Consider the following 243,587-nt stretch of genomic DNA (forward strand, 5'->3'; position numbering starts at 1 on the left):
GGTTGTTCATCAGAACATCTGCCCGTGGAGGAACCCCCACCTCAGTACCTGAGGCCACCCCAGAGATTGTTTCAATAACTTATGGATGAGGCTTCCTAAGCAATTTAGTTGCTTTTGGTAATTTTATCCCAAACCCTTTTTCTTCTGATATTTTGCTCAATTCATCGGGAAATGAAGCACTGTGATTTCCCAGTCCTGGCAGTCTTCAACTTCACCATGCAGTTCACCATGAAAACTGCAGAGTTCCACAAGGGATGCCTGGGATAACCAGTAGGTGTGCAGAAACGGGCCTCGGCAGAGCTGTCCAAGAGCTCAGATGCAAAACTGCAGGGAAGGTGGTACCAGCGAGAAGTGATCTCCCCATGTTTCCTCTGCCAGCTTTGCTCCAACGCATCAGCTCTCATGCGCCAAGGAAATGACCGCAGCTCCGTATGCACACAGTCTTTGTTGTGGAGGAGTGTTCATACACGCTGAATTGATTCTACATCAGCAATCACCATAAAATATTAACTGAAAAAGTGAAGAGTATATTCCTTTTTATGTCTTATGCAAAGGCAACAGCTACTGAAAGCAAGAGGGATTCAGGCGAGCGCTCCACAAGATGTGACTGGAATATGTTTCTTCTGAAGTCCTCTAATCAGCAATAGTAATATATTCCTTTTTTCCCCCCTAAGACTTGGAAATCACATTTTAGCGCCTGCCACAGGACTGTCAGGATCAGCATTTCATGAAGCCATTCAGCCTTTATCAACATTCAACAGCATTGTAACTCAGGAATAATTAATGTAATATTAACATAGAGTTATCACGAAAGGTAAGAACGTACGCGCTCAACATCAGATTCATTTAGCATTTACTGCAATAATGTGATCAGCATGGAGTCGTTTAACAGAAATGTCAGCTTCTGCAGGATGTCTTGAGGCAGTCAAGAGCATCTCCGAGGCGTGCCTCTTGCTGTACGTACCAGCCTCAAGCTCTCCAGAGCGCTCCTTCTGAGGGCCGTCTTGGGAAGCTGCACCATGTCTCTGTGTCAAAACAAAAAAAAAAATAAACAATTTGATAAAACCCACGTTGCTGAGGTATATAACATGTATCTGTATTTCCACTCATGAACTATAGTAGGTAAATCATACATACAGAATATTTAGGAAGGACTGTAGTCTATAGAGAGCCTGTAGATCTCTATTTGTGCATGTATATAAGCATACTGATGGGAAAGTAGCTAAAATTCAATTCGTATATCCATTTTCTCAAATGGGGGAACATGCTGTGGCTTTTGTAGAAATTGTTTCTTGACTTAAGAGTGGATCCATCAGGCAGCATAATATGTACTAATACAAAATTACTTACACTGCTATGCTGCTATATATACACACCTATATTTTTATATATATAAATATAAATTCAGTGAAAGGGTTTGCTTCATAACAAAGGAAGAGAGATAAGCTGCTTTTCCTCGTATCTGGGAAGGATTTACTGTCTTTCAGAACAACCAGGTTCAGCAGTTGGGGTCCTGATTCCTGCATTTCTGTTCCCTCCGTTCCCAGGAGTACTCCTGTGCAGCCAAAAGGAAAAGGAGCCTGTCTGAAGGGTTTTGCTGCTCAGAGCTGCAGTAAATGTCTAGTGGGATTTGCAAACACAGCAAGGCTGCTACCTTATGCTGATATTAGCAGGAGCAAGGTGCCCAGGCACGCTGAAAAATCCCTGCAGCTACTCGAGTCTCACTTGTAACAGCACGGTGCCTGTGACAGACCGCCTGGAGCCAGGACCCCACTGAATTTCAGTGGAGCTGGGACACCTGGATCTAGCAAAACCCTGCAGCCGTGAGCACTGGCAGTGCTGGAGCTCACACCCCCAGCTGTATCCGTGCTGCAGCCTGGTTCTTCCATCCAGCTCATTTTCCTCGAGCTGCCATGCCTGATCCAAAACCAGGGTACAAAGAACAGGGAACAACGAACACACACAGAGAAGTAAAAACCTCTGCTCAGCACGATAAGCCCCAAAGGCCAGATTCTGCACCATCAATCACTGAGCTGACATCGGGAGCGTGCAGTGGAAGGGGTGACGGATCAAGCCTGACTCAGGAGACACTCCTCATGCTATCCTGACTGCCTGAAGCAGCGGTGACACCACCTACTGCAGTCTCCTTGCGATCCATGGGGCTTTAACAGCGTGTCAAACATGTCTTGCACGAGCACCACGTCTGTCTTTATGTATTTTTTTAAGAGCTCTTCCCACAAATAAAACCTGAGGCTCGAAATTATGCCTAGGTGTAGTTCCAGCACTCTGCCTTTCCCCGAGGCACCAGCGAAGAAGGCTGATTGCAGTGGAGACACTTGTGCACGAGAAGGTCTCACTGCAGGGCTGGGAGCAGGCGAGGCAGCCTCTGCAGCCTCAGACAACATGCTGCAGCCGAGTCCCACCACTTTTCGGAGAGTGCCATGCTTGTTTGACTGCGTACAGACCGAGTGCTATAGAAAAATGTAAATATTTTTATGGCCTTGCTTGCTTAAAAGCCTACGAGGATGGCTGGCTAAGTGGAAAGGAATGCTGTGCACACACAGCAGAACAAATTTAATGAAAGACAGAACCCAGAGGTATTCTTTAACCCAGAGACGGAGTGCTTTGCATTGTTAAACAGCGCTTGTTTAGTGCGCCACAAAGAGAGCATTAAAGTCTAGATAACGCAATTAATAATGAACTCTCCAACACAAAGTACTGTCCCCATCAGCATGACCTCACCCTCTTCGTGCACAGAACACAGGCTGGCTTTACAGAGCTACTCACTCGTCTCATCTTGCGTTTGAGAAACCGGCCAAGTGCCCGCTTCACTCCGTGCTGCTGGATTGGGACGGTGCAGGCGGAGCCAGGCTCCTCTCTGAGGTGCACAGGGGAAGGACAAGGGGCAAAGAGAACAAGATAGAAGACAGGAAAATCCACTTGGATATTAGGAAAAGTGTTCTTACTCTGAGAGTGGTCAAACATCAGTGTGGTGCAGAGAGACTGTGTCTTGGAGATACAAAACCATCAACCAGGCACGGCCCCAAGCAACTTCATTTGCTTGGCCCTGTGCTCACCAGGGACTGGATGAGGTACATGCAGGGACTCCTTCCAGCCTCTGTTATTCTGCAGTTCTTTGGTTATCCCCAAAGGGCACTTTTGAACGAGGTATTTGTCACTGTCTCTTTTCTTGCCTGCCTCCCGTGTCAATGCATCACCTGGAGAACATGAGGGTGTGAATACCCACTTAGCAACAATGAAAAAAAGGCAAAAATCTCATAAAACAGTCAACAAAAACCCTGAGCTGAGGTCTCCGAGCTGTCACCACTGAGTGTCTCCAGTAACCACAGGTGAGACCTCTCAGAGTCACCTCTCCTAACCAAGCCCCTGCCTGGTGAGAAGCACAGCCCCTGGCTGCTTGCTACCAGGACGGCAGGAAAATCGCTGCCTGTCAACAGCGCACGTCAGCACCAAGATCACAGGCAGCCAGCATCACCATCAGCTGACAAAAAAAAAATAAAAATCAAAGGCAGCCTAGATCTCCCTCGCCCTGCTCCGTCTTTCAACACCATGTTCAAATCAGCTCCGAGAGCAGTCATGTTCCACTTACTTTATGGCTCCGTGTCCCTTCAGATGTTACCGTCTGAGCGAGGCACGGTCTCTGGCGTGGGGATCTCCCGTCCAACCCGCTGGGATACAGCTCCAGGGAGGCCAGGAGAACTACACAAGGTGTAAAATCTTCTGGAAGGGAGCCTAGATGCAATACTGAAGACGACATAGGAGAGGTAAGCCCTGCAAAAAGCTTGGCAGCATCCTAACACAGTTATTTTTTTTAAATACATTTATTTAATTTATTTTACGTCATCAGTGATTATGAAGCTCGCATTTAACCTGGGGGGGGAAGGAAACAAAGACTTGTGGATGGATAAAAGCCCATCTAAAATATTAGAGCCATTGTTACGGCTAAACATTACATCCATGTCAAATTGTTTCTTCAAATATAAACACTGCAATTATGCTAAATGCAAGGTTGCTGCTTCCCATTTAACGAGCCCTTGGCCTTCCCTGCACGCTGAGAAAAAAAAAGCAAGTAGACAAGGTTTAGCTGGGCCAGGCCAAAAGCACAAACTTCTCGAGTCCTGTGTCAGCTTAATCTAAATTGCACAGCACGTGGTCTCCACCCGCTCGGGGAAAACTTCCCCTCGACGCTGGGGCTCACACTGATGTCTTGCTGCCTGTTCAGACCCCGTTCTTCAAATCCATCTTATCCCCACGGTTCCCTGCTGCCTTTCCCCCTGGCTCCTCCTGCAGCCCCTGCCTGGACCCTCGCTGCCCTGAGGCACTAGGGATGCTGATCCTCTGCCCTGTGTCACCATCCACAGCCTCTCTGCTCAGTGATGAAGGATTCGAATTTGTCTTGCTCTTGGATGCATTTGGGGCATCTTAACTTGAGTCTGAATTGAGAGGCTTCAGCAAAGCTGAGCGCAGCTGCAGCAGTGACCCAGGGAGCTGTGAAGGGGCCCGTGGTCTTGTAACAGCACAACTGGAGAGGGTTTCCATTGGGCTTTTACATGGCCTCGTTCCCCTTCTCCTGCTGTTTCTGGCTCCAGTTCCAGCCGCATGCGAACAATGCGCCCTGTGTGCATGTTTCCCATTTGGCGCACAACCTTGTAAAACATTTTTAATATGTGATTTACAGTGGTTCTGGCTTGGGCTGAAACTGTTAGCCTCCAAAATTCAGCAAGGGTAGGCTGGTGGAAAGCATTCAGAGGGAAAGGCAGGAGCAGGCAGGCAGGGTGAAGGCTCTCAGGCCACTGGCAGCCCCAGCACTATGAGAAGCAATAAGCAAAGAGATTGTTCCTCCCTCCGCCAGCGTTAGCTCCACATCATCCCTGCTTCCAGAAGGGACATCTCCTGGCAGTAAGCAACGCTGATGGCTGCTCACTTAGACATCAAAAGCAGAAGCAACCAAAAGTTACCGCAGTGTCTGAGCCAAATCCATTCATGACATTTTCTTCCCCCAGAAAACTGAAAAAAAAATTAAAAAATTACTACTGGAATCACATAAGGAATGGACAAAACAATGACATTATGCTTAAACTGGATGGGGTGCGTGTGATAATTTTATAACAGGCATGTATTTTTAAAGGGAATTTTCATGAAAAGCAACGTCTGGTTTACAAGCCCCAGGCAGCCCCGTTTGTCATCATTCGAAGTCCTTAAATGATCTCTCCAAACGCTCAAGTAACTACACCAGGCACAGCACCCTGTTCGAATTCCAGTTTCTTATCAGACTTCAATAAAGTCTCAACTGGAAAAGATATAAACTTCCTGTCCTAAAAACTGCTGCCACATGCTGTGAAGGCAGCAGGGGAACGAGGCAGCGCTGTGCTGTGTGTCTGACCAGAGATGCAGCACTCGAGTCTCCCTCATGGTGAAAGGCATTACGAAATGGAAGACTGCTCCGATTTGATTTTACATACATATATTACGAGACGATGTAATCTCCACTTCGAGTGCTGACAAAACATACTTAATCACCTCTTTGAGGAGTTTTACAGAGTTGTTGCTGCAGTGTGAAGTGCAGAGAAACGTTTCAGAGCCTAGCTAGGATGTTTTCTTCACAGGTTGAAGCACACGAGACAAGTGCAGAAGCCTGAAAGGCTCCCCAGACACTGCTCTGTGAAGAGTCATTGGGGGAGGTTCTTAAAATAACCCATCGGCTTGAGGATCTCGAGTTTGATCCCCCTTTCAAGCTGTTTTATACCACAGTTATGTCAGATGCTCAAGGAAATGAGCACTAAACGATGCCTAAGAAGCATTTAGGCAGCACCTAAGTGTGTCACGTCTGTGGCACCCATTGGGATGTGCCTGCTGGGCGCTCCCCAAGGGGACACCCATGATCGAAACCAATGTCCTGTGGCTCCCACCCGATGCCCTGTTCCCAGTTGTGCCCAGACCACCGAGCTCACTCACTCTGCTCAAGGTTTCAAACCTCATTAAGACAGCCCACTAATTATAATCTCCCTTCATACGAAGCCTGCAGCTCTCCCCTCTGCCTAGAAACGCTGCATTCCTCAGCTGCACCTATCTGCAGTGGCTGAGCTGACGGAAGGCTCCTCGAGGCACTGTGGAAGGGAAAAGGGTCACCCAGCTGCTGCCTGAACCCCTGAAGCTCTGAGGCTAGGAAGGATTTGGGGTGGAAACGGTGGGGCTGCCTGACTGTAACCGGGGCTGGAGTTGCATCAGACACTGCAAATGTGCTTTGGCCACGAAAGGTGAACGGAGATGCCAGAAAAAGCTTGGAGGTCTCATTTTGTCTTTTTTTTTTTTTTTTTGTAAGAGTTTTCCTTTAGTTCAGCCATTTCATCTGTCTACGTCAATTCAGTGAAGTAGCTCCCCCCCCAGCTCCTGGGAACCACAAAGGGCAGCCCACGGCTCGCTGAAGAACGCCATCTCTTTTGGCATATTGATTACCGATACTGCCACTGCACTGCACATGCCAAAGCGGGTTTCTGAGAACAGCAGGACTCAGAAATAAAGCACTTCAGTTCAGCAGGCATATTTTCTAGTTACACTTCAAACAGACTGTGCGAAAGTTCTTCATTATTCCCCTCCTGGTTTTCCCTTCTCCAGACCCAAATGCCAGTATTGAGTTTAAAACCTCCACAAAACACATTTCTGTGCGTTCTGCTGCTCTCTTAAATGAGCTTTTCAACCACACTCTGGCAGTAGCCTAAATACTCACTGATGGCTTTACAAAAGCAGAGGAAAGGAGCCTTCTTTCTCTTATCTCCACATAAACATTTTTGCTTAAAAGCTAGCCAACAGCCTGACCGAGAGATGAGGGCACACAAAATGATGTAAATAAGTGCAGCTCATATCAACCAACTGCAAGAGCTGAGCAAGAAGAAGTGAGAGAGCACTGTGTGTGTACGTGCATATGTGCACAGGCAATAATATAGGAAAAAATTTCACTGCAGAACTGGTCTGACACTTCCAGATGCTAGGTTACTAGAAGTGAGGTCGCTTGTGCAAACATTTTTTGCCCTCCCTGAACATTTACCTTACACTAGAGCCTCACATTTCAGAATCACATGCTACTTTTTCCATTCCAGGCAATTCAGTGCTTAGCAGGGGTGGCACTAACCGAATAAAAAAAAAAAAAAAATTCAACATTTGATTCTCATCATTCGTGGTGTTGGCTCACGCCTTACGTACCATGCATGGTTCCAGCACTTCCCTGAAGGCACAACTACTCGTTTTCCATATGGCCCTCAGTGAGATGCCTACACCTATAGATCCTGACTGAATATCTGTAACTGCACAGCTCCCTGGTGAAACAAATAATGATATTTATTCTTATTTAGGAGATGAAGTGGCAAGAGAGATGGCCAGACGTGCCCCCTTATGCTAGCATCTGATTTTTATTTTTATTTTTTTAGAGGCTGCCTCTTCAGAGGCAACTGCATCCTTGCCAGGGAGGGAAGGCTCAGTGAGGTCTTTACCTGGTGACGAGGTGGCCTTTTTCTCTCAGGAGCTGATGCTGGTGATGCTCACGCAGTCGTCTTCACCTGGGCTGCACCCAGCTCTCTGCCTCCCCGGGACCTTCCTGCTGATCAAACGAAGCCCCTGCGACCTCAGCACGTGGAGGAACTGAGAGGACAGCAGCTTGTGTGTGCCCTCCAGGCTCTGCCCGAGCTGCCTGTCATTAAGCAAAACGCTGATCCCAATCCACAAAGCCACCAGTGCACCGGGCTCGATTAGCTCTGCAGCTGTCCTGCCCTGGACACTTAAAAAATGCTTGCCGCCTCCACCCCTTATTTGCTGGGAGCAGGCAGATCAGCTCTTTTGCCTTCAGATTTGACTTCAGCAGAACTGGGTTGTCCTCAGGGAGCCCTGGAAGAGCTGGCTCAGCTCCAACTGCTACCGAAATCGGGAGTCCCTTTTTTTTTTTTCTTTGTACTCATGAATTTTGAGTCATGCCCCAACATGGCTCTACATTTCCCCTTTGCCACGGAGTCACACTTCTTCACCGAGGCTTTTTTAGCTAGAAGTTTAGTTAGGACAGAGCAGGCTCCACTGTTCCCGAGTTGGCAGGAAACAACAGTCCCCAGACATTAACATGATGGACATGTCGACACAGGGAAACGTATGGTACCAATTAAGACAGTATCAACAATTATGCAGAACACAGTTGAGTGGATTAATTTGTTGCCTGGAGTAAAGGCTGCCAGTACGGAGCTGGCTGTCAAGAGACACACTTTCATCTCGCATGCTGCCTTGTGCCAAATACTATGAAGCCCATGTGCACTAAGGATGATCGCCAGGTTTTCTTTTTCCACCAGCAATGTTGAGCAGGGAAGCAGCAACCAATTAATGTCTCTATGTGCTGCTTCCTCTCTTCCCTGATTAAAAAAAAAATGGAAAAAAAATCCCCAAATGACCATTTTTCCCATAACACTAAAAGAAGAACTACAAAGGAGCTGGAAGAAGATGGTGCTTTTCTTGCTCAAAAAGGTTTTCTTTTGCTGAGGGGCTTACACGATAACTCATTTGTCAAACACGCTTTTCTTCTCAGTTCTCTCAGCAGAGAGAAGAGAAATGGTTAAGGCGTGTGTGACTTCTTTCCAACTTGCTATTTTTGCACTGACCAGAAGGATACTTACACATGCTCTCTCTCCCGCTTCCCACACATCCTTTGCCAAAGAAGATGCAAGATTAGCTCTAAAAAGTTGTGGCTAAGGTCTCCTGCCTTATCAAGTACCTTCTAGAGGATCAGTCAAAACACCTTAATTCTTGCAGGTTTGTAGCAGCAAGCTGCTGAGTTTTGCAAAAATCAGCACGTTTGCAAAATGCTTCATAAGTCTACGGCTGTCAGAGTATTAAACAGTAAACACAAAACTAGGACTTGTAAATCATCATTTACTGCATTAATAAGCAGCAGCATTTGAATTCCTGCTAAAGCTTCGTACCAGCTGTGCTTTGTCTCAAAATCCAATTAAAAAAAAATCTGCTTATGCTTGTGCCCGCAATATGAAGAATATTGAGCTGCCCTTCACAAACGCCACTGTTGCTTACAGCCCCAAATCATGCTCCCGTTGCTCCATATTTAGCCTCGTTCAACAACAGCATGCCTACCTGGGCTATAAATTACCTTGAGGCTTGGAGTAAGGCCATCCCGAGTAAGGAAACTATTCATAACACTGCACGCCTTAATTCACTGCAGGCCAAGTCCCCTACCCACTGACACGGCATAAGGTGATCACAATCAGCGATGGAGAAATCCAGTTGTAGCACAACATTCCCAGTAACCACCTTGTTCTGGGAGCAGCACAACCCTCAAGTCTGGTTTTCTGTAGGTTTATATCTGACGTGCCTTACTCCTCCAGCCATCACATCTGCAGAATGCTTGCAGTTCAGCAGCCCTCCCATACAAAACCTTCCAGCCCCTTCCTGTTACCTTTATTCCTACTCCATCACCTTGGGTAAAGGAGCTGGAAGCTGCAGGGTCCCAGAAACGAGCAGAGGAAGGGCTGTCCTTCCCTGAGGACCACGCTCCTGCAGGTGTCTCCTTCTCTTGACGCTGATTTTTGGAAAAAAAAATTATCTTTCAGGCCATTACCGCTTGACCAATTTTGATCAAAATCAGTCAACACTTAGCAAAGCTTTAGAGGGTGAAGGATGGACAGAGAATGTAAGAGATCAGACTAACACAAATCACATCTGCATATTTATGAGCTGCAGATAAGCGCAGAGGGGCTTCCAGTAAATTGCTCGCCAGGCGCTGAGCGTTAAGTCTGTGGGCATTTGCCTGATTAGCAATATTTGCTGGTATTGCACAGATAACACGGGGCATTTAACAGGATATCGAGCCTTCACGGAGGCACTTCATGATTCCCTCCAGCATCTCAGCCACTGCGCTCAGGAAAGGGAAGAAATCCTCAGTGACTTCCAACACCCTCACCAAACTATAACTCTGTGGCATTGCTCGGAGACTTCTGTGCCCAAGCATTTTGCTCCATCTTTCTAACTTAAGACTAATTTTTCTTCATTTCAAGAGCCTCGTGCACAGGGTTGTTTTCTTCACTGGGCTCAGGGATTTGCGCAGACCCAACATCCTCCCAACGAAGAGGTAAAATCTCTACAGGCACTTTCTGGAAAGTTATTTCTGCAGCCCGTAATCCCCTGCCCGCTGCCAGGCATGCCACCTTTCTGGTAAACACCAGCCTGGCTCTCTGCTGGCTGCCTGACACCTCCTCTGCGTGGCGAGGACATGGGCTGTGTGACTCCCAAGCCACGCTAAAGCAAGGCTGCTCCTTATCTGCTGCTTCCAGACGCCTCCGACACAGCCTAAGGGGCAGAGGGGGGCTAGCAGTGATGCCAAGGAGAATCAAGGAAGGTCAAAATGGGACAGAAAAAAATATATCCGTTCAGACGTGCCCAAATGGGATTTCTTTTTTTAATTGGACATCTAAACATCTACATCTTTAGGAATTTTGATGAGGTTAAAAAATATATTCCCTCATCTTTCTCCTTCAGCTGCCATAAGCTGCAATAAAAATGGTTCCTCCTGAGCATCTTTTCACTACCTCCTTTTTTCCTTTTGTACCGTTCTCCTTGTCTTTTACTATGTTGGAGCTTTTCCAGTGTGAAATGTTTTCAAAAATGGCAAGATAATGAAAACATCCCCAAAGCAATAAAAAGAGATGAGATAAGGAAAATAGCTACAAGACTTCATTTAGCCTTTTACACTTGGTAACACAAGAAAAGGAGGACACAGCAAACTTAAAATTCTGAACAATCTACATATCACCTCGTGAAAAAAAAAAAAAAAAAAAAAAAAGGAAGCAAAATAGAAAGAAACAAAACAAAAACTCTGAAGTTTTTTTTCTCTAGGAAGTACTTGTGAATACATGGAGATAAGCACCTTCCAAAAGATAAGTCAGGTTTTGGTGAAGCCTCATTTTTTCTGCAGGAAACATTCCACTGGGAAAAAAACCTGGAAGCCAGCTCGTTGTCATGGAAGTTTCTTCATCACCATCACATGATCAGCAATTAATAGGAAAATGATGCCACGTTGACTGCTTCCCTGGCAATTTAGGGCAGAGAGGAGCTTCAGGAGGCCTCGGGTAATGGGAGAAGATACAGGCCAGCATGTGGGGTAAGAGTGAGGACGGTTATTCTGCAGCACTGGTGGAATCAGTGCGAGCTTGCGACCCTCCTGCAAGGAAGAGGATGGTGGAGCCCATGCCTTTGGGGTAAGCTGAAATAAAAGGCAGCAAAACAATCTGATTCCAGCCAGCTCTCAAAGAAATGACTAGGGCATTCAAATATACTAAAATATTAAACACTGTTGAAGTATTGATGTGCTTGAAAGTTAAACGTATTCTTCTCCAGGACTGGAGACTGCGAGCTCGAGAGCGATGGCAATCCTCCCACCAACCTTCAGATATCAAGGACATCCCCGGAGACATTTCGACTGCTCTGAAAGCTTCCTTAGGAGAGGAGGTAACTGGCCAGGCCCCTCCTGGTGCTCTCCTGGTGGCTGTGTTTGAGATGATGAGACAGAGGCTGTGCACAGAAGGTGGAGAAGGTCTGCTGGTCCAAACACACCTCCTTTTCTGTCATGTCCAAAGACAAGGAGATCACTGGAGGAAACACAAAGCTTTATTGCAACTGCAGCTACACCTGTCTATGTGGAAAATCCTCTCCAAACACACGTCTTTCTGGCTGTCTCATGGAGCAAGACCAGGCTGAGTCCTGAGATCAGTTGTCTCTCATGTCCTCTCCTCAGGGAGCGCTCACATCCTCCCACTCTGCTTCCCAAGTCAAAATCTGCAAATGCAGGGCGCTCTCTAGTGTCTCTACTCTGCCTGGGAGAAGCACAGGTATCCCAAGGCACCGACACCATTCCAGACAGTGCATAAACACCAGGCAAAGGGATGCCCGAGGCCTGCTATAAATAAAGAAGAGTTTGCCAGTGTATCTGTTGGAGCGAAGACTCCTGGATTGGCCATCAGCACTGTGCAATGTGGGCTGTGAGCTGGGGTGTGAGCTCAGAGGAGCAATTCCCAGGGAGGAGCTGGCTCAGAGACAGCAGCAGGGAAGGCTCAGCGGGCCTCCTCCCTTCACCACTGCACTGGGGGACGAGGCGAGGGCAGAGTTTGTTTCTAGCTGCTGAGGGTGAGCACAAGCCAAAACAGTGGGTGCAAAGTGGCACCTGCTTTGATTTCCCCTTAAACGGCTCGTTGCTCCCTTCATCACTGCACTTTCTACCGCCACAGTGCCTCCTTCTCCCGTGCTCCTCTGAGGCTGACAGCTCCCGACAGCAAGGCAGCACATCCCACAGCCCACAGCCTCAGGTCCAGCCGTGCTCGCCTGAACGACAAGATCGATGTGGCAATCTGCAGCAGAACATATGAGATCCCCCTTCTCCCTCTCTCCTTTAATATACGTTTCACATTAAATCAGCATCCAAAGGGAGCCTCCTCTAGTGCCCGAGAGAACCGATTTTCTTCGAGCTCGTGACGCTGTCTGGTGACGAGGGGGGAAATGTGCTTGCACCGTGTAATTGATTTGATGCACGCCACGTTTCGGTGGGATAAACGCTCCCCCCACACTCCTCACATCCCAGTGTCTCCAGCCTAAGCTCCTTGTTGAAGTGCGTTGGGAGCCCATCAGACACTGAGTAGTTTTGACATGAAGATAAATGCTCTTATCTTCAGCTCCCGACGTTGCTTCTCTCCATAAGCACTCCCGACAGTTTTCAGTGTTCAGACTGCTCTTCAGCTGGGGCTGGGAATACGGAGACACCGCTTCATCCACCTTTTATTCCATCAAACTTCTCTGCTGGGGCTGTAAGCTGGGCTTGTCACCAAACCAGACAACTTCCACTGGGACACAGCGCCACGACTCACGGGGAGCAGATGAAGGCTTCATCCAGGCAACACCCTTCAGCCCCTGCACAAACCTGTGGCTTAAGCTTATCTCTTGCTTCATGGGCTTAGCATGTCCTAGGTGGACACGTGTCTCCAGAACCCCTCACACAACTGCAGTACACCAGCAAAATTACACATCCAAACAGTACTGTGCTGCTGAGGCACCTTTCCAAGCAGGCAAACACTGAAACATAAATATCTTTCAAGAGGCCGGTAAAAGAACCAGGAAAGAAAACCTGGTCTTTCACCTCCAAATCCTCCACCTCTTTCTGCAGCCAGCTGACCTGCTGACAAGCAGAGGGCTGAGAAGCCTGCTTCGTGCTTTCAACCTCCCCTTGCTGGAGGGCCACCTACAGATCCCAAACCCGAACACAGAGGCACAGCTCAGCTGGAGCCCAGGGAAAGCCCCGGTGATTTGAACGGATCTAGGATTTCACTCTCTGCTTCCCTACGTGGAGATTAAATAAATATTCCCTGGCTCCAAAAGCACCACACACGCCTGCCTGAGTTCAATGAGATATTTACTTTCAAGATGCAGAAAAGTCGCAATCATTTCCAGCAGTATGGCAGGGGATGAGCTTTAGGGCCAAAAAGGTATCCATTTCAGGCATCATAAATCCAGCCCATGTGTCTTTAATGCAGTGGAACAGACTTTGACAGGAAAAATGAAAGAGAGATTAAAGAAAAAAAAAAATCCAAGAGAACACATTGCCAGAAGAAATAATATAAAAATGCCTGAAGTATATGAGGAGGAAAATGCCTCGAGAAAGAGCAGGTCTCAGAGCCCCAGCAAGCTGGGGGAGCAATCAAATAAGGAGATTGCAACCAAGCCAAACAGAGTCTTTGTAATCAGTACGCACACCGGAGTATGACTGGGGTTAGGAAAAGGTTGCAGAAATGTTATTCTGGGGGTAACTGCTTATGCTGAGACACTACCTGACACGCAAGAATAAAGTAAATAATACGAGGAGCACTGGAAAAAACTCAAGATACTGCAGTGAACTGAATCAGCCAGGCTGACAGCAGCTTGCTAAATGCACCAGCCAGCAAAGTAACCAAGCTCACAACAAGAACATGGACTTCATCTTTACGCAGCTGTCACTGCAGAGGGACCCAAGTGATACACACCTTTTAGAAAAGGGCCGAGATCATTCTGGGATGAGCCCAACAATTGCTGTGTTCCCAAATTGAGAAAAACAGCCAAGAAAAAATCATGCAGCTTGCTATGAAACCCCCTCAGGCCAGCTGCAGCAGCAGATTTTTGAAGTAAGTGAAATTATTCTGAATTTCTAGTAGAGGAATCCAGCTTTGATTCTGCCCAGAGCATTCTGTACGAGCCTTTGAACTGTGGCAATGAAATATTCAGCTGCACAAATCAACAAGCTTACATCCATGCCCAGCTCCAACGAAGAGTCACACAGTTGTCTATAACGAACAACATTTTCAAACAATTTATCTTTAAAATTTCAGGCAGGAGATAAACTCAGGTTTTTCTTCAGGTTTTTCCTCAGTTGGAAAGCCACCTAGACCATCCACACGCTCACATTTCAGGGGGAAGTCTTCAGTTCACATTTCCGTTACATTCACTTCAATGCAGTGACCTCCCCTCTCTGCCCTGCAAAATGCTAATCACAAAACAACCCAAATTTCATCCTGTGTGTGCAGAAGGCATCACGCTTCTGGTCCCGCATGCTAACCATGAGACTGCATTGCTCTAAGAAGGGTGGCTAGCCTTTGGGTCCATTGCTAGCACTGACCACTAACATCTGAATTCATGCAGAACAGACAGAAACAGCAATCGTAGCTGGTGACTGAAGTTACATCCAGAATCCAGCACCATAAATTTAGACCTCTTACTGAGGGAGCTCACACCTCAAAAAGAAACAAACAGCACAGCGTGTTGTAGGAAACAGCTATAAGAAAGCAGCCAAAAACGCAGCTCCCACCAACCAAACTTCTCTGGCAGGCACAGCAGGATCAGGATTTTTCCGTAGGATGAACGGTTTGCTCCTACTTTGGCTTGGTTCATGACAGCTATATTCCAAGGCACCTCCTGAAAGATACCTGGAAAGCCAGATGCAGATGTCTTACAGATGCTTAAATACACCAGTTTTGAGTTTTACAGACATCCTGATATGTCAGACTGTCAGTTCTCTGTGCTATTTGAGAAACTGTTTTGTGATCTGTTTAATGAATCAGCTACAGAGAAGAGAACCTGGAGGTCTTTAAAAGACGTTTAGACGTAGAGCTTAGGGAAATGGTTTAGTGGGGACTGTTAGCGTTAGGTCAGAGGTTGGACTCGATGACCTTGAGGTCTCTTCCAACCTAGAAAATTCTGTGATTCTGTGATTCTGTGAACTCTTCATAATTCAGTTTTAAAGTCTGGTCCTATCACACAAATCAAAGATTGAATCAAAATCTTACAGGTTCCTCACTACAAACTGCAGCAAGGACAATGAAGTAGATCAGAACTACAAGTTACAGTTATAACCAGCTCTATGCTGGAAGCTGTGCCAATACTCATCAGCTGACCACCTGCAAAACACTGCCACTTGTGCTTCCCTCTGGAGAGCTTGCTGAGATTAATCCGTAAGATTAAATGGGACAAGAGTACTAGTTTCCTCATGCACCTTAGCAGTAGTTGTTAACCTGCCAAATTTACTAGTTTTCTCTCAAGACTGCAGGCTTTTCACCCTGTCTATAGATATGGTGGAAACACCGCACAGAACACTATTGTTACGGTTTCAAATAAATAAACAAAAAAAGGTGTTGAGTAATTTATGCATTAAACTGTTCAACTGCCCATTTTTATTTCCCCCTTTCTTCCTACAAGTTGTAAGATCAGGCATACAAATTCACCAGCTTTCTCACAGAGCGAAATTTTAAGCAACTGCTTTGTTTCGTGTTTTAAACCCCACGTTGCTCAGACTTTGTGCTTCGGGCCACTGACACAAAATTTACCAGAAATTTTCCCTGGGGCTACAAAGGGATTATCCGGCAAGAACAAAACCCTTGCAAAAAAGCAAAAACGCAGGCACCGATTTTGATTCTTGACTTCTCTCCATCAGGTTTAGGAAGCCCTGCAAAGCACAGAGGAATTATCATTGGAAAGTAGCTTGGCAACGCTGGTGTGGACGCACTGCTACCAAGTGTTTTCTGCAGCTTCACACCCAGACAGATCAAAGCGAGCAGGATTACCTGAGTTACCTACGGACTTCTTGCTAGCAACTGGTCCAAATTATTTCTGTGTGCATATCTCAGTGTGCTCTCTGCTGTCAGCATCCATTAGTACAGCTGGAGCAGGACTGTGCTGGTTTTGTGCATTGACATCTTAGGAAGGAGAGGGGAAGCTTGGGGTTTGGTTTGACATGATCAGCTGCAGTTGTAGGGCTTTTTATCATCTACCTACGTTTACCAGTGATGTGCTTTGTATCCATGGCAGGTTACAGGCATGCCTAAGAAGTTCACTAACTGCTGGTCGGCCAGCAACACGAGCTGGTAATAACAGAGCAACCCTGCATGACTTCAGCCTTGCTCCATCAGAAGGAAACCACTCTGAGCACGCTGGTGCCGTACCTATGGGGTTACTGTGAAAGCACAAGGACTGATGCCAGGTGAGGAGCCCCACAGGCACTACATCACTAATGCAGGGGCATACCACGCACAGCACCATGCTGAGCACCACGTCTTTGTGCTGTCTCAGGTATCTCTGCAAGCAAACATCGAGCTGCTCTCAAATGGCATGTTTGTCGCTGTATTCCCCTACTAGATTCCAACCTATTGCTGTAACTAAGATGAATAATAGTGGAAGAACAACAGAGAATTGTTTGTGATCAAGGTGTTTTCTGAAGCCAGCAGTGATTTTAAGGGCCTCTATACGTTGGTAAAACCCAAGAATAACTCAAATTTCAGAAAGTGGAGGTACTCTGAAAAACAGACCTCTTTAAAGCATCCCCAGCTTAGAGCCCCAGAGCAGCTGGCTCACCAGCCATTTTCCAAATGCCGGGCCAATATTTGCATGTACAATGGAGTATTATGATTTCCAGATAGCAGTATGTGAAATTAATCAGCCCCAAAGCCAAAACACTTCATCAGCCCCAAACCACTTAGTACTGAAGCTTGATGAAAGCTCTGAGTGAAAATTCAGGTATCGTCAGCAAAGGTTTGTTGAATGGCAGTTTCTCTCAAGTGTCCTGGACTAGAAAAGTGCTGACGCATAGGCAAAAAGAAACGTGAGGCAAAAACCAAACGTGAATGTGTTTGATGAAAAATTCTTCTTTAGCTAAAAGCTGCATATTGACAACTCTCAGTGCTGCCTCTTTTCATCGCTGCCAGACTATGCTTGACATCGTCCCGGTTTCTGAATCTGCTAAAGGCACAGGGAGACAAGTTGGGGCTCAGAGGAGCAGGACGAAGCCTTTGCTGCTACCCAGGCACTCGTGGTCATTATCCTGTCTGTAACATTCCTGTATGAAAAGCATTTCTTAGCCTAGATTCAGCAAAGCACTTAAGCACATGCTGAACGCAGTCAAATCAAGACTGGACAAGAAACGAGCTGTCGTTGCATCAGCTGTTACAAAACTCACTGCAGAAGCACATAATGAAGCTGTACGGCCTGCTCCATGTGAAAGTTCCTACCTGGAAAAAAAAATAAACCACATCCTTAATCCACTTCAGCAAAGTGCTTCGTACTGTCAGGACTTTGATCAAGCTCAGGACTGAAAATATGTCTATTTTACTTGTTTACTCCTAGCAAAAATAACCTAGTACCAAGGAATTGGGGATTTTTAACTCATTGCACTGGAAACTGTAGCTGATGAGCTTTCTCCCCCAAATAATGTGACATTCGGAAGTTCAGTTTAACTTGGCGCTTTTCTTTCTCTCTTCTTTAAAATGTTTAAAGCAAAAAGCTGTTCTAATGTATTTGTCCAGCAGTTCACTCCTACAGAATAAAGAAATATCGAGAGCAAAATGGAAATAGCAGAGGGGTAACTTATCCAGTTGATTGACTCCACCCCTCCCAAGGATGAGACTTTTGGACATAACGGCTGGAATAAAGCACTGTCAGTCCAGGCTCCAAGGCTGAAATTCTCCCTCCTGGCAGCACAGCACGCACCCTTGGCATGAGGCAGCTTCGTGTCCTAATCTGCAGCTGCCAGACCCCAGGCCCAGTCACCCATGCAAGCTGGGGCAATCTGCTGTGCCCTGCCTGCTGCCAACAGACATCCCTGCAAGCGAGGGGCAGCGGGATTCAGGAATAATCTCAACGCATCGCCTTCTGCCAGGACTGGCTGCCACGGAGGGACTGCCTAGCAATTATTTTTCGGTCGCTCTTAACCTAGGGCTCCTTGAGGCAAAGCTGAACGGCAAGGTGGAGGTGGCAACAGCTCTGCAAACTCGAGCAGCTAACCCAGATCTGATGTTAAAAGCCCTCCACATCCGATAACCGAGACCTTTACAATAAATAATCTTCATGAGGACTGCTTAAATTCACCTCCAGGGTTCTCCAATCTCACAGCTTTGCAGAAAAATCATCTCCTTTATGCTATTACGCTCTCAGAAATCCACTTTCAGCACAGGAGCAACCACTGACTTGCACTCCCCTCTGCCTCAAGTAGCTGCTTGCCTTTTTATAAACAAATTCACCTGCAGCTGCTAGAAAGCAGTAACAAGTCTCAGAGGGAATGCTACATTACATATTCACGTTACACGCTGGTGTGTTTTAGGGAAGAGATAGAGTTCAGAAGTTAGAGGATGATAACATTTAGAGAAATAACCCCTCAACTAATTCTTCAAAGAAAAAGACCATTCAGACAAACTGCTGATAGACTCCAGCCTTAAAGGAATTTCCTTCCATTCTGCATTTGGCACCAAGCTCTTTCTGATTTCTGTACCCAGACATATTTTCCTTCAGGGAAAATACATTACAGTTAGAACACTGCCTGGGATTTCATAATATGTATTTATGAAGTTAATCATACTCAAGTCTCTCAAGGCATCTGTTAACCCAGGCTGGTAAATTCCTAATTATCCTTGCAGGACAGAAATATCAATCCTGAGTCCTAGTACAGTGGTTTGCCACGTTTAATGTTCAAGGGAAAACCATGTGCTTTAGGCATGATCAATACAGGCTGTCTGCTACTGCAGCGAGCAATTTGCAATGTACACTGAAACACTTCCACTTTATTCATCACCTAAATCTTTTCCCCTTCTCTGCCCATTAGATTTCCTCTCACGGAAATCAGGGGAGACCTACTGCGATAAACATCTAGCGTAGATGGACACGGATCCTTTCAGCTAGAGTTGTTTTGTTTACAGAACAGCAGATGAGGCGGCACACGATAAGGAGATCAAGACGTAGCTGCAGAAAAAAAGCAGTTTATTAGCTCCACATCCATGCTTGGTAAGATGTGAAGTACAAATTGAGGAAAGTGTGGCTTAGGATAGATATTAGGACTTAATTTTCTAACGATACGGACACCAGGATAGATTTGCCTAGGCAGACTGCGTAGTCTCTGTCACTAGAGAGGTTTGGTTTGGACATGGATGGCCTGGCTTTGGGACAGGAGGATGAAGCTGCCTCTCTGGGGCCTTGCACAGAGGATTTTGGGGAAGTCACAGATATGCCAGGCTACAACAGACAAGACCTGGTGGATATTTGTAACTTTTTAAACACAGAAGAAACTAGCTCAGTGCTTCCTTGTAGAAACTGACTTTGTTGTCTTCCAGCTTCTGTTTAATTACTTCTGACTGACCACGGTGGCAAAGTGCATAACCTGTCACACCATAACCCAAAGCCTACAGCACCTCAGCACAGGTCTTTTCCCAACTAAACTCCCGCACCTCAGTGAAATAAAGCAGAAATTCTCAGGAGAAATCAATCACAGCAGTGTCCCTCCACAGCAGACCACAGCTTTTCTCACTGAGACCTCTTGTCGTTCAAACACGTACAAACGCAGCCTGTATTTGCCTCTTGTTGTGGATGCTGCAGTTTAAAACAGCACTTCACTCACACGGTCCAGCACTCAATATATTTCTAATTAGAGCTGCTGTATCAGCATCTGGTGTTTTAAAATACTGCTGCAGTAAATCCTGCAGCTATAAATTTGGTATTTCATAAAGGCAGGCAAGATCTTGTAGACAGAATCTGAGGGGGGGAAAAAAGCTTTCAATTGAGCCCTGTAATAAAGCATTCCAGAGAGAGAGAGAGAGGTCAAGCAAGCAAGCTAGATTAGATCCTTCAGTCTGCCTCCTCCACCATGAACAGCAACAACTCAGCATGCAGAAGGGGAATTCCTTGTTTTTAAACATCTTTACAGTAAAAAAAAATAATAAAATAAATACCATGAGGCTTCCTCCAGTCTTAAGCACCACTTCACAGATTCTGGTTACGTGAGGAAGCCCACCTTCACACGACACGCAGAAGTTTTCCATTTCAAAGCCAACAGATTGGGGAGTTCAAAATGATCCTTCGTAGTACCCAGCAACTGGAACCACAGCTGAGACTGAGGTACAGTGGTGCATACCCACAGATAAGAAGCCCCCGTCTTAAATAATTGAAAGTGTCGTAAAGACAGAAGTAAGTGCGCTCTGGAACTTCAGCAAGTCACTACACTCTTTCTTCGGTGCTGCCTGAGGAGAAGCTGAGTCAAGTTTCGTTTTGTTTGGAAACACAGCAAAAAACCTAAAGCTAACAGATTACAGAACAAAAATAAACACGCAGCCAAATCCCCGTCCCAACGGAGAGACACCATAGATTGACACAGTGTTGCACCAGCATCCCCAGCAGCATAACCCACGATGTTTGAACTAGAGATCCCGAACCAGAACTCGACTTCTGCGGAATTTGCAGTTGTTCTCACCGTCCTGGACTCTCACAGGCATCGGCCTGGACACGAATGGACAATGGAAACCCTCTGACACAGACCTGACAACAACACATACCTTTAGCTTGGCATAGCTTCACAGCAGGGGGAGAGTTTGTTCTTGTTTGGAAACATAAATTTAGGCAGCGGAATGCATCAGGGAATCCAAATAACCAGCCTCACTTCCAGGGTGCTGCCGCAGCTCCGATGTAAGTTGCATCGAAGTTTAGACAAACTCAGGCACAAATTTAGAAATTAAAAATACAAAACCCAACCCTGTGATTGGTTTCTTAACTAAACAATAGTCCTCTCTGTCTTGTGGCTCTTTTTTCCCCCTAAATGATCAAACTACTAACGTGTGTACATCACACACACAGGGCTTAGGCTTGCACTAATTGCAAAGGAAGGGCAAAACTTCTTGCAGGGAACTACCACCACCAGCAGCAGTCACCACTAAGGCCTTCCTTCGCATGGGTGTATCATCACATTGATTCATGTCACCTTGAAGGTAATTTTTATTTTTATTTTTTAAAAATACTGTGCCATCTTTGGATTCTGTGATGAAAAGAGCAAACTGTTTCTGGCCCTGCCAGGGCCCACATCCCAGGAAGCATTTTGCAGGAGTTATGAAGAGTAACAGGTAAAGCACCTGCTGTGATGCCCAGAGAACACAAACAGGCCTCCCATCTGGGGGAGCTCACGTCCACAGAACGGGCTTTGGGGAAGCTTAGGTCTCTACACAGAGCTCAGTTTTTATACAGCTGGGCACCTTGGTTTAGCAAAACACTAGCCACCACTTGCTGAGAGGACAAACACATGCAGCAAACACATCCCTCCTTCCCAAGAACAGCCTTCTGGGAGAACCTACAAAAGAGGTGAAGGTGTAACTGAGGCAGAATTAATCCCCAAAAAGATCTGGAAGCAAAGGAAGAACATCACTTTGATCATAAATTTTGTCAGCAACACAAAATTTGAAGGCACCCAGCCTGTTTGCAGTGTTACAGCATGGCATTCACCAGTTATTCCACAGCTATCTTCTGGAGGTAAGGGACCCCTCTGTGCTGGTCAGGACACTCAAAGAGTCCTTTAAGGGTACTTCAAGGGCCTCAACAGAAGTGAGAATCCAGCTCAAAGTCCACACCTTTACTGTAGCCTCCCAGCATATCCCACAAAGCTAAAGCACTTCTGAAACACAAATGGTGAAACTTGTTTAATAGCAGCAGCAGCCTTGAGAATTTCCTAGCGTGCTTGACAAAACAAACCTACTCCAAAAAAGGCAAAAAAAAGCCAAGGAGCTGTTCTAACTAACCGCCAAGTACAACAGAAAGAAAATCAATCCGTGGGAGCAAGTAATAGCCCCTCTTATCGTTGTTGTTGCTGTCTTTATGCTTAAGAAAAGAAAACAGCTACGATACAGTTATTGAACGGAGTGGTTGCAGCAATCCATAATGGTTGAAACAGGAGCCTCGGAGAGGTCTCATCAGCAACAATAATTGTTTACCAGACACAAATATCCTGTAGGTATTAAACGAACACCAGGGACTAGTGTACAAGCGACACAGAGAAGATTGTCCTGGGGTACTGCACGCCAGGAACACAGCTGTGAAATTGCTCTGGCAGACACTGTCACAGCTAATAACACGAGCCTTTCAAACACACACACATTAGAGCCTTCGTGGCATTTGTAATTTGTTAAAACTCCCAATCTGTCACTTCATTCTGAGAAGAGGAGGACAATGCAAGCCTGTACTCCGTTTGCCTGCACATACCTCGACTCACCAGCACTTTTTTTTAAATATTTTACAGCATTTCTAACAAAACACTGGGCAGGTATCAATAAGGGTCAAGCAAAGAGGAGTGTGACTTGCGTTGCTTGCACACTTAAGGCTACATAAGGGGCAGCAGCACAGGCGTGCCAGGGGAAATAGCATTTGTGGGATTCCACCCCAGCAAATTCAGAAACACAGCAATTGCAATTCAGGTGCAAAGATAAACCACTGGCACCATTTAAATGAACTCTGTGTTTCTGAAATGCCAACTGTAAAAAACTGCTGATATTTAATTTCGTTAGATATACTGCATCTGGTGTTTATGGCTTAGTGCTGTTGCCAGAGGGCCCCAGGAGCTTCGGTCTGGGAGCCAAGCCAGTGTCTACCAACTTAGTTGGACTACTGTGGATACACAAAGATCCAATATTCCTCTGATTTAAAGCTTTCAGGCAGATTTTCAGAGACTTTTGTTTTATTTATAGCTAGCATGTGTGGAGAGAAATAAAACGGTCATTTAATATGCTGCGCAATTATGAGCTTATTTCTTCCAGTTTCACATTTCAGTAGCTTATTTCAACGCACAGAGAAATGGAAATTTGGTTGTTTCTACCTTAACCTTTCATACATGGATAGACACAAAGAAACCAAGTGGCAGAATGTCTTTACATCACAAAAGGAAAATGCCAAAATGGGTTTTAATCACAAAAGCTGGATACTTACCGTATTTATACAGATGGTCATCATAATGGTTTCTGTCACATAACAGCTAAATGTTTTTCCTTCTTCCACTCCTTATGGCCCCTATTGATACCCCAATGTTACAGGAAGCTCTGACCTGTCAGTGCAGATGTCCTGGTGTTCTGATTCTTCAAGTTCTAAGATTCTCTTCTGCTTGAAAATGGAGCAGGTGCTCTCCAAATGCCCCTACAGAAAATCAGAAAAATTTTGTTTATTAAATTGATCCCCAAAAAATGTGTGCCTTGGTCTAAAGAAAATTAAACAGAATTAGTAAAAAAACAAAGACTATATTCCGTCTTCGTGGAATATTTTAAGTATTTGCGTAGACAAAAATATTAAACAAAGAAGTGCACAATTTCATTTCTCAGGGACATGTAGGATGCTTGGCCATCTGCTGAAAATGTAAGACTGCCAAATATCACAGATTCACACCTTGAGTCTGGAAATAGAGTTCACATGGCAAATCCATGCATTTCTTGTGGTGTCTGCATTCCGCCAGCCTTTCCTTTACCTGCTGCTTAGTTTTACACTTCGCTGACTGCTAAGCTGGATTGCTTCACAGTTCTTGAAAGAGCAGAGCCCAGTTTTGTAGAGTCCCACTGACTGCCATAGAGCTGCTGGCTGGACACCTGACTGTATGCTTGATAGGTTTTCAGAATTGGGGAACATAAGAAAATCAGAGCATCTGGGAGATCGGGGCCTCTGCTCAAAGCCACTGGCAACAGGAAAGGAACAGCATTGTGCAGTTCAGGGAAAATTCTTCCCTCAATTCTGAGAAAGTAATCAAAAGGAAAATCCTTAAAGGCTGAACTTTAACAGACCAGCAGTTTATACAACCGTAATTTTAATTCGTATAAACGTGTTCCCTTTGTCTAATTAACTGAGAGTGTGGGATCAGTGTTCCCCTAATTTAAAGGGTGTTAATGAGATCAGGACACACACAAGTGCCTGAAGCTTTGCTTTACTATCTCATTGGTAATATCGCACAGGTTCACCATATCTCACAGAATCACAGAATTTCTAGGTTGGAAGAGACCTCAAGATCATCGAGTCCAACCTCTGACCTAACACTAACAGTCCCCACTAAACCATATCCCTAAGCTCTACATCTAAACGTCTTTTGAAGACTTCCAGGGATGGTGACTCCACCACTTCCCTGGGCAGCCTGTTCCAGTGCCTCACAACCCTTTCAGTGAAGAAGTTCTTCCTAACATCTAACCTAAAACTCCCCTGGCTCAACTTAAGCCCATTCCCCCTCGTCCTGTCACCAGGCACATGGGAGAACAGGCCAACCCCCACCTCACTACAGCCTCCCTTGAGGTACCTAAAAAGAGCGATAAGGTCGCCCCTGAGCCTCCTCTTCTCCAGGCTGAACAAGCCCAGCTCCCTCAGCCGCTCCTCGTAGGACTTGTTCTCCAGGCCCCTCACCAGCTTCGTCGCCCTTCTCTGCACCCGCTCAAGCACCTCGATGTCCTTCTTGTAGCGAGGGGCCCAAAACTGAACACAGTACTCGAGGTGCGGCCTCACCAGAGCTGAGTACAGGGGGACGATCACCTCCCTAGCCCTGCTGGTCACGCTGTTTCTGATACAAGCCAGGATGCCGTTGGCCTTCTTGGCCACCTGAGCACACTGCTGGCTCATATTCAGCCGACTATCCACCATCACTCCCAGGTCCTTCTCTGCCTGGCAGCTCTCCAACCATTCCTCTCCCAGCCTGTAGCTCTGCTTGGGGTAATTGCGCCCCAGGTGCAGGACCCGGCACTTGGCCTTGTTAAACTTCATGCAGTTGGTTGTCTATTGTCACCATTGTCTATAGAGAAGAACTTGATGGTGAGATTTGTGCAAAAGTCACCATTGTAGATGTCGAGTCTGACAGCACCTACTGGCAAGATAACAAATAGAGATTGCATTTTTTATGTTCAGAAACCTACCTATGAAAACCAGCATTAATGTTAATGCTTCCTGAAACGTAAAAGTCATCTTTGAGCCCTTCAATTATTTACCAGGTAGTTCGCTAATCAGCAAGCATCCGCTCCCAGATTTTTATCACCGTAACTGTGGTATAACTCTACTGTCCTCAGAGCTTTGGCATCCATATGGAGCTAGGACACAACTGTGTGCACATCTGCAACTGCAGCTTGTTTTGCTTTAGAGCCCCCAAAGCATGTTAACTAGCACAGGCATCACTGTCACTACACCTGTAACAGGACAGGCTTCAAAGTTACAAAGTCAGGTCAAAAAAAGCTGAACAAACATTCAGACTTGATGCTTTTACTAAATTATTTGCTTGTAGAGCTGTCCTGCCTGAGCCGCCTAGGTAGCCCTGGTACCAGGCAGACCTGATAGTGCTACTGAGCTGCTTCATCTTTTCTGTGAAATAGGGATAAGCCTCGCCTGCACTTCAAGGTTTATTTTATAAGATCACTTACACAGCAGAGCCCGCTGCCTTCAGCAGCCCTTCAAATTCTGGGATATCTGTAATTCCTTCTCCAAATCTGCTGCCATTATTTGAAAATCACTTCCTCCTCATCTCTTCTGCAGGCTGTCACAGGCAGTTTATTTATTTACTTATTTTTGTGCGGATCCCTGCTGCCACACACGTGTTTGGAGAACCCTTTGAACAGTATCTGTTGTCAATACCACATCGTTCATCAGCTCGATAGCCAAATGGATTTCTCAGAACTCATGCTTGTTTAGCTATCTTTCTCTGTAGTTCTCCCAGTGGGATAGAAAGAAATTAAATTTAAACTAGGCTTTAAATTATTTAGTCAGAGATAATTGAGTTTGGAAAGTCATACTAGAGAACGATCACCCAGGGAAGTAGCTAAATACAATTTGGGGAAAGGAGGGAGGAGACGGGAAAAGGATTTAGGAGATGGAACGGGAGTTGACATGACATACTATGTTCAGTAAAACCACAATTGTTACCAGCCCTCATAGTAAAGGGCACTAGCTGTTCTTTCCTTCAGGTCATGAGGAAAATAACTTTCTGGGCACATCCTTTCTCCTCAGAAGGAATCAGGCCCTAAGGGAAGCTGAAAAACCTGGTGAACAGACCACCTCATCTTGAGGTTTCGGACACAAAGTGATTGTTTTCCAAAGCAGGAACAAACAGAAATTGTTCTCATGCTAACAGCTTTTCTTAGTGCTGGGAGGGCATCCCATAAGGGACAAAACCTACCTGGAATAAAAAGTCTGCACTGCTGCTTTTATTAGTGACAGAGAGAGGCAGCCTCGAGGAGAGGGCATTTTGTGGAGAGCTGAGGGTCAGCCTCTTCTTGCAGGTACCTAGTGATAAAACTAGAGGGAATTGCCTCAATTTGCACCAGGGGAGGCTCAGGTTGTAAATTAGGAGACATTTCTCCTCAGAAATAGCCAGGCGCTGGGACAGGTTGCCCAGGGAGGTGGTGGAGTCACCATCCCTGGGGGCGTTCAAGGGAAGTTTGGACGTGGTGCTTGGGGACATGGTTTAGTGGTGACACTGGTGGTAGGGTGATGGTTGGGCCAGATGATCTGGGGGGGTCTTCTCCAACCCTGATGATGGTGTCACAAAACGAGCCTCACGGACATTGACTTTGAGCACGAACAGCTCCAAAATCGCACCACACGCTCTCAGCAGGAGCGCGGCGGCCGCCACCGCGCCTGCGCACCCCCGCCCCGTCGCCAGGGCGACGGCGGAGTCGCGACAAGCCGCTGCCTCGCAACATGTCGCTGCCCGAGCCGCTGAGGCGGCGGCTGGGCTCCTTCAGCCGCACCGTCTTCACCGACAGCCGCGGCGCCGCCCCGCCGCTCCCGGGAGAGCGCGCAGGTAAGCGGCCTGCCCGCAACAAACATGGCGGCGGCGGCTACCGGGGCGGGCGGGGAGCGCTTGCCAGCAACCAAGATGGCGGCGCCAAGCGGCGCCTGGCGGCCGTTGGGGCGGTTGTGGGCGGTGAGGGGAAGGCGCCGCTGTCCCAAAAATTGCGTAGGGGCGGGATGGCGGAGCTGGTGGCCCCAGCATGGAGGGGAGCCCCATCGCTCTCCTCCAAGCCCGGGCAACGCTGGTGGAAAGTGGAGATGCCCTGTACACGAGATCTGGTTTCACCGCCAATAATCTGGCGTGGTTTAGTGAATATTTTCTGGAGTAGAGCAAGCAGAGTTTCAGCATCACCCCACACTTAACGTGCTGTAGGCTTAGGGCTGGTTTCCTGGACTCTTAAAATACTCAACAGGATGATTTAAAGTCAGTTATACAGGATACTTACACCCACCTTAACAGCACTGGGAGAGCGTGCATGTGAAATACTACAGGTAAAATCCATTGTTACTCACACACCAGATACTCAGACCTCCAAAATAAAGTATAAAGGATTTATAGGGAACAACAAGAACAAATAAAACAACTGAGTTACTGGTGTAAGGTCAGTACCCCTGCACAGTTTGGACACAAGATACCCAAAGCTTGAAGAGGTACATTCATTAGGACAGCTGGAACAAATTCAGGTAGATAGTGAAACTGAAGTACCTATAGATTTTCATTCATTTGTAGATTGTAGCAAAGCGCTGATGCTTAAAAAAGGGATTATTAAACAAGGATATTGGTTGTCTTGCACTTTCTATTTCAGTACAAATTCCTGCCCCTCACACCCTACCCTTAAGGTCTGTCCTAGTTCTACTCCCAAATCCTCATCCCTTCCCACCTAGTGTAGTAGCTACCATGAATACTTCTGCAACTATCATAAAGACTTCTGGAACAGACTGTACCAGGCTGCATGTTGCTGGAATGGAAACAGGGATGCCAGACTGAGGTGGAACAAAGACAGGTATGAAAATGATTGGAAGATACGTAATGAGACAGTAATATCAGAAGAGAGGTGGTTCTGAGTCTGGAAGCAAAGAAGTGTAGCTGTCAGTCTGAGTTTCAATTAATGTCATAATTGTAGCAGACAGAAAACTTGAATACAAATCAACAGGTCACAACAAATACTTTCTAAACTTGCTTAGTTTTTAGTTAGTGCTTCTTAGTTAGAGTTTAGCTTCACTAATCAAGTGAGGAAATGTGTCTACATTTGGGGAAAATGTTAAAAATGGGATTGCTGGTAATGGAAGTAAATGGGTTGCAGTATCAGTTGACCATGGCAATAAAACTTCACCCATTAAAATGAACAATTCCCTTGGAATGACCTTTTAAATTTCTCCTTGTTTTCAGTCTAATCTTTTAAATCTATAATTAAATGGTAAATATAGAATTTACAGCCTGCAGAGTTCAATATTTACTGTTCTTTACATTGAAGAGAACAAAGTGTGTTGATACAGTCTTTAATGACTAAGTTTTAGTTTGACATGAATTTGAAATTCTTAACTCAAGAACTAAAAGCATTAATGGGTTTCTGCTCTCTAGCATTAAGTCCCTACACAAGATCATCTACAAAACGAGGATAATCATGTATTTACTTATTTCAACTTCGACCATTCTCTTAAGAACAGCAATAAAAATTACCACTTAATATTTCTGCAGTATCAGTGTACAGCAATACTTGAGCTAAGCCCATCAGTCAGACTGATTAGGTAGTAGCTTATGGCTTACTCCACAATCAGACACACAGCTTGAATTTACAATTAAGCAATAAAATTTCTGTATCCTGTATACTGGAAGTTACCTTAGATTCCAGAAAATACTGTAGCCTAAGATAGGGTAGTTCTTCTTCTTGATATGTGAAATTCCTTTTCTTAACATTTAACTTGATTCAGAAAGGTGTTAATGCTCTTGCTTGAAGCTAAGATGGAACATAATCTTTCTGTCTGAACTATGGTACAAACTAGGAGTGATAAAAGCTTCTGTTTATCTACAGATAGTGAAATAGTTTCCAGCTTACCACTACAGATGTCCCTCTATTTCAACGTTTATTTTTTCCCGTTTTGGTGGCTCAGCAGTGTTGTCATGCTCCAGCTGAAGGTAAGTCCTGAAGGAAAGTAGTTGTTTGTAAGTGTGATGTTTCTGAGCAAACACCTCCCTGTACAGAGATGGTGCTCACTGACGTTAGAATTTAGTAGGTTTATTTGGGATTTGCTTGAAACTGGAGGCTCAGGAGGATTTGAAAGCCAATACAACACTGTAAACTTACAGTAGCATACAGTTTTTTCATTTAACCACAGATGACATACTATGAAACAGCACGGCAGAAAATTCTACTCTCTTCTTCCCTCTAGTATGCAGTCCTGTCGGATTACTACAAGTTCATTCTGGTCACAGTCATGATCCTAGCCTCCCTAATAGAGATCATTCGACTGTACCTGGGATACATCGGCAACCTGCAGGAGAAGGTATGTTACTACACATACATGTTACTTTGTGTAGGAGAGCTTTCTGCAGTTGAACATAATTAAAATGGCGTGACAGTTCATTCAAGAGATTGTAAGTTGAGGTTATTTCTGATTTACAGCCTGCATCTTGTATTACCTTGGCACCAACTTCCATTAACTTCTGTGGACTCGAAGAAGTCCACCCTCAGAGGGGACCCCTCTCACTCCCCAAAACTGTTTTTCAGAAAATACAAGCACTGTTAAAACCATGGTATACAGAAATATTAAGCCGCCTCACTTTGCCATTTCACATTATTTCCTGTGTTTTAGAAGATTAAAAGTTACTGGTTTTGTGTTTTTTCATCCCCAGCTGCCAGTTTTTAAAAGGTGATATCTCCCTGTTACAGGTCCCTGAGCTGGCTGGGTTTTGGCTCCTGACTCTCCTCCTGCAGTTACCTATAATTCTCTTCTTGCTTTGTAACGAAGGTTTGAAAATCCTGCCACTGGAAAGATCAGTCAATATCATCTTTGCCCTCTTCCTAATCTTTCAAGTCATTGCAGCCTCTGCCACCCTGAAGAGAATGGTGAACAAACTGGCAACTCACTTCCGCCTTAATGAATTTGACAGGCTAGAGGAACACCCCGTGCGTGAATTTTACAGCCTGAGCTAAGACGAGAGTACAGTGTCCAGGACGAATAAGGACCCATGCTGAGGAGTTTCACATGACAAATACTGGCTGGGGATCACACACCAAGGGCCTGAGAAGCCAACAGAGGCAGTCCTCATGCTGCTACAGCTCTGGTTTTGTTTTGTTTGGTCGTTATCAATCTTCCTACTTCAGAGACATTAAAAAAAAATAGGTCTTGCTTAAGAGTCAACAGTAAGCCTCAGAGATGAGGTCCACACTGCAAGAAAAAAAAAAAAAATCATACCTTGCTGAGTGGACCAATTCATCTGTGCTCTGTTACTGCATGAAGTACCTACAGAGTAGGTTTGGTGGCTTTGACATTTTAAAAAAGTCACGTGCCATTTCTAAAGAACAGAAGACTATTTTCCTAACTGTTTGCACAGAAGTATTTTGTTTACAATAAATCTTTTGTACACGTTTGCATTGATAGCAGTTTTCTCTCTATTCTTCCAGGTGTTGTGGGTGTTTAAAGACTAGTATTGCAGTTAAGAAAAAAAACGAATAAGAACATAGGGAAAACTCAAGTCCCAGAAAGAACAGTAGGGATGCCAGTGATGAGACAGTAAGCAAAGACTAGAGTTTGAGGTGGTATTTAAGGTAATTCCAGCACTAGGAATTCCTTACTAACCAACTAAGAATCAAATTTTAAAAGTATTGTCTGGTCAGAACTCCTACGCTCCTATTCTTTGGTTTAGCTAGGGTTTTAATCATCAAGCCATTCAAAATGGATGGTGCAATTTTCTCACACAGGAGATCCAATAAGTCAGCAGTAACAAAATTATAGCCATTAAAAAAAATTGGCTTGTATCACTGAAGGCAGAGCATGTTTCTTGCAAGCCAGGACATACACCAAGGTCCTCTCATTCTTCTTTGTATTAATGTCTGGACTATCTTCAGTTTCAATAACAGCTCAGCATTACTGTTTCTTGTCAAGGTGGGATGAAAATCAGTAGTAAAATACATTTTCCATATGAATCCTTTGAGTTTTCAGTTGGGCGTGAGTATTCAGTTTTCTGGAGCTGGCACAAACATCCAGACTGCTCAAAGTAAGGTAAAGTAGTCTTATGTGAAAAAAGGCACAGTATACTTAAAGCTGTTGCACATTTAAAGCCCAAAGAACCTATAGCAAAAAGAAGGCATTTATCTTCGTTTCACGTATTTGTTTTTCAATGCATGAGTGAATGGTGTTATTCACTGTATGAGTGAACTCATACAATTCTACTAAATTTTCTTCCTTTTTTTCCCCATTTTGTTACAGTAAAGCATATATTATCAAAGCACATACTCCTTTGCTTTAAAACAAACTATGACTACTGCCAACAACAGAATTAGCTGTCCTGCAGAAAAAGAATTTCTCTGTGATAGTCTCTAAGAAGCTCTCACGATTACTATGAAGTATTTGAAGCCCATCACCTAAAATCTGCAAGATGAAGCGAGGTTTAAGTTAGATCAGTTGAAAAACAGTTTTACAGCATTAGAAACTCCTTGTAAAAAGATTTGTAACTGATGCAATATAAAAATGTGTAACATTCCTATCAGCTACACTACTGCACAGGGCCAGGGCCAGGGCTGATGAGGTACAGGAGAAGCTTGGTAAGATCCATTACAGTAACAGATAACAGCATAATGGGTCCTGACAGGCCAAATAAATATCAAAAACCTTTTTTCTCCTGTAATTGTGGAGCATAACTCAGATGTCTTAGTGCCCCTGTAGCTATACAGCCTCTTCCTGGCCCAGTGCAATGGGTCTAATACCGGAGGCTGCCATTCTTGGCAGAGGATGGGGGGTAGACCTCCAAGGAGCTCACCTCCACCACTAGGAAAACCTGGCTGTTACAGAAATACAGGTTAACAAACTGCATTACGAATGTTGAGCCCTGCTAGCTTGCAATGCCTTCCAATAATTTGTTGAAAACATAGGGAGTCAAATCAGCATCTTTTTCTTACGTGCACCTGATCTCCAGATCTGCCCTTGATCTCATTAACAGCACAACCATCAAACTTAGAAGAAAGTTTAGGGCAGTTGCCATCCCTCCTGCCCTGCATGTAGCTTGCCTGTTCTCCTTGTTAAAATCCCACTGTGGGACAGGGCAAATGTTACCAGGGAGGTACACTAAAACGGTACAGTAAACCAAGCTCTGAAGAGACAATATACCCATAGTAATCCGATCTCTTGCCTTAACTAGGGAATGCCACATTCTTTGGTTTTCTTCCCTGTATCACCTTAAAAAGTTTTTAATGTTAAACTCTGTTGTAAGATAAGAGTGTAACGTTGGGAGTGTTTTTGACACCAAATACATCACATACAACATGATAAGGACCGAAAAAAAGCTAGCTATGCACCAATGCTGACAACAAGGAAGTGGCCTCAAGGCTTAAGGCTGAGAGACACGGTTCAAAATCCTTGCTTTTAGTGATAAGGAAGCCATAGGCTTGGAAGATCAAATTGCCATGGAAGACAATTATCAGGAGCCAAAGATACAGGGATACACACCTCTTCGCTAGAGAGACAGAATATCGATGAGGTGAATACAGAGAACAGCATCCAGAGAAGCACTGTTAGAAATAAGAGTTGCCTGGAAATGCTAAAGGGTGGAAACCAGCCTGAGACATGAAGCTTCAGCAATAATTTTGATCAGTCGAAGATCTCTGGACCGTCGCTACTCAGGTTTCATACCAGACCTGTTAGTCTTTTTCTAACGTCATCATTACCATCTTGAACATTTAGTTATGAAGAAAGCCTGCAAGTGCTTAGAAACTTACATCACAGTCCACAGGTGTATTTTTCCCTGTGAGTTTCCCCACTACTCACATACCCAGAGAGAGGAGACAGTTATGAGTGCTCCAGAAAGACAGAACAACAAATGCAGAATGCACTAGGACTTCTTCACCATTTGCTAAATCTGGCAGGGACTGGTGAGACTTCAAACAGGCATCACTTCCCTCCAGCACATCAACCACACCACACAGCTTGGTGTCATCAGCAAGCTTGCTGAGGATGCACTTGATCTCACTGTCCATGTCACCAACAAAAATGTTAAACAGCACCAGTCCCAATATTGACCCCCTGAGGAACACCACTCGTCACTGATCTCCACTTGGACGTTGAGCCGTTGACCACAACTCTTTGAGTGTGACCACCCAGCAGTCCATCCATCAAGTCCATGTCTCTCCAGTTTAGGGAGAAGGAGATCATGGGGGACAGTGTTGAATGCTTCACACTAGTCCAGGTAGATGATGTCAACCAGTGCTGTAACCCCACTGTAGAAGTGCAACAGATTTGTCCAGCACAACCTGTCCTTAGTGAAGTCATGCTGGCTGTCACCAGTCAACTCCTTATTTTCCTTGTGCCTTAGCATATTTTTGAGGACAATCTGTTCCATGCTCTTGCCAGGCACAGAGCTGAGACTGACTGGCCTATACTTGCCTTTTCTCTTCCTTTTTTCCCCCCCTTTTTAAAAATGGAGGTTATGTTTCTCGTGTTCTAGTCAGGGAGATTTTCATTCGACTGCCATGTCTTCTTAAATGTAATCGTGGCTTAGCAACTACATCCACCAGTTCCCTGGGGACTCCTGGATGCATCTCATCACCTGAGAGCTATTGATAGCTTTCCCTTCACAGGCAATATCTTTGAACAGCAGAAGTCTCCATACAGAACTCAACCCTACATTATTTCATTTTATGAAGTTAACTGTTAGGAAAGGTCAACAGCCAGTTTGAAATGAAATCTGTACTTCAATTTTCTTCTTTGGTTAAAGGAAGAACAGGCATATTACCTTAAAATGCTATTTTTAGCTTTCTGATCAATTTGATGGAGTATTTTGTATTCAAGGGTATAGTTGCTGAGTTGTTAAAACCTGAAGTCAGCATTCATTCCTTGTCAGAAATAGACTTTTGTTAAAGGATTTTTTTAAATAGTATCTGGACTTCCGAGAAGGTGAAATTAAATTTGGAAGAGGATTCACTTATGCACCTCACTTAGGCCAATCTGATAAGGCAGACGTGAGAGAAGGGACAGATTTGATAAAGACAATTTATGGAAGAAGGGGTGCAGCATTAACCTTCCTGTACCAACAATTCACTCTTACAGATTGCTGAAAGATTTGTACCCAGAAGAGTGAGGTCATACATTTCACTCTTGCCTTTGTCTCTTATAAACTAGAATAGAGTTTGTGTTAATCTTTAAATAGTCAATGAAGCCGGTAGAATCTGCACCATTACATGGTCTGATAAGGCATTCAGTCAATAGTCCTGTTTGATAGCTGGGTGAGGCTCCAGAGATCATTTATTTTGGAAGAACTAATTTCGTTTCTCTAGGACAAAGATCAGACAGCAGCAATTAAAAAGAACTTTGTTCAGTGCTTTGAATAAAGCAAAGATAATAGAGAGGTCTTCTGCAGGAGGCAGGCGAAGCAGTATATAAGGGTCAACTGATAAGAACAAGAAAAAAACTATGACAGAATATATAGGTTCAAGAAGTGTAACGCTGAGGGAAAATCACTATGTTGATGATAGATGCCACTGAAAGAGCAGAGGATTTATTAGAAGGAAATAAGTGTGCTGAGAGTTACTGGCTTGAAATCTTACAGGGATTCAGAGGAAACACATGATTTAATATTAAAGTTAAATTAAGCAGCAGCTTACAGGATACAGTTCCACATTCACTAAGTAAATGCAACTCATGCAGCTTGTTACAAAGGAACGTCTTCTATACACCATGCAATCCAAGATTTGAAAGTAATAAAAACACCATCCTTGGGAAGCACATACTAGCCAGAAGACATGAACACGACAGGGAACCCATAGGGAACAACAGAACAAGGCTGGCAGACAGCTGCAAACATGATCATGCTAAGACCTGTGGCTTCCCCAGTGAGCTTAGGAAGTATTACTGACTTCCTTCAGAGCTGCCTTGAGCATCCAGTGATAGGGAAGGAGCTCCCACAGTCTATGAAAAGAAAACACTGTTGTTCTTTAAGGGATAGAAAAGACCCTTCATTATTCACATTTGGTAGAGCTATGCAACTTCCAAGTCAAAAATTCAAACAAAAATGCTTGAGCCATTAATTACCGTGTTCTCAGTTTATTCAAACCATCCCTCAAGCTAAATTCTTTAAGGTGAGAAGAACATCAGATACCCTTGTTCCCAGTCACTCACATTGCTAACACTGAGGAGATTGATTTAATTCACATTACACAGAGAAAGCGTGTGGCAGGCTGGAGCTTCAGCCTCTCCTGTCCCATGCAGCTGCTGGTCCCCAGTTGCTTAAAGAGGAACCTACAGCTCACAACCCCTATGTATGATTCTGGATCAACGTAGTTGATCTCCTGTTTGAACTACAAAGGATTCCAGGTTTGAATTATTTGTTTTTGAAAACACCTCAGTTTGAAAATGAAAGCTTACCACAACCCAAAGTGCTGGAACTGATTGGACAACAACCCTTTGAACAACACCTTCACTTTCAGATTCAAATCCTGAAAAAACCTAAAGGTCACTCACTTTTTTCACACGACTCAGCATGGTTAGCAAGACAAAACAAAAACCAATCAGTTTAAAAAAAATAAAAGGGCATTGCTAAGGATCTTCCTAACATCACACAAACCACCCCAGCAGCCTATAAAGACTTCCCAGAATTAGTGGGGTAGGAAAACCTTCAGAATGTAGCAGACACATCATATGTGCACTTTAGTCAGACTTCCCCATTATTCTGAATATAGCAACAACTGCTTGGGGTGTCCTAAAGCACAGCTAAGCTGACTGAATAGAGACAGCACTGACAGAAAAACTTCAAGGTCACCATGCCCTTCAAAAAAATACCTTTGGAAGTTCCAAAGAGTCGAAGGGGGAAGGGGCTAAAACCAGGCACGCCGGTGAAGACCTAAGGGATGGTGTGCTAGAATCAGAGGGGCTGTGTGCCAGTGAGGTCCTTCGGTCAGATCCACAAGGTGCTGAGTGTAAGGAGACGCACCTGAAGTGCTTCTACACAAACGCACGCAGTATGAGGAATAAAATGGATGAGCTAGAAGTCCTGGCCCAGTCCCGCAACTACGACATCATCGGCATAAGCGAAACCTGGTGGGATGAGTCCTGTGACTGGGGTGTTGCGATAGATGGTTACAGGCTCTTCAGGAGGGACAGGCAGGGTAGGCGAGGTGGTGGGGTGCCGATGTATGTGAAGCAGGGGCTGGACTGTGTGGAACTTCAGGTCGGCAATTGCAAAGTTGAGAGCCTCTGGGTAAGGATCAAGGGACGAACGAATAAAGGGGATGTCGTTGTGGGAGTCTATTACAGACCGCCTGGCCAGGACGATAGCGCCGATAAATTATTCTTTACAGAACTAAGAGAGGCCTTGAGATTAACTCCCCTTGTCCTTATGGGGGACTTCAACTTGCCGGACGTTAACTGGGAGTGCCACACGGCTGACACGAGCAAGTCCAGGAGATTCATGAAGCACCTAGATGATAACTTCTTGGTGCAGGTGCTAACGGAGCCAACTAGGAAAGGTGCCCTCCTAGACCTGTTGCTAGAAAACAGAGAGGGTCTGGTGGGAGATGTGGTGATTGGTGGCCGCCTTGGACATAGCGACCATGAAGTGGTTGAGTTCAAAATTTACGGTGACAGAAGGAAAAGTGCCACCAAAACCTCATCCCTAGATATGGGGAAAGCGGACTTCAGGCTGCTCAGGGAACTAGTCAGCAAGGTCCCCTGGGAAACTGCTCTTGAAGGCCTCGATGTCCACCAGTGCTGGTCACTCTTTAAGTGATGCCTCCTAGAAGCACAAGATCAGGCAATTCCTAAATATCGCAAGTCAGGCAGGCGGGGCAGGAGGCCGGCGTGGCTGACCAGGAACGTTCTAATGGAGATTAGGCGGAAACAGAGAGTGTTTCGCTACTGGAAGGAGGGCCAGGCGTCATGGAAAGAATACAGGGATGCTGTTCGTGTTTGTAGGGAGAAAGTTCGTGTGGCCAAAGCACAGCTAGAGTTGAAGCTGGCTGTGTCTGTGAGAGAAAATAAAAAGGGTTTTTTTAGATATGTGAACGGAAAAAGGAGAACTAAAGAATACATAGGGCTGCTCCTTGATAGGGAAGGTCTCCTCACAGACAATGACATAGGCAAAGCAGAGACGCTTAACGCCTTCTTTGCCTCTGTCTTCAGTGCCGATGATGGGCTTCGGGACCCAGGGTGCCCTGAGCTGGAGGACCGGGACGGTGGGGATGACAAACTCCCAACCAACCCTGAACGTGTGCGGGATTTGCTACTCCACCTGGATCCCTACAAGTCCATGGGTCCGGATGGGATTCATCCCCGGGTGCTGAAAGAGCTGGCGGACGTCATCGCGGAACCTCTCTCAATTATTTTTCAATGATCCTGGGAATTTGGAGAGGTCCCGGTAGACTGGAAGCTGGCAAATGTTGTGCCGATTTTCAAGAAGGGTCAGAAAGAAGACCCTAGCAATTACAGGCCTGTCAGTCTCACGTCAGTGCCTGGTAAAATCATGGAGAAGATGGTTCTCGAACTTATTGAGGCGCACCTGGGGGACAAAGCAGTCATTGGTCCCAGCCAGCATGGGTTTGTGAAGGGTAGGTCCTGCCTAACTAACCTGATTTCCTTTTATGATAAGATCACCCGTATGGTGGACCAAGGGAAACCAGCTGATGTGATTTTTTTGGACTTCAGCAAGGCTTTTGACATGGTTTCCCATAGGATCCTACTGGACAAAATGTCCACCATACAACTAAATAAAAACATCATACGATGGGTGAGCAATTGGCTAACGGGCAGGGCCCAAAGGGTTATGGTAAATGGAGCTGCGTCAGGCTGGCGGGCGGTCACCAGTGGGGTCCCTCAAGGCTCCATTTTAGGGCCGGTACTTTTCAATATTTTTATAAACGATCTGGATGTAGGAATAGAGGGTATTTTGAGCAAGTTTGCTGATGACACCAAACTTGGAGGAGTTGTGGACTCGAATGAGGGTGCAAAGGCCTTGCAGAGGGATCTGGATAGGTTGGAGAGCTGGGCGATCACCAACCGCATGAAGTTCAATAAGAGCAAGTGCCGGGTCCTGCACCTGGGACGGGGAAACCCTGGCTGCACGTACAGACTGGGCGATGAGACGCTGGAGAGCAGCCTAGAAGAGAGGGATCTGGGGGTCGTGGTAGACAGCAAGTTGAATACGAGCCAGCAGTGTGCCCTGGCAGCCAGGAGGGCCAACCGTGTCCTGGGGTGCATCAAGCACGGCATCGCTAGTAGGTCAAGGGAGGTGATTGTCCCGCTCTACTCTGCGCTGGTGCGGCCTCACCTCGAGTACTGTGTGCAGTTCTGGGCACCACAGTATAAAAAGGACATGAAACTGTTGGAGAGTGTCCAGAGGAGGGCTATGAAGATGGTGAAAGGCCTTGAGGGGAAGACGTACGAAGAACGGCTGAGGTCACTGGGCCTGTTCAGCCTGGAGAAGAGGAGGCTGAGGGGAGACCTCATCACAGTCTACAACTTCCTCGTAAGGGGGTGTCGAGAGGCAGGAGACCTTTTCTCCATTAACACCAGTGACAGGACCCGCGGGAACGGGGTTAAGCTGAGGCAGGGGAAATTTAGGCTGGACGTCAGGAGGGGGTTCTTCACAGAGAGGGTGGTTGCACACTGGAACAGGCTCCCCAGGGAAGTGGTCACTGCACCGAGCCTGTCTGAATTTAAGAAGAGATTGGACTGTGAACTTAGTCACATGGTCTGAACTTTTGGGTAGACCTGTGCGGTGTCAAGAGTTGGACTTGATGATCCTTAAGGGTCCCTTCCAACTCAGGATATTCTATGATTCTATGATTCTATGATTCCTAGCATCGGTCAGCCATGACAAAGCTACATTCCTTGGGCAACAGGCTTCAATCAAGAACATAAGCCAGAGCTCCTGAGAAAAATTACACCACCTTGGAAAGTCACCACCAGAAGAACAAATGTTGTAATAGCAGGGAAGAAGGGTTAAATAGCCTCAGTCTTCACCGCAGCTGGGAACAACTTCAGGAGTGTCTTGCAACCCTGATTAAAAGAACTCAAAAATCAGAGTTAGGGGGTTGAATGGAGACAGCTGTGTGGGATACTCTGGGTGTAGCTGTGGCCCTTGAGCAGATATCTCCTCATGCCCCACATACACGGGTACCAGGGGACTGTCCTGGTGAACCACTCTGGTCTGCCCTATTGAGGGGCATGTGATGGGAGTAAGTACACTCAGCTGATGTGTCCCACCACAAAGAAACACTACTCAGTTGTATCTCACTTGTATCATCAGACAATGATTTCCTTTCAATTTATTTATTTTTTTAAACCAATCACACCACAAGAAATGAGATCTTACGTGTTAGTCATTAAAAAGCTAAGACACTGTGCCTGAAAACGTGTGTGTAATCCTCAAATAGAAAAACAACTCCCCCTTCCACCTCTATGCAATATATACAGTCTTGTGCTACGAGTGCAAGCAAATGAACACTTCCCACTACATACACACATTAACTTTTAGCCAGCAAGAGGGATTATTAAATAATCAGCCATTTATTCAGAACTCAGTGATTTCATCTGCCAAGAATAAATCACAGCTTGTCCAGTTATTTTGATAGAGCTGCTTTGGCTGACAGATAGCAGAAGCAACACGCCGCTTCTCCAAAGACACTTGCTTTCACATGTTAGCATCCTAGTAGCAGAGTGACGGTGCTGTGCAAGCTCTATTTCTCTAAATAAAAAGGCACCATCCTGCTAGGATTGCCTTGACCCCCACTTCTGGGCTTGAGGTGGGATCTGCATGGTTAGCATGCTGCATATCTGCAGCGATGTCCTGGCTGAACACACACAGAGAGGTGGGACCACACGGAGGCTCCCTGTTCTTTCACCACTGCCACCAGTAATGGAAACATTTCCAGGTTGCTGACTTTGGAGAATATTGAATTTTTCCTCTTCCCCAGTCAGAGAGAATGCAATCCCGTCTGCTTAAATCAGGCTCCCGGTATTAGCTACCTGCCCGCCTTTGTATGTGACCACCTCTCAGACTGAGCAAGCACAGAGGGCGGCCACAAATTTCCTAGAACTGGGGTGTGTGGAAAAAATTAAAAAGCTCTAAAAGCCAGGAAAATAAAATGGACAAACATTGAATTACAAAAATCCTGATAAGGCAGCAGCAAAAGGATTAGGCAGGCTGGTCGCAGTCAGCAACAGTGAAATGTGACACAATAAAAATTCGGTTATTGAGTTAGGACCGCCCTAGGATACAAAAGACTGAAATGAAGGAAAGCTCTGGATTACTTTGTTCTTGAATATTGATTTTTTTTTTTTTTCAGAAGCATGAAGCATGAAATATTACAGCGATAAGCAGAGATAGGGAAAGAAAAATAACCGAGGAATAGTCTGTAAGGGATTGTTTAAGATGCGCTGAACGAGTAATTCGGTTCAGTCCTAAACATCCCCTGCACCATATTTGCCCACGTTCACATTTGTCAGTACGGCTTTAATTATGTTGCAAAAGGACTGGTGCTGGTCCAGAAAGGCAAGAGAGCAGCAGTACGGCTCCCCTTGCTCCCCAGACACCTTCTGTGTTTGCGTGGTCATTCCTCCCACCCCAAAGTCCATCCCCAGCACAGGGCAGCTCTGGGACCAGAGATGCTCTTCCACTGCCCCCAGCACAAATGCGACCCCTGGTGCTGCTGTCAATAGGGATATGAACTGATACTAAAACTCTGACAGAAAGATGGACCCTCAGCAGGGACCCACGGAAGGGTTATATTTGTGTTTTTAATTTCACCATATGGCCAGCTGCCACTGCTGTAGGCTGCCCAGGCTGTGTTGCTGGCAGCTAATCAGGCAGCCAGCAGCTTGAATTTTGTGTGCTGGCTGTCAGCCAGTTGCTGATATCCTGGCCCTGCGTGGTCACCAGCTGTGACAGGAGCTTGAGCAGGACCTCTGCATCCCACCTTCCTTCATGCTACCGCAGCACGTGTCCCAGAACAAAAGCAAAAACAGAGCAAGCAGAGCTGAGGACGTACATCGTCCCACTTGGGTGAGAAATCAGGTGTCTTCCTGCAACCCCAGCACCCTGGGTAAGCACAGCTCATTTCTCATGACACCTGCAGAAAACCAGTGACCTCAAACAGTATCAGCTGAAATCTCTTCATCCTCAAAAGGTGTTTGCACTGTTTTATTTTTTTTTTCAGAAGTCCAGACACTCAGAAATTGATATTGCTCTGTTTCAAGCAAAAGAAATATATATATATATATATATATATATATATATATATTATTAAAAGAAAAAAAAATAAACCTTTCAGGGAGAAAAGAGAGAGAGGTATTTTCCTGGGAAAAAAAAGAAAAAAAAATCCATAGCCACACTTCCTAACTAGAGCAGAAAGACCTTCCCTCTCTGCACAGCAGCTCTTTCAGGTAAGATCTCTGCCCATCGCCCTGCTGAACAAATGATTAAATAATAAATAATTCCTGCTTCTTCATGCTTAGAGGATCGGGAATTTTAGAGAAATTGCATAGTGCTTTGAGCCACTTTACTGCTTTGTTAGCACTTCTGCAATCAGGCAGTGAACGAGTGCCAGCGTGGGTCTGAAGGCTGCTGGACCCTCCTCCCCTGAATGCCCAAAGACTTCCAAGCTGGCTCTGCTCACCCCATGCCCTGCACGATGCAGCACCTCCCATTTTATACCATCAGATCGCCATCCCACAGGAAAGGCATCCAGAATACACCGTGTCCCTAATTTTTACACTACCAGGAGAATGAGATGCTTTTCCAGGCACACGTGGCTCGGCCCTCTGGAAAACCCAGTGCTGTTCATCTGAAGAACAAGCACGTGCAGCTGGTTCGGTGCCTCAGCTCGGGTGCCCACGCTGGCATGCTTTGCAGTGACAGCACTGTTATTTAGCACCCATTTAACAGAGGTATGCTGCCAAACACCAAGTTTGTCCTGTTCTCAGTTCTGCATGATTTTGGTGTGTTAGACGTGAGCAGTGTTTTTCGGAGCTGTGTTCAGGACCATTCTCAGGGTCTTTTTTGCGCGAACAAAACCAGAAGCATCAGCTTCACTGTCAGCAGCATGCACTTACATGGATGCTGTTGCCTGGACCCTTTTGGAAGAAAAATAATTGCTGGAAATATCTTCTATTCTGTTTTCTGCCAGCAGAGGGGCAGCCCAGCTTTCTCTCTCACTAGCAATGTAAGAAATCCCTGTTGTAATATCTAGTGCTCATTATCCTCGTTGATAGCTTCCTGATCCTTTGCAATGTATGAGGAAGCTGTAGCAGGAGAGCAAGCACTCACAGCTTCAGTGGATTGGGCTTTAACTCGCTGCTGAGGCTTCCCAAGTCATCTAAACCCTCTATCTCAGGCGCCTTCATTCTCCTGAAAAATGGAAAAAAATAAGCAGTCTGCATCCAAACCTGTCAATGGGGAGAGTCAGCATGCGTGGGCGTAGCTTAGCTCGCCACCAGCCAGTTAGGACAGAAAAGGGATTATTTTCCTCCTTCTCTACAGCTGGGAGAAATCAGGAGCAAACAGACCCGGGCTGTAAAGCAGCGCATCATCTAGCAAACAGAGCTACCAAAAAAAAAGTGCTTTTGCAAAGTTTCTGGTTTGTCACATTATAAGTGGGAAGCCAGCCTCTTTAATTTTCAGAAAATGTCAAATATTGCCTTCAAAAACTAAAATCTGAGCATGTCAAACACTGCCAGGCTGTACCTCTGGAACTGTGTTAGGTCCTTCCCATGATCCAAACAGGTTGTTTCCAGAGTGCAAAGAGGTGGTGATACTGCAAACTCTGCTGCACTACCATTGCCCCTCGTGGCAGGGAAAGGGGGAGATTGTAACAAGGTCTGGGAACACGGAAATCTGAGGATAATAAAATTGCACATCATCATGGTGATCGTGGAGTTTTATTGTAGAAGCTAAGACCAAAATCCCACTACAGTTAACATTATCAACCACATCTCTCGTGCAACAAATCTTCACGTGTGCAGCCAGCCCTGAAGAGAGCCACTTAGGCTCCATATGTTGGAAAACCTCTTCAATACGCTTAAGCTGCTGCACTGATTTAACATTCAGCCACATGCAGATGTTTCCCTGCATCATTCTCCATCCTTATGCCTTCCCTCCTCTGAGCAAGCCTAGATCACTGCGTATCCCAAAAGAATAAATAACATTTAAAAAGCTAAATACATCCAAACCCACGATTACACAGTCCCACAGCCAACTGCCACAAGTCAGACCGACAAGAACTAGGGGAAAAAATAGAGCTCAAATACCCGTACCAAGTCAAGCCACAATTAATCTGAATAATTTCAAGGGCAGGTCCAAAAGGCACATACCAGCACAAATATTTTGATGATCTCAGTCGAGAGACTCCACCTCTCCCTCTTCAGGGCCGTAAACAAAGTTAGGTCACTGGAAAAACTTCTTGAACTGAAGTACCCCAGCAGCAGAACACGCTCTTCCTTGTGGCTGTAATTATTACAGCTTTTATTTAAGCAAAAAATATTGTAAAAAATGGGATAAAACCAGAATGTTTAGCAGGATTATTTTTTTTTTTAAGCTAACTTAAAAGCTGAATGTTATCCTTAGGATGCTCTTAAAGCCATTTTGGTAGGATTGTATTAGTAAGAAGAAAGTTGCTTGTGGTGGCGTCACTCTGGAGCAGCTGGAGGGACTTCTGGACGTGGGGACAAGGTGGCGGTGCCTGCGCATCGCCCGCACATCCTGCAGCACCCAGCACCCACAACCCGGCTGGCGGCTGTGTGAGAATTTGGAGGAAGAGCTATAATTACATCTCTGCGCCAGTAATTATGTGTATTTCACACAGCTGAGCAGATGTCGTGGGGTACAATAGGTGCTGTGAAGAATACTCATTTATTAAGTAATTTATAGCATAATAATTAACAGCTAATCACTTGCAAGTTAAGATGCTCTGGGAACGGACCCAATTCGCAGTGTGCGCTGCCTCCTTCCAGGAAATCTCGCTGTTTAGACAGTGCTCCTCTGCTGCATCCCAGCAGAGCCCTTGCTTGCACACACACATCTGCAGGTAATAACCGGGTACATGGCAGTGGCGCTAACGAAGAAATCAATCTCTCATGTGCTGCATCGTGATATCCGCGGGGCAGGGTGGGGAGCACGTGCTGCTGAAGGCACAGGAAAGGGAGGAAGAGGGTTTTACACCACAATCTGCTGTAGAAGAAAACCACCATCTTCTTTTACAGCTGAGCAGGCTTCATTTCTCTGCCCGGAGGTGGATACAAGCCAGGGGCTTTCCCAGCCTGCAGTGCCCTGCGGTGCCCGTGCTGCAGGGCCCGACCTGCACCTGCTCCAGCAGAGCGGCTCCAGCCCAACTGGGGAGATTTGGGGTAACTCCGAGCCTCCCTTTCAGGGAGCATCCCCTCATTCCTGCATCGTGAGACAAGCCACAGGATACACAGCACTCCCACCGCCTTTTAGTTCTTTGCTCTTGAAGTCACGCCAGTCGCAAAGCTTTTTATCCAGGGGCCTCTCCAAACCGAAATCATTTCCATCACCCTCCCAGTCCCCCGACTGGCTTCATTTTTGAAAAACAGCAATAAGCTGAAGCCATTTTGCCATTTCTCTTGGGTTTCAGCCTTTGTTTCTGTCTTCTGCAATGCAAGCAGAGGCAACTCGCTGTGAGCCCGCAGTGTTGGAGCCTTTCCACCTCCTCCAAGATATAGCCCAGCCCACATGTCCAACAAAACATCCCTTTGCAGTGGTTCTTGTTATTTTTTGCTTTCACTGAGGTGCCAGCCATGGCCACCACATGTTCAATGAGATGTCTCACATTCTTTCTTGTTTTTCTGGGGAGGCAGATGGCCATGGATGGGTCTCCCATAGGGAAGTGCCTCCACATCTCCCCTAGCTCTGTGATTTGTATCTGACGCCAGTGCTCTGCAGCTAGGCGAGGCTTCCCCTGCCTGTTTCAAAACCCGGGGAATCATATTAACTTGAAGCGTTTTGGAAGAATGAGTTCAACCAGAGCTCTCTTTAATAAGTTAAAACAAAATAATAAAAAATCAGCTGACATCGGCTGATGCTCCCCCCCAGGACAATCCCAGCCTCCAAGTTAATCACAGGCTCTCCCAAACCTCTGCACGCACTGCAATAGCTCAGCGATAATGCATGTGGGAATGATTCCTGCTGCAAAAAAAAATCGTGCCTCATAGCCCATAAATCCACAGAGTGTGTCATTTCATATGGCCCAGGGCTGCGAACGAGCTGAGTGCTGCACAGAGAGATGACAAATCCATTTTGGATGTCAGAAGCAGAATAGCTTCCAGTCAGTCTCAGCCTGCAATGCAAGAATTCAGATTTACAGACCCAGAAGGTTCACTTTTTGCCTCATTTTATTGTCTATTAATTCGCTCTACAGCAGATGAGAAAGATTTTGGAAGAACAGGTGCCAAGACTCTGAGCTGCGGCAGGGAAAGAAGTCGACCCCTCTCAGTGCAACTCAGGAGAGCAGGCGAGGAGAGGGACGCAGCCCTGGGGCGGGCTGTCCTGCAGCCAGCCAGCAGCCCATAAGGCAAAGAGGGGCTGCACACAGCTCTTTTGGCCTCGGTGGAAAACAAAAAGCAACCTTCTTTGGGACAGAAAGCAGCTGATGCTTGTAGCAGGAAAACAGTAACACCTACTGCTCATGATGGGCTTGGTGTTTGGATCGAAATCCTGCTGTGTTTTGCACACTCGTGCAATGTAGATGCTTCCAATAAAACCCTGACATTTCTCCAAAATACAGCAACAGAGGGCTCAGGCTGTCCTGAAAGGGCACCGGTTGGGAGCCTTGTGCCTAGCACACAGTGCAAACTGCTCCTCAAAAACCAGGGGCTGAAACCAGCATGCACTCTCACCTCAGACCATGAGCTCCCAGCAGCCAGATCCTCCCCTGTCACCCATTACTCACACACAGGCACTGCAGGGTTTCCCTCAGTGGTTTCCAATGTGAATTTAAGATGTGTATGGGAACAGGATGGGGTGGGTAGGTGAAATGCTGGGGACTTTCCCCGCAGCATTAATTATTCCTGGGTTTAAGGGCGAGCTGAGCGGTGCACTGGGTGAAGCAGAGGCAGGCAGAGCTTTGCCCCTCATCCTCATTCCCTGGGAGACCCCCAGCCTCCAAACCTCCACCTGGGAGCTGCCCATGGATGGAGGAGGACAGGCACCTGCAGGGCCTCCTTCATGGAACCAAGGGGTGAAAAGGGGAGAAGGTGCCCAGCCAAATCCTGCTTTAGCCCTAATTTTGTACAGGATGAGCTCTAAGAGGGACTCAACCCAAGGCTACAAGGTGGAGAGATGGCCAAAGATACAGTTGTGTTTTTCCAAACCTTTACTGTCCAATTTTATGCGGGCTGGAGAAATTTGTTTCCCAGCAACGAGGACAGTATTATTTTAGCCCTCGCTTTGTTCTTTGACCTCATCGAGGAAACAACCGCACTCCACAAAAATACAGACCCGCTAATGGCTTCCTTCTCTTTATGATGGAAAATTACACACGCTTATCTGCCTCCTACGGAGACACTCGCAATCAATTCCCTGCTATTTGCAACATACTTTGAAAACCACACATATAGAAAATGCTCTGTGAGAGCTGATAGCCATGTGTCAGGCAAACCAAGCAACAAGCAGGGCCTTTTGGGGAGATTGGTTTGCACCTGGTATCTAAACCTGGACAGCACCAACGCCAGCTGGGGTCGGGGAGTCTGTTCTGCAGGCAGGAGCCCCATCAGCACCAAATAACTGGGATGAGGCTGCTCTCAGAGGGCACACAAGCAAACACCTTCCTTGAGCTGCAGCAGGGAGCAGCCCCCTCCAGCTGTACCCCACATCTGGCAGCCCCTGCATAGGGCCAGCCCAGCAGAGCAGCCGGTGAGAGGCTTTCAGTGGCGGACACTGCCCTCCAGTGGGACATTTGCCACCACACCATCGACATACCTTCCCCGAGAGAAACACCAAGGTTATTCGAATTAAAAAATAAAATAAAAAATAAAGAACTGAAACGAAGCTAGAGAAGTCACAACCCCAGACTTCGGGACACAACTACACTTTATTGCCAGCTAGGAGGATAGGGTGGTGGGTGTTGCTTTTTGCAAGTGGCTGCTCAGCATCCAGGATTCACAAAAGCACAAGAAGTGTTGTCCCCATTGCTCAAAAAGAGCAGAAGACTCCCCAAAACCTTACAGTCAAGCCCTAGCTTGTTTCTCACCCATGGTGCAAGAAGCTGAGAATTTGGTCATGGCTTCAGTCTTGCCCTGGCTTCCTGCAGAGCTCTGCAGGATGGGCAGAGGAAAGGAGGCAAAACAGAGTGCAGGTGCAAGATTAATTAATTCCTTAAATTAAGTAGCAAGACATTTTATTCCTTATTTTTTTCTTAAAAAAATAACATTTATTTTTCCATGTACTGACACGTCCACACAAATCTCAAGAAGAGAACATGGGAGAGGACAGAGTGCTGTGAGCAAGCGTCTAAAAGTCATAAATAGTAAGACAAAGACGACTGTGAGAGAGGTGTTTGTCCACAAAAGACACAAGGAACGTAGCTGAGAAAGACAGGACCAACAGCAGAGGTGATGGTGGCCAGCAGCATGTTGGAGCCCCCCTAGAGCGGGGGGGACTGCTCCAGGAAGACAGGATAAGCCTGCCCAGGGTGGGCACGGGCCCCCCACAGCCACTCCGGGGGCCTGGCCCTCAGCTTCAGCTGGAAGGGGTCGAGGCGCAGGCAGTCCTCCAGGTCCTGCAGCTCCATCACCGGTTCCTCCGCAGGCCTCTCTGGTGGCTCCTCAGGCCCCAGGTCCCTCCTGGGGCGCTGTCCCCAGCATTTTGCCCCACACATGGCTGCGGTGGCCACCAGCATCGCCAGGCAGGCCATGATGGCCGCCCCCACCAGGATGTCACCATGTCGGAGCAGGAAGCCCATCCCTGACAGAGAAGGTCCACAGCCTCAGCGGTTGGGCCTGGAGGTGCACCTCCAGTGGGGCCACCATCCCCAGCCATCCTCATTGTTGCTTCCAAGGCAGAACATCCCTCCCAAAACCCTGTCCCAAAGAAATATTTGGGCCATGAGGTGGTGGTTTCCCAGCAAAGCCATCCCTGAAGTCGTGCATGGCTGCATGGAGGCTGAGCAGCCTGCTGCCACCCCCTGCAAACCCCAAGGGCCCCCCTCCTTCACCCCAGACATAAAGGTGCATTTATTAAATATTAAATAATGCAATACCTAACTGATCTGGACAGGCTCAGACTGCGTAACTGGTTAATGAATTTGGAGCTGAGAGGATGGAAGAGGAACATGAGCTCAGCCAATTTTTTTCCATCTTGAAGACACTTCCAGTTTTGCAGGGATGAGGAGGCATTTTGTTAAAGTAGCAGTGTTTTAAGTGGGTACTGCAGAATACTGGTGTATTGCAGGCTGGGAGGCCCTATTACTCTGCAAGATGGGATCAGCCAGCCCTGATTACAGTTAAGCACCACAAGCCATCTGGGTAGCCTTGTGCTCAATTTGTTTGAGGAGCACTAGGGGAAACACTGGGAACATCACCATCCTTCTTGCCAAGACCTGCAGTGTGACAGGACATCGATCACATCTCAGTGACTAAGCTTACTGATCACTGCACTGTAGCAGAGGTAAACCCTAGATCACCCTTGACCACTCTCTGCTTGAGGCTCCAAGCAGCCAACATGAGGAGAAGCAGAAGATCTGGGGGAAGTAAAGGCTCACGCATGCCTAATTTTAACCCTGCAGCAAGAAAAGTAGCAAAGAGGGGGGAGAGAAACTAATCCTAATAGAGAGGTCATATTTAGAAGCACCAGAGCACAGCCAAACACCTCAGCTGTCATCAGCAATTAGCAGCATAAACACCAGGTTCAAGCACCGGCTGCTGCATCCACCCACTGGTCCCAGGGCACACAGGCTTCACTGACAGCTTCCACCCACACCCAAGGAGGGTTTGGTAAAGCTCAGTCAAGCTTTCAGGAGCCTGTGGGAGGTAACTCACTTAATTAAACCCAGCAAGCAGCGATACTTCCACCTGACACAGTTAACTGATGTAGGTCACCCCTTGGATGCCTGTCTAGGTTCACCTCTGAAAACTGGTGCCTTTAGAGCCTGCATGGGATGAGGTAAAGGCAGTTTGTCCTTCAAGTACAAGGCTCACCTCCTGACTTCGATACCTGACCTCAGTTTCTGAGAGGACTGCATAGTTCCCTGGTCTGCACACAACTCATACAGAGATGCTCCTGAATCTAGGGCTGGAAGCATTCTTTTGCCTACAGGAACATCCAGCTGCAAAGTGCCTGGCAGAGATGTTATCTATTTTTCCCACTCCTAAAGCCACTGTGCCAGCAGCAGTGCTATTTTTAAGCATCAGATGTAACACCTGATAGCAAAGGCACAGCTGGTTGGACCCCAGTCAAGGTAACACATGGCACGAGCTGGTATATAGGAGCCCTCTGAAGAGCAGGCAGCTACTGAGGATGCTGCACAAGTGACTTGCTCATCCATGCAGCACATTCACACCATCTCTGCACACGTGATCATGCACCCTCATTTCCCAGCACTATCACCACAGAGAGATGCAAAAGAAAGCAGAGCACAAGAGCGCTACTGTGTCCCCTACCTGATGCGGGAGCACGGACACACAGCGTGCCAGATTTCGTGGGAGAATGGTCCTCGTAGCCCTTCTTGCAGCGGCACAAGTAGGTGCCCACACCGTTGAAGCACTCTGCCTCCTCCCCACACAGGCTGACTCCTGAGCTGCACTCGTTCACATCTGACAGGGAATAGGTGCCGTGAGGCACACGAGGCTTGGCACACGAGGGCCCTGCAGCCAGCCCAAGACACCCACCTTCCACCAGCAGGGAAACCAGCTGCAGCTTCTCTACCCCCACCGAGGCACCGAGCAGCTCTTCCAGCTGGGAATGCAGGAGCAGGGACACATTTCTCTCCTGGGGCTTCAGGTGCAGCCAGAAAGTGAGCAGCAGGCTGGCATTGCTCGTCCTGCAGGTAGGGAGAGCCCAGGGTGAGGCAGGAGGAAAGCATCACCGCCAGGCCCTGCCATGAAATGCAGGCCTTCCACTCTAGTGCAGAGTCACGGTGCTGCAGGCTCTTGCAATGAGTGTTTGTGGCAAGAGACTGCTTTGCTGGAGGAGAATGAGGAGCACCACAGGTTACGGAGGTGCCTGCCGAGTGGGTGGCACACCAATAACCCTACCTTTTGACTTCCTTTAACTTTATTTCATTGACTCTGTTGGCAGAGAGTTTCAGGTTCTGCTGGATCTGAAAACAAGAGCAAACAGTGATGATTCAACATTTGGTGGGCACAGATATGGCATCAAGCTTGCTTTTCTCAGTCCTCTATCCCCTCTTGCTCTTACCCTTCACAGACTGCTCAGGACACATTAAGCATCCCATTGCCTCATGCTCTGAGCCTTTTCTCTAGGATATTGCTAATGGCACCCATCTGCCTAGCTTCAGCCCAACTCCAAGCACACAAGGTGATTTGAGAAGGGCAACAATGACCCCAGGTAAGCATTTGGGCACTAACCCACAGGTGGATACCATTCAGCTTTCTCGAGCAGGCAGCAGGCTAAACCCTACACACACAGAAGGCAAGATCAGGTGAAGACTTGGAATCATGCAAGTCCTGCCCCTACTGGGCTCTGACCTGAAGCTGTCCCATTTCTAGAAGCAAGTTGCAACCCTTGGTTGGTTGCAGCCCTGTCTCTGCAGCGCTTCTCTGCTGCCTTGTGATGGCTGTAGCAGCTGATGCCAGCCCTGCAGCCAGGCACCCTGCCAGGGCATCAGCACCATCCTCAGCTGGTGACCAGCGCAAGCAATTCAGATGCCAGCTCATCACATGGCATTAGCAGAAAATCCCTGGGGTGAAGAGCAGGACATGATCTCCAGTAGCTGAGCATTTGGGACATAACATTTGATTTTCCATCCCCACACCCAGACTTACATGGTTCTTAATGGACTTTAAAAGATCTTTTCTGAGCTCATTTCCACCAGGAGAGATCCACTCCTTGTGCTTGATTTCAGTTGTTACTTCAAACAGCACATCTACCAGAAGAAATAACATCTGAGCATGTTTAAGTCAAACAGGCTCTTAAACTTAGCACCAGATAATGGCAATAGCACAACAGCTACACAAATACATCCTCATTGTAGTGCCACATGGGTGTTTCCAGATGCTGTGCATCAGGTAGAACAGGCTGGTGATGAATGGGTCAAGGCTAACCTCAACTAATGCCCAGTGCTGAATCCTGGAATCGATCTTGGAGCAAAGAGCACACAAAGCATTAACATGCATTTGATTGCATTCAAACTTCCTCAGCAATCACCTTTCCCAAAGCTATCTCCGTAATTTACAATAGCCTAAAAGCCCTCCTCTCTCACCCATCTGTTTGGGATCAGCTTAGATAAACAGCTGTGGTCTGGCTGAATCCAGGCTAGCACAGACTTCCCAGAGCCTGTTGTTTAAAAGCTTATTTATTCAGCAATATTTCTCCTGTTCAAAGCACAGCCCCCTTCTGCATTGATTCCTCTTTGCAAGCTCTTTCTGGGGCTTGCTGTGCTACCCAAGCCTGGTTCTGTGCTTAGCTGCTGCTCCCATGGGCAGGTTGTGCTGTTCTCCCCAGTCTGAGGAGTGAGGCTCCTGAGCCAGGCAGTCCTGAGACACCCGTGTGAGTGTGTTTGAGGAAGCGAGGACAGAATCCACTCATTTAACTTAGAAAAAGTAAACTTTAAAAGAGCCAACAACCAATTCTGGAACCACCCAGCATTTCTGCCAGCTTCAGCATGTGAGCTCAGCTTTCTCCAGCACAAAGTGCCGTCCAAATACCCACTGGTGAGGAGCACCCCACACTCCCCTCAAATTTTCACGAGCAGACGATGCCCACGCACAGCACCACCCAGCACATTGGGCTTGGGGCAGTGCTTGAAGACCTGCCTGAAGCCTTTGCATCACTCACCGCCTGGATGGTGCAGGGACTGCAGGGCTGTACCATTCTCCAGGGATGCCAGGACAGAAGCCAGATCTGTGAGAGCAGGGAAAAGAGTCAGGCTGCTGACCTCTGCCCACTGGCAAGGGGGAATAAAAAGTAATCTACCATCAACTCCTAAACGTTACTGGGGGATGAGTGTCATTTTACCCCTCCTCCCTTTAAATTCTGGAGCTCAGACTGTTCTGACAGCTAGGAGCATCATCCCATAGGTGCCTATGATACAGCAGATAACCCTGTGGTGTCTGACTTTCACTATATCTAAGGAAGGTGTTCCACCTTCCTTAGATATAGTGAAAGTCAGGAGTGCTACCACACGGACCAGTGGAAGGGAACAGATGAATCTACAATATGCAATAAAAGCCTCTCAAGAGTGCTCCTTCTCTGGAAATGGACACTGGACAACGTTGGGCATCAGTTCAACCACAAATAACCCACAAAATGCCTTACCAAAGAGGTCTTCGTGTCTCCCCTGTGGTGACACCATACCTCCAGCAGTCACACCAGGAGAGGGATGGAGAGGAGAAGGTTTTGTAGTTGTGTTTAGTGGTGGCTTTTCCAGTGTTGGCAGGTGAAGTGTGGTGACCACCTCTGCTGCCAGCGTGCCACGGGCCTGACCCAGGTTAGAGAATTCAGCAGAGAGGCCTGCAGTGCTGCTGGGCACCTCTGAAGGTGGGACACCAGATGAGCTACGTGGGGCTACAGTGACTGGAGCAGATACCAGCCCTGCATCCCCCTTTGCAGCCTCCAAGGATGGTTGCTCAGCTGCACACCCAGCATCGCCTCTGGCTGGAGCCACCAACATATCACTGGGTTCTCCCCCCTCGGTGCCACCATCCTGAAGGCTCCTTCCCATCTTGGTGTCATCCTGCAGCTCACCACGTTTGTCCAGGCTAGCGCCAGGCTGGGCACCTTCTGCAAGGTCAGGAAGGTGTTGGTCTTCTTCATCCGAGCTTGTGAACTCAGGCTTGATCCTGCCCACAGGAGGCACAGCTGATGGGCTCGGAGAAGCTCCCAGCATGGGCAGGAAGCCTTTTGTTACCGCTGTCCTCCAGCTCTCCTGAACAGGCTCTCTGGGAGCCATCACCTCATTTGAAGAACCCGCAGCTTCATCATCTCCAAATACATAATACTGTCCCTTAAAATGTTTGTATTTGCTGCTTCGGGAGCCGCCCCCTGACAGAAATAACACGTGGACCACGGTGGCTCGTGTAGCAAAGATCAGAGTGCCTCGGTTGTGGCAGGCGTACACGACTTTGGTCTCCACGCTTGAGAGCACCCCCTGGAAAATCATCTTGTCCTGATTCTTCCCACAGCCTTCGCTCCCCTGAAAGCCCTGGACGTAGATGACAACGTGCTTCTGGGGGCCTGCCCAGATGGTCCAGTTGCACCAGATGTTGGCTTTAATGTCACCGTGCTGGGGGAGGTAAAACATCCCAGACCTACCCCGAAGGACGACATGGCAGCTCCTGGCAGGGACATACTCTGTGGCCCAGGGCAGCCCCAGCTCTGGCACATTACAAACAGAGAGGGAACACCATCAGTGGTTGTTATACACACCAAGGCACAGATATTATTATTCTAGGAGTTACAGCAGAAGAGGTCCTGTTTTAAACCACCTCCTGCTGGGATGTTCCTGGAGCTCCAGCCCCCACAACCCCATCTCTGCTCTGCAAACAACACTGAGCTGAGGGACCTGGCCACTCTGCATGCCTCCCCACAGCCCTTCCAGCCTCAGAGAGCTTGAGCTACATGTTTTTAATCCTAAAAGAGGCTTGGCCAACAAGACTGCTCTGTTGGAAGCACCCACAGGCAGCTGGGGTCTCGGCTGCCAGGCTGGGGCTGCAGGTGACAGACACCCCCTCCAATCCTAAAGACATCTCACAGCAAGACACAAGCACTCAGAGACCTACCAGCATGTTGCTGCTGCTGTCCTCCTGGTATCAGTGTCTTTCTGGACACGGGATCACTGTAGGGCTGCTGCAGCTCCTGGCCTCGCAGCACTCTTTGTCCCTGCAGATCCACAGGAGGGCTGGAGGGACGATGGCTCAAGGAGGCATTTCCCTGCTCACCAGCACCCGCTTGGAGGCCTTCCATGGTTTTCTGCATGTTAAATCCCCCAAGGAGGGTGGCAAAAGCCAGTCAGTCACTGGATGCTGCTGTGGTGTTGTGGTCTCCCCTCGCCCCCCAGGTGCCACCCCATAGCCACAACTCACCTGGTGCTGGGGACAAGGAAGGTGTGTGACAGGCCTCAGCCTGGGGATGGAGGACACAGAGGGACCTCTGGCTGGAAATCCTGCAGGAGATAGGGCTTCTTCTCGCTGGCCACCCTCTTCCAGCACCCGTTTGCTCATCTCAAGGCCAAGGGGGCCGGGGGACACCTCTGCACCCAGTGCGGGGGCTGCTGATGGGTGGTGGGGTGGTGATGAGGAGAGCTCCTCCTGTCCTCCAGGGCTGGCTGGTGGGGTCTCTGCCCTTCTCCTGGCAGGATCCAAACCCAGAGCCGCTGCTGGAGGTGAGTCCACCCTGGAGACAGCCTCTGCTTGTGAAGGAAGAGGATCCCTGGGGGAGAAATTGCCAGATCCAAAGCCTGCAGGGACGTGGTCGGGGTGGGAGAGGGCTGGTGTGGGGAATTTCCTTATTTCCAGGGGAGAAATACCCATCAGCTTCGCGTGCTGCAGGCTGGTCTTTCCCAGGTCGGGTTGAGTTGTGGACAAACCCTCAAAACTGCTTTGGCTTCTCTCAGGTGGCAGCTGCGAGCTGTCCCTCCTCACAGCATCATACGGGGTACTCAGGCTTGGCACCAGGCCCTTCGCAAGGCCACCAGCACCACCCCTCACTGCTCCATGGCTTCTTTCCTTCTCCTGGCTCTTATTCTCCTCCAAACCAGCTGCACCCAGCCCCTGGTACGTGGTGGTATCAACAGTGTCTTGGCTTTCCCTTCTGCCAGATGACAGAGCCCGTGAGTGAGCAGCCACGTCGAGGTGAGCAGTGTGTGTTGGTTTAATGGTGGGCCGGGGGCTGCCCACATCTCCCAGCCTCAGGGTAGGCTGCAGGACGGACAGACCACCCTCCTGACCCACGTCTGTGGGCTGCAGAAAAGGCTCTGCTCCCTGCAAGGCTCTGAGCAGAGGAGTTTCCAAAGGCACAGTTGAAAACCCACTGACATCTCCACTCGTGGCAGGACCCCGCTCTGCAGCGGGGCTCCCACACTGATCCTCCTCGCAGGGCCTTGGGCCTGCTGGTGGCTCAGGCCCCGGCACGTGAGCAGATTTTGTTTCCAGGAGTGGGATCTCTGTGCCTCTGAGCCCATCAGGGCTTCCTGCAGGGCCTCTTCCCCGCGGGGACACGCCGTGCAGCACCGCAGTCACACCAGAGCTCTCGGTGCGATCTGTGCTCGCCAAGCCCAGCACCTCCCTGGGGTCTTCAGCCCATCCAGGCTCAAAAACACCACCTGGTTGGGGAAGCTCTGGAGATAGAGTCCTGGGAACTGAAGCACCGCTGGAGGGAGATCTGCCTTTCTCATCCTGGAAGGTGAAATACTTCCCTTTGAACTGTGCGTCCCTGCAGTTCGGCACGTACCTCTTCAGCAGCACGACACGGACAGCCTGAGCAAAGGTGGCGAAAACGTGCGTCTCCTTCTTCCAGCAGGCATAAACCACGCTGTTCTCCACCAGTGAGGAAACCCCTTCGAAGAGGATCTTGTCCTCATTTTTGTTACAACCTTCCTTAGTGGTAAAGCCCTGGATGTAAATTACGATATGCTTCCTGGAGCCTGCCCAGATGGTCCAGTTGCACCAGAAGTTGATCGGAGAATCGCTGCAATATGCAGGAGGAGAAAACTCCCCGTGGGCATCCCTCAGGACCCTGTGGCAGCTTCTCATAGATGCGTATGCCTTTACCCACGGAAACTCTGCCCCTGCAAGACAAAAAGGGACAACCTCGAGTTGTCCTCCATCCCCACCTCCCAGAGAGTTACTAGCCCTTACTTCCACCCTGGAGAAGGGAAAAAGGAGAGCAGGAGCTTGGGGATGAATGCTCAGACAGCCACAGAGCCCACAGGCAGTGCTGTCCTGAAGGCATCTTCACCCCCTTTTACTTCAAGGCTTCAGCCAAACAAGAAGCCCTCACAGGCTCAGTAGGATGAGCAATGTTAACATCCCACTACAGCTAACTTAGCCCTCAAAACAGGGAATGCTTTCCCTCGGGTAGCCAGAAACACAGCATTTTCCAAAAAATGCTACCTCCAAGCTAGAAGAACCACTAGCAATAGGTTTGCCCTGCAGGAGCATAGCTCAGATTTGGATTGAGCTCCTGCTACGTGCTTTAATTGCCCCCCAACAGCAACTTGCTACAGCACAGCGCTCCTGCCCAGGGGTCCTGCAGCTTGAAACACGGGTATAAGAGTTAAATCTTACCTGGCTTCGCATCCTGATCCTCCGGGCAGGATCCACATGCCTATGAAGAAAACACTCTTACTGCACACCCAGCTGCCAGTATCTGCACTGGTGCAGCCCAAGGCAGGTAGCCAAGAAGCAACGAGCCCACCCAGAGCCCCCACCACCTCCCTTCTCCCTGCAGCAACAAGTGATGCCTGCTCCCCACCTCCAACACCAGCAGCGCTACCCAATTTGTGCTTTCAGGCTGTGATCAGCACAATAACAGCCCCAAAAGAGGGTCAGGGCGTCCCCCCATCACTCACCCCCGGGGCAGCACCAGGAGCCCCACATGGTGGGCTCAGCAGCCTCCTGGGTGCTGGTCCCCACGCCAAGGGCACCAGGGCAAGGAGCACCAGGAGGGGCAAAGGCTTCATGGCAGAAGGCTCACACCATTAAAACAAGACCCCCCAAAAAACCCTAAAACACTTCTTCCTCCCTAAGACAACCCAGGAGACTTCCCCCAGGCACAGCAAATGCTGCAGCCCCTCTCTGATATATGCACTCATAGTGCCTGGCCACCCACCTGATTGCAATTATCTCGTCAGGGACAAGCCAGCTGTCCCTCGTTAGAGGTCGGCCTCACAGCTTTCCTCCTTCCCTCCGTGTTTTGAGAGCAGGCACCTTCCTTTTGTAGGGTGTTGGAAAGCGGAGTCAAGGCATTGATGTTGCTTGTGGCGTGACCTCGAAGCAGAGCCCAGCTTGCTTCATGTCTCCGCAATAATAATAATAAAAAGGGATTAAAGTACTGGCGGGAGAGCACCCTCATGTAAAACCCTCTCCATTCTATTTTAACCAGCTTTGGCTGGAGTCTGTGATTTCCCAACACTCAGTGAAACAAGGGAAAGTGCCTCAAAACACGAGGCTCCTCTCGCTGTCTGTGCGGAGTGAGGCAGAAAGCAAACAGCCCAGGTGATGATGTGCAAATTACGGGATGCTTCAAGTTCTTTCAGCCTAGCTTGTCATTAGGGGCAACGCAAAGAAGGCAATTAGGCTGTCTGATGTACAGCTTTGACAACATAGCCTTTAAAATGTCAGTCATAATTTAGTACCAGAAAAAAAATAAAATAAAATCCTTTCTTCTTCTAAGTTGTCACATCTTGGCAGGCTGGCGTAGGCTTTCTCCCACGGCGGTGTGTTTGCATTTACAGCATCCCAAATGTCTCCAGAGCCCTGCTGGGTCCCGCTGCAGCCTCCCCTTACTGGCCTGGGCATCTTGCACCAGGCTTTAGCCCCTGGGGAGAAATCCTGAAGGGGCTGAACGGGATCGTGGGGCTCTGTTTGTTGTCAATTTGCTGGTACATAAATATTTGGGTAATTTTAGAGGGCTAGGGGTTGTTTTTTTTGTGTGTGGTAGGCGTTTCTGTATGGGCTTCCTCCTGCTTGCAGCTCTCCTACGTACATCTACCCTGCTGTCATTTATGAAGTGGCGTAATCCTGCCGAGTTTAGGAGAAATTGATTTACCTTCTGCCTCCCCCTAGCGATTGCATTTGGGCACGAAGGGAGAGGGAAAGTCAAGCTCGACAGAACTTCTCTAATCCTCTTTATAAAACCAAAGTAAGCAAACGCATTGTGTGCGTTTCTTTCCTGTGATTCCCGTCCCTCTTGCACAGCAAAAGTAACAGGAAGAAAAGAGGTAAAGAAGGAAAAGAAGCTGGGGCTTCCCTCAGCTCTCTCCCCAGAAATAACTGAAAGGTCTGGAGAAAAAGAAAAAGAAAAACAAAACAAAACAAACAAACAAACAAAAAGTGAGGTGGATGGGAGCTAAAAGCCCAGCTCTGAGGGTCAGTGGAGCGATGCTGATGGGAGAAATGTCAACGCTGCCCACAGGGTCCAGCTGTGAAGACAAAGATGAAGGCAAAAACAAAGATGAAAGAAGAAGAAAAGAAGAATAAAAAAGGAGGAATAGGGAAGAGAAAAAAAGGACAAATAATAAGAAGAAGGAAAGGAGGGGGAGGAAGAAGGAAGAAAAGGATGAGAAGGATGGAAAGAAGGAGAAGAAAAAGAGAAAAAAGGAGAAGAAAGAAGATGGAAAAGGAGAAGAAATGAGAAGGAAAAGGGGGAGAAAAATAGGAAAAGAAAGAAGAAGGAAAAGGAGGAGAAGTCTAGGGAAGAAAGGGAGGAAAGAATATGGAAAATAAGAGAGAAAAGAAGACGGCAGAGCAGTGACTGCTGTGCCCATGCCGGGGCTGTGCCCGACGGGGCCCCTCCAGCCCTCTGGGCTCTCCCGGTGCCGTGCCAGGACCAGGTCCCATGGGGTAGGGCATGGGGCAGCCACAGGGCAGCCCCAGGTCAAAGCCACCAGAGCCCTTGGGGTGTCAGCACCCAGTAAACGGGTGACCTCAGAAATTTGGCACCGGCCGCCCAGCAAACCGAAGCCCCATTTTGTTGCTCCAAGGTGTTTTCCCTCTGTGACCCCAGCCAGGATGAGTCTTTCCTGAAGGAAAAGGTTGAGGTTTCCTGAATATTAAAAATATTTCCAAAATATTTTTAAGATTTAGAAACGTGTGCATCTTATATGTATGACGCACTTGGCGCTCCTTCCTTCTCACCCGGGTGATTTTTCAGTTGCTTAACCCAGCGTCACTTGGTGTAGCCTGCTGGTGCATTCTTGAAAACAAAAGGATGTATCCGGCTGCCAGCAGCTCACAAGACTGGTTCTCCACCAGATTTATACATACACAAGCTCACAGTGACACGCAGGGCATCAGACTCCGAGGGAAATCCCAAAAGCTGGAGACAACAGAGCGCTGCATGGTGCGGGTGCCAAAAATCACAAGGAGCCCCGCTGGGAGCCGCCGCAGAGGCTGCCCGGCACAAAGGGGCCGGAGGGAGGAAGCACGCTGCTGCCTCGATAAGGGACCCCCTGCCACGGCCGTGACCAAAAAAAGCAACAACAAAAAAAAGTCAGAATTGGGGAGGATTGACGGGGAGCGGGAGGTGGCCCTGAGGTGGCTGGCGGAGAAGCTGGAGATGCTGAAGGTGAAGGCACCCGGGGCTGGGAGGCGCAGAAGCAAGGCAGCCGTCCCTTGCCTCCCCAGCAGGTCGCCAGCCACCTCCCCCAGTTTTGGCTAAAAAATAAGCAACAACAACAGTCTGAAACAGGGAAGAAATGAAAAAGGTGATGGGTGTCTTGAGAGCGGTGCTATCCCCGGGCTCCAGCCCCGCGAGCGCTAATTGCGCCGCCCGGGAGCAGCCGGTGGTTGTTTTTCTGCTGGTAATTGCTGGCGGGGGCCACGTCCTCCCCAGGCAGCCCCAGAGGTTTTGTTCGCAGCCGTTTGCCCCGGGGAGAAGCAGAAACACCACAGGAGATGTTGGCAACAACTGAAGTGTGTCCCGTTTCCTCTTCTGCAACCGCGTTTCGAGAGCTGGTAACGAAAACCAGCATCGGCCGCCCCGCTGCGGGTGCGGGGAATTTGCCGGTAAGACACAGCCTTGCATTTCTGCATTGGTGTCACCCACCCGGGAAAGACCCAGCACCCCGGGGGATTTCCCCAGCCTGGCAAAAAAAAACTAGCTACATCGATCCCTCTGCCCTAAAACAGCCCAATCTGCACCCAGAAAGGTGGTGGCGTGATGCTGGTGCATCGCGGAGCAAATCGGTCCGTCGGCTCCCACCCAAAACTTTTAGGGTGGCTGCCGCAAGGTGCAGGTGGTGAGAAGCACAATTTTGGGGCAGCTGTCTCCCCTCCCCATATACAAGCACCAGGCAGCACTGTGTGTGCAGCCATAGGGTGACCCAAAACCTCTCCCCTTGTCCGCTGTGTTGGGTCAGTATGGGAAAGAAGTGGGCCAAAAATCCCAACCTCGCCATGTCCAGTTGATTCTAAAAAAATATAAATACATAAAAAGCTGAAACATAAAACTCCCTTTCCCCAAAAAAAAGATAAAGAAAAAAGAAAAATAGGAGCCATAAACAGGTATCGGGGGCTCTGTGCGTGGGTTTGCTCCAGTTTCCAGGTGCTGCCAGAGCTGAAAAGGAAGAAATGGGTGATCTGAGGGGGACGTCGGAGCCAGGAAGTGGTTTAAGAACGAGCATGACGGTGAGGATTGAGAACGTCACCCCTTTTTCCTTTAATGTCTCTAGCTGCGTGTGACGCTGGAGGAAACCATCATTCCCCATACAGGGCTTGTGCTCCCTGCCCTGTCGGAAGGTTTTGACATCAAGAAGGGAAGGGAAGCCTTAAAACTCAAGCAGCAAAAGACCATCAGGCCAACTGGAAAACCAGGACCAACCCTAGCTCTCGAAGGCTGCAGGAGATGCTGCCCTGTCCTCTGTACACCTGCACGTCAGCTCCTCGACAGCCTGGGCAAAGGTCATGGACCTTCATAGCTTTGGGGAAAAAAAATAAAAAGACAACTCTCAGCTAAAACCCTAAAATTTACTAGTGTGCTAGCACCATTGGCTGGAAGGGAGGGGTTTAGGGATTGTTGTTTATTGAAATATCACTGGGACTTGATGTCAGCCCACAGGCTTGTAGGAAATTGCAGTGAGTGGGAGATGTTGAACCCTCTCCTCTTTAGGAGGCTGAGTTTGCAGGATCCAGCCATCGGGGAAGGCTCAGCAGGATTGTGGCCAACCTTCAGTGCTGGTGTGGGCAGTGCGATACGTCCTGGGTCACCAAATCCTCCAGGGTTACAGGGGTAAAGAGCAAAGGGTTTGGGATCTGCTGCTCTCACTGCAACCTCCTGCCCTTTCTGGCTTCTTAATAATGACATCTCTTCCTGCTGGAAAGCAGGGAGCCAGGCCAAGGAGCAGCACCAGAAGGAAGTTGGGAGAGTCAAAGCATCACTGATGTAGACTCAATTTATCAGATTAACAGACGTGGGGGCGATGAGCACATCCACCACCGAGTGACCCCAGCCTCCTCCCTTTCTCCACCATGTTCGTCTTGGTCACCCGCAGAACCAGATTGGCTCTTGCCTGAAAAGCTCGAGTTTTTAGGACCAGCATTTGGGGGAGTTTCATCAAAACGAAGACAACAAAGTCTGGGTAAATCACACTGCCTACGTGCGATGGCTTGTTGTGAAAATGATGGAAATAATTATCTTCTGTGCGGTTGTTACAGCGTTGGTGTTCCTGCACGTTAGCTACACTGCCGGTAATTGCCAGGAATTTTGTATATTAAGAGAGCAAAGATTTTGGGGCTGGCTCCTGACAAAACTACTGAAGGTGAACAAAGGAACCAGCAGCAGGCCGGCCCCCGGGTCCATCTGGCCGTGCTCACAGATGACCAAGGAAAAGCAAGGATAAGACAAGCACGTAAGGTGCTCCCCTGTGAGCCCAGGCAAATTTTAGTATCCAAAAGCCCCAAGGCGAGGAGCTGCACAGATCCATCCAGGTGTAAAACCCCACCGTGCGTTGTGTCCCTGACTGCTACCAGTTCCTTTGAAGACCCCCTTCTTGCTTTTCCAGGCCACTGCCATGCCCCCCTCGGTCATTTCTTCCCAAATCCATCACAGCTGCTCCTAAGACAGAGCCTGTTCAATGTGATCTATTTTGGAAACTTTTGCTGATTCTTCCTTATTTTTTTTAGAGGAGAAAGCCCAAACCGTGTGCACTATTGAAGATATAAATAACCTGTTGACTTGAGGTGTCACGTAGATGTACCCTACCCCTTTCCTCGTCACCTTCAACGTGTGATTGGCTTTGTCCTCTACCCACAGCAGCCTCAAGATCTCGCTACGGAGCACAGCCAGGTTTCGTGACCTTTTCCCCTGCTGTGTCACCATCCACACATCCTCCTTCAAATCTACCTCCCACGTCCCTCTGCCTCCTGCAGACCTCCTCAACTGCCCACGTCACCACGCTCAGAACTGCATCTCACGACCAAGCTCACCCTCTTCTCCAGACCACTACGAGTATGCCAGAATCCCCTAAGTCCCCTAAGATACTGCCCCACGTTCACCCACATTGAACTGAAGAAGGTAAGTGAGGACAGCCCAAACACACCAGGGCTAATTTCTGTAACAGAACATTCGGCTTTTCTCAAAAATTTATTTTTTATTTTTTTTCCTCCTCAGAGTAGTGCATGTGTGCCTGAGTGTTCAGGAACAAAAGCTGTTCATCGATTTTTTACATGTATTTACATAGCACCAGCACCCTGGCTCCGAGTTTCAGAGGTTATCCTTTTTCCCCAAAAAAAATGTCAGCCCAGAAGGACGCGATGCAGCTGGTAAGAGCACTGGGATCTTTGACTCTTCATCCTGTTCTTTAAATACCAGACTGTTTTCCCTCCAAAGATGTGTTTATAAAGATTTTCAAATCTTAACATGAACAAAAATTCCCCGGAGTCCAGGCTGGCGTCGCAACACGCTATATATCATTATAAAAGACAAATTCCAGACACTGGGATATTCAGAGCAGACCAGAAATAAAAGGGAAGAAACAAAGGGGGAATTTGAAGCAGAGTAGGTGGAAGGGATTTTTAATACACTGTGTAAGAGGTACTCGTGCATTCAAGCAAACACTAAAGCTGAGCCCTTAAAGGATAACTCTACCAGGTTAGGCTAGCAGGCACTTTGGGAAGGCTGTACAAAGGATGGGATATAAAGGATGGGATATAAAGATCTTCTCTAGCAAACCTCCCACCTGGCAAACAGCTTCAGGACTCCCTGAGCAGAAAGCCATGCTAGCACAGCAGCCTCTGTCCCTGCCTGACCTCTTCTCTACTTTTGCCCTCAGAAACCCACATCTCAGGTGTGTCCTGCCCCATTTGGGATGAGGCACAACATCACGGCGCTGAATCCAACCAGGGCTTCCTCAGCAGCTTCCTCTGCTTCTCGGCGCAGGAGGCACGGGGACAGGGAGGGTTGCCCAAGAAAAAATTAACAGGGAGTTTATTTCATCAAGTGCCCTTATTCTTTGGAGGCATGGAAGGCAAAGGGCTGAATCATAAAGGTGGGGAATGAGGAACTCTTCTAGTTATTAACTACCATTAAAAATTTCAGTGCAAAACTCACCTGTGTAATTAGGCCAGTATTAATTACCCCAAGTGAATGATTCAGATCTCTATGTTAAACACTGGCTACGCACAACAAACACCCTAAAAGAGGGGAAATCCAAACCCGACCACCTGAGAACAAGCAAAAATAAACCAGGGGAAAGGCTGTTAGCTTTGTAACCTCCCAAGGGAAAGCAGAGCCAGGAGGCCCACGCTATCTCCCACCCTAAAACACGCACAGATTGGGGAAAAAGCACACATGCACGTGAGAGGACCCTCACGTGCCCCTTGCAGGCGGTTCCAGCAGGATAAAAAAGCAGGATGAAGGATCAGACATCATCCCGGAGCTACGACGCTGGGTCTGTGCCAGTTCTTCCTCTCGAGACGCGAGCACGTGTTTCACTTCTTCAGCGGGGAAATTTTCTAGCAGGCAGCTGCAGCTGCAATCCGCAGCATTGCTCAGGCAACGCTCAAGAGCTAGGCCTGGAAAATATGACAAAGAACGCAGTTTTGGTACATATGACAAAGAACGCAGTTTTGGTACATATGACAAAGAACGCAGTTTTGGTACAGCAAACAGTAGGAAATCAGTTCCAAAGGCAGAATGAAGATGAATGTTTTGAAAGTGTTTGAGATGCCTCAACTAGAGGTCCAAAGACAGTAACTCCTTAACACCCCTCTCGGGGCTCTCGCTTTCTGGCAGATCTGAAACCGGTCTTCTCACACTTAAAAAAAGATATTCTTTCACTTGTAGCTAAGGTGGTTTCTTTTGCTTCCCTGTGAAGAAGAAAGAGCAGAATAAATGGATAATCAGCATCAGATAAGGACTGTCGGCCTACCACATGAAGGTAAAAGCTCGGTTCAATGCACCGCAATCACAGAACTGTAGGGTTGGAAGGGACCTCGAAAGATCATTGGGTCCAACCCCCTGCCAAAGCAGGTTCCTCAGAGCAGGCTGCCCAGGTAGGTGTCCAGATGGGCCTTGAATATCTCCAGAGGAGACTCCACAACCTTCCTGGGCAGCCTGTTCCAGTGCTCTGTCACCCTCACCGTGAAGAAGTTCTTTCACATGTTGGTGCGGAGCTTCCTGGGCTCCATTTTGTGGCCGCTGCCCCTTGTCCTGTCCCCACAAACCACTGAAAAGAGGTTGGCCAAATCCCTCCGTCCCCCACACCTCAGGTATTTATAAACATTGATAAGATCCCTTTTTTTTTTTTAAGAAAAGGGAAGGTTTTGTTACTGAAATACCACACGGACATTGGGTTCGAATTATATCACCTATGGCCGTAAAAGAGCAAGAAACAAGTTCCTACCGCTCAAGTCAACCCTTCAAGCTTTCAGGCATCGCTGACTGGCTTTGATCAGGAAGGGGGTTAGAAATCACATCCACTCCGAATTGCAAGGGAGGGAGGAGACAGCTGAGTAATGATCTCATTCTTGGAGTGCCAGATACCGAGTTTCCATGCAGCACCTAATTACGTCGCAGAGCACTTTGCCAGAGCATGCAGAGAAGTTCAAAAAAAAAGAATGAGACAAATTCCTGGAACACAGCTTTGTTGCTGGTCACCAGCCGCTGTGGTGCAGAGCAAGGCAGGGTTAAAGCCCTCCGAGCCACCAGAAGCCTTCTGTGTTTTTGCGTGCCCACAGCACTTCAAGCACGTGCTGTTGGACCCATCGGGACCTGGCAGACCACCCCAGCCTTGGTTTGGCCAAACACAGCTTTCCCTAGCGCGTGAACAAGTTGGAACAACCCAGGTTAAGTTTCTGCAGAGAGCCGGTGACAGCTCTAACAACAAGAGCAGATCCTCAGACCCATCGCGATGAGGAACCTGCATGGAAGGGCACCAGCAAACTAAGATCACGCAGCTCCTCGCTCCTGAAACTCATCCAATTTCGAGATATTTTAAAGCTTTGCTTATGTGTGACCTCTGTGATAGCAATATTCATCATTATCCTCATCTAAACATCATTAATATTTTTACCAAGCAACCAGGATTGTATCAAAGCCATGTAAGGAGGGATTTCAGAAAAATAATTCACTGGCCTCCCTGACATTTGTGTGCAGTGGTCAGCAGCGAGTAAGGTGATGAATATTTTTATTTTTTCCACTCAGGTCTCTTGGGCAACCGCCAGATCTACTTCTAAAGCAGAAGCCTGTTTCCTCGCATACCAGAAGGACTGAAGGGAAACAAAAGCAGACCAACTCCTTTGTTTTTACATCTTCAAAAACATTCCCTCACACTTCACACTGTGCATAACAATGAGCCCATCTTAGCAACAGGCTATTTGTTCCTTCAGCTTCGCTTGCTATTTTCTACCCAGTTTCTTACCTGCAAGTTTTTGCAATATCTCCACTCTGGCTTTTCGCCTTCTCCCCCCAGTCATTTGTATGCCTGAATACAGGACAATAGTAAATGCAAACACAGTGATGCAGATTTTAGATAAAGAAGAAAGAGGCAAAGGTACACAAACATGTTTTTATTTTCTTCAGTAGTATTATTGAAGTGTAGTATTTCAAGCTGCAGTGCAATTTTGGTCTAAAAGTGGGTATTTTCATCTCACCTCTATGCACAAGGTGAGTTTTCAGTTTTGTTTTCTGTAAAAAGTTCACATGCATTAGCCTCCCTACTTGGCTGAGTAGTTATATACACTGACAATAAACTCCACACCTTCTCAACTATATCACAACAGCTCACAATTTAGTGTTATGGGACACCAGGGGGAGAAAGGCAAAAAATATTATGGAACCTTTAAGAAACTGAGTGACCCTGCAACTAAGAAAACAGGAAAGAAGTGACTTGAATAATGACATTTTATTCTTGAAGTTTTAACTCAGATTTATTGCTCAGATAGAAGGCTTGCATTCTTAGCAAGAAGTCACAGGTTTTATGGAAGGGTTTCAAATGCTCATCATATGTGTATTATATATGCCATACCAGCCAGAATGTGTGCATGGTGTCCTCCAAAAAGAAAAGGTTCAGATCTTCACAATATAGTTGTCATTTCTGAAGCGAGCATGGGCAGAAGTATCAGTGGTGGTAGGAATGGAGAAGGAATCAAAGATAACACATTTCAGCCACAAGAGGAAACACGTAAATGAATGAATCATGTACAACCCCCTCACACAGCAAAAAACAGCATTCTGTCAAGATTTAGCCTGAGGGATAGCAAAGGGACACAAAAATAAGCTGCAACAAATACCAAACCGCAGTGCTTGGCTTTAAAGGCTAACTTCAAAATCAGTAAGTTTACAGCTTGGTGTGCAACACCGCACTTTTTGCCTCATTTACTCCACTGTTTGGAACTGTTTGAATTAGGCTATGATAGAAGCCCGTGATTTTAAAATAGCAATTCCCAGAGAACATTGTTCAAATTCTTTCTTCCATCCTAGGGGTCTGTCACTGGACATGAATCCACAGAATCACCAAGCACTGAGACTGCTCAGCTGGAGGAAGTCAGAATCCATCCACTAGAGGAAAAAACTCCAGTGAATCCAGTGAATTTCTTCTGTTGCTCAGTAAACCCTGGGGTTTTCAAAGACAAACTAAAATAGGCCTGTAAATGTTTTGAAAGGGCTGCAGCAAACTCCCTGAGGTGCCGCATAGCCACCCCTCAGCAGAGTCGTCACTACTTTGAGAAGACTGGGCCACTACAAACACGATACTGCTGTGATTAGACTTTTAACAAAGACCTGGTTTGAGCACAACAAAATAATAAAAATAAAGACTTGCTCAGTACTTCATTGCACTTCACATTTGGAAATTTTGCTTAAGTGTCTTAGTTGATGGCGCATGGTTTATAATGCAACGCGCAGCAACAGGAAAACAAGACATCAAAGTGTTCTTGAAAGGTTAAAGTCAGAGAGCATCTCTCTGCAACCCTGTCTTCATCTGCGCTCCCTTCTTGAGAACACTACTAGCAGATGTCTCTTTTTGCACAGCATGGGGCTTGTTGGCCGACACGGCTTCCAGAGCTGAGCTTGTTTCGCTAAGTTAGCACTCCCACTCCTGTTCTCACCTCCATCCAGCAACCAACTGGGCAACGGCTTTAAAAAGTTTTGGGAAGAGTTTGAAGAGAATGTAGAGAATGATGCTTTGTGCTCCTGCCGACTGACATTCCTCTTTTCAGGCCTTCTCCATGCAGGGTCTGTGAAAGGGATGCATTAAGCAGCTCTCCCTGCCCCATTTGCTTGCTAAGTTGGTTTTGTGATTATTCTGTGAAAAGGAAACAGTTCGGCATAGGCATGAACTCATCAGGATTGGTGCCCTTGGGCAAACGCAGTTACACTGGAAATCTTATGCACATGAGACATAATGAGCTGGAAGGGAAGAGGCCAGGTCTCAGGGAGTAAACTGTTTACTGCAAGCTAGGTCAGCACAACAGCAGCAGGAGGTAAGAGCTGCAGCGCTCATTACCATGAAAAATCAGTAAATAAATAAATAAAATTACCTGCTTGAATCTATGGTGACGGATCTTTGCTGAATTGCATTCCTAACGCAACAGCTCTATTAAGTTCTGTTCTGCATCTCTCTGGTGTTCTTCAGCCAGAACTCTTTCCAAGTTTGGCTTTCAGCACTTCTAACCCTACACTGGAAAAGAGAAAGGATTTTCAAGAATTCTCTTATCGTCAATCCAGTCAAGTGCAACATTTCACTCAAGATTGCATAAAAATAAAAAAATAAAAACATAATGGGGGTGCGGGGTGGAATCCAAGTATAAGGGCAAACATTCTCCCCAAGGTCCAAAGACCTGCAGAAAACTTATTTGAAAAAAAAGAAAAAAAAAAAAAAAAAGGGACTTGTACCTCTAGAAGATAAACACTGCAGTTTGTGTATTAATTACAGCTCGCTCACCTTCCTCATCCAGAGGCCTGTTACAACCTCCTCCTGGCTGCATTGGGAAGTAAAGGCCTGAGCCTTGGCACAAACAAGCTGCTGGATTCTAGTGGCTCATCCTGATGCAACATCAGTTAATCACAGGAGCAATTCATTTCCCCTGCTGTGTTCCGGTAAGAGACTTCATCCACATTTAACCATCTCTAAAAACCTCTCATTTCAAATACCACTATTCCAGTTATTCTCATCGCAATCAAATTTCCTTGCACCTTTATATTAACAGACTTTCCTCCTAAACTAAATAAAGATAAAATAAATACATATCCCTATCTCTACACTTCCCAGATCTCTTCTCACTAACACCTATGACTCATTTGGAGTTACGATGTAATACTCCACCAGAAATCATCAGTTCTTATTATTTTCTCAACTTTAAGTTACTTCATAGGAAACCAGTACATATTTAATTAAAAAAATTAATCCCAGCTCACTTTTCTTTTTGAAGTATGCTCCAAAACCTGGAGCATACTTCAAACACTCCTCCCTCCCAGATAAAATCCAGCATCCTAACACTCTGCTTTTCAGTAACTTTCCATCTTCCATTCCCAGGTGTCCCTGAATTTGTCCCTGAATCCCCCCCTTTCAGTGATACACCCTAGCAGACACCCCCTTTTCTTTTTGGTTGCAGCCCATTTCCTTATCTCTGTTCTTATTCCATTTACTCTGGACTCCAGTTCTTTGTCAGGACAATTCCTCCCCCCATGGGAGCGGACTGGCAGCCCAAGAGGGTTGTGCAGGCATCGGCTTCTCCACGCCCAGGGTAAACACGGGCAGTGAGCCCGGTTCCCTCCCCACTGCTTTTATTTACCTATTTGCTCACTGGGTCCACCCGCTCGGCCTTCTCCTCCCCTCCCTTTTCCCTTCCCGTGTCACTCAGAAGGCAGGCAGACGCTTTCTCTCAGTGCTTCCCTTGGCAAGTATTGCTCAGCCTGGTTTTTCTTCTTCTCAGTTGTCCCCTATGCAAGAGGGCTTTTTCATTCATCTCACGGGTACGGAACAGTATGAAGTAAACACTGTTGGCACCCCACAAATCCCACCCATTTCGCTAACAAGTTAGTATCACAGGTACACTCCACCCCATCTTACTCATAGCATCCAACTCTGGAGCTCTTATCCTGTCCCTTACTTTACACAACCTGCTCTTCGATTTTTCCCTGGAATTCATCCCCACATTTGTGGCTTACCCTCTTCTTTCTCTCTACAACTACTGCCCTCCTTTTCTTCTCTCCAGTCCACAAAGACTCTTAACATCCTGACTTGCATTCTCCATCGCCTGAGTAACTTCTCTTTCCCTTGGCCCAAAATCCTGACAAAAATCACACTGGTATTTAGAAAGAAACTGAACTTACACATACTTAGCACGGGTAGGAAGAGTAGGAATTAACACATGCACAGTAAAATCTGCAGCTTTCAGAAAGGTGCAATTCCTCAAGAGTGACAAGGAACTGGGGCCAAACCTTATGGCACAATACCAGAGCACGGTCCGTCTGTCTGTCCCGAGGTTGGCAGTACCTACAGAAGGGAGAGGTGCAAGACCAGAAAAACTTACCCCTCAACCAGGCAACAGGAAAATCCCACATCAAGATACAGGAAGGAGCAGGAAAACACGTCAAGAAACCTGAAGAGCTACAGTTAGAGTTATTTTAAACAGAAACTACACTGTAAGCCATCCGAGGTACTCCTTGGCTCCTTTCACTGGAGGAATAGCATTGCCATAAGGGCATCAATGATTTTTTTTACATACCATTTTTCCTAGGGCATCTGATGTTCCCTTACCCTTGCAAGAGCTGCCATCCCTTTCAGCATCCAACAAATCCATCAATAAGTGCAACAATATTTTCTTGATAACACCCAAGTGTTAAAGCTGCTGAATTAAGCCTCTTAACTCCCAAAATGTGTTACTGAATGCCGCAGAGTATGATTGCACTAGGCCAACACTGCATCTCAAATGAAGCACCACAAGAAATATTTAAATCACATTTTATTTTTCAAATTCAAAAATAACAATTAGCTTTATTTAACATGTTACACATCTCACAGGTTTAAAATATCATGCTCTATTTAAATATCTGAGTGACAACACTATACAAATAAAATGTTACACAAAATATATTTAAGAAAATGTTTTGGTCTTCCATCTGAACAATAAATAGACAGGCACTTCTACATATACAAAGGAAGCAATCACTATTTAGAATAGCTCTTATAAGCAAGATGTGGAAATACAGAAGAAAATCTGAGCTTTGAGAACATGTTTAACTCTAGATGAGACATCATGCAACTTCAAAGTTTGTTTCAAAATCCAAACCTCTCAGGAACCGCACAATCCTAGACTCGCTACTGCTTTACAGGAGATCCAAACCGTGCTCTCACAAGCAATGTGCAATTTCAGTTATTTTTATCAAATCAGCTACCTGATCACTTTTAGTGCCAAAACAGAAATCAAGGACTGACCAGCGTAGCTTTTCACATAAATACCGTGAGTTACAAGTCAGCTTTACCTTATGGGTAAAGCTCAGGGTGGGCAGCAGCTGCGTTGTACCTACTGCCCAGCCCCAAACAAAATCTGTTCTGCCTTTCCCTTATATGTTCAGCTCTTTTATGGGGTGTTTGGAACCACAATACGCTCTTGCCATGTTAAAAAAAAAAAAGACAAAACACCAAAAAAACACATCTAATAAAAGGGTAAATCCTTCAGACACAGGCACACTTTGCACAAAAGGAGAAAATACTGCTTGGGGTGCATAAAGACTGAAAACTGTAAGTTTAAAAATTAAGTCTCGTGTTTCATACTTAAAGCAAAAACTACATTCCTCCAATTTGTGAGTTGTTAATTTACAGTGGTTTCCACACAGCCCCGCACAAACGCTACTCAAGAAAAAAAAAATTGTCTTCCACCATCACAATTAATGAAAGATGCTCCATAGTATGCAATCACTGCTTCCAATACAGGTACCGATCACTGACAGCAAGCCACATCTTTCAAGTCCTTTTTAAAATTTAGATAGATACTGAGACATAATGACCACCAGGACAGTGGAAAAAAACAGGACCAAGTCTTGGTGCCATCCCCTCCAATTTTAGTACTACTGTCACTTTCAAAAGTATAGGAAGGAATTTCCAGAGAAAATTTTAAAAGAACTGTTAAACAGAGCTTCAATGGTTCACCAAGAAAGTCAGACCCAAACTTGGAAAGTTATTTGTATTTAAGACACTTTTGCACATTACTTTAGCAATTTAAGTGTGGATCTTGCAAGCGTGTCCAGATCTTAATCATTTCTTGAGGTTTTCTACTATGCACTAACATTAAGTTTGTGTAGGAACATATGTTATTTCTGTATTTCTCTTCAATGTCAAATGTTTTGAAACCTTTGTGTTTTTCTGGAGCCAGCCCAAGCTTCTGAAGGCACATTCCAGTATAAACGTCATCAATAGGATAGAGGAGTACCTGGTCGGACGCATTATTCAGTCTTAATGCCAGATCACCAGAGTACAGAAACCCACCGCCTCCTGCGTACGGAGGATACGAACCTTCATAAACACTTTCTGGGATGTAGTACTTCAATTTCTTTTCCCTGTGAGGTCCAGCATCTTTGATCACATCACCTATGAACAAGTCTTTGGCTTTGTCCTTTGATAAGCTCTTCAAGTAATCCAGGATCTGATGGGTATTCACAAAAACATCGTCATCGCCCTTAAAAATAAACTGGACATCTGCGCAGCTGCTGCTGACCCACTTGAGAAACAGCACCTCTTTCAGAGTTAAATTGAAGAAAGTGTCTCTGTAGTTCCAGAGCAGAATGTCTTGGTGGGTTTCACTCTCAAATTTTATCATGTCTGAAAGGTCAGGAAAGTTATCCTCTGGTGGGGTCTGCCCAAGGAGGAAGACCCTTTTGACTGTTATATCTCCTGATTCTATTTCCTTGCCCCAGGATTCCCTAATTGCTTGCCTTCTATCAAAGTGTGGTATAAGTGACTTAATAGCCAGCAGCAGGAAAGGTTTATGTTTGCACTTGTTTGGTTGATCCATTAGTAATGAGTAATTTCTACATCTCAAATAAAGCAGGAAGTCTTTGAATCTGTCTGGCAAGTTTGCAAAGTCACTAACCTCTGAAGTCACCCACGGGTCAGGATCACAGGAACTGAGAACGCTCGCGTTAGAAATTAAGTTCTCTTCCACAGTCATATTGGAAAGCAAAGTCAGGATCGGGTTGTACAGCAGTTCGAGCTTCTGTTGCTGCTTGTTCCAATAAGCTTTGTGAGGAGTGTATTTCCTCCAGAATTTGCTGCGTGGTATAATAACACGGCCTTTGGCATTCTTCTCTTGGCTGCCGCTTTTGGAGACTTCCACAATGACATAGATAAAAATGTTTACCATCATCAGAATTCCCAGCAGCTTTAATCTTCTGCGTCCAACACTCATTTCTCATATCTGGAAAGAGAAATAACAGATTTCTAGCTTTCTTACTAACAAGTTCTTGATTTCATAAAAACGCAAGCCACTTTCAGAAGAAGAACAAGCGAGGTGGCAGCCCGAAAACAGAGGTCACCTACACACAACAGAAGCAAAACCAAAACCAAAACCTCATCTACCTCTAATACAAGCACACCTGCAGCTAGTCAGGGTTTGGGGTTGCATAGGACAACAAAATGCTGGTAGGAATGTAAAGCTTCCAGTTCCCACTTTAGGAATTTTACATGGCATTTTACAGTGTCTAGATTAGCAAGCACACTTTGATCCTCATTAAAGTCTCCTTGAATTTTTTGACTGTACAGTAATTAGAATTTGAGCCCTCAGCTTGGCAAAGGCAGGCAGAGAAGCTTTTTTTTTTTTGCAAGCAAGGTGAGCTTAAGGGTACAGAATGAATTGCAGTACAATAAGGTCAGTTATTTTTAAAATAAGCTCCAAGCTTTTATACTCGTATTTTTATACCTTCCAACTACAGAATAGGCAGAGCTGAATTTTAAAGCAGACAGTTTGTTTCTAGCTATTTCACTTGGCTGTTCCTTGGGAGAGTGGCCGACAGAACTGACCGGCTGCATTGCTGCTATTCACTTCTCTGCAGGCAAAAGATAAGATGAATTTTGACTTTTCTCTTCAACTGGAAAAGCAAGTGAATGGCAGCAGGAAATGAAGTGCAATTATTTCTAGGAAAGAAAATCAACTGAAGAGAAATTAAAAAAGCAGAGGTTTCTGATATATGTAAGACCAGGAATAATAGCAAGTATTGTCGCAAAAGCTATATGGAAATCCATCTCCATTTCTTACTGAGACCGCAAATGGATCAACCCCTCTCTCTTCCACATTGTCAGAACGAAAGGTGTACTGCGAAGCAACCATGTTCCTCTGCAGTAACACTGATCCAGCTGTTTACCAGCCCAGAGGGCTACAGAGCCAATGTACAAACTACACAAAAACTCAACAAACCATTCTAAATTAGGACATCAGACTAGAAAGTAACTCGGGATGAATAAGAGTCGGATTACATTTCAGATACATACGGAACCGTTGAAGCAGTTTTCATTTGCCTGAAGTACAATTACAGCCAGACCAGAAAAAAAAATAAAGAACACAAGTCCAGTTATAAATGCTAGCTAAGAAGGCAGAGCACTAGCAGTCAGGAAGGTATACTTGATTAACAGTGCAAAGTGTGCTTCTCTTCACCTTTTACATATTTCCACATCACCAGAGACCTAGGCTATGGTGACCCTTGGTCTCTCCTGGTTTTAAGTCTTCTACTCCTCAGCAATCCAAGTACAACTTTTAGTTAGACAGCAGCAGGTAAATCAGTGATCCTTTTTTCTTTCACCACTGAATTGTCACTAAATCCAAAGGGAGAGTAGTACTGAATATTAAAAAAAAAGCAAAACCAAAAAACCCTCCTAGAAAGCAGGAACTGTCCCGAGAAAAATCCCTATTCTTCCTTCATTTGATTTCCTGTAGCATCTGCATATTGATCTTCAGATATGCTCTTGGGGGCTAACATTAACTACATTCTTTAACATCCTGCTCTCAGCCAGTTGTGAAGCCTGCAGTTCAAAGCTTAGTTTTCTTCCATACCTCCAAGACACAAACAAATGATGGCACTGACCATAAACACAAGCCAAACAGCTGAACAGTCAGAAAGCAGTGGCAGCCTCCACGAAAACCAGAGACCATCATCTACTATGTATCTCCTCTTCCCATTCAGTACACACAAATACTGGAAAAGCAGCTGCCTGCATTTTGTACCACTCCATGCAGCTCAGCGTCCCTATCAGTGCTCATTTACCTTGTCCTTAGGTGTTTCTATAGCACCCTCGCTAGAAAAAAAGTGACGTGGTACTTTACCTGTGATCCCTGTACTCCAGGGACACCAAGGTGAGAAGCTCCCCCAGAAATAGCAAACACACACAGGACTGTCAAGAGCTCAGTCAGAGCCCGATTTTCCAGAATATGTAGCGCTGTGCAGCTGATCTGGTCACAGCCCCCGGCTACTAAGCTCCGCGCGTTCGACACTTTTGCAATTCATCTTCTGGATGCTTGAGCTGAGAGTGTTCAGAACACCACTTGCAGAGTATTTCAGCGATGTAATAAAACCTTTCACATCTCAACGTCTTTGGGGTAAGCATTCAGATTATGTAACTACAAGATCTTCTTTCATTTTCCTTCTTTCACTTGTAGCCCTGCAGCAAACAGAACGTGGATCCTACACAGAAAAATCTCCATTAGACAGACTTGGTTGTATGCTTCATCAGAAAAAACACCAGTCTAGCAAGATCAGCGTGGCTCCATCAAATAACGCACTCTAAGTGCTGCCAGTCCCACGTACCAGCACACTTCCAGTATCAGTCTCATTTTGTAAAAGTTATCAAATAATGCTGATTAATATTTCTGAGAAGACAGGTAACGTTCGGTATCAATACAGGAAAGACTTAAGTTACGTAAGACTTGATCTCAACAATTTTGCGCAACAGCATTCTCTTCTGTAATTAAAAACTGTCTACACAAGGTTTTTATCAATGCACTGAAGTAATATACATACTATGAACACTAAGCCAAGAATAAAGGCTACCCACAAAAAAGGGACTAAAAGTGCTTTGTTAAAAAGGTGATCTTCTAAAGAAAGAAAAACAACACCAAAGAGGGGTTGTGTTAGACACTTGCTCATAGTGTCAGATTGACTTCTCAAATTGAAAGCAACAAAATGAACAGAAATCAGAACAACTATTTCTATAAAGATGGAATCTCAAAGTCCATCCTTGTTATCCAAAGTCCGCTAGTACTCGCTTCCATCACGACATCTCAAGACATAAGTGATAAGGAACACCCAGCAGACAATTTCATTTCTAGGGAACGGGATTTATCACAAAGTTTTATTACAATCCTCATCATAATGGGAGAGGTTGTTTTTTATTGTCTTGCTGTCGGTGCTTTTTATTTTTCAGCCCATGTCTCAAGGCAGTTCTCTGTTCCTCATCTGCTTTGCTGACGCTGCAGTGGCTGCCTGAAGCGGCGGCGCAGGGGAGGTGGTGTGCTCTGGGCAGCCTGCTAAGGAGCAGCATCGTGGAGCACAGGACAGCGCCCATTTCCGACTTCTGGCTCGGCGGCAGCCATCTGGACAGATCACAAGATATTTTCCTATTCCAGTAATAGCTTCTATCACCATCTGTATTACAAAATTTCCAGCTGCCTTTCCTTTGACGGATGAGAATGGGAGATCTGTTAGGGAAGCCAAAAAACTAGAAGGGATTCAGTTCATACTTAAATCCATCCAACAAAACTGATGTAAGAACTCATTGAAGATCCACGAAGAGCAGTACAAAGCAACACTACTTGAAAAATTCCTGCTGCTTTTTGTTTTAAAAAATAGGAAACACTACGGCACATAGCTCACTAACATAAAAAGTAAAATGAGCACATATATCAGTAAAGCAAATCACAATACAGAACCTCAGGAACAAAAACCCTACAAAACCTTGTTCCACCTTTGGCTAGGAAGGTGAAAGCCACCTACTTTCAAGGGTGATCTGAAACGTGGGTTTTCACTGTCCGCTTCCCGCTTCTCAGCTACAGCGATCTGCAGACAGCTGTAGCAATCAGCTCAAGTTTGTACAACTCCCCACATTTCTGCTTATGCAACTTCCAGCAGCACAGCTGTGTGTCACTGCCACTGCACACAAAGTCCATTTGTTCACCGCCCTTAGAAAGCAACCATGTGACAAGAAAACGGGGTTAACGTTAACCATACTCGGGATGAACCAAGGGCCCGCTACAAAGACAGTATTTGGGGAGATTTATTCTGCATAAACTGAGGAGGGAGGATTTGCCTTCTTCAGCTCTACTCTACTGCAGTCAACCTAAAGTACTGAGAAAAGGAAATTTGAAAAGTCACAAGGGAGCACTGGGATCAAGAGGTGGATGAAAAAGTGGAAGCTGGGAAGAAAGCAGCACCAGTGGGCCAGGCAGTGATCCACACACCCAGGAATTACACAAGACGCTCTTTCCTGGAGGCAAGCATTCTGACAAACGGGGTCACCATACCCCGTGACAAAAGGGCTAAGTCTGGAGGAAGCCACACTTAAGGTCAAAACAGGACTATCAAAGTGCACGCTACAGCCCCATGTGATTCATCAGTTTGACAGTCTCACACTGGACTTCAGATCCTACCGATGAGTTCTGATGAGCCCTCGCACAGCACCCTGTAATGACCTCATGCAGTTAGCACGTGGAACACATGACAAAGATAGTTTTAAACCCCGATAGCAAGACATTGCTACGCACAAAAACAAGCCAAGACCTCTGCTGAAGTTTAGCTGTAGGAAACAAACAAAAAAAAAAGGTATGAGGAAAAGAGGCAGGTGTTGCCAAAACAATCATCTCTAGGATAGAGACAATGAAGCCCAATGGGCTCAGAGGGTGCACTAACTGGTCCTAACTAACACACACCTGGGTGCAACCCCGTATCATCCAAATTCTGAAGACTTGGAACTCGCTTCCACATCCAGATGTTGTCCTACTTCAAGGCAGGACAGGAAGGTGCTCTGTTGGGAATACCATCGTGACCAAGGACACGGCCACATGAAACCAAGCAGCCAAGGGGAACATTTTGACAGCTGACCCTAACAAATTTACCAGTGAAGCAAGCAACTATAGAAAGTTTTCATCAGAAGTCAGACCAAGTGTGTACCTAACTTGGTTCATTCTGCATACACTCAACAAAACACCCACTGACTGTTAAAAATAACATGTCAGTAGCTAATCCTCTGGTAGCTGAGATACCATACATCAGTTCCAGGAACACCACTTTCAGAATGAGTAGAACTTTCTTTTATTACAAGTTTCTTAGTAGCAAACCTTATATTGAAGAGCCGGATGTTCAAACACAAAATACTGACCCTGTTTGTTGATTATTACTGATGCTTAAGTTGCTGAGCAGCGCAGCCTCCGAAGACGTCCCACTGCTGTACACTGAAGCTTCCTTGGCAGCTCTCTACAGACTGCATTGTCAGTCTCTGTACAGAAATGAGCACCCATCCCAAGCTCCCCCTTGCAATGATGTTAAGAGCATAATTGCACCAGGACATAGAAGAACATGCATTCAGAAGGGAGCTACAGGAGTGAAAGCAATCCCATGCACCTTAATATCGACGGAAATGTGAAAGTCGTCGTCTTGTTCTGAAGAAGCAAAGCCCACAATAAATTATGCAAGTGGACAGGCTGCTGGTGACTACTTCAATTTTAACCCCTAGAAGAAGTATTACTGTTACTATTGAAAGCGGGCTCCATCATCTCTTTCAAATAAAGAGCTAAGTTTCATTAAACACACCATAATGCCAAACAACACTGCGCAGCAAGCAGCTCCAAGTCAGCAGGTAGGTTCACACAGCACAACCTTGAACCATGCAAGGACGTTGGCTTGCTTTCAAGAGGCAACATAGTCTGTTGTTGTGCAGTGATCTGCACTCAGCTCCACGACACAGCACAGGAATACCCACAAACTCTTCCAGCAAGATGAAGTAATTGCAGTATTCCTGTTTATTACATGAAAAAGGAAAAGTTCTGGGGAGCCTAAGACACCAGCCATTTTCAATTGAACATTGTAGTTCCATTTAAAAAAAAAAAATGTAGTTTTTCTAGACATATTGAACATCAATTTGACTCCAAGACCAGTTGTCTGCTATTAAAACATTCTTCCTTGATGCTTTTACTTACAAGTGATATTTATTGATCTCAAGTCTTGACACGAACGCTCAACAGCCACAGAAGCAAGCTGTGACTATCAGCGAGCCATCTCGACAGCAGTGTATCACCTAGGTTTGCAGCTCAGCAAACCACCCAAAGCAGAACCGCCTTAAATCAGCTTGAATATTTAGCACAGACAATTAACAACTCCCCCAGGAAAGGAAGCCCAGAACAGCAAGATACGGACTACCTCCGGCGGTGTCAACACCTTCCCACACTGCACAACATTCCTGCATTGGCAACGAGCTCCTAGATGAAATCAAACCTCGGCTCGCTCATGTTGACTCCAGAGAGAAAACTGATGAGCGTAACCTGCCTGCCTCTACCCTCACCTCTCGCAGCAGTGCCAGGCTGTGGATCCAGGCGCAGCTGAAGCAACCAGACCACCTGAGGCCTCCTTCAGGTGGAGGCTCCCTCCTCCTCCACGTCTCCAAGAGCTCAGGCCCAATCCCTCCCTTGCAGCAGCTCCACCAGGCCCCTCGGTAGATGAGTTCACAGCACTAACCCTGCAGAAAATGAAGTGAGAGAAATAGCAGGTGTGCTTGCTAACTAAAACGGCTCACAGGAAGGTTTGATAAGCATCAGAGCAACTCAGTATGCTTTCACTGTAGAGGAAAAAAAAGGGAGCAGAGAGATTCCCCCTCCTCTTTGGCAGGGATGACTGACAACACACCAGTAATGCCTTGGTCCTGGATCTGTAATCCTTGCCGCCCTTTAGCAAGAGGCTAGCTAGCATCATACCAGCAACACTACGTGCCCTGGTGCAAGCAGCCGTATAATGCCAGTCTTTGAGCAGATCATGCAGAGACAGGGTAAAACATCTAATTTTTTCTTCTTTGAGTCTGACAGAAGCCATGACCTTTACCTGTAAATACCTGTATTATCTACCGAGGGCTGGAGTTTCGCTGTATTTCCTAAGTGGGCTGAGTAACTTGCATGCAGTATTTGACTGCCATACCCAAGCATTAAAAGTCCATTTGCTTACCGAGGCTGTCAAAAGAGATTAATCCTTGCTACCTGCAGGCACTACACCTACCGCTCTACCGGTTCAGCATCAGGCCGTAAGGAATTTGTTAAAACAAAGCTGAAATTCAATTTTCTAAAACCCCTCCATCTTTCTGAAAGCTCTTTGCAGAGATAAGCTGTAACTGGGGCTATGCAGACTTAGATCTCAACATGTGGCTTCATTTTGAAGCCTGATAGCCTTTGTAGTAGGTGTGCACACAGTAACTCCTCGTAGTGCTAGCAACAGTGCACCCAATAGCAGCATTGCTGCTCTGAAGATAATGATAATAAAACACTCCATTTAATTAAACACATCACAAGCTATGCAGTCTCTCTACCCACTTGGGAGAGGCATCTGTCCCTTAATACCTCGGTTCTACTCAGCGAGCCAAAAGCAGTCTTGGAGTGACCAACAACAGCCTGAGAACATACAGAAGAGGTTAAGATCCCTGAACTGTTACACAAGAAATCTGTGCTCCGTCCAACTTTAAGAACTTGAACACTATTTGTTTTTCTAACTACACACAATCGTATCACTTTTTCCTCTCAGAACTTCACACAGGCACACATTTACACAATGGTAATTACGAACATCTTAAGAACTGGCACGTATTCAACAGATACCGGTATTCTGCTTCTGGAGAAGCACGCTGCAGGGGCTACTGCTGAGTAACGCTCCATGTTTTGTGTTCTTCCAACGCCACAGTCAGTCTGAAGCAACGTTCCAGCTTGGGGAAGTGTGCTGGGTCTGGCTGGGATGCACTGCTGCAAGGCAAGTTAACTCCAGCACAGACAGACCCAGCAGAAGTTACCAAAACACCACGTTACACGTCAAAAGAAATTCAGAGCAGTTGGTGTTACTTTCATCAATTGCAACACACTTTGAACCGTCTTTCAGCATGTTATTTAGTTTTTCGAGAAGGTCAGTCCTCCCACATTTCAGCACCAAGAGTCACCAGCACAACATGGGTATGGAATTTCACAGTCCGAGTAACTAAAAAGGCCACGGAAGGATGTGCCTGTAATTTCCCTAAACACAGCTCGAGGCATGAAGAACTGTAAATAGTCTGAGTAAAAGCCAATCTAACTTCACATACTGCTTCCATTCTGCTCCCCGCTAGTTATCTTCAGCACAGTTCCAACATTTTCCTCGAAAAGAAAGAAAGGACACAACGCACTAGGACAGTGAGGCATTTCTCTAGTAACACTCACCTGGTTTGCTGCAGCAAGGTACTTGAGTATTCTTTGAGCCAGGAACTGCATGCGAACCACATTTAATTGATGTTAGCGAAGCTAATCTCACTTTTTCCACTCACTCTTTGAACCCATTTATATCTTCAACCTTTGTGAACTTTACTGGCAATTAATTCCTCAGTTCTTCATACAGCAAGAACGTGGAATGACTTGATTTTGAATTACCAGACAAACGGGGACTCTGTGCAAGTATAATAGACAGAAATTTTTCCACTATTCCCCCTGTCCGCTCTATAGCTGGCGCGGCAAACAAATTTTCATCTGCCTTCAGTTTCTTCTTTGCCAAGGTGAAAAGTTCTAGTCTTCTTTCTAGCAATCTTTTGCACTGCTGTGTATCCTTGTCATTTTTCCTCCCTGCTTCTAAGTCATTTTGGATATGGCAACAAAGAAAGCATTTACTAATTGAAGCTCACAAGTAAGAGACTTCACAAACACTTTTTAGAGCCATAGCAATGGTGCTTAGTAAAGGCTCAAGCCAGATATTATAGGCAGCCCTGCTAAATACCGTAAGGGAAGAGAATTACTTGAAAAAAAAGTCACAAAATTAAAAAAAAAAATAACTTTCCCCACACACATCAGAGCACATTCTCACTAGCTTAGGATGCTTTTTAATTTATGGCAGGTAGGGTGATGCTGAATTGATGAAAGACTTCAGATTTTGTTCTTTTTGCTTTCCAGGAAAGACATCATTGTCTTGTGACCTACATGAAGTTACATCATCTCAATTCAGTTTCTAGCACCCACAAGTTGTCGATATTTATTATTTATTTTGGCTGTCAGGTAGAAAGTTGAAGTGGACCTGAAGCCTTAATATTAATAACCATACCCTATGATATGAGGGAATGACACATTCTATGCACAGAATCAGTTTAATCAGCTTTGTGCTACACTTCAGATAATGTTAGTAAGGGAACTCCCTTCCTAGAAGGACTCTTCTTCCCTCTTTTCTGAGACAGACCGATGAAAACAAGGAGTGAAGTCTTCATGAACACAGAAATTCATCTGAAACTGCCAGGATTGTTAGGTGCTTGCCTGTTTTCTCATGAGGCATGCATTTTTGTGCTCCTCTGCTGCTCAGCTCACCCTCTGCCACAGAAGTGCTGCCTCCTTGTTAATCACTGCTTTCCACAGTGCTAACCCCCACGCTGCCAGCTCACAGAAGAACTTGACAGTAGCTATGACAATAAACTTGGACCCCCTCCAGCCCAACCACAGGGTTATCTTACCAGTTGCAAACTTAACTGGCACACTACCTTTTCAAGTCTGAAACTGGTTTAGAAGAATTCAAGCTTCAGTTCCCTCATCCTTCGTTAAAAAAAAAATAAATAATAATAATAATAATAATAATCCCCAAACCTCAAGCTTCAGAGCTACCCTAGGCATAGGGACAAAGCTCTTCACTGTCCCCCCTCTTCTGATATTGCTTTTAAATAAGACCTCTTATCTTCACAGATAGTTTTCAAGAAGTTCTAAATTGCATATCCTACAAAGAAACCTTGTCCTGCAGCAGCAGCAACACTGGAGGCTTCAGGAAATAACTGCACTGTTCATTCTAAATTGATTTGGCAGGTTACATTTGCAATCACAGGGGAAAAAAAGCCTGGATCCATCTCCTAAAAATAAGCTGAACAAACATATGTCTGCAAACAGATGGGTGAAAATCCCTCATTTCCAACTGACTTGCTAAAAAATGGGAAGAGAAATAAACTGTTGCAACTTCCCCACACAAAGATCTCACTCCATGTGGCAAGCATTTAATCCCGTATCCTACAGATATGCTTTTTTATTTTTTCCTTTAGTGGTTGATAAACTTAAGGAAGACAAACCAGTCTTGTACTATTCAGTCCAATGGTGATTTAACAAGCTTGGAAAGAAGCCTTTAGGATATTGTAATGTTGCACCCACAAGGCCCGTTTTTTCAGGCATCCAAGCTAGGCCCACATACTCTTTGCAACAATTCAAACTTCAAATTCAAACCATCAGCCAAGGAAAAACTACAGCAAAAAGCAAGTATCTTTCTGAGCTCTGACTGACTTTATTGGGCACTAATACCACATTCTGTACCTGAACAGCTACCTTCCCCTTTGTTCTTATAGCAGCTACTGGATTATGAAGGTGACATTCCAAGAAGTCTCTCTGCATTATGTCTTGTATTACATTTCCTGCGGTGGATCAAATGCAGCAATAAAGGAATAGCCTCTAACAGTACATAAAGTGGAAATTAACACCACTGTTAAATTTACAACTTCATAATTAAGATTATTTTATAAAATATATGAAGGTTATTATACAACATGCAGATAAATACAAGAGAATCTAACTTTAAAGTCATGATTTATAGAATTTTAAAAGCGCCAGTACATAAAACACATGGCATTTTCTCTAAATACCATCTAGAATTGTTAATCACAGCCCAGTTTTGTGACCCTCAGCTTGTTTACAGAATTGATCATATAATTTGAACTACAGATTAGACAGAAGCTTTTTTCCCCACACAGGCTGATAGTGCCTACAATCTAGCACCGTGTACAGACACCGAAAATGGCTTTATTACCTTAGCCTTGCCATTTTGTTCATTTCAAGTATTCCACGCAGCTACTTGCCAAAAATGTGCAATGACGAGAGCAGGAAGGCACGAGGATGATAAAGTCATCACGTGCCCCATGAGCTACTGTTCTGAAAGGAAAGAACAACGCAAGACTCCACTTGCAGCCCCTCAAACCTCATCCAAGTCACAACCACAAGCAAGCAGGGAGAGCGTGTCCCAACAAAGCACCTCTACCCCACAAGCCAGACAGGACCACGTTCCATCATCAGGTCTCACCCAGACAACAAACCACCCGAGCGAAGACTCAGTCTGCATGAGATAAGAGCGCCGGCATGCACGCTCTGTCTGTCACTGAATCGGGTCGTCATTGAAGTCAAGTCCCCCAGCAGCAGCAGAGACAGACCCTGCAGCTGCCTCAGGGGATCTATGAGCACTACCAATACTGACGTGTCTCAGAGTACCACTTCCTAAATTCAGCAGGTTTCTTCTCCGCCAGGTCTCACTTCTCGAAGCCATCATCAGATAATACAGCATTTAAACACCTAGCGTAACAGCTTTGAGCGAAGACGAAACTCAAGAAGTTAACTTGTCAGTAGTTGCTACCAAAAGGTGGGGAAATCCCTACTACACTACAATTTGTAAAAGCGTACTGAGAATCCCAAACTCCCTACCATCCGACTCAACTGCTGTCCCAAGACTACCGGTGTCAGCTTCCGACTGTGGTAAAAAGACTGAACAGTTTTTTCATTACTGCTAAAGTCCTGTTACCAAAACCACAAAGTTTGAAGGACTAAGTTATACTGTAAGCATGTTTTCTGTCACCGTTCTGAGTAGCTCCAGCTGCTTCCTTCTCTCTAGCACCACAAGCAGGTCAGAAGTTACCAGGTGGTCAGCTTTCAGGTCCACCACTCAAACAGCACCTAAAACAGAAGTTAACTTCATATTCCTGCTTTGAAGTATTGCAGCAACATCCACAAACTCTGGATCAAGTTTTCTTTGTAAGGTAGTTCAGGACTACAATGAAAACATTTAAAATTTCTTGAAGGACAGTTTTTGTGAAATTCCTGTCTGACAGAATCCTTACAGGTATCCTTACAGCACAAGATCTCCACTACCTCACTCTGAACACGTCCAACCCTGTATCAAAACCACCAGCTACAATACATTTAACTGTGAAGGTATCTACTTCTTACTCCTTTTTAAATTACAAAGTCTATTACCAATAAAATCACTCAGAGAAGCCCCAACCAGTCAATATTTGAAAATATTACAGACATCCCTTAAAAAAAATAAAAAAGTCTGGGTTTAGTTTAAAGATGATATTTAAAGATCATGTACCTGCTGAATTCAGTGCAAGTTAAAATTGCGTTTAATGCAATCAAAATTAAATCCTTGAATCAGCTGAATGATCGATTCATACTAGAATTGATTCCAATGTCCCTGTAGGAGATGAAGGTACATGCAAGGAAAACCTTCTGCTCATATTTAAAAGTCTTCCGTAAACTCAGGCTTAGCTTATATTCCACTTTTTCTATTGGTATAAACTATTAGTTTGGGCATGCAACAGGGATTAAAAAAAGCAGTAAATCTCCACAGGTATACCACAGCTACATAAGGCAATTAAACCTACAGCTGTGTCTCTAAATCAGTGCACTGGTGCATCGTGCCAGCGTTACCATTCCATACTAGCATATACAGCCACACTAAATACCTGCGCAGGTTTTCTTAACCATGCATCCAAAGTACAGCAACAAAAAAAGGGGGGAGGGAGTTGCTGTTCAGGAGTAAAAACAGTGGGGTTTTTATTAATTGACATTTCACACTGCCAGCCCTGGGGAAGGTCTCAATTTACTATGAAAATACTCAAGCTTAATACCTCAATATTTGAGGGCCCACAGCAGGGAGAGCGACCTGTTTTTCCCAGGCCGGTACACAAAAATCACATGCCGTTCTAAGGTCAGCTCAAGCTTTAGAGTTATGCCATCGTGACGTTTGTTAGGAATAACCCAGAGCTGTCTGCTTCTGATTTATGAACTTCAGTTTTTAAAATACCTTTGAGTATTTTCATCTTGGATGAACAGTAAATCTTATAGAATCCAGAGAAGAGGTTAAACTGGATGGCAACAGAAGTACTCCTCAGAAGAAAATTATCATTTATCACTTCAATTTCAAGTGGGGTATAGTTCCATGGCAGTTTAAAGCAGTGTCAGTCAAGGCCGACGTATTTCTGTTATTTATTCCTTCCACTATGAACTGCACTGTTCCATCCTACCTTTGCACAGAACTGTCTGGGGTGAGCCAGTTCCAGGAGCTGAAAAGGCCAACGAAGAACTTAGCAATAAAGCAGCAATCGCTTTTCAGCCAGGCCCACTCGCCACCGTGCCACATGCAGTAACAGCGCAGGAGAAGAGGGAAGACCCTCCCAGCCCACAGCTAATCCTATTTTTTATCTACATAAGCTTTCAGGGAACAGCACGTTGCTGCTGCAGTCTGCAGACCTTCACCAACCAGGCAAGCACCAGCCCTGGCCCACCAGAAGCCACCAGCCTTTAGGCTGGCTCAACCACACCAGGGCCCGACGGGGCTTGAGTCTCTGGCACTTTTTGTAACGCCATCAGTTGGTTTGCTCTTCAGCTAGCACAGCCACCACTGCTTGTGCTTGTCTGGTACTTGTTACGGGGATAACTCAACTTGAGCAGCATCTTCCCATAATGACTGGAAAGCTATGGAAGGGGATAACGAGCCACCTTCCTCACACAGTCAGCACAGGGATTGGTGCTGGTCCTGGTACGAGAGAACAAAGGGGTAACGCAGCGCAAACCTGACTGCTGCTTTCAGTGAACATTTGAAAATAAAGTCTGTTGGACTCGCTGTTTTACTTCATACTTTTATGCTGTATTAGTAAAAAAAATAAATAAATAAGTATTTCATCTACCCGTTGAAGAGGCAAATAACCATAACATCCACAAACAAGCCAATTCATCTCGTCAATCTCCACAAGCTCTATCTTACAACCAGTAATTAGTGCTGCCTTAACCATATTCCAACAACCTTCACATCCGCATACACAGCGTTCGCTATTTAATCAACTAACAAACCCATCCCTTAAGCGCTGTATTTCAGGTCATCGAAAACCTTACTCCTACATTATCTTCTTGCCAGTGTTAGACTGTCAGACATAAGCCACACTAATAAAAAAAGCAAGAAAGCTATAAATGGCTATGTCATTTTCAGCTACTGCCCCCAGACCATTTCACTTCTCCTTAAGAGAAAGAGACTGTTTCAATTCACTTCCCACAAGTTGCTGCGTTTGCGGCCAGCAGCTGGGTAAGGGGACAGGCAGCAGTGACAATAAGCTCCCCAGCCACCTCAGGTCACGTACCCCAGCCAAAGCAAACGCTACGCAGTTACTCAATCCAGTGTCAGTTCAAACCAAATTCATAATGCAAATATAATGGTCAGAATTTCTGGATCTGCCTCTCAATTTACTGTACTGAACTAAATTAATGTTAAAGAATGCAAATACATGGAAGGTTTTTTTCTTTGCCTTTCTTTGGTTTAGGATTGAAGTGTAAAATACCAGAAACACAAAAAAAGGTTTTCCATCTTTCTGATTCATTCAACATTGAAAAAAAAAAAAACAAAAAAAAACCAAAAAAAAACAGTGGAGTTGTGAAGTGGGGAAGTTTTCCTCCTTCACACTTGTAAAAGGAGAAATACTAATCTCACTCTAGCGTATCAAGTTTAAGGAAAAGGGAACAAAGTTTTCCCACACTTTTAGGCAGCTCAGGATGCATACAATACCTCGAGGCTTCTGCAAAAAGACCTTTAAGCGGGTTAAGCAATTAACTCCTGTTCTTTTAATTCCCACTGATACCAGTAGCAGGTAAGCACCTAACCTGATTAGAGGCTTCTAAATCCAAGCAGGAATTTGTTCTGTACCTGGTGCCTGCATACCAATACGAAACTATCCACTGCAGTTGAGAGCAGTTTGAGTAATCAACTTCAAGCTGTTTTGTAAGCCTTATTTTTACTCAAAAGCAAATCAACAGTTGGCATTAATGTTCTCTATCCCAAGGACAGCCTTCCATAACCACTCTAACATTTAAATGTATGCCTAAAAAAAAAATCATCACCCAAGTAAGGTGAAACACCACTAAATCCGTGGGACAATCTGACATTCAGCAAGCTGCACTCCTTAAACCAGACCAAGAAATCCCAGCCTTTCCCAGATCTGCATAGCTCCCTGTATTACATTACGCATAACCCCGAAGACAAGCAAACAGAAAGGTTATTTCTCAACCCCACCGGTTCCTCAATTCAGTTCACCACACAGCTGCACAAACAGCTATGCCAGCACAACAACAGGAGCGCTGCTCTTGCCGCCGCTATGCCTCCCAAAAAACCATCGGCTGCCTCAGAGGCCTCACCTCCACCCGCGGCCAGGCCGGTCTCACGGCTTTCCTCCCCCAGAAGGGGAAAGCTCATTCTCCCTGCGGCTGCGAGGCCACCGAGCTGGCCCAGAGCAGCTGAAGAAGGATGCCATCAGCAGGAAACCCGGCAGACTCGGGCTGAGTGGCAGCCTGGGGCAGGAAGCCTTGGTGGGGTGTGTAGCTTTCGACTGCTCATGCACGTTTCCTACAAACCTGCACATTCTCTGGTGCTTCGTCACCAATGAGAGTTCATTTTCTATGGAAATAGATTGAAGTGAGTCATCCGCCCCAAAAAATGCAGATTTCTTGCTCGTTTGATTTAGATAGCTGGCTTGTGATTTGTGTCATTTGTCAGTCTGCTCGCAGAATAACCCTTCTGTGAGCTTAACATGAAGCAGCTGTTAAATTTCAGAAGTTATTTACAAAGATGAACAAAACTAGCTCAAAGTTTATGTTTTTCAGCACTTGCTATTGTATCTGAAACAACAAAACTCTCTTAACCAACTGCTGATGAAATCAGTTCATCAATTCTCCCTTTAAAAATCTCAGCACCACACCCATCACACACTGGGATTCGTTTCTTTACTTAAATGCTAATTGCCTCTCCTGAAACACCAATTCAATGACTCTCTCAGTTCATCACAAGGCACTGTAATGGTCCAGTCTTTTCCTTCTGTTTTACATGACCTGCAGACTTGCTGAGGACTGCATACTCAGCTTTTACACCCAAAAACGCCCAGTGAAATCAGTGAAAAAGAAATGCAGGATCAAGCTCAGTGTGCCTGTCAGTTCTTCCTGTGTTAAAAGAAGAAAAACGTGCTGCTGTCTAACCAGATCCGAGGTATCTGTTCTTCAGCTTTCACTTAGCAACGTGCTTGCTTTGTGCTAAAGTAATGGGAAGAGCCTGTGTTTTACTATTGCAACTTCATTTTCTCTAGGTTATTTTTGCTGTCTTTAAGCCCATAGGAATTGCACAAGACAACTGTAAAGTTGCGGCGGACCGATAAAAACATCTAAAGATACACTCACGAGGTCACACCATTACATAACAGGCAGATTAAATTACTAATTTTTAACTGCACTCACAGCAACGAATTCTTCTGTCTGAAGCGCTTGTCTGAATATAGCCTACGACAGTAGAAACATCAAATACTAATCCCGTGCTCTCTCATGCTCAAAACCATAATGACCACACCTTCTTCCTAAATTAACTGTTAACTGAAATGTTATTTTAGAAACAACTACTAGCAATTAAAATCAGATACATACCTGAAAAAAATGTTAAAGTTGCAATCTGAAAAGCACCTGGGTATCTACTTGCTTCAAAATTAGTTACGCACTTCTACTATACAGCAAGAGAAAATGTGATAAATATACATACTAGGAAAAGATCTCCAACCAGCAACACAGAAGAGAAACAGTTCCAAGCTTTTGGAAGCTGATCAACTCTAGCAGCCTTCCAGAAATACGAAAAGGGAACTTGTTAAAAGCCTCATTTTATTCAAATACTTGTTTTTCCCCTCCCCATACTCCGTGCTTGCTACGAAGACACAGTGATAAAACTAAATAAAAGAGATTATTAAAACCTCGTTGCCACAATGAGCATATTCCTGAATTTTTGGGATTTTTTTTTTTTGGCCTATTCTTGGCAAGTTTTAGAAGTATACACTTCAAAAAGCTTTAAGTGTATGACAAATCTAGAAGAAGCCTACCAGGCTCTACCATTTAGAGCACAAACACTTCATCTGAATAAAAAAGATAAGAAACAAATGTGATTTTTCCAGCAGGAGACACGGCCAAATCCAGTGAAATACCGACCTGGAATGTCATTCCTTGATGCACTTCAACAGAGCTGCTCACGCACTTTCTACCAAACCCCAGAAGCGTGTCAGCGAGCCCCACTACAAAACCAGCTGCACCAGGTGGCAGTAAAATGATAATTATTGAGGATCTAGGCCTTAGCAGTCAGAGTAGAGGAGCCTTTAAGTCAGGGCAATCCAGCCGTTTTCCCCCCATACACAGCGTAACTTACTCATGCAAAGAATGACATCTATTTGTCAGCATGGAATACAAAAACACCTTATCTGCTTCTCATTTTTCAAAGCCTTTTAGAGGATCACTCCTTTGATACCAATGCACTGACTCCCTCAGCAGCATCTTCATTATCCCGAAGCATTTTTTAAAAAAATTAGGAGGAGCCTGCAGGTAATAATAATCAAATTTTTGATTACCAGCGACACCCAGTTCGTTAGGAATGATGTCTAGGGAGACTGGTGAGCTGTACCTATTACCAGACGGGGCACAAGAGGGTTAGCTAGCACTCCCAGTCACCAAATGCATGACCTTCAAAACAAGTTCCTTCAGCAGTGTTACCTTGCGGCTGTACCTCCTTTTCCTCCATTTTTCTCTTCTATTTATAGTACACGGGGACCAGAAACAAAAATCCAAGCAAAACCAGTTTTCACATGATAAAATTACTCAAAACAAGTTCTAACTATTGATCGCTTTATGCAATGTTTGTTGCCTCCTTCCATCAGAAGGACAGCATTGCAACATTGCAGGGAGAAAAGCACATGTTCGGAGAGAGCAGCTAAATCTAGATTTCCATTAAGCAAAGAGATTTTGATTCCAACCAGTGCTGTTATATTATCAAGTATTAAAAGATATAGAGGGGATATTTTGTTACTTCACAAAGAGTCTGTTCTCTTTTCAAGTTGTGCACTGCCCCCAGAAAAACAACTGAAAATGATACCTGGGAAAGCTGAACTGGAAAAGCTGATGCTCCGTTTCGTTCCCTCCGCGCACCCGGCAATAATTCAGCGCTAATTCAGCTCCTCCGGGGGTTTCAACAGGCATTAGGCTGGGTCACTGAGGTGACGAGGCGGCTGGTCCCAAGCGCCAGCCCCTGGCTTTGTCACCTCAACGAAGCAGCGACCGAACCGACGGCACCACGCACCTGCGTGTCATCTCCCCCCGCCCCACCCCACCCGCACACACCCCTCCGTGACAGCATCCAAACCTGACGCAAAAGCAGAACTGCAGGAACACGAAACCGTTTTAAGCAACTCCAAGAGAGAAGTAAAACCGAGCCTGTCCCTCGTTAGGACGGGAGGAATAATTAACCAGAAATTTCCTCAAAGGAGAGCACTATAATCATGCTTCCTCTAAAACTTTCAGACTATATATTTGCATGTAATTTTATGCATGCATTCTTCCGCATCCCGAGTAAACTCTTCTGTGCCAGAAGTTTAAAAAAAAAAAAAAAAAAAAAAAAAGGAAAAGGAAAAGATAGTTGAATCATGTAAACTCTTGATTTGCGTAGTTAAACTGAACAGGACTGTTTAATAATCAACTCTTGACAGCACAGAGCATTTGAGGAGGTCAGACTAAAGGGTTACTCAAGTAACTTTCACCACAAATTTTTGCAGGATGACTAACGAATTGTGAGCTGCAGTTTGGCCACAATCGCTGTGAGTAACCTGAAGTCCCCTCCTGACAGGGTACAGTATGTCTCCTTAAGTTTCAAAGAACCGAAAAGCATCATCACATGAAGCAACAACATACATTTTTCCCAGCCAACTCGAGCTAAAAACCCGGCATTTACCCTCTTTTCCCTACCCAGAGTGGTGACCTCAAGCCCAAACGTTAGCGCTTCGAAATCCGCCACCTCCTCAGCACCGGGGCCGCGGCCAAAACGAAGCTTAATGATTAACCTCCTGGGGCACAGCCTGCCGCCGAGGTGTCCCCTACCCCTAAGAGGAGCTGCTGTGACCCCTCGTCCTCTCCTCCAAGCCCGGCAGGGACTGCAGCAGCAGCCGGCACTGCGGTAACTCAACGCCTGGGTTGTTTTTTTGTTTTTTTTTTTTTTTTTTTTTTCTTTCACCTCAAGGTTTCTTGCTGCGGGAGCTCCGGGCTTCAGCATCTCCTCTCCTAGACCGAAAGGAAGAGAAAAAGGCAAAGGGCCGAGGCACGGCCGGTGCCCGGAGCCCGCCGCGCTGCTCCGACCTCCCCCATGCCAGGAGGCTGCGCGGCCGCCTCCTCGCCGGGCTGCTGCAACATGTGCCCCTGTGCGCCCCGGGGGGGGGGGAAGAGGAGAAGAGAGGAGAGGAGAGGAGCCGCCGTGGCCGCGTGCTTTAACCCCACCCTCAGCGCCTGCCACCTCCCCCAAGGAAAAAAAAAATTTAAAAAATGGTAAAAAAAATAAAAAAAAATCCTAAATAAATACACACGGCTCCATCCGCCCTCCCCTCCACACACACACACACACCGTCAGCCTCCACACAAACAAGCACGGGGGCGGGGAGGTGAACGCCAAATATATATATATATATAATTTTTTTTTTTAATTTTGTTTTCTCGCCCCCCTCGCACCCACCTCGCCCGGCTGCTGCCGCGGGGCTCCGCCGGGGCTGCGCCTGCCGCCACCTCCACCATTGCTTCCCCCGGCTCCCCCGCAGGCTGGGCTCCCGCCGCCGGCTCGAGAGGGGCCGGGAACGGGAGAAAAAAGAGGTGAAAAAACAACAACAACAAAAAAAAAGCCCCGAAAAGCGAATTTTAAAGGGGGGGGGGAGGCGCCTGGGGGCTCTGAGGCAGAGCCGCGCGCGTTCCCGCCCGTCCGCGGCGCGCGCCGCGCACCAACCGCCGCCGCGCGAGCCCCCTCACGCGCCGAGGGGCGTGGCCAGGCGCCAAAGGCCCCGCCCCTCCCCCACTAAGCCCCGCCCTCCCAGGCCGGCGCCGCAGCGGATTGGTCGGGGAGGGCGAGGGGCGTGCCGTGGGGCCGGGTGGGGCGCTGGGGGGGGGGCGCTGAGCCCACTCCTCTCCCTCTCCCCCCTCCCTCCCCTCCCGCCCTGGTTGGTTTTGTGGTTGGCGGAGCTCAGCGCCCGCCGCTGTTGTGCGGGCGGGTAGAGGGAGGAGGGTTGGCGGCGCCCCCTCGTTGGGTCCTTCCCGAGCCTCCCCGCTACCGCTCTGCCGCTCGCCCCGACTGCCCCTCGGCTTGCAGGGGGCTCGGCAGCCCCCTTCACGGAAGATCCATCCCCTCACGGAGCCCAGCACAGCTGCCCAGTCGCGCCGCCATGGCGCCCGCCCGCCTCGTTCTCCATCCCCCCCGACGCCATGATCCCCCTCGACGCCTTTCTGATAAACAATTATAATAATAAAAAAGAAATAAGACGGGAAAATCAATGTACCCCGGTGCCCCCAAACCCTAAAGACATCAGCCCTGTAAGCACAGGAGGGAGGTGCCGCCAGCTCCCCCCACCACAGGTTGGTGCCCACCCCAGGCACCATTTTGAGGTGAACGCGTTTCTGCCTCACAAAGGCAGGTTTCACTTCCCCCCCTCCTTCATACAGCAATAAAAACCCCTTTTCTGAGGTAGAAACCTACTCTTCTGAGGTAGAAACCTACTCTGAAGACTTTCTCTGAGCGGCCGCCTCTACACTTGAGGGCTGCTGATTCTGGCTACAAAACATCGTTGTGACAATATTTATTCCTTCCTTCTTTTTTCCACACAGCATCAAGCAGAAAACAACAACCCTGAACCTCACTGGAAAGTGCTGTCACACATCACATTTTGCAATAGGTTTCTCCTTTTTTTTTTTTTAAACGAGAAGGCAGTTGGCTCAGTTTTAGGTGATGGTCCACAAAGCTTCTGTCAGATTTCAGGTGGAGGAAGAAAGGGACCGATTTAGGCTATCATTGCTTGCCTTAGTAATGAAGGTTCTGAGTGTTTCAAATTTTGGAAATTTGCCCTGTAGAGCTGATACTAATCATGCATGACTCACTCGCTCATTAGTAACCCTCTTTTTCTGTTGTTGTTGCTTGCTTACTTGCAAAGTTGATGAGACTACAAATCCTAGCCGAGCAGCCCTATTTAAACAGACTAGAGAAATCTCTGAGCCCCAGGATGCTCACTGAAATAAAACATTAAAATGTACGCTGTTACAACAAGGAGCACAGTCTTCAGTCTTGTCATGGCCAGATCAACAGCAACTAGCAGACCGACTTACAGTTCCCTGGGACTGTGATCCTCACATCTTTTTGTCCTATACAGGAAGAAAATGAACACATGCCATTTTTGTTGCTCTGTTAAGCACCTGCATTGTCAAGCCAGTTGAAGGAGAGACCCAACCAAAGCAAGCAGTCATTTAAAAATTGCCTTCATTGCAAAGCAGGAATCTCTACAAAATTACACATTCATGCTCTTCCATTTTACAGCGCTCTTTTTCACCAAAACTGGGTAGCTGATGTGCACAGCCATAGACACAACTGGCTTGGTAAGCAACACAAGTATCCACAGCACATACCCAGCTCCCCATACGCCGTGTCATGAAGCATTGGAGGCCATAAAAGACCTGCAGCAAGTTTCCTGAAGCAGTCCTAAGGCTACTCCAAAATCTTATTCAGGAGTAAGAAAGGGCCGTTCCCATCCATGACACATTCAGAGGGACAATGCATATTTCATTCCTCTTCAAATATGTATATATGTACTTCACGTTTCACTAAAATTGTCCTGACTATCAAAGTAGAAAGATTACAGAAGAGGGATGAATTACCCTAAACTGGCAAGCATTTTTGTTCATTAACTAATACAAGGCTTGAAAGGAGAATTAAGTGTCTGGCAGCCAGTAGCTAGGCTCCACTGGAAAGGAGATTTCATAACACTACACTTCAAGATCAATTAAAAAAAAAAAAAAAAAGGAAAACAAAAGTGAAATAGAAGTGTGCTGTCTGGGGGAAAGACACTTCTCCCTCCTCCCGGTCCCACACCCACAGCCGTGCCTGCTCCTCTGCAATCGTGCCGACTCGACTGGTCATGGGGCTGGGTTGTGAAACCTTAAGGAGGAGGAAGGGTGTTTTAATCCAAGCACATTCCCTGATTCAATTCACATCGCCACTGAGCAAAGCGCATCGTCAGACTGCTGCCTAAATGCCATATCTCTGCTGTGCTTGGGGCAGCTGTACCCTAAAAACTTCGGTGGGGAGTAAGGCAGGAGCTTGATTCACAGCTCCACTCCCCTGAGTGTAGGTAGTTTGACCTTCCCTGTAACTGCACATCATGTAGGGCAAAGCATTAAATTTGGGGAGGTTTCTTACCTGTTGCTGGCAATTAACCAGTCCCACCAGGAGTAAGAGCGAGTGCAATGCCGGCTGCAGGGCTCCAGCCCAAATCTCCTCTGCCAGTCATCAGGTTTAATGAAGTCTCCTTATCACAAAACAATCCCTCTGAGCAATTCTCCCTTACATCCTCCCTTCAGGCTTCACCCCCCTTCCCCAAGTGCTCTTGCTGGGGCCAGGACACGTCCCCGTATGTCCCTCACCCCACTGGAGTGTAAGGCAAGGTGAGCACTGTGGCTACCGCACGCTGGTGCCATCAGAAGACACAAATCCACCTGATGCCCTGCCATCCCGTGTCATGACCCGATACAACCTCAGACATGAATTAATGGGAACAAGTTCCTAACAGCACCGAGACACGCTGTTCCCAGGCTCGCTGTTGTTGTTGCTTTAAACAAACCATGGGCAGCTTGGCAGGGCCTGCCGGGGAAGAGGATTTTATATCCAGTTGTTGAGACGGGTAGCGGAGTGGCAGCGTGATGAGTAACCTTATAAAATACACTTTTTAAAGCATTGGTGATGGAGTAGACACTAATGACACCCGCCAGTGTAACTGTTGGGGAGCACGGTCCCCGGACCACCTCCAGCATTCATGGTAGGATGGAGCAAGACGTGATGGACTGCTTGAAACACAATCCCAGCACAATCTCTCCCGGATGGCTGCTTGTGCCTGGGTGAAAATAAGGAAGCCCTGAAAAAAAATTGATATTAAAATAGTTCTGAGGTTTACTTCATGAGAAAGGAAGCAGAATTTTCATGTTTCAGGTCTGTAAAGTTGAGGTTTCTTACAAGCACTGTAGTAAATTGCTGTGTTTTGTTTCTCCTGGGGAAGAGAGCAAATGCTTTTGATTGCAGGTGTTGTCAGAGGCATGCACATGCTTCAGTCCAAAACTGGCATAGCTTTTTGCCTACATATCAAAAATCTCACCTTCACACACCATCACAATGCAAATTATTAGATATGGTGAATCGCAGAGCATCAAACTGTTCTCACGGGGTGGCTACAGTGAAGTTGTACGTCCAGGGCACTGGTGTTGGCTCACTCGGTGACACGAATCCTTACTGCCGGAGTTCTTCCACAAGACATGTGAGATGCACAACAACCAGAAAATAAGTCTTTTAAAAGGATTCAACTCTCACTTTTGATCAAATTCAAAATATTTTCTGTTTTTGTTCTGTTCTGTTTTGTTTTCCAGGCTATTTATTCATCGCTTTGAGAGCAGTTGGGTGCACTGTAGTAAAAAGTTATCTTTTGGTGCTACTGTCTTTACAGCTGAGCTATGTACATTGGCTTTTCTCTAGTATTTGCTTGTTAATTAATAACTGGTTCATTGCCAGGAGCAAAAGAGAAGTAGGAATGAGTCCCAGGTTATAAAATCTTTAAGGTTATCTTGCTCTTCCTGTTTTGTAACAGCAAAGTAAGAGCAAGAAACATCAGATGCAGCCAAGCTGCAAGCGAGCACGGCTGCGAGCGCTGCGATGTGGGGCTGAGGCCCTCAAGCTGCTCCCTCGAGGTACCTGCAGCCACTCTTGTGAACATGGTCCCTGCCTCCTCCCAGGACCTGTTTCATCAGAAACACTTACTAGTCCTTCCCAGTGTTATGGATGTGTTGTCCCAGACCCCCTGCACCACATCCCATAACGTTAATGACTTCTGTTAGCACCACCGCCCTGGCTTCATAGCCAAAAACACTGCTAGCCGCAGGCAGGCATGTGCTGAAACACTTTGCAATGTCCCTCTTGGAAATACCTCGTGCTCTGGGTTCAAATGCTCCTGTAAAGCCAGTGTGGCTGGCATTAATGTTCTGTGATGGACCAAAGCCTGCCCATGACAGGAATCTATCTGATTTCTGTGGACTGAGTGGAGCAGCTGGAGAAATGCAGCTGGAAAGCATGGGACAAACCTCAGTGTGCCTCTGTGACCAAGAGGGTTAAAGACACAAGATAAGAGGTTAAGATTTCAATAACAACAGGAGCCTGAGGATCACTCCCTTGCATGCATGAGCTTCAGTGGCAGTCCTGATTTTCAAATGCTGGAGATAAGAAGGAAATACAAATGCAAAGGCAACATGTAATTGGAGCTGGAGCATCTCAGCTCTTCCAGGAACCAGCCTGTTTTCCCACTCAGATGGCTCGAGCCTGGAATTCAGCCAAGCAAAAAGCCTCTCCCAGGGCAGGCAAAGTTTACCAGCACGGTTTGTCAGTGACACAAACACAACTTTTCAGTGGTCTCCTCACACTGCAGTTTTCCCCCTCTTCCCCTACCAAGCCTCTCGTGCAAAACAGCACGGCAAGAGCAAGCCCCGCAGAGCTGTTTTGCTCCCGTTCCCTTTGCTTTCATGCCTTGGTGAGATGAGGGCGACGAGGATAGCATATTCAGCTCGGGCAAAACCACTCGAGTTGAAGGGATCTGCACATCCATGTTTCCTGGAGCACCATGCTATTTAATTATTTATTTTTATTATTTTTCTGGAGCATTGCAGCTTGCTCTTGCAGGCAAATTGGGCAGGATAGCAGTGGTGGAAGGGAACTTGTCCCTGCTGCATTGTGTACTGCCACTTGTGAGCCATGGGCAGAGCTGTGTCATGCTCTCATTGATTCACGTTTGCCAAGAATAATTACTCCCTGAGCTGCTGGATTAAAGTGAATGCTCCAGAAGGGCATACCTGCCTTTTCTAGACAAAGGCTGCAGTAACCTATAGTGTTTTCCTCCCTTTCCTTGCAGATCAGAGGCACAGCAGTGCAGGCAATGGGATGGAGAAGAATCCACTTGAAATTCAGCTTCTTTATGAGCAGAAACTGGGCAATAATTATTTTGCAAACAGCAACAACAAGAACACACCCACTATGCACATAACATCTTTTTTTCAGTCCTGGAAAAGTTAACATCTTATGTCTCTCCTTGCCTCAGTTCAGAGGCATCCCACAGGGTTTTGCAGCAAGACCCAAGGAGCTGCAAAACCGAAATCTGCCAGGCAGCAGAGGCTGCAGCCAAGTCTCTTCAAAGGTGAGAAAACAGTTTACACTTAGGAAAAAAAAAAAAAATGTACTGGGCCAGCTTCAGCTGAACCTCTTCCATTTTGCTTTTTTTTTTTTTTTTTTTTTTTTTTTTGAGGATGTAGTTTTAAGCACCAGTAAAATGCCAGCCATGGGACAACAGCCAGTCCTCACATGCAAGTATGATTTTTAAAGGATCTTGACTTCAGGCGTCTCCTCGATGAGGCCGTGCTGTGTGATTTCCCTCGGACTCTTGTAGCTTGGGGAACATGACTCCGATTAACGCCAGTCTTCTCGCTGGAAGGATGCTGACATCCACGCTGGCTGTTGTCCGGGCAGCAGGAAGGCATGTCAGCAAGCAGGGGAAGCTGAGCCACCGCCGCTGCGTGCAGGAGGTTTTGCAAGACACTCCCAAAGGTTTGGCAAAGAGCTTGCAGCCACAATGGGAGCGACGTTCTGCTCAGCCCATGGGCGTGCAGGGCACAGCGGGTGTTTCACCACCGGCCTCGGGGCTGGCACATCCCCAGCGAGACAAACTGGGCTGCTCCGAAGCTCCTTGGAGGCACTCATCGGGCTCGATCCCAAGGGACATGCTGCAGGCTCACTGCAGCAAGTACCCCCGAGTTGCAGGATGAGACCCCCAGCACCCCTCAGAGGGGCTCCTCGCACCCACAGCAGGACAAGACGAGGGCACACGAGGAGCAGGGGTGTCCGGCTGTGTCAGACCAAGTCCCCTCGCCACCTTTGGTGAGGATGGGTCATAGAAATACCACAAAAATGTGAAAATGCTTTTCTTCTGTAGCAATATGTACACACACCAGAATTATATCAAAGAAGGAGGCCAGAAAGCTCTTACCTTGTTGTTGTAGGGCCTGCAGATAAACTTCAGAAATAAATAGTAATAAAAGAGGGAAAGGGAAATGGAATAACCCACATAGCTCATTTTAATAGCCAGCCTCATAGCTACAGGTTACTAAAAAATGAGCTGGAAGGGAGATATGCTTAGGGACTGAGACCAGCAACATAATCAGAGTAAATAATGGTTTTTCGTCATGCTGCTCCGTGGAGAAATCCCTCTGCCACGGCTGTGTATAAATAAACAAAACTTCAGAAACCAGCACACAGCACAGGCAAGATCTGGCCTCGTAAATTAGGAAACCACTGCCCCACGAACGAAATCGCTGCAGGTTTTTGCGCTTGATCCTGCATGCATTTAACCTTCCCCATGTAAATAGTCCTCCGAAGTTAATGGAGCTGTGCTAATTTGCAATGGCTGGGGATTAAGCCAGCAGGTTTAAGCATTTCTGCCAGCTCAGATTGCAGCACGCTGGGGTAACCGGGCTGTGGGACACCTTGGAGATGTTCCTGCTTGGGCAAAAACCCACCCGTGGCCATCACATGGCGTGTCTGCGGGCAGAGAAATCCCACTCCAGCCCCGCAGAGGAGGGTGCAGACATTTTGTCAGCCGCCACGATGTAAAGCGCGTTTCTTGCATTTTCTCATTTCTCATTTTCTCGCAGGGGACGTGCCAATCTCGTCCAGAGACCATTTCATTACCATCATGCTGCTCGCGAGCATCTTCATTTAAATCGCATTATAGATGCGCCGAGGCACAATGATCTACCCGCAGCCTAAACAGAGTGAAAAAAACATCCTTGGGCTGCAAGAGGCCAGAACATGCACTAATTGAAATGTATAAACTTACATAACATTATTTATAAAAAGGAGCCCAATTGTCAAAGGCCCTCAGAGAGCTGGAGCATGGGAATGTTTGTTCTCCCCGCAAAGAAAAATTAATTATGTAAGTTTATAAATTCCAGTTGCTTTGCTCGCTCCGTCTCCTGATGTGCCCAAGGACTACTTGAAAGGAATTTATGGTTCCCAGCCGCTGCTTCTCGATGGTGTTTTTTATCTTTGTACTCATGCACACCGCTGCCCCGCAGGATCTTGCGGCGGGGGGAGCGAGCTGTGCACACCGTGATCCTCGGCTCTAAAAAAAAAAAGCAGACTTGCAGAAGCAAATTTATTTTAGGGAATGTCGGGCTTTCCACGTCACCGTGTGCTTTGGGGAGGGCGGTGGGAGGCTGCTGTGTTTGGGGGTGCAGGCAGAGGCCTGAGGTGGCTGCAGTCAGACCCATGCCATCACAGCTTTGCTTAATTTCTTCTTTTGCTGCCAGGGACACAGATGCTGTGAAGACCCTCTGAAGACCCTCACGCATGGCTGGCTGTGCTGTGGGGCAGCCAGCAACCCAGCACGGGGACAAACACCCCCCACCGAGCACCTCGACCCAGCAGGGGAAACACTTTTATCACAGAGGACCTCGCTTATCGTATGCTCTGCGTGGTTCAATTTGCAAGGCAGGAAGAGTGCCACTCATTACTAAAATGCATTATTTTGTATAATTTCCTGGTAATGCTGGGATTGGCCAGAGCTGCCAGCTGGCTGGAAAGCATAGGAAATATGGCAGGGAAATTACATAGCATCAAACCCGAATGAGGAATGCTTCCTCCGGGGCTCTGCTTGGATGCACTGTGGCTTTGGGTTTTATGCTGCGATTGCTGCTTTTCCCCCATTCTTATTTTCAAAACTTCACTCCTCAAGGATCAAAGATGCTCACCAGTACCCCAAAATGCCATTTGTTCAACGACCTTTGCATGTTCTCCAGTACCATCTCACTGTGACAGCAGGTGGCTGAGTGCTGGAGTTCCACCATGGCTGGCCACTAAGTGAACTAAAGCTCCAAGTCACCTGTGCTCTGAAGAGGTTAGAAACCAGAAACTCTTTGGAGAAACACCTGGTAGCAATGTACTCTGGCTGTGTGGCGGCACAGCACTGTGGTTTTCCTCTCAGAGGCAGCCCCAGTCATGCCCTGATTGCTCTGATAAAGCTAATGGCCACCTGCAACATGCCCCGGGGGCAAAAGCCCCAGGCAGGCACTCCTGACGTGCTTTTAAACCTGTTTTCCTGCAATTTCTTGCATTTCAGCCTTGCTACCTCTGAAAGCAAGGAGGAAGGGTGAGGAATGTGGGGTTCTGACCCTGGGGAAAACCTCCTCCAGGACTTGGTCTCTGCAGAGGATGAGGACACGAGCTGGCTTTCCCCCTGTTTGCGGATCACCCTTCAGCACCCACAAATCCCAAGCCTTTCCTTTGAGCAGCCAGTTGTCATTTGTGGCTCAGTTCCTCAATTCTCCTTTCTTAATGGGTTTCCCCCCCCCAGGCTGCCAACACAGCGAGGAAGTTGCATGGGCTCCTTCAAGCCCGTTATGTCTTGGGGGGCACCAGCCTTTTGTACCCATTTTGTGCAGGGACAACAAGCACAGGCAACACCCCAAATTAACCCTATCCAAGCAGGAGCGGCGTGGTGACCTTCAGGAGCTTTATTTTGGTACAGAGAAGGGAGAAAATGTCGATGGAGATGGCTGCTTGTGCTCCCAGGGAGCCCAGGCCAGGACCTGTCAGAGGGCAAGGACAGCACTGACACAAAATGCCCAAGTCTGCATGGGGCAAAGGCCATGGTTCAAATTAAAAGCAGTCTTTCTTTTAAGTTTACAGACTGGTTTAAGAAATTTAAGTGAAAATCACTTGATTTTGCCTTCTTTCTGCCTAGCTGAAGGCATGCCCCCTGCATGCTGAGGTACAGCAGCAGTGAAACAGGGCCGGGAGGCCTGTAAGCCATTCCCAAAGGCTCCCTCTGTATCCTCCCCACCTTCTCCTACAACCCAGCTTATTCTTTTCATTTGAAAACCCTGCTTGGCCACCATGGGCTCAAAGTGGGGACGAACCACGGCATGAAGTCCCGTGCCACATCTCTACCTCCCACCACAACACGGAGGAAGGCCGAGGGTTGCAGTCTGGCCTTCCCCGGCCGGGCTGTCGCCTGCAATGCTGCCTTCTTAAAAAGGCACTCTCTGTACCCAGCACTGCCTGAGTAAACTTCTTGTAAATACTTGGAATAAATGAATAAACTGTTCAAATTCCCCAGAACGGCAAGGAAACATTTCCACGATCGACACGGAGCAAGCGTGAGTCATCACGTAAAGCTTCTCGGAGACTTACACGTCCAAAAACATCCAGTAAACAATTCGGGAAATCTACTAAGATGGTAAGTGATTTATTTTATTAATAGATAACAAAGAATATAGGAGATGGTGTACAGAAAAGTAAATCTATCAAAATATCAACCAGTTTATCAAGATAAAGCACGACGAAAGGTCATGGACTGCAGCGGCAGCCTTCATAAGAAATACAAAAAAAACACAAATGTAAATTGTGGTGTTTGCACTTGTGAAAAGATCTGTAAGAAGGAGAAAGAAAAATAGAGAAATGGTGAATAAAAAAAAAAGAGACAAAAATACCCCAAACAATGGGAAAGGAAATCCACGTGAATGTAATGCATCTGCCTCTGCTGTTTCACATGGCCCAAAGCTTTATGAAATGCAGTGGTTGCTTGGCTTGGATTTGGAAAAATGTGCCGTGCCTAAATTATTTTTTCAGATATGCCTAGAAAAATACTCTATGAATTAAGCAATTCTGGGAATACGTGGACCAGGACAGAAGAAAATTGCACCGAGAGGGATCTTTTTGCAAGCAGAGCGAACGCAAGCCTTGCCAATCGCCTAACACATGATTTAAGGCGACAGCACGGGCAGGTATTTTAGGGAGCCCCAGCTCATAAACCAGCGGCAACTTGGAGGGATTCCCAGAAAACAAGAAGTCACTGAATGAATAAATTGCAGGGCGTTTCGGCGACGCATAAGGCGACCTCAGCTGAAGGTTGCGACAACGCGGGGCTGCCGTTCGTGAGTTTTCGGCCACGGTTGGGATGAGATGCACCTCTGGAGCCTCGTGCATGGTGCTGGAGCTGCAGCCTCAGCCTCTTGCTTGCCACTGGTTAAATCCACCACGATTTTGGGGAACCACTGGCTGGGTGAGGAGGAAAGCGCTGGCAGAAGTGGGACTGGAGGAAGCTGGTGAAAACCCTCGCAACATCCCGGCTCACCCAGGCGGTGCCGCAGCTCCCGTGCCTTCCTGGATGCTCCCCGCCCTGTCTCAGCCCCATCTGTATTTGTCAGCCTGAATATCCGAGCTCTGATCGAAACCAAGCCTGCCCCAGCCCAGGGCCATGTGGAAGTCCCACTTGTTCCTGGTTTCCAGTCGTTAGTAAACCAGGAAGGATGAAAATTTGGCAGGTTGCGGGGCTGGGGAAAGCCAGCCTGAACTGATTTCATGGCCAAAAGAGAGAGCGAAGCGGAAGGCTTCCTGGTTAAATTCATCCAGAGCTTTGTCTGGTTGGAGACCTCTATCCCCGGCCACTGAGCAAGCTGTGGCGGGGCCGGGACAGAGGTCACAGGGCAGGAAACAGGAGCGGTGGCTCGGGGCATGCTGCCACCTGGCCGCTCCCCTGCAGGGAGGAAGAAGAGGAAGAGCTGCCCGGCCACGAATTTGGGTGATTGTGGTTTACACCCGGACAAGTAATGCCCATGAATCCCAACAAAAAAAACAAGGCAACTTGGCTCCTTCACTCAAGGATGCGAGCACAGCGACATTTGAGGTGTCTTCTCCTCCACCAAGTCCAGCCGAAAGTGGCCCATAGTTTCAAAACCCCACAGCGAGGAGCAGGTGGATGGACACACACCTAACCCATGCCGGCAGGAAGGCACGGTCCTGCTCAGTGTGGAAATCTGTTCTCCTCACCCAGCCTAGGGATGCACAGCATCCTCTTTCCCTGCCCATGTCAAACCTTGTGAAGCAGAAATGATTTTGCTGCCCAGTGACACTCCTGTGCCCTTACGAAGGGCTAGGCAGAGCGTGGTTCCCAAAATATTAGGCTGCTTTTTTTTTTTTTTTTTTTCCAGCTTTGCGTAATAGTTAGCAAAGACACACCAAGAAAATCACGAGAATTAGATATTTAGGGGAAGGAGGACTGGGAAGAGAGAAGCAGCAACCACAACCAACACACTCCTTTTTAACGTCTCACCTCTACTAGGAAAGTACCCAATTATTTCTTAAATGACCCGACTTTATTATTTTTTGCCTCAGCCTCCTTGCCTGGTTAGCCATTTCACATATTTATTATTCTCTGCATGAAATAATACTTCCTGACATCTGTTCCCAGTTTGTTTCTCTTTAAGTTCCATTTATAGCACATTTTCCTATCCTCTGACCATGTTAAAATAAAACAATAAGTATGTTTGACATGGTGCAAGTTACTCAAGATCACGATCCTTCCCTGACCTTGATTTTTTTTAATTTTTTTTACTTCTTTTCACATGCACTAAAACACAGAAGAACATTTAAATGAACTTTGCTGAAGAGGCAAGTGGCAAGCTGACGGCATCAGCAAGCACTCAGCACTTCACAGCCCTGCTGGCAGCTGGCTACCAGTGGGCTGGGGATGGGGCTCGGTGCTTTCAGCCCCTTCCACTCTGCCAAGGATCAGCTGCAGCTAAATTTGGAGAGCGAGGAGCTGGAGCTGTCTGGTCCCTTTGCAAAACAGAGGAGAGAACCAGGTGGCCCTAAGAGTCAGTGGGATGAGCATGGGAAAGGAGATGTTAATGCCACGAGACAAACTGGCCTGGTTGATGCTTTACCTTCTGACCAGGCAGACGGGAAAAGGGGCCTTCTTCTGGCCCTGAAGAGAGAGAGCCCGCTTCCAGAAACAACCTGGCAACTCCACAAGCAACAAACCCACAAGAAGCAGTGCGGAGTCCTTCAGTAATGGCACAAGAGCATTTGATGTCGTCATCTCTGTCTTGGTACAAGCAGTCAACATAATTTTAGCTAGGAAGGTTGCTTATAAAGCTAAGATGAAATGGAAAGAATCAGTGTAGCCGCCAACCAAATGTATAAGCGTGCCTTCCTGCTAGGAACAAAAGCAGCAAGCTAGTGCCGTGCTCCAGCTGCTCCATCACCATTTTACAGACTCTCAGGCAATTCTCCCATAGGAACCATCATGTTCCAGGCAGCTCCTCCACGTCATCCTGCACTGATAAGCTGGTAGTTACGGTTATTAATCCCATTGTGGCAAAGTGGACAAGATCACAGCCCTGAACTGAAACCTTTGAGACTGAAAACATTTCAGCTCAGTCCTCCCTGGCTGGAAAAGAGGTCACTGGATCAGGCTTTTGGAAAACCAGTGTCACCTCCTGCCACCCAAGAGATGTTCCCAGAATTGTCCCCGGCTCTCTGTGGCACAGGGCAGGTGTGTGTCAATGGGTCAGCAAGGCTGGCCACCTCATGCACTTCTCCGCCACCACAACCATCCTATTTACCTTTGCTGTCCATCCACCTGGTATTTACAGCACCTGGAAGTCTCAGAAAATGATCGAGGGAGAAAAAAATAAGGAAAAGCTGCTGAAAACTCAAGGGCTTGATTATGCAAAGTTTTATGCAAACAACACTACTGCTGCCTTGGAGAACAGGCATGGAGGAAGGGTCAGAGAAGTCTCCACAGCATAACTTAGCCCATGCTTGGTTTTGAATGTGTTGTATGGTTATAACTGGGACTTACAGATCATTACATATTTTATTTGTATAAACAGGCATTATGAAAAAGTACCAAGGTCGTTTGACTTCTGAGTTGCAATTCTCTTTATTTGCTGTAAGAGTCAAGTGGTCTGAGTCAAGGCAGTCATGCTCTCCTCTATTTCCGAGAGTTTCTTCAGCATCTGGCTCACCTTGGCCTCATCGAACTCCAGGCAGAGAAACTCGGATTCCTACGAAACAAAATTGAAAGAACAGCAGTTGACAACGACGATCGTTTTTCAGGCATACAAAGGAGGAGAGATATTACCAGGAAACCAGAACGCGTTACGTCCCCTGGATCTCCTTTTTGCCTGGTACCACGTCAGTACCTGCAGCACGCCCAGGGATTTGCCACCAATCACCCACCTACCAAGCCTGTACATGCTGGCAAGCCAGCCAGCTGCTGCCAAAGAGGACACACAAAGGGCCAAGAAAGTAAATAATATGTGTTATAAAAGTTCTAATCATACAGAACTTATTAATAAACACCAATGTGAACCAGCCTCCTGAGGTCTCCAGTCCCATAGTCTTACCCACTGGCGTGTCTATGGTCACAAAGTACTTCCTATGGGGATTCTGGCTGACAAAAAGGGCATCCCCAGGTCTCATATGGTTTTGAGCACACTGAACTCTGTCAGTTTTTCAAAATACGTTTTTTCCTATAATTATCACCTGCCAAAAATACTGCAACCTCATCCTTTACATTCACAGCAGAAATAGCTCATATGCAAGGACAAAGTCATTGGAGAAATGCAAATGAAAACCATCAGTTTTTCCCCACTGAATTTCTTGCTAACCAAATTTTACAAGTGTTTTTCCCCAGACATGGGGAATAGTTTTACCTTTTACCTTCTGTTACCCTCACAGGGATTCTTGGGTCGTTCCGGTTTTTGTAAGAATCAGACCAGAAAGTGATGTGTAAACCAAAAGGCGGACGGAGGAACCAAAGGGGATTATTTTGTGTACGATAACCACAAAAGGCACTGCCAGAAGAAGGCGAACAGGAAAGAAAGGAGATGACAGATGTTAATGATTATGAAGTCAAGCACGTGGCAGTCCATAAAAAGGCTGTGCCAGGGTTTCTGCCCTGACGTGAGTCACAGGGGGAACTACCGCAGTTCAATGTAGAAATCAAAACATCGATTTAAACTTTGAAACTGGAGGCACAAAGCTGCACACTTACACCCACATTCCACGTGCTTTAAGAAAGGAAACCTGGCAAAATAAAAGCATCACGCACTTTAAACTTTAGTCACCAAAGATCTCCCCAAAGGCAGCTGTTTGGGCACTGGAAAGTCACTTCACAGAGCTACACTGGGTAAATCCATCTTCATGAAACGTTTGTCTTCTCTGCCAACTACCAACAGACCAAAGTGCAGAGATCCCATTATGTATTGAGTATATACTTGTATTTTATCAAGTACTTCTGATTAGTGAACGTTTCATAGAGATAGGAGAACTTACTTCATGCCACTTCGTTCAATCAGAATTCAGAAACAGTCACATATCTGAGTAGGCATCAGGCAGAATATACAAAGGACTGCTAGGAAAGACCTTTGACTGAGTAAGCTCATAAAGAGCATGCTGTTGGAAACTACCACGGCAGGTTGTTGTTGTGTTTTTTTTTTTTTTTTTTTTTTTTTTTTTTTTTAATTATTAGCCTCTATAAAGTAGTCAGAAAACAGCAGTAGGCATTCAGGATCAACAGCAACACAGATAGGAAGCCCAGGACTTGGATGTTTTTCTTGTCCTTGACAATGGTTATCAACACATCTTATGGAAAGTATCTTGGCACTACAGCCCGCATGTAAAATACCCTGAATACTTCTACAAGGCATAATTACAGCCGGTCAGCGTGCACAAAAGAATGTCTGGTGAGGAATTAGACGGCTTAACTCCATTTGGCAGTGGGCTTTCCTGTAGATTCCTCTCTGATTAAGAGTTATTAAAAACATTGGTTGCATCTGCCTGAGGAAGATGTGTTTGCAAGCTTAGGAGATTGCAAAAGAATGCCTAAACAAACCCCAGAAACATCTCCTTATACATTCCTTTATTAGGAAGCACTGGAAAAGGCAAATCTCAAGCAGGCAGCCAGTTAACAACCTGAGCCTTTTGGAAGCACGGTGCTGAAACCAGACAACGTACCCTTGCTGGAGTGAGTCGTTCCCTCTGAAATGAACAGACCAGGGCAGCGTCAGCCCAACCGCACAGCTTTTGGTGCAAAGGCAGCAGATCGGGACTGCAGAGCCGATGCCTCTTCAGCTTCCTCTGCAAAATCTCCCCAGCTTTAACATCCTTGTTTTCAGACAGGAAAACAATTTTGAGCTCGCTTTCACAGAAGAGCTACTGCAGAAGCAGAAGCTTTTCTTGCCAGCCTAAAACACTCTGAGCATCAGTAACACGTTACAAGTCTTGTTTCATAGACAACATCTGAAAACAGCTCTTCTCTCCATAACCTGACCTCGTCTTTCCCAACACGTGTGCCACAGCCACGGGATAATTTCTGTCTTGACCTTTCTGGCAACGACTGGCGGCGCCACGCTTCGCAGCCCCGGGTCATAGTCCTCAACAGGATGAACTCCAGGGCCAAACTCCTGCTGGCATCTGTGGCTTTCTGGCTACAACTGTGCACCCCGAGTCATGCGTGCTGCTGGTCATGAACGGATTTCCCCAGGGCAAGGTCTGAATATGCAGCTTTTAAGATCTGCAGAAGATGATTTTACAGCTTAATCACAAGGTGAGCGTGAGCAAACAGGAGAGGACCGAAGCTCCCAGCTCTGGTGGGGGTGTTTTTGGCCTCAGGTAGCCTTTTTCCTCTTCAGGTTTTGTCAGTGAAAAGGACTGTAAATTGAGCAGAAGGACACTCTTGCCAAAACTTTCCTTTGTGGATGGGACAATAGTTGAGCAATTACCACGTTCTCACGTGGGCCAACCTGGAACACGAAGGAGGGGGTGATAAATCAGGTTGCTCAGAGCTGGGTTTTAGTTTCACGTAATGCTTAGCTAGTTTATATCCTCCACAAAGTTCCAAAGATAAAGAAAAAAGAGAGGAAAAAAAAAAGGAAGACTGAGCTCTGAAATCCAAAACTGATCACTCCCTGTAGCTGTTTTCTAAGAGCAGGACATATCTGGTATCCTCGGCAAGAAACAAGGCATCCTTTTGGTTATTTCTTAGTGCTATAAATTTTTTCAGCCCATTCGGATGCCTCGCAATTAAGCAAAACCAAACCAGAACGAGTCATTCATTAAAAACAAACCCAGAAGCTAACAAACAGGAACATCACCAGACTACCAAACACTCGCCGACTGCTTATCCGAAGCCACCAAGCACGCGATGACAGCGCCGTGAGCCCCTCGGCTGGAGGGGGACCTGCTGTGGTCGATGCTTCATACTTGAAGCATGAAGTGGCAGTGCCTGGAAGCTCTGCACGCTCGTCTGCAGGACAGAAACCTGGACTTTGCTGAGCCCTTCCTGGAGGTGGATGAGGTCTTTAGGGACGGAGTGTGTCCGTGCATGAGTAGGGCTGTCAGAGCACACGTGTGTGCAATGGAAACAGCATGAACAGCCCTGCTTTCAGGCTGGAAAGCCAGGCTCAAAGCACACAGAGAACCGCACTGCCCTTCCACCACCAAACTGAGCCTCTCGGAAAGCAGTGGGACCGGGCAGCCACTTCCCACACCCGTCTTGGTTTTCTCCGCACACGCTTTCCCATCCTCCTCCCATTTCCCTCCCAAGCCCGGGCTACAAAAAGGAGCTGCAAAATAAACATCCAAGAAACACACACTCCCCCCAGCCATGAATCAGTTCTGCCATCTTCCAAGTTTGCTTGTTTTTTGTTGTTTTTTTGGTTTTATTTCCCCCCCAATAACAACAGGGAGCTGAAAAAATATTTATACGAGAGACTGTCTTTATAAACATCAGTGCTCTTGCTATCTACTAGAAAAATACTAGGAGAAGGATGGCTTTCTTTATCTCAGGAACTACAGTTTAAAAAAAAAGTGGTTTTAGAAAACCAATTCTCACACATCCAAAACTTAAAATAGTTTCCAGTTGTTCTCTATAGCATCGCTTTGACCAGCTACTTTAAAAGGTTCCCAGTGACCTCGACACTTTTGGTGTTTTAAGTTCTAGCAAGAGATTTGCTTTGGATGCTGAGACATCTCGACTGCTGCTTGTCCCACGTAGCGGGGGAATGTCCCAGTGAGGAAGCAGCAGTGAGGAAGTCGAGCACAAGGAGTCTCAAGGGAGATGCTGGCCCTGGTGCAATCGGCAGGGCACAGACGGTGACACGCTTCACACTCGCTGACAAAGACTGCAAGGTGGTGATGGCAGCCGTAACAACCCAAACCCAAGCAGGTTCAGGGGACCAGGGACCACTTTCCTCTGCTGACAGCTGCCAGGAGAGCAACTCCATGGTTTGTGCAAGGGGAGAAGGAGCCAGCTCCATGGAGCTCTCTATGGCCTTCAGGGAACCAAGAGAGAGAGAGAAATGCAGGGTTTGTTTGGTTAGCTTCTATTTCACATTAAAAAGCCTCATTTTCAGACAAAGTGCTGCGTGCCCATCCTCCCCACCACGGATTTCAGACACGATGATTTCATTTCATATTTTGCATAAGACTAGAATTTTTAGATGTGGCTGCCCTTTGTGTAAGTAAAAACCAAACCAGTAGTGTCACCAGGATCCGAACTTGCCTTCAAACGTTTCGAACATCCAGGTACCTCCTGTTGTGATTAAAAGCCCGCATTCATTTTTGGCCTTCCTAATTTTCTTTTGCCTGCAACGGCATTAAGTGGTTTTAGAAAGGACTAGCTGATAAAACAGTTTTACATTCAAGTAATGCGTTCCCTTGCTAGCAAGGAAATGTTATTTTTATTAACAGTTTGTGATACTGTGATAAGCAAAGTGCTTCACTTAAGGAGGCTTTTTCTTAATTAAAAGAACCGTCTAAGCCAGAATTCCAATATCACTTATTATCCAAAGTGGTAGAATTCAGAAGCGTTGCCTTATTTTGGGCTGCAGCCCAACCATTCTATGATAGGTGATTAAAACTGAAAATAATTTATTTCTCCACTTAATCAGATGTGCAAAGGACTGAATCAAAGAAATTTCTGACACAACGTTTCCTATAGAAATTAATCTTTCTGCTTTCTAAAGACCTCTTCAATCCTCAAGGCTAAGCAACTGATAACAAATTCTTTTACATGTCCCTTTTCCTTCCAGATCACTGAATATTCTGCAGCCCAGCAAATCTCCTGCCTCTTCTGTTCACCAGGAAAAATACCAAGTATACCTTACGTAAGTAATTAAGTGGATCGCTGGTAAATAAAGATGCTGAAGCCATGACCGTCAGACTTCAATATAACTTTGCTGCAACAGAGAATGACAACCTGCCTTCAGAGGCTTTCACACATCGTTACATAAGGCATAAGAAATGCGAGGATATGTAAAGCCACATACATTATAAGCTACCCAACCATTTTCCATCAAACAGAATTATCTCTGTACGCCCAGCTAAAAAAAAAAAATACCTTGAGATTTATTCCTAGTGCACCAAAGCATCCCTGGGCTTTGCTTCCAGCAACACACAGCAGGATTGGGGTTAAATCAGAGATGTTTTAACACCAGATGAATATCACACAATTTACAGTACAAGCAAATTAGGCTGCAAACAGAAAAGCCAGCTGGGGGTACATAAAACAAAACGTTTTGTGGAGCACTGAGGAACTGGTCAGTGCTTGAGACGTGGGAGCGAGCAGGGCAGCGGGCGTGCGAGGAGCACAGCACACTTGCCTCTTCCAGCAACAGCCACGGGCAGAAACTAAATTTATGTGGCTTCCAAGGCAAGAGTTACATGGCAAAGACAAAATACTGCTCTCAGAGTAAATCTACAGCTTATCAATTTATTTTTTTCATTTCACAAACAAGTATTAAAACGCTGCTTATCTGGAGTAAGAGGAAATGCACGCACGTGCTAAAGATATAACCTGCCTCAGCAGCGGGAGTTAGGATGAGAAGAAATCTATTGATCTATTAAAAATGTCAACTCTCCTGCTTCCTTAAAATTTGCTAATTATATTGAAACATTTTTCATAAAATACCGCAGATATTACCCTCTAAGTAACATCCCAAATTGTAAGTATATCATTATTTCAGTAGGAAAATAAATGCATAACTATTGGACAACCACCTAATAAGCTAACTCCTTATACCCTGCTGTCCTTCCAGATGAAACTGAAGGACTGCACACTCAGCATGAGCTTGCACATACATTAAAAACATAAATTTTCTGAACACCTCGCCGCAGCGTTACTGGCTAAGAAAGCATCCCTCCCTCCTCCTGCTCGGGGCTGATGGCTCACAGAAAGCCGTAATGCCTTTTGGGGACAAGCCAGGCTTTCCAAAGGGTCAGAAACGATGCTCCCTGCGGGTGTGCTTGGCACGCAGAGAGGACAAGAGATCCCTAAGAGCATTTTATAGAGAGGTTTTGTTGGCTTCAGTTAATCAGCACTTCTCCCGTGAGCTGCGGAGCCTCACAGCCCAGATGGGAGCAGCTTAAAGCTAGGAGTGATGATGATACAGCCCAGTTCTCCCTTCCTATAACCAAAATGGCACATTCCTGGTTACTCCATTCTTATTTCTTAATCACTAATGAACTATAGGTGGAAAGAAAGTATCTGGAAATGGCCAGTGAGCAAACCAAAAGAATGTGCAGAGAGGTAGCACTGACCCGAGAGCAGTAATTGCACCTAAAACCTGACAGGTGAGGAAATTACAGGACGGTCCAAGTCTCTGTGACCTCCTTTAAGCATCACTCAGCATGCCCCCGCTGGGCCAGCTCCCCTGCCACCACCAGACAGCATTAATTTGTGATCGCCATCGTGGAATTGCTTCTCTGACATGGACAGAAATAGCAAGATACAACGCTCACGGTTCAGATGGACCCATTTTAAGGCTTTGACAATAAAGAAATGCAGATCCCAAAATAAATAAAATAAAATGACTTGTCCCAGCACTACTGGGAAGCCCTCAAGTTCTGGATTCAATTTGTTTTTTTATGTTTTGTTTTAGATGCTGTACTGTCCCACCATCCCTATTCCATGAAGACACCTGTGGAGCTGCTGCCTGAGTGCCGAAACACAAACCAAGCTACACCTGACCCTCCTGCAGGCTTTTGGGGAGCCACATCCCTCCCCACATGGCTCCAGATTTGCTTCCCTGAGGAGTGGTTGCTGACGCCAGCCCCAGCAGGAGTGGGGGAAGAGGGAGACAAAAATGACCTGCATAATTCACGCTAAAAAAAAAACATAAAAGATAATGAGTTACCATGACAATGTTCTGGAAAGCATAAAGAGATGACCCCAAGAGAAGAAAAATATTGGATTTGAGCTTATTTTTCCTTCTGTAAGAATCAGAGTGACAGGCGTGTTGAGCTGGGTGATTCATCCTAAGAAGAAATGTATCGTCAGATGTTTATGAGAGTGGTTTACTCTCACTGCTTAGATTCTCACGTTAGGAACACTTAACAAATAATAACAAAAAAATCAACAAAAACTGGGATGCTAGAACACAAGGTAGCCTGATCAAGTTGAAATTGCATCGAATCTGCTAAAAGACTGCATCAATCGTGATCCCACTGCAAACTTTGCAAGTGACTTTTAGATTCATTAATGTTCTGCAAGGCACGCTGGGGCTAATGACAGCAAGTTCAGCTAATTCCAGAGAAATTGGAATGGATGGCAATCCATTGATTTCATATAACCATGCTTCAGACAATGCTAAATTCATTACTTTTAATTAAATTTAGCTGCTTTTGCAACAAACGTATAGTCATGGCCTTTGAAAACACTAGGGTAAAGAGCAATTCATTTCCATAATACTGCATAAAATAAAGCAGAAATATTTGTTACTGAAAGGGCATTCTAATTCCTCTGTATTATTTTGGTGTTACGTGAACCAGGAATCTCTTAAGCTAATGATTATTACATCAACACAGAAAAAAAGAGTCTACCCTCCTGCAGATCTTTCCTTAATTCTTTTAATGTAACATCAAGCCTGTAATAGCACAGATTAATCAGAAAGGATTGCAGAAATTGAAATAATCTCAGGAGCATAAGATTAGTTCTCTGATACTGCACAGCAAATGTAATGTCATTGCTTTTATGTTATCAACCTACTGGAAACATTCCGTTTGGTATTTTAAACCTTAAATGAAAGATGATTATTTATGGATGCGGAGACACACAGCCCTTAACCCGCTTGTGCTTGTGCCTTTTGGAAGCAGAGTTTTCCTATCAGAAAACACCAGGAAAGAAGAAAAGTTAACAGTGCAAGTAAATAGAAGGAAGCATACACTGAAGTTCTTCCATATTTCACATCATAAAGTTATTTTTTTTAAAAGAGATTAATACTTTTATGCAAGGTATGTATACTTCATAAATGGCTATACTGTTTTCAAATGGCTGATACTGTGTCCTAGTCTATACTGTATTTTATCTGTAAGCCTTCCAACTTCCTCTTTTTTTCCTTTTTTCTTAAAAAAAAAAAAAAACACAAAGCACACTTTGCATGGTGCCTGCTTTCTTTTCTGAATGGTTTGAACCTCCTGTAATCCCCACATCCCACTCACAGAGCAGCATCCTGTCCTTGGTGCCCTCCATACATGAACTCTTCCAAGGGCTACCCAATGCAAGCTTCCACCTAAAAATACCGTGCCACAGTGCATAAATGCAGAGTTTGATAATGAACGAACTGTGTCTAGCACAGTTAATTATCCTGCATTTGTCATCAGTGATCTTGTGTTTCACCTCATTACTAAAGGAGGGCTCAGACCCAGCCACTGCCTTCTAGATGTTGCTAGGACACTGCTCGTTCATTATTGATGGAGATGAGCTGAAGCACCCCGTGGTTTTGGAGAAAACACCACGAATGCCTTTCCTAAGAGAGCAGCACCACCGCCTCGACACGTTCAGATGGCCTGAGTGCTGAGCCAGTTCACACGGACACTGGCTGGGGGGACAAAAGGAAAGGACACAGAAATCACTGTCCTGCTGGTGCTAATATAACTTGGAAAAAACAAACAAACAAACAAACAAACATATCCATTTATGCTGACAAAATGCAAATTTAATTCTCATTTGTAGATGACTATTTGCAAGACTATACCTGCAACTTTTTTTGCGGGCATATCTGATCACTAGTTACTTGCTAAGCTTGCCTACCTGGTTCCTCTGTTACCCTTTTACAACACGTTCAAGTAGTTGAGAAAATGACTGCGTGGATTGCCTTTCCAAACCTGCTGAGGTCACTGGGTGTCACAGGAGAGGAACAGGATGGAAAAACCCTTTGGCAGTCCCTGGCTGACCAGCACCACACACCTGAACTTACACAGTGCACAAACCATTCGAGCCTCCTCTCTGCTTACAGTTCAAGTAACTAACTATGAAACTGTGAATTTCACAGGGAATTCCCAGTCATTTCTTCAATTCCATAGTCATCCTTCATAAATTTGATTAAAACACATGAAAAATAACTGCTTGAAGACAGCCTGGTCTATTCTCCTGAGTCCCAGCTGCTGATGTTGAGAAACAACACCGAGGTTGCAAAATCCATCGTCCCCATGCCAGGAAAGCCATAGCCCTGCTCCTCCTTCACGCACTGAGCAGAAACTCTGCTCTCTATGAACAATTCAACAGCAGGCTTGGTGTGCTGCTACTGGGGTGTTCCACATGTACGAGTCATTTCACCCTGGCAACCTTTTTTTGAGCCTGGAAGCTGCATCAGTTTCATTTCAGCAGATGGTCTTTAAGGTCCTTTCCGATCCAAACCATTCGATGACTCTGTGATTTCTATGAAATACTGACCTTATCAGCTGGTCAAAGCTGAAGGCTGCTAAGCACAGGGCTAGGAAATGCCAGCTAGAGGCACTGCCATCGTGTTGCCTTCTCGAGACAGGAATGGAGTTGAGGCAAGAGAACAAAAAGCGTTAAGCTCTAACTCCCGGTGCAGAAATGAAAAGCGAGACATTTCTGTATCTAAACCACACTACGAACACCATTTGGACAGAGAAAGCACACCAAGACCACTCTCGTTTTGCTGAATCCCAGCATCTTTGAAAGTAAAGCTGAACTCAAGAGCTCTTTTAAACCCTGCAACAGTGAGCACAGGATGGTTAATCTTTAACAGGGCATTTTTCTCCTGCAGCTTGGCTGGCATGACGTAAATAAGTGTAACAGCATGCAACACAAATCACTGCACCTTAGTCCACTGACACTTCCTTGGTAATGTTGGTATACAACCCTGGGAGGGTCCCTGGCCAAGTTATTATGCAGAAGAAAATGTTAACGAAGAGTCAAAATCACCAGCTGAGAACCACATTTCCCTTCTAACTCTTCTTTGCACAAATTTTGTTCCCACTAGGCAAGTTTAAAAGACCTCTGAAGAGAAGACTTGCAGAGTACTTAGGGAGAATTTATTTAGGGGTTTTGGTCAATATTTGGAAGTCATTGGTCTAATCCCCCTTTGGGAGATGGTACATGAAAGCTTTATGGGGAATTCCATTAATTCTGTAACAAACGTGGTTGCCAGTCCTTAATCATCTGAAAAGCATAAATTAGGCTGCAAACTGTTCTAGTTTTACATTATTTTTACTCCTTTAGAAAAGAGCTTTTTGGGATCCTATGCAATCTAGCGTCTATCATAGGATGAAATCTTAGGGAAAACAGAGAGTGAATTTTTATGCTTAACATTGGTATTTATTTTTCTCCACATGAATACCCTAGAGCAAGCTTATGGGTACCTGAAAGCACTTAGGAGGTTTTAAAAGAAAAACCAATATAGTAACACCTGTACATTTCACCGAACTGTACAGAGAAGCGTTAAAGACAGCACTAAAAATAAAGCCTTATTAAATTCCCTTTGTATCACTGCTGCATTTGAATCAATACATGTATTTAAAAACTACAGAAACGCTCTATTTTTGGCAGAGTATCAGGTTCTTGTCTTACTTCTCAGTCACATTTCCCTCCAGCTCATCCCAGCTCCGGTAGTCCTTCCACTGCTGGTGCTCACAAGGGTACCAAAGAACAGAGAGCTCCATCGTCGTTTATTTGAGCTCTGCTGTGTCAGCTCTTTTCCAACGATGACTCTCCTGGAAGCACTGCTGCAAGGTTATGTACTTTCCTTGGAAAGTCCCAGGTAGGGGAACTTCGGGGTTAAATGACCTTCCTCACTTACGGTCATTGCCCTTCCGTGCTGAGCTGTATTTTCATAGTTCTATCTTGTTCGACAGCTGTGCGCGTTTTCTCGTACTGTATTTTTGTTGTTTGGCTTTTATGCCTGCTCACAGAACTGAAATAGCCACCCACAGTTTTCTCTGTACATGGTTAGGCTCCAAATACCTCTCTAAGCCTTAGTCTTGTCTCACTTAATTGTAGCTAAAGAGTATGGCATTAGTTTCAGGAAGAGAGAGTCCTACTCAAAGGATCTCTCACTTTCACCTTAAATCCAGCTTCTCCAGTTCTCAGAGCTGGAAGTCACACTCCTTATGTTTTAACCTCACTATTATCCGATACAGGAGTCATTCAGCATCACAACAGACTTTCCTTTTCAGAATCAAATTTCAGCTGCTTTGTGGTGTTATCTACCCTTTCCTTAAGCATATCACAAAGTATGGTGTTGGAACATCAAACCCTTTGTGACTCTGGGGAGTATTTTTGTTATGGGGTATTGCCACGACGGGAGTTTCCAAACTGTGCACTTATCTAACTCTTATTTACACAAGGAAATTTCTGTACTTTTAGCTCTTTATTTAGTGTCAATTTAGCATCAACCCCGTTCCTCTCAGTTACTGCAATATTTATTGGCAGGAACATAGGAATGAATTGTGGGGTTAAGGGTAACTTTTATAACAACTACATGCACACAATTTATGTAATCTGCATTTAAAAATAATCAGATAATCAAAGAACACAGTCAAAACCTGAGCAATGAATAGCTGACCTTTAAAGGATGGTGTGACTTTGGATCCAGGCATATTCTGCATAGTTAATTACTTGGTTAGCATCCCCCAAACCTGATCTCTCTTGCTCTCTCTGAGCTTTTTACTGTTTATCTGTTATATAAAGGCCTCAAGTGCCCATTAACGTCCTGCCTAAAAGTATTACACTGAATATAAAAGCTGAGTGGAAATTAATACCCTAAGACAGCTCAAGCGGCCGTATTTTCCATGACACCAGGAGATGCTGGCTCCCTTTGATGTCAATGGCTCCAAGACCTTGGCTTTTCAGCTCCGATTTGTCTTCAGCAGATGACAGTTGGGTTCAGTCAAAGAAGAGACAGGAGAGTAAAATGACTCTGAAACAACATTTTGGAATCAGGCATATTTAAAACCTTTCCTGATCCTTTCTGAACCACGCAGGCTTGCGCTGAGGCCTACAAAGCAGCAGGTGAGAGAAGCACAGAGCACGTTGCTGAAATACCTGTAAACGCACAACGGTGTTGATTTTGGTTGTTGCAAGTCTCACAAGTGGTTAATAAAGGCCGTGCAAAGCCTTTGTTTTCTGAACAGCAAGAGGCAATGCCCTCCACAAGTCCCACCTACAGCTCCGTGACCGTACCTGCGCCCTGAGATCAGCGTGACCTGGCTCAAACAAACCCACCCGCGTCCACAAAATGGTGCTTTTCAGAAAGACAGCGATTTTTTCAAGGGCATCTCTTTATCCACATCCATCCTGGCTGTGTTTATAGCAACATGGGCATTAATTTCCTCCAGGGTACTTTACCACCTAGAGGGGGAAGAGCACGGAGAGCAGCAACACAGAGACTCGCAGACGCACGCAGCAGCTCCACAGCCTCACAAAAACACAGAGCCTCTGCCAGGGGCACGCTGGTGAGTCATGAGAATCCCAAATTGCACACGAATGTGCCACTAAATGGAGAGTTAAAAGTAACTTTAATTAGGGCAGAAGGGCTCGCGTGGAAACACAAAACCAGAGGCTTGAAAATAGGCTTGCAGTTCAGTTAGGTTTTCTGCGAGTTTTTTTTAGAAATATTCATCAGGACAATAAGTTTGGGCCAAAAAGGCTCCCCCCTCCCCCATTTTTAGGAAATTTATCTACACCCTTTCCAGTGATCTGTAAATAGAATTTATGGGGACAAGGACTTCTCGGTTACATTGCCACTGCAAGCATGAAATCCCAGTGGGACCAAAATAACTATATTTGCTTCTTTTTAGTAATTTGAATATATAACTTATAAGGGGGAAAGAAGCCAACATTTAACAAGAATCGGCTTATTTCCTTTCTGAAAGCCAAGTTTTTCTCCTTATTTCTTTCAGAATGCAAACTGTTCTGTTCTGATTCACCAGGAGAAACCCCCTGTGAAAAGGAGGGCAGCCAGGTATTCACAGCCCAAGCTGGTTTGCAGCCCCTCCAACACCACCACTGCTCCAGAGCACTGGGACGGGCATGGCACTCGGATTTATCACCACAACAGCAGCTTCTGCTGAGCGTGGTGCAGAGCCCACTAAAGATAGTGGGGATCTCTGCACTGACCTTGGGATCAAATGCACCGAAATACCAGCATTATGTGCAGGCAAGGAGATACCGAAAGAATATAGCTGGAAAAAAAAAAAAAAAAAAGCTTTTCTTTGCTTTTTTCTTTTACACACAGAAGATGTGCTTGCTAATATTTGCTGCGTGACACGTAACTCCCTGCTTTCCCTGTGTAAGAGGAAAAGCAAAGGCTCGCAATGAGAGCCGAGGCTGTAGATCCAAAGAGCTCAGCGTGGGAGGACACTTGTGCCTGTGCAGAATCCCACTGAAGTCAAGCGGCCCCAGGCTCTGCCCACGCAGCTCCCTTTGCCACAGCTAATATTACAACTGTGCTTTATTAAAGCTGCCATTTCCAAATCCATCTCTAGAAGTGAATGCAGGCAGGGCTAAAATACAAAACCTGCCTTGCAGTCGATGCACGGCACACGGCTGCATCTGCCTGAAAGTTTAACCAGAACAGATCAGGGCACCGGTCCTCAACATGTTCGAAGAAACAACCTTGCCATGAAGGCTGTTTTAATGCATAGCACTTCAGAGCCTTCTTGACAGACATCATGTCGAACCAGAGCTTTTTTTAGAAACAGAAAAGATGCAAAGGAAAGTTATCTAATTTTGGTTGACCTCTCATTCTCAACTCAAGGACGAGTAGTACTGAAGTAGAAGTCATTTCCATAACTGAATTGCAGAGCAGTTATTTAACAATTAATGTGTGATCCACTCAGCATATGGGAACCAAATATAAAAATAAGCATGTGAGAATTGGAGATTCTTCTGCACAAAAAAAGGCTACAGCTCCTCCATGACAGATATTTAATTGGCTACTTCTTTCTTTCTTCCTTTCCCGTGACCAAGGGAAGGAGAGGGCTATGAAATATAAAAGAACTTAACCAGTTCTCCAAAAGAAAATGGAGATGAAGTGAATGACTCATTGAGCTTTCTGTGCCTTTGAAGCAGAGCAGAATTCTCTCTTTTCCTTTTCTTTCTTTCTTTTTTTTTTTTTTCCTTTTTAATCCACAGCAGCCACCTCACTTTTTCAGTCTGCACGCACAGTTTGGACACCAGCACTTAGCAGAGGGGGCTCTGCCTTACACATCTCTCACTGGCAGAAAATCCATCACGCTGCAGCCTCGTGCTCCTGCGTCAACAAAGCCCCCGATCTGTAAGCGGTCCTCCTGGGCAGGTGTAAGGTCAGGGGACTTTGCTTTAGGACTGCAAGGAATAGGATGTGCCTCACATCCTCCCCATTTCTGTGAGAGCAATAAGACAAAATTTGAAGTCATCCCTTCCGTAAGGAAGCAGGAAGAGGAGGAGGACGTGCAACACCAAGCCTGGTGCCTGTTTTTAGACAGCTGCACAGAAGCGGATATATAACAGAATTTGTGAGTGGGCCCGTGTCCTTAAATGTGTTTCCTTCTTTCAAACTTTGAAACATTAAAACCTTTATAGTCCTTACAAGCCTGTGGGCTTGTGCTGATAGCTGGTCTTTCTGCTTTAGTCCTGACCAAAAGACACTAACAGAGGCAGGGATTCTGCAGACCATCAGTGCACCATAGCAACAAAAATGCTTATCCCTGGTTTAAGTATCTTGCCTTTTTATTGTATTTCGCAGTCCCTGCTTACTGCCCTATTCAAGGGCTGGGTGGTAGTAAAGACCATATGGCAAGATCTGGATGGTGTTGGGGGGCAAAAAGGGCAAAAATGGTCACAAGAACAGGGAACATCTGCCTTGCATCCCCGCCACAGGATTTTCACGTTGCTCTTCTCCCTAGTCTATGCCTATTACATCCTCCTGTGTCTGTTACATCTTTTGTCAAGGTTAGGAGACATGAGCCAGCACAGCTTTTGCAGCAGCAGTAAATAATTAAATTTCCAGCTTTATTTCCTCCCAGCCCTTTTGCCTGCTATCACGGGGCTCCCTTTTATCTGCGCTGCTGCTGAATGCTGAGCAGGGATGCTGGCTGGCCCTTCAACACTCACACCCTGGCTGTCCCATCCTTTGCAAGCTCACACACGGCTTGGAGAGGCTTACAAAACCCAAATGCCTCCTTCTCAGGGGCACCACTGCCTTCCCTCTGGAGATTTAAGAACTTATCTCGGCGGTATTAATTAGTGAAGCTGGGTTCGGCTTGTGTTAGCTGTTGTTTGCATGCACCACAAAAACCATAGTGATTAATTTCCTGGAGCCTGCCAAACCGTTTTCGGGAAGAAGGCAGGAGTGTGTACCAGCACTGCTGCAGACGAAGAGAGAGGTGCATTGGCAGGGCTGCGCGGTGAACGCTGGAACGAGCCTGCCTGCATTATGCTTGACGCAAAGCCAAAAACAGTGCTTCATTTTCAGGACTAAATTTGCTCATAAATATGACAAACGGCTGAAAAGCTCTAAGAGAGTATGTATGTAGTGGCACATCGGGCTTCTTGCATTAATTCTGCTCTACTGTAGGCTTGGTAACGTGCCACTGGCCACCATAGACATGTGCTGTAATTTTTGTGGATAAAAAGATTTCCCTGAGATCAAGTATGCTGGGAAGCAGCTTTACATTTGGAACTGCCTTCATCCCCGCAGGTCCAATTAACAGTTTTTGAAAGAAAACTTTGCTACAGTGGTATTTTCTAAAATATCAGCCTTAGGAAAAGGATGTCCTTGCTATAATGAGCTGCTAACATAAACAGGAGGCCAAAATGGCATTTTTTCCCTTCTTCAATTGATTCCCCGATAAACAAGCTCTTGATCAGAACTCAGCAATCCCATTTAATGGGCATGTACTATTTTGTATGCACCTGCTTAACAAAGGGCTGCAATTATACACTGACAAAATACCTTAGCTTGATATTACAGACCTCAGCTCCTCACTTCAAATGGCTGTGGTGGCGGCGATCATTTTTTGTTTGGTTTTGTTGCTGTTGAGGCAGCACAACGGGGGCAGGAGGACAGAGGGCACCACGAGCATCTGCTGTGCTGTGTCCCACAGGTAACCTGTCCGTGCTCTTGGGATTGACAGGGGACAGGCAACAGAAGAGAAGTTCACCACCAGACCCCAGAAGAGAAGTTAACAACTAGAGCCAGCTCCGATGCTTGGAAGAGTTAGGGGGCACCACTAAATCCTAAATCCTGCATGGGATAAACCAAAAACTAGCTTCCACTATGACTTTTAACCCAGCCCATCAGTCACACAAAGAATGGAACAAGCAGGTCTTTGGAGCATATCAACCCAGGACAATGCATCTCTGCCAAAAAAGACATCCTAGGGATGCTCTCCAACAGAAACTCTTCTGACAGGTAGTCAAATGGTGTGCTACTGTGAAAGGGTTGATACCGATTTTAGCATGCTACCGAATTTTGAAGAATAAAAAGGTTACAGACAACCTTACACTTGACTTTTTCTTTTGTAACCTCTTTGGGTTATCACATACATTGCAAAAGATGGATGGAAGCATGGACAAGCTGTTCAATGGTTTTCTTTGAATTTCTCTTGGGCCGGTATACTGATTCAGCAACCTCGGTATGTAGAAAACATTGCCTCACCGGATCTGAGGAAACTCTAATACAGCAGTTTTGGGTATCATTTAGAAAACAACAACTCCCCAGACAAAAACAAACAAACAAAAACAAACAAACAAACAAACAAACAAACAAAAAAACACGGTTCAGAGATAGGTGAACTCTTTGGGAGGAGTAATAGCAAAGGGTCTAAAAAAGCTGACAAAGGTCTGCCTAACCTTCCTTGCCTCTGCCAAGGAGCACTGTCCTTCACTGGACTGGGGCTTCTGCATCCCTGACTTTTATGAATTTCACTGTGACATCAGGCAGTCCTGGGCAACTTTTTGCCAGTACTGACCTTACGAAAGACTTGAACACTGCTGATGTTGAAATCAGACAAACCTGGGAGATGCCCACAGAGACAACACCTGACAGCGACCACCACTCACCCTCCACTTCACCAAGCACATTGGACGCCAAATTTCTCCTGAATACAGCTCCAATATATCCTCCCTTGTCATGGCTTACTGCCTCTTCTGGACTCAGATGGCTAGTCCGTATTTTGGGGTGTCTTAAAAGCAAAAGCTGACAAAGACTGAGAAACGTGTGTGTGTGTGCATACACACTTTGTGTATATATGCCCACAGATTTTTGTCCGTATGGACACCGAGTTTTGTTCAGGTAGATGTGGTAGGGCATCAAATACCAAGAAGACATTTCCTTGCCATCAGTTCCAAGTTTCTATACAACACTATCTGCAAAACAAAACAAAACAAAACAAACAAACGAACAAAAAAACACAAACAGCTCTCTTCTGTTTCAGTCACATAACAACCCCCACGTCAAAGGTGCTGGTTGCGACGCGATAACCTTTCCTCTGCATCAATCCACTTAACATAGAAGAGAGAAAATCATGAGAGGAATGGTGACATGCCACTTTCCAGAGCACATTTCCCTCCCTACCGCCCACACTTCAGTTATTGCATTGTCCAGTCCTGTCCAAGGAGGCTATTTTGCCTAAGACTTGCCAGTGGAGAACACAATGTGTTAGAAAACAGCTCCTGGACTTCAAGAGGACAGAGCTGAAGCATGTCCTGAGATCAGGCTACAGGCAAAAAAAAACTTCTAAAATAAAAGTATCACCTTAATTTACAAGCTGGACCCTAGTTACAAGACATTCTTGTCTGATCTTGACTGATCTGCAGTCAGTGTGGACACAGGGCAAATAAAGATGATCGTATTTAGAGGCTGGGAGAGCAGAAGGGGTTTAAATAGCACCTAAAAGCACCATCACCTCTGCTCCAGTTACAGCACCAGGAAATGAGTGCCCATGACAGGACGAGAAGCTGAGGGCTGGCTACACTTCTTCTATTTTAATCACAACACCAACACACCGATAGACTCAGGGACTCCAAAAGGACATGTACAGAGTAAACAGAAAAGAGGAATATTTCAGCAGAGCACAAGCCCCATCTCCTCCTAAATCCCACGTCCTGTCACAGTCTCCACCACCCCACACCAAATCCGAGCTCCCAGAGGCAGCGTCCATCCACTTGCTCCAGCCGAGGAGCTGAGTCCTGACATAATGTTTAAAAGGCACATCATGGGGATGCATAATTTGGAAGGAGGGGTTAGGAGCTTGCATGTGTTCACTCAGGGCACATATTGCCTCATGGTATGGAAAGCAGGGCCTGGGAGATGTGTTCACACCGCTCATTGAGGCCTGCTCTGCTAGCAGGAGACCCAGCGGTGAATCTTGAGCAACTTCATGGATGCATCTGGAGTTCAGGCAGGGCAAGGCCCTGCTGGGCTTCCCCTTGAGGGAAAAACAAAGCAGGGATGAGAACGAGACTGCCTGCTCAGAGCTTAAGAAAAGCAGCGAGGGATTTCCCTTACTCAAAACCTCTCCTGCATATTAACAAAGCAAACTGCGCTCCTTCCTCCCTCGATGGTTCTCCAGGGCTGCTGTTGAAGAGCACATGAGGTGAAATCTCCAACACACTTCCAAGAAAGCCAAAGTCTTCCTGACAAGGCACTAATTGTGGCGTGCCCACTACAGAAGAGCCTGAAATCCACGGAGCTGTACATGCAGTGCAGTTTATCACCTCCCGTAGAGGAGCTGGGAAGGAGGCAGTAGGGTCACTGCCCATCTCTTTTTCATGGAACAGGATAAAAAAAGCTCATTTTCCATCTGGGCCAGTCCTTCAGTCCAACTCCTTTTTTATTACTTGTTTTTGGTTGCCTGGGACAGTGTGTCTCAAAACGGCTATTAATAGGAAATTATAGGCAAATACAACATCTCTGCTTATCCCTACAGTAAGTGATGAATTCTTCGTGAGCAAAATGACGTGGACTTTTAAAAATTGTGGGGAATTATTTTTAACTGTTGCTAAACTTATGGTGAGTCATTAATGACCCGGGGACCAGAAGACTGTACTTTCTGAAGTTGCTTATTATTCACGAAAACAATTAGTCAAAATTAAAAACGAAGCCCTAGAGCTTCCAGGAACTGGATACTGTTCCTTGAATCATTCATGAACAGGATGAAGACAATAAAGGCCATCTGGACCAACCCCTCACCCTTCGTAATGGGCATAATAACTGGAGACATTTTCATCAGCACAGGACAATAAAAATGTAGATTCCCTTCAGAAGCTTTGGATGCAGGGGAGGGAGGGAAGGAAACGCTGAAAACCAATTCCTATTCACTGACCTGACTGAGTTAAAGCCCAAGCTACATGATTTAAAAAAAAAAAAAAAAAAAAGCACGAAATAACAAACCAATGAAACAAACAAGAAAACAAGAGGAGACTTCAGTATCTAAAAATAATAGCCTGAGAAGAATGCTTACACTGGAAAACCAAGGAAATAAGTTCTAATAAAAAGACCTAGTGTTTAAAACCCAGATTAGGCTTTTTCCAGACAACACATTTAAAAGATAGTGTATTACAAGAAATAGAACTGAGGCCATTTCTTGTCATTAAATAATAAAACAAGATACTTCTCTCCATCTCTAACCCTTTTATCTGACTATAATGAGGAGACAGCACTTGATGTTCTGATCTCTACAGGCTCACTCACTAAAATACAACTACTGCAGGAGGAAAAAGACCCTGGTACCTAGGTCTTAAGTGCCAGGAGCACTCTCTGAAGATTTTCTGTCTCGGAATAGCTGCCTCCAAAACAACAAATGGACATTGCTTGCTGAGATTTACTGCTATTAGGTGAAATGACCAGAAAAACGTCTTTTTTTTTTTTTTTTTCCAGGTAAAAGCTCTAATCTCTGTCCTCATTATTTTCAGCTACACAGGGTAAAACAGAGTTTGGTGTTTCAGTTTAGGGAAAAACAGAATCACAGAATCACAGAATTTCTAGGTTGGAAGAGACCTCAAGGTCATCGAGTCCAACCTCCAACCTAACGCTAACAGCCCTCCACTAAACCATATCCCTAAGCTCTACATCTAAGCGTCTTTTGAAGACTTCCAGGGATGGTGACTCCACCACTTCCCTGGGCAGCCTGTTCCAATGCCTCACAAGCCTTTCAGTGAAGAAGTTCTTCCTAACATCTAACCTAAAACTCCCCTGGCTCAACTTAAGCCCATTCCCCCTCGTCCTGTCACCAGGGACGTGGGAGAACAGGCCAACCCCCACCTCGCTACAGCCTCCCTTGAGGTACCCATAGAGAGCGATAAGGTCACCCCTGAGCCTCCTCTTCTCCAGGCTGAACAAGCCCAGCTCCCTCAGCCGCTCCTCGTAGGACTTGTTCTCCAGGCCCCTCACCAGCTTCGTCGCCCTTCTCTGCACCCGCTCAAGCACCTCGATGTCCTTCTTGTAGCGAGGGGCCCAAAACTGAACACAGTACTCGAGGTGCGGCCTCACCAGAGCCGAGTACAGGGGGACGATCACCTCCCTAGCCCTGCTGGCCACACTGCTTCTGATACAAGCCAGGATGCCGTTGGCCTTCTTGGCCACCTGAGCACACTGCTGGCTCATATTCAGCCGACTATCCACCATCACTCCCAGGTCCTTCTCTGCCTAGCAGCTCTCCAACCATTCCTCTCCCAGCCTCTAGCTCTGCTTGGGGTTATTGCGCCCCAGGTGCAGGACCCGGCACTTGGCCTTGTTAAACTTCATGCAGTTGACCTCAGCCCATCGATGCAGCCAAACAAAGCAAAACAAAACAAAACAAAACACTACTATGTGTTCGGAGTTTCCTTTACATCATCACCCCCTCATTCCCTCGCTGACCTGAGATGTTCTGCTGCAGACGCAGACGTGCACCATCAGCTGCCAGCTCCAAAACAGAGCCAGCAACAAGCACAGTGTCTCATGCAGCTCTGAATTTACTTATGAAAAGAAACATTTTGGTTCATTTCTCAAAGGAGGGTTGGGGAATCTGGTCTGTGGAGCCTACAGTGTACTTTTCCTTAAACATACATCTTGAGCTTAGTCTGTGATCTACTTTTTCCTTCAGTCACAGATTCTCTTCCTGATATTGCTTGTCTTTTATGCCTCAGTGCAGGCATTTTGGGACTCTTCACTGCCAGCAGGAAACACAATTTCAAGCCATACAAGTGGGAAAAGAAGCATCCTCTACAGAGCTGAGTTTCACATCTCTTCTTTGGAAAAGACAGCATCAGTGAAAAAAAAATCATTTTCACATGGTACATTCAATTGATACTTGAAACACCAACCTTGATAGCTTCTTTACATTGAGGTCATGACTGCACAATTGCTGACATTTTCTAACAGCAAGCAACAGCTCTAATGCCAGTGTTAAAAGCGCAGAAACATTATAAATATATAATGAAGCATTAGAAGAGCTGCTTGCTGTTCCTTCTGTTGACTTAAACATCACACTTCATTTTGCAATCTAGAATTGAGTGTAAGTAAGTAGCTGGCTGAAGATTAAATCTAACATTTCGGGTCACAAAAACAGCTTGGAAAGAGGTGAAATGAAGGAAAAGAGCAGTTACTGGCTTCAGCATTCATTCTGCTGCTCTGCCTCACTTCATTTGTTCCCACACCCCAGTCTGTTCCTGACACCCCTGCTCGAGTGGCTGATCTGCTTAAACCTATGGATTTGTGTTTCTTTCCCATTCCTCCTCCTGTGGTTTCAGCAGGCCCATTGTTCTTACCCAAACCCAGGCCTGCAGTCCACAGGCTCTCTCCCTCCATCTCAAACCCTTCCTGGGCCACACATAAGGAGAGCAGCTTCCCTTTTCCACAGAGGTGCAATATCTTTGCCCGTCTCTACCTCACGTTGTCGATACCCCAAACTTCCTTCCAATAGGTTTTCGGATTCGTGCATCATCCACCTACACAGAAGTTGTAAGCAAAATGACAAGTGGTATTCATGGTTTACAACGCCCTTTACCCAGGACAGCCTTTGGAACATGTTTTGCACTGGATCAGGTTTGAGACTTCTTCCCATTTCCTCCCCAGAAATGTCTCCAGGGGGTTGTTCTCCCACCCAGCTCTCAGCTGTGCAAAGCTTGCTCTGAAATCCTCATAGAACAAGGAAGGCATCTGTACTATTACATCACAACACAGCCTTTGCTCCTACCACGATGACTATGTGATCACAGCAAAGAGAGCTGAAAGAAAAGCCTAATGGAAAAGAGTCACATTTATAGTGGTGGGAAAAAGAAAAGAAAAAAAAAGAAAAAAAAAAAAAAAAAAAAAAAGAGCTGTTTCTTCCTCTTAATCCTCCCTTGTTGTTTTCCATTAGCAGTTTGATAGAGAAGAGTAACATTTTTGGCACGCCTAATGCAATGGATTTTATCCCAGAATCCTTTAAGCATTTGCAATGGATGAGAGAAAGCTAACTACAAAAACTGATCTCACACTCTTACTTTGGAGCAACCTGCGTGTGAAACCTCCCAAGTGCCCAACAGCTCCAGCAAAATGCTTTGGGCTCCACAACTCCAAGAAGATGATCCTACACTACAGGCACCATCCCAACAGCCTACACCCAATGGGATCATGGCACTTCTATTCCTAATTCTGCTGTTTATCGTTTTGGTCCTTTATCCATGGATTAAGCAGCTCTAGGTGCATAACAGGAGACTGACACCTCCCAAATGCAAAACTGGGGCATTTAAAAGAAGAGGTGTTTAAAAAGTGGTCCTCCAGCTAGCAGCAGATCTGTTGCTTAGTATTTATACCCAAACATCTTGGAAAAGGCACCTTTTCAGCCACACATGCTAACGTTAATGATTAATGTGCTTCTATACGGAGACGAGAAGAGGAGCAGGTGTAGCAAAAAGATAACAGTAGTAGGAAAAGGGCTGTTAGGGAGCTAAAGAGTAAAGGTCAACCAACGGAGAAACAAGGATCCATCCTGATAGCTAGAATCATAAGTGTTGGAAAAGACCTCCAAGATCTTCTGGTCCAACCAACACCCTACCAATGTCACCCACCAAACCATGTCCCTAGCAAATTTATTGTCTCACAATGAAGGAAGGACAACAGTCTTTGCTGCAAATATGGAAACGTTTCCTGTTGGGAGAGAAGAGAGCCTCACAAAGCCTTTACCACTCCCGTTATGCAACTAACATCAGGCCCTACAGACAGAACTACATAATACACATGAAAGACTTGTGGCTGAGGAAGTCAAAATTAGGGTGTATTTTCTCCCTCTTCCTTTTTGTGAGCAAGCAGACATGACAGGGCAGCTAAATGAGCCATCTGAGACTTAATTTCCATGAAGCACAACTTAGGATGGAAAAGAGAAAATCAAAGCAGCCTATAAACGAAGTTACCCATCTCGGAAATACTCCTCAATACCATAGTCTGATTTTGAACGTTTGTCATGTGAGTGGCTTAAAAAAAAAAAAAAAAAAAAAAGAAATGTGACCAGAACTTTCAGCAGTTTTGCTCCTCACGTGGGACTCACATGACTCCTCACTCCTCCTCACGTGGCTCCTCACGACTCCTGGCTGGGAAGAGGAGGGCTCCTTTCTGATGACCCGCTCTGAGGAAGGGCTATGGTGTTCACAAGCACAAGGACAGAGAAAATGAGGGTCATCCTCATCTGCTTCTTTGAAGACTCCTCTTGATTAACACAAAATAGCCTTAAAATTGCACTGACGGGTGCCTGCAGCTCTTTGGAAGAGCACAGACAAGAAGCACGGATACAGCACCCCAGTAATAGGACGAGAGCAGTAAGGCATGGGCGTATTTTGACTGGGCAATAAAGGACTGGTTTTATCACCAGAATTTGATATCCTGCACTATTCATACGGACTGAAGAAGACAGTAAATGCCCCTAACTTGATAACGTGAACACAGCAATCCTTTGGGAACTACCACAACAAGGAAATTCACACAAAACTTTGGCTTCAATGCCTGAGCCAGTCCGGTTATTTGGGAGATGCCAGTTCACAGGGCAAGCGCCCACCTTTAGAGTTTCAAATCCACAAATTTAGTAATCCACTAGCAGTCTGTCATCTTCCATTTAATTTCTAATGCCCTTACTGTTCTGGTCATGGATTATCCAGCTTTTGCTTTAAAAATGGTGTGCGCAGCATTAGACCCGTATTACATAAAGCCATAATACATTCAGCGTGAGAACAGTTTGGCTACGAGCGCAAACCTGTTACATAAGCTTCAGAGGAAACTGGATTGTGAATGGATTTCATCTTGATCAATCTGTCCTGAACTATAATCTAGCTCCCAAAAACGTTGCTGCACTTCCCTCCATGTAAGAGAAAATCGTGAATATGTTTGAGACTAGCTGGTGAGAAAATAGAAATGTTGTTTGCCATGAATGCTTATATTGGTGATGAATGAATGTTAGCATAAATGTTTTTGTGACTCTTCTTTTTCTCCCTGAGTGAGCTTCACATTAATTTTATATGTATTTACCATCCATTAATGATGACACCTATAAAACCAGATTGATTTCCATTACAAAAACCTCACAAAATCCAGAAGAGGCAGGGAAGAATCACACAAATTGATGGCCTCATCAGATGACAAAGACTGGGACCTGTTCCTAAGTCCTGGTTAGTGAGGGGTCACTGCAAGCTGACAATGGCAGCTGATGGACAAATTAAGGTGTGGATTAATTTTCATAGCTGCTAAACAGGCTTTGTGCATGAAAATGTGGCAATAGGTGAAGGGATGTGAAAGACCCACGGTTAAGGGCAAGGAATCTTTCTGATCCTTAGATGTATGGACGAAAAATTGCATCTGGGAATTGCCAGCTTCAGAAAATGAAGTCCTGGCAGCAAGCAATCCCACCCCTCCTCCCAGCCAAATCAAGGAAAAAGCAAAGAACAGCTTCCTGAAGCTCTTTGCACCAGGGGAAGGCAATCACCCATGAAAAGGAAAAACAACAGGCAAAACTGAAAAAACAGGGCTGGCTCCCTGTCTGCAAACCCAAACATTGTTCCAGGAGCCTCCAGAAGCCTGAAGAAATTTTAAGTCCCTTTCACTCATATTTGATTTTTGTTTCTTTTTAGGCATGCCTAGCAGGGGCATCAGACTTTGTGAAGGAAGCTTCTGGTCTTACAAAGAGATTTCTCCTGTTTTTCAGTTTTTACGGTGCATGCTTTAGAAATTAGACCTTTAACCTGAGCGGAGTTTCCAAATGAATTAAAAGCAGAAAAAAAATAATATAAAGTCCAAACCTGAGACTACAAACTTCTGCTATTACTTTCAGCAATCTTGATTAATGTGAGACTTGTATATTCTCTGTAGAGTAAGCAAGTGCCAGTGCAATGTCTTACGGTGTGAAGTGCCTTGTTCGAACAGACCTTACTCCCATTTGAAGGTTTCATTACCAACAATTTTTTGAAGCTATGAAAGCTTATTTTTCCTCAAGCCTTGAAGTACCTGCAAGGACTTTTTTTCTTTTTTTTTTTTTTCCCTCAAAAAGCAGTACACTTACTACTTGTACATCTCAGAAATTATTCTAGCAGGTTAAAGGCTGATGGAGCATGGCACTCAATATCCTAATCAATGCAGCACTCAATGAGCTAGTTTTCAAGATCTTGCCAGTCATCTCACCTCTGAACCATTATGGCTGAGAATCTCAGTTAAATGGGTTAAGTGCATAAGGGAAGAGAAGAGAAACCCATAGTTTCATTTGATGACAGCACTTGGGCTGCAACTTGGGCTTGGTCCCTTCTTGACCGCAGCTGAGTACTTCGTTCTTCTGTACATACGACATTAGCTTAGCATCACCTGGAGGCTTCAGCATTTCTTTCATATATCCCTGTTTATTGGCACCTGTCTAAATGCTTGTTCTTAAAATTTAGGAAATTGAGCTCTCTGGAATCTGCTAATGAAAGGTTTATTACATTTAATTGAGGGTGACTTTGCATCTGGGTTGGGTTTATTGCTATTTTAAACACATACCTACTGCATTATTAGGAAATTCTATAAAATGATCAATATTCTGTAACATAAAAAGCAAAGTTATTTTGGGTAATCAGTGAAAAAAAGGCACAATGCATATCCCCAACATTTTCAGTTTTGCTCCCTTGGTGCGTAACACCTTTGCTTTGGTAGCTTCCCTCAATATCTACGTCCTGCATCTTGTCACAACTATGATCCTCAAAAAAGCACAGAGTAATTAAACACAAATTTCAAGTTACAAAACAAAGTTGATCACATTAGCTGGTAAAACAATCCATATTCCTGTCTGAGCAAGCTTCAAAACACCTCTGTTAACTCGTGCCTCAGATAAGCTCTAAAAATAGCTTGCCCTTAAGAGAGTTTTGACCAAAACAAATAACCCAATTTAATAAGCATCACTCCCCTCATTATCCTCAAAGCGTTCTGCCTGCCGAAGGAATTAGGAACAAAAATAGCAGTTTTATCTCTCTCAAAGCCACCGAACTTACAGGGTCCTAACAGAGTTTCAGCTTGGAGGAGTGCACCCACCAGCCTGAGCTATCTGGCTTTAGAAAAGAAAGCCAGGAAATGGTTAGTGAGCTCTTCTAGCACCTTTAAGGGTAGGATGTATTACAGTCAACAGAAGAGAGAACAATTCCACAAGTTCCACCTCAGCTCCTGTTTGTGGATTAGCAAGTGTTTACACTTTCCTCAAAGCACAGGACTACAGGCATCACCCGTGAAGCTAGCAACTGAACTTGGTGAATAACCTCCAGAACAAACCCAAAATTGAAAGTACTGTAAATAACAGATGGCTGTGAAAAATACAGAACGAACACACGAGAAGACCGTACCTTTCAGTGAGGCTTTTCATTAAAACATCCACACTTAACTACCTGTGTTTCTCCCAAGTATTGTTAAATGTCCGTATGAAGTTCCATCTTTCAAAAATCTTCTCTGCCACTACCAGGATATTTACTGGTAACAAAACCTGATGTTTTATTCATGCCAAATATGCCACAGAAACATTTGTTACATGTGTTTTTTTTTCCTACAGAGCTGGTGTCATTGTCAGACCTGAGCATCTCATAGATATCCCACCCCCAAAATCCTGCATATCAACCTCAATTCAGAGATAAGCAGAGTACTGTGTCCATCTGCCATGCTATTTTAAAATATCATATTTATTGACAAAACTTCACATCCAAGTGCCTGGACTTGCTTACTTTGGCCCCAAAAACTACTGCTTGTACTGGATGACATGCGAACAAGAAAGACTCTTTTTGTGTAGCTGTAGTTAAAGAACAGCCCTCACTAAATCCCTGTGCGCACCCCTGGAAAGGTGCTTGCTAGTACTTTTCCATACTTGGTATATTTATCGCTTTGAAAGATATGCAAACCTCGTGCATTTCTACCTAATACACTGTCAGAAATAGAAATTATTAACAGCAGATTGTTAACAGGATTTCTGGCAGTATTTATAAACTATCTCTGCAAGTGAGGGATGAGTCTTCCAACTCCTCCAGAAAGACACAATATCTGACGATAGAGAATTATAGAAAGAGAAGAAATGCTTTTAATTAAAATGATGCAAAACGAAGTGCAAGTGGTTACATGCATATGGTTAAAGTACTCACAGGAGCACTGGGAAGCCAGCTGGACAAACACTGTCAGTGTCTCCCTCCTTAAAGACAGAAGACACCCCCAGGAAACAAAAAACATGGTTAGAAAATCAAAGAAAGGTCCCAAAACATACTCAAAACCCTTCCTAGAAAACAAAGCCTATTGCTCCATGACACATATCTAATCAAAGCGGGCATGTGTGGGTGCTTGCTGCCAGTGGGGTCGGGCTGGGGAACGGCAGCCCTCGTGCAGGGGACTCGAGCCAGCCCCGTGCTGCACCGGGAGGTCATTGTGCAAGCTGTCCAGGGCTTGGAAAAAAAATATCACGAGCTAAAAATAACCCATAATCTTTATTTTTAATGCTCGCCACTAGCTTCAGTGGTGCAAACTTTCCTAAACAGTTTGCGGATGCATTTTTGAAGCAGATAATGAAATTCTGGGACGTTCTGATTTTTCCTTCTCAACACTAGTGTGAAAACCTAAACATACACAAAACACTGGATATGGCGTGAGAGAGTATATCTGACCTCAAGTTGTTTTTTTTGCTGTTTATAATGCACAGAAACAACCCCCACCCCGGGACAGTGATGGAAACAGCTTTCTAAGGGTCTGTGAGTGTTAACAGGCAGTGCAAGAAAACGGGTGGGAGACTTAAGCCCAGCAGAACCAGAGGGAAGAGCATCACTGAATGACACGTTGCAATCTTGTCAAGGATGACATCTAAATGAAAAGGCAATGCCTGGTGCCCAGGTGAGTTTGCAATTCTCTGCATCTCACCAGAAACTGCTCGTAAATCAAAGGGCTGCGTGACTTCAAAGCAGAACGCCTAATTGCTAATAGAACCCCTGCCACGCCATTTTTGAGATAATGGCAAGAAAAACAATGTTTTAGGATTTAGGATTGGTTAGGTGCTATCTGATTAGGATTGGGGAGCTATTTGGTGTTGTCATCTCCACCTGAAGAAATGGGAAGGACAACTCCACCCGCACATAACCAGGAGCTGAGCAAATCTCCTTGCACCTCCCTGCAACCCAAGCCAGGGAGTCTCAGAAAACCTCATCGCAGCAGACAGACATTAATTGTTCAAGAAGAAGGAAAGCCTTGGCAAAACAAGCCCTCTCTCTGGGCAAACACACCCCGTCCCAAACCATTTTCCAAGAAGCAATTTGTAAAGCAGAACAGGCACTCTGAGAGTTAACTCAGCGAGCGGTTGCTGGAAATAGCCCTGACCAGATACCAGCCTAGTCCTGAATGCGAAATGTTGAAAACCAAGTGTCCACAACTGCTGCCCAGCTGGCAGGAGCGGATTGCTCGCAACGCTTGAGCCCTCTGCACTTCACCAGACAAAAACGTCTTTCTTGGGAGATGTGACTTCACAATCGGGCGCTGTAACAAGGACTTCGATTCAATGCCAAGAGAACAATAGAAGACCCAATCCTTCCCACGTGAGCGAGCTGAATGCTTTATTTATTCAGGTCACTGTAAGGCAAACTAAGTTTTAGAGATCGAGCCTGTGTTTTTCATGTATCAAGGCCAAAAAGGACTAAATTTAAATACCACAAATAAAGGAGACACTGTTCCAGTCCTTCAGCAGATCCTCCTCACCGCTACGCCTCCTTCACGAGGCACCTGGCAAGCCAACGTGAGAGCAGCTGAGCTTCGGAGCAAAAACACCTCCTTCCCTGCTGTAAGGAACCAAGAGGAGAGAGTGCCATCTGACCCACCACTGCACAAATGCTGCAACAAAAGGGGAAAACTCTTATTTTCCCTCCCAGGCTTTGCGCACGCATGCACACCCATGTCTTCTGAAATGAATGCCTACCAGTGACCCTGCCAAACCCAGCGTAACCACATGTAAAAAAAACACATTACAAAAAAAAAAAAAAAAAAAAAAAGAAAAGCCATTTTGCAGAGTTGATTTATAAACGCTTTACTCTGGGCATTCAACTAACATACTCAACTGCAAAAGCAATGATAAATTACTGCATGTGCGACAGTAGGCAGAATATCAAATGACAGAAATAACGCTGTCTCCTTCATTGCTTGTTGTTTTTCTTCCGTTTTCATTTAAAATGCACTTTGGAGATAAGCACAAAAAGATTCCTTTTCCCAGGTCAGATGCAATGAACTTGTCCTGAAAGAATTTAACCTTACTTGCTTGTGATTCCCCAGAAACACTACAAAAAACACAACGCTTTCTGCACGGTGGGGAGAGCAGAAACAAAAAATGAAGCTTTAAAAGCCAACCACTGGGGATGCCACCAGCGAACTGTAATTGTCCCCCTGTCCCAGTGCCAGACGTGAAGAATTTGCTTTGCTCATCCTCACATGGCTCTGCTGTTCAGCTATCGCCCATTACCTCACCACCTTTTTCTGTTTGGGGTTTTTCTTTGGCTATGCAAATACCCGCACAGCATGACAACGCAGATAATTGGATTTTTTTTGGAAGGCAAAGTTAAATTCAAGGCTACAGCTTCTCTCTGAACACCTGGGTAGAGGGCTGAAAACAAAGCTGTGGCGGTGGGAGCTGGACGTCAGCACAGGTTTTCCTGGCAGCAATCTTCCCAGCATGGTTGGCAGCACTGAAATGCGAAAATGTGAAAAGTCTTTAAAAACTGGTATCGTTTGCAGGGCAGCATTCGACAAAGCAGCTCCTTAAACTGAAAGCCCCAATACGAAACCTAGCAAGAGCTGTTCCCTTACCAACATATTAGCTGCTACGTGGTTTGCATATTTTGCATGCATTTTTGTATATTTTGGATTACAAATCACCCCATGATCAAGTGCATGACACACGTTCTCTGATTTGCTATTAAGGTAAAATATACTTCTGTAAAGTTACCGAGTTCTGATAGCCTTGACTAAAATCTTCCTCTTTTTGACTGACGCATCTCCGAACAAAACCAAAATTAAAGAGACCTAATTGTTTTTGCAGAAGCACTCACATCTCTGGTAGCAGGTTTAGAAAACTACTTGCAGACGCACAGAAACATTTTGTTGGCAACAGCAGATCAATTTTTGTGTGAAGGTTTTGTTTCGTATGGACCATTAGAGGAACAAATTCTTCAGCCAACTCTTGTGTTTTTTTTTTTTGTTTTTTTTTTTTTATAAACAGAAAAGCATCTTATCTTTCCATTATTTCTCTTGCTATAAATGTGCAACCTTCATCACAAAATTGGGCTCATCTTGAATTTCCATCTTGTTTTAAAAACTGTCTGAGCAATCAAATATAAAAGCCAAACCAAAGGAAAGAAACAGGACTCCTCCAACACCACAGGATAACAACCAGCAAACTCTCAGCTTTTAAGGATGATGTTACAAACACAGCTACTACAATACCAGTGAGATGACACAAGACAAAAAAACACCTCACTAAAAATTCCTTTCATAGCACACACTTCCTTTCAACCCCCTTCTTACCGCAAGTTAAAGAAAAGACTATATATAAACCTACCAGAAAGGAGCAGGAAAATGCTGCCACTTGAAGCCTAAGCGTGTACGTGTTTGGGGAGAGTCAGGGTTGAGCAGAAGCAAGATAGGAAAAGATGACAAATGGTCATCGTCTCCAAGGACAGACAGCAAAGGTATGTGTCAGTATCACAAAAACTTCTCTTTACTGCATCCTTTGAACTTGGAAGGTGGCTTTCTGAGATGCCAGGTGAAGAACCAGCAGTATTTTACAAATATTTGGAGAATGAATGCCTCTGAGGAGTATTCACGTCATGTTCCAGTTGCTGAGGCGCTTACGGTAAGCAACCAGACTTTGTCAGGCTACATTTTCCCCCTGAATCTACCCTGAGTCATGCCCTGGAGAAGCCTCTCCCTCCACTGATGACACAAGGAACCTACTGAGACGAAACTCAACCCACACAGGTCAGAAGCAATTTTGGTTGCCAAAGACTATGTAGGAAATGAATCGTCCCAGCTGTCACCTTGCACTTTATGGAGGAATTTGATAAGATTATTTTTTTTGAGGTTGGTTTCTTCACTGTTCCGATCACATGGCCCATTAGGCCTTGGTCCATCAGGCCAAGGGTATCTCTGTCACCCAGGACACAAGCCCCACGAACCCATTCCCATTATGAACAACCTATAAGGAACATCCAGAAGGTCTGCAAGTGTATCAGGATCCATAAAAGCGAGAAAAAAAAATTGTCCTCCAGGTGGGAGGAAAAAAACTAAAACCCAAGCATTTCCATTTATTTCACTGTAACCCGTGTTTTTAGACAGTATCACAAGCCTTTGGGTAATAGAAAAAGAGGTGTAATGTGATTAGGGAAAAGGAGCATTGCAAAGTCAGAACTGAAGTCTTCTTGAAGCAAACGTATTGGGGCAACATTTCTAAAATTCCTGCTACAATATCTCTGCACAACTGATACTGCCAGATTTCACCTACATCTCCTCAGCGAATTACAACCCATTGGCAAAAATGGACCTGCAACCCATCAGCTAGAGCTCTCTCCCTACTCTTTTAGAAAAAGCAAGGGCAGTCTTAAAGATAGAGCTTTGGGTGAACAAAAAAAAAAAAAAAAAAAAAAAAAAAAACACACAAAAAACAAGGGCTTTGCTCCAGGAAGCTTGACCCAGGTAGGCATGGCAAGCTCTGGCAGAGCTCAATGGGAAGGTGACTCATAAGAGCTGCCAACATCTAGATACTGCTCTGCGTGAGGCTATTTCGCCATGATGTCAGCAGCTATTTTGTCATTTGAAATGCTTAGTTCTTCATATTGCAATCAGCACAGTGATTTCACTGAATCCAACACAACAGAGGGCTGAACTCTACAGGTCTTTCTCCAACGGCACTGGAGAAAAGTGTTTTGGATGACGGCACACTGTATCTTCCATGTGTTGCTCTATTCAGGCCGTTCTTTGTATTTCTGGCAGCTGGTTTATTATTATTTTTATATCACTCTTAAGTTATAAATCTGATTATTGCTAATATTATTTAGCTTCACTCTTTTAAGCTCCTCATAAGGCCACAGCAAAACAGGGTCCTATCTGCTGAAATTCAGTAGAATTACCTTCATCAAACCCATGGTGACATGCCTGTGGCCTTCTTTTTGAAGGAAAAAAAAAAAAAACACAACTATTTTGAATCTTAAATCCTGAGATTAGAAACAAGTAACCTCCCTCAAAATCAATAAAAGATCCTTTTTACTTTAGATACTGAGGATTAGCCTTTGTCATGCCAACATGACGAGCTATTTAGATACTGCAGAATCTTATTTTCTGTGTTTTGATGTTTATATTCTTAGAGTTCTCCCAGAAGAAAACTATCCCACTCAACAGATTTTCTTTTGTGGTTTGGTGGTTTTATCTTTTTTTTTTTTTAATCCCAACTTCCTGGTATGCAGTTAGTTTTTAGAGCTTCTTGCCACTTGGTCCTTATGTGACCCATGAAACAGAAGGGAAAAAAAAAAAAAGAAAGAACAGAATTATGGCATGCTTCTGCAGTTCAGGTTTTCATTAACTCATTTGTTGAGTTTACCAAACTTAATAACCCCCAAAATAAATTCTTAGCTTATTTTACTTGTTGAAAACAAATTACACTTCAGGCCAGGAAGAACTAGTAATTACAGAACTGCTGGTTTAGAGAGAGGATGAGCCACCCGAATCACGTACCTGCTGAATCAGGACCATCACGGCCAGCTTGTAAACAATACCAGTTGGAGCAAGTTTCCAGCAGAGCCTCCTTGAGTTATGCAAGATAGCCAGACAGAGGTCTTTTCCCCCTTTTCAGCAAACCCTGAAGAAATACAATGCAGCTCTCCCTCCTCCAGCCCCCAGAGCCTCGTACAAGCAGTTGTATGCAATGCATTTTTCTGTGTTTTAGGAATTTTAGTTTTTTTAGAACAAAACCACTAAGAATTGCTTCCTGAACAACTGAGAGAAACTCGTGAAGATGGGACAATACTGTGTAATTTTTACTGTGTCTTTTCCACCTTAATGATTCCACAATTTTGTATTTCTACTTTCAGAGTAGAAGTACAAAAGTGTTCCTCATCAGCAACCATTTGAAAATAATTTCTAAAAGGCAGGATCCCTTTCTATTTCAGTGAGCAATGGTTTTACACAGACAGATTCCTATGCCTGTTAAAAGTCGTCCTCCTTCAAGCTAAAGCAGGAAAAATATAACAAGCACTGATAAGCACTAAGCAAATCATTAAAGATGGATTTCTTCTAAGATAAATAGCATGACAACGCAGTGGGAATTATACACTTCTGTTGTTTAATCATCTTGGAATCGATGCAATCTAACACTTAAAAAAAAAATTATTTGACAAGTACGTGCAGGCAGTGTGACAGGGTTTGAGATCACCATGGTACCTGACTGCAAGGCTGCTGCAATGACAATGACAGCAATCCAGAGAGCTGGAGGTGTTTCGAACAAGACAGGCTCTGAAGAGGCTTCCTTTTAAATTCCAGTTTCCTTGGCTGGAAAAAGAAAGGGGAGGCGAGTGCCTGAAGGATTGTCTTCCTTTGCAAGAGGAGAGATCTTGCCACTGGGGGAAAGAAATATAGTTATTTCCACTATTTCAATTAGCACTCAGAAAACCTCATAAAGTTGGGTTCATAGTCTATGGGAACAAAACAATTGCAGGGTGATGCAACTTACACCAGTAATTTGCCACTCTAAGAACGGCATGTACTTTCCCCTTCCCACTCCCTCGTGTGCTTTTTGTTTTGCTTTGCTTTTTAAAAACATTCCCTGACCTCCAAATTATTAGAGAGGGAGAGCATCGCACACAGGTTTAAACCACCTGCAACAGAAAAAATCAAATATGCTAGAGGGAAAAAAAAAAATCTTTGCAGATTCACAGATACACCACACGACAGTATCTTTGTAAGGTTAGGACTGGAGCTGGCTGTTCGCAAGCGTGCCATATGGGACTAAATTCCCTCTCTCTTCCACATCTAAAAAGAAATGAAGGATTTCCATTTCCTTGTACACCTATGAGGAGGGAGACAAACAAAAAGAGAGGAGAGCTTTTTAACAGGGAAGAGGTGCTACGACAAATCTCCCTGCAAAATGTAATTATCATAAGCAACTGCTGAGAGCCACATTGCCTCCATCTCCATCGCCAAAACGGAAACAACCCAACCAGACCCCATCCTATGCCACAAACTACTCCCCACATCAAAGTTACTAACTGCATCTGATGGTTTTGATACGAAACAAATACAAACAAACAAAGGTGAAGGCTGATAGCTTTGGCATTCACGCGTGTCAAACACACCTCTGCCTTTATTTCTAGTGGCTTGGATTTCCATTGAAATTGCTAGATTTCCCTAGCCTTGCAGGAAGGTCAGAAGAAATGCTCCCTGGTTATCTCTGGCTATTTCCTCGTCCACCCTGCAAATCTGCCTGGGTGCCAGCAGCTGATAACTTGTTCCTGGCAAACCCACGTGCAGCGAGTCACAGCCTTGAGTGTGACCAGTGACCGATCATTTCCATGCAGGTTTCCAGAAAACCAGAAAAGTTCTCATGCCAATGAGCAGGTATGGTTCTGAGGGGGTGAGTTACAAAAGCAACCAGCACATCATAGTGCCATGTTCTCAGGTCAGAGTGAAAAATTCAGAGGTGAGAAGGTAGACAAAACAAAATGAAGGGCAGGAAAATCCAGAAGGGCCTGTTACAGCCAGGCTTTTATGCAAATAGAAGACTGCACTTGAAACAAAACAGTCTGAATTTATTACAGGGGCATTCCATTAACTTTGCAAAGCGTAACATTTTCCTCCCATGAGCACACAGATCTAACCCTGCCGTGCAGCACTTGCTGCGCATGAAGGCAGCGTTTTGGCAATGTAACACCCCTAATTGTAGAAGACGTACCTTTTCTGTTTGGGTTATTAAGCTATCACTTCAATATCCAAATACACGTCCTCCACGGACCTGAGAAGTCCTCCTGCTTATCCAGAAGTACAGATTGTATCGGTGATGTGCTTCGCTTTGATCCAGAAAGGCCAAATCTTCTCCTCACCACCTAACTTTCCACTTGGTTTGCCTCTCATTAGCACCAGCCAAGTATAAAGTCTCAACAGCAAGCTTGAGAGGGAAAGATGTGCTTGAGCAGGGGAGAAAGATACGACAGACAAACCATGTCTTCATACTATTAAGTGTAAGAGATTTGAACATTTTTGGTTTCAGCACAAAAAGTCGTGTTCCGTCCGCTCTGCTGACCCAACCCTTGTCTCTGTCAAAAATATCATCAAGTGTCAACAGGATGCTGAGCAGGCGCTTCACATGAACAATGCTCGTACTGTGAATTATGTTAACCACCGGGGAAAGGAAAAAATAAAATCTATTTCAGTGTGCAACATACAGAGCTAGTCTTCTCTAAGTAAATGGGCCCATTTGTTCATATGTTGATCTTCAGTCCTCAGAATTTATCTTCCAATAAGTCATTTTTATTAACTAGAATTAGAGGGCAAAAGAGGAAGACTTTTGTACAGGCTATAAACAGATGACAGATGAAGTACAGAGGGAGAAAAAAAAAAAGATATTATGATGCATCGGTTAGCTAACATTTAATGAGATGCCCAAAGACTTCATCCAGCGAATGCACAATTGATTCTCTTGGTAAACCTATTAAAAACCCCTTAATGGCATCCTGTTTGAAGCTGAGATTGCCACATGATCCATTAGTCCGAGGGGAGAAAAAACATCATAAAGAAAAAACCAGCATCCTCACATGCTTTACGGCCACATGTCAGAGCCTCAGTGTGCAGCACCATTTGTACATGTTGGAGTACAATTTTAACAGTGTTTTGCATGCCTTTGTGGAAGCAATTTTACTACAGCTTGCTTGCAGTGCAAACATGCTCACTTATATGCTGCCCTCTGCCCAACCCCAGCACTATTGCTCATCAGACCTCTGGAGTAACAAGCCTGGGTTCTGCTCGTGTCTTCCTCAACGCTGATTCTCAGTATAAGCATCACTATAAACAAAATTATACGGCTCAGATATGTAAACCTACCCAATAAAGCTCATTGTTTAGAGTATACTGTAGTATGTGGGTGCCAAGAAATTCCTATAGGCTCCAGCCTTGTTTTTAAAGCTCTCCTTTGGTAGTGCACTTCACTCCACTAAATCAGCAGAAAAAAAAAAAAAAAAACACAGACAAGGGGTTTCATGCAGTTTCAAAGGAAGACTTCATATACTGCTTTAAAATAAGTAATAATAAGAAAATGCACACACAGAGCAAGAACACGCTGCTTCCCTTGGCCTCTGCAATAATGCAGAGACCCCACAAGTGGAGACAGCTTGCACACTCACGCCTTCTCCAGGAGAGTCCCCATCTTGCCAGGTGGAGCACGGGCAGCTTTGACCTGCGACCTGCTGGGCTCTGCAACTCTGACAAAGCAAAAGATAATAATAAAAGTATCTTTCAGAAAAGCAGCAGTGTGTCCTCGCAGCTAATCCTGCGTGCCACACCTTGACCAACCTTCAGCAGCTGTTCCAAACACAGCTACCTTTCTATCCTACTGAAAACAACACACACCTCCTTGTACAAACACAGTCCGAGGCCAATTGTCTTATAACATGCTTCCAGCCTCGCTTCCCAGCCTGGCAAAATACTCATTTCAGCCAAGAAAAAAAGTGGCAGCACCTACCCCACGTGGACTGTAGCTGGGCAGCCTCTGGTTTCAGCAAGCACTGGTATATTACAGGCACCCCACTGCACTACTGTAATTTAGACTTCTCTGAGCGTTTACCTACTCCTCTGTTTAAGCTGTAGATTTACTTCACCGACGAGACAGGACCCAATATAATCACGATTACATTTCACTGTATATAAAGTGTCATTGCTCAGCCCTTCCTCATTTGGGAAAAAAAAATGATGTTAGGGAAAGGATGAAGCACTCACAAAGAGCACAAGTCTCTAAGGCAAACCACTCGAGATAAAAGTGGCATTTTACTTGTGCTCTAACAACAGGGAAGGAAGAGCAAAGCACTAAAAGCCAGGTTTTTGACAGGGATGCATTAAAGTGCTCCTCTAGACCTCCATCCCGGATGTTTGGCTGAAAGAAACCCAGGAATATTTTCTCCAGTGGCTCATGAATATCACAAATGTTCTGCCTTTATTTGCATGGCACCATTAAGTAAACATGTTTGCCCAGAGGTTCTTGTGTACATACAGGAAATCCAAGCGAGGATTTTCTGCACACACCCTTAAGAAAACCTTCTTTTTTAAAGAGGGTCAACTATATTCGAGGAACGTAAGCACTGCAAACCAAAATTTTTAAAATACAGAAGATGCTGGAACTGGAGTTGCCAGGCAACCTCAGATAACCTCCTGCCCTTCTGCATACACAACGCAGGCTGTCACTGTGGGATCCAACCCTATTTTTTTCCACTAAACCACGGCGTTCGGCGATGAATCGGGGCTGTGTGGCGAGGCAGGCTCTGATCTGCGGCGCGGCCAGGCTCGTTCAGTGCAGGAGCTGGAAGGTGCACAGCAAAGCTGATGGGAAACTGCAGGAAGAGAAAAAAGGGTCTTGTGCTACCCATCTCTGGCTATGCTATCCAGGCTGAGGGGCCTGCAAACTGAGGCTGAGCGTTTCTCATTTCTCAAACAGGGCGCCAAAATTAGTGGAAATCCTTCTATTTATGTTTTCTGCATCTCTGAAATGGGAATTGTAACACCATCCTAACTGGTAAGTATTTATGAGGGTTTTATGACAGTCAGATGGTTTGTATAACCTCCGCAGTAATAAATATTAAAATAAACCATGAAGAAATTTGCATTCAAAGCACACTGGAAAAGAATGCTCAATAAATAAGTGGGAATGAATGAAGACGACAAACTGCTTAACAGCACCCTTTCAACAAGCCCCTTATTATTCCGGGCAGTGAATGAAACAGAGACCGTGGGGGAGAGAAAACAAACACACAGCCAGAGCCAAGCCAAGGGAGTAAAAGGAGTGTGCAGAGGAACCACATCCAAGCCGGGCACGCCAGATGGGGAAGGCAGTGAGATGACAAAGGACGAGCCCTACTGACAGCTCCCTGCCTGAAGGACAAAGCCTGACGGTGCAGCACACGGGGGGCTGCTGGAGAGCACATCCCCTTCAGATGGGAGACACCAGCCAGGCTGACCCAGAGCACCATAAGCACTGGAAGTCACACCCAAGCCCGTGGATGAGAGCTGAATTCTTTGGCCCGGTTTGCATGTAAGCATGCTTGCAGCACTCAGCCTCTGTCCTGCAGCTCTGCGTGCTGCCCTGAGAGCGAGGTGTGGGTTGGGATCTCCCCGGGGTGCTAGGAGAGCTGGTGGAGAGCTCTGCACATTGCTCTGCAAGCACATGGTTGCAAGAAATGCACAAGAAAGGGAAAAACCTGTGGTCACGTCCTGGTCCTAGGGCACAGCATCACGCTCCTGCTCTCAACCCGCTGTGGACGGCAGCCACTCATGCAGCAAAAGCTACCACCACAAACATCTAACTCACCTTTAGCTGAAAAAGCCCTCTTCCAAAACTGCCTGGCTAACAGAAGTGGTGCCCAAAGCCTCCTCTCTCCCCACTGGAGATAGCAGCAAGGTCCTTGCAAGCGATCTGTTTGTCCACCGTGGTTCAGAGCCTTGCTCTTAGCTGGGGGAATTGTCTTCCTCCTGTTTACTCTTCCCTGGCGTCCCCTAAACTCGATTCAACGTGTTTGCAGAGGAAAGTGTTACGACCCAAAGCAGCTAGGTCACAAACAATATTCAGATAATTATGGCATTTCGGCGCTCTTGGATCACTGCTTATCAGCGCCAGACCTGTCACAGGTTGTGTCTGGCATGCTTAAACTTGTAAATGCCTCTGCTCTGAAACTCGATGCTTGTTTAATGCAGCTTTTAAAAAGCCACATGTTTAAAGAGGCTTTATTTGTCCTTTCACTTATATCTCGCATTCATCTTACCCTGAGAGTTGCAATTTAACCCAGGCAGGTCGCTGTCACCCAGCAGCCAGCACTGCTTCAGCTGACAGAGTTCGATGACATCCACTCGAGTACTTTTCCCCCAGTGTAAAGGGAGGAGCTGCCTCTCTCCTCTGGTCCTGTTTCCTAGAAAACAAGGGCTGAGCCAGCAGCTTGCCCAGCTACTCCGAGCTGAACAAAGCAGCAAGTTTTTTTTTGTTTTTTTTTTTTTTTACCCACACTGTTCATCCAGAGGGTTGCTGTCAAGCCACCATTTAATCATGATTCATTTCAGAGCCTAGGTGGGATCTACCTCGCCAAACTTCAGGCCCACAGACCTGAAGACCACAGCGAGAAGAAAAAAAAAAGGGACATTTTAGTACACATGGAAGTCTACTGGATTCAATCATTATCTTTTCTCCTATTGTGGAAAGAGACAGTAAGAGAAACGATACCAGAAGACGCTGGTGCCAGTGCCTGTATCCCAAGTAAGAGACAGCACATGAACCAACAGATCTTCTTCAAGTCCTCACAGCAGCAGGTACCACAAAAGCCAGTTCTGCCAAGTGTCACGTTTGTTCTCATTATATAATCAAGATATTTGTAGGCAGACACAGGTTCCAGTGTAATTAAGTTTGATCAGGCTCAAGCTTTTCCCAGGCAGTCGTACTTGATAGCAGCCTCTAAGCACCGCACTGATATTTATTGGGAAACGCAAGCGCTCCATTTCCATAAAAGCAGGCAGCTTAAAGTTAGCTGTAGATAATTCAAAATGACTGCTTAGAGCAGAAATGTAATTTTCTGAAAGGGGTTATTGGTTTGAAAATGATGCGTTGCACTCATGATCTGTCATGCCTCATTACTTCAGACCAAATAAGTCGGGCTAGCATAACTCGATCCATTAGAGGCTCCTCAATGCTGACTTCTTTTAAGATGCTGCCTTCCAGGCTGAACCCTTAAAAAAAAAAGTCATTATCAAACTAATTTTCTCAAGTCCCGTGGCATATTTACAGGTTAAATGGGAAGATTTTTTTTTTTTTTAATAATAGCACTTAAAGCACAGCTCCACTTTTGAGAGTGATTCAATAGAAATGGAATCAATTTGACTCGAAGTTTACTGCCTGTAAGCATTCAAATATCACTTCACAGGCTGAAAGAAACAGTTATTAGAGCAGCCCTGCATATTCAATGAAGGTTCAGAAGCTGTCAGAGGATTTATTTTAATTCCAGCAGTAATTTGCCAGTATCTCATTTGGTTAGGCCAGCGCAAACTAAATGGAGGGAGAGAGGATCACTGCTTTGCATTGGTGGAGCCAAGCCATGTCTGAATGTGAGGAAACTTTGCTCTTTCCATTTGGATCTGCCCATCTAACTCCACCTATTGTTTAGCTACTTAAATTACAATGCCACGATCTTCAGTAACTTTCCCTTGGTGCAGTTTATTGCAATTAAATTGTCAGGAATGTGACCACCGATATGAGAAGGACGAGAATTCAGATCCTTTGGTCGAGCGTGGTCAGGGTAAAAAAGCAATTCTGTCACTAAAAGGAGGTTTTAGACAATCATTGTGGCTTAAGAGAACTTTTTACTTTTAAAAGTGGGACTATATATCCAGCATTTATTAACCAAATTAAGCAAATGACATTTAAATTATGTTTTCATTGTCTTATTAACATATTAATGAATATACATCAGTGAGTTGAACTAAAAATATATCCAAGATTTGCATGTCTGATTATCTTTGTGGAGTTTTGCAACTCACAATTTGAAAGGAGGGCAGAAAAAAAGTTGTGTCAACGTCTCTGCAAAATTACAGCTTACAGAGCCTTCCTAATCAAAGGGTTCTTTAGTATCTTTTATAAGTTAAAATGAGCATCTCTTTCTGATTGAAGAGGACTTGTTCTTGGAATTATGCTCAAAGCAGTCATTTCCAGAACTTCTGAAGCAGTAAAGAAGAATATTTTAACCCAAAGCAGCCCCAGTGAGCTCCTCCCAGCCATTTTCTTTCAGGGAAATGCAGGCAGACTCGTGCTTTAGCACGCTGCCCCAGTAGTATTCTCGAAACAAGCAAAAAAGGAGAAAAAAATGAACACAGGCACACAAGGGAACACGGAAAGCTGTTTTGATGATGAAATTGTTGGGAGCAACCAGCTTGTAACCACTGTAAGAAAAAAATATATGTTTGTTAAAGCTGTGACTGCCGAGTTAAGAGTTGCACAGCTATTCAGCTCTACTCCTTGCTGCTTCCATGCTTTAGGATTATGGCACAACTCAGCACACTCTGTGGATCAGCTCACCATACTTCGCCCCAGCACTGGAGGAAATAATTGGAGAATATAATTGGACAGTAATAAATAGGATTGAAATACTTAATGACCATTGTGAATGTAATGAAGTGAGAAATATCCTAGAAACAAAGTAAACTAATGCTGTTATCTGAAATATCACAATTCCATTGCTATTGCAATCCCACCAGGTTTCCACCTCCAGGTACCATTTCAGATCATTTCCAACTTCGACACCTTTTCCACACTTCTCCAGATCAAATCTGTAATACCAAACACGCCCATTGACCATGTCTCATTTTCTATAAGACACCTGCATTCTTTGAAGAAAGGCTGGCAATACTGGAAGGTGTCCTTTGTGCTCAAAGCAAGCTGATGTACTTTTCATGTTCAAGAGAATGCTAGCAAGTATTTAAAATAGTTGATCCTTTGAACACATGAGTTTAAAAGAACATTTTTTTAAAAAGATGGCAGAGTTCTCAATTTCTTTTCCTCAATTGTGCTCTTACCGTGACCTCTCAGCAAATTGATGCTCACTAAAAATAGTTTTAGGGAAAAAATAAAAGAACGGGGAGGGGACAAAATATTTTAATTTGAGCTGGACTCACTAAACTGTTTCACTTTCAACTCTGTAAATGCGTAACTAGTGGGGTAACACAATGGTGAGAACAGGTAACAAGGTCAAGGAATGCCAAGTCCATGACACTGCAAGAAAAAACTAACTCAAAAGTACCTGAGGTTGGCATGTGTTTTCCAGCGGTAGTTCTCTTTACTTGCTTCCTTTTGGTCAGTGTTATTAGCAAGGTGAAGCAGAAGCCAGAATACTCAGGTACACAAAGACAAATCCATTTAATACGCACACAGAAATGAGGTAAGTGAATTTGCAAATGCAGACAAAGTACTGGAGCTTCTTCAGTGCAGACTCCCACCAGTCATCTGCTAAAAAACCTGACCTATACGACGTGGAAGTCGGTGTCTGCAAAAAGAGCCTTGCTTCCTGCAACTTGAATCCACTCCCTTGGGAAGGGGCAAAAGCCTCTCCCAAAGTTCATTTTTTATTTTTTGCTGGCATCTAGGATAACCTAGGCATCGCCGTTAGCATTATGCACAGATAGCAGTAACAGCATCTGCAGAAGAAATGAGAATTTGCTTTTATAGAGACATGGCACTAGTTTTCCAGGCATTTCACGTGTTGATTAACTACATTTTTGTATGGGGAGCCCCCAGTACTGCAGCATCAATGCTCAGTTACTGATTGGCAAGGACAGCTTCGTATACCAACAATTTCCAGCAGCTGCAACTCAAATCCTTCAGTTAGCAATTTTATAATGGGAATGATAAGGAAAAAAATAAAAAAAGAAAATAGCAGTGATGTTTATCTTTTTTTTTCTCCTCCATTTCTAACTAGGACAAGACAGATGACTAGAGGCACTAAAGGGACAGAAAGCCACAGCTTGTGAGAAATTAGAAGATAAATATCTCCTCAACAAAAAGATTGTGCTGTGAGAACTGCCTACGAATAGCATTCTCCTGCCGCCCATGCCTTATGCTGCCTCGTTTATTAATAGAAGGCCTCGCCACGTGGCGATTCAAATTGTGAGTAAAGGTGAAAAAGCAAAGCTGCTGGCAGATAACATACAAACTGCTCAGAAGAAATGACACAGGCTCTCTCTTCCCTCAAAAAACTAAAGCATTCAGAGAAGCTCAGCAAGTTTAATTGTACAGTTTGGAGTGATTTTGCTTTGCTGTTGTGCACTTCTTTCTTTTTGTTGGATTAATTCTTCCACAGCCATAGCTGGACTCCATTTTTTTTTAAAGAGTGTACGTGTATGTGTATAAACAGAATAAAAATAATTCAAAGGATTAAGCAGCAAAGCAGGGTATGAATTACAAGTATTTCACCCCAATTACATGCCAGCTTTCCAATTTTCTATCTTCCGATACTTTCTCCTGCAGCAGCTCTTCCTAATTAAAATAAATGAAGAACTTGTTCTTATTTACATCTCCGTACACTAACGTTCAGGGATCTCAAGAGAGACCATGACAAACCTGGAAGGATCTCCAAAGAGCTTTTCAGCAGCAATGTGGCATACTGTCAAGAGTGGGAAAGCTGGCCAACTGGCAAAAACAACAATTTTAAATGTACTTGGCCAGGCTAGGCCTGTAAAAACAAGACGCTTTGTCAGCCAATGCAATGGGCACTTACGTTCATAACAACTCCTTTTTTTGCTGAGTTTTCTAAGAACAAATCACTTGGTGATGTTGACATCCGAGTGCTCTGAAGAGTGCAGATGGCCAGCAACACTGAACACAACACGCTAAGACACAAAGAAGCCTGTTGCTTTGCTGTATAAAGGCCATCCAGGAAAAAAAAAAAAAAAATCCAGCCCTCTTTCTTTATTTCCTTTTCTTATTTTTTATTTTTTTATTTTCTGGTGTGTGTCAAGGAAAACTTTTGACTTTGATTAAGAACAAGCTAGTGGAGATCACAAATTTTGGTCCTTCGACCATGTTTCCCTTCAAAAAAGAAGCTGCATCACAGGACATGTTCACCCCAAAACTGCTTGTTCTACAAAACCCAAAGGTTTTGTTTTTTTTTTTTGTTCAACCCAAAGCTGCTTGTTCTATAAAAGGTGGGCAGTGCCAAATCTAATTACTGACCTCCACGTAGCCACCCCTGGTTCCTCTTAAACCAGCAAATGATCTCTCTGGACCACAACAGGTGATGGACACCATTTTTGCACTGTAAACTGCTTTTTAGTAAGCCAAGAATCAATGGCACCGGCCAAGCATTGGTCATGCAGCCACATGGTGCCAGTCTGCACGCTGCATTTTGTGCTTTAACTTGTGTATTTGCAATCAGTCTCCGTTCAGCTCTGTGTCCTGTAGCGAAGGAAGGGGTATTGCAGGGACAGAGGAGACACCTGCTATTACTTACTTGACAGCAGTAGTCCAAGATTTGTGCTTAAGCTGCTCTGCCAACCTGCCTCAAACCAAACAAGACATTTGGTGATGGGGGTTATGCAATTTATGGTCTCTGAATTAACACAAAGCGCTGAGGAAACACCAAGGAAGCTCACAGCCATCCACTGTGCTCATTACTGACACAGGAACCCTTGTTGTGTGCATGAAGTACAAAAGCAACAGAAACACTGGCTCAAACTTTCATGTGAGGTTCAGAGAACAGAGAAGGAACCAAAACACATACAGAGACTGAATTAAAGAGTACTAAACCTTCTGTTTCAACCCAAAGGTACTCAGGAAGGTTGTAGCATAGATTCCAACTGCATGTCTGACTCCAGTGACTTTACCCAATTTCACAGTTACGTTATTTTGGCAATCACAGACTCCAAAACACTAGTTGGCAGGGTTTTCTAGAAGTCCACAGCCCTGCCTTCTGCTCAGAGCAGGACTTTGATAACCATAAAACCAGGTGAGCTGTGGCTGAGTCCTGAAGATCTCAAAGCATCCAATGCCATAAGGTAACCTACACCAGCCCTGCAGGAACAGCAAATAAAAGGTTGCAAGGTCACAGCAATGCTTTTGGTACAGAGCAAAATTGAGAGTCAAGGGCTGTAAGATGAGGGCACGGTGCCAAAGGAGGGAGACCTACCTGGTCTGGCAGAACGTAGCTGGCAGACAGACAGGGTGAGGATTTGCAGAAAAGCCATGAGCAGATGGGGAGAGAACAGGGAGGATGAGAGCAAGGCAAGTCCTTCTCACTAAACATAAACATTTAGCAACAATTCCACAAGAAGGTGTAGCTGAGTGATAAAATGAGTTTGCTGAAAACATTTTTCAACAGCCACGTCTACTGAATCCAGCTGCCCCCTTCCCAGACTCATCATACTTCGTATTCCAAGGTAAAGCACTTCAAGGTTGAAAGGCAATAAATATGCGTCATTACTGTAACACCTATCTTCATACAGGTAACCTTCAATTAATCCAGAATATCCTAAACTTGGCTGCTGTCAACAATATTTATGTCTCACTTAAATAGTTTTATTTAAGTCCCTCAGCAAATCCAGTTCCAGAGTAAGAACAGCTGACGAGCAATGTATGTGAGTGGGCACACGTGTATACACAGCACAAATAAATAAGGATCAAAACTGTAAGCACCACTAATTGTAAAATATATTAAGAGTTACTCGATGTTAGGAACATTGCTTGCTTCATACAGGATGAACAGATGAGGTACACCCCAAAATACAGTCAAATATATACAGTATAAAAGCCGGACAGCTATTTAACTACTACCTCAATTTCATTCTTATTTCTCATTCACCAAATTTCACTTCGCTTTCAGGAGAAGGTGACAAAAATCGGACTGATGAAGCAAAGGACCACAGAGGGTACCCCGCAGAGGATTAAGAAATAACCGAGTTCAGTAAGCCAACTGTGCTCCAGTTTTCTCCGTGCCAGGTGACCCATTGCCCTTTATGGTTTTTATTTGCTTTTTGCCGTACGGCGTTATGTAACTGTTCCCTCCAGCCCCTGCATTCCCAAGGTGAACAACAGCTCGAGTGATTACATTCGTCCTGGTCACAAAGGTGTTGTGTTTTTGTTTTTTTTTTTCCACCAACTTCTACTTACCGCATTTCGTGGTTTTTAATCATATCAAAATATCGAGCCCGGTGCGGTTCAAGTGATCGATTCAGACTCTGCACTTCCCCACTTCTGGCAGGAACAAGGCTCCAATAACATTAACCACTACAGAGATTAAAACAGGCTAAGGCTGGAAAGGAGAAATGGTTTGGTGGCTGCTCTTCCTTCCCCTCTTTGTGGGCCACACACGCTGCCCTTGTTTCGCAGAGAGGGTATCTAGAGCTGCGTTTTTATCTCAGCACGCATCTCTTCTGGTGTCCTACAAAAGGCGATCTGTCTTCTCAGAACACATCCTACACAGAAAGGACTGCAAGTCCACCACCTGAAGTTATTTCCAGCAGCAGCTACGAAGCAGCCTGACCTGGAGTGCTTCCACCTCGTGTCCAGGGACAAAAAGCCAGCGCAGACACAATCCCTCCTTCCCCACAGCATGGGTTTACTCATGACTTCTTCCTAATCTGATCTTGCTTCAGCAGAAAAAGCTATTGCTGGAGATAAGCGCAGCCTGAGCAAACCAAGTCTTTCACAGACTCTTGCTTAAAAAAACATGCTCAACGCCAGCAGATCCTCAGCGGCATTCAGTCTGTAATCCTGGCAAGGTAATGAGATTTGGAGAAGCTAAATCCTAAGATTTTTATTACACTGTGAAAGCATGTTCAACTTTAATATTGGTGAATGTGTATGAATTCAGCTTACCACTTGTTTATAGCACAGTTGATGCAAATTTTCATCTCAACTTCTATACAATACACGCAAGTAGCAAGTCAGAAACAGCTCTGCTGTCCCAAAAGTGTTGTTTGGGACCTACCTCATTCTTTTCCCAAACAGCACAAGAAGTCTTCATAGTCATACAAACTAAAAGTTGATCAAATTTCAGTTTCAGAGCATAATTTTTCACCCTCAAAAATCTACCAGCATTTCATCTCCCACATAACAGCAATAGATAATGACAACTGTCTATGGTCATTTGAATTCTCTACCCTGAATTATTAGGGTTTGGACCCAGCCATTAGCAGAGAGCAGAGTTGATATACCTCAGATAAATCCTGAGTCAGTTATTTTTTCAGCATCTGCTAAGTTCTTGCACTGGCAAAGGATTAGTTCATCTGAGTCCTTTAATCAGAAAGCATTTATCTCATTGGTGAGAACGGGAAATGACATTGAAAATATTAATAGATTTCCTATTTAACAAAATCTGTTATTAATGTTGGCCTGTTCTTTTAAAACATGCTTGTTTTATAATGGGAAACTTCATACTTCAGAGAAACGGTATGGGATCAGAGACTGCTCTTTGCCCTTCAGTTTGCAAGAAATTGTTCCAATTTCATAGCATGCTGTGGTTGTACAGTCATACTCACCAGCAGTATTCATGCATACCATTAGCTAAGTTTCATGACACCTCGGTCAGATAGATACAACTGTTTTAAAATCAGGAAAGAGAAGAGATATACAATGCTTTGGGGAAAAAAAAAATGTAAATCCTCATGTTGTCGTTGATACAAGATATTGATGGAAAAAAACTCTAATCCATAATCCTGATGCTATTTCCTCAAGTCTTTCTGGGAAGAATCCTGCAGCATAATACCAAGCTTGATGTCAAAGTAGCACAGAAAATGCTATTTGCTCATAAAATGTGCTTGACTTCCTAGAAAACTCCAGTAACAGTAATACTATGTGGACCACCAGTAATTCCAGCACTGAAAAGAAAGGAATGTGAGAATACCCACTCTGTGAATAAGTCCAACTGTAAAAGCCAAGCGCAATAATCACGCTAATCTATCACTTGGTCACTCTCAGATATGAAACTGCAAAATATATACTGTTGCAAGGAAGTCAAATTTAATTCTTTCGTCCAGCCCTTTAAAGCTCAGAAAGGAGAGAATGGAAAAATCTTGACCTCCTTAAAAATCTGTCTCTCAGTCTTCACGCTGACCAGGTCTATTGCTTGTGACAATACAGCATTCGAATGCACTGTTTGCTTGCAGCATTTTTGCCCTCAGCTGTGCTGTCTTCAGCATTACCTAAAGCTTTCTGTCTCTTTTGAGAATCAGAAAACATGCATGCTGCTCTCCGGTTTTCTGTATAGCATATGACTGTCAGAGAGGCATCAGCAGAGCAGCTCCAGCATTTCTGGTCCAAGCAGTCTGCTTCAGTGCCAGTCTGCTTAACCAGTGAGCCTAAGTGACAGGTATACGCGATGAGTGACAATTGCTGGGTAAAATATTCCTATTGCTATTGATTTCCAATTGTACATGGCCAACAACAAAGATTGCCAACAAATCAGAGCAGAATACCAGTGAGAAGAAAACAGTCCCAAGGGCACATCTAACACGACAAAGTCCGTAAAACAGATTTAAATACACCTTAATACCAAGCCAAAGTGAAAAACCAAACCTTTTTTTTTTTTTCTCCTATCAATGACAAGGTCAGATATAAATCTGTGACTTGAAAGGGAGCAACTGAAACTGAAATCACTGTAGGAACCTGATGTGGTGCGGCAGCCAAGGTGCAATGTACGGAGCAGCGCTAATCCAGCAGGGCAGGAAGGATGCGAGAAGGGCAGCTCTACTGCTCACCTCCCCATCTCTCCCAGCAGATTTGTGTCCAGTTGAAATTTCAAACAGAAACGCTCAGAGGGAGAACAGGATCGAAAGGACGTAAAGAAGGGGGCAGGGAGCTACAGAAGTGTTGTTTTTTTTAATAAAAAAAAAATAGTCATCAGAGATAGGTACAGAGATACAGATGGCTAAAACCATTGTGCAAAAATCAGATGGGCTGTGATGGAAAGAAATGACTGGCAGTGATGGGTACCAAATATCACGAAGTGATAAAGGAAAATGCAGGCTAAAGTGCAACTATTTAAGGATTTCTTTTAGTCGGATTGTTAAAGAAAAGGAGCTTTCAAAGTAGAGCATTCATCACAGCGAGCACATTCATCTCCTTTTAACCAGGACATATACAGAATATATAACCAATATAAAGGAGACTTTAAATGTCACTCTAAAATCTTCACCAAAGAAGGCTTCAAACTGCAAGCTACACATCAAAAAAAACTCCCCAAATTTTGGAGCACCGGTATTACTGAATGTTTCTCACCAGATGTGTCTTTAAGTGCACTAACGGTTCAGTTTTCTTCTAAAGAATGGTAAAAGTTAATTCATATGAGCTACAAACTGAAAAAATCTCTGTTCCACCAGAAAACATACACAAGATTTGACATCCTTAATGTAAACTTAGTCTATTTATGAACCAGTCACTTAAAACTGCCCCTTTCTAGCCATATTAGGTCTTACATATACATTCTTTCTTTCCATCGCAGAAGAGTTGACTGATTAAAGTTCGGAGGTGGCAAGCAGAAAGCAAGGTTACTTATTGAAGCAGGAGGAGCAAACGCTCCCCAGAGTGTCAGTCCAAACAGAGGCACCAAGAAGAATTAGAGTGACTTTAAAGTCTGGAAAGGTACATTTTATACCGAACACTTCTTTGCTTCTGTTGAAACATATGAAATATTAATGCCAATTCACTACACATCAATGCATTTGTATACTCCCCTGTTATCAAGTGTCCAAATGAAAACTGTCTATTCAGAATACTGTTCTCCTGAATTATCAGCCAGCTTTCTTCTACAAATCCAAGAGATCTTCAAATTTTATTTATGACTGACAGTTTTTACCTTTCAGAAAAGACGTTCTCTCTGTCAAGTTTCAGAAAGGCAGCAGCGTATGTATTTTTGATGTGCTACGAAACTTGGTATTTAGAACAGATATGCTAACGATCAGGAGTATGTAAAAAGGCTATAAAATGTGACAAAGAGTTTCAAATCTGGGGGCTGGATCCAGCATGCAAGAACAACCTGTTCACCCTATAGTAGTGGTCTCCACTTCCATCCTCCCAGGAGTCCCAGGCACACATGGGAAGAGGCTGAGAGCTGGATGAACTGACCTCGCAAACCACTTGCTGCTATTTTCAGTCCTGGGGGTCCCCCAACTGCCCTGTCTCAGCCCATCATGCGACAGTGCAGCCTGCTGAAAGGTCTTCATCAGAGAATCTGTTTAACCCTAAGCTAAAGGTTATGCAAAACAACAGCTCCTTAAAAAAATAAAAATAAAAAAATGACTCACATGGTGATAACCCGAATTATTCCATGATTATTTCTGTAAGTACCAGTCTCTAAGACCCTTATTTGCAGCAAATGTCAGGCTTACTGACAGCTCGCTACTGCCCTGTCTTCAGCCAAGGAGGTAAAAGTTACATCCATTGGTTGTTCAAAAAACACATTCACACAACTGCTTTTCCTGGTACGTTTGAAATACGAAACCACACTGCTAAAATAGTTCTTTCTGGTTTTGTCATAGGGCTTTTTGTTACGAGAAACAACAAGGTCTCAGAAGCATCTATTCTTGCTTCATCTTCACATCCCCTTTCTCTGCACAGAGTGGAAGAATTACAAATGTACTTGCTGTTTGATGTTAGTGTAATAAGGCATTACTGGGGGAAACGGTCTCAAAACACGAGTCACTACCTACATAATTCATTTAAGAAATACAACCGTGGTTCTGAGTTTAGGTGGTATTTTTTTGTTTTGGTTTGGTTCTTTGTTTTTAAATATACATGGGTATTTTTCACACTTGCTCACTAATGTACTCACATAACCTTTTTTTCCCCTCTTTTTGATTTGTTACTAATGGAATATAATTGTTTCTCAAGATGCTGAGCAGAAAACTCCACTTTTCTTGAGGCTGGGAAAAAACTAAAAATGTACGCCATTACTGTGTTGTTGGTCACTGCAGAGACACATTGGGGGAAGGTGGATCATCACTTAAGAAGGGTAAACTTTCAAAGACAGAGGAAAGAGAACTAAAAAAGTACTTTCGACTACATATACCACCTCAGCAGGATCCCAGTTTACTTGTGCTTTCATTCTGGCCTCGGTAGAGCCACACAGTTCCAGTTAAGTCATTGAGTCTGCATGGGGATACTGCACATGCCTGATACAGGTACTGCTTTGCTATAAGCTATCAAAATATTACAGAATCAAAGGAAACTTAATCAGTGTTAACTATTAATATCAAAACCCCACATTATGCTCATAGTATGGCATGCAGTACCTACAGTTATGAGATTAATTATTATGATTTTCTAACACATTGAAGAGGAAGAATATACGAAAATTTGAACATGGGAAGCCATGCCTTTAGTTGCATGGTCACACTGAATTTAAAAAGAAATGCAGTGTTCAGCACTGATAGAGCGCTCTCTCTTTCAGGCATTTAAGACCAGACTGCATAATGCAACCAGTAATAAAGATTTACTCGTAAGATAAAAATAGGTACTATATAAAATAAAGGGGAGTTTTTCCCCCCATTTGTCCTAAAATGCAAAGAACGCTTGATCACTTATGATGTGAACTTTTTTTTCTCTGCTCTTTTTCAGTTTCTACTTTGCAGATATTACCCAATTTTGTTATTTGATGAGTTAAAAAAAAAAGAAAAGAAAACAAAAAAAAAACTTGCAATGCATGGAACACAAATATAATTTTAAAATAATTGCTAGTATGGCTAATTTTATGTGAGATTTCAATGTTTTCAGATTTTCCAAGCTTGAAGTACAGAGCTGTCAGCACACACATAAGCAAAAATTGCATTAATCACACAGAATATATCTCTGCGTCCAAAGAGGGACCACAAGTTCAAGTACATTAAGGTTAAAAAAAAAAGTACTGATTTGATTTGGATGCAGTAAATTCAGCAATGTGAAATGTCTCAACGCATACTTATCTAAATCAGGTTTACATAATTTACAAAATAAAGCTTACCTGACCATTTTTTCCCAGTTCCATTTCTACTATTGCAACTGGAGTGTTTATCTGATCAATGTGTCTTGACTGTGACTTCAGATCCACTCTCCAGTTCATGTTTTTCAAGACGTTATCCCAACGGCTTTGATTTACCAGGCTCTCGTGGATCTTTACTCGGTGGTTCTTCCAAAATTTTGCGAGGACTGCAGCTTGATCAGTTGTGATGCCACCTTGTTTTTTGGTTTGGGCAGTGAGAAAAGCCTCCAGCTGATTCAAATCCATGTCTGCTGAAGCAATTGACTGCAGGGAAAAATGGAAGAGAAAAAGGGAAAAGCTTGCTCAAAAGTACTGTTTAAAACTCTAAGCTGAACAGTCCACCAAAAGGTTGTATCTTTAAGGTTTTGCAAATATCAGATTTTAGAGGGATAGTGCAAACAAAACTCAGTTATGGAAATAACCTGACAATTTCTATTACAACTCATTTTGACTACACTACTTATCTCACACTTCTGCCCCAGGACAGCTATGGTAATGGATCTCTAACAGTAGGGATGAAGCTGGGAATGCCTTTGGGAATGCAGCACAGGATAGCAAGGAAGCTTTTCACTGTCAGCTTGGCCCTTTTCCCCAGTATGTCCCAGGCATACCAACTGGTTTGTACTGGGTAGCTGGGTCAGGCATCCAGTACGATACTGCTGTCCTGATGGTCTGTTGTACAGGAAAGCAATTGTAAAAATGTAATTGTATCAACTGTAACTGTAAAAATCTCAAGGTGTTAAAAATGCAGCTGCAGCTTCTTCTGAAGCATCGGTGGACTCTGCCACAGTAAATGCCGTGTGTTTTGCAAAGGGTCTGCAAGGGGTGAAGCAACAGAAACGATTCTTCCAAAACCCATTTTATTTAATAGACATCCACGTTTTCCACTGATCTTTCCAAAACCGGTAATCCTACAGCCTTAAATTTGCATCACCTAACTGGGAACGTTCGCTAAATGCATCTGAAGGGAGGAGAAGACAGGATGTGAAGGGAGGAAACTGTCACTAAGTTTCCCCGTTGTAATTTGAAGCAGATGCTTCTGTTTCATCCTCACCCAAAATGGACGCGACTCATCCATGCCACCTCCAAGAACATGGGAATGCAGAGAGCAGCAAGGCGATATGAGGCTAAAATCCTTGGGATTTGTACCCATTTTCCTTGACACTGTATTCCTACTACTGCACACCACACATTACCAGTGCCAAACACAGAAGAAACAAAGCCCTCAGGTCTGAAATGTCCCCTGGTTTAACACCTTCACCACTTTCCGAGACAAAACGTAATACATCTGTGCCTTTTAAAACCGCTGCTCGAGAGGAGGCCTAGCGCTCATCCGCAAATGGCGCTGAGGGAAGCGGCCATCTTGCTCCCAAAGCCTCGGACTCCCTGCAGATCAATGCGAGATCTGCTGCTTCTCCCCACTGATGGTCTACATTTGTCAGCAAAGTGCAAAGCACACGGACTTAGTCACATGAAGAGTGGCCTGAAATACAACAGCAAATTAAAAAAAAAACCACACAAGAACTAGTCCTGGACAAAGAGTTTGCAGGTCGTGCAAGTGACGGAGAACAGAGGCAGGAGATTTCCTGCGTCAAAGCAAGTGAGGCCAACAACCACCTCCACAAATACACCACATCCTTCTTAACCTGAGTTTTTTCTAGAGAAAATATAAACTACAACCAGAAATAACTGCCCCCACCCTCCAAAAAACAACACGCAGCTTGTGATCTGCAACAGAATCCAGCCTTTTATCATCCAGCACTAAGAGCTCTCTCCTGAAAGTTTTGTACTATTTTGTTTAGGAGGGGAGCTCTGCCTTCCCTAAGTCTCATGATGGATTGGCTGCCATCTGTTACATGATTAAGAAAATAAATGGCAATCCATACTAGAAGTAACTGCTCTGCTGTATCAGGATTCCAGCTTAATCGGAGCTCTGGTAATTTATTTTAAGACGTGAGATGTCTAGGGTGCCACTGTCTTTTTCAATTCATGGTATCTGTGCATTGATTGCTTTTCATCATGAAGATATTTACCTGGAGGCACATTCAACTCTAATTATCTTGTAAGCGAAAAAAAGCACTTTTACTTTCTGTTTTAAAAGAACTGTTTATTTAGACTCACATTCCTTTCATACACACAGGTCTTTCATGAAGAGGACCATCTTCCACAGCAGCCATATCAGTGAATTTGTGTGAGGACCTGTTCATGTGTTCTCCGACACCTACCACCTTTCACCATTTTGTGCAGGTTTACGTGAATGGAAGAAGAAACAGGGTGACCTACCAACCCCAAGCCCCATCACCTTGCGTACACAGAGTCAAGACCAAGATGAGATTTGGAGTTTCCCCTCAGTTTAGCTGTGCAAAAAATCGTTTCCTGTTTTATTCTTACACCGAAGCCAAGGACATAAAGTGCGTCCTCTGCACTTTATAAGAAGCAAAAGGTGTAATAAATTAAATGTGATTCCAATGAAGATTCACATGTGGATCAAATAACCAAGTAACCCTTTTCTATTATTGATTTTTATAAGTTTCAAATGTTTCACATATGTAATTGGTGGTTTGGTTTTTAATCTTATCCCCTTCACAACTCTTTTTGTAAGACACAACAAGATTTTTGGCAATAATTTGCTAAGCTCATAGAAAACAAAGGTCCTTATTGTGCTTGACACATGATATAAATCTGACTTTGAAGTGTAGCTGAAAGAGGAAGCTTAAAACCAAACTTGCAATTTTAAGCATGAAGAAGATAACAAATATTACTAGGGCTTCTACAGGACAATTAAGCTCGCCTGTTTGGCAAAGATCATCAGACCAGTGGTTAAGATTCTCTATGAGTTACACTTAAAACCTGTGTGAGTTCATGCAGCACAAGCACCTGATATAGCTTGCTAACAAAAGGCTATCACACAAAACAGAGGAAGGAAAACCATGTGTCACAATTAGCAATCATTTACATCTTTTTCTCTTGCAGATAAGGGTGCACATTAAGATGCAATACGTATCACTTAATATTGTGGATGTACATAACTAGAAACCAGAAGGCAACAACCACACTGAATTTTGGTGGAACAAACATTATATAGCATGTGTTTTAAAAAACACACTGATATAGTCCATCATTCATACTAGAATCTCTCTTAGCTTGTAAATAAGAATACTATCTTAAAGTTACTTTAAAAATATAAGTGAAAATAATACAAATTTTAACTGGAAGAGAATGCAAACCATCAACTTTGTGCATATAACCGCACAAAGATATTACTGAAGACATTTTCTTTGAAATTCACAAGAAAACCCATCAGCGATAAAGGTCTTCAAGCAACTAAACAACAGCAACTCATTGTAATATTCTTCATCCGAGCTTGGAAACATTTAATTCTGGCACAGGAAACCAGATAAAAGTTACAAAGAATGAAAGAACAGTTAAGGGCTTCACTGATCTTCCATCTCTTTTCTTGTACAGACACTTGTACAATTTAAACAAGCACAGTTGTCCTCCTATGAGTGCTCATATGAATGTTGGCTGTTCATTCTGAATTCTGGACTTCAAGCTCAAGGAAATGTCTTAATTTAAGTTGGCTAAAAATTATAGTTCTAGTTATATTCTGGACAGCATTACAATTTTTTTCCATTATTTTTAACAACGCTCCTATGTAATAACAGTCAGAATGAGAAATTACAGTGAATATTATTGCTATTTCTAAGGATTAATTGAAAAGTTAAAAAAATGAGTGGTTCTTCTATGTTTATAACTAACAGCAGATAAAATGCATCTGATTATAGGCCTCCCTCTCATGCTTTTTAAAAACTGGGAGCTTAGGATGAGTGTTGAACACCACCAGGACAGTGAGCAGCTGTAGTCCAGCTCCCACTGCAGCAACAAGATCCCACTGCCAGAATGAACAACAGATACACCTTGGTACCATTACTGAAAACTCCTCAGGACTCAGAGGTGTTGAAATCTGCTCTATCCACCCACTCCCACAGCTGAATCACTTTCAGCATTTGTTCAAGAGGTATACAGACAGACCTTGAAGCGCAGGATCCACTGCAACACCGTGAGTCACTCCCTACCATCAATGAGACATGTTAGGGTATTTCTAAGCTTTCAGATCTTGAGCTAAGTATGTGGTACGTGGAGATCCTGCCTTCTTCTCCACCTAGTCTCTTCTACACTGCTCCATAAGCATACTTTTGCAATATAACATTGTGGCCCACTTTTTTTCTTTACAGACTATCCCAATCACATATCAAGAAGCGTTGTGTTAGAAGCATGACACCAAGGGTAGATTTGTATTGGCTATCACAGATGATTTATTACTTCGAGACAAATCTTCAGCTATCAAAGATTCCATTTACATTACTACAACTACTCATTCAAGTGACTAAGGCACCATGAAGTCTATTTTAAAAACTAGAGCCTGTAAGAGACCTTTTTTAGACATCAAAAGCTTCCTCACATTATATGCTCTGAGATTTGTAAAAACATGCACTTTTTCCTGGGAAGCACGGCTTATGCACATCAGACAATGAGCAACCCATGACAGCTTTACTTTCCAGAGACTGGGTAGGTGTTTTTAAGCAACAAAAAACAGATGTGGTCACAGACTTTTGCTTGTATTCATCTTCAGTTGATACCCATTATCTCTTTGAATATAATTCAGCCTATAAAAACATGACTTCAAATACTATTTCCTTAATGGAACAATATTTGGTAATCTGGGGAGTTTTGTATTTGCTTAATTAGATCCATTAGACATGTGCTTTGGTACACAGAAAAGGAAAACAGACTTAAAATCATTCTCTCTTCTGAGAAATAGAGCCTGACAAGCATGCAATACTAGTGAGAAACAACAATTGGCAAAATCCACTGGGAAAAAGAACACACTTCATTTCCAGAAATAAAACATGACTTGTCAACGGTAATGCAAGAGCTCCAGGAACTGGCCACGACGGTGTACAGGCATTTTCTCATCCGTCCAAGGGAGTTAGGCAGCTTCTAGGGCCAACGATAGCTTCAGGCAGGAGGTTAAGTACGTACTAACCAGCAGCTCTCCCAAGTGCTGCTGATGTATCCAGTCCTGTAATAAAACGGCTATTCCCACAGATGTTCCCCAGAAATTAATGCAGTAGACTTTCCCACGTTTCTTAAGATGATAGAGCTTTTGGACTAGTTGGTAGGCTGTCTCTCACAAACACTGCGTGTCAGAGTCTGTGAGCTCTCCTGAGAACTGGAATTAAGACAAAATTAGATGCAACAGCCTGCATTGGAAACGGTGATCCATCTTTTGAAAAAAAAAAAAAAACAGAACTAGAGGTCTGTCCACCTCACCAAACTCATAATTCAGAAATCACAAGTGACTTTAACAATCCTTTTAATCAAAGTACAAAGATTTTAATTAAAATCTTTAAGTCTTCATCCATGGGATTTCTTTCATTCAAGCTCCATACTGCACCCAGTATTACTTCAGTTTGCTTTGTATTGAGCTGTAATACAGTCAAAGTGAATATTAAACCATTTGCTTACAGAAAAGAACTGACAATCATCAGGAGCACAATGTATTTTGTTTGTACACCCACTGTTTAATTTTTTCCTAGCGGGTAACAGAACTTGTGCAACATCTCCTTCTTATTCTAACCCATAAAGCCTTTTGATTCATTGCCCAGGAGACAGTAACCAAGTCAATGGATATCCAGTGGACATGTAAGTATTTTTAAGGTTGGGTTTCCCTGACTTTTATTTAGCTGTCTTCTTGGACGGCTCTCACAACACAGTAACAAGAAAATTATTAAAGTGATACTGCAGATGGGGAAAACAAGCATGTGCTTGCGATGAAGTGTCAGGCCAAGTACATCCTTCCTGCATTTCTAACCTTATTTAGCTTATTTCACACAGACTTATCAAGTGTGCACATGGAAGATAAAACCGTTCTGAATGGATCATTTGCATGCTCCCCCAGTTTCTTCTCCAAGGTTCCCACCAAGCAGAAACCCCCAAACCCAATATCTTATTTTTTGCATATAAATTCACAAACCCCAATGTTCTCTGGTAAAATTCCTTTCTCATTTGAACACGAAACTCAGTAACAATTGGATAGCATATACATAGCTATTTTTGGCTTCGCTTGCAGCTGAATGCCAAAGAGACCTCAGTACTAGTTTTTAAAACCTTCTGAAGTTACCACAACATTTTTTCTCCATCCTGTCCCTACCATTAGTCTGTACATCTGCTAGAACTGACAGTTCGGCCTCTTAACTCCTTAACACACCACTTCCTAAACTTATTTGCAGGAGGTGTCTTTTTTTTTTTTTTTTTTTCTTTTTGTGGTATGAAGGCTCGTTTGATGACAAAAGGAGGATGAAACGTTGATTAAAACAGGCAGTCACCACACGAAGTGCAACCTGAGCCATGCTCCTGTGGTCAGAGAGAACTTCCTGCAAACCTACAGCGCTGGGCTCAAAACAGCATCCCACCCCAACCCAAAAATCATCTCTGGCAGAAGGGAAACTGAGAATCATAGGGATTGCTCGGTCTGCGCCTACTTAAAGATTCTGCCTGTGCTTACAGAACAAGAATAAAAATGAAAAAATACAACAAAACAAGCCCACCCACTAATAACATTAGTCTTATCTAGATCTCTAAATAATGCCTGCATACTCAGATTATGAACGGATTATAAAAGCTTGGATTTTAAGCAATAAGCATAAAGAAGAAGCACCACCCCCTTCCTGAGTAATAGTTTCCAAATTACTTGCATTATTTAAAATAGAAAGAGGAAGAAATGTGTAAGAGAAAAAAAGGCAACGGAAATCACTTCTCAGAGAGCAGACAAGCACTGGACAGGTTGAAGAGAGGTAACAGGGAACTGAAAAAATAAGGAAATGTTCTACTAATAGCAGATACACGTACATCTACTAGGGTCATAAAGGACAATAAAGAATATGAATCAACTGTCCATCTTGGCCTTTACTCAATTGAATTACAGTAAGCAAAAAAAAATAAAAAAAAGTATTTTTAAATGAACTTTGCTACCATTTTTCTCCCGACTTGAGTCAAATTCTTTGCTATGGTTTAGAAAGCATTTTGCCACATGGGGCGGAGGCAGAGAAATGTCACATTTCCAGTAGTTCTTCAACACGAACTAGCCATGCTATGGACAAGTTTGACAGGTTCAGCCTTTTTCAAACAAATATGCATACACATGTGCTCCCTGAGCTATGCTTCAGCAAGGCCAAGTTGCCTTCTTTAAGAATGTATAAACCTCTGCAGGTTACATTATTCAGCACAAAACAGTCCATTCTTCAGTCCTCCTAAAAGAGCAATATTCAGAAACAAGAATGTTCAACAAATGGAAACCATTCGATGCAGTATTGCTAAAGGAAGAAAGGGAAATAAAAGAGAAACCCAGATAGGGCAGAATAAATACCAGATGGTAAATACAAAGAAATTCATGGGCAAGAGCAAAAGGCGGAAAATAAACGGACGGACAGATAGAGAGACAGCCCCAGAATTGGTGGCATGACCAATTCTGAAGACACCACGTGATGGACATTTTTTCTCCTCGTTTTTCCTCTTAAAATAAATGAGAACTGTGTTTATCAGGTTTCTACAATCATTCTGGGAAAATTACTTGCTGTCGTGGACTATTGCTTCATGTTTAATCTCATTTCACTTAGGAGGGTTAAAAATAGAAGTTGGATCAGCTCGTATTTTGAGGGCAAACGGAAAAAAAAAAAGCCATAGCCTTGCCCTGCACGCAGTAATGGGGCAGGCATTAGCAGAGCTTATCGCAGTACTTTGCAGGCAGTGTTCTCGTAAGTAAAATCAGGGTCTGGGAACGAACAGCTGGAAAGCCTGTCCCTGCCTTAGCTCCTAACCCCGCAGACACATCTCATAGCAGCAAAGCGACGAGCGCGTAGAGGAGACGAGTTCACAGACTGCACAGTTTCCAGGGAAGCAGGCAAGAGTGCTTTGCCATCTGGTCACTCGTCAGGTATTTTGACACCTCGTGTTACGTGCTGATAGGCCCGACAGGTGAGAGGTGAGCTTCCAGTCCCCGGAGAGCAGGCGGCAGGTCTTCCTCTTGGCACGTACAACATGCTCGTTCCTCCTGTCAGCTCAGTGAAATGCAGAACACGTTCCCCAAAACCAGGAGCAGCCTTTGTAGTAGTTAACAGCTGAACCTTTATGAGGGCAAGGGGGCAGCAGGTCAACCTGTGCATTGTAAGAGTCACAACTTTTCTGTACGGGTCCCACTCCCCCTGTGGTGCTGGAAAACACCACCGGAGCCTGGGAGCAAAGCGCAGGCTGGGACGCTCAGCAGAAACCTTTCCTTGCTTTCCCATAAAGATTTAAATACCATTTGCTGTAACAAAAATGCTCTTAGAACTAAATCTCATAAATGTTTTGGAAAAAAAGAAAAAAAAGTTCAAGACTAAATACTCATCTTAAAGCATTTTCCAGTGGAATCGCATTAAATCTTTATGACTGTAATTACCCCAGAGGGAGTTCTCCGCTTCAATCACATTAGGATCAAGTCATCTATCAGTAGAGCAAGCCAAGTAATCAGGTTTTCCAGCAAATCTGTAGGAACAACTCTCCTCTTCTTTGCCTCCACAGCCCGCTTGCGTTGCTCTCACGAGCTGGACACGCACGGCTGCAGTTTGCTAAGCTCGCAGACACACAGCCTGTCAAAACTTGGTGCGTAACAAAATCCAGCTTTAGGCTTTACCATCATAGGCTTCAATGGCAAAAACTTCAGCCCTAAAATGCCCCAAGGCAGCGCCATCTCTGCCATCAAAAAGCATCAGTTCACTTTTCCCATGGCTTTTCTAGCCCCATCTGACCAAAAGCCATACCCATCTTTGATAAGCCCCTTGCCGTTTGACCACATGGGCTAGACAATTTCTCTAGCACTCACTTCCCATTACAAGACTGATAAAAGATTTAAATGATGTGTAATGATATGAAACGAATAATGAGCAATGAGCAACCACCACCCTCCTAGCTACAGCCAGATCCCTCACTGTCCTTTGGTCACGCAGGAGACTCGATGCCAGGGTCACACACAGAGGCACGCATGTGGTCGCTTGTCAGGAGCCAGCAGGCACATCCAGTGACCGATGGGGGAAGAGCCTTTCTGCACCAGCTGCACATGCCTTCTGGCTCCATACAGCTCTCAAGAACCCTCTTTCAACCCTGAAAGGCAATATAACAACCCCTCGTCTCGAGGGCCCACCAGGAGAGCAAACCACAGACGTGCACTGCAAATGCTGGGGGTGCAGATGCCAAAGCAGGTGGTGTAAAAGAGGGGGGGAGATCTCAAACAACAGGGTCTAACCTCAAAGCCCAAGGATTATGGGCTCGCACATCACAGAAACCCAAAACTCAAAAACTTGAGCAAGTCCCCAGCCAGAATCAGAGCTGCAGTTTATAACCTCCATTGGAGGTCCTGCTGGGCGAAGAGCTCAACGTGAGCCGGCAACGTGGGCTTGCAGCCCAGAAAGCCAACCACATCTTGGGCTGGGCAAGAGAGGGGATTGTCCTAAATGTCCTGTTTCTTCTTCTGTAGAAAAAGGGGGTCATAGATGTTTTGTACGCTTAAAAAAGGTTTAATAAAGAACACAGAAGAAATCCTAACTGCTACAAATTTGTAAATATTTATACCATCTTCGATAATGTAAAACCAAAGGGTATTTATATAACCAGCCTGGTAGAACAGCTGATCAATTACACTCCAACCAGAACTGGCAAAAGGAGCATGAATGAATCACGCATCAGACACGACAGTCTTGAGTCAACCAAGTCACATGCGAACGTCAGACAGCAAAAAAGTGTCTGCTGCTCCCTTAAGGTGCCTGCGTGCATCTTAAGATGTTTCTCCATCCTGACATGATGGTTTTTAGAGAACTGCAGAGCAGGAAAAGAAAAGACTACCCACCGGCATGAGGTAGGAATCGCTTGGCAGAGATCCAGACACATCCCGACATGAAAAAAATCTCACCTTATTTGGAAAAATAGGGAATTTCACTCAAACTATATTTGTATTGCAATTTTCACTGTTAGAAGAGAGACGAAAAAAAAAACAATCTTTTCAGAATATATTACCATACCAAATGAGAGAACTACAGAAACATTTCTTAAACCAATGAAAAAGAAATCCCAATTTTAAGTCCAAAAAAAAAGTGTTTGGCAAGGCTGGGTATAATTTCACATTTGCTCTACGCAGTGTGTTTTATGATTCCTTTCACCAAGATTCGGCTGCAGTCTGTTTGTATTTACATGGAGCCACACATCAAACAGCGTTGTTAACAGGTAAATGTGGAAGATGCCAAAGAAGGAGAAGGAGGAAAAAAACATGTTCCGAGATCACTGTCACCTTTCCAAGCGAAACACGCTGTCCTGAAGCAGAGCTGGTAAACAGACACTGAACTCCACGGGGAGCTGAGGAGGAGGGAGGAACAGATTTGCTGTGCAGCTGCAGAAGTACCCAATTTTCTAAGAGATCGAGTACTCCTAATCAAATCTTGGGCCGTCAGCTCTACGCAGGTGCTGGTGCACTGCAAACAAAGCGAAGGGCAAACCTCACTTTGTGCAAAGGGTCCAGTTTGAAATCATTGGCTGGCTAAATATGTAAGATGATTTGCTTTCCTTGTACGTAACTACTGGTAATCAAACAACGTGATAGAAAGCCTGCTGTCCTTAACCTTCAGGTGTTCTGAATGCGTAACAAAAGTGCCTCAGAACGCGAAACCAGTTTGGTTTTCCCAATAATGAATACTCCTAATCCTGTGCCACGGAGGTCTTGCAACTTCCAGACAGATCAGGCTTAGTCCACATATTTATTAAATGCATTTTAGAAGTTACTGCGTAGAAGCATCCATCATTATGGATAAATACAAAATAAAAAAAACCACAATATTAAAGGTTTTTTCCTTTAAGGACATCACTCACTTCATCTTGCCTTAAAGACACAGAACCTCTAGGGATGAATTTGAGAGCCTCCTCAGTAAGCTGTAAGCAATCCTTCTACCCAAGGAGAGCCCCCAGGGAGCCAGGCAGGTTGCTCAAGATGGAGCTCAAGTCCTTGGAGGGTCTCACCTGGCAACTTCTGCCCCATGGGGCTCAATGGCTAAAAACAAAAGACATCACATAACAATCATGGTTCCTGGTATTATTATTTTTTTATATAAACTATTGCAAATATCAACATCCTCTGAGCACACTGAAGAGTTCAAGGCTCCACCACACTCAGTCACCACACTGGGAAAAAAACTCCAAGCACAAGTTGTAAAATGGAGTAATTCCAGCAAGTCCCATAGAACTTTCACCACGATTTGAGTTACTGATATTGAAAGATTTTTTATTTTTTTAAGTTGATCTAAGCAATTGGGTACTGCACTTAACACAGTAGAAAAACTCTTACACATCACACCCATACCATGGTGACTACACATTACCAGGAATGGAAAACTTCAACTGCTTAGCAAGTAAAGAGATGATATAAGTGTTGCCTGAATTTCTTTGTAATACTGTGAACTTCTGTAGCTCAAGTCAATGCCACAGTATGGTGCTGGCTATCCAAGGCAGGAACAGCTCTTTCTGCTGCTCTCTGCTTGTCCTGAACTTTCTGTGAAACACTGATGTGCATATGTCAGCAGAGATGATGGTCACTCCAAGATCAAATAGTCTCTTTCTCTAGTAAGATCAATCATTACTCACGGTTGAAAAGTATGTATATATGAAAAAAAGAAGTCTTTTCTGCTCAGCTGTGCTGCATCTTGACACTGGCAAGGTTGGAAGAAGAATTTTTCCTCCACTGCCAACTTTAGGGCACTCCTGGAGCAAGAAAATATTTATTCTCCTTCACAACAGTAGTAACAAGCACTATTTTAAAAGTATCTGATCACAAAAAATACAATTTCAGTGCAGTCTTGGGTAGAATAAAAAAGAAGGGTTTATTACTAGAAACATATCGTACTTAAAGTGGAAAGAAAGGTTAAAACTGGACTAAAAAGAGAAAATTTGAACAGTTGAACTGTGTTGGCCCAAACCTCCATCAAACCCAGGATCCTTTCTGATGCTGGGCATCTCGGAAGGAGTGTAAGGAAATGATAAGCAAGGACAATTTCCCTGGTAAGCACTCCCAGCTTCCACATATTCACAGCCTGTGGACTTCATGAGCTACACATCATACCCAATGCTCTTGACAGAAAGCAGCTTTCCCCTCTTGATCCCACTGCTGATGGGGAGGACGCTGGTGCTTGCTCCCCGCCTGCAGCTAAGCTTTAGGCTCCAGGTAAGAAGCCAGCAGTTCCTGAAGCTTCAAAGTCAGAATGCAAAACAAATAATGCTCCTAGGTGAAGTTCTGATCACTCTGTCCAAGGTGAAATTAATGTAAATGACAAAAACAACCAAATCACTAGCTTGCTCTGGATGGTCTTCTAGTTTCTCAGTCTTTCATAGAAAACAGAGCAGGCAAGACTCACATGTAAGCACAGCCTTCACTTTTCCTTTTAGTTCTTCTTCAGGCATCAAACAGAAGGAAAACGAGAGACAACTCAAGTTCCCACCTCTTCACAGGCCGCATTTAAAGCGGAAAGACAATTAATACTAGTCCAGGAAACCACCAGAACTGAGGCAGAAGGTGGCAGTGACTTCATCATCCTCTTCAGCATTTCCCCCAAGACTTTTGGGAATAGGAAATGGAGAATGAGTGTTACTGAAATAAAGGCACGAAACCACAGCTGAAGCCTAAGGGGGTCTTTTCCCCTTTTCGCATATACTCCACATGGCACGTGTTAGACAAATACTAATTAGGAATAGTGGAAGCATTTAATTTGTAGCAATGAACTTGAGAAATCAAGAGCTAACTCCACAGTTTTCAGTCAGACTAGACTCTTCTGAAGGTCAATGGAACGACTGCAGCAACCAGATGGGACTCATGAATTCCAGCACAACCAAAATACTTTATTCCCTGTGCACGTGTATGGGCCCAAGCAAGTGCACACATGTACATATTACCACGATAAACTCACCTGTGGGGTTTCGTTTGTTTGGTTTTTTGTTTGTTTGTTTTGTTTTGTTTTTGAAGGAAAACTGTTATTGATGACCAAACTACTACTTACTTGCAAAAATCCTACAGATATGACAAAAACTACGTATTTGGATGGGAAAAGGGAAATGAACGGGACACAAAACATGCTAACCACCAGAGAACCCAGCTTTCTCACCAGTATGCTGCTCTGGAAGCCAATTGGCAGTCACCAGATTTTCAGCAGGGCATTATTAAGCTAAAACATAATGCAACGTCATCATAAGCATCGAGAGCTGGCACCTACCTGTCTGCTCTAAACATGAGACTGTGGCCACCACCTCCACAGCCGGGACAGAGCACGTGGATCTCTAGAGATAAAATCAGAAAGTACCCACACCAGAACCGAGGAAAAACCGAAAGAGGCTTGTTTCTAATTTGAGCAATACAGGGCTTACCACATCAATGACGCAAGTTTGCCTACTTCTTTTAATTTACCACTTGTCTATAGATAAGGAGATAAATAAACGATGTGATGCAAAAGGTCAAGTAAACCTTTAAACATAAAGTAAGCCCTTTTTAATTAAATGGCACGGTTACAGTATATCAGCACTTTACAGCCTCAAATGAAATGAGTCTATGACCGCTCTCATTAGGAAGTGATCTTTCATCTCTGTCTCACACCTGAGTTAGAGAAAATACTCCTGATTAAATAAACTGTATTAGAGCCCTTCTGTTTCTGCCTGCCTTCAGGAGGTGTGCTTGTTAATGCCCAGCAGCAGGAGTGCTAAAATGTTTGCAGTTTGCAGGTGCAGATGAGAATCCTCGCTCAGGCCACGTTGTTCAAAGGACAGCCCAACTGGTAGGAAACTGCTCACGCTGCAAGAATCCCTCACCTTCATATCCCGTAGCTCCCAGCAAAAACACTGCCTCCTGAACACCTCTTCAGTAATTAAAATAGTAACGAAAACAGAATATGAAAGGCTTGAACTTCATACAAACACTGAGCTCTGCAATTGGAGAAACTGAAAAAAGAATAAATAATAAAGAAATGCAGAGTGATGAAAGTGTATTGTTCTTATTAACATACAAGCAATAAACTGCTGCTCGAGGCAAAACACGGAGCCTACAGCTACTTGAAATGTCCTTCAGCCATGTACAATCCTGCAGCCTCCTCTCCAGCCCATTCTCTTGAAAAACTCTTCCCCCCCAGTTGATGTTATTCCAGAACCGCCAGCCCCACCAGATCCTACTCGAACTGACCTCATATACACGTACTGAGATCTAAAATAATTAAGCATGGAAGCACTTTTACCATGAACGTTTTTATCACTACAATACAGCAGACGGTTTTTCAAATGAACACGCAATTTTCTACCCTCCTAAGATGATGTTGAAATAAGACCAAAAAAAGGAACAATAACTGTAGGCATGTAAAGGAACAGAAAATGCACGCCCTGACACCAGACCCCACAGAGGTGGCAGCTGGGCTATGTAATAGCCGTGTTTCACTGGATTAAAAAACAACTGGGGTTGTTGTTCAGCTGTCCCAGGCAAACATCAATTTAGATAATGATCATTTTTCTTGTGCACGTCCCATTTTAACCCAGCAGACATGCCCACCCTCCCGCATAAAACCCTGCACAGAGTTATTGTTAGCACATCTCTGCCTAGCCCAATAAAATTACTCAAAATTAGCACATTGGTGGGAATGAGAGGTTTCACACCATGTAGGATGCAGATTTGGGCAGAAAGCATCTGATATGGACACAGTACTTGCTGATACCCTCTTACGGGCTAACTTGTTGACTTTTACCCATATTGAGAAGAAAGAACCTATCTAACTGGCACTCATTTTCAGTGAATAGATGCAGGAATAACTCCAGGCATCAGAGAGCAAGTCATCTTTCCTGGTAACTCTTGTCAAATGATTTCACCTCAGCCTTTGGATTGAGGCCGCTCTGCCTCTGAGAAGCTTGGGCTTCCAAGGCAATCGTGAAGCGTTCAAAAAGGAGCCCAGGACAAACCCACACATGTGAAGAATCACAAGGTAGCTGAGAGAAGGAAGAACAGCAGCTCTCTTGCCATGCCAGAAAATGCAAGAAGTTTGGGTTTTCCCCCCCATCAATGGCTGTCAGCAGAAACACTGAAGAAAAGGCCTCTACCCTCCCCTGAAGGAGACACGAAGGCCTCCATCCTCCTCAGCCGATAAACTCCACGACCAGCTTTCTGCTCAGACTTCTCCCATAAAGGCAGACCCCTTTAACCAAGATCTATCATCTCTTCCCTCCCAAGCAGCAGCATTAACACTTTGGGACCCCTTCTCCAGGTGACAACAGCAGCTTGGTCAGGACAGGACCTCAGTTGGGTGATAGGCTTTAGGGACACGGTGCGCCAAAGGCAGCAACCAGCCCTCGAAGCACCCACAGCTCCCCGGTGATCGTCCCCAGAGTTTTGTGCTCTGAGCAATTTCATCTGCTGGTGGCACTGAGGTTTTCCCCCCCTAAGCCTTTAGATCGGATTTTGATCAAAAGGTTTCTTCCCTGACAGGCAGCCTCCAAAGGCACAATGACTGATAGCCACCAGCAGCAACGGGGCATCTCACAGGCTTCTGGATGGGAATTAAATAAGCTGTGAAGGCAAGCAGAGCCAAACGACAACAGTACCATCAGCTTCCTGGCTTAAACAGCAGGGAAATAAAATACCACTGTTGATAGAACAGCTGGTAGGAATAGCAGTGTGATTTCTAGTGGATGATAGGAAGATGGCTAAGAAATGCTGTCCTGTGCGATGTTTTGGGTGCATTTCCCGTGCTGGATATCAAATGCTCAGTTCTCCCACAGTACTTATGTACATCCTGATTAATATTTTACCAGCGACATACTGCTGTATTCATTACAGATGGTAACACCCTCACTATTTGCAAAAAATAAATCAAATATAATATTTATACGCCGCGTGATGAATTTTCGTTGTCATTTAGCCAACGTACAGCTTGTTCTGAAGCAGAAGTGAGCCGGGACGCTTCCAGCACATTCGGTAAATTCAAGAGCCTGTCGCCACCAAAAGGAAAAAAGTGGAATTACTCTAGATGTAAAGTACTTTTTTATTATTATTTATTTTTTTTTAAACCACAGGAACTAACTCAGCAAATAAATTTACATGAGGAGGAGACAAATTTAGTATTTTGATCAGGACAAAGAAGTCTTTGAAACCCAAAAATGCTTGGGGCGAGAATTTGCAGGAGCAGGTCTCCCCCCATTCCTCAAGGCTTTGTAAATGTATGGGATTGGGGCTGGGAAATATGCAAGCAGAAAGTAGAAAGTAATTGACAAAACATTGACATGATACAGTTCTCCAGGGTCAGCCTTCCCAGAGCTTTGTTCTACTTTCTAGGAAATTCCACAAGAAATGAGATGTAAAAAAAAGTAAAGGTCAATAGAGATAAATTTAATAAAGAAACGTTGTTTCTCTATAAAATAAGTCTGGGACCTTAGAAAGAGGCCAGATTATTCAAGCACATTCTGCAGAAAAACACACACAGATCTACGGGGAGGAAATGGAACAGCCAGAAGAAGTGGACTGTCAAGATAAATTTTATAAATAAAATAAATCAAAGTAAAATAAAATAAAACATAAGACTACACAAAGACCAGGAAAAAATAAGTCCTATTGCTGCAGTACATGGGATACACTTTTGTGGACTCTATTCATTTGCACACATTTCACAGGTGCCCTGCTTTTCATGTGCTTGAGAAGTTACCGTGCTTTGTATACACAGAACGCAGGAGGGTACAGTGAAGTCCTTCACTTTATTTATATAAACTCTAACAGAAATAAGTGGCTGATTTATGCACGGACTGATTCAGAGTACTGATTTATGATTACTACTTAGAGGACACAAAGTACTACAGCAGTTAAATAGTCACAAGGCCAATGAATCTCTCTGCTTCTAACAATGAACTGACAGCTTGAGTATACGTCAGGAAAAAAACAAAAGCGAGGGGAGTGAGGTACTGTTTATCCCATCCAGATTAGGTGCTTACAATCCCTACAGAGACAACAGAAGACAATAAAACACATCTTATCTTTTCCATATTGACCACATAAGAACCTGGGCTCTTAAACAAGATGTCTGAAAACAAACAGCACGGCTACTGCCCAGCACAATATATTTGGTGTGATTAGGTGTTATTATCAATGGAGACACCAAAAGTTACGTCTTGCTCTAAATTTCAGGTGCAGATCACTGCTACACATGGGAATTGTCTGCACGAGCAAGTTCTCTGACTCTCTGCTCCTGTTCTGCTGTTTGTTCCCCCTGCCTTATCCAAAGAAAGAAGAGAAAGATATATATTAAAAAAAAAAAAAAAGGAAAAAACACAAGTATTGATGTTAATACTTTAATCACGCACGTTTTTCACAATAAATTAGATATAAGGATTGGAATAGATTTACTCAGCCATTGACAAGGAAGGGACAACACATCTTCAGGCAGAGCTTGCTCCTCCAGGTACTGGGGAGACACTAGCATTCAAGACGTGTGTCCTAAGAGTAAGATGTTACACATATAGGAACACTTCTCAAGTCCACACAATTTGAGAAGCTGACACGACACACACACTTAAATTCATAGAGACACTAAAAGTATTCCAGGCAATTCCCTGAAGAATGCAAGTACAGGTTTTGTGGTTCTCGGCTGCTGAAGATTTAGTTCAGCAACTTGTAAGGCCAAGGCAACTTGACCCTCAAGTCTCCCCCTGCCACGTTGTTCAAACAACAGGGAACGTCTCACGCTGTATTTATTCTCTGTGTGATGGCTTCAGATGAGACAGCCAACGCCACAGGCAGAGATTTGTAAGCTAGCTCTGAGAACTGAAAAGGAAGCATCACAAATAATACCTAGGACAACAGGCAGACAAAAGCTTAAGCCTTGGTACTTCCGAAGCGTAACTTCTACCTCTCCACACTGACAGAAGCATGAGAGATACGGCCCTCTAAACAACCTAAAAGCCAAGGGATTTTTTCAGGATCTCTGTGGTTCAGCATCCTGAAGTATCCACAGGACTTTGATGTTACTTCCTTTAAGTGCCCCACTAGATGTAACGACACCAAAATCCATGCATACTCATCCTGAAGCTGTGCCTGAACAAAGCATTGCTTATTGCTTAGCTCAAAACTTCAAAGTGCACCAATGTGTATAAAATTTGACTATTTCCCAGGAATTTCACCCATAAGGAGATGAGCAGAGCTCTGCGCATAAAGGCAAGCAGACACACACCTGATAACAGCGAGATGCTACCTTGAATTGGAAGGTGTGACCTCAAAGGCCACAGGTGTTACCAGTTCTGGTTCTTAAAGCAGCACCTGGGGAACATGAAATCCTTCCCCCATCAGACTGCCAGGCTCCTGACCTGTATGCTGGTGTTACAACAATGAATAAACATCTCACAATTTTTTTAATCATGTTTTCTGGGGCCTGAATTAACATCATGTAAAGAACAACTCAACTGTGCTTGAATAAGACCTGGCTTTGAAAGGGAAAATACGAACACCCACAGACACAACCAGAAAGTCTTAAGTCCTGCAAGAATCAGAGTTTCAGATTCAGGTGGCAATATTCATGTCAGCATTTTCAGGGTATCAGCTGAATTTGATCATTAAAGAAACTACGGACTCTACATAAAAGCAGAAAGTAAGTGCTAGCATCCTCATCAAATTCCAAATCTATCAACTATGTTTGCAAAGTTTCTCTAGCTATTTCCTCTGGATGTGGCACTGGTTTTTCTTCTAGCCTCAAATACATCATTTTGGCTGAGCAGCTGTCACACTCCAGTCATGGCTAAGGAGCTACATGTTTCTGTAAAAACAGTGCATGCATAGAGTTTGGAGAACATTCCTATGAAGTTAGCATTTATCTGAAGTTACTACATTATAGAACTGCATTGAAATGAGTAGAAAAAAATACTACTTGTATTTGCTGGTCATCTGTCACAGGTAATCAAAAGCACCTCAAGAAAACACCTAACAATCTATGAAGAACAGGTGGGTCAAAAATAAGAAGGGTCACATCTGAAAATAGCCACCAGAACAGAGGACAGCGAGTAACAGTAAAATCTGGCTTACACAGATTTAGAGGAAACCAATTTCAAAAATAAACCATATGAGTGAATCAGAAATTCTAATCTAGAAAATCCAGAGAAAAAGGTTGAAATATTAGCCAAAATACACAGTATGGAAAGAAAAAACATACAAAGTATTCACCTATTTTTTTAAAGAATACGGTAAAGCAGAAAGTTCAGTTCATGGCTTTTTGTTTTGTCTCCCACTGGTCCTGTGGCTGCCGAGTAGGACTCGAAACATCCTGGCTTTAAGCCAAGGAATCAGGACATGACACTTGCGAGGCATTAGTAATGCCAGTCACCATCACCCCCTAAGAGGGAACAGAGTACAGACGGTGGGTCTGAGGAACTCCAGTTTGCTGCCCACTGTACAAACTGACATTGATTTTGTTTTTCTTCAGTGAACTGACGAAAGAAATCACCTCACACCCTGCTTCCCCTCACTCGCTACTCCTGGCTATGCAGACCAAGCTGCTTCCTTCATTCACCTCTGACACTCAACTGATCTTTTCATGAGACAATTTAGACCCAGGAGCTACAGTCTTTCTGTTTCTCTTCCTCTTTTTGAGTTATTCAGCAACCTGACAGAGAAGTCCAGAAAGCACTGCAGTTGTCAGAAGAGGCAATGGATATGGCCAAAAGGGGATAAGAAAACCACCTTTTGAATCATAGAATGGTTTGGGGTGGATTTTGGCAACAACACACTGCTCAATTGGCATAGTGCATCTCGCAGGATAGCGGGCAGATCTGACTGCTGTGGCTACCAAGGCAGATGTCTTCAGGTGTGAACAACAGTAAAGAAATTACAAATCAAAGTGGTACGTTTCACATACACGGTTCCTTACCTTATGGACAAACAGGGGGTGCTGCTGCTAACGGTGCTGTGAGCACGGTGTAATTATGAAAGATTAAGCTGGAGCTGATGGCTGCTGCCCTGTGGTCAGGAATTAGAGCAGCACCTGCTGTGCTAACGTGTGTTAGTGCTAAGATACCACCCCCTGATACAAAGTTAGGGATGGAGAAACAACAGAAAGATGTTTTACAGTCGTTTACCTTTTGAGTAGAATACATGCTTTTGACCTTGTAAGAAATAAAAACATAGAGAGAAATAAAAATATAAAGAGAAATAAAAATATAGAGAGAAATAAAGCCGGTATCTTCTATTTTTTTTTTTGATATCTTCCTGCCATACAAAATGATCCAAGGTAATTCCAAGTATTTCTTAGAGAGCTGTAACTTAACATATAGGGTTGTTAAGGAGAGATGAATGATCTTTAGTAAAAGAAGGAGCATAAGGTAACAGCAGGTACTGATAGAGGACAAAGCAGATGCTGCAGCTTTATTTAAGATGCCAAAGAAGGTCTTAGAAAGAAAACCCGCACAATATAAGACGCTGGCTGCTACATAGCGGGATGCGGGCGTTACACACCCAAAACCAGACCCAATCTCCCGCTCCTCCTCACGGGACCCCCCCGACCAGCCCCGTGCCGAGCCGTGGGGACCCCCCGAGCCCCCAGCCCCCGGGGGTACCTGCAGGAGGCCGCCCATCTTGGCTCGCAGGGCCGCGAACTCCTCAGGGGCCGCCTCGGGGTAGAGCTGCCCGCGGAGCAGCTCGGCCGTCAGCGCCGCGTTGCCGTGGTAGGCGGCCTGCGCGATGCCGCTGAGCAGGGCACCCAGTGCTTTACAGCCCTCCGAGCCCGCTCCCAGCGCCTGGCACTGGTGGGACTGGTGGGACTGGTGGGACTGGGGCTGCTCGGCCATGTTGGAGGGGCGGCCCCAGCGCCTCGGCCCGCCCCGCCGCCGGCTCTCGGCTGGCGCCTGGCGGCCGGGGCTCGGGGTGGTGGCCGCTGCTGGCAGCTCGGGGTGGGAAGCTGAGGCTCTCGCCTTCCTGGCAGGGTGAAAGCGAGATCTGTGGGTGAGGAGGAGCTCGTGGTTTCGTCAGGAGGAGCTCAGGGTGTCGGGGTTGGAGCCGGCACGGAGCCGTGCCCGAGGTAGCAAAGTGGTGGGTGATGTTCCTCCTCACGGGTGGGTGAGGGATCGTGTGCTCCAGCCATCCCACAGTAAGCATCAAGCACCAACCAAATCCGCACCTCGAAACACAGCAGCTCTACAAGAACTTTATTTAAGACAAATGTTTAGGCACACGCTGCCAGGCAATCGTACATTTGACTGACCAACACAAGTAGTGACGCACACCAGCATGGATCCTTCACTGTCATCCCTTCGCTATTACACATTCACAAACGTAACTATAACATTTGCTATTATCACCACTATTTTTCCACGCCCTGACAATGCAATGTTTCAAAGTTATCCATGAATTAAAAAAAAAAAAAAACCATCCCCCAGAAGACACAACCTTAGAGGAATGACCCGATGCAGTGCAATAAATCTCTGCATCTTGAACTGTACTTCTGTTAAAATGTTCCATTTTTACTAAATATTCAGGTATTTTAAGGAAACTTCCATACAATGTGCTTTGTATCCCTTTGTTGTAAGACACAAGGTAAACCACAAAACGTGGGGACAGTTCAGAAAGAGGTACTAATAAAAATCAAGTGTTTTCGCTGTGCACCACTCTATACAAGTTCAAATATAAAAAATATTAAAATGCTTTGTATGTACAGGCATATACAGTCACAAAAGAGCCTACATGCTCTCAAAGGAAATGCCTATAGCAAATGTTCTTCTGTTACTACAGCAGCATCATATACCACCTGATTTCAAATATTTAAGCCCTTCATTGTTGTACTTTTATGACATACAAGAAATATCACGCGTTGCTCTAAAATATAAAAAATAAATTATGATCAATACAGACTGTTCTGCTCCATACTTTATTCTGTATCTTTCTGAAAGCACAGAACTGGCAAAGAACACGGACCAGGTGCCTGTATCTGAGTAGGATTGCTATATACCTCTTAAATCTGGAGGAACAGGAAAAATCACCAGGATGTGCATCTATTATTTTCTTTCAGTTTCTCTGTTGATTTGGAGAACTGTTAACACGCTCACTTTCTCCAGTGGAGCTGGAAACACAGGAGATGCCATTTGTTCCAATCACTAGAAATTAGTACTGTAGTAAGAGGAATGTATCTCCGTGCCTAATTTGGCTACAGACTCTTCAATGCACAGCTAACCACTCCCAGACTCAAAACACTCCTCTGGTGAGAATATTTGCTCCTATTAAAAAATAAAGTAAATATGAGCAGAGGGGAAGGGGCAAGGGGAAGTAATAACCCTTCAATGGCCTGTCTGTATCACCATGGAAAATGAGATAATGCTTCCTCTTACTCCGCCTTAAATTTCTAGAGATTCTGCTCCTCGATAATATTCTGTCTCCTGCTGCAAGCTGAAATGTGTCATTAAGTCCTAATAAGCAATGCTGCTTTATTGACTTAGGTTGAGGTACAAATTTGCTTTAAAATTGCTTTTTCTTCTCAAAATTGTTCAGTTTGTTGCACGAAGATGGCGAAACAGCTGGAGAAAAGTGCCTACTTCTGACTTCAACACCAGTATGAAAGTACTCAAAATGCACATGGCAGCAACCAGTGACCTGTGTCTTTAAGAATATTTTTTATTTGATTTTGTAAACAACCTTAATTTTAAACAAATTAAAAATACATTGAAAATTCTCTATTTATATACACAGTACATGTTCAAACTTCACTTCATTGTGTTACCATGGTTTAAGCAGAAAAACAGGTTTCTATCCAAAGCCCAGTTGAATTACAACCATCCTCTGCAGTACAGCAAACCAGCCTGCCCAGACACGGTCCCTTCAGCAATACTTCATTTGTTATTTATCACCTGAACCGTTTTTCGGCCGTAGTGGTAATAGCTGTACGCAGATGTTACTGTCGTGAACGCTGTGATGCACCTTTGGGAGAAAGAGTTCCTGTAAGTCAGGTGAGTCCCGAGTTATGACAGTAAATGTTAACACTTGTTTTAAAGAAGGGAAGAGACAATCATCTGCTTCAGTTTGTAGCCTGCAGAATTTTTACCAGCGTGGGAAGTGACTGATGTGAGAACCTATCCCTTGGCTGCACAAAAGGGGAGCATTCAGATAATAGGAAATACTTGAACTTAGTATTTCAACAAGCACCAAAGCTAAAGCTCAAGTTTTGTATTTGGCCTCTTTTTTTCCCTTCCCGGGCATTAGGAATTTCTAAATGAGCAGTGCTCCTCTCTGTCAAAGGCTGGCACCGTTCACTTGTGAGTCACTGTTACAGTCCTGCCCCTCGCTGCCACTGCCAGGCTCGCTGACATCATTGTTGGAGCATTCCTACAGCATCCTGGTAAGTTACACCTCACATTTCTTCATTACTCACTATACGGGAACTCTCTCAAGAGTCCCAGAGAAATAGCAAGGAAAGCGTCTTTCACAGAGGCAGTTTTGGGTCCGGCTTTCCAACGGGATGAAAAACACACTTGACTGTTAAGATAAAGGTTCCTAGCTCCTTAAAAGCTTTGAGGCTGTTTTTCTGTTTTGTTTGCTTTTTAAAAAAGGCAAGTAACGCTGGATCTTTCACTACTTTAAACCAAGTTACGAAGTAATGCAGCCATCTGCAGTTCTGCCTCTTTGTTCCAGACTCTTGCCTAAGAGCTGAGGATAAATAATGCCACAATTAATTGTTCAGGTCTGCAATGACAGTGACGGGAAAGGCCATTATTTAAAGAAGTACACCCCTGGTGGCCTGTTTTCATTTGATCTCTTCCCTTTTCTCCCCTTCCTCTCTATAGCCCAGGAGGAATCATTGACTTCTTCAGGTACTTTATTTAAAGAGGCTTCAGAAACCAAGATTTCAGGATAGCAGGTAGAGCATAAAATAGAAGAAAATACCTCCTGTCTGTTTTACTGTTATCAAGATTGTTTCTCTAGGGACGCTAATGGCACGAACATACACAGAACACATACAGCTTTTCTTCTCACTCTTCTTTTATACTAATCTGAACATACACTTTGCACCGTGTCTACTCTCAAGACTTGTTTCTTAGCTGTTATTCCTAGATCTTACCTAGTCTCAAAATAAGTGCCAATAAATATATAGCTGCTGTGTCAGTTGAGAATAAACGTGCAAAAATTCAGCCATAGGGGGTCTATGACATCATTTGGGCACAGTTTTTTTGTTCCACACAATTAGATTAACCTCAATTACCAGTTTCGTAAGGAGTACATTAAATTATCTGGAAAAAGAACGAAGAGACGAGTTACCATAATGTCTGCAGGTAGATGCTGTCCACATAATCGAAAACAGGAGCTGCTAAAGACGCTGCCACCAGAAGTAGCTGAACAGCTGTATTCATCTGATAAAAGCAAAATTAGAAATGTGACCAAAATGAAGAGCACTCTCCAAGGAATACCACTATACACTTTTAATACTTGTTTAAGTAAAAGTCTATATACTACTACTTAAAAAGTACCAGAAAAAAAATGTTTTAAAACTTCTTTTAACAAACTATCTTACACATTTGAAGTTGCCTCCAAATTAGTTGGCACTAGATTGAAACTGCACTCAGCAGCAGCAGGAAACAGCTTCCTCCCACCAAACTACAGCTCGCCCCAGCTATGGAGAAATTTATCTTTTCTAATGAGTTATTACTCTTACCTTGCTAATGAATGTTGGTTTTAGTTGGGCTGTAGCATAACAGGGATTAAAATACCTGCTGAGTGTTCTCTGTTAGGAGAGAAAAGGGGAAAAAAGGCAATTCTAGCAGATTTGTTTTAATACACCTCTTAAGCTATCAACCCATGTTTTGAGCAACCATCAAGAGGGAAAAATCTATTGGTTACAACTTGTTAATGCTTACTCATTTTATATACACGTAAAGTATGTTAAAATAAGATTCAATCACAGTAAAAAATGATTACATGCTCATATAATTTTGTTTAACGCTACAAACTTACTGGTGGAGAGAGAGTTTTGTATCGCACGTAAAAAACAGCAGCGATGAGTGCTACATCCCTCAGAATGATCATGGAAGTCAGTGAAACTGAAAAACCAAGCCAACAGGATCTAGTGAAAAATCACGTCCACGACTAAGAACAAAATGAAACAAAAAGAGCACAACACATGAAGCAAGAAGAAATAGCCACCTTCAACTTCTAAACAACTTCTAGGTACGACTGAAGATTTTTAATGAGACTTCTGAAAGGGTTTCATGTGAAGTCTTAAATCAATCCGTCCTGAGAAATCTTTTGATATACCTACTGACTACTATTGCTTTGAAGAAATTGCACTTGAAAACAGCAGCAATGCTTTTTGATGTGTAGATCTGGGCGGGGGACAGAGGTGTGTTTTTTGTTCAAGTATGTAACAGCAGCAAATAACAAAGTACAACTAACTGGCAAAACTAAAGTTTTGAGCAATACAGAGTTTTCCTTCCAGAAACAGAAGAAATATTATCACACATAGGATTAACTTCTGTACCTAACACAGCATTGGCAAGTAATGACATTTTCTCACCTGGGATAAGATTTGCACAAGTTAGGCTTACGTAGAGCACGCTGATGAGAATTTTATCTGCCAGAGGATCAAGAGCACTTCCCAAGGCTGATTTCTGATTAGCCCAGTTTCGTGCAATAAATCCATCCAACTAGGAAAAACACAATTCAATATTTTTGTATTAAAGAGCTAAGAATACAACAGCTTTTATGTGCTTCTGTTACAGAAAGATGTCCTGAATGACATGACACAGGACAGCTAGTTTAAGTTTGATGAGATATGACACCTGTTAGCTGATACTTGTATCACTTTTTTTTCCCCCCCATGTTGCATTCCAGATTCTGGAAGCCTTCAGAGATATTCAGTTCTCATTATTTCAAAGAAAAATGAAGAAGATGTCTTAAAGTGCACATCTCAACAGACCTCTGGGTGCATGAGCACTGGCTGGACAGTTCCCACATGGGGATGGGAAGGAACCCACCCGGCTAACCCCACTGCTCCACCAGCACCAAGGTACAGGAGCTCACCACAGTGTCACAAAGGACACGTACAGCATTTCTAGAAAACGATGAGCATAAAAACGTGTCTGTTCCTATAATTTACTCATTCCTATTCTATTCTCTCAATTCCAACGTACGTCGATGGGGTCACCACACCCCAGGCTATCCCCAAAGCATCTCCAAACCAATGCAAACGTACCAAATCTGTTACGCCAGCCAAAACGAAGACACCGAGTGCAACGTTGAAATTTTCTTCAACGATCAAATAGCCCAAGACTGGCGCCAGACCCATCCTCGCCATTGACAGTATGTTTGGGATCGTCCATGGGTTTTCATACTGCAAAGCAAGAAAGGAGAAACTTCAGGCCAGGAAGGCAGATCCTCGTTTAGCACGTAATGACAGCAGTCAAGGTAAACAGGGGGCTGAGGCAGGGAAGCCCTGCAGATGTTGGCAGCAAGCTGCCATTTGGGCAGGGCACAAAGCACCTGAGCGGTAAACATTAACCAAGGCTTTGGTTTGGCAAATAGGGCACCACGAGAGAAGACACAACTGAGAGAAAACCTCCCCTGACAGACTTCCTTGACAGGTTCCCCTGACAGAAAGACCCTACCCAACATAAGATTCCCTGACAGAAATACTCCCCCTGACAGAAAGACCTCCCTGACAGAAGATTTCTCTGAGATTTTCCTGACAGAAAGAGCCCCTCCGACAGAAGATTTCCCTGACAGAAAGACCCCACCCCAACATACGATTCCCCTGACAGAAATACTCTGACAGAAGATCCCCTGACAGAAAGACCCCCTCCAACAGATTTCCCTGACAGATTTCCTTGATATTTCCCTGACAGAAAGACCCTCCCCGACAAAAGATTCCCCTGACAGAAATACTCCCCCTGACAGAAGATCCTCTGACAGAAAGACCTCCCTTGACAGGTTTCCCTGACAGAAAGACCCCCCAGCAGAAGAGTCCCATGACAAAAATACTCTCCCTGACAGAAAGACCACCCTGACAGAAGATCCCCTGACAGAAAGACGCCTCCCCAACATAAGATTCCCCTGACAGAAATACTCCCCCTGACAGAAGAGTTCCCTGACAGATTTCCTTGAGATTTCCCTGACAGAAAGACCCCCTCTGACAGAAGATTCCCCTAACAGAAACACTCCCCGACAGAAGACCCCCTGACAGATTTCCCTGACAGAAAGACCCCCTTGACAGAAGATTCCCATGACAGAAATACTCCCCTTGAGAGAAGATCCCCCCCTGACAGAAAGACCTCCCCTGACAGATTTCCTTAACAGGTTTCCCTGACAGAAAGACCCCCCCGACAGAAGACTCCCCTGACAGAAACAATCTGACAGAAGATTTCCCTGACAGAAACACTCCCCGACAGAAGATCCCGACAGAACGACCCCCCCGACAGATTCCCCTGACAGAACGACCCCCCTACCACCCCCCCACCCCCCCACGCACCAGCTCAGCGCAGCGCCCCGCCGCGCTCCTCTCCCGGCACGGCTCCTGCGGCGCGGGGCCCCCGCTGCCGGCCCTGGGGTGCCCGAGGCGGCTCCAGAGGGCGGCGGCGGCGGCGGGGAAGGGCGGCGGGGGGAGAGGCGGTGGCGGCGGCGGCCGCTGGCGGTGGCGGAGGAGCCGCGGGGGCTGCCCCAGGCCGCCCCCCCCCATGAGGCAGAACCCGCCGCCGGCACCACCATGGCGCCGCCCCCCAGCCCCGGGCGGGCTCCCTAAAGCCCTGGCCCCTCCGCCGCCACCTCCACCACCGGTGCCACCGCCGCCGTCTCCCGGTCGCCTCCTCCCCGCGGTGCGGAGGAGCCCCCAGAGCCCCCTGCCGAGCCAAGCGGCGGCCAGCATGGTGCGAGGCGCCCGCTACCCGCGCTGCGGCCCTGCCCGCCCGACCCAGCGGCCTCCCGCCGCCGCCATGGGCCCGGGGACAGGGGGCGGGCGGGCGGGCGGCGCCGTGCGGCCGCGCACCGGGACGACGAGGAGGAGGAGGAGGAGGAGGAGGAGGGGAAAAGGGGAGGAAGGCCGGGGTTTGGCGGCGTTTTGCGGCCGCCCCCGCCGCTTTACGGCAAGCAGGGAGCCGCCCTACCTGAGGGAGGGAGGGGGCGGCCATGAGGGGCGAGCCCCGCTGCAGCCCCCCGGGGTTTTTTGGGGGGGTTATGAGGAGAGGTGCTCGGTGCGGGCTCGGAGGGCTCTCAGCCGGGTTTGCTTTGGCTCGAAGGTAACGAAGGAGAGTTTGCTCTGTTAGCTCTTGTGAGGTGCTTGTCCCTGCCACCCTTCCCTGCATAGAAGGGTTTTAACTCGTTGCTGGGCTCGGCTCAGCCCCAATTGAGGCAGGACCCCCTGTGCTCACCCACCCTGATTACCTGTAATATTCAGCAACTGGTAAAAGAACTGAAAACCCTGAACCAGCAACCTGTCACAGTAAGCTGCTAACCTCTTTTTGCCCCCAGGGTGAAAGACAGTTGAGAAATGCAGTTTGCTTGCTCTCTGACCTCGATAACGTCCTGCTTCTGGCACACCAAGGGGGAGGCACCCCTCAGTGGAAAAGGGGAGTGAAGGTAGATAATGGGGAACTAGACCTGTGAACACCTTCTAGATGTGGAGATGACACCAAATGGCCACGCTGCCATGCAGAGGGACCCCAGCAGGCTGGAGTTGGGCTGGCAGAATACTGATGAAGCTGAGCAAAGAAACAAAGTCCCGCACCTGGGAGGGAACAAGCCCAGGCAGCAGTACAGGCTGGGGCTGACCACCTGGAAGCACCTCAGCAGGGAAGGATCCAAGGGGATACCAAGCTCACCCTGAGCCAACAAGGCAGCAAGGGCTGGGTTAAGCAGGGGGACTGGAGCAGGGAGAGGTAAAAATCTTCCTTACATCGAGGTGTGGGCTCCCTTGTCTGAGAGGGATGGGCAGGAGAGAGTCCCTGGAAAGATGATGAAAGGATAATATGGGGACAGAGGACTGGGACTGCTGAGCCTGGAAAAGAAGGTTATGGGGGAGAATCTGAGCGCGTATCAATAGCAGATTGAGGGAACAAAGAAGAGGGAGTCAAACTTCTCAATAGTGCTGAAAGACAGGACAAGCGGAACTTCAGAGAGCAAGGCTAGGTAAGGCAGAACCCTGCCTCTGAAATCCCCATTCAGCGTTTTGTCTCTCATGCCCCCCTGCCCTAGGTTGTTTTGTACAAAATTTAAGAAAAGTCACTTACTGGAAAAGGTGAAATTGTGAAGCCTACTTTCTTATACATCTTTATGTATTTAAACATCTTAGAAATAGGAGGGGAGAAAACAGAAGCATCAGCAACACATTGTTTCAGCTGTGGGTAAGCATTAAAAAAAAAAAATTAAGAATCTGCCCTTTTATTGGAGTAGACCATGATCCTGATTTCATAATTGTACAGAGCACTTCGTGGAACAGACATCCTGCTGTGGCAGGAACAGAGTTAAACACATACAACACGTAACATGAATGCATTGTGAAATAGCTGTTAATACCCACACCCCTGTTCACTGTTACTATATCTCTTGAATAAATAACTCAATAAATTTTAACAAATTTATCAATGTATAAGTTTAATGAAAAAATAAAAATTCAATTCCTGTTTTTACACATTAAATACTGTAAGGAGACCTTAAGTTAGACTTGCACTGCAAATAAAATCTCAAAGACCAATAAATACAGACTTACAAATCAGAAAACCAAATCAGTTTCAATAAGGTATCACCTTTTACTGTTATAAAGCTGCACTGGCTCAACATGATGGTTCCCAAATTTTGGGAAACTTTTCTACATATTAAATTCCTCAGACGACCTACAGTGCTAAAAACACAACTGACATTGTTCTCTCATGAAAGATTGCTTTTTTAAAACCTGTGGGTAGAACATCACTAAGTTTAGAAGCAACATTTGTTACTGTGATCATCTGGGCTAGCAGAGCTACACCTACAGGGTGAGTCCAGCAGCAGTATCACACCACAGTTTGTCCCACAACAGCTTCAGGCAAGCCTGCTGGCATTACCAGTTCCCAAACAAGAATCTTGCACCTGAGGTAAGCAACGCTGCATCAGCTTCTGTGGCAGGCTGCAATTCAGGATGCTTTATTGCTGTGTCCACCAGCCCATTCCAGATACTTTGGTTGTGTCTCAAAGTTCAGAAACCCAGTCTCTCTCTTCACATAGTCTGAAGCTGATAAACTCTCAAGCCTTTTTTCAAAAGATAACCCTGATCATTTAGGGATTGAATAAAGCTTTCAAAATCAAATACCTGGAGGAAAAAGACAAAGAAATATCAGACTGAAAGTATTACATTTTATCTGGTACAAAGCAACATCAACAATTTAAAAGAATTGCAGTATTTACACATTACTTAGTGAACTATGCAGAGTAATGTATGTATTTATCCAAGTTCTGAAACAAACGGAAAATACAAGTACAATTTCTACAGTTCTCATTGATTTCAAAGTATTTATTCCATATCTAGAACATTGAATGGGCAAAAAAATATTGTAGGAAGTCAAAATTAGAATTAATTCAGTTAGCTACAAGTAACTAGTTGCTAAATGAATGTTCATTTGAGAAGAGTGGGCAATAACGCATCCTGAGGGCAGTAACATTCTGTCAGACGGGAATCACACCAAATATCCTATGTACAGCCCACATCTGGACAAGTTTGGAACTGAAGTCATCTTCCCCAGCAGACCAGGGTAGGTCGACCACGTAAGAGAAGAACAGCATTACTGGCCACAGTAAGTTCCATACAAAGAAATTCCTGGTCGCTACTTCTCACTTTAACACTCCAATTTCAAAACTTCTACATTGGCATTTGAAGCTTTTGACCATGAAACAAGAAGTAGAAATAACTATCAATATTTTTGTTTAGCTGAAGCCTCCCTCACAAGTACAGCATATAAACCTGTTACAGGATAAATACATCTCTGGCCACATGTCCTACATGATGTTCCCACCAAGTTACAGCATTCGGATGCTTGAAGCAGAACCAAAAACCCAAAGGGCGCATCTGGGCCAGTGAAGGCCAAGCAGAAACCTCACTGCTCACAAATAGAACAGACACAACAACGGCCTAAATAAATAAATACACAATAAATAATTTTGGCTGCTCTTTTTGAAGAGATGCTTGATTTCCATACTTACTCGTATCTGTAGCTCCTTCGCAATCTGCCGAAGCTGTTGCAATTCAAAGAGGTTGTTGTAAGTTCTTTCCGCAATGCTGTTGAGGGCAGAAATAAATCTCTTTGCTTGGGACCGATTGCTCATCCCAGACCCGTGCTGGGAACGTTCAAAGTCCAGTTTCCCAAACTCATCCGAGTAGGTTCCCAGCATGCTAAAATAAACATATGAATGGGAAGTAAGAATAAAAATGCATGAAGTTCCTTCCTGAAACATAACTGCTTGAGATGCTTTTATTCCTAGGGGATGACTTCCTATCTAGGGAACGTAGATTAAGCATCTGCCCAAATCACTTTTAAACTTAATTTGTTCAACAGCAACAATAGGCAGTGAGCACAGGAGACAAAAATTTCTGGCAGCACCTCATCTCTAAGTTACTGTGCACTGATATTCCTGACTGCTTTGGTGACACAGCTCAGAAGTTGAAGTGATAGCATTCAACTTTGGGCTGCTGTCAATTTTTAAACAAGTGTTAACAACTCTGAATGTTAATAACAGAGGCCTAAATTTGGTAAAGTCTTCTCTTCACCGTGTTTGCCTGTCAGTATTAAAAAAATAAGTCTTCGAATAACACCAAGATGCTTTATTTTTAAAGCACCGTGTATTACCTGTATTTCATTATTTCTATTACATCCTCAGCATCTTCCTTGGTACATTTCTCCCTTAATTCCAGCCTTGATCGTGCCTTAAAACAAAAACAACACAGAAAGGTATATTTAAGGTACTAAACCTGATGTGAGGAAAGGCTACAGCCCTGCCCCATGCACACAATGATACAACAAGCACAAGATTTGGAAGCACAGAGATGAAGCCTGAGCCTACAGGATTAAGATGACAAGCCCTCTACTTTTTACAGCATTTCAACATCACGTCCTTCAAACACACATTATCACCAGGTTAGAGTTCATTTGCTTTTTAATAGCGCATTCCTGGGAAGCAGCATAATATGCCTTAATAACATTGTGTTAGTGTTATGGAAAGCAGGAACACTCTGAGTTCAAGATGGGCAGCAGCTTGTCTTTGCCTGCACCTACTTGCTCTCCTTTTAGGAGAGCATGATAGGTTTTATTTCTACCCCCTTAAGGGTGCTTTACCTCTTAAGAGGCTTTAAACAACAGTAGCTCTTAAGCATTTGTAAGTCTCTTATATCTTAAAAAAAAAAAAAAAAAAAAGCTGTGAGAAAATACGGGATATCAGTATCAGTTCAGGAATAATCTTTTTGCTTTCAACCCTTAAGTACCACAGCTTGAATTTACCTCAGTAAGTCGAATCAGTGACTCCAGCTGCCTCGTGGTGATTGGTGTGCTGTCTGCTCCTTGGTTCTGCTTCCGAAGCTCAAGGTAGAATTCCTGGAGGACCTGAGCAGCTTCTGGAGATAGCTTTGGGTGAACGTACTGCCGAGCGTATCCGACGTACTTCCTCAGCAGCTGATGTGGAATGGCATCGAAGTTTTCTCCTGGTGAGATCTAACCCAATTACAAACAGAAGTCTTAGATTTTTGGATTTTCTGTCAGAATCCTATAACATACAAGTTTTAACATAAAAATTTCATCATCTAGGCTTTATCTGATGAAATCTTCATGAAGCTCTGAACATGGTGCCACATGTGAGCTGTGTTCTTTTAAAGTCCCTACACTGTGTTAAGACAATGCCATTTCAGAACAAGGAGCAGCAGCTATTAATTTCCACTTGTTAGTGTCAAAGGTCACCTAGATATGTCAAGAATTCTCTCAGAAAGGGAAAGTACAATTTCCCAATTGTTACAGTATACACCTCTATAGAAGTATAAGCCTTCACATTTCCCAGAGTGCAAGGATTTAGCTCCCAGAGGGGTTTATTTCTCGGAGACCTGGCATTTAGCAATATCAGCCCTGAAACTAACCACTGAAATTTAGTAATAAAATATCAGTTCTTCCCAAATTCCTCAATCTATCTCAGTCTGCAGATGTCCAAATACTTGTCCAAGCACTTACACTGCTTTACTGAGATTCAGTATTTCACAGCATGTAATGTAAAATTATTACACCCAATCTAGTTCTGTAGCTCCTTACTGAAATCTAATACAGCAAATTCGATTTCACACAGAATACCTTCCCTCTACCCCAAATAAGAACAAACAGAAGGAAAAAAGCAACTCAGCTGTTAAACTCTTTCCATGTGAATTGGCACAATTTTGGCAACTCCAGCATGGCGGATAATGGCAGCTACAATAAATAAATAGCTACTTGCAGAAACTGGTGGCTGGGGCCTTAATACTTCTTGAATTCAGAGCCAGTTGTGATGAGAAGAATGGGAGTAGGAGACGGAAGACAGCAGGTTGAGGTTGCCAGGTCCCACTGTAAGGAGCGTCACAGAAACAGGCACTGCAACCGTCACAGGACAAGTCCTACCTTAAGCCTTTCAAGCAGTGGCCGATCGGAAACAACTTCAAGAACAGAGCGATCCTGCAGGCTGGCACGACTCACAACGGCGCTGCTGCACGCTGCCTGCTTTCCAGCTCGGATAGCCATCACGTGCTCGGACAGCAAGTGATCGTGATCTTCATTTGGGGTGTCCAGCAAAATGAAAACCAAATCAAATCTTGACAGCAAAGCACTCCCCATTCTAAAGTAAAGACAAGAAAACCACACAATCCTTGTATTAATGTAGAAAAACAACAGCAATTCTGCTCTGCTTCAAAAATATTTAGAGAACTGTGTCCTTTTCATTCAGGATAAAGCAAAACAGCAATTTATCTCCTAAAACAACATGAAAATTTATTACAACAAGCTTGTGTTCAAGCTCCAGGAAACTAGAAGTCAATTAAACCCAACTGCAAGACTGCCTGAAGCACCTGCTCCCGAATTTGGATTATATAAGCAGCATTTCAAAAAGTGCTCACTTTAAGTTCTCAGACACCGTTTTGGCTTTGTTATAATGCCCTCCAACGGGGTTTGCTGCAGCAATGATAGATGTCCTGGCTGGCAAGCTGCAAACAATGCCAGCTTTGGCAAGGCTGATACTTTGCTGTTCCATGGCTTCCAGCAGAGCCTGGTGTTGGCTTCCCATCTTATCAAATTCATCTATTCCACAAATACCTGGAAACAAAACAGGACAAAGGCTTATTAGGAAACACGTTAACTAATGGACAAGTGGATGCCACAATCCAGTGCAACATCAGAACTCCACTCAGAGTCTAGGTACTGCAGAAGATCTTTGACCAAGCCTCCATTTCAGCAAGGTCTGTTTCTGTTCCAAGCTGCTGCAGCTGAATCATTACAAAGCTGGCTTGGCTTGCAGAGGCAGTGTCTTGGCTACTCATTAAGATGCCAAAACAAGCAGTTTGTAAAAGCAGAAATAAATGGCCAACTTCATAAGCAAGCTATTTTTCAAAAACAGTAAGACTCCAGTAGGTGCCTTTAAGTCAGAGATTTCTCATGAAGGAAATCCTAGTTCTTCACCACGTGAAATGACACTGGTATGCAGATTGCAGAACTGAAGTTTTATACACATCCTAAGCCCTAAGAAAGCAGGAACCACTTCTGGAGAAGTCACTGGAGAAGCTCACAACTTCCCAGATTGGGAAAGCCACTACCATACTTCAGATTTACATCTTTAATCCCCAATTAAGCAAGCACTGTAGTTAACAACCTCTGACCCAGCAGCACCTCCCATCACCACGTTTGTTCATACGAAACCTATGGCATTACAAACATTACCTTGATCTCCGAGCACTAAAGCACCAGCTTCCAAGGCAAAATCTCCCGAAGCACCATCTCTAGACAGTGTGACAGTCAGGCCAGAGCTGGTGGAAGTATTACCACAAACATACACACCTCGAGGAGCAACGTTACACACTGCCTGGAATAAAGAAAAAACACTTTTTCTCATAAGCCTTACTCTAGAGAAACAGTACAAAGCAAAACCAAATCTGTTTCTTTCCATTTAACATAGCCCAACTGTAAAGCTGTAACTCCTTGCAACCCAAAAGACACATTTCTGCACAATTTTTGTCGCAATATTTGTACTTAGCCACACCTACTGTGTTATCAGAACTACTTGGACTTGGGGCTCAACACCTGCACCCAAAGTGTGTGGAAAAGCTTGTGAACATCCAATCCATCACAGAATTGCAGATACACAGTTTCTGTATTTTCAGGCTCCAGGGCTTATTTAGGCTAACATCTTATCTGGCTGGCCAACAGAAGCTGCTTCGGGGGGGGGAAGCATCGTTTGTTCCACAACTACAGGTTGAAGGAGAGGCCTCGTCTCTGCCATGCCCCTAGTATCCAGAAAACAGCTTAAGCTTTGAAAGGACTAGCAAAAGACAGGCATGTTGCGGTTAAGTTTGTTTAGAAAGCAGTTATCATTAGAGATTTACTGGGAAAATTAACTTTGTTTACTTGTTTTATTCAGAAGATAACACCCAAAGCATATTTGCTCAGTACCAGGTAAGTGACAGGCACTGACAACTGAATTAAAAAACAAACAGAAGACAAGAACAAAACCAACAAAACCCACCACAAACCGGTTCCGACACAGCTCTGTTCTTGTCCTTGTGATTTTTTTTTCTGTGGCAGTGATGATAGAAAGGAGGTTTGTCTCAGGGTCTTATCGCTAATGGCATTACTTAGTATTATGTGGGGGAAAGAAGCCACAAAGTCATTTATTATATACCAGATATTCCCAATTCAGTGAAAAAAATCATTTATCAGGATGCTTACACATACATCTGTCACTTCAGTTAAATTATTTCAGGGCACATCTTCACATGACACATTCATGTTTAAAAAAAAAACTGAGTCTCTTTAATGAGATAGAGAATACCGCAAGTCTAGGAAAACTCTGCCCCCCTTTTGCTTCACAGTAACCACAGGCAAAGACGTGGAACTTTAAAACCATTCAGTTTAAGATACATTCTGCTGTTAACTGGCTTTGCAGTCTTGCAAAAAAAAAAAAAAAAAAAGCCCACCAGGACTGTGATGCAAGCATAGGAACAGGTCCCTTCCCTGAAGAGCAGAGATCTGGGCCAGCCACACAGAAATAGGAAAAGAGGAGGGAAATAAGCCTCACGGGAGGTGAATAGCATGGTGGTTCTAAAAATGCCCTTGTTTTATATGACAGTGGGATAGCTACATGAATAAAGTGAGACACCTCATCAAGAAGAGAAGTTGGTGAAAGGAGCTAACAAGAGCAGGACAGCAACAACACAAAGTACTTTAAAGTCTACAGGCTTGACCAAGTATCTCTGCTTTGAAAATGTTTTAACAGGACGATTCTCTGGAAAGAATGGACTGCAGGGAAGCCATTTGGGTGCTATACGCTACACCTGAGGCATGCTGTTTGAAGACACATCTCCAGCCCCGCCAAGAAACCTTTTGGTCTTCGTGCAGCTACCCTACAATGCTCACAAGAAGGTAGCAAGGAGTTACTGAAAAATACAATCATACAGTAGTAAGAAATCAACTCATACTTGCAACATTTGACTTTTTCCTAATCCTGGATCTCCAACCACCAGAACATGCGGATCTCCTCGAACCGGGATTCTGTTCTTGTCATCAACAAACTTCTGACATCCTCCAAACAACGCCAGGGCCAAGCCTGCCTTTACAATCTGTGGCAGTACACACCAACATAGTCAGTATTCGGTCATTGTGATCAGTACTGACAGGTCCCCAGAACTGCTTGTAGTAACCCCTCTCTTCTGGATGGCTGAGCTTAAATCCCAGAAGAAAGTTGCAAAAGTATAAGGCTGCCACCTCCCTGTTAGTTCACGCACTAGAACACCACTGAAAAGTCACCCATAAATACAGCCCCTGCCCCTTCCCTCCACCCCCGAGAAACTTTACAAATCCTGTAGAAGTTTACTGTGGCATAAACATTTCAGCCTGAAGTTGCAAAGCAGAGCTGGCAAACTGCTTACCTCATGGCCATAGATGGCAGGACAAAGGGAGCTGAAAAACAAAGCATACTGTGACATACAGAACAGAGATCTCACGTTACTACTAAATAATCACTCGTTCTCTCTCTCGTCCCAGAACACTTTTCTAAGTCCAACGTTTTTGCTTAGTTGTTGAATTCTTAGAATCAGTTTAAATGTAAAAACAGTACCATATTTCTCAAAATTTTTAGATAACCAGATATACTTGAAGCAACATGAAAAGCCTTTTGAGTTTGCACAACTGCAAAGGACCGTTTTCCCAGCGGTCACTGCACTGTTGTGATTTTTATCAAATAACTACCTACAAGCCTCCTTCTAAAGATTCTGCAGTTTTGTGTTCTTTGATTCCACTGGCAGGACCTGAGGGACAGCCCAGCTAGAGAAGCACTTCTCCATCTGAACTGAGGGTCTCTCACACCCAGTAACCGCTGCCACACAACTTACTTCACAATGAGCCTGAAGAGGTTGTCCTCAGCTTGGATTTCTTGAACAGCATAGAGGTCCTTAAGTGAAAACTCCATGAATGATCTCTGAAAAGTCTCATCATCAAAGTTCTTTATTTTTTGTCCTTTAGTGTTGCTGACAGAATTCGCCTCAATGTACAACAGGAACACACACTTGTCATTCTTATTTTTAGAAGCTGTTAGAAAGATTGATAGACAATGAGGAAGAAGTTTTGCATTTTTAATGCTGATGTTATTTACAAACGGCACAGGGCAATTCAGAAATATTTAGCAGACATATCTACAGCCTCTGTTTTGCATATTTAAGTAGGTGGACACCTGCTTTTTTTTTTTTTTTTTTTTTTCCCAGAGAATGGTAACTGAGCAGTGAACGCAGGCTCACAGTAAATCCCAACTGCAGTTCCCTGCAGTATGTTCATTCTATTACAGCTACGCACAACATGCTTCTTCATTTTTGGGGAAAACAACAATTCTAAGATTTCTCTAGGGAGAACTATACTGAAAAAGGTAATATGCCTTCACAGTTGTATGATGGCTTTTCTGTAACTTGAAGGAGGCATTGAAGCAAAAAGATTAAACAAATGATGAGCCTAGATGAGACTTCAGGAAATAAGGATGCCCCCCTGCCATGTGAGCAGTTCAGAGAAGGCTTCACTATCAGCTGACCCACCATAAAACACCACGTCAGGACTGGAACTTGAAGACTATAGTTAAATATAGACCAGTGGGTTGCAAAAGGCAAACTCCCTCTATCAGTGGACATTTGAGACAGCGCTCCCCTTGAGCAGTGAGGCAGATTGCCTTTTCAAAATGACACCTTGGTATAAAACTTTGGGAACTTCTTAAACACACTTAACGCTTTTACAACTTTGAGAGCTCAAATGAAAGAGGACGGCTGTTCATCCTGTTGGGAAATCACCAGGGGGGGAAAAAAAAACAAAACACAGGAAAAAGTATGCCAAGATGTGTGTTTTACCTTCCTCAGTGCTTGACACCTTGACTATCCCTGTAATTGTGACCACATCTCCTGGCACGCAGCTGTCCACCAGATCCTGAACCAGTTCACATTCAATTGTGCGAGGGATTCGGCCTGCTTCTCGCTGATCATCTGACATGAGCTCCTGCACCCTGCAACACATGTGGTAAGCACTCACTCCATGTGTTACGTTACATGGTAACACCATGTGTTACCGATTCTGGCATAGAGAGAATGGCATACACTGAGAAGGGAGGCACCAGAAATGTCCTGATCAACACTGAAACAGCGGTGCTGAACTTGAGAAACAGGCTTTTTCAACTCAGACTTGAGCAAAAGGGCATATAACATACCTACAACCCCAAAAGACAGTTACAACGTACTCCTGAAATACTAATTGATGTGGACTTCAGATTTTCTAGCACTGGTGTGTTCATGTAGAAATATGTACGGTATGTGAAATAAGATGGACTTTATTTACAAAGTTAGGAGGTCAGACATGATAGCTCCAATGCTTAATTGGCATTTTAACCCTAGAAAATGCCACGCAGTTCCTCAGACCACAGCAAGAACAGCAGCACGCTCTGTGTAGTTGCAAAAGGCCAGCAGCTAACAAGTTCTTTAAAAGGTTCAGATTTTGACTCTGCACATAGAGTCCTGAAAATTTTCCTAGAAGCTTAGCATAAAGCTTCTCTTAAGCTGTGATGAACAGCACCCTCTACAGCTACTCACAAGAATGTCAGTACTGTTTTTAATGAGTTCTAAATCACTTACTAAGGAAAGTTCTTTAAAAAATACACTTGGATGACATTTGGCATTATAAGACTTGACACTGAGCACATGAGCTTACAGAATCTGAACACAACCAGAGGAAAGCAGTAAGAGTTCTGTTTCTGCTCAGGTAAGCTTAATGCTTACCTGCAGTAAGCTAACAGGATGAGCAAAACACAGAGCAAATTCTCCTGAATGTGTATTATGGGACAAGAGCAGCATGGTCACAGTACAGCAGAAGCAAGGAAACAAAAAGAAACATTCAGTTCGTTCAAGTCAAGTGTCACAGCTGATGAATAATTTAACACAGCTTTCCTAACGGACTTTCAGTTCATTAAAAGGAATTATTAAATATTAGAAGCAACTAAAAATAATGTAGAAAGTCTACAAAGAGCACAGATGTAATATTTCTCAAAGAACTCACATTAGGAGGAATTCCCAAGAAACTATTACATTGTTCAGGGTTCATATACAAAGTACACTATTTCTGTGATAAAACAACTGCTTTGTAACAATCTTTGAGAAGTACTTACTGCAAAAGAGTAAGGAGATTAAAATGACAAAGTGTAACACAGAATGAGCCATCCTGTTGCTTTTTGACTACTTTGGTTATTACATTTTTGTGCAGGGGTGGAGAGATGCTTACTTCACAGACTGCCAGTCCACTGTTGTGGTTAAAGGAGAGCTTCTGTCAGGGGTGAATGACCGGCCACGGCACTCAGGTACAAGGCACTGTAATAGAATTAATTCTAATTCATTCTTAATTGTTGTTTTTTTAATGGCAGTTTTAAACTGCCTTTTTATTTTTCAAAAAGAAAGCAAGACAACAATATTGATTATCACAATTTAAGGAAAAAAATCATTAAATTAATGCTACAGACTAACACATAATTAACAAATCTGTGCTATCAAGCACAGACAGCTGATCCTTGGCTCAGTTGTTAGAGCAAACACAGGTAATTTGTACGATCCCCTGATTTATGGGAGTTTCTCCAAACTGCTTTTGTTTCAGTAGTATACATTTTTTTCAAGGTTATGCACTAATTCATAGCTGGATGGTAAGTTTTTCCGGTTTTGTTTTTTAAATGTGTCACATTTTTAGGCTAGCTTTAAATATTAGAACTAATTCCCCTTTCACCACCCTTTCTCATCCTTCAACGCCGACTGGCGTTGCCATTTTTCAAATCCCCACAGAAATGCAAGAGGGAGAAAGTATGAGCTCGGGCAATTTTAACTTACCTTTGTCGGAAGCGTGTATTTTCCATCAGGCAGAGGAACGCTCTGAACATCTCCACACGTGCCACATACGAAGGCGAGCTTCGTGCACAGTGGCTTGATGTTGCTGACACGCACAACGGTACCCCGCAAGGCGATGTACTTCCCATAGCAGTTGGCCCGAACGTTTTTCAGCTGAGTTAGCGGGTCGTAGTTGTACACCCTACACAGAAGTTAGCATTTGAATCCCTACCAGGGCTTTGAATCCCTGCCAGCTGTACATTTTGTTTGTACAGTGACACCTGGAAACAACCAAGACTACCAAAATCACAGAAAATACTTAATAATAATCATGTATAACTGCCTTTGAATTATTCCCAGTTAAGAGCAGGGTTTAGACTTGTGAAAAAAGAACCAAAGACTCATGTCTGTGTTCCAAAAGATGCCTTCTTCATCTACAGGTTTTCCGAAACACAGTTCAGTACCTAATTAAAAGGGTGCAGTTTTATAGCAACAAAGCTTAAGAATATATCATAGTCTGTCAAACTCCCCAATTAATTTGACCTGCTGTGTTAAAACCTGCTGGAACCAGTAGAGAAAAAATAAATCAAACTCAAATAGAGCTAATACCCCCAGTCTGCCTCAGAATCCCGAGGTCTGAGACTATTTTCTGAAGAGGAAAGTGTTTCATTAGGAAACCAACGGAAGTCACATTTTCACAGTGATAACAGCAATTAAGATTCTTGAATGTATATGCTTTTTCAAAAATTAGTGTAATTTCAGTTCCTTCATTTCAAGTTAAAGGTTAAATAATTAGAAACATTCTGGAAGCTTCCTATCAGTAACCCTTTAATAGACGTAAGCTAAAATGAAAGAACAAATCTTCCTCTACCACTGTCCAAATACAGGGAATAATAAATATTGCCCACTGTAGTTTAGGTACACACCAAATCAACTCCTTTTTGAAGGCAAGCCTTTTACTACCAAAAGGCTAGATTCTTTTGAATCCTTTCCTAATTTGTCTAGTAAACAGCAGAAATATAACTATACTGCTGTTTTTAACGAACAGGTGTTTCACAGAATAGTTGCTCTACTTGTAAGTTACTTCTCTAGGTATAACCTGTTTCTTAAGCTTATAAGCAGGTTTCTTTTTGCCTTTGCCCTCACCAGGGCACCTCAGCTTCTGATATTGCGAAGGCAAAAATGTAGACTGTTCTTCTGGAAATATCTTCACAGGGGCAAGTCTCTCTATTAAATAAGCCTTTAGCACCATGCATGGACATTGATGATCACTACAGAAGAGGCAAAAAGCTCTTCCAGAAAAAAAAACACTCAACACCTATTACCTGGCATGAATGAGAGGCACATTTATTACAGCTTCTCCCTCAAGCGGCAATCCTTCCTGCACCTGCAGCTCCGCAGCATGCCTTTCAAGGTCCTTTGTTAGCACCTAGACACAAGAGGAAGGCAGGCACAAACTTCATATTCTGTGCAACACGGGTTCAAGTGGCTACCGTTTAGTTACTGTCAGACCCGCTGAAGTCTGAAGAGCTCTCTGCTGTCCAGCAACCCCCACTAAACAGCATTTTCCTGCTTCTGAACAGCTCTAAGATTCATTTTAAAAGGAATTTAAGATTGTATTTATTGAATTATAAAGTGAGTGTTTACAATAGTCTTCATTCCTGGTCAATGCATAGAGTTTTGTTTGACAAGAACAAAAGCACCTGAGAATTTGCCTTTCAACAAGCAGTGAAATACTCCTTTCGGAGACATTGAACAGAGCCAGGAATTCTTCCACCAGCTCACCACTCACCCATCAGGCATGGCTCTTCCATGTGAGGTCAGATAACTAGCACAAGTAACTCACAGCCCATTGATATAAACAGGAATTAGAAGTCACTGACATAACTGTTAGAACTACGTTTAGTTTTAGCCAACTGCTTTGACTATGACTAAGCAAAATACACTAAAACCAACGAATTTTCAAATCAGGATTTTGTAGACCATACAGAAATGGCGTAGAGATGGAAGTTATTGAGTTTTGATTGAACAAAAGATTTCCGTAAGACAGAAAAAAATATAGAAATTTGGTTTTATATCGTAATTGCCTTAAAATCCCACAGATTCTTTTCATTATGAGGGGTGTGCTCACAGATTAGAACTTCACATTTACCTGGTGAATTGCTAGACCCATACACTGCAATGTTTTCTGAGGCATATCCCGTAACTCAGTAGATATGTTTGGTATTGATTTAGTTAACTCTTTATCTTCTATCAGGTCCTTATAATCCACTAGGATACTTCCTTTTCTTTCTATTTCATCCTGCAAAACATTTAAAATTACCATATACACTTCAAAATATAAACACAATACATCCAAATCACGTCATAAACGTTTCACATCTGTGATGTAGATTATCTTTGATAGAGAAAATAAAATTATCTAACATCACTGCATCAACAATGTATATAAACAGACATATTTTACCTTATCATAAAGGTCAATGCGTTGCATGAAAAATTTTTCAAAGGCTTGAGTCTTCAGGACAAAAGGAGACTTGTCAGCATAAGCTAATCAGAAACATGCTATGTTAATGATTGACAGAAAGAATTATTTCAATTTCACAAAATACATAAAAATGCAATTTTTGTTCTGTTCTCTTTCTGTATTCCAGAACTGAGGAAGATGACTGATCTCTACAGTCCCACAGTAATGTCCTGTTACAAGGTGTGTTATAAAAGAGCTGTCTCTAGGATGACCGAGGTCAACCACACAGGGGCAGGAAAAGCTCCACAGAGACACAGATTCCAGCCTTTGACAGACCGCACGCTAGAATATACCTAACTGAGCAACTTAAAAAAGATCCTATTCTACACTATTTAAGATTTCTTTCCAGTGTTTGAAGTCCAGAGATTACAGCGTGCTACAAGACTAAAACCTGTGTCACATGAATGTGACACAAATGTTTTCTCTTCCACTTATCCCCTCTACTTATAACCCACTCTAGAGAAAACAGAATAGGATATTTGCTATACATAATTTTGGTCTAAAAATACCTTCAGAAAAGTAAAGCTTCCAGCCCTTATATGGAATAAACTGGTCCAATGTTGACTGAACTAGTCGAGATGTTACTGAAAGAGATGGAAATTGGGATTAGAGCTATGTGGACACTAAAACTTGGCAAATTTTATTGTCAGTGATTCTTTAAAGCAGCAGAAGGCAAGCAGTGCCGTTGCCCAGCACACAAGCGGGCCACAAGAGGTTGCCCAGAAAACAGGGAGGAGCCAGCTCACCAGCTTGGGGCATTCTCTTGCACTCTGCCTTTTGTCCTCCTCGTCCTCGCCATCCTCCTCGCCATCCTCCTCTCCACCCACCTCTCCATCCGCCTCGCCACCCCTGGAAGCCTCTCCCCCGGGCAGCCCCCCTTCCCCTGACATCCGCACTCATTTTTCTGTAGGGGCATCAGCTTGGGGCAGTAACAATGGGCAGAAAATTTATGAATTATCACTACTGGGGATGAGAGCCTGGGGGGGAGATCCTCCAAGCCTTGGGGTCCCCCTCCAAAACACAGGGGGACTCCCTCAAGCCTTGGGGTCCCTACACAGGCCTTAACACCCCACTTATAGGACCTGGGGTTCCCCTTCCAAGCCTTGGGGCACCCTCCCAAGCCCTGAGGAACGTACTCAAGATTTGGGGCCCCCGTTAGAGGCCTTGGGCCCCCCTCCAGGCCTTAAGACCCCACTTATAGGATTTGGGGTCCCTCTCCCAGCCCCGGAGGCCCCCTTCCGAGCCCTGAGGGACCTGCTCAAGGTTTGAGGTCCCCGCTCTAGCCCTTGCGACCCCCGTTCGAGGCCCTGGGCCCCCCCCCCCAAGGCCTTGGGGGTCCCACTTGCAGGACTTGGCACCCCCCTCCCAGCCCGGGGTCCCCTTTCCAATTCTTAGGGTTCCCCTCCGAGCACCAGGAGGATCCGGGAGGACCCTTTAAGCCCCGGGGGGTCCCTCCCGCGGCCTGCCCCCCTCAGCCCTCACGGAGCAACCCCCCGCCGCCTCTGCTCCCCTCAGGAGCCCGCCCGCTTTGGCGCCCAACCGCCACTTCCGGCCGCGCCGCCAATCCCCGCGGAGCGCGCGGCGGCCCCGCCCCCTCGGCGCCGCGTTGCCATGGAGCCGTGAGGGCAAGCGGCGGCGCACATGCGCTCTGGCGCGGCGGAAGGCGGCTCGGAGGGGCGCTTCCGGTGCGGGCAGCGGGCGGGAGGAGGAGGAGGAGGAGGAGGAGGCGGAGGCGGAGGCGGTGATGGCGGCGGGGCCCGGGCCGCGCATCTGTGAGGGGGAGTGCGCCGTGCTGAAGCGCGGGGACGTCTTCAAGGCGGTGGCCGTGCTGCGGAGGAGGTGAGGGGCCTGAGGGGGGCTGGGCGAGGCTTAAATTCCCGTCAGGAGAGAAATAAAAGTGATTTCAGTAAATATCGCAGATAAAACCCTTTTTTTCCTAACGTGTATAACCCAGTTTTATGTGTTTGTAGGGTTATATGTGTATAACCCTAGATTTTATATGTTTTAATTTTATTCCTTGCCACGTTGAGGCTTCATCGCGTCAAAATCACGCTGTGTAAATTATGTTCTATAAACTAAGGCTTTACTGGTCATTTTCAGGTGTCTCTTGAACTGAAAACATATAATTATGAAAAATATGCTTGGTTTAAGTTCTCTGATCCCTTTCCATCCATTATCAGTGTAATGTAACTTTATAGTTAGCATTGATCTTGGCATTGATCTTCTTGTGCTTGTCCTGGTTTCCTCAAGCACCCAGGTAAAAGCAGCACGTGTGAAGTTCCTTATTCTGTTGTGGGTTTTAAGGTCCTGTCACGCGGTCTCTTGGACGTGGTCAAAATGCTGCTTTTAATGCTATCAACTCTTTTCTCGTTTCAGGAAAATTATTTTCGAGAAGCAGTGGTTCTACCTGGACAATGCCATCGGACACGTTTACGGGACTACGTTTGAAGTAACGAGTGGAGGAAACCTGCAGCCAAGGCGAGAGGTGGAAGAAACTACCACAGGTATTACGGAGCCTTGGTTGATGCTTGGGAGAACGAGCACTAATTATGTTTTCTCCAATAAGACCAAAGATGATGGAAAAGCTTTCTGTTAATCGTTTGTTAACATATCTTACTTATATTCTGTGTCACAAGTGCATGGGTTTGCCGTGATCCACTGTTCCACTAGTCCTGTAACAAATCAACTTTTTAATATGGGAGAAAATTGGAACCTTGATTTGGGTGAATATCTATATATAAATATGCTGAGGTGTATTTTACATATTACATTTAATGGATTGCTTACACGATACATTGCAAGACCACAAAGCATGTGGGATTAATGCTGAGTCTGCTTTCTGTGAAACTAAAATCATTTGTTTCTCCGACTTAAAAGTATTTAGAGGTAGATTTTACAAATCTATATCCTTTTCCTTTAGACACAAAAGAAGCAGGTACAGATAATCGTAACATAGTTGACGATGGAAAGTCTCAAAAACTGACTCATGATGACATAAAGGCTTTGAAGGACAAGGGTATTAAAGGACAGGTAAAAATAAGGTTTTGGTGTCATTTCTGTGCTACCTTGATGGTTATATTTTAGTTTACGGAACAGGCTATTCTTTTAATGGTGCAGAAACTTCAGTGCTTTTTCTTTGTTCTTCTGCTCAAGTCATGTTTTCCCTAAAGATCTGTTTTTACAAAAACGCGAGGGCTGTTTTCAGAGAAAACTTCATGTAAGGTTGGCAACTTTGTCAATAGGCAAGAATGACTTCGTGCTGTATCAGAAGTCATAAAAGACATAAAAGGAGTATTAATCATTAAGGAAACCTAATATACGTAATCACCTTTTAATTTGGTTTCTTCATAAGATTCAAAATGTTATTTCTGTATTGCAGACGTGTTCAAATTTCACAATAATGAAACTGCTAAAGGTGTAGTGAAGGATCGCGGAACCCTTAACTAATAACACTGCGTAACAAGCACGCTAACAGTGTGCTTCTAGGTGCTACCTACCAGTGACGCGCGTCTTTTATCTGCACCTTAAAAGCTAAGAATATTCCCAAGAGAGCAGTCCCGGTAGAAAAGGCATTGGTTTTTACCCCACACTTAACTGGCAAAAAGTGAGGCCTTGTAACATGTTAAGAAACCCCTGCAGTAAGTGCTGTTCTGCACACATTATCAGTCGAAATTCTCTCTCATCTTTGGTTTACCCTTCTTAGTAAAGATAAGAAATTGCTCATGCTTACATCAAGTTCATCTCTTTGCATCTTGCTGCGTGCTGCTGCTGTTCGAAGCAGCTGTTCTGCTTTTGTCTGCTTAATAATGGATGTGTCCAGGGAGTCTAGAATGGTATTTCCTCTGTTTACGTGGTTGTGCTGCTCTTGGCAATCTCTCTTTGATAAGAATGTACTAATCAGTCTGATAGCTTGGACATTTTCTGTCAGTTCTCATTATCTGTGGCAAAAGATCACTCTTCTCTTTGTCCTCAGCATGTCTGTGCCATTCGTCTGCCATACTGTTAATTAAGGTTATTAAAATAGCCTGCTTTGGTAATTAACTGGAGCTGAACATTCATTTCATGTGATATTAGCACTGTGAATGTCTGGTCACATTTGAATTTGTGTTTGTGAATGGCATGTGTTTGTGATGCAGGCTGAGTTGCAAGGTGGTTTGAATTAAAGCAGCCTCAGTGTTAGTGGGGTTTCATTGCCCATCACATTCCCAAATTCTTCCCAGGTCCTGAGGGATAGGTGTACAGTGTGAGGCTGCAGGCATCAACTGGTAGTTATTCCTGGGGTATTGCAGAGTGCCACGTCTTCCCTTTGGCTTCTTGTGCTTGCCCTACAGAAATATTCTCCAGTTTCCTCACTAAATTTTACTGGAAATAAGTAGACACTGCATTTAACTCTTCTAAGAATAAGGCAAAGAAGGAATGACGTGCTGATCCACACCATTAATAATACATCCTAAATGCCTGAAGGACTTTAAGAGATGATGGCTTGAAAAAGAGCAAGTGAGAAGTACTGGCACCAATCTATTTGGAGCAAGTTTTTAAGGTGCAATGGGAGGTGCAACGTCCACGTGCAGCTTTTGTTCTTGTATCGCAGGCATGTGGACAAAAGAATGATAGATTTTTATCTTACTTTATTCTCTTGGAGGTCTTAATGCTCACTCCAGCTGGAACCTGAAAGCGTGAGGAACAGGAATTATATTGGCAAAGGGAGGAGATTAGAACAAGGAGATTGGGAAAATAAGACAAGAATTTTGGGAAAACTGGAAGCCAGAGCTTCATTTCTGGCCATACAAGGCTGCCCTCTCTCCAGAGTTAGTTCTGGCACTCAGCAGAGTCCTTCCCCCAGTATGCCCTGTTTTCAGGATCAGCGTTTTCATTTTTGCCACTTTTACACTAGCATCATGTAGTTACACTTCTGTCCCTAAGTGTTCTGTGTGGTTCGATTCCTGCATGTAGTCAGGGCAGTGCCTCCCTTTCTGTGTTGATTAGAAGAATTGTACCCTGCCGTTAATGGCAGTAGAACTTAATGATACACATGCCTACGCTGCAATAAAATATTTTCTGTGTTTGTTTAAAGCAATACTATATGTGAAATGAATAAGAAATACATACCAGCCATAGTAAATATAAACTGTCTTTCCTAAGGAAATTGTTCAGCAGTTAATAGAGAACAGTACAACATTCCGAGACAAAACAGAATTTGCTCAAGATAAATACATAAAGAAGAAGAAAAAAAAGTAAGTGAATTTTAAAATCTGGAAAATATTTAGTACTTTAATTTGTTGACTCAAAGTAAGACTATTACTGCGTGTTTCTTACAGATACGAGGCAGTTATTACAATCGTAAAACCATCCACTCGCATTCTTTCAACAATGTATTACGCAAGGGAACCTGGAAAAATTAAGTAAGTTTTCATTTTGTTTCTCTTCTCAAGCGATGAAAATATTTTAATATTTTTAAAAACATTTGTATTATACCAGAGTATATAATACCACTTAATTAATTATTATTAACATATAAGACCACTTAATAACACCTATTTTCATTAATGGGAAAAACAGTTAATGAAAACACTATAAATTAATGAAAAATAATGTGATAGAGAAAATTAATCAATATTCTCCTGCAGTGAAGACAACTGTTGCATGCAGTGTTAGTTTCTTCCATTTCCCTTCCACCACCATTTTGCTTACTACCTCTGTTGAGTAATTAGCCACTTTGGTGGCACTTTACGTTTTCAGAGGGCTCTTATATCCTGTTGGTCAGTGGCATATTGTCTCTGTTTTCTGGCTTAGCAGACAAAAAAACAAGCATCCTATCCAAAACAGGGATTTTAATATTTAACATGTTTAAGAATCAAATCTTCTTCATTCAGAAGCCTCTAGAATTTAAAAACACATGGATAGCATTAGAGGAGAGCGGGTGAAGATCTACTTGCATTTATTTTTTACCTACCTGAATTACGTAACTTGTTCCAGACATTAAGATGGACAGAATTATGGCTTTTTAAGTAGGAAAAGTTGACCTAAAATGTTCAGACTAAAATAAAGAGCATTTTTTCCAAGACTTCTCAAACCTTTTTTCTTCTTTCCCCAACCTCCTGCATTTGACTTCATTTATCTGTTAGGAATAGCTGTAAGTTCCTTGGCCATCACTGAGGCTCTTCAGTGTAGGTGTTCTGCAGTAAGTGTAGGTTTTGATCTGGGATTGCAGGCAGTGTGTACTGCTGCAGAACAGTTGAAGATCATAGACTCATGGGGTTGGGTTGGAAGGGACCTTAAAAATCATACTGCCCTGCCCTGGGCAGGGACAGCTCCCACCAAGCCAGGCTACCCAAAGCCTCATCCAGCCTGGCCTTGAACGCCTCCAAGGATGGGGCACCCCAGCTTCTCCAGGCAGCCTGTGCCAAATGCTTTACACAAGTGCAAGTAGATGACATCTGTTGCTCTTCACTTATCCACCAGCGCTGTAACTCTGTTAAGACTGTTTTTCTAACTCTAAGAGAACTGAGTTGCTATTTCTTAAAGCTTTTTTTTTTTTTGTTTTCTAGCCATTTGCGTTACGACACACTAGCCCAGATGCTGACTTTAGGAAACATCCGTGCTGGCAACAAAATGATTGTAATGGAAACATGTGCGGGCCTTGTGCTGGGCGCTGTGATGGAGAGAATGGGAGGTGAGTCATACAGCAGCTTTAGCAACATACAAAATGAGGGCTTATGTGAAACTTAAGAAATACATTTGATCTTGATACTTTTAAAAGGCACTACTATATAATCATTTCTCAGTTTTCAAGATCTGCTTGGACTGTCTCCAGCATTCAAACACCTAATTTTATTTCCATTGGAGGGAGTTGTGTTTTGCGTATTTCAGGTGCATTTACTATTTGCTATTTTTAAAAATACGAAATTTGAAGTCTGCTGTATGTAGATCTATTTTAGTGTCTGTCTTGGGTTAGCATAAAGATGTTCAGAAAAAGCTACAAGGAGCTTGTATGCAGATTGTTCTCAAGGACTTGGGAAGAGAGGAAAGAATGGCAGAACAGGGGAGTGGCAACACTAGAATTCAGACAACGCACAGCACTACAAGTATTGTCACTCATCTAGCTCACTGTGCTAGGCATTTAGCACCAGCATAACGTGTATTTTAAAAGCAATATATGACATTCTCTTCTAGGAGAAGTTTGACTTGCATTTATTTCTCAAAGTCAGTTAACTAGTTTCATCTTAAATCATTCAAAGATACTAGACAGAGGTGACAGTTATATTCCAGAAGCCTGGAAAGGTAGGAAGTGTGATGTAGTGTTGTGCACCCAGATGTCTGTTGGCTGAAAAGCACGCAGGCAGTTATACTATAAATTGTTTTCATTTCAGGAAATTTTGTGCATAGGATTAATTTCTGAAGTAAATTAACTAAGTTGTAATTACATTACAACTACTGAAAAGTTCTTGTTGCAATGTTTACTGTTTAAATTAGCTTTTACTTTTTAACAAAACCACTCAATAGTTATAAGAAAGAAATACTACAGAAAACTTGTCTTTTTAATTCTAAACTAAATCAGTTTCTCTAATGCTCACATATTCTGTGCAGATTCTAAATATGTTTAATACACGCGTAGTCTTTGAGTTACCATGTCCTTTAAATTTGCAGTAACTGTTGTCCTTCCAATAAACATTTCCACCTTGAGATGTGTATAAATTTGATGGTTAGATCAAGATAAGACAATTTGCTTACCTGTTTTTAAATGTATGGTCATTGATCCCAGAAGTTCTGACTCTCTAGTAATGATGTTTTTGATCCTTTGGCTTTCATAGGCTATGGATCCATTATTCAGATGTATCCAGGAGGGGGACCTGTTAGAGCTGCCACCAGTTGTTTTGGATTTCCAAAACATTTTTTCAATAATCTTCATGAATTTCCTCTCAGCAAAGTGGACAGTCTTCTCTCTGGGACATTTTCTACAGAGATGCTACCTTCAGAATTTGAAGATAATGCACTAGTGGAAGAAGAAAGCAATGGATTGATTGATGAGAAGCAGGCTTCTATACAGGAAACAGAAGAGGAATCTATTACTGCCACAGCTATGGAGATCAACCAGACAGAAGAGCAAGAAACAATGGACATTAATGCTGAAGATGTAGAATTTAAAGATAACAAAGAAAAAGATAATAAAGAAAATGTAAGAATGTTTACTATGGCTATTTGAGTTTTACAATGTTCATATAATTTGTCTGATTTCAGACATGCTGAAACATTAGCTTACTGAGGTGTTAAAATAGACTTTTGAAAGTTGCCTTACGTTGAGCTATCTAAGGTGCACGAAATGAAAATTCAGCCCATGATGTAGCAAGTACCATTTTAAAGTGCAAAATATTTGTTTCATTGTTCAAAGGTTCGGGAAAAACAAAGAAAACAGTGGGAGAGAAGGAAAAAGCTAATAGAAGCTGCTGCTCTCTTGAGAGAGAAGAACGCGGATGGGTAAGTGTTTGTAGTTGGAAAGGTGTTCTGGGTGAAAACATCTACAGAAAATAATTGCCTTTGAAATGAATAAAAGCTTAGTTTTAAAAATACCCTATTTTTTTCTTAGTATTTAGTAGCTAGCAGTCAACCGAGATGTGGCTTGGGTCTTGTTTGGGTCTTACTGGTTGAGATTTTTTTTTCTGTCTTTTAGTGGATTTGAGTTTTCCTCAAAACTCAATTCGCTGTTGTGCTTGGGTACATTTTAATACACATTTGCTTGTTGTGTGTAAATGCTTGCATATGTATTTTTTGTTTTTATTATGAAAAGTTTTAACTAGTGCTGTATGTATTTTAGTATACATACATACTACATTTCATCTAGTATGGGTAGGTGGTAGAATTAAGGTTTTCTATGGAGGTGCAGAGACAGGTCACTCTGTGTTCTCTAAAAAAAATGGAATTGTAAAAAAAATGTAAAAAAAAATTGTAAAGAAACACATCTGTAAAAAGTACTGCATGTCAGGTGGCCAGCAGCAGCACCCTGATGATGCCTGCAGATGACCACTGAACTGCCTGAATGGTGGCAGTGTTCTGTTGTGTTTTTACCACTCTACCCTGCAGTTACCATAATAATTAATCTCTGTGTGGACTGACGAAGCAGAAATTAATATTTGACTTTACCTGATTGTTCTTGCAGTGTAGAATAGTATATTCAGCTGTTGATTTTGGACACCTAATGAGTCTTCTGTCTCTTGCTCATTTGTTTTCAATCACTTCCATATTTGTATTTATCCTTTGTAAAGAATGAACACTTTAACAAATTAGATGCTTAAAGTGAGTGCTTCCTCTAGGAAGTCTTCAGCATGAGGGGGGGAAAGAGAAGCTTATGGATGCCTGCGGGCAGCATCCTAGATGGCTCAGTCAGGAGCACCTTCCTTTAGTCATCTGCCATTTATAGGCCACCATTTGTTTAGGTCAGCAGCCACAGGGTACGTGCTGTGAAGGCAGGAGAAATTGGCACAGAATAAAGAAGTGTTTCAAATTCACCGCTTGGGTGGCAGGTGAGTAAAAGCAGGCCAGGAAGCCAGGATTCTGTTTTGTGTTGCAAGAAAGGGGGAAAGGATAGGTAAAAGCTGTTTAAAATCATAGGCAGGGAGAAAGATTAACACATTGTCAGAGTAAAGAGAATGGTAGTCAGGTGAAGATGAACACCAGCTTTAGGATTGTTTCTTGAGGCCCTGACTTCAATAATATTTACTACTCAAGGCGGAAGATACACTTGATAAAATTTATATTTCTTCTCTGCTGTCCTTGTACTAGACTATTTGTTCAACTCCACTGATGACAGATGAAGTCTGTTGTAGGTCTTTGAAGGGGAAAAAGGAAGGCATTCATTATGGGTGTTATTTCAGTTTAATTTTAAAGGAGTAGGCAGTGATGGACCGTTACGTTTTTCTGATACTATGAAAGTGGAAATTGGTTTACAGACACTCCACGTGTTCAGAATTAGACCACACACCTTCTCTGTACCCTTCCCTGTCCTTTCTCCACCTCCTCCTTCCCCACATCTCTCACTCACTATATTAATTTTGAGACTGGCCAGACTACCTGCTGACAGCAATATGTGCTGCCATATGAGACTATAATTTGATTTTTCACATTCTCCCTCATCTCTCACTTACCTGCCTCTTGTCTGGCAGAGTTCCTTTCAGTGTCAGCGCAGTACTCTAACCCTTCTGGAATATGGTTTGGAGTCTTTTTTCTTGATGGTTCTCTCGGATGATTACTGAGCACAAATTTTTTGAAATTTGGATTTGAGGGAAACCTGCAGCCTGCAAAAGCTCTCTCCAGCAGAAAGTCAAAATGTAAACAAGTGTAAACATAATTGTCTCACTTCGTGTTTAAAAAAAATTGAACATCAACTTTTCCTAGGCAAGTTTGACAGTGTATTCAATGCTGAGAGCAGCTGTTGATTGACAGGGCTTATGTATATGTATATAAACACATACTCCAGTTTCATTAAGCTATTCTTTCTGCACAATTACAAATTACTAACTACTTGAATCTTAAGGATTTCCTGACCATCTGAACCTTTCTAGTTTTGCAGTGATTTTTTTCATTAAAATTCTGGGTATCTGTACGAAATCTCAAGCACCTATAAATACAAGTTAGGCTATGATATTAAAACTACGATAAACCCTTTGTATTTTATTCTTTAAGTTGGCAAGGACAAATTCTTTTTAAACAGTCCTTAGTCATGCCCATTAAGGAATCATTTTCTCTTGAATAATAACATCATAAAAAACACATTTTAATAAGATGACCCAGGTTAAAGAAACATGACTGAGGTTACTTTCTAAGGAACAACTCGCAATCACAAAACTTAACTTCTGTTTTGACAGTGGTCTCAGTAGAAAAAGGAGCATTCAAGTTTTGGGGGTTATAAGAATTATTGTGAAGTTCAAAACAGCTCAACTGAGTGCTTCTGCAGTGTATTTAATATGACATTTTAGAAAACAAGCTTTTTAATCCTCTTAATTATGCAAGCAGGAAATCATGATTTGTTTTTATATTTGGGGAGTAGTTAGAGCCATGAAAACATGCTGATTAACAACATTTGAGCTGTAATTGATGCTCAGAGCTAAGTAGGAGAAAATGTCACTTGATGAATAGTTTTCGAAGCAGAAGACTAATGTGCGTGAAATTTCTCTTACAGCTTAATTGTAGCCAGCAAGTTTCATCCCACTCCTTTATTACTTTCTTTATTGGAGTTTGTTGCTCCTTCAAGGCCTTTTGTTGTCTACTGCCAGTATAAAGAGGTAAATCCAGTACGTTACTCCAACTGTTATTACTTTAAGTCTGAGACTGTTTTGCTGTATAACCTATCATCTTTTTTCTTAAGCCCTTATTAGAGTGTTACACAAAACTGAGAGAAAGAGGCGGTGTTATTAACCTAAAATTGTCTGAAACCTGGCTACGAAACTACCAGGTAAGGATTACAGTAAGTGGCTGTCAAAACTGCATGAATTCAGGGAAGCAAAACAACCTAATGAAAATGTTTTTTTGGATTGACTGAAATTATGTACAAGCTCATGCATTTGTTTACCTGAGAGTAGTGAGAAAATGCTGTGGAGAATTTTAATGTGTAAATCTATTGTAGTATACAAGAGATGTAGCAAAATATGACAACTGCTTATTAATTTCCAGCTGGTTTGATAGCTTAAAAGATTTCTGTAGTGTAGGAATAGTGATGGCTTTCAAAGTCAGTGGCTTCACACAACACAGTTCCTGGAACTGGAGTAACCAGAAGTTTCAGGTCTAGGAACAACTCCCTTGTCAATTCAACAAACTTTGATCGAGATGTTTATAATGTGGAGTTCCCTTCAAAGTAGGAACATAAAGATTGTAGTGGCGGAACTGGAAATTACTTTATTAGCGAATGCTGGTATGTTAGACCACTTGTGGTATCTTGCAAAGTATGTGAGATCTGAACACATGAATGAGACTTTCAGGTGCCTCACGCCTTGAATTTGTAATTCTCCTGGAAACACTATGACAAAGTAGTCAGCAATACAGTAGCCTGTATTCCTAGGTGTTTCTGTAACTGGCTTCTGATATCCAGATACTTTGCCCTTCCAAACAAACGCACTTTTCAAATGTCTGTGTGTTACAGAGGCTGGGAAAAAACCCTTCATCTAATACTGTAAGCTTAAATTACACAATTTGATGTGCACGTATAAGCATGACGCTTCACAGATGTTTATTTTTGGTTTTGTTTTGTTCTGTCTTAAAGGTCTTACCAGATCGAAGCCATCCAAAACTGACAATGAGCGGAGGTGGAGGGTACCTTCTGTCTGGTATAACTGTTGTGCTGGATAAGGGCAAATCTGATTCCAGTAATTTAGAAGCACTGAAGATGGAAGAGCCATCATCTAAAAGATGCAAAGTTCAAGACCTTCAGTGTTAACATTTGAAGAATTGATTTGTTTTTTTAGATCTCAGGAGATACATGGTTAGTAAAATAACAAATACACTTTCTGTGCTCTTGACAGCATAGGAACAGTACCTGTCATACATCTGTCAGCAAAAAGCAGAATTGTGCAGTAGGGAGAATCGCCTCTCTCTTTACCAGTTTACATGATCAGAATGAAAAGAAAAACCCACGGAAGCAAACCTGTGTCCAACACCACACCAAAAGCACTCTAACTTCGAAAAGACCTTCTGCTGATCAGGATGAGAAGTTGACATGGAGATAGGACAAAGCATCGGTGAAAGCACTCTTTTTGTTTGTAGCCAAAAGTGGATGTGATTAAAAACATTTTGTCCGAATCAGCCCTAAATAATTTAGCTTCCATTTTCCCAGAACAGCACCAGGGTAAATGTTCTACATAGTGATCTCCTCGTTCTTTGGATACTGAAACCTGCAATGTTCAGTAATCTAAGAAAGTGGAATAAATGGCAAAAATCATACGTTTTTCTTTCCAAAGGAAAAATAGAAAGAGAATACCAGAACTTTACAGCATGACTCCATGTGTCCTGAAATAAATATGGGAGAAAGTGTATGTTCATAAATTAAATACCAAATATTTAAACAGTGTCTCTGTTAGTATTGTCTGTCATTTTCCTGAGAGGAGTTATGTTTTTAAGATACGACAGTTTTGAAAACTGCTCTATGTATATTTATTTTACCATTCTGTTCTTCCATGATGTGTAGCTTTTTTATTTTTTTAACTTTGCATTTGACATTTTAATTAAACTACAGGATGTATTTCCTAATGAGATTTCTTTTTCTTAATTTTCCCTCCTTTAGGAAATCAGGTGGAGGCTTTAGGAGAAGAGTACCCTTGCAGGTTGCATTCTGTTAAACCCCTAGGTGGGAGCCAGCAGGACTGGGCTTCCTGTCTTGAACCTTATTCCTCGATCAAAATCTGGAGCTTTGAGTTGAAGTGCTTAGACTTCATGAAGCTATGATATTCTGCATATTAGTAAGAATAATGCTCTTTTAGGGCACTGATGTGCAGAAATAGATCTGAAACCTGTGTTTTGCCCCTCTTACCTTTCACTACAATTTAAATATTGTAAATCATGCATAAGGAATAGAAATCTCATGCATGGCTTTTACTAGTGGAGTTTTTAAAAAAAATGCTGAATTTCTCAACTTCTTTCAAGAATTAATAGATTAGTGGGGAAAGGTGTGGGAGCAGTTTTCCATTACTTTGTGTCTGCATGTGCATACTGAAGGTAAACTGGGACTTTCAAAGCAAAACAGCCATTATGTGGAGAAATTCTGAGACAACCTAGCGTAGAGCAGTGCCTAGAAGCCTGAAAGCCAGTCAAAGGCAAGAAAATTATGAAATCAGCATAAACCAGGAGGTAAATACTAAAAAAAAAAAAAACAAACGTCTTTTGGTACAGTTCTCTTACCTGTAAGGCAGACCTAGGTACTTTTCTGCCACTTCCATGGAGCTGGTCGGTACTCAGATGTCATATTTATAGAACCACAATACTTAGACAGTAAAAAGGTTAAGCAACCAACGTATGTTTTAAATACTTGTTATCATGTATAACGTGATAAAAATAATAAGCTGAGGAAAGTTCTGTTGGATGTTTTATTTGTATAATAAAAAAAAGTTTTGAAAAGCAAACAGCATTTTTTTTCAGGTGTTACAATACTTTAGATCAAAGCCCGGCTGACTGCATTTGATGTTAACAGCAGCACTCTTTAAATATTGAATGCTGTCCCACGTTTTTTAAATGTCATAATGCTTGCAGTAATGAAAAATACTAAGAAAGGAAGTGTCAAGCAACTCATGTAAAACATTTCAAATTACTGAAGCTTCAAACTGATTAAACATGGCCCCATATATGCCATGGGGAAGAGCAAATCTTGATCTAATAAGTCCCAGTAAGTTACAATGCCATCCTAAAAACTATTGAAAATAAAGAATGTAATGAGGAACATTTCTAAGAGAAAAGACAATGTACAGGAAGGAAGGTTAAGCTTGCATACCTATAGATAAGTCTCCACACTGCACAGCTCAGGAACAGCACTGTTGCTAGAGACTTGAGGCAGAACATTGAAAAGCTTTCATCTCCAGAGGTATAGAAAATAACAAACCACTACACTTTAAGGTTAGTCAACACTGTGTAGATAAAGAACAGGTAAGGATTGTGGCTGATGTGTAGATAAAGAATAGATCGAGGCAGTGGCTATTAAACTAAAGAGGGCTTCCTGAAGGCAAACCACAGAGTTTTCCAGCAGCTATCTGCTTAGCAAGATAGAGAATGGGGTTTGGACAGTCTGCCAAGGCTGACCTCTGTTATTCTTAGGCTTATTTGCTGTACAAACAGCCATCAGTGAGGTGGCACGGTGTGTTGCTGCTGTGGTGCATGTACTCAGCTGTGGTTACATTCCCCTTAGCTCAGCTAGGTGGTGGTTGTTTTTTAAATACACAAAAACCACCACAAACTTGCCTACAGCTTAAAAATGGGCCACTTCCACAAGAAAAATGCAGCTGTAGTCTCTGGAAATGAGGGTATTCTGTTTACCTGCCTGCATTTCTGGCTCCTGAAGTACTCACCAAAGCTTGAACTCTGCACAGTGACGATGATAAAGGAGATCCAGGTGTTGTTTACACCTCAGAGGACCCTCAGCCTTCCTCTAATAGTTGACAGTGTCTGGCCTCAAAAAAATAATAATAGTAATAAAATCACAACTGAAATTCTCAAGCCAAAGCTTCTATAACACACTAAGGATGTCTGGCAGGGCAAGAACCTGGTTTGGTAAAGGTATTGCTGTGCAAGATTTGGGAGCTGTTTTTATCTCCATCTTTACTCACAGAACAAAACATACAACTGCTTTCTCCTAATGAATTTACTGAAAATGTAAGCAAATGAAAAGAAGTAGCTACCATGCTTTCCATCGCTGTGCTTTACTAGAACTACACAACCAGATTCACCAAATTCAATTCAGATTTCCAAAGGGTCCATGTGCCAGGAGCCAGAAGACATTATTTTCAGAAGCCAAAACCACTTAGTTCGGCTTCATTTGATTTGGAACAAAATTACGCACCTTATATACCACTACTTGTTTAAAGCTGTACCATTGAGCTTCAAAGCCAACAGCGTACAGTATTCCTTTCAAAAATGCAAATTAATGTAAATGGTATTGGAGTCCTGCTTAAAAAAAATGATCTAGTGTCACTCATCAAAGAGTCCTGAGGAGGCAATGCAAATGTGGAGCTAAAAATGGAACAGGCGCAAGCAGCCAGAAGAGCTACTTGGCTCTCGGTGCTTGTGGTGTCAGCCCCACAGAGGAACGGGAGCAGAACAGAGAAAGATGACAGCTAAAAGGGCTGGCACAAAGCTCTTGGAATCCATTGAACAATACCTGGGCTTAACACAGCCTCTTTCAGGGCATAGGTTTTTAAGCAAAACATTGCTGATTCATGAATGCGTATTTCCATAAGATGAGCCTTTAAAAAAAATAATCGTTGTTAGGATTACATACTTGAACAATTTTAGAAAGCTTTCCATGCTACAACTAAAGCTATTTGCTTCTGGTTATTCAGATACTCCCAGACATGCCTTCTCTTGCACCACCTCAAAAAAAACCTACCATGTTGGAATAATTATTGTATGGTATTATAAATTTTTCAAGCGAATCTCGGACTTTGAAAACAAGCAAGTATTCCTGCAACTGGGGCACATTCTAACCTTCCTTACTGTTGCTAGAAAAGCCCAGTGAAATCACAGTCCTACTGAAGTCAAAATTCTGTCCACTTCTGTGAGCCAGGGTTTGGTCTTTGTATACTTCAACCAAACACAATGAAACACTGGAGTGCTCTTACCAAAATCCCTAGGCATTATACATGCTCTGACAGCTCATGGATCAGCATCTCACTGAATATTTTCACTTCATACTGCCTTACAGTTAAATTGAGAGTATATTTGTGTTTTAATGAACAGGTGGATTAAATGTGTTAAGCTGGGATGAGAGATGCCGCACATTTACCGATAATGTGGCTCAGCTGAATTCTTGGTATAGCACCTCCTGTGTTGGTGCTACACAAGCAGCTGATACAAAGACATTGTCACAGCAGAAAGACTGCAGAAAAAAAAAAAAAAAAAAAAAAAAAAACAACACATTTGGAGAAGTTGAATTAAATTGAACCCCAGATATTTGGAGTAATTGAAACTAATTATGGGATTGCTTCTTTTTACTGCTTCATAATGTCACAAGATTACCAACTGGTTCCTTCCACAGGCCGCTTATTATTCTCCATAAGGCATCGTACTGTTTATTACACAGAACCCATCCTGCCCTCAGCTCACTAGCTGCTGAGAAACTTCCTTTTTGCAAAATTAGCACTGCTCTAATGTAGCACAGAGGCTCGGCAACACTGTCACCACTACCTGCTTGTCTGTACTAGACAAAAAGAATGGCAGCAAAGCACGTTTACTGGGTGATTAAATTTATGGAACTACTTAGTCTGAATGAACGGCAAAAAACAGTTGACTACATAATGCAAGGATTCCAGAGCACCATGTACTTTCCAAATTAACAATCAGCTATTTGGTGTTGCAACCTCCTTGCTTCTTTAATGATTAATTTCCAGAACTAAGTAATTCACAGCACATTTCTGAGTTACTAAAGCAAATTAACCATTAATATCTTTCTTACCTTTTATGCTCCTCCTAAGTGGCAGGTAAAAGGCATAGACAGGCTCCTTGCAACTTTAAAAAAAATAATGGTGAACGAGTCAACATATTGTGCACAAACCACTCATCTGATACAGCATACTTTGAAATAACCCAATCATTCAAATAAGCAAGGAGAAAGTTTGCTCCAAGATCAATGTTTTTTATTATTTCAAACTCAGACATATATTTCTGAAGAACACTAACACAATTATTTTCACAAGCATATTAAAAATATCTGCCTCGCATGAAAGGTTATAATATTAAAATTCATGCTATTCAGATTTCAATAGCATAATAGCAAATTAAAGACATTTTCAGCTGTATAAATCACTACACTATAGTGGACAGTAAATAGTATTTCCTGTTTTTAGGGCAAACAACAATCCAGTGGCCGTGAATTTACCACAAAATACAGGTATTGTGAGTGAAGCTACACCTAGCTTTGAAACACCAAAGCAGATCATCTTCAGCCTCTTCTGTTGTCATTCAACGTCTCCGCTATTTTCTGCATCTCCAAATCCATAGCGGCCAGGTTTTCCAGTTCTTTTTCCTGTGAAAACATAAAGGGCATTTTACACTTCAATTAATTCAGGGACATCTGCTACTTTTTGGTCCCTGGGCAGCTTCTGGGGTGGGGAAGTGAACAGCAGTGAAACGCATACTTCAGAGATTTGTGCAACATCCTGCTTTTATCAGAATTAGTGCTAGAGAAAGAATCAAAATACTCATTCTGAGAGCTGGACAGCTTGATCTTTTTAGCTATAGAACAGCATTAGCTCGTAGTGACTTCCTGCTGTCTCACAGTTGCTGCTCCTAGCAGCATGAATTCATTTCTGCCCAGGTGAAGGTCCCTTAGGAGACCACAACCTTTTGCTCACAGCGCTTCTGGCTCATGACGCACAGCAAGCGCAGCGTGCAGTCAAAGGAACTCTTCCAGGCTGCCAGATGCTAAGGGAAAAAGTTACGCGGTCAATGCTTGTTTATTATGCTAACTCACGAATGCTGTTACACCTCTAGATAAATTCCAATCAAACCTCCACCGCTCCCGGTCCAGCTTAGCTTTGTGCAGCAGAAACAGTAAGATATAAGACAATCACCTAGCTGATGGGTGCAGACTCAGTTTTCCTGAACACTGAAGCAGAACAGGGGGTCCAACAAGAAAAGGATCCTCGTACAGGGGGACTGCATGCACGAATCAAGCATGTGAGTGCTAGCCCGGTTCTGCTCTAAAATGAGGGCATCAAGTTACTGGGTAGCTGAATCTCTTCCAATGCACAACTTACTTTCCACCTGCATGATTTAACAACCCATCAGACCAGCTGGTGCTTGCTAATTATTACCTCTCTGCTCCCACTGGAATGAGCATCTTTGGTTTATTAATCTGTAACACCCTAGAGGGAGAGGTAAAGCCCAAAGAGAAAGAATTTCCTCCATCTCCCTGTCCTGCAGCAGGATGCACCTCCTCTTCAGTTTATAAACCATGCCCTGGGGTAGGCTCCACTAAATTCATTCAAAGACAGCAAAATTTTTAAATCATTGTAGATCTGTCTTTTAACATGATTTAATTGTCTTTTTTTTTTTTTTTTTTTTTTGTTTGTTTGTTTGTTTGTTTGTTTTTTCAGTCACAGTTTACCAGCTGTCTCAGGAATGGATTCAGAAATGTGCACATAAAATTTATTTCCCCTGGCTCTTCAGAGGAACACCTATACACATACCTCCTCTTCTGTCAGAGGCCTCTGGCTCAGAGCTCCTTTGTCATTCCTGACTGTGTGACGTTTTTTCATGTCTTCGCCAGAGCTGTACAACTCTGGGAACTCAGCTGATTTCTTCCTGTAGTTCAGGAGCTGTGCAAGTTGATCCATCTTGTTGTATTGCCTTTTCGTATCGTATCTGTTCATTTTGCCAAGGTTCCTCTTCTCGGAGCGTCCGTGGTTCAGAGAGCTTAGAACCTGCCTTTTGTCCCACCAGTCATAGTCAGTGTAATCAGGGAAAAGGTTCTTCTTGTTCAGGGCAGGCCTGCTCTCCTCTTTGCTCTCCAGCAGCCGCTCTCCTGCGCTGTTCCTTTTCTCAAAGTGCCGGCTCTTCCACCACAGCAGTGGGTATAAGGAGCTGTAGGATGCTGCGGTTCTCTTGTTCTCTGCAGGGAGACGGCTTCTGTACTCTTCCCCCTCGCTGTATCTTCCTTCCTCCATATTTTCCTCTTCATTTTCCAGCTGATCACTGCTGTAATGCCTCTTTTCTACTTCCTCCTCCTCTTCTTCCTCCTCACTGTTGCCAGGGTAGCGCTGCTGCTCTCCGCTGTCCTCAGTGCTGTAGTGTGTTCTGGCCTGCCCTCTGCGCTCCTGAGCGTACGCCTTCTGGAGCTCTTCATCTTCGTTGTCCCACAAGCGGTACCTTCCTCCAGCACGATGCTGCCTCTCCTTGCTGCCACCGCTGTGATACCTGTCTGGCTCTTCCTCACTGTCGCCTCCACGATACGTCCTGCCCTCAGAATGGTGTCTCCTTGCCTCATGCGATCCGTCATGGTGCCTCTTCTCCTCGCGCCATTTCTCCTCGCTTTCTTCGCCGTGGTGACGCCTCTTACTTTCTTCTTCGCTGCTCTCTTCACTCTGCTGCCACCTCTCTCTGTACTCTGCGCTTCCCTGGCCTGCATGCCTCTTCTCCTCTACCTCTTCAGACCCGTGCCTCCCACGGTAACCACTCTTCTCCTCACGCTGTTGCTCAGGTTCTTCACGGTGGTGTTTCTGATGGTGGTTCCTTTTGTCCCAGAGAAGGGCCTCCTCTGCATTCGATTCCTCAGCTAGTTCCTCTTTCTCACCACCATGGCCTCTCTTCTCTTCGGAGGAGTCATCCATTCCGTGCTTCCCATGGGAATGTTTTGGTTTGTAAGGTTGCTTTTCCTCCTCTGCTTCTTCACTCTCATCGGATTCTTCACGCTCTTGCTGACGGGAGAAATCACGTACCTTAGACTCATGGTGGTATTTTTCACTTCTTTCTTCCTCTGCCTCTCCCTCTTCACCTTCGTGAATTCTTTTGTAAGGGCTCTGCATTCCCTCCTCTGAATGCAAGTGGCCCATGGGGCGCTGGTCATTCCCCTCGGGGAACTCCTCTGTGCCCATGCCTGCAGAGTTGGCCTTCTTGTTGACAACAGCATGGTCTACCTCTCCGTCATGATGCTTGCTCTCTTTGCTTTCTTCTTCACTGTGGTAGCTGTTCTCCTCCTCTCTTCTGATTTCCTGATAGTGTTTCTTTTCTTCTGTATGAAGTCTTTCTTCATTAACAGGTATGTGGTGTCCCTCCTCCTCTTCCTTGCTCTTACCTTCCTCGGGAAGGGTTTTCCCTTCATCACTTCCTTTCATGTGCTTTCTAGAGTCATCTTCTACCTGACTTTGTTCCTTCTCCACACTCCCAGCAAGATGTTTTTCCATCTCTTCTGGGTCTTTCAAATGCCTTGCTTCAAGTTGTTTGTCTTCACTTCTCTCTCTGTCAATTTTACCACCTACAAACACAAAAGCAGCCTAATGAAGTAATCTCACTCTCCATTGATGTGATGTCATCTTAAATATGTAACTGGCTTCCAGAACTGATACAGACACAACTAATTTTTTCACTTCTGCTTTCCAAATTCGTTATTTTCATTAATTTTGTATGTTTGCCTGGAAAAGCATTAAGTATCATTTAATTAGGTATTTTCTAAATTCCATTAAAGTGTCCAGAAACATCTTTCCTCTTTGGCTTTTTTTGTTTAGTCATGATAGCATTTTTAGCACTGATTAAATTAACTTTTATTCCCATTAAAACTCAATGGGATCTGGAATTGTGTTAAGTTTTTTGAATGTCTGCCCTTAGCCACAATATAAGTTCACTGACAGAAAGGACAGTCATCTATTTCAAGCTACTCAGGAATATTTGAGGAATTGTAAAATTATGCTTTTAGCAAATATAAAACTTTCTAAGTTGACTGCACAAAAATGAAAGAAACCTGTTACTTTGCAATAGTTACATTTAATCAAATCATGTAGCTTCCACTATTTTCAAAATCCTAAATGAAAGGCTGACTGACCACATCAGTAACGGTACATTTCTGTGAAGGTATTTCTGCTTCACTTGTGCCTGACTAACAGCAGAAATAGGTCACAAATCCTAGAATTTTTCAAACAGCTTCACAGATTTAAAAATAGCTTGCTCTTTCTGAAAAGCTTCTCATTATCTGATATTCTTGGAGAAGAGCTGCCTAATGGCTAAAATATGATTCTTACTCTCTCCAGCCAGCAAGTGGATTTTTGTTTACCAGATGATCACAAATAGACAGGTTGATCTGAAACTAACACCATCATGAACAAAGCTTGATGCCCGATGGCATTTAGCATCAACTAGGAATTTTGGGCTGTGTTAGATGCCAATAGATGTATTCCTAAAGCTTGAAAACCACCTCCTTCTGATGACTGCGTAAGGGCCACACGTTATTTCCTCTATAAACAAGCAGCAGACAGATGGGTTTCATTATTGCTTCTTGCTGGCAGGTAAGCTGAAGAGCCTTTTTATTGTTCTGTAATCAAATAAATATATACCGGGCAGAAAAGAAATATGTGCATTTTGCCATTTGGCACCATGTCAGACTTAACCGCACTTCACTACAGACTGAAATCAAGCATGCAAACAGCCTTGTACCTCAACGTCAAGGCAGCTGTAGGCATGAGCTCATCAGAAATGAGGACTCCCAGAGGGAGTTTTCAGCACGCGTTTCCAGACCTCTGGAATCAGCACAACAAACTTGTTTCTGGGCTGCTTACAGCCTGAGTGAGAGTCCCTCTCCTGAACCAGGCACAGATTCTGCTGCCACTGGATGCAGGAGCCTTGCTGATGTAAGAGGAGGTGAGCTGAAGCCTGTTTGGACATGCTGGGATGCATTCAGCACCTGCTCCAAACCTGGCCGTGTTTGTTGACCTCCCAGGTTAGATGGGAGCTTGTCTGCATCTCTCAGACTCTGCAGGTGGCTGAAGCGGAGAGCCACATGCGTTAGCCAAAAATCCCTGAATTGCTGGCAGTTTTAAGGTAAGACTGCTTGCTCTTTGAACCAGACAGACTACACTGAAGAAAATAGGAGTTTTGACACTGAAACTAGGAGGCACTAGACTGACATGGGCTGAAGTAACAGTTTACGAGCTCCGACCCAAGAGAGAATCCATCTGAAAGTTGATTTTCTCAAAGTTACCAACAAAAGGGCCTAATGCTGAAACCTGTACTTTTTGAGAATATTTCTAACTCGTTCATGTCACTCCAGGCTAGTCTTAGAAATAAAAATGAATCGCTCAATGGCCGTTGCAGGATCCGCTTTAAGACTCAGGGAGGGAAAATAACGAATCTATCCTGAAAATGGGAATATATGTTTATAAAATTAAGAGTTGTATCTACCAAATGGCTTTCACAATAAGGTTGTACTTACTCTTTTTGAGGATTTCTTTACATTCAGGATTGATTGGTGGTGCGTTTAGCTTAGAGAGAGCATTGGAAAGAACTTCCACTATGCACCGTGTTACCTAGAAGAAACAAAATTGGAAAAAAAAAGTCTCATGGTGAAAATGGAAATCTTGCTTCTGGCCCAGTCAACGAGGAAGCCAATTTAGGGTTAGAGTTCATGGCTAGCAGTTACGGGTTCTGGGCAACCCCCAGCTCTAGCAGAACTGTGCATTTGGGTAAGAGGTGCTCAGCTCCTCACTCCCATAGCAGTAAGAGAACAGTCATTGACTCTTTTTGTTCTCCTCTTTTGTTTGCACAGGTAACGGGCTCCTTTCGTATGTTTTTAAATATTAAACATCCTATTCAGTACAAAGGAGAATCAAACAACATGTGGCAACCCAAAAAAAATAACCACCACCACAATACACCCAAAATATGAGGAACATCCTGTACCACCTGCCCAACCGAGGATCAAGCAAAGGTATTGCTTGGTCTGTGAATAAGCCAAAAAATGCCTCTATAAGTAAGTGACTTGCTCCACAAAGTACTTCAGGAGCTTACTCTAGGAATTTCAAGTATTCTTTCACGTGTGTGTGCTTTAAACCACTGCTTCTTTTAGTATTTGGCGTTCAACCAGAAGCAGAGGACGTCGTTTTAGGGAAGTGGTACGACCACCTCTAATCCTAACCGCTCACCAAAAGAGCTCACCTACACAAGTAGAAGTACTACACTGGAAAAAAAAAATTAAAAAATCACATATTTAGCAACTGCAGATGTTCCCCACTAGTTCAGTTTTCCTCAAATTTGCCTCCTCACTTTCTACAGTCTGATTATATGTACTATCGTGTAGTATTTCAGATCATTTTTCAGGCAGCTGCAAAACTCAGAGTTTCTGACACAAGAAGCCAGCTTCCATTTTCATCAAATGCACTGATGTGCATGTAGTTGTCTTCTGACAGCTAAGGGGACTCTGTGTTCCACATCACTGATGATCTCTTAGGAGTTTACCCTTAGGAAAATAAAAAAAGCATTATCTTGGGAGTTTAAAAACACAACAGGAGCCAGAACACTGGAGAGCATGTGACTGATATTGTCTGAGATTTGCTTTGACGTATAGCTACTCACCATTTCCTCCATATGGTCTTTTTCCACTGGAACTGCGCTGACACCTGGAAGAAAAATAAATTATTGCAGACTCATTAATCTTAGCAGCCCCATAAACATCACTGACAAGACCTCAGTCAAATTTGTCTGATGAGGCTGCTTGAGTTTGGGGTTGGTAGGATAAGAAAACCAGGTGCATTTTGCATTATATCTTTTCCTCCTCAGAACGGAAAAGCACTGAAAAGCTTCAACCCAGCTCAAGAGACATGTTGACATTTTCAGCACAAAAATAATACACACCAAAAAAAGCAACACTCAAATTCTAAGAATGGAACTTGACAGCGATCTGGGTCTTGTAGGTACATGTAGATGTACCTGTTTGGCGGTGAAAGAAGAAGAAACAAACAAGGTCTGTTTTCACTCCGAGAACTCTTTCACCTCCCACAAGAGGCTCAAGTGCCCCATGACCACCTCCCCAGCAGGAGACCACTTCAAATGTGAAAACCAACTACTGTCCTGACCCCACAGAGAAATCCTGTCTCACCTGGAGAGGAGGGAGCTGTTGGAGGGAGGACAGAGCCAGAAGGGATAGGGATTTTCCATTCTCAAAGTGGTCCATTAGCAGCCCAAGAAAAAAAGTCAAATCGCAGTGGAAAAAACAACTCTAGAAGGAAGTGGTACAACTTCTCTCTATCGTGAGGACACCTTGTGGCACCAGCTCTACTGCTGGTTCAAGGTCTTTGCTTTTGGAAAGAAGCTGCTGCACATGAAACCTTCATGATGCTTAATTTTTGCATCACTGCTGCATTGTGTCCCCAGCTGGTTAATGAACTCAGCTGCTGAGCATTAATACACCTCCTCAACTCTCACCCACCCCAAAATTTGCAGAAGTGAAGTCTGCCAGTCACACAGGAACACATCAAATCAAGGGTTAATGTACCGCTGCTTCACAGCCTTACTACTCTGAACAGAGTCACCATGCATAAATGTAGAGTTTGTGGGCAGTTCTGAAGTTCTTACAGAGGTCAGGATAGTCTTAAATTCAAAGGTCGCCTTCTCTACCATACAGCTTGGGTGAGACAGCACGAGATCTTCTGTAGCAGATGAACACAAAGATTATGGAGACCATGGAAGCCAATTTGCCTTACAGCATCAGGAAAACTGACACTGTCCCCTGGAAGTTTCCTGCAAAGCAGTGGAGTGCGTAACCTTAGACTACAGAAAGCAACAAAACCTCTCTTCTTTTCCATCCGCAGAGGAAGCAGACATCTCCTTGAGCACTGGCTCCATGTGTAGTATCTGAACACTAATAACTCTCTTGATATTCCCACTGCCTTCTATTTTTGCTCCCTCAAACACAAACGTAGGAGTGTGCTCCTCCAGCGCTCTGCTCTCTTCTGCATAGACAAGTGCAGAGCAGGGAACCCGCAGCAGGGCAGCACAGAAAGGATTCCCCTAAAATAGCACTAGGTGCCTACCAAGCCGCCTCCCCAGAACGCCTGGTGGTGCATGAGGGGATGGTGCTATGCAGAGCCAACACTCTCTCCCACTGTTAGCAGCAATCAGTGCTGAACGCGACAGGCTTTGGGTTACTTTATTTACTAACCTAGTTATGCAAATAACTACCACGCTACGCAGTGCTGACGCCGTTGCAGTCCAACCTGCCTGCAACTGAGCACGAAGAGTAAGGATGTACGCGCGTGCGGGGGCAGGAGACTGGCAGCAAAGCCCCTTCTACTAAAACAAAAAAGAAAAAGGTGTCATACACTAAGAAGACATTCTCCCAATCCCGTAAGGGCTAGAAATGCTGCTCTTATGGCAAGCAAAGGGGATGACCTGCTGTACTACCTCTCCCTGACACAGCTCCTCCTGTCATCCAGCCCATGAGACGTCAGGACAGGCGCAAGGACAAACACCTGACTGTGTCCTTTGGAGCAGTCGTGCATCCAGCGAGGTGCATCCAGTTGGCATGGCAAAGCTGAACACACAACCTTCTGAGAATCTTTCACTATTCGAGATGCCACCTTCAGGTTGCCTCTCCAGTGCTGCATCAGTGGTGTGGGAGTACAAAGCCAGGCTGTGCTGACTGCCTTCGCCCTCTCATTCCAAAGCTCTCGTCTCTCCAAGAGAGAGACAGACAGATTTACACGTAGATTTAACAAGCACTTGCTTAGTGGTCGTTAATGATGAGAGCTGATATGCACAGACAAAGAGGAAGCATCTGGCTATCATAACGTCAGAAGAAACAGACAGTATTGGACGTATGTCAACTTAGCCTGCCGGAGGAACAAATTGAGTATCCAATCTATCCCAGAGCCTGGAATAACGCACTGAGGCAGTTGCTGTGCCAGAGCTGAGATGGGAAGCCCATGGCGAGCCAGCATCCTCACCTTACGCCTGCGCCAGCTGGCAAGAGCTCCCTCAGAGCCTCCTGCCAGCTGTTGCTGGCCAGCCAGCACCTCTTGGTGTCCTGCAGCTCTGCCGTCCCCTCCATGTGCTCAGGGTGATCTGCAGGGCAAAGCCATCACCCCAACACGGCCGGCGGCAGAGCACCCACCCGCAGAGCTGGTGGGCAAGCAGGGATGCAGCAGATGGTACCACTGCAGGGTTTCACAGCAGAAATAGTCAGGGCATATGCCCAAAAGGAAAACCTTGCCCTGTCCATACTGAAGAAGCAGACCACAGACCTACAAAGGAAAAGACAACTCTGGGTGTGCAATTCCCTCGGGACCCAAATCTGCCCAGGCGGTTCAAGTCAGCCCATTTCATTTTATTCACTACAGAGAATAAGAAACAAAGACTTTGTACAACTTTAAAATAGCAACACAGGACAAATTCATGTGGCTTTTGCTTGCATCTCCAAGACTGGGACAGACCTTTTGGTGGTCCCTGGTTAGATCCTCCAGGTAAAAATTTTTCATTAATGCCAATGACCCAGTGTAGTGTCCCTGGTCCTCCAAATTTCAGCTAAAACCTTTCCTAGGGAAAATCATACACTCTGGCATATTGATTTGAAGAAGGAGCACCAGAAAGTTCCCCAAGTTATCATTTCACTGATTCCCAGCTCCAAACTCCTTAGTTCATTGATCCTGGATGACATTTGACTGGGCAAGACAGCCAAAAGGGACGTAAAGAAGTATCTCTCCACCCTGATGCCATAAAACATGAAAAAATATTTGGTAAGAAGTTCCCACTGGGACTGTGGATTAAGTCTGGCAAGCTTCTGTGATCTGGGATCTCTTGCCATCTCCCACTCTCCCCTGAGATTATTTATTACTATAAAGACCCTTGAGGGTCTGCTGTGACTTGGACGTGTTTTTGCACAAGTCCCAACAGGCTTTCCACCCTAAGACTTCCAATACACATACAGCTGAACTATTCGATGCGAAATTACGCCGACTTTCAACAAATGATGAATTATGCATAAAAGGCTATAAAGCCAAGCGATTGCCTCATCCTACTGCCTCCAATTTTAATTTCTCAGTTTAGTTTTAATACTTCTGCTGTACACCAACATCAAAATTGCTAATTAAAGCTGGAGACCTGCTCCTTTAAAATCCTCTCCCAATACAGCACCTAGCCGGGAGAAACCTAGCGATACCGCGTGAATAAAAGTCTGTGGAAGGAAACAGCCTGGGTGTACCGGGGAGAACAAAAAACAAACGGAGACCAGCCGTGTCCTCACAGCGTGAGAAGGAAAAGGTTCGTTTCTCCACAGTAGTGACTACAAGGGCTCTGTGGGGGATCCCTGACGGTGCTGAGGGGAATGGGGACAGGTGAACGCTCCATGACGGGGAGCACCCTGCGTGCTTTCCCCTCTTCGGTGCTACCACCCAAGCCTTCCTCACACCCAAAGGGGAAAGTTTCCTCTTTGGGGACCCGTGACATTTGCTGTTTCGCCTCACTAGCCCCCTGCCTCAGGGGTGCTGGCCCAAGGGGTGCCCCCTGAGCCACGGCCACCCTGCCGTGACGCAAGATGGACGTCACACCGCCACGGATGGCGTCACCCCAGAAGGGAGGAAGGGGAGCGGGGGTGGAATGGCCAAGAAAGCACCGTTATTCTCCCCAGAATAACGCCGGAATAAAAATAATAATAAAAATAATAAAAAATTAATAAAATATATTTAAAAACATTTTTTAAAAAAATAAAGAAAAATTGGGATAAAAATTAACGAGCCACCCGACCGGCGGCGGGGCTCTCGACCCGCCTCGCCCTCGCCTCACGGCGGGTCCCTGAGGGCGCCCAACGGCCCCAACCGCCGCCCTCCCCTCAGGCGCCGGCCGCGCCCGCGCTCCCCCCCGCCTCATCCCCGCTCACCTGCCAGGGCGGCGGCCCCCAGGAGGCCGAGCAGCGCCAGCAGCCCCATGGCTCCGCTCCCCTCCGCTCCGCTCCCCTCGGCTGGGCTTGGAGCGGCGGCTTCGCCGCTATTTAAAGGGGGGAGCGGGGGCGGAGGAGACGGGCGGGGGGCCCCGCCGGGAGCCTGCGTCACTGCGAGCCCCCGGGGCCGGCGGGGGAGGCGCCGCCGCTGCTGCCATCGCTGCTGCCCGTTGTCCTCTTCCCCACAGAGGGGCTGAGGGAGCCCCACAGGCAGCCCTCGGGGCCCCCAGTCCGGGGAAAAGAGCAATGTTCCCTGCCTCCCTGCTCAGAGGATGCAGCATCATCCCTAAGGCTTTCCCCTGTACTACTAGGATGCTGAACCTACAAGGCAGCAGGGTAGCGAGGAGGTGCAGTCATCTCCCCCCCCAACACCACCCATGTCCATAATTCAGCCCTGATCGAAGCCTTCTCGGGTGCTGCGGCGTCCTTTTTGTCCCTCCAAGTCACTGCTCAGCGAGCCCGGAGCCGGAGAATTACTGGAAAGTGATCCCCGTGCTCCTGTCGTCTGAACTTGGCAGTGTTCCTCAAGAGTTTTTGCTGGGGAAATCACTGCTCCTAGCATCCATCTCCCTCACGCTGCTTCTGGTGGTGCTCCGGGGACCACGATCAAACCTAGCAAAATGAAGTTTTACGTTGTTTTCTCGAACAGCCCCAAAGTGTCCCGATCAGTCCTCGATGGGCTGGGGGGTGTAAATGACAAGCTGTGAGGAGTTCTCCGCAGAGCAAGTCTCAACACTCCCCGCTGCTCCTTGAGAGCCAGACAAAGGCATTTTAAGACCAGGATTTGTTTTGTTTTTCCTTCCGTTAACTCTTAGAGGGCCACCTCCGATTTATTTGTACTCTTTATTGCTCTTTTTTGCCTGTACTCAGTGTTAAGCAGGTGGCCCTCTAATTGCCAGCAATCATGGAAGACAAAGAATCTACACATGAAAATGGCAGGTCCCTCTATAAATGATTTATTATCTCGTATATTAGCAATGCCAGGCTGCTATAAGTGTATCTTTCAAGGACACAGAGCACCAGTGAACTTGTATGCAGCTTCATCTGTGCATAAAGGAAGCCAAGAAATGGCTGCATTTTAAGCTTGTTTCAAAAGACAGCCTTCAGCTCTGGGAGGTAGTGCCAGATACCTCCTTCACCTTGCATTCCCATCACAATTTCTGCAAAATAACAGAACCTGGCCACCCTGAAAAGCAAAATAACGCTGCAATACCTTCCATGCTTCCTCATCCTCACCCTACTTCGTGCTGTTCCTGTACAACCATCAGATGACCCATATCAACAGGCAGATACTTCTTTGGACATCACTAGCCTTGACTAGGAAGCTGTGAGCTCAATTCAGAGGACTGTGAAGAGTTTCACCGGCTCCAAGGCTCCCATCATGTCCCCACTTCCCTGAGGATTCACCTCAACCTCCTCATCTGCTCATGACAAAGAATTTCAGGTAAAATATTTGCCATTTAAGCATTCTCCGCTTCCCCAGGCACATAAATCGTACTTATTGTGGACGTGACGATCAAAACGGGCAAGCAATACACAGACACTGAATAAAAATAGCCAGCTATTTTAGTACCTACAAGGTATTCACAATAAGTACCTGTTTCACGCAAGTCCTGTTGATAGTACAACAACCACTACAGAAACCTTCTTGCTGCAAAAGAGGCGTTTGAGATTAAAAAATCCTGCACCCCTGGCTCACGTGGCTTCTAATCCATCCCTGGTGCTGCAGCCGCAATCACTGGAGCTTCACGGCTGTTTTCTCTATGCTGGTAGGTTTATTTATATTTGGACTCGCAGGATTTCTCTGAAACACTCCCTCACCTCAGCACTGCGTGGGCTGATCCTGAAGAAGTAACAAGTCCTATATTCGCGGTTGACAAGAAAAGATGTTAAAGCACTGCTGGGTCATGTTCTGCCATCAGTTACCCCAGGATCTGCAAGGGGCAAATGTCAGTGCCTTCAGATTTGATTGGAGTTGAGGTTACAGGGAGATCACAGAAGATGATTGCAACAGGAGCACAGAGACTATAGGACAGAGTCCATCTAATTCCATCTCCTGTGCCCAGGGGTAGGATTTCAAAACACCATCCCACAAACATTTCTGCTACTGCTGGACAATCACTGAGAATCCAAGCACCTTGCCCACAGTTAATTAACTCAGCTCATATTTTCAAAATAAGGTCACCTCACATGGACTTTTACAGTCAGGTATCGGCTGGCATAAGCTTCCCCTCAGATCAGAGAAGAAAAGTGACTACATTAAGTCAGGATTACAGCCAGCGTATTTCACTCGATCGGTTGTGAATGGCACACCCCAACCTCCCTTCTCAGATGTGTCAGAACTTTCACTGCAATGATATACATGCCTCATAACGTTGTGACAATCCATCGCTCCATGAATAAACAGTATTTATCCTGCTGGATTCTCTCAAATACAAATGCTTTAAAAATACATATTTTGGCTCATCCTAGAAGCTAGAACTTCATAAGATGACAAGCGAATTTCCATGTCTGAGCTCCTTCTAAATGTAGAGGAGACTGCTTGGGGAATATGGGGATTGTTCTCCTCTAATTAGATGTGCTAGTGGGATTATCTTCATTCTCGGATGCCAATTAGTTTTCATGGAATGAAAATCCTGCAACCCGTTTCATGAACAAACTCATCTCTTTCATTCAGAGCGTACTAAGGGGATGGATCTGGTAAACAACACCAATCAAATCTGAAAAAGCCAGCGCCTCGAGGGACTTCAGCCATTCAGCTTCATTAATGGCAGTGAAAATCCTTTCAGAGGGCCACGTTTATGCAATGCCAATTGCAACGTAATTGGTAATGCTGAGCCTTCGCTGCCGTTACACATTACCATGTATGTATTTACCCATAACTGTTAAAGAGGCTTAGAGCTGGTGTAACATGTAGTTGAAACATGCCCCAGGAATTCAATTACCACCTTAGCTCTACGGCAAAGCAGGATCAGGTGCTCATCTCCCTGTTTGTACAGTAACAGGCTTCAGAGGAGATAAAATCCATCAGGCACATCCACCAGAGGGGGAACACGCCAGTGCTCTGCTAGATCTCATCTGCACTCCGTCCAGAGAGGGGGCCTGGCAAGGCAGAAAGGACAACACTTTAGGGTTGCATTTGCCTGTATACACACAAAAAAAATCTTTGCACACCTCCAGCCACAGCCTCTGTGAGAGGTGGCAGACAGGCCCACCCTCAGATCTCCTCCTTCCTACTGAGCAAAGACTATTTAGGCACTACGGCGATGCTGATGAATGGAGCTTGCTTGTCGAGCTGCTGGAGGATTGCTCCATCGCCCCAAACCTGACAGCATTCAAAAATGCACCCTCATAGCAGAACTGATGCAAATTACCAGAACGCACTGATGCATATGTTAAAGTGCTTATGTCTATATTTACTGACCAGCTTCCAATCTAAATCTAAAATGCACATCTTCTACCTCCACTGAAATATTTTTGGGGTGTTTTTCCCCTGTACCCATAGCATGGAACATGCCCATCACCACGTGTGGCTTTAGTGCATGGATTTTGCCAAAGGTATCAAGGAGACACCCAGAAAACTGGGTTCTAGCTAAGAGAGTTCTAAGAGTTCTGCTTTTAAACCAAGAGAACCTTAAACATTCAGGGTAACTCTTCTTGAATTTTAGCCTCTGAAAAGAGGTTTAAAACATGCCTATTATACATCACAGACGTTAAGGGATATTAAAATACATGCACAGACACTGCCTTGGTCTTGAAACGACACAGGTTTCTTGCCCTCCTACAAGAGGAAGGCTGAGTTTGCCTAACAGCAGCGCACCGCTGGGATTTTGAGTCACCGGTCTCTTTGTTTTATCCACGGTGCCACTTCTCACCTTGGTACAGATTCTTGATTTGCTGTCAGTGAGTGATGTAGTGGAGTGCCAGTCAAAACCTGCCACTCCAGATTAACTGATCATCAAGCTAAAATGCAGCTTTGAATCCACCGCAGCTCAAAAAGGCCTTAAATGATTACTCATGGCTTTATGAATTTGGCTATGACTAAAGCTCCTCCAAGCCCCAGCTGTAATGAAATTGCCTTGTGACAACAGGAGCAACAACTGCAGCTCCAGCCACCTCCTCCCCTGCAAGGAGGGAGGGAACAGGAACCCAAAACCATCCCCACTGGCAAAGAGCCCCATATAGTGAGCAAGAGCACCCCTGAAAGCTGCCAGCACATCTCCCCAGCCTGCCTTTTGGATGTTCAGCATCGCTGCAGGACCCAAGCAGCTGATACCCAGAGAGCAGAGCCTTTGGGGCACCTCACTCTCTGGCCTGGGCATGCTGGAGCTTCACACCCCCCAAAAAAAACACCCCTATACAACCCTGCCAAAAAAAATCCACGTTTTTTTTAGGTATCCAATTAACCACGCTCGTAACCTCCTCGGTGAAGAAGTTTGGGGTCTGTGCAGCTCCTGTAAAACAGGCTGGAAATTTCTTTCTGCGACCCAAGTGCTGACTTAAGCCCTTGTATTTCGAGTGCTGCTCGTCATTAAGGAAAAATGACTTTTACAGTTGCCTTTGCACTGCAAATAATCTCATTTAGGCAATGAAACGGCCCCATTCAGTGTTTCTGCCTGCATTTTGTCAACTGCATATGTTCCATTTAATATTTACAGACTGGGGCACTAGTCTGGCTTACATACTAATTCTTTTTTTTTTTTTTTTTCTTCTTTTAATATTTATAGGTCTTAGACTCTCAGCGAGGGTTCTGTTTGGTAAGAATAATATTGTTCTGTGGTTGATAGCGCCATGGAAATTTCACAGAGGCAAATTTCAATTTTGTAAGATAAAAATATATAGATACCTGCAACAGACTGTTATGATTCCAAAAGAAACTTTTCATTGCTGACCGTGTATGTACTGGAAAAAAAAATATCTTATTATGCCTTTACATGTAGCTCCAGACCAAAGGCACAGTGCTGAAACATGCAGTTTGTGACAACAACACACACACGTAGCAAAAGGAGCTGCCAAAGAAATGTTCTATCACCTCTTCTTTTTCAATCACCACTGGTACAGAAACCCAGCTGCAAAAAGACCCTAGGAAAGAGGGAGCAAAGCCCACAAAATCCAAGAGGAGTCTTCGCTAAGATCTCTTCCCACTGGAAAATCCTTTTCTTCTTTGCACGCCGTGATTTTAAGTCTTTTAGGCTCTCTGTGTGAAACACTGTGTGCTTATAAAAAAAGGCTTAAGAGGCTTAAGCTTAAAGGCAGTCTTGGGAGCTGAAAGTACCTGGCAGATACACTGTCAGTGTAAATTTTTCTAGTTCCAGTGACTTCAGAGACTGCCTTCAAATGACACCAGCTGAGAGCCAGGACCAGAGAGCACATCCCTGGCCTATCATTTTAGGCTTTGCTGTAGATGCACGAGTTTTCAGGCACTCCCTCCTGGGTAAGAAGATAACTACCTGTATTTGTGATGTAAGGACAATTTCCCAGAGGACACCAAATGATAGTTATAATTCCTCTGCAAAATACCACATCGACGAGGCAGGGCTTACTGGGGATGTGTCGTTCCTACACAGGGCTTCCCGCTCACTGGACACCACCACACCTTCTGCTCACCAGTTTTTTTTCTTGTCTCCTCCATTACAACTCCAGGGACTTGAGATAATTCGCTCCGACAGTGAGGCAGGGGAAGTGGAGGAATTGCATTTCAGCACTGACCTGACATTTCACAAAGCACTGAAGACGGCAGCACGGCAGCTGGGAGAGCAATTCCTGCACCTCTGGAAAAGCAGCCCCCATAATTTGTAAAGTCAGTGGGAGCGAGCTGCTAGGAGTGAGGATGATTAGCAAGAAAAAGCTAAAGGTAGAGTAGCTCTGCAAGCCACACAGCAACCACTCCTCCTCACAGGAGGAGTGCTCCAAGCTCTGCTCCCAAAAAGCAAAGGCTTCCAAACACAACCTAAACCTTCCCACCACCCCTGCTATAACCCAAACCCACCTTCTTAAGGATAATAAAACATTTCTCACAGCAGAGCTGCTGTTCTGCAAGGGACAGAATTAACAACACAGGAATTCACTGATTTTGTGCTCTCTTCCCCTAGGGCTCCCAGATTGCTCTTACATCCCACCCACGGGCTCCAGTGCCCCCTGCCAACCTCTCATGGCACAGCCTGGAGCCATGCAAGGGCTGGCAGGCCAGCAGGACACGTGCTGGGTGACTGGCTGGCAGGATGGACAGGGCTGATTTAGCTTTATTTTCCTCGGGAAGGCATTCATTTGGGTCTCTTTTCTCCCCACCTGCCAACACCACAAACTTAGGTCCTTCTCCTCAAGCACAGATGGGTGTTAAACTCCTGGCTTTGCCACCTCGGTACAAAGAAGCCGGGTGGCACCAGCACGCCAGCTCCAAGCACAGACATCGACCCCATGGCCTGACACCAGGGCTGCCACTTTGTTCCTCCCCCAAAAGGGAGATGATGTCTCCTGCTGTCTCACCTTCATTCTGCCAGGGATGGAGAGCCAACACAGATCCTGCCAGGGGATACGGAGAGAAAAAGCTTTTTTCGGGATTAAATGTCCTTGCAAGGTGGAAACCAGCAGCTGCCAAGAGCCATCCCGTTACCCAGGGGGAGGAACGTGGGAACCTGCCACCACGTCCTTCTCCACACCCAGCAGAGGTGACCTTGACCAGCTGGTGGCCTGGCTCCCACGTGAAGGGGGTGCTGCCAGCTCTCCTGCACCTTTGCTGCCACTTGTCTTGGGCTTTATCTGGTTCTCAGGTATTTCTCTTGAAAAAATCCTGCATGGAACATTCTCCTTGGCACCACTGCTGCTGGGCTTTCAGTCCATGGCCATGCCTGCTCTGCTGGGCTTGGTCCCAATATCACAGCCTCCAGTGATGCCCCAAAGCTTACCCAGCCCTTCTGCTGGCAGCTGGTGCTGGCCACGCTCAGACAAGAAGCCCTCAGGCATGACTCACCCCAGCCTCTCCACGTGAAGGCGGAGCAGAAGGCATTTTAAACACTCTGGGGGCAAAAATAAATAAATAAAGTGCTGGCACCAGCCCCAACAAAAGGCCCAGCATTCATTTGTAACCCTGGAGGGTGAAGGGGTGATGCAAGCAAAATAAGCAGGAAAAAATGACCTTGAAAGAGACCTCTGCTACCCTAGACATCGGGAAGAGCAAGCCATAGCTCGCAGTCTCACCGGCTCGCACACAAGGTGCATCGAGCATGCAAAGTGTCATCCTCTGGCTTTGGGAAGAGCCAGTTCCCATATGCCTCTTCCTCCGAGCAGACCCACACCAGGCGGGCATCTCAGGAGGGATATTTCAGCTGAAATGGGTCAGGCGTGGCAAATTTGCAAGCTCTAGAAATCAGGAGGACACCTCAGTTCAAGGCTGGGAGTACCAAGAGCTGCCCAGCCAGCACGACGGTCCCATCCAGGCCGAGCTGCCCTGAAGACACCCAAACACACAGGAAATTGGCCCGAAACAGCCAATTCCTCCTCGCTCAGGGCCTCAGCACTTCCATCACCCCCAGCCCAAACAGGGCAGCCACGTGGCAGATCCTTATCACAACGTGCTATGCCCTGCAGGGCCTTACAAGCAGGGCTGGCTCGGCCTAATCGCATTAACAGCATCGCTTCTGCTCAGAGGACACGGCTGGCGAGGGCGCCTGCTGCCCCTGACTGTTCTCCAGCACAGAGCTGGATTTTTCAGCCTGATCTCTGGGAAGACTCCCTGCCTTCAGGATAGATCTGAGCCGCGGTCTAAGCTCACACACCCCCAGAGAGTTCACCCTACAGGAAGATCCTCCTGGTGGGCCCCCCTTTGCAGAAGAGGTGCTGTTCACATGTCTTAAAGGCTGGAAGATTGCAAGCACCACGAGCACTGCAGTTTCTAAAGACCAGGGCCCCCAAGAGCCCATCCGGCTTGGTGGAGGCTTGGAGAAGCCACCCTCCCCGAAACGTTTGGAGTATTTTAAAAACTGGCACCTGGGGTACTTTTCTAGCACTGGTTTTAAAGTTCAGGAGTACCCGTGTGCAAACTGCTTTTTTGTCTTTGATTTTTTACAAAACACGCTGGTGTTGTTACCGCTCCGCAGGTGTAAAATTGGTTTTTCCTCATTCCAGATGATTTTTCTCAATAATTCACACCCAGCAAGTTTACTCCTGAACGCCAGGCAGCCAGCATTAACAGGCAGGCAGTCAAAAACCCAGACAAGAGCCTCTCCCGTACACACACTTCTTGCTTCTCACTACTCAACCTCCCATTGCAACTCAACCTCTAATTGCTGTCTTTTTAGGGGAAATGTTGTTGGGCAAAGACATGGGTGGAAATCCCATCCTCTTCCTCCTCCTTTGAAGCTCTCAGGTATCCAGAACAAGCTGCTGGGAATGCAGAGCAAACAGATTTGTGAAGGTCTCGGAGAAAACGGGTTGCACAGCACTGAAAGCAACCCTACCGCATCCCCACCTCAGTGCTTCTACTCACAATCATTCCAGTTTCACTGGCTTTATTTAGCTGCTGATTCCAGCATCCATTTAGCAGCATCCCCTGCCCATGCAGCGCATCTCACCCAGAAATGGAGTCATTAGAGATAACGCTGGGTAGGGTTACCTGCCCTGAGGTTGGCTGCCGTCTCCCATTACGAGAACCAACCTCCTACTGCCCGTAAAACTTGGTCCAGCTGGAGCTGAGGTGAGATTTTCCATGCCAGGTGTTCGTTCGTTACGAGACTTTCCCTTCCAATTCACAGAACCTGCAAACAAATAGGCCTTTCACAAAAGCAATTTGAATAAAGGTTTGACCTTTCAGCCATGAGTTTTCTGGCTTCGGCTCGCTCCAGCTACTGTCTTAATCACATCTTTCTCATTTCATGCTCTGCACGCTATGTGCCAGTTTCTACTTTTAAGGAAGAAATGCTGGCAGCTGGCGTTGGCTAATCGATGTGTGGGGGAAAATAGTCATTAGGGAAAACCTACAGAACCGGGTATTTTTAAAACTGAACTTTGGTGTTGTGGGAAAACACATGCCCCACGCAGCGTCACCTACACTCAATAATGAAATAGATCCATCCCTGTAAGACGCATGCTGCCCGTTGTACGCCGATTTTAGAAACCATATGTCCCGAAATACCCACGCATACCAAAACACCTTAAACTTCTGGGGAAAGATCCTCTGATGGTGTAAACGGCCCCGGCTCCATTCACCGGCAGGGAGCTCCCTCGTTGATGCCCGCCGAGGATCTGCTCCAGCGCCTGCCTGATGTCTCCTTGGCTGCTGCTGGGCTCCAGGATCGGGCAGGTCGCTGGTGTGAATCAGTGCCTCCCACAAGAAGCTGTGTGGGAGGGAAAATAAAAATTGTCAGAGTAGGCATCAGCGAGGCCATCGATACTGAGCATCCTGGAGGAGCTCCAGTGAAAAAAAAGCAGGGAATGACTTCACAGCAGGAGGATTCGTCACGGATGACAAAATAATTTGTATCAGGTGTTTATATAAGGCTGGTTGTGGGAACAGAGAGGCAACGCTCGCTGGCTGCCGGGCTCGGACCAAAGATGAGTCCCGAGGTGGCTGCTGCGCAGGGGCAGGGGGAGCCGTGCCTGCAGCAGCGTGAGTCACCCCAGCGAGGGATGCTGGCCCCGTTCAGCCAGTAAAAACCCAAGCCAAGGCACAAGCACCCCTCAGGAGAGCCTGGGTGGGCTTTGGGTGGATCTTTATTGCAATTGCACATCTCACCTGAAGTTCCTGGGGGATTTTGCTCACGCACGACCTTGAAGGGTGCTGTGGATTGTCAGTGTTGTCACCTTCGTGAGTTCAGGCAGGGTCACTGCAGAACAGGAGGAGAGGAATGGGATTTGCACACGTGCGAGCTTTGTAACAGGCATCAAGGATCCCCGCTCTCCCACCTGCGCCAACTGCCAGAGCTGCAGCAGCGCGATTTAGGGAAAACCACAAAAATCCCCTCCTGCAGTTTGCCAGGAGGGCAGGGGGTGCTGACAGCACATTGGCTCTTGAGCAGGGGAAAATCAGCAACTCGGAGGGACGTTTCCCATTGTAAAAAACGAGGCAACTTGCAAGCAGTCCTGCCCAGAGCACACACACAGCACAGACAACTGAGGGGGGAGTTTCAAGAAGAATATAACCTCAGGTGATTTTTTTTTTTATATATTTTTTTTTGCCTGTGAGCTGTTACCTTCAGTGCTTACGGTTAAGTCTGCTTTTGAAAGCCGAACCCAAGCAGCCCAGCTGCCTGCTGAGCTAATGGTAGTGGAGCACATCTGAGCACAAAGAGGTCCAGCATCAACTGGTTCCTCGCCTGAAGGGGAAGCGGTTATTTCCTGCTGTAAATAATGCAGCAGAGGAAAAAAAAGAAAGAGAAAACAATGGGGTAGGTCACAGAAACAAAGCGCACGGAGAGAAACCAAGGGGGGCCACGGCACAGGTGACAATTTGTGCTTCACCAGGAGCCAAACCTAAGGGTGCTTCAAAACTGAGCCAAGTGCGAGCCAGGCAGAGGTAAAGCAGCCTTCAAATGAAGTGACCCATTTCCCAGAGGTTGTTTCACAGCTTGGGAAGAGCTGCACAAAACATGGGATGTTTTGGTGAGGGTCAGCAAAAGCTGGACAGGATCACTGGGACCAGACAGGTCTAAGGGCAGAAACATCTGCATGGGAGCTCTCATCCTTTTCTAAATATGCGGATGTGGCAGGAGGGGGGTTAGATCATTTTAAAAGCATTGGGTGCTTGGATAAATAGCATGGGTTGATCCATCTTTGACCCCAGAAGGGATGAAAAATACCCAGAGCCAAAGGCCCTTCTGTATGTAACTGCTACACCTGTCTGAACTTAAAAGAACTTTCACTTGTCTTCTAGGAAGGAGCCCCAAGCAAACCATTTCTAGTTTTACTCACAGAGGCTTCAAGTTTCTTCTCTCCCTCGCTTTGTACCCAGTGTGGGTGCTCTGTCTGTGAAGTCAGTGACCTGGGAGTGCTTTGTTGCTCCAAAGACACACTACAAACATTTCCAACCATGCACGGAGGTTTCTTTGCTGCTGTGGCCAACTATTTCCAAACCACAGCCCAGGATACCAGATCATCACCCACCTAAATCAACTGCTGAACCGAGAGTTAACCCCTGGGTATCCCATTTTCCTTGTGGGAATTTCACCCTTCCTCAGAACAGATCCTCTTAATCACCTGTGATGCCAATCACCTTGGACACAGGAACGAGTCTTGTACTCCAGAGAAGAAACCAGATACAGTTAAGAAAAAAAAAAATCCTTTCCTCCAGCAAGACCTGCATCAAATTTATCCCCTCCCAAGATGTTTATTCCTATGGGCTCCGCCTTTGCCCTTTCTTCCATCTCAGCGGGAGACCTGCCTCTATTTTTGGCAGCCTTACTGCCATCAGCTGCACGCCGTACCTGGCAGCGAGCGCTGCAGAGAGCTGCGGGTGCTCCTGGCTGGGAGAAGCACAAATTTGCCAAAAGGCTGCGTGTTTCAGCAGCACAGAGCTCACCACATCTCGGAGATGCCAGCTTTGTGGCTGTGAGTCACCATCCCAACACCTCAGCTGCATCCAGCCTGCTCTGCCTACGTCGCTCTTTAAAGCCAGGGAGTTTCATGCTCCCCTCTGCTGGTTCTCTACCTCCACGCTCTTCCAGCAACCGCCTGCTCTGCTTCGTCATCTTCTTTCCTAAAGGGATGAAGAGAAACACATCCTAGGATTCTTGCTGCACCAGAAGTTTCTGATAAGGGAGCTGGGAAGCTGAAGGCAGTGACTGAGCAGCCCCAAGAGCCGGGGGGAGCTGAAGCAGAAGCCCGACCCCTCTGGGGATGCCTCATCCCCCTCTGGCACCCAGTGCCTAGGGAAGCAGCTCAGTGCCCCCATGGTGGGACCCCAGACGAACTCCCTGCACAGACACCCACCTCCCAAACTGAGATTGCCTCATTTTGTGGTTATTTAAATGCATCAGCAGCCAATAGCTCCTCCAGAAGAACTCTCCATATCCCTTGAACATTTCAGAGACCTCATTCAAAAAGCGGCAGCTCGTTTTTGTCCAGGCCCCAAGGGGAGCATCCCTCACAGCCCCAGAGAGTGGGGTCCAGATGGGTTTCTCGTATTTTTTATGACTGGGGAAGGCCACGTCTGGCTCAGGGGCTGACCCAGGGTCAGCTTTTCTCTGTTCCATCAAAACTGGTTTGTTTTTTTTTTTTTTGCAAGATTTTGCAAGACGCTGGGCAGCAGCAGGGCTCTCCTAAATCACAGGAGCTTTGCATTTTGCTCTGAGCTTTCTCGGCAAAAACTGCGTGGGTTTGGACATATTTTTTTTTTATTTCTTATTTTTAAAATTCTGAACAAGAAACCAGGTGGCTTCAGAGCTAATCCCAAACAGACCAATTCATCACCGAACCCAATCCAGCTACCGAAGGTGTTCACATGCAGAAGGCTGACTTGAACTCCTCCAGCTCTCCTTCTGGGAGATGCTGGATCCCCTCACACGCCAGATCCTCTTCTTGATTCATTTTTTCCCCTAGCTCTAATAACCTGAGCAGCTGGGGGAGCAGCTTGAGGCCTGTTCCCACGTTTTGTGTGCCCCCTACCACACGTACAAGTAGGGCACCCCTCCCATAAAAGCGGCACCAGTTCCTTTGCCCAAACATTGCCACTTTCTGCACAATCCTTCTTTTCGCTCTGTGCTTTCTTGAACATGTCCACAGTGAAGAAAGGGGGGCACTGCAAAAAAACACCCCTCAGTGGACAAGCCAGAGGGTGGAAAAGAAGCACAAAAGCTTGTCGTCCTGGCAGATGGAGGAAAGCAGCAAAGCAGCAGCTGAGCCAGGAGATGGGAGGCCTCAGAGAGAGACCTGAAGTGGCTGTGCGTGGGTTTGCTGCTCTGTTGCTGACTGACATCAGGCTCTTTGGGCTCGCAGAGATCTGCTTCGTTTTAAAGCGAAACCTCCTCCAGGGATCTCATTAGCACCATCACGGAAGACAGAAAGGAACTGGAGGCTGGTGGAGGGGTGATGCTGGGGAGGGAAACAGGCCAGAAGCACGGCCCAGCTGCGTTCAGACAGGCAGGGGAAGGAGCCTGGCAGCACGGTGCCCTCGCCACCCCGTGCTGGGGCTGCCTCCTTCCCCTCCAGCAGGGCTGCTGCCCAAAAGCTCAGCCCAAGATACCCACTCACCTGCTTCCTCCTGCCAAATCCCTTCTCCTCCTCCTCTCTTTGCTCTCACCCTTCCCAGGCTGTGCTCTCCTCCTCTTCCTCCTCTCTTCCACCACCGGCTGGACATCATTTGTGTGAAGCAGCAGCTCTGGCCATGGTTTGTACTGCACCTACATAGGGCAAAGACAACAAGGCACCTAGGGCTGTGTCTGCAGCTGTAGGAGACCCGCCGGGGTTGTTACACAGCTCTGCAATGGCAAGGACGGGTGTGACAAGGATCCCTGTCCCAACAGCCCACCTTCCCTGCAAGGAGGGGTGAAGTACCCTGTGAAACAGCAGCTTCGTGGATCCAGAACAGCGATCGTAGCACAGCTATGCCAGAAGATCCCCTTCTAATCCACCTGAGAAAAGTCACAAAAGCAACACACGCAGAAAAAAAACAAATAACCCATAAAAACAAGAGGAAAAATTAAATCCAGCGAAGTTAATTCCATTCGACACCTTAGTTATAACTGCAAATCAGCTCACAAAATTGAAACGTAGACTTAAGTTAAGCCCCCTCTGCTATTACTTAGCAGCTCTGATATTTATTATCACAATCTCTTCCAGGCAGCCCCATAAATGCCCATCAGGACCGTGCTTCTCTCAAGTGAATCCTGCTCAGAGCACCTGGCAAAGGGGAGAAAGGGGAGGGATGCATTCAGCTCCCCACGTCTTGAAGGCACTGAGATGTTTATCGAGGCAATGAGTAATGCCAACTGCTTGGCTTTCGGCAGGCTCGGAAATACATGCAGCAGGTTCCAGCACAGGTT

The 243,587-nt window shown here is 44.7% G+C and overlaps 7 protein-coding genes across 15 annotated transcripts; 2 read left to right on the forward strand and 5 right to left on the reverse strand.

Annotated features, from left to right (window-relative positions):
• Positions 1-26,997: 26,997 nt before the first annotated feature.
• Positions 26,998-30,699, forward strand: TMEM17 (transmembrane protein 17). The gene is made up of 4 exons (XM_082755620.1): positions 26,998-27,121; positions 29,145-29,248; positions 29,503-29,616; positions 30,003-30,699. Exons 1-4 carry the CDS (start codon positions 27,019-27,021, stop codon positions 30,264-30,266), a joined length of 585 nt encoding a protein of 194 aa, XP_082611746.1. The 5' UTR covers positions 26,998-27,018; the 3' UTR covers positions 30,267-30,699.
• Positions 30,700-70,537: 39,838 nt separating this feature from the next.
• B3GNT2 (UDP-GlcNAc:betaGal beta-1,3-N-acetylglucosaminyltransferase 2) lies at positions 70,538-92,651 on the reverse strand. Of its 5 annotated transcripts, none has more exons than XM_082757163.1 (2): positions 91,937-92,174; positions 70,538-73,020 (listed from the first exon to the last, which is right to left on the reverse strand). In XM_082757163.1, the coding sequence occupies exon 2, from the start codon at positions 73,009-73,011 to the stop codon at positions 71,818-71,820; it is 1,194 nt and encodes a 397-aa protein (XP_082613289.1). In that variant the 5' UTR covers positions 73,012-73,020; positions 91,937-92,174; the 3' UTR covers positions 70,538-71,817. The 5 variants fall into 5 exon arrangements, with proteins under 5 accessions (XP_082613289.1, XP_082613292.1, XP_082613290.1 ...); XM_082757166.1 differs by lacking the exon at positions 91,937-92,174 and adding an exon at positions 91,658-91,913; XM_082757164.1 differs by lacking the exon at positions 91,937-92,174 and adding an exon at positions 90,806-90,956.
• A 9,605-nt stretch (positions 92,652-102,256) lies between these two features.
• Positions 102,257-179,246, reverse strand: COMMD1 (copper metabolism domain containing 1). 4 transcript variants are annotated; one of them, XM_082756901.1, is made up of 4 exons: positions 179,001-179,245; positions 158,295-158,576; positions 140,017-140,192; positions 102,257-105,882 (listed from the first exon to the last, which is right to left on the reverse strand). In XM_082756901.1, exons 1-4 carry the CDS (start codon positions 179,229-179,231, stop codon positions 105,840-105,842), a joined length of 732 nt encoding a protein of 243 aa, XP_082613027.1. In that variant the 5' UTR covers positions 179,232-179,245; the 3' UTR covers positions 102,257-105,839. The 4 variants fall into 4 exon arrangements, with proteins under 4 accessions (XP_082613027.1, XP_082613028.1, XP_082613029.1 ...); XM_082756902.1 differs by having other exon boundaries at positions 139,982-140,192; XM_082756900.1 differs by lacking the exon at positions 102,257-105,882 and adding an exon at positions 135,447-136,271 and having other exon boundaries at positions 179,001-179,246.
• Positions 179,247-181,026: 1,780 nt separating this feature from the next.
• CRLS1 (cardiolipin synthase 1) lies at positions 181,027-186,403 on the reverse strand. Its single transcript, XM_082757603.1, has 7 exons — positions 185,888-186,403; positions 184,616-184,753; positions 183,938-184,067; positions 183,379-183,464; positions 183,080-183,148; positions 182,686-182,777; positions 181,027-181,350 (listed from the first exon to the last, which is right to left on the reverse strand). The coding sequence occupies exons 1-7, from the start codon at positions 186,278-186,280 to the stop codon at positions 181,263-181,265; spliced, it is 996 nt and encodes a 331-aa protein (XP_082613729.1). The 5' UTR covers positions 186,281-186,403; the 3' UTR covers positions 181,027-181,262.
• Positions 186,404-187,781: 1,378 nt separating this feature from the next.
• MCM8 (minichromosome maintenance 8 homologous recombination repair factor) lies at positions 187,782-202,774 on the reverse strand. The gene is made up of 18 exons (XM_082757602.1): positions 202,259-202,774; positions 202,022-202,096; positions 201,453-201,535; positions 201,138-201,287; positions 200,311-200,414; positions 198,989-199,187; positions 198,396-198,481; positions 196,979-197,130; positions 195,983-196,178; positions 195,521-195,551; positions 195,071-195,211; positions 193,317-193,458; positions 192,500-192,695; positions 192,009-192,222; positions 190,875-191,084; positions 190,227-190,303; positions 189,583-189,772; positions 187,782-188,695 (listed from the first exon to the last, which is right to left on the reverse strand). Exons 1-18 carry the CDS (start codon positions 202,410-202,412, stop codon positions 188,603-188,605), a joined length of 2,493 nt encoding a protein of 830 aa, XP_082613728.1. The 5' UTR covers positions 202,413-202,774; the 3' UTR covers positions 187,782-188,602.
• A 479-nt stretch (positions 202,775-203,253) lies between these two features.
• On the forward strand, positions 203,254-215,614 carry TRMT6 (tRNA methyltransferase 6 non-catalytic subunit). Of its 2 annotated transcripts, XM_082757857.1 has the most exons (12): positions 203,254-203,351; positions 203,889-204,016; positions 204,433-204,542; positions 206,655-206,746; positions 206,831-206,914; positions 208,061-208,185; positions 209,324-209,688; positions 209,902-209,987; positions 212,686-212,788; positions 212,872-212,958; positions 213,763-213,981; positions 214,780-215,614. In XM_082757857.1, the coding sequence occupies exons 1-11, from the start codon at positions 203,257-203,259 to the stop codon at positions 213,934-213,936; spliced, it is 1,449 nt and encodes a 482-aa protein (XP_082613983.1). In that variant the 5' UTR covers positions 203,254-203,256; the 3' UTR covers positions 213,937-213,981; positions 214,780-215,614. The 2 variants fall into 2 exon arrangements, with proteins under 2 accessions (XP_082613983.1, XP_082613982.1); XM_082757856.1 differs by lacking the exon at positions 214,780-215,614 and having other exon boundaries at positions 213,763-214,772.
• Positions 215,615-218,808: 3,194 nt separating this feature from the next.
• On the reverse strand, positions 218,809-229,649 carry CHGB (chromogranin B). The gene is made up of 5 exons (XM_082755690.1): positions 229,555-229,649; positions 225,258-225,301; positions 224,119-224,212; positions 220,388-222,171; positions 218,809-219,222 (listed from the first exon to the last, which is right to left on the reverse strand). Exons 1-5 carry the CDS (start codon positions 229,601-229,603, stop codon positions 219,139-219,141), a joined length of 2,055 nt encoding a protein of 684 aa, XP_082611816.1. The 5' UTR covers positions 229,604-229,649; the 3' UTR covers positions 218,809-219,138.
• Positions 229,650-243,587: the final 13,938 nt, after the last annotated feature.

The sequence above is a fragment of the Aythya marila genome (assembly GCF_965140915.1).
Source record: "Aythya marila genome assembly, chromosome: 3".
Classification (NCBI taxonomy): domain Eukaryota; kingdom Metazoa; phylum Chordata; class Aves; order Anseriformes; family Anatidae; genus Aythya; species Aythya marila.

Excerpts from the sequence above, each read along its gene's own strand:
- TMEM17 (XM_082755620.1), top strand. The coding sequence starts at position 27,019 with ATGTCGCTGCCCGAGCCGCTGAGGCGGCGGCTGGGCTCCTTCAGCCGC. Across the intron at positions 27,122-29,144 it reads GCTCCCGGGAGAGCGCGCAG|ATAGTGAAATAGTTTCCAGC; the intron begins GTAAGCGGCCTG and ends GTTTATCTACAG. Across the intron at positions 29,249-29,502 it reads TTGTCATGCTCCAGCTGAAG|TATGCAGTCCTGTCGGATTA; the intron begins GTAAGTCCTGAA and ends TCTTCCCTCTAG.
- B3GNT2 (XM_082757163.1), bottom strand. The coding sequence starts at position 73,011 with ATGAGTGTTGGACGCAGAAGATTAAAGCTGCTGGGAATTCTGATGATG.
- COMMD1 (XM_082756900.1), bottom strand. The coding sequence starts at position 179,231 with ATGGCCGAGCAGCCCCAGTCCCACCAGTCCCACCAGTCCCACCAGTGC. Across the intron at positions 158,577-179,000 it reads AGATGGGCGGCCTCCTGCAG|TCAATTGCTTCAGCAGACAT; the intron begins GTACCCCCGGGG and ends TTTTCCCTGCAG. Across the intron at positions 136,272-140,016 it reads TGCAGCAGCCTTGCAGTCAG|TGCTGCCAACCATGCTGGGA; the intron begins GTACCATGGTGA and ends TTCGCATTTCAG.
- CRLS1 (XM_082757603.1), bottom strand. The coding sequence starts at position 186,280 with ATGCTGGCCGCCGCTTGGCTCGGCAGGGGGCTCTGGGGGCTCCTCCGC. Across the intron at positions 183,149-183,378 it reads ACAAAACTCTCTCTCCACCA|AGAACACTCAGCAGGTATTT; the intron begins GTAAGTTTGTAG and ends CTCTCCTAACAG. Across the intron at positions 181,351-182,685 it reads ATCTACCTGCAGACATTATG|GTGCATCACAGCGTTCACGA; the intron begins GTAACTCGTCTC and ends TTTCTCCCAAAG.
- MCM8 (XM_082757602.1), bottom strand. The coding sequence starts at position 202,412 with ATGAGTGCGGATGTCAGGGGAAGGGGGGCTGCCCGGGGGAGAGGCTTC. Across the intron at positions 191,085-192,008 it reads CACTGCTTGAAAGGCTTAAG|ATCTCACCAGGAGAAAACTT; the intron begins GTAGGACTTGTC and ends TAATTGGGTTAG. Across the intron at positions 189,773-190,226 it reads ATAGAAATAATGAAATACAG|CATGCTGGGAACCTACTCGG; the intron begins GTAATACACGGT and ends TGTTTATTTTAG.
- TRMT6 (XM_082757857.1), top strand. The coding sequence starts at position 203,257 with ATGGCGGCGGGGCCCGGGCCGCGCATCTGTGAGGGGGAGTGCGCCGTG. Across the intron at positions 204,543-206,654 it reads ACAAGGGTATTAAAGGACAG|GAAATTGTTCAGCAGTTAAT; the intron begins GTAAAAATAAGG and ends GTCTTTCCTAAG. Across the intron at positions 206,915-208,060 it reads AGGGAACCTGGAAAAATTAA|CCATTTGCGTTACGACACAC; the intron begins GTAAGTTTTCAT and ends TTTGTTTTCTAG.
- CHGB (XM_082755690.1), bottom strand. The coding sequence starts at position 229,603 with ATGGGGCTGCTGGCGCTGCTCGGCCTCCTGGGGGCCGCCGCCCTGGCA. Across the intron at positions 225,302-229,554 it reads GGGGGCCGCCGCCCTGGCAG|GTGTCAGCGCAGTTCCAGTG; the intron begins GTGAGCGGGGAT and ends TTTTTCTTCCAG. Across the intron at positions 224,213-225,257 it reads AAGACCATATGGAGGAAATG|GTAACACGGTGCATAGTGGA; the intron begins GTGAGTAGCTAT and ends TGTTTCTTCTAG.